The 242,386-nt window shown below is 51.4% G+C and overlaps 4 protein-coding genes and 1 non-coding gene across 21 annotated transcripts; 4 read left to right on the forward strand and 1 right to left on the reverse strand.

Moving 5' to 3' along the window:
- The first annotated feature begins 62,086 nt into the window (after positions 1 to 62,086).
- Positions 62,087 to 108,099, forward strand: Scube3 (signal peptide, CUB domain and EGF like domain containing 3). Of its 7 annotated transcripts, XM_045155704.1 has the most exons (24): positions 62,087 to 62,109; positions 62,521 to 62,606; positions 77,668 to 77,790; positions 83,521 to 83,646; positions 87,530 to 87,664; positions 88,787 to 88,912; positions 89,061 to 89,177; positions 91,120 to 91,167; positions 93,136 to 93,252; positions 94,666 to 94,788; positions 95,169 to 95,285; positions 96,849 to 96,974; positions 97,206 to 97,322; positions 97,399 to 97,503; positions 97,748 to 97,858; positions 98,117 to 98,275; positions 98,487 to 98,702; positions 99,003 to 99,164; positions 99,368 to 99,535; positions 100,213 to 100,374; positions 100,887 to 101,084; positions 101,478 to 101,630; positions 101,722 to 101,801; positions 104,329 to 108,099. In XM_045155704.1, the coding sequence occupies exons 1-24, from the start codon at positions 62,102 to 62,104 to the stop codon at positions 104,476 to 104,478; spliced, it is 3,033 nt and encodes a 1,010-aa protein (XP_045011639.1). In that variant the 5' UTR covers positions 62,087 to 62,101; the 3' UTR covers positions 104,479 to 108,099. The 7 variants fall into 7 exon arrangements, 6 of the variants coding, with proteins under 6 accessions (XP_045011639.1, XP_045011640.1, XP_045011642.1 ...); XM_045155705.1 differs by lacking the exons at positions 62,087 to 62,109; positions 62,521 to 62,606 and adding an exon at positions 63,704 to 63,859; XM_045155703.1 differs by lacking the exons at positions 62,087 to 62,109; positions 62,521 to 62,606 and adding an exon at positions 76,074 to 76,208.
- A 5,023-nt stretch (positions 108,100 to 113,122) lies between these two features.
- On the forward strand, positions 113,123 to 143,803 carry Znf76 (zinc finger protein 76). Of its 10 annotated transcripts, none has more exons than XM_045157445.1 (14): positions 113,123 to 113,227; positions 130,740 to 130,905; positions 132,744 to 132,824; positions 132,935 to 133,012; positions 135,359 to 135,558; positions 137,422 to 137,538; positions 137,801 to 137,876; positions 138,390 to 138,515; positions 138,633 to 138,812; positions 139,526 to 139,798; positions 139,885 to 140,048; positions 140,513 to 140,680; positions 142,557 to 142,670; positions 143,077 to 143,803. In XM_045157445.1, exons 2-14 carry the CDS (start codon positions 130,833 to 130,835, stop codon positions 143,179 to 143,181), a joined length of 1,755 nt encoding a protein of 584 aa, XP_045013380.1. In that variant the 5' UTR covers positions 113,123 to 113,227; positions 130,740 to 130,832; the 3' UTR covers positions 143,182 to 143,803. The 10 variants fall into 10 exon arrangements, 9 of the variants coding, with proteins under 9 accessions (XP_045013380.1, XP_045013381.1, XP_045013385.1 ...); XM_045157446.1 differs by lacking the exon at positions 113,123 to 113,227 and adding an exon at positions 113,276 to 113,361; XR_006638580.1 differs by lacking the exon at positions 113,123 to 113,227 and adding an exon at positions 114,013 to 114,610 and having other exon boundaries at positions 140,513 to 140,693.
- A 2,257-nt stretch (positions 143,804 to 146,060) lies between these two features.
- On the forward strand, positions 146,061 to 173,425 carry Def6 (DEF6 guanine nucleotide exchange factor). The gene is made up of 11 exons (XM_045156604.1): positions 146,061 to 146,173; positions 158,282 to 158,422; positions 159,654 to 159,839; positions 163,019 to 163,255; positions 163,347 to 163,493; positions 164,281 to 164,389; positions 165,087 to 165,385; positions 167,794 to 167,960; positions 168,081 to 168,279; positions 172,570 to 172,660; positions 172,848 to 173,425. Exons 1-11 carry the CDS (start codon positions 146,078 to 146,080, stop codon positions 173,066 to 173,068), a joined length of 1,893 nt encoding a protein of 630 aa, XP_045012539.1. The 5' UTR covers positions 146,061 to 146,077; the 3' UTR covers positions 173,069 to 173,425.
- On the reverse strand, positions 161,098 to 161,201 carry LOC123463083. Its single transcript, XR_006638695.1, has one exon. It is a non-coding gene; the product is annotated as a U6 spliceosomal RNA (small nuclear RNA).
- A 3,375-nt stretch (positions 173,426 to 176,800) lies between the features above and the next one.
- Positions 176,801 to 240,033, forward strand: Ppard (peroxisome proliferator activated receptor delta). 2 transcript variants are annotated; one of them, XM_045156472.1, is made up of 8 exons: positions 176,801 to 176,936; positions 182,917 to 183,000; positions 224,587 to 224,795; positions 233,407 to 233,561; positions 234,634 to 234,772; positions 236,785 to 236,987; positions 237,136 to 237,586; positions 238,123 to 240,033. In XM_045156472.1, exons 3-8 carry the CDS (start codon positions 224,687 to 224,689, stop codon positions 238,368 to 238,370), a joined length of 1,305 nt encoding a protein of 434 aa, XP_045012407.1. In that variant the 5' UTR covers positions 176,801 to 176,936; positions 182,917 to 183,000; positions 224,587 to 224,686; the 3' UTR covers positions 238,371 to 240,033. The 2 variants fall into 2 exon arrangements, with proteins under 2 accessions (XP_045012407.1, XP_045012408.1); XM_045156473.1 differs by lacking the exons at positions 176,801 to 176,936; positions 182,917 to 183,000 and adding an exon at positions 217,317 to 217,505.
- The last annotated feature ends 2,353 nt before the right edge of the window (positions 240,034 to 242,386 follow it).

Genomic DNA, 242,386 nt, shown 5'->3' on the forward strand with positions numbered 1-242,386 from the left:
AGTGCTAGGATTAAAGGCGTGTGCCACTACACCCGGCTCAGCTTCTGAGCTTTTTAACATGGGGTCTGAGGCTCGAACTCTAGTCCTTCAGCTGGAATAGTGAGAGCTTTATCCATTGAGCTCCTCTTTTCTTTTAAAATGACTTGTTTCTGTGTGCTTAATTTTGAATTATTTCCATGGCTCTCTGGCCACATATGTTTGGAGGACAATGCGCCACCACACCCTCTCTATGAATGGGTTGATCCTTACCCATTCTAAGAGGATAGAGGTGTCCTTGGCCCACTCTCCAGACAAGAAGGTGGAGGCCCAGAGGACGCGGGTCACTTGTCAGAGTGGCTAGCAGAGCCAAGATTCAAACTTGCCTCTCCAAGTTACACAGCCAGAGGTCCCATGATGCTCAGCGCATCTTGGTTCTGAGACACTGGGTGGGGATGGCACCCAGGACCTCTTCCATGCTGAGCAAGTGTTTTGCCACTGAGCTCCAGCCCCGTGTTTGTTGGCTGAACAATCCACGTGGTAATATGGCCTGCACCTCCTCAGCAAAGCTGCTGTCCTGTGACCCTCTCCTCTCCTGCTTCTGGTCACTATCAGTCCATCCTCGGAGCTGTTCCTGAAGAGCCGACGTGGTCCAGGAGGAAATAGAGTGGTGAGGCTGTGAGGTGGCGGCACCCCCTCTCCTGCTTTCCCTCCTTGAAGGTTGGGGCAATTCTTCCCCCCCCCCCGCCCCCGCCCCTTGCTCCGAGAGCTGGAGAACGAGCAGGAAAGAGACAGGCAGGGAGGAAGGGTGGCGAGCTCTCGGGGGCCCGTGCCTCCCAAGGCTCAGGGAAGCGGATGTCCCTTTAGCTTGCTGGAATCTGGCCGGCTTTGCAGAGACAAGACCGACCTGACCCTTAATTCCCCCAGATGTAATTTACGGGCTTGCCTCCTGTGTGCTGCAACACGTCTGGCTCCCCGAAATCTGGTAATTATTTACGTAAACACGGCGCCCTCCCTTTGTGGACTGTAATTGGACTAGAACAGAGAGAAGCTGGCCCGCCGCTGGGACTGCGCGAAGCCCTCCTTTTGAAAACACTCACCTGAGTCTTTGAAATCTTCCTTGCAGCTCGTAGACAGCATTAACTAGACCAAAAGGCTTCCTCTCCAGCAGGCCTGGGCAAATTTATTCCTCAGCACCACCAGGTTTTGGAGGTCTTCTCAAAGGATGGATTGGGGGTGGTGCACAGGAATATTCCAACCATCATAACTGCACCAAAAACTGAGAGGACATGAGGCCGGGACGGCCCTCTGCTGGACTCGTCTGCTCCAGCTTAGAATCAGCAGGATTAGGCATTTTATGCTACTTGGAAAAGAGGAGAGGTGACTGGCAAAAGAGAAACGTTTTTGGTTTTATTTTATTTTTATTTATTTGAGACAGAGAGGCAGACAGAGAGATTGAGTGTGGGCACGCCAGGGCCTCCAGCCACTGTAAATGAAGTCCATATGTATGAGCCATCTTGTGCATCTGGCTTTACGTGGGTCCTGGGGAATTAAACTTGGGTTCTTAGGCTTTGCAGGTAAGTGCCTTAACCGCTAAACCATCCCTCCAGCCCAAGAGAAAGGGGTTTTGCTTTTTATTCATGCTGTAGGAGCCTGTGCTGTGGATAGAAAGAGATACCTCAGGAAGCACTCCCAGAAGGCCACTGGTGTAGAACTTGCATCTTTCAATAACATTAACTGGGCTGGAGACATGGCCCAGCAGTCAAGGTGCTTGCCCTCAGAGCCTAACAACCGGAGTTTGATTCCCCAGTACTCACATAAAGCCAGATGCCTATATCTGGAGTCCGTTCACAGTAGCTGGAGGCCCTGGTGCGCCCATTCTCTGTTTCTCTTCTCTCTCTCTCTCTCTCTCTCTCTGCTTGCAAATAAATAATTAATATATTAAATAACACTGGTTTCTGGAAGGTGACGCTGCGCTGGATGACAGACAGCACGAGACCGTGTCTCTTTTCTGCTCTTACGGCTTTCTTGGCTGCAGGCTGGAGCCATTGTGTGGTGAGGAACCAGCTCTAAAGGTCTTTGTACCTGCACTGCTGGCAAGGAACCTGTTTCCTGAAGGAAAAAGAAATCTCTAAGAATCAGGGTGTTTTGGAAAACTAGATTTAGGTAGAAACAACCTATGTGCTTCTAATACCGGCTGGGACACTTGTTTCCTCAGTGCCCCCCCCCACCCGAGTGGGGAGGGTAAGCCACTTAACCTCAGTTTCCCCATCTGTAAAATGGGGTTAATCATGCTTACCTACTGCAGGAGTGCTGGGAGGTATTAATTGGCTAATGGTTATGGTGGCCTTTGATGTAGTGAGTTTTATTAACTTGCAAGGAATCCCCTGGGGCCAGAAAAAGCAGTTAAACCAAGGCACTGAGCCACAAGCCAGGCTGGGGGAGCATTTCCAGCTCTGACTCCACAAGTGCGGGGCCGAGCTGGTCCCGTAAGGGGAGATCTGGGGGCGGCTCCAAGGGCACTGTGGGCAGCAGGCCCGAAAGCTACCCTGGAAGGGGTCTCGTCATCAGGGTACAGAGGACAAAGGCCAACCTATGGCCTCAAGTGCCCATCATTTTTTTGGGCCCCACTGAAGTGCTTTGCCAAAAGCAAGTCCCCATGAAGAATTTCTCTGATGTTAATCCAAGGTCCTTGGAATTGAACTCAGAAAACCAGGGCCAATGGCCTTCTGCTGCCCAACAGTTCAATAGAGAGACCTCGGGTCTTTGTGCAGCCGGGCCTCACAGCCAGAGAAGAGCAGGGAGCAGCGCCTACCAGAGGCCACTGAACCAAAGCCTCTCCCAAGCCCCACCCAATCCAGACCTCCAGGCAGCTCTGTGCCTCAGTTTCCCCTCCCTAGAAATGATCCTAATTCGGCAGCTACCTAAAAAGTAGAGCTAATTAAGACTTGGAATCAAGCTACTGCTGGCTCTCTCTCTCTCTCTCCTTCCTTCCTTCCTCTCAGGGTCTCCCATAGCCCAGGCTGGTCTCAAGCTCACTGTGTCGCTGAGGATGCCCTCGACTTTCTGCTGCTCTGGCCCCCACTCCAGCATGCTGGGGTTGCAGGCATGCAGGAACCCAGGGCACCATGAGTGCTAGGCAAACACTCTACCAACTGATATACAGCCCCAGCCAAGATCTGGAACCAGATGCATCATTCTCCCAGTGTGCTTATAATTCAGAACAAATTCTGACTTCTTAAGTAATACTCAAAAGGAAAATCTCAATTATTGAATAATGGTTTTCCAAGTCAAGTCATACAGTCACAGCAGCCCCATTTTCCTCTTTCTTCCACCTCTCTCTCTCTCTCTCTCTCTCTCTCATTATTTTGCTTATTAATTATTTTAGAGCCAGAGAGAAAGCAGCAGCAGCAGAGAAAAAGAGAATGCCCCGCCCCCACACAGCCACTGCAAATGAACTCCAGATACATATGCCCTCTTGTGTATCCAGCTTTACCTGCATACTGGGGAATCGAACCTGGGTCCTTAGACTTTGCAAACAAGTGCCCTAACTGTTGAGCCATCTCTCCAGCCTCTCTTATTATTATTATTATTATTTTAATTCTTGTTTTCTTTTGGGTACTGAGGAGCAAACCTAAGGCCTTGTGTATGCTAGAGAAATGCTCCACTCTGAGTCACACCCTCACAACCCCTCTCATTTTTGTCCCTTCAATGTTGGGGGCCCAGTAATGAGACATACACCCCCGCCCCCATCTATATAGCCACAGTAGGAACAGCTTGTCCCACGGTGCCAGGGACTGTGCCAGTTTGGGTACTGAAAGTCTCATGTGCTGGAACGCCTCTTAAATCCAGACAAACAGGGATGGTTTTACCACCCAGTTGGGTCCACAGGCCCGGTTAGCAGTGCTTGAGAAGCATTTGTCCACTACCGCAGCCTCGCATGGTCCCAGACGAAGGAGGCTGTGGTGAGGCCTCTCAGCCGTTAAAGGCTCTTGCCTGCAAAGTCTGCGGCATGGGTTTGATTCCCCAGTAGCCACGTAAAGCCAGACGCACAGCGTCATAACAGGCCATGGGTACGTGACTGGAGCTCACGTTTCTGGTTCTGTCAGTTGCGCTCACATCAGACCTGCGCCCTCAGTTTCCTCACCTATGAAGATGAAGGGCGTGGGGATGTGCGGTTTGTGATGAGAGGCGACCCGCGCCGTTGCGACCCAAGGCTATCTCTGCCAATGGGTTTGTTTGCTTGCTTGCTTTGTTTTTCAGTGTAGGGTCTCGCTGTTTCCCAAGCTGGCCTGGAATTCACTGTGTAGTCTCAGGGTGGCCTTGAACTCACTGCAATCATCCTACCCCTGCCTCCCGAGTGCTGGGATTAAAGTCGTGCTCCACCATGATATCCTTTCTATGTGACAAGTAAGCACGTGGCTAGGATGGGCTGGTCCCCAAACAACAGCTAACTGCTGCCCAGCATGTTAAGTCACTTTCCTTCCTAAACTTGGCAGGTGATGCTGCCCCTGCGAGCCCAGCCTTTTTCTGTTTTCACTCATTCACTCTATCTTTTCTCTCTCTTTTTTTTAAGTAAGTCTCACCCTAGCCTAGTTCTAGCTCCCCCAGAACTCACTTTGTAGCACCAGGCTGTTGTCAAACTCGCAGCGATCCTCTTACCTGCCTGAGTGCTGGGATTAAAGGCATTTGCCACCACACTTGGTTCCTTTTTTTTTTTTTTCCTTTTTTTTTTAAATGTTTTTATTTTTATTTTTATTTATTTATTTGAGAGTGACAGACACAGAGAGAAAGACAGATAGAGGGAGAGAGAGAGAATAGGCGCACCAGGGCTTCCAGCCTCTGCAAACAAACTCCAGACCCGTGCACCCCCTTGTGCATCTGGCTAACGTGGGACCTGGGGAACCAAGTCTTGAACCGGGGTCCGTAGGCTTCACAGGCAAGCGCTTAACCACTAAGCCATCTCTCCAGCCCCCCCCCCTTTTTTTTGATAGTTTTATTTATTTGCAAGCAGAGAGAGAAAAGAGAGACAGAATGGGAGTGTTAGGAACTCCTGCCACTGTAAACGAACTCCAGACACATGGCACTTTGTGCATCTGGCTGTATGTGGGTTACTGGGGAATTGAACCCAGATCAGTAGCTTTTGCAGGCAGGTGCCTTAGCCACTGGGCAATCCCTTCAGCCCCTTGGCTCCTTTAAAATAATTATTTGGGCTGGAGAGATGGCTTAGCTGTTAAGGCCCTTGCCTGTGAAGCCTAAGGACTCAGGTTTGACTCCCCAGATCCCACATAAGCTAGATATACATGGTGGCACATGCATCTGGAGTTCGTATGCAGTGGCTGGAGGCTCTGGCATGCCCATTCTCTCTCTCCTCTCTCTCCCTCTAATAGATAAATAAATAAAATAAAAACAAACTTAAAAAAATTATTTATTTGTGTGTGTGTGTGTTTAGATATACCAGGGCCTCTTGTTGCTCCTGCAAATGAACATCAGACACACACGTCACTGTTTTGTTCTGGAATTGAGCTGGTGCCAGAAGGCTTTGCAAGCAAAGGCCTGTAACCACTGAGCCATCTCCCCAGCTCCGCAGACTTAATTTTTCCCAGGCTGTGTTTGGCTCAGACCCGTCACAGAGAGCCCTGAGCCCTATTCTCATCATTTACTAAGCTGCACATTTTAGTGTTGTTGTCTATACCTGTGCTTTATTTTGCAATTTAAAGGTAAAGAAAATACCTGCTGTGACAGGAAGAAAAATCACATTAAATTCATCTACGTTTCATCTTCAACTAAATCATTGCCTCCTTTGTGTAAGCCTTGTAGACAGAGGAGATAATCAGTGTTTGGATGGGTGCGTGTGTGTGTGTGCTGATTTTTAGGGAGTTGATTTTTTTTTTTTCAAAATACCCTTGACAGGCATTTATGTTAACACAAGCGGTCTTCTCAAGACAGATCAGAACCTGGCACTAAAAGAAAAAGCAAGTCACATGGAAAGAAATGAGAAACAATGATTAAATCAAAGCTGCCCCACAGCCTGCCCTCCCCATCTGAAAACTGCCCTGTTTCAATTTTGCTGCTGAGCTCAGCCCGCCTGCTCCAGCCGTCCAGACCTCACACTCTATAAATCGTCTCTACCCTTGCCCTGGAGTTGCTGACTAGATGTATTTTGGGGCCCAACATTAATTCCCTCATCCTTGGCTGGTGACATTAAGATTTGTAACTGATAGAATGTGTTTTTAATGTATTTCCTGCAGGTTACTATTAAAGACATGCAATTTATCTGAACTTGCCAAAAGTTCTGCTTCCACTAAAAAAAAGAAAGAAAAGAAAGCAAGAGAGAGAGAGGAAGGAAGGAAGAATGAAAGAAAGGAGAAAAGGAAAGAAAGAAAGAAGGAAGGAAGGAAGGAAGGGAGGGAGGGAGGGAGGGAAGGAGAGAGGGAGGGAGGGAAGGAGGGAGGAAGGAAGTCAGGAAGGAAGGAAAGAGAGAGAGAGAGAGAGAGAGAAGAAAGCTGAAGGGCATACAGGGAGACTTTCCCAGCAGCTTCTGAATGGACAGGGCAGCCGAGGGGTCAGGGGCTCCGGAATTCTCTGCTTAGTCCTGCCACTTACTCTTCCTCCTGCTGCCCAGTCTGGTCCTCGACACCTTATTTTTCCTGGGTATGGAATGAGGATAAATATTTGTCGACGAGATGAGGGTGTTGTGAGGATTAATTGGCTGGTGCTTTGGGAAGCCTTTGAAGATGAAAGACGCTCTCTGAAGATGCAAAGCAAACTCAGAACGTGTCTGGTTTTAATGAGCCAGGTGAAGCCAGCGGGATGGCTGGAGATTAACTGTGCCTAGTCCAGCTCCTGCCGGCATGGGCCAGACTGGAAACCGGGTGGAGCTCCCGCTGGCTCCCAGGGCTCCATCCACTCCTGTTTCCCCTGGCTCCTGGCATAGTGCCTGGCACATGGGTCCTCGGGAAGCACTGTGTATGCAAAGAGAACTGAATTAGGACTGAATCCAGACTCTCGGGTCCATCATTCTTACGGCCTGTCCTAGCACATGGCTTGGGGGAGGTTTTTTTTTTTTTAAATATTTTTATTTTTTATTTATTTGAGAGAGAAAGAGGCAGATAGAGAGAATGAGTGCACCAAGGCCTCCAGCCACTGCAAACAAACTTCAAACCCATGTGCCACCATGTGCATCTGGCTTACGTGGATATTGGGAAATCGAACCTGGGTCCTTAGGCTTCACAGGCAAGTGCCTTAACCTCTAAGCTGTCTCTCCAGCCCACTTTGGGGAGTTTTAACCCAAGTCCCACTTCCCTCACTGCCAGTGGTGATCATCATAGTCCCTGCCTTCCTGTGCTAAACCTTAGTCATAAAAATAGCTAACAGGGGCTGGAGAGATAGTTTAGTCATTAGGCGCTTCCCTGTGAAGCCTAAGGACCCCAGTTCGAGGCTTGATTCCCCAGGACCCACGTCAGCCAGATGCACAAGGGGGCGCACGCGTCTGGAGTTTGTTTGTAGCGGCTGGAGACCCTGGTGCGCCCATTCTCTCTCTATATATATATTTGTCTCTTTCTCTCTCTGTCGCAAATAAATAAACATGAACAAAAATATTGTTAAAAAAATAGCTAACAGGGCTGGAAAGATGGCTTAGCAGTTAAGGCATTTGCCTGGAAAGCCAAAAGACCCAGGTTCAATTCCCCAGTACCCACATAAGCCAGATGCACAAGGGAGTGCACATTGGTTCGCAGTGGCTGGAGGGGGCCTGGAGCTCCCATTCTCTCTCTTTTTCCTTGCCTAATCCTCTCTCTCAAATAAACAAATAAATATACAATATTTTAAAACATAGCTAACAGGGGCCTAGAGACATTGGCTTGCTGGTCACTTAGTCAAACCTAATTGGTGAGCTCCAGGTTCAGTGAGACTCCCTGTTTAAAAAAATAAAGTATAGGGCTGGATAGATGGCTCAGCGGTTAACAGGCGCTTGTTCACAAAAAATAAAGTAAGGATCTGCACAGATGGCTCAGTGGTTAAAGGCTCTTGCTTGCGAAGCCTGAAAGCCTGGTTTGATTTTGATCCCCCAGAACCCATGTAAAGCCAGATGCACGAAGTGGTGCCTGTGTCTGGAATTTGTTTGAAGTGGCTCTGGGCTCTGAAGCACCCATTCTCATTCTCTCGCCCTCTCTACTTGTCAATAAATAAAATTTAACAATAAGTAAAGTGTGGAGCGATTGAGGAAGACCCCTCACGTTGACCTTCGGCCTCCACAGGCATAACCACATCCACCTCCGTGCACACTGACTCGCATACTCATACACACACACACACACACATACGCACAATGTGGCTAATGGTAACAGAACTCTTTTTTTTTTTTTTTGATGTTGTTGTTTTTTGCTTTTTTGTTTTTTCGAGGTAGGGTCTCACTCTAACCCAGGCTGACCTGGAATTCACTCTGTAGTCCCAGGGTGGCCTCGAATTCACGGCGATCCTCCTACCTCTGCCTCCCGAGTGCTGGGATTAAAGGCGTGCGCCACCACGCCGGGCTCAGTGAAAGAACTCTTAATCAGGTGGCAGGCTTAAGCACCTTCCACTCTTGAACTGCACTCCAGTCCCACAGGGAGCGGTCACAAAGTGACACAAGGACTACCTGGGGGCCTAGCCAAGGCCCAGGCGGGAAAGCATGAGCTGGACTGTTGCCACAGCGTGTGATCTCAGAGCTCTGGACACTTCCTTCACAGGTGTACGACAAAAACTCCTGCTAAGAGATGTCCCAGGGAGGTGTGACACAGGACAGGCCCTGCGAATGTAGGAACCCGGAGAGCGGAACCAGAGCAGACGCAGACCGGCTTAGAGCTGTGGAAGGATGCCAGCTCTGCGTGTGCCAAGCGAATACGCGGGTTTTGAATAGGGTGTGAGTCTGGGCCTGCTCGCTGTGACCACATCTGGGATACTATGTGATACTTGGCAAGAACTATCTCCTGACAAGTTTTAGGACCGCAAAGACAGTCTGAGCCATGAGGTTCCGATGCTGGCATACAGGAAGCCTGGCGTTGCACTGAGGCTTAAGGGGAAGGCATCTTGAAGGGAAGGCGTGTCCTTTCCTACCTGGAAATCAACAAACCAGGGAATTAAATATGTTAGGACTTGGCCCAAGCAACCATATCTTTGAGCTCCCATGAGGAGTCCAGAGGGGAAAGTAAGGTTCATGGAAGAACGACTTATTTCAGCCAGGCATGGCAGTGTCCACCCTATCTATGTAACCCAGCGCTCGGGAGGTGAAGGCAAAAGGATCAGGAGTTCAAGGCCACCCTGGGCTACATGAAACTTTATCTCAAAAACAGTAAGTATGGCATGGTGGCGCGCATCTTTAACCCTAGCACTCTGGAGGCAGAGGTAGGAGGATCGCTGTGAGTTCAAGGCCAACCTGAGACTACATAGTGAATTCCATGTCAGCCTGAGCTAGAGTGAGACCCTACCTATAAAAAACGAAAGAAAAAAAATGATATTACACACCTCTTCTCTCCCCAGCACCATGACATCACAACCCAGACACTGATACAGGAGAGAGGCCAGCTGAATGTGGGCTGGGGAAGCCCCTGGTCAGTACAGAAATAGCCTTAGCAACTGCTGTTGGCGATGGAAAGGGAAATGGAATTTTGTTTGAATATGATGTTGTTTTGAAAGTGTGACTAATGTGAAAGTCCCTATTGAAAAGCAGTTGACTCTCCCTTGAAATGGGCAGGAGTTTCCACACCCTCTTGTTGACTAAGGCCTTGGAAAATAAACTTCCTGATCCATTCTGATTCAAGTCACCTGGGAGCAACTGCTTCCAGGTATAGTCTGGAGCTGTGCACCAGGGACCCAGCCAAGAAAAACCCTGGGGCCGCATTTATGAAAGAGCAAAGAGATCCTGGATGGAGGGAAGCCCAGGCCGTCCAGGAAAGAACTTGACTGGAAAGGAAGCCCCGGCCCAGCTTCTGTGGGACCGGGAGAGCCCCATTTCAGAGCCCTTCCCAGGCAAGGGAAGAATGAGGAGAAAGGGAACAGGCCACATGGAACCTTCTTGAGAGAGAGGACCCACTCTCACCCAGTGACCCGAATCTTCAAATCGGCCCCTGGGAAGCACATGCTTGTTACTATCATGATGTCCAAGTTCCCAATGCAGAAATGGTTCTTAGGCTTCACAGGCAAGGGCTTAACTGCTACACCACCTCTCCAACCCAAATGCTGCTCTTTCCATCACTCCTCAGGTGATGGTGATTTGAAATGTACACTTAGAACACAGCCTGGGTGGAAGAGCCCAAGGTCGCAGCCCACCTCCACCTTACCTTCTATGTACCCTTTGCCAGCAAGCCAAGCCTTGGCTTGCTTGCTGAAGACTGGGGAGACCATGGTTCGTGTCTCCCTCATTGGGTGCCAGTGCGCTAATCCCCATGGCGGGCTGGATCAGATGTGTGGCACAGCAAGTATTTAGGAAGGGGAAAGGAATCTCACTCTTTGCATCTTTCCTGCCCCCTGAGATAAGGACTCCCTCTAGCCCAGGCATTACCTAGAACATTCTCTGTAACTCCAGACTGGCCTCAAACTCACGGCAATTTCCTACCTCAGCCTCTGGGGTACGACACCACAAATCACTGTCCAGCATCGAGTGACCCGTCTCTCACTGTAGCACCAAAGCCACACTTTCTCCAAATCACAGGGCTGACTTGTCACCTGCTGGAACCCCTGTCTCTTTTTCCTATGCACCATTGCCCATGCATTATTGCCCAGGCCTGCCCTTCTGCTGTGTCTCCTTTACTCTGAGCAGCCAGATGCTGTCCCGTCTAGCTAGAGGCCGCCTGGGCTTCTGGCCATCAGGACTGTCTTTGGGGCTCTGGGCAAAACAACAACCGTGTGACAGCCTTGGGGACTCCACCACATGAGGCTCCAGCCGGCCTCCTTTTTGGTCTGCTTATGGAGGGTTTAAAAAAGCTGTCCAAAAGGTGACCCCGGCTGGCTGGCCGTGTGTGTGGTTTGTGACCATTGTCTGAGAGGAGCCCTCCAGCCTCTTTTGAAGCTTGACAATCCAGGGGAGCCGGGCCACACCTCCACAAAGCAGCAACCGTGGCCCCGGCCCCCTTTCAACATAACCATGACTGTGGGAAGCAGAGCTGGACGGGGCTGGCAGTCAGGTCCCCCGGCCCTGCTGCCGGCCTTAATCCTGAGACATTAGCACGTGGGTGCTTAGAGGGAGAGCTCTTGTTTTCTGGATGAGAAAACTGAGGCGTGGAGAAAGAGCCTGCCTGAGGACACACAGCTGGTGCAGGCAGACACAGCTGGCGCAGGCAGACACAGTGCTAGGACCCTCGTTATAATCTCCCCTCAGTTCTGCTTTCAGACAGAGGTTCCTGGCCTCCAACCTGGTAGGGCCCAGGGCTGAAGCTTGGCTCTGTCCCTAGCTCGCTGTGCCATGTGGATAAGTCATTTTACCCTCTCTGAGCCTCAGCCTCTTTTTTTGTTTTCCTGGAAACACGGCGGGGGTGGGGTGGGGTGGGTAAGGGTCCTTTGACAGTGGCTTGAATTGAAAACATCCCATAATACAGTGCCTAGAACTTAGAAGAGGCCCATGGAGCAGGTTGAGTCATTCATGTCTTCATGTCTTCAGTTAGGATAACAGGCCATACAGTCGTGTCAATGAGGGCTGCTAAAACTAAGATGGAAATGACACTGGGTCTAGCAGACAGGACATCATGGGCTGGAGAGATTGCTTAGTGGTTAGGGGGCTTGCCTGCGAAGCCTAAGAACCCAGGTTCCATTCCCCCTCCCCCGGTATGCACATAGGCCAGAAGCACAAAGTGGTACCTGCATCTGGAGCTGATTGGCAGTGGCTGGAGGCCCTAACACGCCCACTCTTTTTCTCTTTATCTGCCTCTTTCTTTCACTGTCTTTCTGTCTTATAAATAAATTGTGTATCTGTATGTAGGTAGATAGATATAGATAGATTATTTCACAGAGACTGAGTGTAGCTCTTTCCTTCCGGAATGACTCCGCCATCTTGTCCCACAGCTCCTGTTTCAGGGCTGAGATGACCACCCTTGGGACCTGCTACTACATCACCCTCCAGCAAGTGGGGAGGGGTGGCAGGAGCATCTCTTCCCTTTACGGGAGTAACCTAACGGTCACATACATCCGCACCTCTGAGCATTTCAGGTCAGTACCACTGGGCAGCATTTCCTCACGTGACCCACTGTGGTTAGCTGCAAAGGAGGCTGGGAAATGTAGTCTTTCAGTGACTCATGATGAAGAGAGAGTTTTGTAAAAACCTTCCCCTCTCCCTTGCCCTGCCCCAGGCACATTTGATAATGTCAGGAGATTTTCAGTCACAAGAAGGAGAAAGGATAGGGGTAGATAGAAGCCGGGCATGCTGCCAAGGGTCCTGACAGTTGTCTACACACAAGTTTGTAGTGCCCTGGTTGAGATGTCTTGCTATAACAGGGCAGAAAGAAACTTGGAGTCCTAGGGCCAGACAGAGAAAGAGAGACAGGATACAGGCGACCTCTCGCACTGGCTGCCACCATCCTCCCGGGAGAGCTGCAGGATTAAGTGCTGTCTTCCCAGGGATATTGCTCTCTGGCAAGGATCAAAGTTCTAAGTCAGCAGGCCTCTGCGGAACTATCAAGAATTAGTGCTTAACGCAGGGCGGATTGTGGCTAGACAGCACTGAAATCTCACCCTCTGGGTGGCCTACAGAGCCACTAGGGAGGCCAAACCCACGTGCCTCCCAGGGCGACGGCCCCACAGGTGAGGCACACAGCCCGGTCCTGCGGGTTCCCTTTCTAGGCAATGAGATAGTTTCATGCTCTTTTTCTTTTTCTTTTTTTATTTATTTAAAAGAGACACACAGAGAGAGAGAGAATGGGTGCACCAGGGCCTCTAGCTACTACAAATGAGCTCCAGATGCATGACCCACCACGTGCATCTGGCTTACATGGGACCTGGAGAATGGAACCTGGGTTCTTAGGCTTTGCAGGCAAACGCCTTAACCACTAAGCCATCTCTCCAGCCCCTATTTTTCTTTTTTTGAGGCAGGGTCTTACTTTAGCCCCTGATGACCTGGAACTCATTCTGTAGCCCAGACTGCCTTGAACTCAAGGCAATCTTTCTACCTCAGCCTGGGATTACAGGCATGAACCACTCCACCTGTCTTGACAACTTGATACCTTTTGAAATCCATTGCTAGGACTGGAGAGATGGCTCAGCTGGTCTCAGAAGCCTGGCGGGGCCGGGTTGGATGCCCTAGATAAGGCTTCCTCGACATCTGTGGATTATCGGGTAGCTATTGCATTCTAAAGCCATCCTCAACACTTCACAGAGGTCATCTCCTTTCATCTCTTCATCAACCCATGAAAAACCTACAGCTACTGATCTAGCCCTCCTGTGCAGACAGAGGGTCAGAGAGCTTGAGGAACTTGCCTAAGGCCACACAGCCAGTGAGGGTCAGAAAGACAAGTCTGGGCCTCAGGAATGTCTGGCCCTAAAGTTCACATTCTTACTATGACCCTCTGTATCTGTCGGGGGGGGGGGGGTGGTGGGAGAGCGGGGTACAAAGGAGAGCTAACCATTGTTACAGGTCTCTCCACCACCGAAGAAAGCAGCTCTCCCGGTTCCTGTCCCTTGCTCCATTGTCACCCCCTCCTCCCCACAAGCAGGCCTCCTTCTATGGATCTATTGCTGTGAGGAATGGAGTCATTCAATCTCCAATTTCCACCTGGGAAAACAGGAGCACAGAGTGGCCAGGGGCCTCGACAAACTCACACAGCAGCAGTGAGCCACCAAACCACTATGGTGCTGCTGGTGACCTACGGATTCAGAGTTGGCAGGAGGGCCAAGCTCTGGGCTCAGGAAAGTGGGCCAGGGGAGTCGGAACTCCAGGTTTCTGTAGCCAGGGGACTGCACAGAGGAAACCAGCCTGGTTTTGCCAGTGTGAAGGAAATAGCACTGACTTAAAGACACTTGTTCTGAGTGCACAGAGAACTAGCTCAGTTGCAGATAGATCCTCCCTTGACCTGTAACGACACCCAAGGCCACAGGCTGGCGTTTGTCAACAGGAAGCCCTTCCCAGTGACTTGTCGCGCGCACCCTCAACCTGCACACGTGCTGCCGGGAGTGACAGCTAGAGGCCAGTGGGAATCAGAAAGAAGGGGCCAGGCCATTCCGCCAGAGGCGCCAAGCCCAGCAGCTGACTTTCAGGCCTGTGAGGAGGGCAGTTGTGTCCAGTAGCGTTTCCCAGACCACATCTGCCACGGAGGGGCCCAAAATAGCTCTGAGGTTCCGTGCCCGTGAGGCAAGGAGGACAGTGGCGGAGACTGCGGGCACTGGCAGCGAGTACAGCGCCACTTTGTTAGGAGGTGAGACCGCCTGCCACCCTTCCACCTGCCGGTGGCAGGGCTGAGCAGAGATGGGGGCCGGGGCGGGGCTCAAAGACAGGAAGGGACGAGTGCTTGGCTGTGGACCAGCGCCGTGAGCCTGGACAGAATCAGAGGGCAGCAATAGACAGCCTAAATGGAGAGACATCCTGCAAAATAGCAATCTGAACCAGAAAAAAAAAAAAAAGCCAGAATCACAGCGTCGTGAGTCACAAGAAAGGACAAATGAAAGTCGGGTGTGGTGGCACACGCCTTTAATGCCAGCACTTGGGAGGCAGAGGTAGGAGGATCGCTGTGAGTTCAAGGCCACCCTGAGACTACATAGTGAATTCCAGGTCAGCCTGGACTACAGTGAGACCTTACCTCGAAAAAAAACAAAAGAAAGAAAGAAAGGAAGGAAGGAATAACAGAACACCGAGTGTCCGGATGGTAGAAGCTGGCTCCACCATGAGAAAGTTCTGGTCCAGGCTACAACACAAACCTTGACAACGTGCTACAGGGGAGAAACAAGGTATACAAGAACACATTTTGGAGCTAGGGGTATGGCTCAGTGGATAAAGCACTTGTCTCGCATGCACAAAGCCCTGGGTTCGATCCCCAGGACCACATAAACCGAGTGTGGTGATTCGCGCCTATAATTCTAGCACTTGGGAGGTGGATGCAGGAAGATCAGTAGTTCAAGGTCATTCTCAAGCTACACAGAGAGTTTGAGGCCAGGGAGGGCTACATGAGACCCTGTTTCAAAGAAGAAGAAAAAATTTTAAAAGAACACCCCAACATACTGTATGATTGCATTGCTATGCAGTGTTTAGAAGGGACAGATTTGCAGCGTTAAGTGGATGAGTGGTGCATGCAGCCTGGCAGAGAGCAAAAGAATTGCAAGTTTTGTCTGAGGCGTACCAGAATTTTATGGAATCAGTGGTCATAGTTTACAACTCTGAATATGCTTTAAGAGCAATGAATTGTATCATACTTTAGTTTTAGTTTTGTTTTTGATCTTTTGAAACAGGATCTCATGTAGCCCAGGCTGGCCTCAAACTCACATGTATCCAAGGACAATCTCCTCCTCCTGATCCTCAGCCTGTGTCCCCTGAGTGCTAGGATTCCAGGCATGCGCCACCACAACAGGCTATGCATTGTAGACTCTAAAAGGATGGATGTGGGGCTCGGGAGATGGCTCAGCACTTAGCAGCACTTGCCACTGAGGCAAGAGGGCCTCTCAGCTGGAGACCACCGACCATGATTGCCCAGAACCCACATAGATAGTGGGCATGGCCACACATATCTGTATCTTCAGTCTGCAGAAGGCAGAAACCAGAAAATCGCTGAGGCTTGCTGATGTGAGGAAACTTTCTCACGGAAGTACATGGATGAACAAAAGGGAAAAGTACCGGAAATGCTCCTCTGGCCTTGCCCACGTTCATGGCACGCAGGCATCTGCACCACATACACGCGTGTGCTCCACTCGTAACACACCACACGTACTCTGCACACACGTGCAAGTGTGTTCAAAAAACTAAAGAAATGGGTTGTATGGTATAGGAATCCTATCTCAATTAAAAAAAAAAACACAATTAAATACAATGTATGGTCCTTTTATTTGTGTATGTGTTTGCCCGGGCTGGCCTGATACTCACTACATAAACCAATCTGTCCTCAAATTGGCTGCAATCCTCTTGCCTCTGCCTTCCAAAATGCCGGTTTTAAGTTTTTCTCCAATGCATGGCTCTTACCAGTGACCCTGTGTCTCAGGGGAGCCGTTATAAGCGACACTGCTGTGCCACGGGAACATTTTGGAGCCACATCGTGCATTGAGTGGCACTGTTGTCCCCCGGCCCCCTCCCCTAGTTGATGGTGGGCTAAGGTTCTGAGAGCAGGGTCCCTGTCCTTCGTTGGTGTCTTCGCACTAAGGGGTTCAGTGACTTGTTCTGCCGATGTCACACACATGCTTTCAAGTGGTATGACAAGGTTTAGTGACCCGCCCAAGGTCACACAGCTGAGATGGGACTCAGGAAATATGCTGCCTGGTGCAAGAGAGGAGAGTGGTAAAAACGGGGGCTTTTGGTGTTTGCTGGCCGGAGGTGGTCCACCCTGCTTGGATGTGTGGAAGCAGCTTTCTCTGCCACTGATGAAATTTTCCCCTGGATCCATAAGCTTGAAGTAAACCCTTCCCTCCTCTAAACTGTGCCTGGATTGGACGTTCACCCCAGCAACGTGAAGCTCTCTACAATACGAGGATACTGGGGATTCCAACCTGGGCCATCAGGCTTTGAGTCATCTCTCCGGTGCCCCCGCTTCTCATTTTAAGGATGGCAGTCAGCGGAGGAGGATAAAGATAATCACATCCGCGAGAATGTATGTGTGACCAGACCTGCCATACTCAAGCGGCCACAATATATTGGGCAGCAAGGAGCCTGAGAGCAGGTGAGGCCTCCAATTCCATGGAAAAGTCCAGAACTCCATGCCCCCTCCTCCATGGGAGATGGATGGATCACTGGGATGCTGCGGCAGAAAGTGACTTGAAGAAGGCCGGTTGCCGGGCAGAAATAGAAAGTGAACAGGCAGGACCTACCCTGGTGGTGTGGGGGGGGGGCATAGAGCAAGTCCACGACGTGTACGAGAAACTTGGTCACTAGAAATGAGAGCCCCGCAGGGTGTGGGGGCACACGCCTTTAATCCCAGCACCCAGGTGGCAGAGGTAGGAGGATCACTGTGAGTTCGAGGTCAGTCTGACACTACAGAGTGTATTATTACAGGTCAGCCTGAGCTAGAGCGAGACCCTACCTCAAAAAAGAAAAAAAAGGGGGGGGGCTGGAGAGATGGCTTAGCAGTTAAGCACTTGCCTGTGAAGTCTAAGGACCCCGGTTAGAGGTTCGATTCCCCAGGACCCACATTAGCCAGATGCACAAGGGGGAGCATGTGTCTGGAGTTCGTTTGTGGTGGCTGGAAGCCCTGGGGCGCCCATTCTCTCTCTCTATGTGCCTCTTTCTCTGTCTGTTACTCTCAAATCAATAAATAAAAATAAACAAAAAATTTAAATAAAAAAAAGAGGAAAAAGAAAAGAAATGAGTATCTGAGTCAGAAGAGATTCAACTGGAGCTGGGGAAATGGCTCCGTGGTTAAAGGCATTTGCTTGCAAAGCCTGATCGCCTGGGTTCGATTCCCCAGTACATGTGTCTGGAATTTGTTTGCAGTAGCAAGAGGCCTTAACACACCCATTCTCTCTCTCTCTCTCAAAAATAAATAAAAGCAAACCAGGCATGGTGGCACACACCTTTAACCCCAGCACTTGGGAGGCAGAGGTAGGAGAATTGCCATGAGTTTGAGGCCACCCTGAGTACAGAGTGAATTCCAGGTAAGTCTGGGCTAGAGTGAGACCCTACCTTGTAAAACCAAAAAATAAATAAAACAAAATAAATAAATAAATAAAAGCACTTAAAAGAGAGAGAGGTTTACTGGCCAGAGAACCTCAGCAAACCAGGTAGCAATGGCTTAAAGAGGGCCGACGTTTCTCTCTTGTGCCAAAGAAGTCTGGAGGTGGAGGATCTGGGCTGACACTGGGGTCCTTTCCAAACGTCTGCTCTGCTATCATGGTAGCTTTTAACCTCGAAGTGACCTCATTGCCCAATACAGCTGCTGAGGCACAGCTGTTGCATCTGATCCCGGGGCAATGAGGAAGTGTGAAAAGGGCCCATTTTCCCCACCCCATAAGGGAATTTTCCTCATGTCTGCTTACATACTACTGGCTGTAAATCAGGCTGGGAATTTTTCTTTTGTCTGGAGCACATGAGGTACTGTTGCTTGGAAGGAAGTGGACCTAGTGTGGTAACTAACACCCTGTCACAGATTCCCAAGCCAAGAGGACACCTGGGGTCAGAGAAGAGAAGAGAAGAGAAGAGAAGAGAAGAGAAGAGAAGAGAAGAGAAGAGAAGAGAAGAGAAGAGAAGAGAAGAGAAGAGAAGAGAAGGGAAATCAAAAGACATGCGCTGGACTGGAGAAATGAGTTAGTGGTTGAGGCACTTGCCTGCAAAACCTAAGAACCCAGGTACGATTCCCCAGTACCCATGTAAGCCAGATGCACAAAGCGGTGCATGCATCTGGAGTTCATTTGCAGTGGCTACAGGCTCTGGTGTGCCCATTCTCTCTCTCTCTCTCTCTCTCATAAAGTGCTTGCCCCACAAGCAGGAGTTCAGATCCCAGAACCACCAGGCATGGTGGTGATGCGCACCTACAATCTCAGCACCTGGGAGGCAGACACGAGAATCCCTGGGGTTGCCTGACTAGCTAGTCTAGCCCCAGCAGTGAGCTCCTTGTCTCTGAACAGTATGGTGGAGAGCCAAATATGGTGGCACACAACTTTAGTAAAAGCACTTGGGAGGATCGCTGTGAGTTCGAGGTCAACCTGAACTACAGTAAGACCTGAAGAAAAAATACAACAAAAAATATATATGTTGGAGAGCTACTGAGAGCACACAGGTGTACCCATACAGATGAACAGGCATACACACATTCATGTAAAACACACACACACACACACACACACACACGCAAAAAAAGAAAGAAAAAGGGAGAGAGAGAGAGACATGTGCTACCCTTGGGTGAGCTCTAGAGCCAGCCTGAACCTTGGCGCATGACTGAGGGCGATGGCAAGGCCAGATGGCATAGGCTTGTGAACTAGAAGGCCCGCTCTCCACGGAGGGAACGGTTAGGTTGCTGTTACAACGGACGATGCTAGACGTAGCCGGCCGGTACTGTGGGGGGGGGGGCGCGGGGCTGCAGGGCGGTGAGGGAGATGCTGGCTGCACATGAAGGGTGCCCTGTCATTAGGAGTTGGCTTCCCCAGGGCCCTGTGCCTGGTAGAGGCTCCAACAAAGGGCCCTCCTGCCTGCTCAGTCCCGGGGGGCCCAGACAGGCAGGTAAACAAGCCCCCCCACCCCCAACAGCGAGGGGGAAGGCCTGTGGAGCCCAAACCCAGCCCAGGTCCCCACAGAGCCAAAATAACCTGTCATTGAGTCAGTCGGCCAACACGCTGGTCAAGCCAGTAGGGGCTGAAACCGACACCCCAGTCAGATCTATGACTTAGCAGTTTGTCACCACACAAAAATAAAAATGACACCCTCCTTTTTCCCCCACCCCCCGCAAACCTCGACCACGGAATTATTCCCTGTCAGGAGTCACCTTGGGACAGCCTGGGCCAAGTCTCTTGTTTTGCATCTGATCTGTCCTCTCCAGAACATGGCCTCCCCATGGCAAGGGAACGTCACCGAGTCTCTAGGCCCTAGCCCCCAGGTCCTTATAGACAGCCCTTCTCTGACTGGGGGCAGGGAGAGGGCGCTGAGGGGGGCCCCTGGAGGGACCCCACGTGTGTTGGTGCCTGCCTGCTGTGCGTTTGCAAGCCCAGGGCAATGGTGGGTTTCTGTTGCAGAGATGTGGGCGTGGGGGTCAGGGCCTCTTTGAGTGGACTCCCCCCCTTCTCCAGGTCCCCCCCAGAGTGAGCTGTGGAAAGCCTGCCACATAGAAGTCAGAAACTAATTGCTTCCAGCCCTCGGAGGCCTGGGGGAAGGGCTGTCCGACTCTAAATGGAGCAGAGAATTATACGTCCCTTCATGGGGCCTTTGGCCTCGCCTGTGTAAATCACGTTGCTGTAACCTGGTCTTGCACGGGAGCTTTTGGAAAGAAAATGTACTGTTGAGGTAATCACACACACACACACACACACACACGCACGCACGTGCAAAACAGCTTCAGAGGCTTTTCCTACTGGATCCCCTTTCTCATACTGCTAGCCCTCCCCCTACCTGGGGTAACCCTACCTGACCCCTTGAAGGATGAAGTTTCTCCTGGCTTTGAACTTCGCATAAAGACACTCACATGTGATGCCCCTCTTTCCTGTCTGGCTTCCCTCGCTGAGTTTCATGTCGGTGATGCTGGTGTGTGTGACTGTCATTTGTTCTGACCACTGAACGGTATTCCAGTTGGCACTCCGGCCATCCCACACAAGGGCTCTCTCCAGCTGGTACCTGTCGAGAAAGTGCCAGTGATGGTAGAACTTTCTTTCTACCACCAGGTTCTATAACTTGCTTTCTAGATTTTTAAGTTTTTCATGGTAGAGTCTCACTGTAGCTCAGGCTGACCTGGAGTTCACTATGGAGTCTCAGGGTGGCCTCGAACTCATGGTGATCCTCTTACATCTGCCTCCTGAGTACTGAGTACTGGCGTGCACCACCACGCCTGACATTAGATTTTTAATTTTTTTTAAATTTATTTGCAAGGAGAGAGAGAGAGAGAGAGAGGAGAACATGGCCATACCAGGGCCCCTTGCCTCTGCAAATGAACTACAGACGCATGTGCCACCATGCGTGCATCTATCTGGCTTACGTGGGTACTGGAGAATCGACCCTGGGTCCTTAGGCTCTGCAAACAAGTGCCTTAACTGCTAAGCCATCTCTCCAGCCCCTTTAAAACTATTTTTTAAATGTTTTATTTTATTTTATTTATTTATTTGACAGAGAGAAAGAGTGAGGGAGAGAGAGAGAGAATGGGCATGCCAGGGCTTCCAGCCACTGCAAACGAACTCCAGACGCATGTGCCACCTTGTGCATCTAGCTAACATGGGTCCTGGGGAATTGAACCTGGGTCCTTTGGCTTTGCAGGAAAATGCCTTAACTGCTGAGGCATCCCTCCAGTCCCCCCTTTTAACTTTTTTTTTTTAATGCGAGAGTGAAAGAGAGGGGAAAGAGAATTGACATGCCAGGGCCTCAGCCACTACAATAGAACTCCAGACACTTGCGCCACCTAGTGGGCATGTGCAACCTTGCTCTTGCCCCACCTTTGTGCATCTGGCTTACATGGGATCTGGAGGGATCTGGGTCTTAGGCTTCACAGGCAAGTGCTTTAACTGCTGAGCCATCTCTCCAGCCCACCTTTTTTAAACTATTTTTAAGTGGCCACACTGTCACATAACCTTCACTGCTTTTTCCAAGACTTTCTATCATCCCAAACTACAACTCTGGCCCCATTTCTTGGTAACCTCACCTCTACTCTTCTTTCTTTCTCTTTGAAAGCACCACTACATCACATGTCCTGTTAGCGGCATCACCCGACATGTGTTCTTTCATGGCAACTGAAAACTTGGTCTCATGTTTTTTTAAATATTTATTTGAGAGAGACAAAGAGAAAGTGAAAGAGAGAGAGAGAGAGGGCATGCCAGGGCCTCCAGCCACTGCAGATGAACTCCAGATGCATGTTCTCCCTTGTGCATCTGGCTTATGTGGGTCCTGGAGAGTCAAACTGGGATCCTTTGGCTTTGCAGGCAAACGCCTTAACCACTAAGCCATCTCTTCAGCTCCGGTCTCATGTTTTTAATGTGCATCCATGTTTGAAGCATGGGTAGGGACATTACTTTTCGTGGCTCAGACAACAACTTGACTGAGTGGGTGGAAATTACTGTCCCCGGACTACAGACAAAGAAAGGGAGACTCAGAGAAGTTAAGGAACTCACCGTGCGTGACATAACTGATCTAAGGGGCTGAGGCCGTGGACCTACTGCAGACCTTTGACCCCAACTAAGTCAACCTTCCTTCCATCACCCCACGGCCTCTCTCTTGCCATTCTGGTCGCCGAGGAAGTTAGCATGCTTCTGTGTGTGACCTAGCTCTTGCTTTGGTTCCAGATTGGAAATCTTTCCCTCAAGGCCACTAATCCTGAACTTTGGCTACTAGAAGCATTTTCTTCTCTGCTGGCAACAAGCCCAGGATAAAGGAATGACAGGCTTCTTGACCCTTTCACTCAGACATGCACATGTGTGTTGTGTGTGTGTGGTACCTACATGTATGTATGTGTGTGGGCACATGTGTGTTGTATGTGTGTAGGCCAGAGGTTGACGTGTCTCCCTCCTTTGCTCTCCCCTTCATTTATTCACACAGGGTCTCTCACTGAACCCAGAGCTTGCTGATTTGGCCGGACCAGCTAGCCAGTGAGCCTTAGGGGGTGCTTGACTCTGCCTCCCCTAGCACTGGAATTATAGGTGGGCCTCAGGTAGGGATCTGAACTGTGATCCTCAACTTTCCCCCAACTTCCCCAATAGGTCTTTTTAATATTTTATTTATTTTCATAAATATTTTATTTATTTGAGAGAGTGAAGCAGATAGAGAGTGTGGGCACAGCAGGGTCTCTAGCCACTGCAAATGAACTCCAGATACCTGTGCCACCTTGTGTATCTGATTTTACATGGGTAAACCCAGGTCCTTAGGCTTCACAGGCAAGCAGCTTAACCATTGGGCAATCTCTCCAGCCCTCAGCTGCTAGTTTGGTCACCCCGCTCTTCTAGTGTCCCTGAACCTCCCTGAGTGACTCCAGCTAGGCTATATTTCTGTTTCACTTGGGGTGGGGGAAGGAAGGGTGGAGGGATTGCTTAACGGTTAGGGCACTTGCCTATACAGCCTAAAGACCCATGCATGATACACAAGGTGGGTACATGCATCTGAAGTTCATTTGCAGTGGCTAGAGGCCTTGGAGTACTCATTCTCTCTCTCCCTCTCTCTCTTTCTGTAATAAATAGATAAATAAAAATAAGATATATTTTTTTAAAAAACTTTAGGGCTAGAAACATGGCTTAGTGGTTAACACACTTGCCTTAGAAGCCTAAGGATCCAGGTTTAGTTTCCCAGTTCCCACATGAGCCAGATGCCAAGGTGGCACATGCATCTGGAGTTCATTTGCAGTGGATGGAGGCCCTGGCATGCTTAACTCTCTCTCTCTCTCACCTCTCCCTCCCTCTGTCTCTGTCTCTCTCAAATAAGTAAACAAATAAATAAGTAGATATTTTTAATAAAACTTTTTTTAAAGGGGGAAAGAAAGGGCTAGAGAGATGGCTTAGGGGTTAAGATGTTTGCCTGTAAAGCCAAAGGACCCAGGTTCCATGGAAACCAGATGCACAAGGTGGCACATGCGTCTGGAGTCCGTTTGCAGTGGCTGGATGCCCTGGTGAGCCCATTCTCCCCTCCTCCCGTCTCTCTCTCACTTTCTCTCTCTGCCTCTTTCTTGCTCTTAAATAAATGAATTTAAAAAAATATTTTTTTAGACAAAGGGGGAAGGAAAGCAAAAAACATACTAGCTAAGAATCTAAGCAGTAATTTGTCTTGTGTTCAGGGCCCAGAGAGATCCTGAACCCCAAGTGTCCCCTCCCCCACACCACAGTAAATTGTTTACTACTGTAAGTGGGTGGGGGCGGAGTGGGCTTGTCCCTGGGACCCTGACGAGTGTCTCGTTCTGTCCCTGCCCTGGGAGGTTCCCTGTCCAGCAGGGCCAGCTGCTGGGGACAGGGGGCAGGACGGAGCTGTGGAACACATGCTCTGGGGAATGTCCCCGAGCAATCTCTGCCACGGGCCCTCATCACGCACCACGCAAAATTGTCTTAGTGCCTGACACTGTCGGGCTCTACGGAGGGACAAACCCTTTGGGCTCTGGACACGCTGCTCCGGGCCCAGGGAAGGCCTGCTGACCATGTGCACCCGGCTGGCTCTGAACTTGTCACCTGGAGCTCCAGGCTTCCCACTGAGGTCCCCACCGGCACCTGGCTTCACTGTCCTCCTGTCCTGGCTGCTTCCTTGGACCCAAGTCTGCTCTGTACCCAAGGTGATGCTGGCTTGTGCACATCAGTAGACACCAGCGGGCCTGCAGGTGACTCAGCACCTGGAGTCTCCAAGAAGCAGACACTGTCCTCTCTCCACTGGGCAAGCACATTTTGAATTGTTGACTTAAACATGTCCCTGCACATTTATGTGTGTGTGTGTGTGTGTGTGTGTGTGTGTGTGTGTGTGTGTGTGTATATATGTATATATATATATATGTGATTTATTTTATGAGAGAGGGAATTGGCATTCCAGGGCCTCTAGCCACTGCAATCAAACTCCAGATGTGTGTGCCATGTTGTACATATGCGTGACCTTGTGCATCTGGCTCATGTGGATTCTGAGGAGTCGAACCTCAGTCCTTAGGCTTCACAGGCAAGTGCCTTAACCACTGGACCATCTCTCCTGCCTTTACCTGAACATTTCTAGATGTTGCATATGCACATTTACTCACACCACATTAATAAAACAACAGGTTGACCTTGAACTGGCTATGTAGCAGAGGATGACCCTGAACTGATTCTCTTGCCTACACCTCGCCAGTGCTGGGATGGCATGTGCCATCATGCCTGGGTTTATTTTCTTTCTCTTCTTTGCCCATCTCTAGGTACTATACACTAAGAACCTGGAATAAGCCAGGCGTGGTGGCACACCCCTTTAATCTCAGCACTCCGGAGGGAGAGGTAGGAGGATCGCCATGAATTCGAGGCCACCCTGAGACTACATAGGGAATTCCAGGTCAGCCTGGGCTAAAGTGAGACCCTACGTCAAAAAACAAACAAACAAACAAACAAACAAAGAACCTGGAATGAAGCCTTCTATACTTTTCTCTGGGTCCTTATAAACATATGCCAACCCCTCACTGTGTGTTTGCATATGCACAAGTTCATGGACCTGTGGTTTTGCTAGATGTGGTGCATTTCCCGTCACAGAACAGGGATGGCGGTGCAGCAGACTACTTTGTTTTGGTTTGTTTCCTTTGCTGTTGTCTTCATAAATTGCTGCTGCACAGCAAGTTATAAGCCAGCTTAGGCTACAACAGGCCCTGTCAGGAAAGACAGCAAGAGAAAGAGAAGAGAGAGAGAGAGAGAGAACTTCCTGTTCACCCAGAATGGCCAGGGACGGAGGAGTGCTTGGAGTGAATGGAATGGTATAGTTAATAAATGGTTCCCTCATTTGTCACACTCAATTATGAGCTTTCAAAAGAGGTGACGGTAAGCAGCTGCATGCTGTGACAGATCTGTAAGGAATCTGAGAGGCTTGCAGAGATCCAAAGAGGAGTGGCTTTGGGGTCACCTCACAGCTGCGTGCTAGGGGGTAAACTGCCCGACCCTTCTGAGCCCTGCTTTGCTCATCTTTGAAATAGGGACAATGACGAGCATGTCACGGGCCTCGGCGGCCATGGAAAAGCTCAGCGGGAATTTGGTAACAGCGCTGGGGTAGAATAGGTGACCGGTTAATGGCATGCAGCTATGATCGGCTTGGTCCTGGCTTGCCTCTGGTGGTTACACAGGCTCTCAGAGGCCTCACATCCTCCTGAGAGTACATCCACACGGCATTGGCCTGAGTGAAACTGCAATGATTTAAAGTGTGTGTGTGTTCATCTGTGTGCCAGTATTTGGGAGTGAGGAGAACCTCACTGGGAGTCATATTCCCTGACCATTGCCTCATTTCTGTTTCCTTGGTAGGTTCTCACACTAGCCCAGGCTGAGCTGGAACTCACTCTGCAGCTCCAGGCTGGCTTCAAACTCAGGATGTTCCTCCGACCTCTGCTTCCTGAGTGCTGGGCCTGGGATTAAAGGCATGTGTCATCATGCCCAGCTGATGACGTCCTTTTGAAACAGGGTCTCTCATTGGCCTAGAGCTCACCAAGTCATCTAAAGTGCCTGGCCAGCAAGCCCCAGAGATCCTTCTGCCCTGCCAACACTGAGATTACAAGTGCATGCCACCGTGCCTTTCGGTGGTGGTGCTGTTCTGGTTTTCTTTTGTTTTGCTTGTTTTCGAGGTAGGGTCTCACTCTAGCCCAGGCTGACCTGGAATTCACTATGGAGTCTCAGCGTGGCCTCGAACTCATGGTGATCCTCCTACCTCTGCCTCCCGGGTGCTGGGATTGAAGGCGTGCGCCAGCATGACCTGCCACCATGCCTTTTTTTCATGTGGGTTCCAGTGACCAAATTTATGTTCTCACGTTTATAAGGCCTAAACATGATTTCTAACTGGTCTCCTCTCAAGGGCTTCTTCACCATCCTCCCCTTGCCTCTGTCCTGAAGCTGAAAACGTTGAAATTTTCATTGATCGTCATTACTGATTTCTCTAGCCAGCCTGCCATCTGTATTCTGGATTAAGTACCCCGCAGCTATCTTCCCTTCGTGTCACTGCTGGCATGACACATGACCCGAGACGTGGAACAGTGATCAGGGCTCACACAGCCTAGCAGGAGACACCCTGAGGATGTCAGTTATAACTTTTTTTTTTTTAAATGAGAGAGAACGTGCACATGTAAGAGAGAGAGAATTGGCATGCTAGGGCCTCAGCCACTGCCATCAAACTCCAGACGCCTGCACTACCTTGTGAGCATGCATGACCTTGCGCAAACATCATGCTGTGCATCTGGCTTATGTGGGTTCTGGGAAGTAGAGCATGGGTCCTTAGGCTTCTCGGGCAAGTGCCTTGCTAAGCCATATCTCTAGCCCATAAAAGCTTTTTTTTTTTTTTTTTTTTTTTTTTTCATTTTTTGAGGTAGGGTTTCACACTAGCTCAGGCTGACCTAGAATTCAGTATGTAGTCTCAGGGTGGCCTCAAACTCGTGGTGATCCTCCTGCCTCTGCCTCCTGAATGCTGGGATTAAAAGTGTGTGCCATCATTCCCAGCCCATTAAAACTTATTTTCAAAATATTTTTATTTATTTACTTATTTGAGAGCAACAGACAGAGAGAGAAAGAGGCAGAGAGAGAGAGAGAGAATGGGGCACACCAGGGCCTCCAACCCATTGCAAGTGAACTCCAGATGCTGAAAGTGATGTCCTGCCCAAAGACCCGGTATCTTTGTCTTGCCCGTAATGTGCCCTTACAAACGAAATGGTGGGGCCTAGGGGTGTAGCTCCTCCTATAGAGCTTGCTTTGCTTTGTGTAAGTACCACCCCCAGTACCGAAAGAGAAGAGCGAGCAAGAGAGAGACAAACACCAGTAGCCTGTGGGTAGCAGAATGGGATGATTGCCCCCCCCCCCTCTTTTAAGGGTTTTACTATACAGCCCAGGCTTGCTTTGAATTTACTAGGCAGCAGAGGATGGCCTTGAACTCAAGATCCTCCTGCCTTAGCCTCTCAAGTGTTGGTATTCAGGTGTGTGTCTCTGTGCTTGGCAGAATGGGGTGATTTTTTTAAACTTTTATTTCCATTTATTTTATCATTTTTTTATGAGAGAGAATTGATGCGCCAGGACCTCCAGCCACTGAAATTGAGCCCAGAGCAGATGCATGTGCCACTTTGTGTGTCCAGCTTTACGTAGGTGCTGGAGAATTGAACCCGGCGGTCAGGCTTCGCAGACAAGGGTCTTAACAGGTGAGCCTTCTCTCCAGCCCAGTTGGCTCTGTTTATTTATTTATTTATTTTTGTTTTTTTACAGACATGGGGGAGACATGACACACCCAGCAGAAAGAATCCAGGGATGATGATGCAGGGTGACTGGCATCTCGTGCCCAGCTGATGGAGTATGACTTGGTACAGTCATGCCCTCATAAGTGGTTTTTCTGTTCCATTCTGGAAATCAAATCTGGGGCCTTGTACCATGATGCAAGTGTCGCGCCAATGAACGACAGCCCGTACCCCTCAACATCTAATGTTTCCTATCTTGATTGTAGTGGTGTTTACACAAGCATATGGATTTATTGAAACAAGCTCAAAAAAATTTTTTTTGAGGCACTCTCATGTAACCTAGGATATTCTTGAACTTGCTTAAATTATTTAACTGAGGATGACCAGGAGCTCCTGATCCTCCTGCCTCAACCTCTTGAATATTGGGATTATAGACATACACCTCCACGCTTGTTTTCACGAGATGCTGTGACTCCAACCTAGGGCCTTGTGCGTGCTGGATGAGCTCTCTACCAACTGCCCTACATCCTCAGCCTCCTGAAGTGATGTCAAAGGATAGAATCTTTGCTCATCTACAGAAGACCATGTAGTGGAAGTGAGAAATAGCCAAGAGGGGGCTGGAGAGATGGCCTTGGGGTTAAAGGCACTGCTTGCAAAGCCTGATGGCCAATCCTAGACCCCCGCCTTGAGGAGGAAGAGGAGCTAGGAGGAGCTCTGCTCAACCCTCCTTCCCCAGTGACGACAGCTTGGCTGCAAGCCCCGAGGTCTCACCACTGGGAGGTCAGGCCAGGGAGACTGCCAGAACACCAGGCCCGAAGAGGGCCCGGCTATGCGTCAGGGTAGCCTCTGTGGGTGGAAATGACATTTCGTGCCTCTAAATAGCTTGTCTCCAAGCCCCAGAGCCTCAGCAGGGCTATTAATTCCCGGGCTCCTGGGGCTGCCCACCGTCATTCTGTCTGTCCAGGTTGTGTAAGAGCTCAGGCATTTTCCTGCCACCTTCAGGGTTCTTGTGCGATGCTAACAAGGGCCTAGTTTATTTCTAGAAGTGGGCCTGGCATTAGAGCTAACCACACGCGCGCTTTGTTCTTATAAGTAACGGTGCTCGAGGCAGCAGCCAGCTGGAGGGCCCTTTGGAGCCTGGCGTCTGCTGTGCAGGTAAATATGTGTGCGTATGGACGGCAGAAATAGAGGCCTTGCTGACACTGTCTACAGAAGACCTGCCTAACGGGAGGGGAAAATAACATCAAAATAGAAGAGACTAATTGAAATGAAGAAGGGATTCAGTGGGGAGGGGTGATTTGGGAGAGGAAAACTGGAGGCAATAAGAGGGAATTATCATGGTTTATGGTCTACACTTATGGAAGTTGTCAACAAAAAGTTGTTTTTTGTTGTTGTTGTTTTGTTTTTTAAAAAGGAAGACCTTGGATGGGCCTGTATGTGTTACTCAATTAGTGAATCCCCAGATTTATTTATTTATACACAAAGACAGAGAGAAAATGGGCACACCAGGGCCTCTAGTCATTGCAAACAAACTCTAGATGCATGCATCACTTTGTGCATCTGGCTTTATGTGGGTACTTTATGTGGGGAATCAAAACCAAGTCCTTAGGCTATATAGGCAAGCACCTTAATCACTGAGCCATCTCACCAGCCCTAAAAAAAAATTTTTTTTAATAGGCATATGCCTTTAATCTCAACACTAGAGAGGCAGAAGTAGAAGTAGAGCTTAAGGGCAGCCTGAATTCCAGGTCAGTCTGGGTTAAAGTGAGACCCAACCTCGAAAAGAAAACAATAAAAGAGCTGGATGTGGTGGTGCACGCCTTTAATCCCAGCAAGGCGGAGGCAGAGGTAGGAGGATCATAGTGAGTTTGAAGCCAGTCTGAGACTATAGTGAGTTCCAGGTCAGCCTGGGCAACAGTGAGACCCTACCTCAAAAAAAAAAAAACAAATTTTTTGCACGTTTTCTTTCTTTTTTTTTTAAGAAAGAATATATTAATGATTTGTTGCGATGACAAAATAGCTGACAAATAAGCAACTGAGGAGAGATTCATTTCAACTTATGCTTTGAGAGAATACAATGTGTCATGGCAGGGAAGACATGGCGGCAGGAGCTTGCGGCAGCTACATTCAACCCGCAGTCAGGAAGCAGAGAGGGATGCATGCTGGTGCTCAGCTTTCTTTCTTCTTCCTATGCAGTCTGGGACCCCAGCCCATGGCATGGGGCCATCCACAGTTGCAGTGAGTCTTTCCACCTCAATTAACCAAATCCAGAAACACCCTCACAGACTTGCCTGGTATCTCTGATTATCAATTTGACAGGATTTAGAATCACCACAGAGACAAAACTTTTGGGATATCTGTGAGGGAGTTTCTGGATTCAGTTAACTGAGGTGGGAGGACCCACTTTAACTCTGGGCGGTACCACATGCAGGCTGTGGTCTTGAACTGTAGACAAAAGAGCATGTGATCTATCTGATCACCCTGTTCATACTCTGCTTCCTCAAGGCAGACTGAATGTGACCAGCTGCCTCTAGCTCTGGCTTCCATGCCCAGCTCCACCATGGTGGACTGTAACCTTGAACTGTAAGCCAAGAGAAACCCTCCCTTCCTTGAGTCGCTTCTTGTCAAGCACTTGACAATGAATTTGTCTTCTATATAACTCCAGATTCAATCAAGTTGACAATCAAGATTAGCTACCACATGTCCACCCTTATCCCCACAGGCTTAGAGCCATCTCATAATGCAAAATGCATCAGTCCAACTTCAAAAGTCCCCATACATTTTAATAGTCCCAGAACTGTTCAAAAGTCCAAAGTCTGAAAAAAAAAAAAAAGTCCAAAGTCTGGCCAGGTGTGGTGGTGCACGCCTTTACTTCCAGCACTCAGGAGGCAGAGGTAGGATTGCTGTGAGTTCGAGGCCACCTGAGACTACATAGTGAATTGCAGGTCAGCCTAGACTAGAGCCAGACCCTACCTTAAAAAAAAAAAGTCTAAAATTCAAGCCCAGTATGGAAGCTCACCTCTATAATCCCAATGCTTAGGAGACTGAGGTAGGGGAATTTCTGAGAGTTTGAGACCAATCTGGGGCTATCGAGGGAGTCCCAGATCAGACTGAACTAGAAGGAGACCTTGTCTAAAATAGTATTTCCTTAAGTCCAAAGTCTCTTCTGAGACTCAAACTGATTGCTCAACTGAGAGGCTTTATCAAATTAATAAACAAGGGCTGGAGAGATGGCTTAGCAGTTAAGGCATTTGCCTGCAAAGCCAAAGGACCCAGGCTCAATGCCCTAAGACCCATGTAAGCCAGATGTACAAGGTGATACATGCGTCTGAAGTTCGTGTGCAGTGGCTGGAGGCCCTGGGTGCCCATTTTCTCTCTCTCTCTCTCTCTCTCTCTCTCTCTCTCTCTCTCTCTCTCTCTCTCTCTCTGTGTGTGTGTGTGTGTGTGTGTGTGTGTGTGTCTGCCTCTTACCCTCTCTTACTCTCTCAAATAAATAGATCATTTAAAAAATATATTAATAAACAAGGTATGTACTTAAAATTTACAATGACACAAAGTAAATATTCCCATTTGAAAGGGGAAGAATGGGAGCAAAGCAGAAAGAAAGAGAGGGAGAAAGGAAGGAAGGAAGGAAGGAAGGAAGGAAGGAAGGAAGGAAGGAAGGAAGGAAGAGACAAGACCAGACCAAAGCAACACAGAATCCCAGCAAGACAAACTCCAGTCCTGCAGCTCCGCCCTGGCCCATGAGACTCGTGGAAGGATCATGGAGGCTCGCAGCGCTTGAGCAGCCCACCCTCAGCTCTGCTACCGTCACACTCACGGCCTCTCGTGGGCCAGCTCCAATCTGAGCCTGTAGCTTCCCTACCTCAGCAGATGTGCATGGCCCTGGCACCTCCAACATCCCGGGGTCTCCACCCTTGGGCTTCACTTTTACAGCTTTACGCAGTGACCTCCCAGGACCTTCTTGCAGGGACTCCGACCCTCTGCAAACAAATCCCAGATGTATGCACCACTTTGTGCATCTGGCTTACATGGGTACTAGAGAATCAAACCTGGGTCCTTTGGCTTTGCAAGCAAGTGCTTTAACCACTAAGCAATCTCTCCAGCTCCCAAGGATACTTTTAAGATCCCTGCCATGTTCTTCTATAAAATGCATTAGATGCTGGGTTGTGAAGGCTAGGGTCTTAAGGGGACATCCCCTTGAGGACTACCTGGTCCTAATGCAAATATGTTTAGGACTGGAGCCTCTCCATCACCCACAGAGAGCCAGAGAAAAGCAGACCAGGCACCACAAGAGTTATTTGTCCCAAAATATCTTACCGGCCTGAAATTCCATCATGAGTCACCCGTTTGGTTTAAAACATTAGGTATTCCCTCTGGCACAGCCACATTAACATGCACAGAAATGACTAAGAGACAACCTTTGAGGTGTATGAAAATGGGCCAGGTCTCCACTGACAGATGCCCGTGGGATCGGGTGCCAGACTCCATCGCCACAGGGGGAGGTGGGGCAGGGCTGCTCCAAAAACCCAGAAATAGACAGAGCAGCTGCCCCGAGTCCTCTCCTCCTGCATCCTCACCTGTGGAGGGAGTAACGTCCTTCCCTTCGGACATTTTAAGTGTCTATGTGGATGGAGGCTCCATCACACGGCTGTAACCAGGGCTGGGGAAACAGCCCAACCCGTTAAAGGCACTTGCTTGCAAAACCCACTGAAGACCTACAGGCTCACGGCCCACATCCTTTACAAGGAACTCAAGCTCCCGGGTCCTTTCCATCACCAAGATTCTAGAATGTGTTGAAAACTGCCCGGCCGGGCCTTAACAAGGGGCCAACCGATTGAGCAATGGCTTTGTGCATGACGGGAAGGGAACAAAAGACAGAAAAAGTCTCAAAAATGAAACATTCCCCCCCCCCACACACACACAGTTTGGTCAGGCTCGAGGAGGGGAGAAAGGTGCGGGCAAAGGCCAGGAGGTTGGAAACAAGACGCGGCCAAGCTGGCTGCAGAGGAGGAATATGAAGGAATAAAACAGGGTGCTGCTGGCAAGAGAACTGAGGAGGCCAAGAGGAGAAGACACAGGCTCTGCGAAGGCCCAGAATGCGGCCCCAGTCTCCAGTGTCCACTCGGGGTGCAGAGGGTGTTGGAGGACACACTCTACCTAATGCACTAGGGCTCCAAGAATGCCCCTCACCCTTCCCTCCACCCCCCATGGCCTCCTTGCCCCCTCGGGGCAGTATGCACTGGAGAAAGACGGGAAAACCCACAAAAATCTTCCAAATAAGATAAATATGTGGTGCACACAAAAGCCGTGCTGGGTGGGATGAGGTTTCCGTTGCTCCCCAATGGGGCGGACCCGTCGAAAGTGGCTTGTGGCTTCAGAAGAATGCGTCATCTCCCGTTCTCAAGGAGGACCCGTTGTAACTGTTACCCCCAAGAAGCCTAAGCTGGGGGGTGCCCATGGAAAGGAGTCAGGGGTCTGTCACTGGCCTCCAGGTTGTGCACTTCCAGCAAGACAGTTAGGGCTTCTCGGAACAGAGATGCCCTCTTTGGGGGGGGGGGTGCGTTTTCTAAGTTGTCTGGTTTCAGTTGCTGATTTCCCCGTGGGTGGGGTGGCCGGGGTACGTCTGCAGTGGGAGGTGGAGGCAAGCAGTGTTCCCTGTGGAAACTCAGAGGCCTCTGGAAGCGCCTCAGGGAGACAGGGAGACGCGGTGATGGCTGGAGTTGGGGCAATCCCTAGCCCTCTGTGTACCCCAGTACCCGCAACTCCACACCCCTCCAGGCCCCCAGCCCCTGAGATTTGGGTTCTGTTTTTGCTCCAGTTCCATGCTTGCTAATAGCCATTGTTCCTCAGAGAAAGACAGAAATGTTTTCAGTTTAGACATTGTTTTGAACTTTCTCTCCATGGGCCAAGAACTGGGGATGGGAGGCCTCCTGGGCAGGGTGGCCCCAGGCAGAGAGAAGTGGCACTTGGCTCAGATGAGAGCGCCATAGATTCATGTCTGTCCTCTGTACTGGTTGTGTACAGGGCCAGCCCCAAGATACCCCCGTTACAAAACGACAATACCCTTCCCACGATACTGGGCGGGGCTGGGGCAAGACCGCACCTCCTGATCCTTTCTGGCTTCAGCCCAACCTCAGTGACCTTGGCTGAACTTAGTTTGTGGTGTGTGTGTGTGTGTGCGTGTGATGTGTGTGTGTGTGTGTATTTGTGTTCATATGCATGTGGGTGCACATGTGTGTGTATGAATGGGCATGTGGAGGCCAGAGGTCAACATAGGGTGTCTTCCTCAATCACGCTCTACTGTATTTACTGAAGTGTGTGGGGGGTCTTTCACTTCAACTCAGGGCTTGCTGATTTGGGAGCCACCACATCCACCTGGCATTTTTGTGGTTCCTGAGGATCTGCACTGTGGTACTCAGGTTTGCATGGCAAGTACTTTATCCCGGAACCCTCTCCAGGCCCCCTCTCTCTGCAGGAGTGCCAACTTTCTCCTTCTGGGCCTCGGTTTCCTCATCTGTAAAATAAGAGGGCTCCAAGACTGCTATGGGGTGAATGTCCTCCCTGAAGTTCATGATGAAAAATTTAAAAATATTTCATTTATTTATTTGAGAGAAAGAAAGAGAAAGAAGCAGGTAGAGAAAGAGAAAGAATGGGTGCACCAGGGCCTCCAGCCACTGCAAATTAACTCCAGGCACATGCGCCACCTTGTGCATCTGGCTTTATGTGGGTCCTGGGGAATTGAACCTGGGTCCTTTGATTTGTAGGCAAGAGCCTTAATCACTAAGCCATCTGTCCAGCCCTCATGATGAAATTTAATCATCAGTAGGACAACATGAGAGATAGGACCTTTAAGGGGTGGTCTGGTCATGAGGGCTCCACTTCATGAGAGGAGAGATGGATCCAAGAAGGAGCAGGCTTCTAATAGAATGATCATTTGAGGGTCAATGAGTGCACTTATCATGAAAGCATGAGACCCTGAGAGGGCCTGAGTTCAGGTCCCCAGCACCCATGAGAGAAAACAGGCATGGCCACACATGTCTGTCACTCCAGTCTTGAGAGTCTGGAGAACCCCTGCTCAGCTAGTTTGACCAAAAACAGCAGCTCAGGGCTGAAGAAGTGGCTTAGCAGTTAAGGTGCTTGCCTGCAAAGCCAAAAGATCCCGGTTCAATTCCCCAGGACCCACGTAAGCCAGATGCACAAAGGGACACATGCATCTGGAGCTAGTTTGCAGTGGCTGGAAGCCCTGGAACACCCATTCTCTCTCTCTCTCTCTCTCTCTCTCTCTCTCTCTCTCTCTCTCTCTCTCTCTCTCTCTCTCTCTCTCTCTCCCTCTCTCTCACATGGGTCCTGGGGAATTAAACTGAGGTCCTTTGGCTTCACAGACAAACGCCTTAACTGCTAAGCCATCTCTCCAGCTCTCTCTCTGCCTCTTTCTCTCTCATAAATAAATAAATAAAATATATTTTAAAAAACCCGTGGCAGCTCAGGCTTCAGTGAGAGACTGTCTCAAGGGAACACATGCATAAGCAAAAAGAGGTGGATGCCCAACATTCTCCTCTGGTTTGGCGGGCACCGAGTGGGCACATCTGTACACAATCAATCGGTCAATCAACCCGGTTGAGTCGGGCTAGTGTTTCTCTGTCACTCTCCCCTCACTGCTTCCAGCATGTCACAGGCCCCATGAAGTCCCCCTGCCACAGACCAGCACCATTTACAAAACTGCAAGGAATGAATCTCTTCTCTTTGCGTTACCCAGTCTGTGGCATTCTGCTAGAGCAGCGAGCACTGGCCTGGGATAGAGACCCCTCCTTGCCCAATAGCTCAGTCCCACCCACTGCCACCTCTTCATGCCAAGACTCCTGGGTCAGAAGTTGCCAGGGGCTGAGGTGACGGTCACCTGGCAACTGGCCTTTGAGAGGAAAAGTAGCTGCCCTGGACAGTCTAAATGCCTTTTTTTTTTAAACCAAAAAACCTATTTATTTATGTATTTATTTATTTGCAAGCAGAGAAATATAAAGGCGAGATAGACAGAAAGAATGGGTGTTCCAGGGCCTTGCGCCACTGCAAACAAACTCCAGATGCATGCACCACTTTGTGCATCTGGCTTTACATGGGTACTGGGGAACTGAACCAAGGTCATTAGGCCTTGCAAGCAAGCGCCTTATCTGCTGAGCCATCTTCCCAGCCCTTTTGTTTTGTTTTTCCAGGTAGGGTCTCGCTCTAGCCCAAGCTGGCCTGGAACTCACAGTGATCATCCTCCTTCAGCTTCCCAAGTGCTGGGATTAAAGGCGTGAATTGCAGTGGCCCTGAAAAGCCATTCTTATAAACGGTGTGTGGAAGGGGGGAAAATCTGAGTGCTTCTCATCACACTGGGAGCAACAGCCCCAGGCTAGACCAAGACCTTAGAAGCATGACCCAGGATAAGAACAGGGACATGGGTGATTTCTCTCCAGGAATCTGCCTGCTCTTAATAGAGGCACACCCCAGGGTAGGAATAATACCTAGAATGTCCTTGTCCTCTGGGCTGGCAGGAATTTCAAGCCTTGGGACTCAAAGTGGCTAAGAAGGAGGGTCCCATCCTAGACTGACCAGTGGCGCATGCCCACTCTGCCCTGGGCTTCACTTCTACATTCAGCCCCTGCTGTGGTCAAGCCTGGTGACCCGCCAGGCCTGAAACAGGTCCCCCTGGATCACCTGTGAGGGCAGATCTGGGGGGACCAGTCTCTGTGTGGGCAGGATAACCCCCGGAAGCGGCATAGCAGGTTAAGGGAGAGTGAGACGGTGAGGCGAGGATGAGGAGTCAGAGGCTGAGGAGAGCTCGGCTGGCACTGGAGGGAAGGGACAGTTACCATGAAAGCAGGGGTCGGAGTGGCGGTCCCCGTGCAGGGCCCTCGGGGAGAGGCACTTGTGGCTTACGGGTGCTGCGTAAAGGCCTCTGAAAGTGGCCTGGAGTGACTGGAAAACTCCAGTGCTGGGATAACAGGCGTCCTGGCTGCTATCTACGGTTTCAAGGAGTGGTGCAGGGCTGGAGAGATGGCTCAGTGGTTAAAGCGCTTCCTTGCAAAGCCTGGTGCCCTGGGTTCATGGACTTTATTTGCAGCAGCAAGAGGCCCTGGCACACCCATTCGCTCCCTCCCTCCCTCCCTCCCTCTCTCTCTGTCTCTCTCTCTCTGTCTCTCTCTCATCTTTAAATAAATAAATATTTTTCAAATATAAAAAAGGAGCCGGACATAGTGGCACACGCCTTTAATCCCAGTACTCAGGAGGTAGAGGTAGGAGGATCGCCATGAGTTGGAGGCCACTCTGACACCACATAGTGGATTCCAAGTCAGCCTGGGCTACAGTGAAACCCTACCTTGAAAAACCAAATAAATAAATAGATAAGAAAGAAAGAAAGAAGTGACGCTTTATTGGTGGGCAGGAAGCATTAACCATCCCACAGGTGAGTTTCACTGTGCACTGTTAACAGAGAAGAGACTGGGACCGGCTTGAGGTCACATAGCAGAAAGAGATGGAGCTAAATCAGGCGTGGGGTTGCACGCCGTTAATCCCAGCACTTGCAGAGGTAGTAGGATCGCTGTGTGTTCGAGGTCAGCCTGTGTTACAGTGAGATCCTATTGCAAAAATAAATAAACCGGGCTGGAGAGATGGCTTAACAGTTAAGGCGCTTGCCTGAGGAAGGACCCCAGTTTGATTCCCCAGCACCCATGTTAGCCAAGGAGACACATGTGTTTGGAGCTTGCAGTGGCTGAAGGCTCTGGTACACCCATTCTCTCTTTCCCTCTCCCTTTCTGCCCCCCCTCAAATAAATAAATAAATAACATTTAAATAAGTTTTAAAAAATAGTGAGACTGCAGAGATGGCTTAGCAGTTGAGGTGCTTGCCTGCATAGCCAAAGGACCCAGACTCAACTCCCCAGGACCCACATAAGCCAGATGCACAAGGAGGAGCATGCATCTGGAGTTCATTTGCAGTGGCTGGAGGCCCTGGTGTGCCCATTCTCTCTCTCCCTCTCTCTGCCTCTTTCTCTCACTCTCTCAAATAAATAAATGAAAATAAAGTTAAAAATAAATTAAATTTAAATTTAAAAAAAATAGTGAGCTGTCCAAAGCGAACCCTAAATTTCAGGTTCTTAGCGTGTGCTCTCTTTCCTCTCCTCCCTCCCTGGCCACCTCCCAAGTTCATCCAGAGATCATCCAGGCAGAGTGTGGCCCCAAATTGTTGTTTTCAAGATGTTCACATCCACGGGCTGAAGAGATGGCTCAGTGGTCAAGGTGCTTGCCTGTGAAGTCTAAGGACCCAGGTTCAATTCCCAGAGCTCACGTGCAGCCAGACGCACAAAGTGACGCACGTGCACAATGTCACACATGCACACAAGGTGGTGCATGAGTCTGGAGTTCAACTTTAGTGGCTGAGGCCCTGGCACACCAGTTCTCATTCTCTCTCTCTCTGTCTCTCTCACAAAAGTAAATAAACAAAATGTTCACATCCTACTTCAACTGTTATCTTGACTTCCCTGGAAGCTGGGTTGATTTCTTTGTTCCCCACAGTTGTAGCATCTCACGGCTTCCTCTTTTCTGAGTTCACGATGACTCCATTGAATTTCTTCAGGAATGAGAAGGTGGCTGGCTTTCTCCTCGTGAAGCCAAAGCCATCTTGAGTTTTTTCCCTCCCACCTGAATACTTCATTTCTCTTCCTTGGAGATAATGTTCCATTGTCTTTTTCATTTTTTTTTGTTTATTTTTATTTGTTTATTTGAAAGCAACAGAGAGAGAGAGAGAGAGGCAGAGAGAGAGAGAGAGAGAATGGGCCCACTAGGGCCTCCCGCCATTGCAATTGAACTCCAGACGCATGCGCCATCTTGTGCATCTGGCTTACGTGGGTCCTGGAGAATCGAACCTTAAACCAAGGCCCTTAGGCTTCATAGGCAAGCTCTTAACCACTAAGCCATTTCTCCAGCCCCATTTTTTTGTTGTTTATTTTTTTGTCTTTTTTTTTTTTTTTTTTTTTTTTGAGGTATGGTCTCGCTCTAGCCTAGGCTGACCTGAAATTCACTATGTAGTTCAGGCTGGCCTTGACTCATAGCAATCCTTCTACCTCTGCCCTCCACCCCAAGTGTGGGGATTAAAGGTGTGTGCCACCCTGCCCGGTCCATTGTCTTTTAACAGCTAATGCCATGCCAGTTGAATACATTTTCCGGATGACTGGCTTGTTTTTCCCCCCTTTTTCTCTAGAAGCTTCTAGGTCTTCCTGCCCTCCACCACCAGTCTTTACTGTTCTAAACTTTTACCATAATGTGCCCAGGTTCTTGGAACTGGTCAATCTAATGATTAATTTCCTTCTTTACCAAGCTGGGAGCTTTTCTTTTGTTAGTTTTTCATTGATTCCCTTTCTTCTGTTCTCTGAAGTTTATCCCCAGCCATTGTCTGCATTTCTTTGGGCATTAACTCTTCTCCATGCTGAAGTTTGCAATTATGCTATCCAATATGGTCATACTTACTATTCAAGTGAAAATTAGCTGAAATGAAATTAAGAAATCAGGGGGGAAGGCTGGGGAGATGGTTCAATGGTTAAAGGGTCTTGCACTTGCAAAACCTGCTGGCCCAGGTTCAATTCCTCGTCTATCCAGGTGAAGCTGGACAGGAATTCATTTGCAGTGGCAAGAGACCTTGGTGTACTCACCCACCCACCCACCCACAAATAAATAAATAATTTAAAAATAATTTTGTTCATTTTTATTTATTTATTTGAGCGTGACAGAGAGAGAAACAGGCAGATAGAGAGAGAGAATGGGCACGCCAGGGCTTCTAGCCACTGCAAACGAACTCCAGACGTGTGGGTCCTGGGAAATCGAGCCTCAAACCAGAGTCCTTAGGCTTCACAGACAAGCGCCTAACCGCTAAGCCATCTCTCCAGCCCTAAATAAATAATTTCAGAAAAAAGAATTCCGAGAACTAAGCTGGGGATAGTGGCATATACCATTAATCCCAGCACTTGAGAGGCTGAAGTAAGAGGAGCATCACAAGTTCGATGCCAACCTGGGCTACAAAGTGAGACCTTGCTTCAAACAAACAAAGAGTTCAGGGAACTGAGAATATAGCTCATTTGGTGAAGGGCTTGTCTGGCATGCACGAAGCTTTGGGCTTGATCCATAGCACCTCAGAAAGCTAGGCTAGAAAATCAGAAGTTCAAGGTCATCCTCAGCCACATGGTAGGTTTGAGGCCAGCCTGGCTATATGAGACACTGTCACAAAAATAAATGAACGTGGCTCCTCAGCCATAGCAGCTGTTTCTGGCACTCAGTTGCTGGGTGCAGCATGTGCTCAGGACACTTTCTTCGCAACAGGAAGCTGTTTGCACCAGTATCGGCTTAGACCTTCACTCTGCTTAGATTCAGGTCTTTCCTTAACTTTTTGATTTTCGTTGGTTTGTTTGTTTTTGTTTTTCAAGGTAGGGCTTCACTCTAGTCCAGGCTGACCTAGAATTCACTATATAGTCTCAGGGTGACTTTGAACTCACTGTGATCCTCCTGCCTCTGGAGTGCTGGGATTAAAAGCATGCACCACCAAGTGTGGCTGATTTTTTTTTTTTTTAATGTATTTACTCAGGACTGGAGGGATGGCTCAGCAGTTTAGACATTTGCCTATGGAACCTGATGACCCAGGTTCGATTCTCCATTACCCACATAAAGCCATATGCAGAGGGTGGCACATGCATCCGGAGTTTGTTCGCAGTGGCTAGATGCCCTCGTATGCACATTCTTTCTATCCCTGTCCTCTCTGCTTGCAAATAAATAAATTTTAAAAATGATTTATTTAAATTTGTATGTAAGCATGCACATGCCACAGCATGTGCGGGGGGGGTAGAGAACAACTTCAAGGTGCCCATCCTTTCCTTCCAGCATTTATTTATTTATGGCTGTTTTCTTTTTCCAGGAATGGTCTCCCTTTAGCCCAGGCTGACTTGGAATTCACTATTTAATCTCAGGGTGGCCTTGAACTCATGGTGATCCTCCTATCCCTGCCTCCCCATTGTTGGTTCTAAAGGCATGCACCACCATGCCCGGCTCCTTCCACCTTTTTAAAAAAGATTTGAGCTGGGAGATGGCTTAGTGGTTGAGGCACTTGCCTGTAAAGCCCAAAGGCCCAGGTTCAATTTCCCAGTACCCACGTAAAGCCAGGTGCACAAGGTGATGCATGTGTCTGGAGTTCGTTTGCAGTGGCTGGAGGCCCTGGTGTGCCCATTCTCTCTCTCTCTCAAGTAAATAAATAAAATATTTTAAATGATAAACATAGTCTTATTTTGAGTTATGTGTGTGTGTGTGTGTGTGTGTGTGTACATTAAGGTCTTTCACTGCTGCAAATGAAAGCCCATTGGGCTTCACATGGATACTGGAGAATTGAACTGGGGGCTGACAAACTTTGCAAGCAAAATCTTTATCCAGTGAGCTATCTCTCCACAGCATCTTTGGTGATTCCTTTTTATTCAAATGGTTTATTTATTTATTCAAGAGAGAGAGAATGAGTGTAGCAGGGCCTTCAGCGACTGCAAATGAACTCCAGATGCATGTGCGACCTTGTACATCTGGCTTTATGTGGGTGCTCTATAGGCCAGCAAGAGAGCACTATCTCAAAAGAGGTGGATAGCATTCCTGGGAGACAACACCTAAGGGTGTCCTTTGACCTCCACACGCCTATGCACACACATACACATACATGTGCACCACACACACAGGGATTAAAAAACTAAGGAAATTGGGAAATCCATTGGGAGGGACTCGAGGACAGAGATACAGTGAGGGCAAGTGAGGGAACTGAAAGATGCTGCCAGGCTCACTCCTGCCCACAGCGATAGCAACAAACCCCAGGGATCATAATGAGGCCAGAAAATTCCCCCACCTAGAGATTAAAAAAAAAACTTTAATTGTCATCCTGTTGAGGGGCCCAGCTCCGGCTTTGAGATGGTATATTTACCACTTAGCTTTGCAGTATGATTACTATTGTCACTGTTTGCAAGAATACACTCATTGTCTCTAGAAAGCTCCAAATGCTGCCCAAACATGACCTCATTTCTCCTCTGAACGAGGCAGGTATTGTTAACTGTTCTCCAAAGAAGGCGGCGGAGGTCCACTGTGGTCCAGCGCCTTGAGCGAGGCCACACACATCCACAGAGGAATGGAAGATGGGCTCCCCCCCACCCCGCCTCCTTGGACTCATCAGTCCCTCGACTTCCTTTGTGGTCACAGAACTGGCTTGAGGAATCCCAGGAGAATGGAGCAAAGTAACCAGTAGAAGGAAAGTACAAAGAGGTAACTTGGCATGGTGGCGCATGTTGCTACACATCTGTGATGCACAAGGCAGCGCCCAGTGCACGTCAGCTGCCTGAGGCTGAGACAATAGGCTTACAATGGCGCTGGCCGCCGTGGGCAGCTAGGTTTTTGGTTATATAGTCATTACGCGGGCACACCTAAAACTCACTTCAAGTGTCTCCAACTTCCTCCCCACTCTGGGGTCTCTGTTTTCTGCTGGCTAATGGCCATGTGGCTGAACTCATCTCCCAAGAGGCCCCTTTGCAATTTTTTTTTTTTTTTTTTTTTTTTTTTTTTTTTGAGGCAGGGGCTCACTATAGCTCAGGCAGACCTGGACCTCACTCTGTAGTCCAGGCTGGCTTTGAACTCACTCTAATCCTCCCACCTCATGAGTGCTGGGATCAAGGGCTTAGTCATTGAGACAGAGCCTCTTACTGAACTCAGAGCTCACCAATTCAGCTAGTCCAGCTAGCCAGCAAGCCCCGGGGACCTCCTGTCTCTACTTCTCCAGCAGGATGACAAGCGTGTGCCACCAAGCCCCACATTTTATGTGGGTACTAAGGATCTGAACTCAGGTCCTTATGCTTGTGTCGCAAGCATTTTACCAACCGAGCCATCTCTCTAGAACTTCTGGTCTTATCATTATTATTATCATCATTATTATTATTATTGTTTTAGAGAGTGAGAATTGTCACGCCAGGGCCTCAGCCACTGTAATCCAGCTCGACGCTGTGGCACCTAGTGGGCATGTGCAACCTTGTGCTTGTGCATCTGGCTTACATGGGATCTGGAGAGTCAAACCTGAGTCCTTAAGCTTTGCAGGCAAGCGCCTTAACTAATAAGCCATCTCTCCAGCTCCCAGTTTTGGTCTCTCTCTCTCTTTTTTGTTTCAAGGTAGGGTCTCACGCTAGCCCAGGCTGACCTGGAATTCACTCTGTAGTCTCAGGGTGGCCTTGAACTCATGGCGATCCTCCTACCTCTGCCTCCTGAATGCTGGGATTAAAGGCGTATGCCACCATGCCAGGCTCCCAGGTTTGGTCGTTTGAGACAGGGTTTATGTAGCCCAGACTGTCCTCAAACTTGCAATGTAAGACTGCCCTTGAACTGCTGATTCTGTCACAGCCTCTCAGGTACCAGGATTTCAGACACCACCAGCTTGGCACTGTCCCCTTCCAGACCTCCCTTGTGCCGGCTACGTGTTCTCTGGAGGATTCGGGGTCCGAAAGCACGCTGTACTCTGCATTTCCAGCAAGCAGATGAGTATTACCAGCAGCAGTACGTGAACTCCTCGTTTGCAGCCTGGGAGGGTAAGTCGGACTAGAGTCAAGAGCTGCCCTTTTGTCTGTTTCACGCTTGAGATTGGTGTCAACATGTAGGAAAGGTATGATTGAGTTGTGGTGACAATGGGAGGCCAAGGGGTGAGGAAATGTCCCCGAGAAGGAGACCAGAGTGTCTCCTTGGGGGTTGTGCTGGCCAACCAAAGGGTGGAGATGGGAGCGGGGGCTTTTTGTGCCCTAGTTATACACCATTCTCTCTTCTATCACTATAGAGCTGTTTTATGGGTTTGTTTTTGTTTTTTGCTTTTTGTTTTTCAAGGTAGGGTCTCACTCTAGCTCAGGTTGACCTGGAATTCACTATGTAGTCCATGTAGTAGAGGCTGGCCTCAATGTCAAGGCGATCCTCTTACCTCTGCCTGCCGAGCTATAGAGATTTTTAATCGTTTGGGCAGGGGAGAAGACGTTATGGTAACCTCACTTTGGGGAGATGGGAAGATGGCTGAGGAGGTAAAGGCGCTTGCTTGCAAAGCCTGTCAGCACCGGGTTCAATTCCCCAGCACTCACGTATCTCAATGTGGGGCCAGGAGCACAGCCAGCTGGCTAGTCTGACATTCATTTGCAGTCTGGCAGTTTGTGTTTAGAAGCAAGAGACGCTGTCTCAAAGAAGGTGGAACATAGAATCCTCGAAATTGTCCTCTCATTTCCACGTCTATGAATTCACTCCCTTATACACACATAAAGGATGAAAGAGGCAAAACTTTAAAAAAAAAAAAAAGCTAAAACATTAGAAAAGAAAACCTTGGGGCTGGAGAGATGGATTAGCCATTAAGGCGCTTGCTTGCAAAGCCAAAGGATCCCCGTTCGACTCTCCAGGACCCACGTAAGCCAGATGCACAAGGGGGCGCATGTGTCTGGAGTTTGTTTGCAGTGGCTGGAGGCCCTGGCGTGCCTGTTCTCTCTCTTTCCCTCTCCCTCTTTCTCTCTCTCAAATAAATAAATAAAATATGTTTTTTAAATAAAAGAAAGAAAAGAAAACCTTGGAGGTGGGCATGGTGGTGCACACCTTGAATCCCAGTACTTGGGAGGCAGAGGTAGGAGGGTCTCTGTGAGCTCAAGGCCATCCTGAGATAACATAGTGAATTCCAGGTCAGCCTTGGCTAGAGTGAGGCCCTACATTAAAAAAAAAAAAAAAAAATCCTCGGGCTGGAGAGATGACTTAGTAGTTAAGGCATTTGCCTGTGAAGCCTAAGGACCCAGGTTCAATTCCCCAGCACCCATGTAAGCCAGATGCATAAGGTGACGCATGTGTCTGGAGTTCATTTGCAGTAGATGGAGTCCCTGGTGCACCATTTTCTCTATCTGTCTCTCTGAAAATGAAGAAATTAATTCAATTTATTTATTTTTTTAAAGCCAGGCATATGCCTTTAATCTTAGCACTTGGGAGGCAGAGGTAGAATCGCTCTGAGTTCTAGGCTAGCCTGAGACTACATAGTGAATTCCAGGTCAGCCTGGACTAGCATGAGATCCTATCTCAAAAAAATAAAAGGAAAAAAAAAAGGCGGGTGTGGTGGTGCACACCTTTAATCCCAGCACTCAAAGAGGCAGAGGTAGGTAAATTAATGTGAGTTCCAGGCCAGCCTGGGCTACAGTGAGCCGTTACCTTGAAAACAAACAAACAAACAAAAAGAAATAAAACCTCCTTTTTGGTCTATACCTGTAGCACCCTGAATGTGCTAGATTTCATCTGATCTCAGAAGCTCAGCACAGTCAGGCTTGGCTAGTACTTGGATGGGAAAATGAATGCTGGGGACGAATGTTAGTATACAGGTTAGGGGATTCCCTGAGCTTCTCAAAGCCTATAGGACAGCATGCATTGATTTATATCCAGTGACCAACAATGTTCTGTATATTTCCATCTTATGAGTTTGCGGAGGGGGTGCGGGTGAGCGTGTGTACGGTCTGTGGGTATGCCTGGACCTATGTACAAGGGAAGACCAGGGGGTGACATCTGGTGTCTTGCTCAATTGGGCTCCACTTGACGTACTCTACCCTGTTCACCCTGAGCCCAGAGCTTGCCAGTTCAACTAGCCAGGTGGCTAGCTTGCCCCATCTCCACCTCCCAAGCACGGAGATTACGGACAGGCCTCTAAGCTCCCCCTGTATTTACATGGGTGCTGAAGATGTGGGCTCCAGTCCTCACACTTATTTCAAGTGCTTTCTCTGCTAAGCCAGCCCCTTTTTCCTTTAAAAAATTACTTACTTATTTGTATATGTAAGAGATAGAGAGAAGATACATACGCCAGGACCTCTTGCCACTGTGAATGAATTTCAGGCACATGCACTACTTTGTGCATCTGGCTCTACATGGGTCCTGGGGAATTGAACCCAGGCCATCACACTTTTCAAGCAAGTTCCCTTAACCACGGAGTCATCTCTCCAGCCCCCCTTTTCTGTTTTATTTTTATATTTATTTGTTTATTTGACAGAGCAAGAGAGAATGGGCATGCCAGGGCCTCCAGCCACTGCAAACGAACTCCAGATGCGTGTGCCCCCTTGTGCATCTGGCTAACGTGGGTCCTGGAGAATCGAACCTGGGTCGTTTGGCATTTGCAGGCAAACCCCTTAACCTCAAAGCCATCCCTCCAGCCCCCACCCCCTTTCTGTTTTAATGAGAAATAAAGCCCTCGAGTCAAAGGAACTGGGGGGGGGGGGGGCTCTTTTAGGGAAATTACTCCCAGCACTTGAAAGATGAGAACAGGAGATCACAACTTCAAGTTCATGTGCTGGAGAGATCACTTAGCAGTTAAGGCGCTTGCCTGCAAAGCCAAAGGATCCAAGTTCAACTCCCCAGGACCCACATAAACCAGATGCACAAGGGGGCACATGTGTCTGGAGTTCATTTGCAGTGGCTGGAGGTCCTGATGTGCCCATTCTCTATCTGCCTCTTTCTCTCCCCCTTTTCTCTCTCTTTCTCTCAAATAAATAAATGAAAAAATTAAAAAAATATTTTTAAAAAAATTAGTTCATCTTTGGCTACATAGTTCAAAGCTAGCCTAGGCTACATGAGACTGTGCCTCAAAAAACAAAGAATGGAAAAGCCTCTCCTCACTTCTGCCTACATGTAGTACCTACACATAAAACAGTGTTTCAGGGCCGGGCGTGGCGGCGCGCACCTTTAATCCCAGCACTCGGGAGGCAGAGGTAGGAGCATTGCAGTGAGTTCGAGGCCACCCTAAGGCTACATAGTGAATTCCAGGTCAGCCTGGGCTAGAGTGAGACCCCACCTTGAAAAACCAAAATTAAAATAAAATAGTGTTTTATGCTGGAGAGATGGCTCAGAAGTCAAAGGTGCTTACTTGCAAAGCCTGGCGGCCTGGGTTTAATTCCTTGGTACCCACATATACCCAGATGCACAGTGGTGGTGGCACATGCATCTGGAGTCTGTCTGCAGCAGCAGGAAGCCCTTCATACCACCTCTCTCTTTCTCTCCTCACTCTCTCCGTATCTCCTCAATAAATAACTATTTTTTAACTTTGTTTTGCTAGGTATGGTGGTGCACACCTTTAATCCCAGCACTCGGGAGGCAGAGGTAGGAGGATCGCCATGAGTTCGAGACCACCCTGAGAGACTCCATAGTGAATTCCAGGTCAGCCTGAACTACAGTGAGATCCTACCTCGGAAAACCAAAAAAAAGGAGGGGAGCAAACTCGTAAAGCACCATGACAGAGCAAAGGAAGGAATCACTGCGTTTCATTAACTTTAATAGTGCTCGTTAGATTGAGCTCCAAGGGCTTGGGGACAGGAGAGAAAAAGCCAGACCCATCCTTGGGGTAGAGGAGCTGGCTCCGTGGCTCCCCAGCGCCGGGCGGGAGGTGGGGGCGTGGCTGCTCCAGCTCTCCCCAGCCCCAGCTCCACATCCTGCCCAGGCCTGCTTCCTTGCGAGGGTTGGGGGAAAGACAGGGACAAAGAGCTTAGAGCAAATCATTGCCAGGCCACCTGGCCCCGGCACACACATACAGGGCCTTTGTGGGACATTAAAAGTCCAGCCCTAATGCCCAGAAGTCCCCGTGAAAGAATCCTGCCAGGCCAGAGTCCAGCCGGGGACCATTGTCAATGCCCACCACACCCTTGTCTTCCTCCTCCCCTGCCCCAGACTTGTTCAAGGCTGGAAAAGCAGAAAACAAACAGACTGGACCAGCAACAAGCACATCTCCAAACAAACCCGCCTCGCATTGTCCTCTGTGGTCGGCTGGGGCCTGGAGCCAGAGGCCTTTGCACTGGAAGAGCCGAAACAGCACAGCGCTCCAGGGCCCTAAACGGAGCCTCCTCTCTGTGGCTTCATTCTTTCCCCTTCCCCTTCTTCTCCTGCCTCTTTCCCCTCCGTCTAGGATTTCCCTCCCTTTCCTTATCTCTCTTTGGTCCCTTTCTACTCTTTTTTTTTTTAAATTTTTATTTATTTATTTATTTGAGAGCGACACAGAGAGAAAGACAGATAGAGGGAGAGAGAGAATGGGCGCGCCAGGGCTTCCAGCCTCTGCAAACGAACTCCAGACGCATGCGCCCCCTTGTGCATCTGGCTAACGTGGGACCTGGGGAACCGAGCCTCGAACCAGGGTCCTTAGGCTTCACAGGCAAGCGCTTAACCGCTAAGCCATCTCTCCAGCCCCCCTTTCTACTCTTGCTCCTCTTTTCTCTCTGTTCTTCGCCAAAAAACCAACTCATTGAAGAGTCTCAGCAGAACATAAAGCAAATCCATGACTTGAGCGGCAGCTCTTTGGAAAAGTCCTCAGAGGACTGGGGATGTGGCTCAGTTGGTAGAGAGCTGGCCTAGTACACACAGAGCCCTTGGTTCAAGCCCAGGCATTGCATAAAACCGGGCTTGGTGGTGCACGCCTGTAATCCCAGCACTTGGGAGGTCAAGGCAGAAGGATCAGAAACCCAAGGTCATCCTAGGGTACATAACCAGTTTGAATAATTCCTCAGGGTTCCCAGAGCTAATACAATAATGTCAGCTCCCTGGCTGCCAACCAACACGGGCTGTGCGATACCCACCCGCCTCACCTTTCAGACCTTTCTCTAACCCTTTCTAACATCCTTAATTCTCGGCAGACGTTCCCCGCCTCCAAGCCCAGCTCACCTGATTCCTGCAACCTGCCAGCCCCTCAGCTCTTCCCCCAGCTCCACGTATAGGGTTTCTGTGTTTGTTTTTGTTTTTTTGAGGCCTGCTTTAAACCCTCTCCTTCCTGGCTGAGCCCAGGCCTCCAGATGGAATTAATCTGTTTCTTTTATGCCCTCATTAGGGTTTTGTGTTGGCACTTCCATGTTTGGACAATCCATCACACTTTGCCATATATTCTAATTATTTCGATGCACATTTCTCTCTTCTGCCAAATTACAAACATAAAAAGTCAAATCATGTCACATTAGAATCCCCACATCCTCATGTCCCTGGCACACAGTCAGTGCACAGCTTCGAGTGCTAAAAATTAGATCAGTGGTTATAAAGAAACGTAGATGCAATAAATTCTACATCTTAGCTTCGCCAGTACTGATGTACATCTCATTTATGAAATTTTACTCATGAGTGTGTTTGAGGCACTGGGTTCCCTGGGGAGGCTCCTGCGTCTCATTTCAGGACTTCACCAGAGGATGGTATGTTAGATGGTGGCACCTACTGGTCAAGAATGGCATTACAGCTACCTAGGAGAGGGGCCCCCCTTGTGTTGGGGGGGGAGGGGAGGGCGACATTCTCCAGCAATCCCACACCCCCAGACCAGGGGCTGCATGAGGGCAGAGGACTAGAGGGGATCCCTAGCCCACGTCAACATCAGGGGCAGGAACATCTCTGCCTTGGGGTCAGGAAGCCTGGGAAGGGCTTGTTCTCCGGCCTGCTGCTGCTTCCCACCGGCGGGATGTCCGCAGACCGGAGGGGGATGGCAGGGACTCTCAGCTTGCCCTCTGCCAAGCAGCTCAGAGCAGCTGTGGCGTGAGGAGCAAAGGCCTCCAACCTTGAGTGGTGGTGCACACCTGTAATCCCAGCACTGAGCGGCTGAGGCAGGAGGAACAGAGTTGGAAACCAGCCTGGGCTACAGAATGAGACCCTATCTCAAAAAAAAAAAAAAAAAAAAGTAAATTTAAAATGTAAGAGGAAAGACCTCTGACCCAAATAAAAAAGGTAAATGTGTATAAGGAGATCAACACACAGTATGAGAGCATACCTAGCGAACAGTCCAACAACCCCTACCCTGGCGAAGGCTTTCAGCTTCTAGGATTTTCCATTCTATGGCAGCCCCTCTCTGAGGACCCAGCATAAGCCGTAGGGTAGCGGGGTTCCGTTTTGTAGCACTTCTTTAGTTGCCGCACTGCTTGGAGCTGGCTCATGGACAACTCGAACTTCGCCTTAATACCTCCGCCATCTTTTCTTTCGTTTTGCCACATACGGGAATGGCATGGGGAGACAGGGAGGTCCCACTTTGCCTCTTGGTATTTCCCTCTGCAGAAGGGAGTCCAGGGAGACTGGGAGGAAGACAGCCCATGGAGACGGGCGGGGGAGGGGGAGAGCTTGTGGTGAGTCTCCTGAGGCCACTCCTCTGCCACCTGGAGCACAGTTGTCAAGACCACAGCTGGCCACTGGCAGCGCCTCCAGCCTGCCATCTTCTGTCATAGGGATATTGGTATTTGGGTCCAAAGAACACATGGTTCATCTCAAAATGCTAACTCTACAAGCAAGCACCTTTGTAAAAAATAGTTATTTATTTGCTTATTTATTTGCAAGCAGAGAGACATAGAAGAGACACAGAGAATGGATGGGCATGTCAGGATCTCCAGCCACTGCAAATAGACTCCAGATGCATGTGCGACTTTGTGCATCTGGCATTATGTGAGGACTGAGGAACCAAATTCGGGTCCTTAGGCTCTGCAGGCAAGCGCCTTTAACAGCTGAGCCATCCCCCCGTCCCCAGAAGTGACTCTAATGGTTAGACCTTCACACATTAGCACAAGATTCTTAGTGGGTGGTGGGGACCCTCAAGAGGTACCTCTCAGGGTTCTGTCCTAAATCTGCCACCCCACAGTCTAGATGGCAGCTAACCATAAACTCCTTTTTGTGTCCTCTGGCCCCAGGCGCCTTCTTGTTCAGTCTCGTGCCCTGGCTATTTTATCCAGGCTGCCATCCTCACTGTCACCTATCCAATTCGCCAGACCTTTAAAGGACAGCCTGGGCATTGGCTTGGGAGGTTCTTGTTCTTTATCTTCATCCTCTGGGACCTGACGGACTTTGGTGAGATCCTCTGCTCAGCCCCTGCATCTTCTTGGGCTTCAGGTTTCTGCCCTGGCCCTCCTCCCCACCTGCCCTCTGCCCTTAAGTCTGTGGCATTTCAGAGGGAGGGGGCGCAGGGAGACCAAGCCAGGGTTCCTGTGAGCCCATTCATTTTGGTTTTGTTGTGTTGTGTCTTGTTTTGAGACAGGGTCTCATGTAGCCTGGGCTAGCCTCAAACTTGTTATTTACCTCAAACTTACTACAGAGCATGAACTGCTGACTCTCGTACCTCTGCCTCCCAAGTGCTGGCTGTACAGGCTCACACCACTACACCTCACCCGCTCCTTCATTCTTTTAGTCATTCAACAAGTGCTTAGGGTTGGAGAGACGGCTTTGTGGCTAAAGGTGCTTGCCTAGAATGCCTGACGGCCCCGGTCTGATTCTAGCACCCATATAAAGCCAGATGCACAAAGTGATGCAGGCATCTGGAGTTCGTTTGCAGTGGCTAGAGGCCCTGATGTGCCCATTCTCTCTCTCTCTCTTTCTCTCTATCCCTATCTCTATTTCTCTGCCTCTCCCGAATAAATAAACTAAAATGTCATTTTTAAAAAGGGCTGGAGAGATAGCTTAGCAGTTAAGCCCTTGCCTGTGAAGCCTAAGGACCCTGGTTTGAGGCTGGATTCCCCGGGACCCACGTTAGCCAGATTCACAAGGGGGCACATGTGTCTGGAATTCATTTGCAGTGGCTGGAGGCCCTGGCACACACATTCTCTCCCTCTCTCTCTCTCTCTCTCTCTCTCTCTCTCTCCCTCTCTCTGCCTCTTTCTCTGTCTGTCCCTCTCAAATAAATAAATAAAAATAAAAATCAAGTATCGTGCTGGAGAGATGATTTAGCAGTTAAGATACTTGCTGGCAAAACCAAAGGACCCAAGTTCAATTCCAGATTACCCACATAAAGCCCAATGCACAGGTGGTGTATGCATATGAAGTTTTGCCACCTATTCTTTATCTGTCTCTCTCTCTCTCTCCTCTGTCTCAAATCAATCAATAAATAAAGTATTGTTTATTTGAGACAGAGAGAGATCTCTGGCCTTGCAAATGAACTCCAGATGCATGCGCCACCTTGTGCATCTCACTCACATGGGACCTGGAGAATTGAATCTAGGTCCTGGGGCTTTGTAGTCAAGTGCCTTAACCGCCCATCCATCTCTCCAGCCCAAATACAATATTTGAGGGGGAAAAAAAAAAAAAAACAAGTGTTAACTGAACACAACCATGTGCAGGCACGTGTTTGTGGCTGAGGCTTTGGTGGAGACCATCTGGGCCCACACTCAAAGGTTTGTTAGGCCAGTGGGAGGCAAACAGACCATTACAACACAACATGGCCAGGACCTTCCTTGGGGTAGACATCAAGGCCCACCGAGCTCCAATCTGCTGGGACAATGAGGTGACTTCAAAGACAAGGTTCCTTTAAGCTGCGTCCTAAAGGGTGCTCGTGGTTTGTCAGGCATGCTGTGGCTTCAGTGTGGAGAAGTAAAGTCAGAAGAGAAATGGGCAGTGTCACTGGGAAGGTTCAAGATGGCTCCAGAGGGCCACACGTGCCACGCTAAGGACGTAGAACTTATTCCTATCAGGCAACGACCCTAGGGAGACATGGCAGGTGCCTGGACCATGGCAGAAGCAAGAGGGACAGAGAGGAGGGATGGATTCAAGGGAGTTTTCAGAAGTCCCACAGAGTCGAAGGACTCAGAAATCCCTCTGAGGCCACTGAGCGTGCTACAGGCCATTCCGCTCAAGGTGTAGGTCATAGGAAGCGGGCGGTTCAAGGGCAGTAAGTTCAGCTTCCGGAGGGATCAGCTCGAAGATTTTGAAAGGACCATCAAGAGCTGGGGATGTGTCTAAGTGGGCAGAGCACTTTCCTGGCACACACAGGCCCTGGGTCCCATCCCCAGCACCTCATAACCTGCTCGCGATGGTGCATGCTTGTCAGGTTGGCACTAGGAAGGTAGGAGCAGGAGAATCAGGTCTAAGTCACCCTTAGCTACATAGGGAGTTCAAAACCATCCTGGGCTACAGAAGTCCCTACCTCAAAAATATACATTCTAAAATTAAAAAAATAATAATCAGGAACTATGATTTGGGGCCTGAGGATGTAGCGGAGTTAACAGAGCGTTTGCCCAGCATGCCTAAAGCCCCAACTTCCATCCTTGGCACCACAAAAGACAGGTATAAATGCTTGGAATCCCAGAAGTTAGGAGGATCAGGATTCAAGGTGAGTTCAAGGCCAGCTTGGGATGCATGATACTCTGTCAGAGAGAGAAAGAGAGAGAAGGAGGAGGAAGAAAAAGAAGAGGAAGAGGCAGAGGGGGAGGAGAGAGAGGGAGAGATGATAGATACCATTGGAAACATCTATAAGCAGACAGAACTAGCACAGAACCCACTAGAAAGAAGAGGAGGGACCTATAGACATAGACCAGCAAAGTGGACACGTGGCCAGGCATGGTGGCTTGCGCCTTTAATCCCAGCACTCGGGAGGCAGAGGTAGGAGGATTGCTGTGAGTTTGAGGCCACCCTGAGACTCCATAGTGAATTCCAAGTCAGCCTGGGCTACAGTGAGACCCTACCTCAGGAAAAACAAAACAAAACTGGGTATATAAACTGAGAGCCAGGAGGCAGGGAGACCTGGGACTTCATTGTAGTGTAGTTTGAGAAGCTATAAGGCCCTTGTATGTTGCCCACCCGCAATGTGCCAGGACATCCCTGGCCCAGTTATGGTCCACAGCACTTCAACAGCCTGCATGGTGGGCTGGAGTTTTACCCTTTATTTTCTAAATAAAAAGTAAAGCAAAAGTCAGAGAGTGGAGAAAATTCACCCAGTTCCCCCATCGGTGGGGCTGGGATTTAAACTTGGGACTGTCTCATCTCACAGCCAATATTCTTTCCTACATACCCTGGCTGTCCCTAAGGGAGAGTTTCTAGAGAAACCATATATACAGAGAAACAAAGTTCTCCAAGCCCTCCAGCATGGACCAGGCCAGTGGAAGATTCCAGGAATGAAAGAGCTCCAAGATGGAAATAAAAATATCCAAAGACTGTGGAATGATACAGGGAGGTCAAGTTTGATAAGGGCTGGCAGGCAGCCCTGGATGTGAGCATGTGGAAGCCACTGGAGACCTTGGAAGGGGGGTCCTGAGCTACCCTGCACCGCATTGAGGGGTACATGATAAATGGCAGGCTGAGTGCGTGCGTGCATGTGCCCTGCAAGAAGCTTGGGAAAGGTTGGCACGGAGTTGGTAGACTGCTTGCCCAGCATGCATGAGGCCGGCAGTTCTATCCCCAGCACTGCCTAGGACTCAGGAGGCAGAGGCAGAAGTTCAAGGTCATCTTCAGCTATGTAGTAATTCTGTCTCAAAAAAGTGGGGTGGGGGTGTTGGAGAGATGGTTTATCAGTTAAGGTGCTTGCCTATGAAGCCTGTGGACCCAGGTTTGAGTCCCTAAACTCACGTAAGCCAGTTGCACAAGGTGGCGCATGTGTCTGGAATTCATTTGCAGTGGCTGGAGGCCCTGGTGTGCCCATTCTCTCTCTCTCTCTCTTAAATAAATAACTATATAAATAGGTGGGGAGCCTGGAAGGATGATAGACGGTGGAGGAGAGGAGAAGTGTTAGGAGAGGAGAGAGGCATAAAGACAGATGCAAGAAGATATTAAGGTCCTCTGTGGGTTTAGGCAGGTGGTATTGGCCTTGGCTGAGAAAAGGGTCCCTTCTCCCAGAAGCAAAGGGCAAGGAAAGGGAAGGAAGTTCACATCAGGGGGCTTCATGCTTCTTGGGAGAGCAGAGTGCATACTGATTAAAAGGTCAGTGGGCTGGAGAGATGGCTTAGTGGTTAAGCGCCTACCTGTGAAGACTAAGGACCCCGGTTCGAGGCTCGATTCCCCAGGACCCATGTTAGCCAGATGCACAAGGGGGCGCACATGTCTGGAGTTTGTTTGCAGTGGCTGGAGGCCCTGGCACGCCCATTCTCTCTCTCTCTCTTCTCTCTTTCCCCCTTTCTCTCTTTGTCTGTTAGTGTCAAAATAAATAAATAAAAATAAACAAAAACAAAAAGAATTTTAAAAAAGAGGTCAGGTGCCAGGATTACTGTAGACTGAGATAAACAAACTAAAGCTAAAGACAGAGCTATGCTGAGGGACAGGCACGGTGGAGGTGTATCTCTCCGTGCTGAGGAACAGGCACGGTGGAGGTGTATCTCTCCGTGCTGGGGGACAGGCACGGTGGAGGTGTATCTCGCCGTGCTGGGGGACAGGCACGGTGGAGGTGTATCTCTCCGTGCTGGGGGACAGACACGGTGGAGGTGTATCTCTCTGTGCTGGGGGACAGGCACGGTGGAGGTGTATCTCTCCATGCTGAGGGACAGGCACGGTGGAGGTGTATCTCACTGTGCTGAGGGGACAGGCACGGTGGAGGTGTATCTCACTGTGCTGGGGGACAGGCACGGTGGGGGTGTATCTCTCCGTGCTGGGGGACAGGCACGGTGGGGGTGTATCTCGCCATGCTGAGGGGACAGGCACGGTGGAGGTGTATCTCTCCATGCTGAGGGACAGGCACGGTGGAGGTGTATCTCTCCATGCTGAGGGACAGGCACGGTGGAGGTGTATCTCACTGTGCTGAGGGGCATGCACGGTGGAGGTGTATCTCTCTGTGCTGGTGGAGGTGTATCTCTCCGTGCTGGGGGACAGGCACGGTGGAGGTGTATCTCTCCATGCTGAGGGACAGGCACGGTGGAGGTGTATCTCTCTGTGCTGGTGGAGGTGTATCTCTCCGTGCTGGGGGACAGGCACGGTGCAGGTGTATCTCTCCATGCTGAGGGACAGGCACGGTGGAGGTGTATCTCACTGTGCTGAGGGGCAGGCACGGTGGAGGTGTATCTCACTGTGCTGAGGGGACAGGCACGGTGGAGGTGTCCCTTGCTGTGCTGAGGGGACAGGCATGGTTGAAGGTTTACCTCGCCTTAAATGTCTGGAATCACAGCTAGGCTGCAGGTGACGTGGAAGCAAGTGTCACGGTGACTGAGGTGTGAGGGGCTTACACTGAGGTGTGGGGCTAATCAGTAGGTGAACAAAGGAGAGGCTAGAGCATGTGTGGGCAGCTGGGACCAGGTTGACTCCTTCCCTGTGACATGGCAGGGATGTTCAGGACCTCCAAGGACCATGAGCACAATTCACTGCTAGAACCCAGGGCTGGAAGACACTGCCTATCCCCAGACAGGCCAGACCAAAGTAGACCCACGATAGGATAGATATCTGGTCACCACCTAGGCAACATCTTTTGTGTTCCCCCTTTCTTCACCTAGTCTTTTTCTCTTCATCTGTCCATTGCTCCTGTTTATTTTACTATCTTGCCCATTTATCGCTATCCATTTAAGAATTACCAAGATTTACTGTAACCCTCTCATTCTGAAACCTCTCCTTGGATAACCAGTTTCTATGTCCCCTGACTTTCAGTGGAATTTTCCGTTTTCTTTATCTTTTTTTATATTTTCATTTATTTGAGAAATAAAGAGAAAGAGAGAGAGAACGAATGGGCATGCTAGGACTCCAGCTGCTGCAAACAAACTCCAGATACATGTGCCACCTTGTGCAGCTGGCTTACATGAGTCCTGGGTAATTGAACCTGGGTCCTTTGGCTTTGCAACAAGTGCCTTAGCCACTAAGCCTCCTCTTCAGCCCCATTTTTTTTTCTTTTTTTTAAAGTTTTTTTTTTTTTTTTTTTTTTTTTGTTTTTCGAGGTAGGGTCTCACTCTGGCCAAGGCTGACCTGGAATTCACTTCTCAGGGTGGCCTTGAACTCACAGCGATCCTTCTACCTCTACCTCTCTAGTCCTGGGATTAAAGGCATGCGCTACCAGGCCCAGCTTCTCTCTTCCTTTTGACAGAGTCTTCTGAATCCTAGGTTGGCCTCAAAGTCACTTTTTAGCCAAGGATGGCCCCGAATTTCTGATCCTCCTCCCTCCACCCCATAAGGACTGGAATTACAGGTGTGTACCACTACGATGGAATGGATTATGCAGTGCTGGGGATGGAGCCCAGTGCCTCAGGCATGTTAGGCAAGCTCTCTACCAACTGAACTACATCCCAGCCAGGGGCCACATTTTCTTTGTTTTGTTTTATTTATTTATTTAGAAAGAGCTTTTAAATTATTCATTTGAGGGGGAATGGGTGCACCCAAAACTTTTGCCATTGTGAACAAACTCCAGATACATGTACCATCTTGTGCAGCTTGCTTTATGTGGTTACTGGGGAATTGAACCCAGGCCAACAGGGTTTGCAAGCACGTACCTTTTTAAAATATTTATTTATTTGAGAGAGAGAATGGGCGCAACAGGGCCTCCAGCCACTGTAAACAAACTCCAGATGCATGTGCCGCCATGTACATCTGGCTTACGTGGGTCCTGGGGAATTGAACCTGCGTCCTTTGGCTTTGCAGGCAAATGTCTTACCCAGTAAGCCATCCCTCCAGCCCTGCAAGCAATTACCATTAACTGCTGAGTAATCTCCCTAGCCCAAGGGGACCACATTTTCTATGATATTCATACCTTCTAGAAACAAGAGGTAGTGGGAGGGGATATTAACAAGTACCACATGTCCCTGGATGAAAGGACTGGCAATCGTGAAAGCAGTAAGAAGAGGAAGAAAGAAGCCCCTGGTAACTCTTGGAGTGCAGGTGGAGGCTGCTGGGCTGGGAGTCAGAGGAGACACGCATTGTCCTTCTAGCTTTGTCTTTTTGTTTATTTATTTATTTTCTTCCAGGTAGGGTCTCATACTGGCCCAGGCTGAGCTGTAGTTTATTCTGTATTCTCAGGGTGGCCTTGAACTCATGGTGATCCTCCTGCCTCTGCCTCCCAGGTGCTGGGATTAAAGGCATGTGCCCCCACACCCAAATGTGTTTGTTTTTAATATTTTATTTATTTATTTGAGAGATAGATAGAGAGTGAAAGAAGCAGAGAAGGAGAGAGAGAATGGATGTGCCAGGGCCTCCAGCCACTGTAAACAAACTCCAAACACATGTGCCACCTTATGCATCTGGCTTATGTGGGTCCTGGGGAATTGAACCTGGGTCCTTCGGCTTTGCAGACAAACGTCTTAACCACTAAGCTATCTCCTCAGACCTGGCTTTTTTTTTTTTTGTAATTTTTTACTTATGAGAGAGAGAGCGCGAGAGCAAGAGACAGAATCGGTCTCCAGCCACTGAAATCAAACTCCAGACGTGTGCACCACCTGTGTGCATGTACGACCTTGCACGCTTGTGTCACCTTGTGAGTTCAGCTTACACGGGTCCTGGAGAGTCGAACAAGGATCCTTGGGCTTTGCAGGCAAGCGCCTTCACAGCTAAGCCATCTCTCCAGCCCTAGCTTTGTCTTCTTTTAGTGTGTGTGTGCATGTGGTGGGTGTGAATGTCATATGTGTGTGCACATCTTCATATTCAGACACATGAGCTACATGTGCGTGTGTGCACAGGCCAGAGGAGAGCGTCAGTACCCTCTTTCACCCTGCCTCTCTATGTCCTTGAGGTGGAGTTGCTCACTGAATCTGGAACTGCCATTTTCAGTCAGACTGGCTGACCAGAGTGCCAGCGATGCTCCGGTCACCGTCCCCCTCAGGACTGGGGTCACAGGCATGTGCAGCCAATCCCAGCTTTTTATATGGCTGCTGGGGGGTGGGCGAACTCAGATACTCATGCTTACCTGGCAAGGGCTCTTACCTGCTGAGCCATCTCCCTAGCCCCAGCTTTGTCTTTTTAATACATCGTGTGATCTTGGGCACGTGATGTGACCGCTCATCAGCTGACACAGGTGTATGTGCAGAAAGCTTGGAGATATAGCTCAGTGCTGGAGAGGCTACCTAGCATATGGGAGGCCCTGAATTCAATCCTCAATACTAAAAAACAGGGCATGAGCTGGAGAGATTGCTTAGTGGTTAAGACACTGACCTGCAAAGCCTAACATCTAGGGTTCGATTCCCCAGTACCCACGTAAATCCAGATGCAGTGGCACATGCATCTGGAGTCCATTTGCAGCAGCTAGAGGCCCTGGCACATCCATTCTCTTTTTCCCTGCATGCAAATAAATAAGTACAAATATTTAATTGTTAGTAAAAGGCGTTATAATCCCTTCCTCACAGGCCTATGCTGGCCTATGAGGTGCAGCCGCATCTCAAGGCACGCACCTTCTTAAGGCAGCCCAGGAGGTACAGGGAAGCAGGGACGGAGCCATCCGGGCGGGGCGTCTAGCAGGTGAGTTTCCTCGGTGCTCCCCATCACGTGGAAGGCTGAGGACAAAGAGCCTGTGCTGGAATGCATGGAATCTTTGAAACCTTCTCAGTAGGAATGTGTGACAGACAGGAACCTGTTAGTGGTGGCGAGAATCCAGCCGGTTGGCCTCCCTCACGCCCAGCAGCATCAAAGCCTGGTCTGGCCCAAGGCTGCTCTACCTTGTCCATCAAACCCCGTGGACTTAGTTCCTTTGGAGACGTGGTGAGTAGCACAAACATAACCTCCATCTGTTGAATGCCTGCTCTGCACCAAGGGTTTTCCACACTTTATCTCATTTAAACAGTATCCTAACCCTGTGAGGTTTTCGTCCCCCAGTCCAGATGAGGAAATGAAGCACACTAAGATTTAGAAGTTTGGGGGCTGGAGAGATGGCTCAGTGGTTAAGGTATTGGCCTGTAGGGTCTGACGACCCAAGTTCGATTCCCCAGTACCCACATAAAGCCAGATGCACAAAACAGCACATGCATTTGGAGGTCTGGAGTTCCTTTGCAGTGGCTGGAGGCCCTGGTGTGCTCATTCTATGTCTCTCTTCTATTTCTGCTTGTAAATAAATAAATCAAGATTTAGAAGCTTGCCAGGTGTCACACAGGGTTAAGTAACTGGACTGAAAATTTTTTAACTGAAAAAGTTTTTTATAGCAGGGTGAGGTAGCACACGCCTTTAATCCCAGCACTCAGGAGGCAGAGGTAGGAGGATCACTGTGAGTTCAAGGTCACCCTTGAGACTACAGAGTGAATTCCGGGTCAGCCTAAGCTAGAGTGAGACCCACCTCAAAAAAAAAACCAAAAAAGAAAAAATAAATTATTACCCGGGCGTAGTGGTGCATGCCTTTAATCCCAGCACTTGGGAGGCAGAGGTAGGAGGATCGCCATGAGTTCGAGGCCACCCTGAGACTCCATAGTGAATTCCAGGTCAGTCTGGGCCAGAGTGAGATACTACCTTCAAAAACAAAAAAACAAACAAACAAAAATAAATAAAAATAAATTATTCTTTTTATTATTTGAGACAGAGAGAGGGGCAGATACAAGGAGAGAAAGAATGGGCACACCAGGGCCTCCAGCCCCTGCAAAGAAACTCAGGTGCTTGTGCCCCCTGGTGCGTCTGGCTTACAAGGGTTCTGGGGAATTGAACCTGGGTCCTTTGGCTTTGCAGGCAAGTGCCTTAACCACTAAGCCATCTCTCCACAGCCTGAAGTTTAACAGAGGATCGACTCTAGAATCTGTACAGGGAGACGCTGATCACACTTCACCTTTGAGGTCCCCACAATGGCCGCCTTCCAGAAGAGGAAGCTGGGCTCTGAGAAGTGAGGAATGGCAGAACCTGTCACTGACCTTGGGGCAGTCTGTTCCAACTCATATTTGCTCCCCAGTAGACTCAAATGCCTGCCAAACAAAGGTCTTTGCACTGGCAGGGAAGTCCCTGAGTGTGGTGGAGACCTGGCAGAGGTGTCCTTAAAACTATCTCACTGGTCCTCTGCCCAGATATGTCTGCAGGAGACATTTGGAAGAAATAGGTTGTCACAAGCATCCCTGAAGGGAAATGGTACTCCAAAACAAATGTCAGGGCTGGAGAGATGGCTTAGTGGTTAAGGCACTTGCCTGTGAAGCCCAAGGTTCTATTCTCCAGTACCCACGCAAGTCAGATACACATGAGGGAGAGCATACAGCTGGAGTTTGTTTGCAGGGGCTGAAAGCCCTGGTGCACCCATTCTCTCCCTCTCTCTCCCTCTTCCTCCCTCCCTCCCTCCCTCCCCTCCTCCTCCTCTTCCCCCTCCTCCTCCTCCTCCTCCTCCTTCTCCTCCTCCTTCTTCTCTCTCTCTCTCTCTCTCTCTCTCTCTCTCTCTCTTTCTCTCTCTCGTAAACAAATAAAACTAAGATACTAAAACATGGCAACTTAACCAGGCGTTGTGATAATGGTCCTCCATATAATCCCAGCATTTGAGAAGTGGAGACAAATAGACCAGGAATTCCAGGCCAGCCTTTGCTATATGAAACCCTGTCTTTAAAAGCCAAAAATAAACAAAGCAATTAACTAATGAATTAAATTTTCAAAAAACAAATGCCGCCTTTGAAGCAAATGGGGAAGCCCCAGGAAGCACCCAGGCTGCTTGGTCCCCTATTTATATGCCATCCGCTGCTGCCAACTCACTGCTTCTCCTCGTCAACTTGCCACACTGCATGTGAGTCCCTTCAGAAGTGGATGAGGCAGAGGGCAGAGGGACCAATGCGCCCCATTCACAGAGCCTGGTGATGGGACCCCTGCTTCTGTCTTTGCAGAATCCTCTCCAGGGTGGGCACAGACAGACTGGAGCGCCACGGGAATGGGCAGAGAGCAGATGTGTAGGAGACGCTCCCTTGGTTCTCAAGGAGAAGCCGAAATGATCCGAGGGAAAGTAGCAGGATGGAAACTAGAGTAAAAGAAGCCTAACCAAGCCTTCCAGATATGCAGGAGTTTAGGGGAGCTACCCACCTGAGCTCCCCGCCCTAAAGCCAGGGAGACAGCAACATTCGGAGGCACCAGGAAATCACATTGAATTAAAGAGGAGGTCTCAGTGAAACCCATAACCTGCCCTCACCGACTAGAGGTGGGATGGCAGCACCTCCCCCAGCCCCAGGGACCTGGAGCCCAAGTTAACATCCACAGAGAGCAGAAGAGGTGAAATGAAGGAGAGAGAGGGCAATCGTCTCTCCCTCCCCACCTCTGGGGCTCCTCTGCTGTCTCCCTGTGCCCCTGCGGAAGATCACAGACACCGTCTGGCAACCTCCAATTCACTCCCCCACCCCAACCCCTCTGGTGTTTAGGGCAAAAAAAAAAAAAAAAAAAAAAAAGGATGGCAAGTTTACGCTTGCCCTCCAACCCTCCACATAATTGGTGGCAGCAGCCAGCGTTGCTACAAAAGGAGGGGTTTGCTGATGGAATGAAGGAGGAAGAGAATTCGAGTGACAGGGCTGGAAAGGGATCCTGGGGGCAACATCTGGCCCAACCTTTCTGCGGCCTCTGCACCATTCCCATGACCTATGTGCTTGACTACCCACGGTCATCTTTAACATCACACAAGGCATTCTCCCCCAGGCTTTCCAAGGGCACTGCCCTCTTCCCACCGCCACCAGCGAGGGGATCCACCCTCTTATTCTCCAGAACAGGAAACAGGTCCTTTAAGATGGGACTTGCCAAGAGGCATGTTCATCCCAGAGCAGAAAGCCCAAAGCCTGTCCACCCTCTGACTTTCTCACTTCAATCCCTGGGAAAGGAAGGGTTTCAGCCTTCCTCCAGGGTGAGAGCGAGGCTGTGACCGACCCCCGCTCCCACCCCAGCTGATAGCAGCTGCCAATGTCAAGGTTTGAGGGATGGGTCACAGAGCTTGCTCCTTGCTGTTCCTCCTGGGTACTCTGGGACGCTAGTCTGCGTTCTAACGGTTTGTGCCTTGCAGAAAATGAGCTATGGGGCCTGACACCCCCATCCCAGCGCGAGGTGAAAAGATACAGAGCTGATGGAGGGGGGTCAAGAGGCAGTGCCCATAGCTGGAGAACCCCACTCCTTCAAGCAGCTTGTCCCTAGTTTAAACAGATCCCTTGCCGCCTGGGCAGAGGGTAAGGGGCTGCGTGGCAGTTCTTTGTGCTACACACATAGGTGTCGTTGTGAGTGGACTTCTGCCCCTGCACTGGGCACGCGAGAATGCGCGCGTGCGCTCCTGTCTGCGCCGTAGGGTGTCCCAGAGGGCTACCTCCAACGCCGTGACTTGCCAACAGGATCTGCTACGGAGCTGGCAGTTTCACAGAGGGACTCTTTCTTCCTAAGCCTCCAAGTGGACTCAGAGATTTACGCATGGGGAGTGGTGAGTCCAGAGGGTGAGGTTGGGGGTGGAGGGGGGGGAGTGAGGTGAGGATCCAAATTTAGAAGGACGCGAGTTCCTTGGCCCATCTCTGTTTCGAGGTGCTAAGCGGCTGTCCCGCGTGTTGGACTGCGTGTGTGTGCGTGGGGGCGGGCGGTGGTTGGAACTCCGTGCACCCCATGCATCCACATCTACCCCAGCCCCGCCAGCACCTCGCGCCCTCTTTGTCTCCCCGAGCGGAGGTGAGCTGTGCAGACCTGCGCCCCTGGGGGTGAACCCCCACCCCGGCCCTCCCGGCGTGCGAGCGCGGGGAACGCACCCTCTCCGCGGGGGTGAAGGGGGAGAGAGAGCGAGAACCAGCCGGAGCCTAGTGCTGTTTGGTCTGGAGCCGAGCTGGGGGGTGGGGGGGGCTTGCATTGATCCATTGATTGTGCACGGTCTGCGCCTGACCTCCCTGCTCCCGGGGAAGCCGTCTCCATGGAGACCGGGCCCCGCTCCCCCAGCGCCGGATTGTAAATTCCTGCAGGCAGCCTGGGGAGGGGGCCGCCGCGCCCGGGCGCGCAAGGGGGAGCCTCCGGCCGCCACGCCGAGGCCCCCTTTGAAAGAAAAAAAAAAGGCACAAGAAAAAAAAAAGGAGGTGGTGGTGGAGAAGGAGGAGGAGGAGGGGGAGGAGGAAGAAAACGAAAAGGAGCGAGGAGAGAGGAGGAGAAAGAGGAGGAGGAGGAGGAGAAAGGAGAAGAAAAAGAGACGCAGAGCCTGGGAGACGGGAGAAGGCGAGAGGAAGAAAGAGAGGCAGAAAGGGCGTGTTTCTGGCGCTCCGATCCCCTCCCCTTTCTCAGGTCCCCCTCTGGCTCCGGCTCTTGCGCGCTCACGGGCCGCAGCAGCTCGGTCCGGGCGAAGCTGGGCATCGGGTGGGATTGGCCCGAGCAGCGGCCGGCGTGGCCCCCGGCTCCTCTGCGCCGTGCTCTGCCCGCAGCAGCATCGGGAGCCTCCAGCGCCGGGGCGCCCCGGTCCTGCAGCGCGTCCTCCCCGGAGCCTGCAGCGGGCCCCGAGAGCCACCCTCCCCTCCCCCCTCGGGGGCGCACGGGGACCCCCCTCCTCCCCGACCCTCTTCGGTCCTCCCCCAAGGGGAGCCGCGACACCCACCTCCCCGCCGCCCGGAGCTCCAGCCATGGGCTCGGGGCGCGTGCCCGGGCTCTGCCTGCTTGTCCTCCTGGTCCACGCCCGCGCTGCCCAGCACGGCAAAGCTGCACAAGGTAAGGAAGGAGCCCCCAGCAACACCCCCCAGCACGCACACCCGAGGGCTGGCACGAGATTGCCCGGGGGCCCCCAACCCGGACAGGTGCCCGGAATGTGGATTTGCTGTCACGACCCGTCCCCCTGTGCCCACCTCCCCCCTCTCCTCCACACACACGTCCCCCAGGGAACTGACCCCTGGGCGCAGCGCGGAAAGCTTGGACGGAGTGGATGGGGATGGGTGGGAAGTTTGGAGGGGGACGGTGGGAAGAAGGGACCGGGCTTCTCAGAATTCTGCCAGACTTCACTTGCCACCCAACTAGCATCTTCGAAAAGGCTTCCTTCTTGTCCTGCGAAGTCAGACAGAACTAGTTTTTTTTTTTTTCTTTCTTTCTTTCTTTCTTTTTTTTTTTTTTCCTTCAGACATTGCCAGAAAGTTGAGGGCCTGTAGAGACCTAGGGAATGAAGTTTCCAGAAATCTCCCCTCATGTGCACCCCGCATGCAAAGTCAGATCGAAATTTCGAAGTTGCTGTTCTTATCAGTGGAGAGAGGTTAAAGAAAAAAAGAAAAGAAAAAAACTAAGATCTTTTATGGAAAACCCAACTTGTGTCTCACAGGATGGTAGGGGCTGGAGAAGCAAAACTGTGACTCCCGTCAGGCAAGAACGTTGATTTTCTGCCTTGGGGATGGGGGGGGGGGCGTCGTCTCGCATGGCTTTCATTTCTTATCATAATATTTATTTATTAAGGCCCCAGGGTTTCCAATTCCATTTAAATCCAGGTCAGAATTGTATTAAAATAACAAAGTCCAATTCCAGGCTGGGGAACTCTGACAGATCCCTCTAGGAATTAGAGACTGGGAGGCCCTCCCGCCCCAGCCCCTGACCCCGAGCTCACTGCCCGGGCCAGTCCCAAGGCTGTGCTGGCAGAAACCAGGCTAGAGTGTCCCACAGCTCCCTGAAGACAGCCTCCCCTCCCCCCTTGACCTCCTGCTGCACCCCTCCCCCTCACGGTGTCCTCACCCAAAAGAGATTTATATGGACAAAAAAGAAAATTCCTCCGGCCGAGGTTTTCCTCCGGAGGTTATAGTCTCCCGATTGTCCCTGGGGCTCCTGAAAGCCAGCCAGGGTGAAGAGGTGGCTGGGCCAGAGGGAAAGTTGAACTTGGGAGTCGATTGTCTGGCCGGCTGGTTCCTGTGTCCAGAGTCGTAGGCTCCTCTGTACCAGATGGGTCCCCAGTGTGTTCACAGAAGGGCCTCTATCACCGCCGCTGCCCCCTCCTCCCCAAACTGTGCCTTCTCCACTAAACCCCTTCTCCTGCAACCTGCCCTCTAACAAAACCAAACATTACAGACCCTCGGCTGTCAAGTACCCGCGCCTCCCCCCCCCCCCGCCCCCAAGCCCACCCTCTCCCAATCCCAAACTGCCTCCTCTCCAGTCTGGGTTCCAGACAGCTACACCGCCACCCCCAACCTGGGAGCAGCCCCTCTCCTCACCGTGGATTTGCTTGTGTTTTCATAACCAAAGCTGGCTTTTGTAGTGAGTGCTGACTTACTCATAACATGGAATTCGCTGGGGAGTTTAGTCTGAAGGAAGGAACAGATTTCATGCAGTAATCTAGAGACAAGATAAGAGCCTCTTTCAAGTTGGAGCCGGTGTCTGTAGTGGCCTGGTGAGACTGGGGGGAGGGGAGGTAACCTATCAAAGAGGTTCCAGGGGCAGATGGAGACCCCTTTAAAGGGAAAGGTGCTGCCAAGCCATCTGGGGGGGGCGGGAGGAGTCAGAATCCCTTCAGGGTACTCCGGGGCACCCTCTTTCATTGGGAACCTCACTGGGGTGCTTTGGAGACCCCAGTGCAGTCTGTTTTGCTCTTGGCTGATCTGGCTCCTGGGCTACACCTGCTCTGATGAGGCCAGGCTAGCTTAGCATCCTCTCCTATCTTCCTTCTGCCCTCCTTGGGATTCCTGAGTCTAGCTGGGCAGTAGAATTGAAGTTCGTCACCAACCCTGCCCTTCGGGAAATCCATCAACCTCTGTCCGTCAGAGACTGCCTAACATGTTTGCTGGATTACAGAGCTGTCCTTGGACCCAGCTTTTGCAGGCAGATACTTCCGGAAGGACGAGAACTATTTGGTCAGGGCCTTACAGGCTGACCCAGAGGCTGAGGGCTGTGGGGAGGTCTTCCTCACCCTTCAACATACCTCCCAGTTGTCATCAGTGACAAAAAGCGGTGCCTTTCACTTAAGCCTCTACTTTTCAGTGAAGCAAACTTTCAGTGTGAATGCCCTTGCCAAGCCCCCCTTGCCAGGAGCTACTGAACCTCTAGGGACATCTCTGTGCCCGTCCCTTTTCCTCAGAAAACCCCACGGAGGAAAGATAAAGTCATGTGGAGTTGAGGTAGAGGATGGGATCAAGGAAAGGGAGCCGTCAGTGTAAAGATCTCCACCTCCCTCGCAGGGGACATAGCTGGGCAGCTGTGTCTAGTGTGACTTGATGATTGCCCAGCACAGATGCCGATGGGGCTCACACCTGTGAAAGCCTGAGGATGGTGGGACCGGGGGAGCATGGAGGGTACACGGTTCTGAGTGGTTTTTCAAGTGTCTTGTCTGTGGATCTTAAAGTAGACAGACTGGATAACCAAGATAATTGTTAACTTAAAAGCATCAATTTGCCTTACTTTTTTTTTTTTGTGGTGGGGGGAGTGAGAAGACAGCGGGTTAAAGGCCTAACCCTGGCAGAGGGCTCAGGTTACAGACAAATGAAAAGGTCTCAGGGCCTGGAGGGGAACTCATGTGTCCCCAGGCGGGCGGGCTCCTGGGACAGCCAGCCTGACCCTTTCGCTTACCTGGTAGCTTTCACTTCGCATTAGGGATAGAGTTTTGATAAAGTCACCCATTTAGAGTTTCCAAGCCGCACCATTCAAACAGTGTCTCTCTGTCTCCGCGCGACGTCTCTCCGGGTCTCTGTCTGGGTGTATGTCTCTCTCTCCTTTACCCCCACCCCTCTCTTCCTCTTTAATGTGGCTGTTTCCTCTCCCTCCTGCTTCCCTCGGCTCCTGTGGCCAGCTCTTACAGTGAGGGGACTGTTCCTCCTAGCCCCTCCCTCCAAAATATGAAATGAAAGCCGTAACCGTGTCAGCGGGTGAGGGTGGCTCCACGGGCAGCTGGCCGCCTGCACCCTGTCCAGGCCATACTGGAAAGAGGCAAGCAGACAGACAGACTGACTGACTGACTCTACTATTGGAGCCTGACCTTTAATCAGTTCCCCCCAAGCTTGTCCCCATTTTATTCCAGAAGGGTGGATGACTTAGAAAATTCTCAGAAGCCCTTTTGACTCCTTTTGGTGACATGACATGTCAGGGAGCTCCTGGAACCAGGAGCCCAGACACAGTTCCGTTGTCCCCGCCTTCCTCTCCCTGCCTGGGGTCTGTACGGGGTGGAACGAGACAGAGGGGACCAGAGGGGACCAGAAGACACAGAGGCCACAATCACCGCAGAAAGTCCTCATCAGAGGAGATTGTCCTCTGGAATCTGAGAGCCTGAGAACCGGTTTTAGATGTGAGCAACTCGGAACTGTTGTAAAAGGAGCCAGGCCCGGTGTGAGGGAGTGTGAAATGTGCAAGCATGCATGTGCATGACTCGGGGGAGGGGGTGCGCGTGCTCACGCGCGTGTGCGTGTGTGTGTGTGTGTGTGTGTGTGCAGCTCTCCGGTGAGAGGAAAAAGGAAGTGGGGCAATGTGCGTTTTGTTTTAGTTGGAGAAGGAGAGAAGTGGAATGGCTTGGTCCAATGACTTGAACTGAGGGTGGGGGAAGGGAACGGACTGGCGGCTCCAGACCCTCTGGAGAAGACGGAGGTGGGAGAGCTTGCTGCTGGAACCCACCCCAGTCCTTGCCCTATCCCACCTCCCAGCCCCAGCGTGATCGGGTGTGGGCCTCCGTACCCCTAGCACATGACCGCTCCTAAGAAAGAGACCCTGTCAGGGCCCGGAGACTGCAGAGCTGTTCGGGGGCTGGCAGTGCCCACAGGAGGCCCAGACCTGGGGACAGCTCCTGCAGCGCCGCGGCGGGGGACAGGAGCGGGCTGCTCAGCCTCGCCTCGGGGGGAGAGGGGAGGCAGAAGCCAGCCCAGGGCTCTCTGGGAGGTGAACGGGATAAGAGGAGCATGGACCAAGGACATACATGGCTGGCCTTAGGGGTCCACCATGGATGACCACTCTCCTCCTCCCAAATCCATACCAGGCTGGGGTTAGCTGGGTGGAGTGACTTTTGAGGTGTAGTCTTAGGGTATCTTTGAGCTAATTGCTGAATTCTCTTCCACGTCAAAATTAGCTGGGGGCCCTCTGCAGTTCTGAGACTTTGCCCGGCTCACTCACTGCCTTCCTCCAGTCACAGCGGCCGGGTAGTGACACTTCCCTTGGTCCCTTACCTAAATGCCAGGCCCTCCCAACGCAAGCCGTGCCCCACTCTGCCCGCCTGAGGCTAGGTTGTATGGCTAGCACCCCTTTCTTCTCCTACTTCGGTTTCCTGGGGCACTCCGTTCCTGATTGTTCGCACGGTGAACTTAAGTGGTTGTCTGTCCCTGGAGACAAGCCCCTCAGGCACAGGCGGGTGCTTCTGTCTGTGCCCCCCAGAGAGCTGGGAAGCAGAGCTCACTGCCCTCAAGGCTGGATCCAGGGTCTACTGAGCTTGGTCCCACACACCCTAAGCCTCCTCCCTGCGACGCAGGTCCTGTGCATTGAGCCTGAGCCTAGTCCTCTCTCCCTCCTTTCACACCAAGGCCCAGCCCTGGAGTTGCAGTTGGCTATAAGGCTACATAACATCCTACCTAAGTAGGGCACCTTGGCGCTTTGGACTTCCTATGGTGTTTCCCTGTGGCTGTGACTGTGGGCCCTCGACAGCTGTGGGCCCTGTGCCAGAGGCTATCCAGGCCTGGTCAAGCTAAGGAAAGACCCAGGCCGGGGCTCTTGGGCTGGAGGAAGACACAAGTTGAGGAGGGGGCACTAAGGGATGCTTGGGTGAGGTATCAGGCTATGTGGGCGTTGGGGGGGGGGAGGGCGGTGGAAGGGGGTGGGATGCTTAAAGGGTAGGCCCTGGGGAGCAGGTTTACAGAGAGGACGTTTTTACAAGTTTCTAATTATATTTATTTGGAGTTTTCCTCTGGTGGTTTGAAGCTGTTAACAGCAGGAACCTGTATCCCTGGTGTTTGTTTTTGTTTCTAACCAGCTGCTTGGCCCCAGAGTAGTGAATCCAAGGGCAGCGACACCTGCCCGCTGCAGCTCCGCCTGTCCTGTGCTTCTCACAACTGCGTCTGCCCCCGGCTGTCTACCCCTCCGCCCTGAACTCCTCTACAGCCCCAGGCCCAGAGCCTCACAGGGTCTGTGGGCTCTTGATCTCCAACCAGGATCCCCCACATTTCCGCCCCATTCCATCCCACAACTTGCGGCTGGATGCTTCCAAACTGAGCTAAGTGCGTGAGCTGGGGCCAGATGAGGTGCAGCCGTGATCACGGCCTAGAGCCCTTCCTCAGACTCTTCTAGAAGACTGGGGAACACCTGAGTCCTGACGTCACACTGGCCGTTCGGTTTTTCTTGAGATCATCTCACTGAGCTTCCCTTGCCCCATCTGTTGAGTAAGAGAGAAATTCTCCTGTAGCTGACATGGGAGGAGCCCAAGAACCTATGATTGATTCACTGTCCCCTGTCTCTTGAGCCCCTTTCGTCAAGTGAATGCTTTTATGTGCTTATTGCTGCAAAGAACTGAAAAGTTACCAGCCCACTCCTCAGACTAAACTCTCCACGACTCCCCTCTGCCCAGAACAGTTGTAGGGTCACAGGAGAGGAAAGAAGCAGACTTAGCCGAGCGTGGCGGCGCACACCTTTCAATCTCAGCCCTCCAGAGGCAGAGGTAGGAGGATCGCCAGGAGTTCGAGGCCACCCTGAGACTACACAGTGAATTCCAGGTCAGCCTGAGCTAGAGCGAGACCCTGCCTCAAAAAAACAACAAAAACAAACAAAAAAGAAGCAGGCTTCCTCTCTGAGGCAGTGCCACAGACATAGGTCGTCCCCGCCCATCTGTTTGACAGGTAGGTAGGAGAGCCGCGCCCTACCCACCTGCTCACTGTTGAAGCCCGGCGCCTGGCTAGCTATTTGTAGATTGGGTGAATGAGTAAGTGCAGCTCTGCCAATAATGTCGCAAAGATTCCGAAGCCATGGCCTCGGAGAACCCAGGGCACTGGTGCAGCATGAAGCCAGCGACCCAGAGGATGCTGGAGGGAGGGACTGATTCTAGCAAGCCTTCATGAGCGCCTCCTGCGTGGCCACACTGGGGCGCTCAGTACTTAGTGGGTATTAACTCAGCTGGTGCTCACGGCGGCCCACGAGGAGGCGCTGCGTTACCCCTGAGGAGCAGATCCACTCTGAAGCTGGCCCTGGACGTCACAGACGACGGCCACACTGGCACTAGAGCTGACAGCGTCCATAGAGAGCCTCTTCTCCCCACCGCTCAGTCTTGTTGCCACCCGCAGAGTGCCCTCCCAGCGTGGGCAACATCACCTGAGCTGGGAAATGACAGGCAGGAGCCCCGGGCTTACCCTGGAGGTCTTTTATTTTAAAAAAATATTGTTTATTTACTTACTTACTTACTTACTTATGTATTTGTGGGAGAGAGAGAGAAAGAGAGGGGGGAAGCTAATCCCAGCACTCGGGAGGCAGAGGTAGGAGGGTCGCCGTGAGTTCAAGGCCACCCTGAGACTACAGAGTGAATTCCAGGTCAGCCTGGGCTAGAGCGAGACTCTACCTCAGAAAACCAAACGAAAAAAAAAAAAAAAGGAAGGAAGGAAGAGGAAAGAGAAACAGAGAGAGAGAGAGTATGGGCATGTCAATGAATTCCAAATACATGTGCCACTTTGTGCATCTGGCTTTATGTGGATACTGGAGAACCAAATCCAGGTCAGCAGGCTTTTCAAGCAAGCGCCTTTAACCATTGTGCTATCTGTCTGGCACCTCTCTTTTTAAATATTTTTATTTTATTTTATTTGAGAGAGAGATATAAAGAGGGAAAGAGAAAGAACGGGTGCACCAGGGCCTTCATCAACTGTAAACGAACTCCAGATTCATGTGCCCCCTTGTGCATCTGGCTTATGTGGGTCCTGGGGAATCAAACTTGTGTCCTTTGGTTTTGAAGGCAAACACCTTAACCGCTAAGCCTTCTCTCCAGCTCTATATTTATTTATTTTCAAGGAGAGAGAGTTGGTGAGTGAGTGAATGAGTGACTGAGTGAATGGGCACGCCAAGGCCTCTAGCTGCTGCAATTGAAATCCAGATGCATGTGCCACATTGTACATCTGGCTTTATGTGGGTCCTGGGGAACCGAACCCAGGCCATTAGGCTTTGCAGGCAAGTTTCTTAACCACTGAGCCATCTCTCCAGCTCTCCCACCCCCCCGTTTAAATACATATATTTTATTTATTTGTGAGAGAGACAGTGAGACCATGGAGGTCTTGACTGGAGAGTTTAGGGGCACCTGGAAATCCACAACTTTCCGAGGCCCCCAGATTCCAGTGTGCAGCCAGGCCCGAGGACCACCAGTCTCAAGCAATCCATACCCAATGGCATCATCCAGCTTCCAACCTAGTAAACAACTGTGCCCCAAGAAGACAGCTTAAGCTGAGACTGCCCGTGGGCACCATGGCGACCTCTGCATGAGGTGCTCTGGGTGGGAAAGCATGATGAGAGGGCGTCCTGGAAGAATGGACCGACCAAGGGAGAAGTTGCTAGGTGTAATGTGTACGGCCCCATCTCACAGCTCTCTGCCTTTTGTTTTTGTGTTTTCGAGGTAGGGTCTCACTCTAGCTCAGACTGACCTAGAAATCACTCTGTAGTCTCAGGGTGGCATTGAACTCTTTCTCTGCCTTTTTTTTTTTTTTTTTTTGAGGCAAGCCCAACAGACTGGCCTTTTAAATTAATTAATTAATTAATTAATTATTTTTGGTGTTCCAAGGTAAGGTTTCACTCTAGCTCAGGCTAACATGGAATTCACTATGGAGTCTCAGGATGGCCTCGCACTCACGGCAATCCTACCTCTGCCTCCTGAGTTCTGGGATTAAAGGCGTGCGCCGCCACATCTGGCTCTTTTTTTTTTTTTTTTAAGAGAGAGAGAGAGGGAGAAATAATTGTCACACCAAGGCCTCAGCCACCGTAATTGAACTTCAGACGCTTGCACCACCTAGTGGGCATGTGTGACTTTGCGCTTGCCTCACCTTTGTGTGTCTGGCTTCTGTAGGATCTGAAGAGTTGAACCTGGGTCCTTAGGCTTCATGGGCAAGCCCTCAACTGCGAAGCTACCTCTCCAGCCCATCTTTTTCTTTTTTTTTTTTTTTTTCAAGATAAGGTCTCACTCTAGCTCAGGCTGACCTGGAATTCACTATGTAGTCCCAGGGTGGCCTTGAACTCATGGTGATCCTTCTACTGAGTGCTGGGATTAAAGACGTGCGCCACCATGCCCAACTTTTTTTTTTCCATGAGAGCAAAAGAATTGGCGTGCCAGGGCCTCTAGCCACTGCAATCAAACTCCAGATGCGTGTGTCCTCTTGTGGGCACACGTGGCCTTGCGCACTTGTGTCACTGTGCCTCTGGCTTACGTGGGACCTGGAAAGTCTAACACGAGTCCTTAGCCTTTGCAGGCAAGAGCCTTAGCGGCTAAGCCATCTCTCCAGCCCTCTCCGCCTGCTTTAGATTGCAGAAGATTTCAGGCAAACCGTTGAACAGGCGCCCAGCACGAGGCGGCTTCCGCCTACCAGCAGAGCGGCTCGGTGGGAGCTGGAAGTGACCCCCGCCCAGGACCAGGGACGTTCCAGAAACAGGGCTCACCGATTCCAGGTCAGACTCGGGAAGCCGGGCACCGTGCCAGAGGCTGCACCTCACCTCACGCGGGTGTGCAGAACGAGTGTGCACAGGCAGTGGTTCCGAGTCGCTGAAGGAATCGCCGTGGCGTGAGGGGTTAGCTCTGTGAGAAGGGCTGTGAGGGCGACAGGGGCGCCGTGGGGAAAAGCCCATGGCTGGAGAGGTCGAAAGGCCGGAAGCCTGCTTCGCCACCAGCCCTGGCGCTGGGAGGTAAAGGGACGAGCTGGGAGCTCAGAGAGCCCGGTGCCAGAAGCCCCAGCCGACCTGGACAGACTCCCTGAAGATGGCCCCAGGGAGGGGCTTCCAGTGGAGTCCCTTTGTTGCTGGGCAGGACCCAGGGGTATTCCTTACACAGAACTAGAGCAAGCCTGGCCCATAGACACCCCCCTACCCCCCCCCCGTGATGTTGGAATTGTTTTGTATTGTGTTGTCTGCTGTGAAAATTGGGCCTGTGGCTAATACAGCTCAGGAGCTGAATTTTATATTAATTTAAATAACCACAAAAGGCTGGTGGCTACTACCACAATGGACAGCATGGCCGTAGGTCACTTGTGGTCTGAGCTGTGATTTCACACTTCCCAGGGCTGGCATCTGGAACCTCCTGTCTACCCAGACACTTTATTAGGCACTTTATACAAGTTAATCTCATCAACTGTTCATGCCTCTCATGAGGCGGCATCTCCCCTGCTGTAGAGAGATCTAAAGATCAAAAGTAAGAAAAAGCCCGGGCGTGGTGGCGCACATGCCTTTAATCCCAGCACTGGGGAGGCAGAGGTAGGAAAATCAACGTGAGTTTGAGGCCAGCCTGAGACGACATAGTGAATTCCAGGCCAGCCTGGGCTAGAGCGAAACCCTACCTCAAAAAACCAAAAATAAATAAATAAAAATAAAAAAGACCCTGGAAGACTTGCCAGGCGTGATGGGTGGCTGCAGGGTAGAGTGCAGAGCTGAGCAGAGCTGAAAGATGGACACGGGGTGTTTGCGGCTCTTCCGGTTTCAGTTCTCAGCCATAGACTTAAGACCTGACCCTGGTCTTTCGTTCTTTCTTTCTTTCTTTCTTTCTTTCTTTCTTTCTTTCTTTTTTTAATTTATTTGAGAGCGACAGACAGAGAAAAAGGCAGATAGAGAGAGAGAGAATGGGCACGCCAGGGCCTCCAGCCACTGCAAAGGAACTCCAGATGTGTGCACCCCTTGTGCATCTGGCTAACGTGGGTCCTGGGGAATTGAGCCTCGAACCGGGGTCCTTAGGCTTCACAGGCAAGCGCTTAACCGCTAAGCCATCTCTCCAGCCCTGATCCTAGTGTTTCTTGAAGTTATCAGAATAGGGAACAAATAACTGTTTGGATGTAAGGCTCGTGTCTATAAACTGGAGGAATTTCTGGTCAGCTCATCCATTCAGTCAGTACAAATGCATCAGACACCTTAATCTGGATGCACGGAGCTGTGGTAAGGCCTGAGACTCTGCATTATAACAAAACCCATAGATCATACTTGGAAGTCAGATTGTCGTGCTTTCAAATCCCAACTCTTGGGCTGGAGAGATTGCTCAGTGGTTAAGGAGTTTGCCTGCAAAGCCTAATGACCCAGGTTTGATTCCTTTGTACCCATGAAAAGCCAGATGCACAAAGTGGTGCATGTATCTGGAGTTTGTTTGCAGTGGCTAGAGATCCTGGGGTACATTCTCTCCTCTCTCTCTCTCCTTGCAAATAAATAAATAAATAAATAAATAAATAAATAAATAAATCCCCAAGTATCTTATGGGCTGGTTGCTAATCATTTGCTATCTTTGTGTTTCTGGTCCACAGGTTAAATATAGTCTCTTCCTCCTCAGATCATCCCTATAAACAAAATTCTCAACCTTTGTTATACTTACAATCACTTAGAAGCTTTACAAAACTGACTGTCAGGCCCCAGTCCAGGCTGGGTGACCATTTTGGGGTCCTTGGGCATCTGGAGGAGTTGGCTGTGCTGTGCAGCCCTCACCTTACTTCTCTTACACGTGACAACCACCACTTCCTGCTCCTGTCACCTGTCCGTCCTTTGGACTGAGTGTAACACCTTCCACAGGCAATGTCAATGAGATGACATCGTGTTCAGCTTTATGGCACTGTGGTACACCCCTGAGAGACTTTCCCTGGCTCTTCCTTCCTTTCTTTTCCTTCCTCCCTTCCACTCTTACTTCCCTCTGTCCCTTTTTTTATTTCTTTGCAAGGAGATGTGCGGGAGGGAGGGGAGAAGGAGAGACATTGGGTGCACCAGGACCTCCTGCCACTGCAGATGAACTCCAGACACATGCACTACTTTGTACATGTGGCTTTATGTGGGTACTGGGGAATCGAACCAGGGCTGTCAAGCTTTGCAAGCAAACGCCTTAACCACTGAGCCATCTCTCCAGCCCCACTCTGTCCCTTTTTGACTGGGCCTCATGTATTCCAGGCTGGCTTGGAACTTGCTCTGGAGTCAAGGATGACCTTGAGCTTCTCATCCTCCTGCCTCCACCTCCAGAGAGCTGGAGTCACAGGCATGCACCAGCATTCCTGGTTCATACAGTGCTGGGGATTGAACCCAAGGCTTCATGCGTGCTAAGGCAAGCCTGCTACCACTGAGCTATAGCCTCATCCCCACCCTTTCTCAGATCCTTTCTTAGCCACACTCTTTTCTTTTTCTATTGTTTTTTCATAGTAGGGCCTCACTCTAGCCCAGGCTGACCTGAAATTCACTCTGTAGTCTCAGGGTGGCCTCGAACTCACAGCAGCCCCCCTACCTCTGCCTTCTAAGTGATGGGATTAAAAGCATGCACCACCATGCCCGGCTTTTTTTTTTTTTTTTTTTTTTTTGAGGCAAGCCTAACAGGCTGACCTATTTTAGGGGAGAGAGAGAGAGGGAGAGAGAGAATTGGTGTGCCAGGATCCCCAGCCACTGCAGTGGCACTCCAGACGCGTGCGCCACCTCATGTGCATGTGCAAACTTGTGTGCTTGTGTCACCTTGTGCGTCTGGCTTACATGGGACCTGGAGGGTGGAACCTGGGTCCTTAGGCTTCGCAGGCAAACGCCTTAACCGCTGAGCCATCTCTCCAGCCCTCGCCCTCATTCTTGCCCGGGGTAGAGGGGCCCCTTTCTTTAGCACAGCTGTCTGTGTGTCACACCTGCCAGAGGGAACACCTTGGGCTAAAGAAAGGAGGTGAGGTGCAGAGGTGGGTGGGCTTACCCGGGTCAGCAGGAGAACTGAGAGGGCTGCACTTTCCAGCCTTTTCAGGTTGCTGGTACCAATACCTGACAACTCCTGTTCCCTCCTCGCTGGCAGAACAGAGGCCAAGGAAAATCTTTCCTGAGGGAACTTCGCCCCTCTGAATCTTCTCAATGTCACGGAGGTCTGGCAGGAGGAGGCCTGCGCTGTCATTGTTCTTGAGAGTCTCACGGTGGAGCACAGGCCAGCCTGGACTCGCAGTCCTCCCCAGCGCTGGGATCGCAGGTGCGCACCGCATACCCGGCGAGGCACGTCTCTTCTAAAGTAGAGCTGTGGGGCCGGGCGTGGTGGCGCACGCCTTTAATCCCAGCACTCGGGAGGCAGAGGTAGGAGGATCACTGTGAGTTCGAGGCCACCCTGAGACTACAGAGTGAATTCCAGGTCCGCCTGGACTAGTGAGACACTACCTCAAAAAATACAATAAATAAATACATAATAAAGTAGAGCTGTGAAGCAGATGAGCATTGCACGGGTGCCCACCTCCCTTTCTCCCTGTAATTACCAGTGACCAGTCAGGCATGGAGGCACACACCTGTAACCCTAGCGCTTGAGAGGTGAAGGCAGGAGGAGCAGAAAGAAATTCAGGGTCATCCTCAGACGCATATCATATACTATGGACTACATGAGACCTTGTCTCCAAAAAAGGGGGGCTGGAAAGATGGCTCAGTGGCTAAGGCCCTTGCCTGCAAAGCCTAATGACCCAGGTTCGCTTTCCCAGTATCCATGTAAAGCCAGATGCACATGGAGGTGCATGCATCTGGCGTCAATTTGCAGAGGCTGGAGGCCCTGGAGAGTCCATTCTCTCTGTCTGTCTCTCTCCTCTCTCTCTCTCTCTCTCATTACAAATAAATAAATAAAATTAAAAAAAAAAAAGCTGGGCTGGAAAGATGGCTTAGCGGTTAAACGCTTGCCTGTGAAGCCTAAGGACCCCAGTTTGAGGCTCGATTCCCCAGGACCCATGTTAGCCAGATGCACAAAGGGGGCACACGCGTCTGGAGTTCATTTGTAGTGGCTGGAGGCCCTGGCGCACCCATTCTCTCTCTCTCTATCTGCCTCTTTCTCTGTCTCTGCGTCACTCTCAAATAAAATACATAAATAAGTAAATAAATAATTAAATAAATAAATAAAAGCTGGGCATGGTGATGCACACCTTTAATCCCAGCATTTGGGAAGGCAGAGGTAGGAGGATCACCGTGAGTTCGGGGACCACCCTGAGACTACATAGTGAATCCCAGGACAGCCTGAGCTAGATTAAGACCCTATATTGAAAAAAAGAAAGAGGAAAACGACTAGTGACTGACCGCTGGTCATTGCCATCTTCCCAGAGGCTACTGTCCCCGTGTCTTTCCTTTTTCCCCTCCCTCCAAGTGTCCTGGTAAGAAAGGTAAACCAATTCATTCGTTGCATCTAATCCCTTTGAGCCGTACTATCCAGTCTCAGGAGGTTTTGTTGTTTACATCAAGTGTTTCAAAGGACAGTTTAACTGTCATTGTGGATTAGGTGTCTTTGAGAGTCCTTTCTGAACTCCTGAAGTGACAGAGGAATGTGGGAGAGCGCCTCTGGGGGTACCCTGGCTCTGCCTTAAAGGAGAAGGGATCGTGGTCTTGGGAAACCCGCCTTCAAGGACCCCTGACTTGAGTGGCACTGACAGACAGTCTCATGTGTGCCCCTCTGCCCCTGCCAGATGTGGATGAGTGTGTGGAAGGGACTGACCACTGCCACATCGATGCCATCTGCCAGAACACCCCGCGGTCGTACAAGTGCATCTGCAAGTCGGGCTACACGGGGGACGGCAAGCACTGCAAAGGTGAGGCTGGGGTGGACGCTGGCAGGGGCCCCACGGGAGAACGGAAAAGTACCACTGCCCCCCCTCTGCGGCTCCCGAAGGTCTGAAGCTCCCCCCACCCATGCAGGCCATGGGTGGACAGCTGCAGCCTCCCAGAGAGGGCAGCCTGTTCTGATCTGCACCAAAGCACCGTGGAAACAGCTCTGGACCCCACAGCTGGCTGGGGTGGGTGCCTCAGCATCATGGGACTGAGGCTGGGGGGTCCTTGGTGCTGGATCCCCCAAGTCATGCTCACAGAGGATGGCGGCATGCGTGTCCCGGGGGAAGAAGTCACACACACAAACATGCCTTCCCCATACCAGTTAAGCAGTGCACGTTGAAGGGGCCTTGAGGTATTATTTTAAACTTTTGTTTATTTTTGTTTATTTGTTTGAGAGCAACAGAGAAAAAAAGAGGCAGAGAGAGAGAGAGCATGGGTGCATCAGGGGTTCCAGCCACTGCAAACGAACTCCAGACGCATGCGCCACCTTGTGCATCTGACTGACATGGGTCCTGGAGAATCAAGCCTTGAACTGGGGCCCTTAGGCTTCACAGGCAAGCGTTTAATCACTAAGCCATCTCTCTGGGCCTCAAGGTATTACTGTAAGTGTACGACCTTCGGTGTTTGTGAGACGTCAGTGGACAAGGTGCATTACTTCCTGCTGGCAGGGTGGGCTGATTGAAAAGCACGGTTGTCCCTTGAGATTTGCTCTAAGATCCCTGCCAGGGTCCCCAGGAATGCCAGAATTCAAAAATGTTCAAGTCCCGATAAAAATGGCATACTTAAAACAAAAATGATGTGGTTATTTGCATGTTACCTTCAGGCATCCTCCTGAGTACTTTTGTTTTGTTTGGCATTTTGAGGTAAGATTTCGCTCCAGCCCAGGCAGACTTGGAATTCACCATGTAGTCTCAGGCTGGCTTTGAACCTCCTACCTCTGCATCCCTAGTGCTGGGATTAAAGGCATGTGCCACCATGCCTAGCTATACTTTTTAAAAATTTATTTATTTATTTATTTATTTATTTATTTATTTATTTATTTATTACCAGAGAAGGGAAGGGAGAGGAGAGAATGGACGTACTAGGGCCTCTAGCTGCTGTAAATGAACTCCAGACACGTGTGTCACCTTGTGCATCTGGCTTATGTGAGTCCTGGGGAAATTGAACCTGGATCCTTTGGCTTCGCAGGAAAGTGCCTTAACCGCTGTCAGTATGCTGGGATTACAGAAGACCACCATTTTTTTTTTTTTATGTGTGAGAGAGAGACAGAGTGAGGGAGGGAGAATTGGCATGCCAGGGCCTCCAGCCACTGTAATCAAACACTAAATATGCGCCACCTGTGTGCATGTGCGACCTTGCATCACCTTGAGTGTCTGGCTTGCATGGGATCTGGAGAGCTGAACATGGGTCCCTGGGCTTCACAGGCAAGTGCCGTAACTGCTAAGCCATATCTCCCCAGCATGACTTCAGGTTCTCACATGGGGTCTGGGGATATGAACTTGTGTACTCAAGAGTTGAACAACAAGCACTTCATCCACTGAGCCAGCCCCCAACACTGCTGTTGAGACAGCGTCTCTTGTTGTTCTAGAGCTCACTGACTGGGCCAGACTAGCTAGCCCGCAGGTCCTGGGGGCCCTCTCAGTACTGGGGTAATGGCCACACCGCCAAGTCTAGCTTACAGGGGTGCTGGGGGTCTGAACTCAGGTCGCCATGCTCGCATGGCAAACATTTTACCCACAGAGCCACCTCCTACCTCCGTGTGTGCATTCTGGGTAGTAAAATAAGGGAAGGAAATCTAACCATCGAGGGAAATGAAGCTGGGGCATGGAGGCTCAATCACACCTGTCATCCCAGCACTCAGGAAGCTGAGGCAGGAATTCAAGGCCAGTTTGAACTATAGAGGAAGACCCCATTGAAAAAAATCAAGACCAGGGTGTGGTGGCATATGCCTTTAATTCAAGCACTCAGGAGGCAGAGGTAGGAGGATTGTCCTGAGTTGGAGGCCACCCTGAGAATACAGAGTGATTACCAGGTCAGCCTGTGCTAGGATGAGACCCTACCTCAAAAAAATAAATAAATAAATAAATAAAAATAAAATATATATATATATCAAGGGCTGGAGAGATGGCTTAGCGGTTAAGTCATTTACCTGCAAAGCCAAAGGAACTCGGTTCGATTCCCAAGGACCCACATAAGCCAGATGCACAAGGTGGCACATGCATCTGGAGTTCATTTGCAGTGGCTGGAAGCCCTGATGAACCCATTCTTTTCCTCTCTCCTCCCTCTCTCTCTCTCTCTCTCTCTCTCTTTCTCTCTGTCTTTGCCTCTTTCTCTCTCATTGTCTCAAATAAATAAATAAATAAATAAAATCAAAAGCCCAGCCGTGGTGGTGTACAGCTTTAATCCCAGCACTCGGGAGGCAGAGGTAGGAAGATCGCCATGAGTTCAAGGCCACCCAGAGACTACATAGTGAATTACAGGTCAGCCTGGGCTAGAGTGAGACCCTACCTTGAAAAAAAAAAAAATCAAGAAAGGAGGCTGGGAACGGGAGAGATGGCTTAGCGGTTAAGCACTTGCCTGTGAAGCCTAAGGACCCCGGTTCGAGGCTCGATTCCCCAGGACCCACGTTAGTCAGATGCACAAGGTGCACATGTGTCTGGAGTTCGTTTGCAGTGGCTGGAGGCCCTGGCGCACCCATTCTCTCTCTCTCTCTGTCTCTTTCTCTCTGTGTCTGTCTGTTCCTATCAAATAAATAAATAAAAATAAACAAAAATTTTTTTTCAAAAAAATGAGGCTAGGGGAGACTGCTCAGTGGATAAAGCACTGGCCACACAAGCTTAGGTACCTGGGTCTGATTCCCTAGTCCTGTGTAAAGGCCAGGAGATGGAGAGGGCTCTGTAGTCCCAGAACTGCTAACAGTGAGACGGGAGACAGAGACGGGAGAACTTCCCGGATGCTCACAGACCAACTAGCCTGGTACGTGTAGCGCTGAACAGCAGCGCGAACGAGAGACCCTCGCTCAGATGAGGTAGAAGGTGAGGACTGACCCGAAAAAGTTGTCCTCTGACTGACTGCCACACATGCGCTCTGGCACGTGTTTCCTACACTCGCACACCAGTGAAAATTTAAAAATCAAGTGTGGGAGGAGAAATGGATATTTGTACTTTTATTTGTTGATTTGAAAGCAGAGAGAGAGAGAAAGAAAGAGTGAGCGTATAGCACACTAGGGCCTCTTGCCACGACGAGAACTCCAGACATATGTGCCGTGTATCTGGCTTTTTGTGGGTACTGGGGAATTGGACCCTGGGCCAGAAAGTTTTGCAATCAAGCACCTTTCGCCACTGAGCCATCTCCCCAGCCTGAGAGATAACATTTTTTAAAAAAATATTTTTATTCGGGCTGGAGGGATGGCTTAGCAGTTAAGGCATCTGCCTGCAAAGCCTAAGGACCCAGGTTCGATTCCCCAGGACCCACGCTAGCCAGATGCACGAGCGGGCGCATGCGTCTGGAATTCGTTTGCGGTAGCTGGAGGCCCTGGTGCACCCATTCTTTCTCTCCCTCTTTCTCTGTCAAACAAATAAATAATAAAATATTTTTTAAAAAAATTTTTTATTCGGGCTGGAGAGATGGCTCAGTGTCAACGTGCTTGCCTGCAAAGCCAAAGGACCCAGGTTGATTCCCTAGTACCCAGGTAAAGCCAGATGTGCAAGGTGGTGCATGAATGTGGAGCTTGTATGCAGTGGCTAGAGGCCCTGGCACGCCCATTCTCTCCCTCTCCCCTTCCCAAATAAATAAATAAAATATATTAAAAACATTCTTGGAGCCGGGCGTGGTGGCACATGCCTTTAATCCCAGCACTCGGGAGGCAGAGGTAGGAGGATTGCCATGAGTTCAAGGCCACCCTGAGATGACAGAGTTAATTCCAGGTCAGCCTGGACCAGAGTGAGACCCTACCTCGAAAAACAAAAACAAAAACAAAAACAAAAAAAAAACATTCTTGGGCTAGAGATATGATTTAGTGGTTAAGAGCTTGCCTGTGAAGCCTAAGGACCCTGGTTCGAGGCTTGATTCCCCAGGACCCACATAAGCCAGATGCACAAGATGGTACATGTATTTGGAGTTTGTTTACAGTGGCTAGAGGCCCTGATGCACCCATTCTCTCCCTCTCTCTCTCCCTCTCTCTCTCTCCCTCTTTCTCTCTATTGCTCTCAAATAAATAAAAATAAAAACAATTTTTTTTAGTTTTAAAAACATTCTTACTTATTTGCAATCAGAGAGAGAGAAAGAGAGAGAGAGAGAGGCAGACAGATAACAGAATCTTCTCCTGGGAAATCGGACCTGGGTCATTAGGCTTTGCAGGCAAGTGCCTAAACCTATGAGCCATCTCTCCAGCCCTTTTTTTTTTTTTTTATTTTGAGGTAGGGTTTAACTCTAGCCTAGGCTGACCTGGAACTCATTCTGTAGTCCCAGGTTGGCTTTAAATTTGCAGCAATCCTCCTACCTTCATCTCCCAAGTGCTCGAATTAGAGTGTGCCACCATGCCCAGCTAAGATCGTTTTTGTTGTTGTTTGTCTTTTCAAGGTAGAGTTTCATTCTAGCTAGTCTAGGCTACCTGGAATTCACTATGTAGTGTCAGGGTGGCTTCGAACTCACGGCAGTCCTCCTACCTCTGCCTCTCGAGTGCTGGGATTAAAGGTGTGCACCACCAAACCCGGCTTAAGATACATATTTTAAAATTTTATTTTATTTGTTAATTTGCAAAGAGAGAAAGAGAGAATGGGTGCACCAGACCCCCTTGCCTCTGTAAACAAACTCCAGATGCATGCACCACTTTGTGCATCTGCCTTTATGTGAGTTGTGGATAATGGGGAATTGAAATCAGGCCATCAGGCTTTGAAACCAGCACCTTTAACCACTGAACTATCTCTCTAGCCCAAGATACATATTTAATTTTTTAAAAATTTTTGCTTATTTATTGAGAAAAAGAGAGAGAGAGAATAGGCACACCAGGACCTCCAGCCACCGCAAACGAAATCCAGACACATGTGCCACCATGTACATCTGGCTTACATGGGTTTTGTTGAGTCAAACCTGGGTCCTTAGGCTGCACAGGCAAGTGCCTTGACCACTAAGCCATCTCTCCAGCCCCGAAGATACATATTTTTTGATGCAAGCCCAACAGATTACTCATTATTATTATTATTATTATTATTATCAGAGGGAGAGAATTGGCATACCAGGCTTCTAGCCACTGTAATCGAACTACAGACGTGTGTGCCCCCTTGTGTGCGTGTGCCCCCTTGTGTGCCTTCTGTGCACGTGCCGCCTTGTGCGTGTTTGCTGCCTTGTGCATGCATCACCTTGTGCATCTGGCTTGTGTGGGATCTGGGGAGTCAGATATGGGTTCCTAGGCTTCACAGGCAAGTGTCTTAACCACGGAACCACTTCTCCAGCCCTGAGATGCATTTTTTTGTTTGTTTGTTTTTTTGAGGTAGGGTCTCACTCTAGCCCAGGCTGACCTGGAATTCACTATGGAGTCTCAGGGTGGCCTCGAACTCATGGCGATCCTCCTACCTCTGCCTCCCGAGCGCTGGGATTAAAGGTGTGCGCCACCACACCTGGCTTGAGATGCATATTTCTAAGAAGCTGCAGGGCTGGTCGGTGGGAGTCTCAGTGTGGGTTCAGAGGTCTCAGCTTCTCGTTGCCCACAGACGTGGACGAGTGTGAGCGGGAGGATAACGCGGGCTGTGTGCACGACTGCGTCAACATCCCTGGTAATTACCGATGCACCTGCTACGACGGGTTCCACCTGGCCCATGACGGACACAACTGTCTAGGTAAGTGAGGGAGCTGTGCTCGTGTGTGTGTGTGCTCGTGTTTGTGTGTGTGCTGGTGTGTGTGTGTGTGTGTGTGTGTGTGTGTGTGTGCTTGTGTGTGTGTGTGTGTGTGTGTTGGGGGTACATTTTGTAGGGATGAGGTGACTTTAACATTTCTCACGCAAGGAGGGGAAAGTGATCAGAAAGGGGTTGCACTCTTCCAAGAGAGAAGGGGAAACTTCCCCTTTGGGGATGGAACAGTCCCCCTGCTGGCTGGAGAGCGTGGGAGGAGACACTGCTAGAAAGTGCTCCCAGGTGAGGGGGGTGAGCGTGGTGAGTGTGACTTCCTGAGTGCCAAGATGACTGAGCTCCACATGGGCGCCGCTGCTGCTAGGAAGCTCATCTTGAGAAGCGTGTGTGAAGGTGTAGTAGAGTCCTGGGGAAGTAGCTCAGTGGTGGTGTGCTTGCCCAGCATGGGAAGGCCCGGAGGTCAACCTCTAGCACTAGAAAGAAGGAAGAAAGAAAAATAAAAAGCAGAATCCTGTTCAGTCGTCAGCACGCGGCAGGTGCTCAGCGCCAGAACCGATGAGGCAGATCAAGCTCCCTGCTCCGGTCACCTCGTGCCACTGGGACAAAACCCCCGACCAAAGCCAGCTGGTGGGGGGAAAGGTTTTGTTTTGCCTCACAGTCTGAAGGGGACGGCAGGGGAAAGCATGGCACGAGCAGAGGCTGGACGTCACCTCTGCCACAGCAGGTGGACAACAGCAGCAGGAGACTGAGCTAAGCTCTGGCCAGGGGGAGCTGGTTATAACACCCCTAAGCCTGCCCCAACAACACATCTCCTCCAGCAAGGCTCCACCTCCCAAAATGCCACTAGCTGGGAACCAGGCACCCCAAGTACATGAGTGTATGGGGGATGTCTGATTCAAACCACCACACTGCCTTAGGCCTGGGAGCCTCTGGCTCTTATAGCTGGTTTCCTCTTCATTCTTCCAGTCTTAACTCTTTCCCCTCCAGAGGCCAAGGTCTGACCTGATCCCCCTGTCACACATGGACTCTAGAGGCAGCAAACTCAACTTTGGCCTGTGTAGTTTTGGAAAGTTACCAGGACCCAGAGAGAGTCCTCCTCCAGTAGAAAGTCAGAAGCCTGTAGCAGAAGAGGAGCTGACTTCATGCCAAGGGTTCTCTCCCAAACATTCTTTTTCTGGTACCAAAGCAAAAACAAAGCCTAGAGGAGCAGGAAAAGAAACCTGAGCAGTTACGGCCAGAAAGCCCTCCTCACCTGACCAAACGGACGACCTGTCCAAAGGCCTTTTTATTGCAGACACGAGTGTCACAGCCACCCTTGGGCCCTGGCCTCCACACCCAGGTCCCTAACCAGCTCTTCTCCATACCTCCCCAGCTGCCTCTCCTGCTACTGTAGCTGCCGTGGAGGAGCCCCTGACTACCGGCCACTCCTTGGGGAGGAGGAGCTGTGGCCCTGGGAGTGGGTTGGGGTTGCCCAGCAGCCTGTAGGCCTTTGGAAGGCCCTGATTTTCAGTAAATCGTGTTCCTCGATAAGTATGTGGGGAGAACCAACCAGAGGGACAAAAGAATGAGTAGGTATGGAGAGGTTCAGAGGCCCAAAGGTCCATCTAAGTCTCAATCCTTTTATAAAAATACTTAGGGCTGGAGAGATGGCTTAGCGGTTAAGGTGCTCGCCTGTCCAGCCCAAGAACCCAGGTTTAATTCTCCAGGACCCATGTAAGCCAGATGCACAAGGTGGTGCATGTGTCTGGAGTTCATTTGCAATGGCTGAAGGTCCTGGCACACCCATTTTCTCTCTCTCTCTCCCTTCTTCTGTCTATAATAAATAAATTTTTAAAAAGTTAATGGGCTGGAGAGATGGCTTAGCAGTTAAGCGCTTGCCTGTGAAGCCTAAGGACCCCGGTTCGAGGCTCAGTTCCCCAGGACTCACGTTAGCCAGATGCACAAGGGGGCGCACGCGTCTGGAGTTCGTTTGCAGAGGCTGGAAGCCCTGGCGTGCCCATTCTCTCTGTCTCCCTCTATCTGTCTTTCTCTCTGTGTCTGTCGCTCTCAAATAAATAAATAAAATTTAAAAAAAAAAAGTTAAATATAATTTTTTTGAGAAAGAGAGAGAATATGGGTGTGCCAGGGCCTGTGGCTTCTGCACGCAAACTTCAGATACATGTGCCACTTTGTGCATCTGGCTTTGCATGGATACTGGGAAGTGGAACTCAGGCTGACAGGCTTTGCAAGCAAGCACCTTTAACCACTGAGCCATCCATCCAGCCCCTTCAACCTTTCTTCTGACTCTTAGGAAATCCTTGAAAGAGCTGTCCATTCTGTGGGCCTCAGTTTCCCCATGGAGAGCCTGAGGAAAGCACTTGGTAAAAGTTATAGTCACGAGGCTAGGAGAGAAAAGGGCACATGAGATGGAATGCTGGATGGGGCGAGAGCTTCAAGAGAGGGGCAGGGCAGACCGAGGGATGGGCCAGAGCAGAGGAAGGCATGACACAGCCCTTCCAGAAGATGCGTCTCCCACGCAAGAACCAATGGGATCTGAGTCCCTATTACGACCTTGACCAAAATGTGCCTTGGCAGGAAGGGTGGGAAGGGAGGGACGGAGGAGTCCCCGGGAGCTCAGATTCTGGTTTCTCCACTGGACAGCCAGTTTCTCTTATGTCTCCTGGACCCCTGCATGCTGGGTGGAAAGGGAGGGACAGAGGAGTCCCCGAGAGCCCAGATTCTGGTTTCTCCACTGGACAGCCAGTTTCTCTTATGTCTCCCGGACCCCTGCACACTGTGGGAGGACAGTGGCTGACATGGGGATGGAGTCAAGATGTCAGTGTGAGAGTCCTGGGGTGAGCTTGGCCCTGGGGTTCGTTATTTGGGGGGCAACAGTCTACTGTCCCCCTCTGCCATCCAGGGTGTAGCCTGGCAGCTCTCCCCATGCCTGCCTGCCACACTGCCAGACTTTGTTTTGTTAAACCAAAATAGGAGAAAAGCTAGGGACTGTGGCAGCAAGCCTAGGCCTGGGGGAGGGGAGGAAGGCCAGGGCTGTGGCCTGTCCACGGAAATGGTCCTTGCCCCATGAGGAGTTGGGGTTCAACTGCCTTTCCCCTCCCAGCCATTCCTTCTAACCTTGGTAGCATGGCCACAATGCCCTCCGGACACAAAGTCACGATTCCTGGCTGCTCATCACAGCCAGAAGCCGCTCCCGGTTCCCTGTCTTGACCAAGGCGACCAGTCTTCATTCTTGTCTTCATCTCCCCCTCTCTGCCTCCTCTCCTAACCTCTGCCCTCAGACCCAGTTTCCACAGGGCGGGAAGAGGGGGACCAATCCTCACGGAGGTGAGCCAGGCTCGGACAGACGTGCCCCAGCCCACCCGCCCTCAGCAGTGGCCTCTGCACTCAGCGGAACTGCGACCCTGCTGAGGTTGGGCTTAGGGGCTGGAGAGGTGGCTTAGCGGTTAAGACGCTTGCCTGCAAAGCCAAAGGGCCTGGGTTCGATTCCCCAGGACCCGTGTAAGCCAGATGCACAAGGGGCGCATGCATCTGGAGTTCGTTTGCAGTGGCTGGAGACCCTGCTGCGCCCACTGTCTCTCTTTCTCTCTCTCTGTCTCACTCTGCCTCTTTCCCTCTCTCAATAACAAATAAATAAATGTAAAAATAATAAATATAAAAATAAATAAGTAAAGGGGAAGGAGGGTATTACCATAGGATACTTTTTATAATCATGGAAAACGTTAACAAAAATGGAGAAAAATAAATAAATAAATAAAACATAAAGGTAAAAGATAAATAAATAAAATAAGGCTGGGCTTAGGTCTGGGTGGGGCCGTGCTCGTCAGCGTCCCCAGCCTGGCTCTCCGGGTCCTCACCAAACGCCCGTCTCGCACAGATGTGGATGAATGCGCCGAGGGCAATGGCGGCTGTCAGCAGAGCTGCGTCAACATGATGGGCAGCTACGAATGCCACTGCCGAGAAGGCTTCTTCCTCAGTGACAACCAGCACACTTGCATCCAGCGGCCAGAAGGTCAGACGTGACCCGGGAGGGACCCCCCTCCCCAGACTTCTCTTCCCACTCTCCCGGGATACCTCCCTTCTCACCGGCTAGCCCTTCCTGCAGCCTCGGTCCCTCAGCTCAAGTCTTAGCCTAAGGGCTAGGGGCGCGCCCAGATGCTGTGTTAGACAGGTGTGTGGGAATAGATTTCAGGTTGGGTCAGTATTGGCACTGAGGCTATGTTGGGATGTCCCCTGGTCCAGACCTAGGGCAAGTGCCATTTCTTTTTTTTTTTTTAATATTTTATTCATTTTTATTTATTTATTTGAGAGAGAAAGAGGCAGATACAGAGAGAGAATGGGCATGCCAGAGCCTTTAGCCACTGCAAATGAACTCCAGACGTGTGTGCCCCCTTGTGCATCTGGCTAACATGGGTCCTGGGGAATCGAGCCTCGAGCCACGGTCCTTAGGCTTCACAGGCAAGCACTTAACCACTAAGCCGTCTCTCCAGCCCACAAGTACCATTTCTGATCATGGGTGCCCTCTTCCGTGACCTGGATTGGGAAGGCTGAGCAAAAATGTGAGGTGCAATCCTATTTGCTTTTGGGTTTCATTCCCTCACTAGACTGGAACACCCTGAGGGCAGGACCTTTGTCTAATCCATCTTGGTGTTTCCAGTACCCACATGCCACCTCACCTGTGGCAGAGGCTTAGTAAATGTTCGCAGTATAGTAACTGATTACACTAATCACTTCCTGACCACTTTACTGGTCTTATTTATCTTCTGTTTTTCCATTTTCATTGTAAGCCCTTTGAGCGAAGAGCCTGTAACGGATTTTTCTGAGTCCTTTCGAACCCCGCCCCCAGTCTCATGACCTGGCTGGTTTGGAGGGCAGGGGGACCATGTGGGTGCTTCTCAGGGTGGCAACAGTACTGCTAACACATTTGGCATGGCCGAGTTCTGCTCAGCGGCACAGAGCGGTGGGCAAGACAGCCGATGATGGAAATTGTAGTCCCTTTTCTGGGCTGCAGCCTCAGTGGAACCCTCTGTTTCCCAGGCCCCAAATGGTTCCACTCCATTGAGACATCCGGCGGGGGGGGGGGGGGCGGGAGGGCTGGCAAGCAGAACATCACCCCTCTGATTTTGCCCTTTAGAAGGAATGAACTGCATGAACAAGAACCATGGCTGCGCCCACATCTGCCGGGAGACCCCCAAGGGGGGCATTGCCTGTGAATGCCGTCCTGGCTTCGAACTCACCAAGAACCAGCGGGACTGTAAATGTGAGATACTTGGAGCGGGGGCGGGGCGGGGCAGGGCGGGAGGAGAGAAGGGCGGTGCGGGAGAGGCAGGGAAGGGGCCGCTCTCCAGCTGTGCAGACCTGAGGTGCCAGGGAGAAGCCAGCTGATGTGCCTCCTGCCCTGTGTGCAGTGACCTGTAACTACGGCAACGGCGGCTGCCAGCACACGTGCGATGACACGGAGCAGGGACCCCGGTGCGGCTGCCACGTCAAGTTTGTGCTCCACACGGACGGGAAGACGTGCATCGGTGGGTGAGGCCAGGGGAGGGCCGGCCGCCTGGGACAAGGCTGAGGGTGGGTGGGGGGTCCTTGGGAACTGAGGGCGAGCGGTGAGCTCACGGAGACCCAGGTGCTGGGCAGAGCCACGGGTGCAGGCGTGAAGACCCAGTTGATGGCAAGCCCAGTGAGGGAGAGCCCTGAGACTGAAAGGACACTTGACTCTCTGTCCACCCCCTTCCTCTCAGGACTGAAGCGCTGTTAAACTGGGGTTTGTAGCAGAGGGTTTGGTGGGCCAAGGCCGTGAGGGCTGAGGGGGGTGAAGTCCGACCCCAGCCCTGGCTGGCTAGTGTGCTGAGATGGGAGCTGTCACAGCCCAGCACCCCACTGTGAGCCTGAAGCCGCCTGCAGCAGCGCTCACACTCCTGGAACCAGCCCTGAACTGATCAGCGGGCTTTCCTTTCTCTGCTCGTTCCTCCTGCACATCCCTCTACGCCCTTCACCCTTCATGCCCCTGCCCCATCTCAGCTCCACCTGTAGCCTGCTCAGTTCCTTGCCCACTCCTACCTCCCATCCTCTCAGTACCTTGGATCCTTCTTCCTGACCCCTTGTGAGCTAAATTCCTTAGAGTTAATCCCTAGCTCCCTGAGTGCGCGACTTTAGGACTTTAGACAACAGGACAGGGCGGCCCCTGGGAGAAGCGGGAAGTGAAATGAGAGGCTGCGGCTGGGGGGCAAGGCTGGGCGCTCTGTGAGTAGTATTTGTGGGAGATCGACTGGCAGGGTGTGAAGGAGTGTGAACACAGTTCTAATGCGTGTATGGAAGACAAGACATTGAGCCTAAGAACGGGACAGCCAACTGGCCCTTCCCTGCAGACCCAGGCCCTGGAGCGGGTAGTGCTCTCAGGGGACTCCCTCGGGCACCCGCTGGGCACTTGCACACGGTTTTGTAGAGAGCCGCCCTCCTGCTCTGATGTCCCTTGCCATTAACCCTTCAGAGGCCTGAAACATGTTGTTTCTATTCTGCCTTCTCTTGCTGGGCTGTTCTGGCTCCTTCTGCCATCTCCTCCTTTCGAACTTCCCCCTGGACACAGCCATACAACCCCAGTTTCCTGAAGGAAGGGGCATGTAATCCTCAGGAAGAAGATGCATGGTTCAGTGCAGAGCTTGGGCCCATAGATAGTTCTCTGGTGTCTGTAAGGATCACTCCAGACATAGCTGCTTTTGAAAACGCCCCTATTAAGTTCTTTTTTAAAAATATGTTTATTTATTTATTAGAAAGAGGGAGAGAGGAAGGCAGGGAGGGAAGAGGCAGACAATGAGAGAGAATGGGAGTACCAGGGCCTCCAGTCACTGCAGGCACCACCTTGTGCATCTGGCTCACATGGGTACTAGGGAATTGAACCTGGGTCCTTAGGCTTTGCAGGCAAGTACCTTGGCCACTGATCTATCTCTCCAGCTCTTAAGTTCTTTTTTTAACCCAGTACCTATCCTGCCATGGGGACCATAGCAAGCGAAGCAGAAGAGAATAAATATAGCTGTGTTCTTTCCTTATTCCTCTTCCTCCACTCTGAGCAAACTGGGCTGACCTGCCCTGGAATTTGTTTTCTCACCAGTCTCAGTAGAAGGGAATGTCATTGTGTAGGGTCACCAGGACCCTCAGCTTGAGCCACTTGGGATGGGACTCTATGTTACCTTTGGCATGAAGTGAGGGGTTGAACCCACACTGCTGCCTTTGAGACCAGGGGTCTCAGTTTTGCAGTCAGTTGGTAGGGTTTGGCTTCCTTAAGGATCTCAGGCAGGACAAGGCTGAGGCATGAGGCAGTGTTGTGGGGGGGGGGGTCCCCGGGGTTCATCATATGGGGGCCAGTGGTTTGGGCCTGCCGGGTGGAAGAGGGCGTGGGGAGGGCCCAGGCCTGCGGGCCACAGAGGCGCCCGCCTGGCATCTAAACAGCTTTTTCACAATGTCAAACAGGGGAAAGACGGCTAGAGCAGCACATGCCCACTCAGGCCGTTTCTAATGGTAAATATGTCTGCTCTCTGCTCACTCCTGCTGGCTTGCTAGGGGAAGGGTTAACCCGCTGGGGCTCCCACTAACTGCATGCCCAGCAGGGCTCCCCTGGCAGCCTGGGCACTGGGCCCATTGGGTGACAGGACGCCTGAGTCCCTAAGAGCTGGCCCGGGAGCCTTCATGTTGATCTTGTCTTCTTTGTTTGGTCACTCTCCGCTCTCTTTCCTTGGCTGCTTCCTGCTCCAAACCATCGTCTAACGTCCCAGCCCATTCCCAACCATCACTACATAGAGACCCCCCACTCAGTCACTGCAGCTAATGAGCAATCCAGTGCCACTGATGGAGTACAGTGGGGGATTTTGTGGGTTCTTACCATGTTAGTACATAGTCTCACATCAACCAAAGATCTATGTAGGGAATTGGGCTCTGCAGACCGGTTTTAGGTCCTGGCTCTGCTGTGTTCTCACCAGCCAGCCTCCGATAATGCTGCTCCTTCCCCTCTGATCCTCAGCTTGTCCTTCTGCAGGATGGGCGGGGGGGTGGTGACAGTCCTCCCTCAGGTGCTGTGGGGATCAAGGCAGTGTGTAGCATCTCTCTAGTCAGCACCTGGTACACAAGGCTCTCAAGGCAGCCTTCTGCCACCCCCAGCCTTCTCGGAGGAAGGCTATCCCACTGAGGTGGGTAGCTGCCCAGCTTCCTGGCCCAACCTGACATGGATTATTCCAGCTCTGCTTCTCCGTCCCAGGTCCTTCGGAAGGTCCGTGCACAGGACTTCATATCCCAGGGCTCAGTGGACCTGCTTAGCTCAGAGCACTCTCAGGGGAGGCTGGACTGAGAGCCTGAGCTTAAGTTGGGCTTCTTGTGGTCTTGGGAACTTCAGGAGAGACTGAGGTGAAAATAGCAGGGGAGGGTTCTCTGTGGCTGCTCCCAGACCTGAGCATTAGAGGGACAGGGACATAGCCAGGGAACTCCAGAAATGGGCTTCTTCTAGTAGCCCTGGCTGGTGACATGGGTGGGCCCGACTTCCCTGGATCCTGAGAGCCACTCTCCCACCTTCCCCAGTGGGGATCTTGAGGTTTGAATGGGAGGATGGTGGCTGCCCCCAGCACGCAGTCAGGCTCTTGAGCTGCTGGCTTCTCCTCGGACTAGCCTCACTCTCCCCCGCTGCTGTTCAAACCTGCTTTCCTATCAGCTCTGAACTCACACTTGGCTCAGCATCCCAGAGGCAGCACCAGAGGAGACTGGTAGCTGAAATAAGGCTCTGGAAGCTCTTCCTCCTCCCCTCCCCTCTTGCACCTATCCTTCTCTATTCTTCTCCTTCTGCCCTCCTCCCCTCCCACAGGAGCTTCAGAAAAGGACTACCAGTAGACAGCCAGCTTGTCTCCGGGTGGGGTGACAGGAGGGCTTGGGAGGTGGTGACAGTAGAGGACACTGCCCAGCTGTCTCCTCTGAGGCCAGGCAGGCAGTCCTGTAGCTGGCAGGGAGTGAGGGGGTGAACTGATGGACGTCCCTGGCTGTCTTAAATACACTTATCAACCCACTGAGGGCGCAGTTGTCCTACCGTGACCCCACCCCCACCCCCAAGGAGATGGTTAGTGGAAGGAAGAAACTCGGGCCTGTCCCTTCTGCTTCTTGGTGGGCAGAACCCCTTCTTGAGCTTCCATAGCCCCCTGCTCCCCCACCTCTCCCACCCTCTAGCACATTCTTGCCTGACAGCTCTGGCTTGTACCTGCCTCACTGCTGTCCACCTTGTTTCAATCAAGTAGGGGGCAGGGACGTGCACTGCTTGGCTGCACTTGGGAGGGGCCGGGGTTGGGAGGGCTGGGAGGAGGGGGCTGGAAGCCTCTGCTTAAAGCGCCTGCTGAGGTCCTGGAGGGAGTGAAGGCCTTTCCTGGGGCCTCTGTGGTCTCTGCTACCTGAGGGTGGCAGTCTTCAAAAAAGCCAGCAATGCCATTGCCACCCCACGTCCCTCCTAAACAGAGACGTGTGCCGTCAACAACGGGGGCTGTGACAGCAAATGCCACGATGCAGCGACTGGTGTCCACTGCAGCTGCCCTGTGGGCTTCATGTTGCAGCCAGACAGGAAGGCCTGCAAAGGTAAGGGCCGCGAGAGGAGCACAGCCCCTCGACCCTCGCCCTGTAAAGAGCCCTGCCCTCTCAGGTCGAGGAGCACCCAAATCCAGCCTGCACTCCAGTGCCCTCTGGCCCTAGTCTGTCTTCCCCCTGCTCTCATCCCTGCCCCCCGGGAGCGGGAGGGCTTCAGCCCTGACGTGAACAAACAGGCCACTCTCCCCTCCCGGGGCTGGGGAGATAGCTGAGCCCTGACTACATGTGCATGAGGTCACAAGTGTGTCCGGCAACCTTCTCTGCCTGCATTCCTCACACTGTCCCTGTCCCCATGTGCCCAGCCATGGTCTGAGGCCCCTTACAAGGGCCCAGAGACTAGAACAGCAGTGAGGGAGGGACACCGTGCCAGCGCCTGGCCCCAAGCTCAGATCCCCACATCTCTCTCTCCCTCTCTCTCTCTCTCTCTCTCTCTCTCTGTCTCGTCCTTGTGTTGCAGCCCAGGGCCAGGTGCTTTGTGGCACCGTGCCTCAGCGTCTTGCCAGTGCCTTAGTACTTGTCTCATGGGTGTACAACGGGGATGTTATTTCATACGAAGTACTTAAAAGCACAAGGCACATGGACACCCTCGGGCTTAGTGTCATTATGGTACAAGTTCCTACACTGTCTGTTGTTTCCCCTCTTAATTAGCAGTCTGGAAAAGGATGGGGAGAAACACGAAGGGAAGGGCTCCCTGCTCACGGAGAGTGGGGACTGGAAGGAGCTGGGTTCCTTCTTTGTGTCTTGTGGCCCGGCAGCTGCAGGAGGGGGAGGGCTGGGGCAGCAGGTCAACCAGGCAGAGTTGAGAGGTTTCCTGCCGCCAAGGGCTGTTGACAGGTAAGCCTCCAGCGAAGTGGAAGGCTGCCCTCCAGGAGGGGCGAGGAGCCTGGGTCCTGTCTGCCACCAGCTTGAGGAACTTGACCTCAGGAAGGAAGCTGCTCACCCCTTTCCTGCTCCAGTGCTGAAAGCTGCCCCGGCCCAGTCTTCCCAGGCAGCTCCAGTCCAGCCCCTGCCTGTGCCCTCCCCCACCAGCTGCCTAACCCAGCCTTTTGGGTCCGCCTCCCCGAAGGCTGCCCCTTTCTTGACTGGGCCCTTGCGACAGGAGTGGGCAACGGGGAAGAGTGGACGACCCAGCAAGCCTTCTCCAGAACGGCCATCAGCTGGAGATTAGGGGCGTGGGTTAGCCTGGAGGTCAAAAGCCCACCTGCTCCCCACTGTTGACAGTGCCCTAGTGGCCTGAGCCTGATCCCAGAGACAGGATGTTCCAAATGGCCACATCTTCTGAACAGGGAAGGCAAGGAGGCCGGAGGGAGAGTCCCAGGGCCCTGCTGGGTTGGTCAGGTCTCTCTCCACGTTCATTCCCAGCCCTCAGCGCTGCCCCTGGCCTGCTCTGTCTTGCTTCCGCAGACATCGACGAGTGCCGCTTGAACAACGGGGGCTGCGACCACATCTGCCGCAACACCGTGGGCAGCTTCGAGTGCAGCTGCAGGAAGGGCTATAAGCTCCTCATCAACGAGAGGAGCTGCCAGGGTGAGCGGGCCGGGGCCCCGCGGAAAGCCTCGGGAGAGGCTCTGAGAGTGGGAGGGGGCTTCGGGACCCCCGGCCAGAGCCGGAGCCACCCAGCAGACCCCGTGGGGAGTGCCATGCCATGCTGCAGACAGGCAGGCCGCCCGCCTTCCGGTCCGCACGTCAGCCCCACGCTGGAGCACACAGCCTGGCAGAGGGCAAGGGAGACATCACCCTTTGGCAGAAGTGCCTGCCCGAGCCATGGGCACCAGGCTTCACAGGGGCTGGCTCCAAGTAGAGGGGAGGTAGGCAGGGTCAGCATTGCCAGGGTTTCTTTAACTCCAGGGTCCCTCTACTGGGTCCCTCACCTGAGCGTGGGTCAGGTTCCTTGTCTTATCTTCCAGATATAGACGAGTGCTCCTTTGATCGAACCTGTGACCACATGTGTATCAACACACCAGGAAGCTTCCAGTGTCTCTGTCATCGTGGCTACCTGCTCTATGGTGTCACCCACTGTGGCGGTAAGCCAGCAACTCTCTAACCTCCCTAGTCTCTCACCTTGGCATTCTCCAATTGCCTGAGCCCCTGTTGGCTTCTGGCCGTGTCTGCCCCACTGTGTTGGAACGGGAGACGTTAAGGCAGCATCCAAAGGCTAGCTGGAACGATTTTTGGTTTTTTGAGGTAGGGTCTCGCTCTAGCCCAGGCTGACCTGGAATTCACTATGTGGTCTCAGGGTGGCCTCAAACTCACGGTGATCCTCCTACCTCTGCCTCCCAAGTGCTGGGATTAAAGGCATGTGCCACCACGCCTGGCCTCAAAATTATTTTCTTATTAGGAAGGAGGTAGCCCAGCCTGGCTGGACTTGAGCTCACTACAGAGCCAAAGATAACCTTAAACTCACGGTGATCCGCCTTCCATCACTTCCCAAGTGCTGGGATCATAGATGCCTGCCACCGCGCCCAACCCCTGCCCCCCAAGATCCTTATCTCCCACTCCTCACTGGGGTGGTCCCTGGATCCTCAGCTCCAGCTACACTGGTGGGTAACAGTGGAAGACTTTAGAAATTGGATCAGACTGGCCTCTTCCCAATGGCTCCTTTGGGGACAGAGACAAGGGGATGAAATTTGAGCACTGCTCAGACCAGAGAATTGTTTAAAGTTATTTTTTTCTTTTTCAAGATAGGGTCTCAGTCTCACTCAGAATGACCTGGAATTCACTCAGTAGTCTCAGGATGACCTTGAACTCATGGCGATCCTCCTACCTCTGCTGCAACATGCACCATCATGCCAATCTCTAAAAACTTTTGTTGTAGGAGTATTTAGCATGAGATCTACCACATTAACAGTTTCAATTTTTCTTTTACCGAGGTAGGGTCTTGCTCTAGCCCAAAGTGACCTGGAATTCACCATGTAGTCTCAGGGTGGCCTCCTACCTCTGCCTCCTGAGTGCTGGGATTAAAGGCATGCACCACCATACCCGACAACAACTTAACTTTAAAATTTTTTTATTTATTCATTTCCAAACAGAGAGAGAGAGAATGAATAGGCACTCCAGATCCTCTAGCTACTGTAAAAGAATTCCAGATGCATGGTCCTCTTTGTGCATCTGGTTTACATGGGTCCTGGGGAATCAAACCCAGGTCATTAGACTTTGCAGGCAAGTGCCTTAACCACTAAGTCTCCTCTCTGGCCCCAAAGTTGTAATATTTTAAAGGCGTTATTTGTGTGTGTGTGACTGCAGGTGTGTGTGCATGGAGCATGTGTGGAAGTGTGTGGACTTTCAGGTTGGCCCTCACCTGTCCACCTCATGTGAGGCAGGCTTTCTCACCCTGGATTCACATTCTGTTGTCTCCAGCTCCCAGTTTTTTACGTGGGGCCTGGGGGTTGAGTTTGGGTACTCCAGCTTCAGTGGCCGGCACTTTATCCACTGAGCCATCTTCATACACCCTACTAACAAACTTCCAAATGTACTTCGTATGGTATTGTCATCTATAGACAGCAGGTAAACTGCTGGAAATCTCTCATCCTGTGTTGCTCAGTGTACCTGGAACTCTTGCCCTCACTCCCTGCCCGCTCCTCCCGCAGATGTGGATGAGTGCAGTGTCAACCGGGGCGGCTGCCGCTTTGGCTGCATCAATACTCCTGGCAGCTATCAATGTACCTGCCCAGCAGGCCACGGCCGCCTTCATTGGAATGGCAAGGATTGCACAGGTGCGCGGCGCCCCCTGCCAGCGGAATCTGGCACTGCAGTTCCAGGGGAGGGGAGGGAAAAGGTGGAGAAGGCAACCGCCTGAGTGAGACTTGACACTTCTGGGAAATGCGTGAAGGATCTTCATCAGTATCCAAGGACACGACAGTAGCTCTTCTCTCTCTGCACGGGTCACTGAGGGAGAGGGTGGGCGAGGAATGCTCCACCTCCTCAGGCCCTGCTCCCCTTCCTAGAGCCAGTGAAATGTCAGGGCAGTCCTGGCGCCTCAAAAGCCATGCTCAGCTGCAACCGCTCTGGCAAGAAAGACACCTGTGCCCTGACCTGTCCCTCTCGAGCCCGGTTCTCACCAGGTATGAGAAGGAGGGATCCAGTGCGGGGGAGGGGGGTGGGCGGAAGGTCAGGGTGGTGACAGACTCCTTCTCACAGAGTCCGAGAACGGCTTCACGGTGAGCTGTGGCACCCCCAGCCCCAAGGCTGCTCCAGCCCGAGCTGGCCACCCCGGAAACAGCACCACCTCCAGCCACTGCCATGGTGAGCACCAGCCCTGAAGCTTCTCTTGACCCACTGCCCCCAACCCTGCCTACCCCGAGGCTGACTTCCACTTTGACAAGCCTCCAGCCGCGCTCCTTTGAGCCCCTGGTAACGGATCCAGCCAAGCCCCCGCCTTTACTGCCCGGCTTCGAAACACGGCCCACAGTGACCCCGTCCTCAGTGCCCACCCCTTCCCCCCCCCCCCACACACACACACTGTGCTGAGCTTCTGTCATCCCTCTAGAGGCTGCAGCGCTGCCAGTTAAACAGCGGGCCTCCTTCAAGATCAAGGACGCCAAATGCCGCCTGCACTTGCGGAACAAAGGCAAAGCTGAGGAGGCCAGCCGAGTCGCAGGTCTGTATGGGGGCCTCGCTGTGATGGGCTCAGCCACCCCACCCCCCAGTTCCTCTGCTTGTTGACACCTGTTCAGGGCCCACGACAGGAGGAGGCAGTTGTAGGCACAGGGCCCCACATCACCCACCAACCAGTGAACTCGACCCCAGGACTGAGGCACAGGCAGATGTGCTGAGGGCAATCGAGGGCGGGTGGAGAAGTCAAAGCCAGCAGGGGATGTTTCCCCCAAGGTTGAGGGTGACAAGGACTCTTCCCTAGGTGGCACCCCCTGCTCTGACTGTCAGGTCACCTTCATCCACCTTAAGTGTGACTCCTCTCGGAAGGGCAAGGGCCGGCGGGCCCGGACCCCTCCAGGCAAGGAGGTCACTCGGCTCACCCTGGAACTGGAGGCAGAGGTCAGAGCTGAAGAAACCACAGGTGGGAATTGGGACACTGCTGGGCACAGAGCCAGGGTCTAAAGGAGCTGGGCCCAAAGGATGGGAGGAAGCTTCTGTTAGGGGCCTGCTGCATAATGGCGGCCCAAGGACTGTCCCTCGTACCTGTCCCTTCCTAGCGCCTGCCTTTGCGCTCCTGTCCACCTGCTCAGGCCACTCTCTGTCTTCTTCCTGACTCCCACCATCCACCACAGCTGGCTGTGGGCTGCCCTGCCTCCGACAGCGGATGGAACGGCGACTCAAAGGGTCCCTGAAGATGCTCAAAAAGTCCATCAATCAGGACCGTTTCCTGCTGCGCCTGGCGGGCCTTGATTACGAGCTAGCCCACAAGCCGGGCCTGGCATCCGGGGAGCGAGCAGAACTGGCGGAGGTCTGCAGGCCCGGGCAGCACCGTGCGGGGACCAAGTGTGGTAAGGGAGCTTGCTGAGGAGCAGAGGGTGGGGAAGGCACTGGCCAGAGCAGAACCCCGTGGTCTCAGGGGCAGTTTCCAAACGGTGAGGCAGCCAAGACTTTCCTGCCCACTATCTTCTCCTTGTCCCTGGCTGAAATCCAAGACACCAGGCAGGGCCAGCAGCCCTTTGCAAAGGCCTGGCCTCCCCATCTCTCTGAGCAGGATTCTGTTAGTTCCCTGATCTGGGGAAGTGGGAAGGGGAGTCCTCAGCCCGGGTGGTGGGAGGTGGGGGTGGCTAGCACGGCCGACTCTCCCTCAGTCAGCTGCCCGCAGGGAACGTATTACCACGGCCAGACGGAGCAGTGTGTGCCATGCCCAGCAGGCACCTTCCAAGAGAGGGAAGGGCAGCTCTCCTGCGACCTTTGCCCTGGCAGTGATGCCCACGGGCCTCTTGGAGCCACCAACGTCACCACGTGTGCAGGTGCCAAGGGAAAAAAACACCACAGAGTGGGCTAGGGTGGGCACTGGGATGCCTATGGGCATGGGGCTTCCCAAAGGGCAGGCCCAAGCTCCAGGCCACTCTCCTAGCTGACATCCTGTGTGCCTCTCTTCCCTGAGACGGGGTGACCCCACGGGGTGATGCAGGATCATCCCCATCAGAGCTGGGCCCTTGGTTCATTACAGGCCAATGCCCACCTGGCCAACACTCAGTAGATGGCTTCAAGCCCTGCCAGCCATGCCCACGTGGTACCTACCAACCTGAAGCGGGACGGACCCTGTGTTTTCCGTGTGGTGGGGGCCTCACCACCAAGCACGAGGGGGCCGTCTCTTTCCAAGACTGTGACACCAAAGGTGTGTGGACTGCACTCCCCCCGGGGGCCGCCCTGACTGCCACTGCTAGCAAAGAGTCTCCAAGTCAAAAAAACAGTCCCAGGATTTGTCACACACTTGAGAGTAGAAAGTGCTCCACAAAACCTCTCCAGGTCCCCAGTGCAGACCCAAGTGTGTTTTCCCCACCATCTTTCCCAGACCGGGAAGGGGCCCTGCCTGACCTACCTGGCTACCTCTTAGGCCAAACCTGAAGATACAAAGCAATCAATCCCAAGAGCTGGGGAGATGACTCCATAGTTAACGGGACTTGCAAAGCCTGCCAGCCCGGGTTCAGTTCTGCAGTGCCCGCACAAAGTGGCACATGTATCTGGAGTTGGTCTCATACTCTCTTTCTCCTCTTTTGTTAGTAAATATATATTTAAAAAACAGCAGAGTAATTAGCGGCTGCACTGCCCCCCTGGATAACTGGTAGCTCATTCTCCCAGGGCCCCCAGAGAGCTCCTGTGTCAGTTTGACAGTGCTGAGACCCAGAAAGAGAGGACTGGTCCTGTGGACGACCACTGGGCTGAAATCCGGGCATGGCAGAGAAAGGCTGAGGCCCTAGAAGGAGCAAAGGCGTCTTTGGTCCCAGTTTGTCATGACTGATGTGGCCTGCCACCCGCCCACCCTCTTGACCCCTCCTCTCCCCTCACCTGCAGTCCAGTGCTCTCCGGGCCACTACTACAACACCAGCACCCACCGCTGCATCCGCTGCGCCATGGGCTCCTATCAGCCAGACTTCCGCCAGAACTTCTGCACCCGCTGCCCGGGAAATACGAGCACTGACTTTGATGGCTCCACCAGTGTGGCCCAGTGCAAGAGTATGTGTGTGGCGTGCCAAGCTGGAGGAAAGTGGGGAGAGGCCAGGGGGCAACGGGCATGCAAACAGAGGAGTGCGCCTGGCGTGGTGGCACACGTCCTTCACCCCAGCACTCGGGAGGCAGAGGTGGGAAGATTGCTGTGAGTTTGAGGCCAGCCTGAACTGCAGAGTGAGATTCAGGTCAGCCTGGGCTAAAGTGAGACCCTAACTCAGGAAAAAAAAAAAAAAAAAAAAAAACTGTGGGGGAGGAGTGGTCTGCCTGCAGGAAGCAAGAGAGGCGGACAGGCAAGAAAGTCCAACCTCCACTTAGTCCCCATACCCTCAGACCACACCCGTTGCTGGAGTCGGCCTGGGGCAGCCTTTCCTGGAGACAGGTTAGGGACAGGCAGAGCACGGCGAGGGAGGAGGACCTAGAACCGGAGTAGATGAGGAGCAGGAATGGGGGCTGCCCAGGTGTGGGGCCCCTCCCCGACTTCCCCTCTCGCTTGCTCTTTCCACGGGGGCTTACTGCAGATCGGCAGTGTGGCGGGGAGCTAGGTGAGTTCACCGGCTACATCGAGTCCCCCAACTACCCGGGCAACTACCCAGCCGGCGTGGAGTGCGTCTGGAACATCAACCCCCCACCCAAGCGCAAGATCCTTATCGTGGTACCCGAGATCTTCCTGCCATCTGAGGACGAGTGTGGGGACGTCCTCGTCATGAGAAAGAACTGTGGGTGGCTGCAGAGCTGGGAGAGGGCAGGGCACAGCAACCCGCTGGGACGGCGACTCTGGTCCAGGGCAGGGCAGTCGGGACACAGGAGAGCCAGCAGTGAGGGACGAGGGCAGCCTCGGAGAAAACGGGCAGGGCAGAGGACGGCAGTCAAGAAAGCCAGCCCTGGGCTGAGAACTCCATTCCCTTTGGTCGTTCAGTTCACATAAATGCCACGTTTCATACAGTGCCAGGAGTTGGGCAGGGAAGTCAGGGACAGTGGAGGGAGCCGGCAGCGAGTGGGTGTGTCTGGGGAGGGAGTCTGTCTGAGGCTGGCCTGCCCCACAGCCCGCATGCTGGCAGGGCTCCGGGAGCCGGGCCCGGCCCCCTCCTGACCCCCGCTTGCCTTGCCAGCCTCCCCATCTTCCATCACCACTTACGAGACCTGCCAGACCTATGAGCGCCCCATCGCCTTCACGGCCCGCTCCAGGAAACTCTGGATCAACTTCAAGACCAGCGAGGCCAACAGCGCCCGTGGCTTCCAGATTCCCTATGTGACCTACGATGGTGAGCCAGCACAGGAGAGTGGGGAGGAGGGGGAAGCGGGGAAGCAGGAGGAGCTCCTGCCCTCAGCCCCCAACCTTGGTCGACTTCGCAGAGGATTACGAGCAGCTGGTAGAAGACATTGTGCGGGACGGCCGGCTGTACGCCTCTGAGAACCACCAGGAGATCCTAAAGGCAAGTGAATGCTAACAGCGAGCGTGCACAAGCGTGTCGGTGCCAGGCTGAGTGCCAGCGTGGGCACTGGCTGTACCCACAACAGCTTTATCGGGGAGATCGCGCATCCTTCCAATGCACAGATGAGGAAATTCATGATTCAAGAGCCTGGCCCAAGAGACCTGGGCTTTGAACACAACCCATCTTGGGAGAAAGACAGAAAATGTCTTCTGTCCAGAGATTCAGGCTGTTTGTTGTTTGCCTTTTTTTTTTTTTTTTTTTTTTTGAAACACAGGCTCATGTAGACCAGGCTACTTCTGAATCTGCTATGTATCCAAGCCTAACTTTGAATTTTAATTAGAGACAGAGAGAGGGAGAGAAAGAGAGAATGGGTGTGCCAGCAAACAAACTCCAGAGGCATGTGCCACCATATGCATCTGTCCAAGCCTAACTTTGAACTCCTGATCCTCCTGCCTCCACCTCCCAAGGTGGAGAGAGAGTAGAAAGGTGTTCGTGCCCAAGACCCTCACTTCCTTCCAGCCACAGAGAAGCAGCAGGAGAGCACAGCTCTCTGAGGATCAGCTCACTGGTAGAAGCCTCCTTTTCTCCTCTCTCCTCCTTTCAGGTTGGGGATTAAACTCAAGCCTTGCACATTAGGAAAAGAGCCACGTTCCTACCCCCTAGGACATCTTTTTTCTTTTCTTTTATTTTCTTTTTTAAGGTAGGGTTTTGCTGTAGCCTAGGCTGACCTGGAATTCACTCTGTAGTCTCAGGGTGGCCTCAAACTTATAGCAATCCTCCTACCTCTGCCTCCTGAGTGCTGGGATTAAAGGCGTCCGCCACCACACCCAACCATTAGTAATTTTTTTTTTAAACAGGTATGACAAAAGTCTCTAGGAAACTTTCAGACATCAAAGAGTTTCATAATTTTCAGACATTTTTAAAGCACTGGGACCATCGTTTCAAATCCATTGTAGGTAGGTGTGGTGGTGTGCACACCTGTGTCCCAGCTGCGCACAGCTGAGGTGGGAGGCCACTGCGCTCAGGAGCTAGAAGGAAAAGAAGTCAGATGCACCACACAGTTTAGGTGCACGAAGTAGTGCAATTATTCTGATGAAAGTGAGGGTGAGAGGCTGGAAGCCCCACCTCCTAGAAGTCAGGAGGTCTGGGCTGTAACATATAGTGCCTGGCCCTTGGCTGGACCCTATGTCATGCGACTGTCATAGACAGGGAAGGTGAGGGAGGTGCAAAGGTCTGTGAGGGCCTACACTCAATCCCAGTGCTACAAAAAAAAAAAAAGGAAAAAGAGGGCTGGAGAGATGGCTTAGTGGTTAAGACATTTGTCTACAAAGCCAAAGGATCCCCGTTCAACTCTCCAGGACCCACATAAGCCAGATGCACAAGGGGACACATGCATCAGGAGTCCATTTGCAGTGGCTGGAGGCCCTGGTGTGCCCATTCTTTCTCTCTCTCTCTCTCTCCTTGCCTCTTTCTCTCTCTCAAATAAATAAATATTTTAAAAAAGGAAAAAGAGGGGACAGGGAATTGCTCAGTGGTTAAAGGTGTTGCTTACAAAGCCTGTTGTCCAGGTTGGATTCCCCAGTACCCACATGAAGTCAAATGTTCCAAGTGGCACATGTGTCTGGAGTTCATTTGTAGTGCCGAGAGGCCCTGGCACAACCATAGTCATTCTCTCCCTCTCTCTCAACTATTTTATTTTAGAGACAGTGAGAGCAAGAGCCACTGCAAACGAACTCTCGACACTCGCACCACCTAGTGGGCGTGTGCAACCCTGCACTTGCCTCACCTTTGTGCGTCTGGCTTATGTAAGATCTGGAGAGAGATCGAACCTGGGTCCTTAGGCTTTGCAGGAAAGCACTTTAACTGCTAGGCCATCTCTCCGGCTCCTCTTCCTTTCTTAATAAAGTATTTGGAGCCAGAGAGATGGCTTAGCGGTTAAGGCGCTTGCCTGCGAAGGCTAAGGACCCAGGTTCAACTCATGTAAGCCAGACACACAAGGTCATGCATGTGCACAAGGTCACATATGTGCACAAGGTGTCACGCACATCTGGAGTTCAAATGCAGTGGCAACAGGCCCTAGTGCACCAATTCTGTCCCTCTCTTGCTCTCTCATAAAAAAATGAAATAAAAATTTTAAGCAGGAAAAGAAAGGGAGGGAGGGAGGGAATGAACAAACATGGAGACCAGCTGGAGGCTGTGGTAATAGTCCACGTGAGAAATCACAGTGGCTTGGCCCAGGTTGGTAGCCGTAGAGACGGCAAGCAGTGGTCAGACCCCGAGTGTGTCTTGAAGGGAAACGTCACAGGCCTTGCTGTGGCTGTGAGGAAGAGGGATCGAGGACAGCTCCGCAGAACTGGGCCTGAGCGGAAGGCGTGGGCCGCCCCTGAGCTGTAGCGATCTGAGGAGATGCTGGAAGAGCGCAGAGCTCGCTCCTGGTTTATCAGCTGCTGTTCGGCACGGGTGAGCTGCTGTCTTCTTTCCCGTCCATGACCCTGAGGCTGACACTGCCACCTGCCACCTCCTCCAGGACAAGAAGCTCATCAAGGCTTTCTTTGAGGTGCTGGCCCACCCCCAAAACTACTTCAAGTACACAGAGAAACACAAGGAGATGCTGCCAAAATCCTTCATCAAGTTGCTGCGCTCCAAAGTTTCCAGCTTCCTGAGGCCCTACAAATAGTGCCTACCGGCCCGAAGACGCAGGTTTCGGAGCCCCAGACTCCTTAGCCCTCAGAGCCGGCAGCCCCCAACCCCAGTCATGAACTCTGTCTTTCTGGAGGACTATTCACTACGCAGACCAGACACTCTCCCTGTCTGTCTTCCAGCTTCCTTGTCTCTCTCTCTCTCTCTCCTCTTCCGTGCTTCTCTGGAAAAGCCGTTCAGTGCTGGCTCCCCCCCCCCCCCCGCCGCCCCCAGAGGTGAAGGGATAGTGCTGTCCCCTCCCTTCCCACTGTGCCAGCTCAGGTCCCCGGCCCATCAGCTTGGAAGGGCACTAGAGACCCACAGTAGAGGAGGGTCTGCTGGGGAATGGGGACAGGACGGGTAAGAAGGGCTTCTACCATTATAGGGTGGTGCCTTGCTAGTCAGGAGCCAGAATATCCCCTACTGTGCTCTCCAGGGTGACTCTTAATATTAACCCAGGGTCCTGCCAAAGTAGCCTTAACCTTACCGGCTAATGCCAACACCCGGCTGCTGGGGCACAAGGCTTGAGCCTTGGGCCACCTACACGGTTGGCTTTCTCCTCTGTACAGCTCCTCCCTTTCTTCCCTTGTATGTCTGCGCGAGGCCAAGCCCATAGGGGCTCACGAACAGCCCGTACCACCAGGCTGGCAATGCAGAAGAGCGGCGTGGCTCCCGGGGAGACGGCAGCTCTGTAGGGCACAGAGCAGGCGTCGCAGCACTGCTGAAAACAGAAAGAAGAAACTGGGACTCCTAAAGGACTCACCTGCAGAACAAGTGGGAACCAGCCTCCAACACTGGTCCTTCTTCTTGTCGCCCCTGGCCCAGCCACACCCTCACCCCACCGAAGTGCCCCCTGGGGGAGCACTCCTCCCCTGGCTAAGTGCTGTCCTTAAAGAAAGCTGGCTGTGGAGCCTCGCCAGCCTGGGCCTCTGCCTACAGCTGCCTTTCCCTTGTAGCCCCACGTGGCTTGTGGGCTCCTCCAGAGGGACCCCACTCGGCAGCCACCTGGGCCGCCTACCTCTGGCTTGGGCTGTGGGCAGCAAGAGGAGTGTGTGCACTTGGCGAGCCTCCTGCCCACCCTGTCCACATCGAATAAGTGCAATCACTCTGAGTCTTTCTGTGTTGTCTAGAGGGAGGGGCTTTGTTTCTTTTGTTCGTTTCTTTTTTCCTCTTACAAGAACTATTTATAGCTGTCCAAGAGAGAACAGTATGTGGGGTGAAAGAGCATCAGCTTTGACTCTCGTGAACCCAAGCGCTGGAGCATCTCACCTGTCCCTCTGTGGCCACCAACATCTCCAGGGCCCTGGGCCAGATGAAGCCAGGGCCGTCCCCCAGGCTCTGATGTGTAGCACAGTCATTCTGGACAGCTGATGGAGCAGGAAGGACTGCTGGCTAAGCCAATCCTGCTACCCTGTGGACTCGATGTGGATTCAGGATCGTAGATGCAGATGGAATTGGTCAGTCATCTACTGTGAGCAGGGAAAAACCCTCTTCCTCCCTTCATGCTCTTCCTGGTGTGCATGTGGAAGTGGACCAGGGGATAGGCTGACTCAGGCTGCCAAGGACAGACGAGTGTGTGGGAACCAAGAACAGGACAGTGACCCACAACGAAGCGGGTGAAGGGACCATCGCTGTGCCTGACACTGGCCACTGCTCCCTTAGGAGCTACATCAAGGCTGACTCAGCTACTGTTTTTTAAAAAGAACCAATTCCATGCTCAAATTCAGGCCCTGTACACATCCCACCCTTGATCCAACTGCTGTCTATAAAAGTCCTGTTCATTTGCTCCTTCTAGCTCCCTGAAGCTGTAGTCTTACCAGTTACCGGACTCCTCAGACCCTGTTCTAGGGGGCTGTCCCAGGCTATTCTTCCCCAAGAAAAGCACTAAATAAAGGAGCCTTATTCCCACCACACCAGCCAGTGAACAGCCAACTGCAAAGCTAGGCCATGACACATTAGCCAATACCCCGGGGCTTGGGGCTGGACGGAGGGCTGCTGCCTCTGTCTCCCTGGGTCAGAGGGCCACATGAGACTGGTAAAGGCTTCATCCAGAAGAGGATATAGCCAGTTAAGCAAGAACGTCAGCACTTCCCAGGAAGTGCGTGAAGACTGCCTAAATCTACTTTGACCATCCTACCAGGCGCTGGAATGGCTTCCGACTCCTCCCCTGCCATTTTCAGAAAGCAGTGAGGTTTCTTCCTCAGCTCGGCCACCAGGGATCCTCCTCCCCTCCTTCCTCTCACACCCTGCACACAGACACACCTCCAGTCACACCCGAGCTCCACGGTGCAGCCAACAGACCACTGGGCTCACTGATATCCAGACAGGTGCCAATGTGCAGGTAAGGTCGCTCCATCAACCACGTTTAGTTGGGTCATTTCAGTTGACAATTGTGGATCCACGCAAAGCTGCTGCTGAGCTTACAGAGGAAACTGGCCCTGGGGCACCAAACCAGGGGTTAAGTGGTGTAACACTCAGGGACTCTAGGGATTTCACAGGTCAGACAATAGAGGTCTCCAGTGGTAAGGGGGGGGTGGGGGCGGAACAGGAAGGTGGTGTAAATAGGAATCTTTCATGAATTGACCCAAAGGCTTCCCTGCAGGATGGGGTGCTTATGGGTGCAAAGGACTGTGGGACCTCACTCTTCTTAGCACAAGGCCTGGCCTGATCTGAGCTTGGGCACAGAAAGCCACTTCCTGAGGGCTCCAGGGGCCAAGTGACGTGTATCAGGAAGGCACTTACAGCCTCTGCAGCACTGTGACCCCTCTTTGACTCCCACCTCTTTCTGTAGTGAGGCCAGCCCATCTCTAACCCTGAGGGGGTTCTCAAGAGCCAGGAGAAAACTGACCAAAACCTGGACTTGAGCTGCCCGGCCCAGGCCTAGACATTCCCAGGGGCTTGCTACTGAGCTGCGCACGCCCTAACATCCCCCAAAATGGCAGGCCTGGCCTATGGCCCCAGTGAAACTTTCTGAGACGCGCCCGCCATATGTGTGCTTGAGGTCACTCTGGAGTGGACCATGGGGTCATATCTCAGTGTCAGAAATGTTACAGAGCGCTCAGGCGTTTCGTGTTTGCTGCCGAAATTCACTATGACGGCTGCGAACCAACAGCATAGAGACAAATACAGCTGACCGTAGCAGAAAGTATACACCGGCTGGCTTCTCTCAGAAGCACAAGGAACGTGGACGCACACAGCACGAAGGCGCCTGTCCCTGAGCCACTGCTTGGACTAGGAATCCTGTCAGAATTGAAGGGAGCAGGAGCCCCGCTGTGTTACCAGCTTACCCAGGCAATACAGTGTGTCAAAAAGTTTGGACAAACTACAAACTCTGTTCTTCTGTATGAGTTGAACTGAAGTTTCAAAGAATCATCATCAATGTGGGAGGCTTTTTTTTTTTTTCAATACGGGAAGAAATCTCAAAATATTGTATTGATATCTGCCTTCCACTGCTGCCAATATAGTAAGCATCTCATACACGGTCAACAGTAAGCAGCAACTGATGCAGTTCATAGAGTATTTTGCACTTGGGTAAAAATATGTATCTGAACTTGTAAAAAAAAAAAAGTTTGGATTTTGTACTGTCTTTTTTATTATATTATTAAAATACTAAATGAAATGTCTCAGACTGGTGTATTTTCTTCCAGCCCAGTAGCTTATCTTAGAGCTGGGGAAAGAATTTAACAGACAATCTGTCTTCTGACACCCAGATAAGACTTACTTTAACACTGCCTGCCTCCCCCACCTCAGTCTTTAAAAGCAGAATCAAGAACTTTATTTTTTTGTTGTTCTTTACTTGAGAGTGACAGAGAGAGAGAGAAAGAGGCAGAGAGAGAGAAAGAGAGAGAGAATGGGTGTGCCAGGGCCTCCAGCCACTGCAAACGAACTCCAGACACGTGTGCCCCTTGTGCATCTGGCCAACGTGGGTCCTGGGGAATCGAGCCTCGAACCAGGGTCCTTAGGCTTCACAGGCAAGCGCTTAACCACTAAGCCATCTCTTCAACCCAGAATCAAGTACTTTAATCCCAGCATTTAGGAGACCTACCTAGAACGATTGACATGAGTTTGAGGTCAGCCTGGGCTACAGAGTGACTTCTAGGTCAGCCTAGAAACTATGAAACCCTACCTCAAAAAAAAAAAGGCGTGGTGGCACATGCCTTTAATCCCAGCACTCAGGAAACAAAGGTAAGAGGATTGCTGTGAGTTCGAGGCCACCCTGAGACTGCATACTGAATTCCAGGTCAGCCTGGGCTAGAGTGAGACCCTGCCTTGAAAAAACACAAAACAAAATAATCCCAAAGCCTTACAGCGCCACTTTAGACTGCGCCCGCTCTAGCCGCTCTCTCTAGCCGCGGTGCTTTGGGAGGCTCTGCAGTCCAGCCTCGGTGGGAGTGCCCGTGCTGGGATACCAGACCCCTCTCCTCCTCAGGCCTCATGCCCAAGGACCCAAGCTGCCTGCTCACATGCCCTAGTCACTGCCCACTGGGTTCATTTTCCCAAATGACTCAGCAAGTCACAGAGAAGTGAGCAGAGAAAGGAGGAGTATCAGGGAGGTCACTCAGTTGGTAGAATGCTTGCTTAGCGCCCATGAACCCCTGGGTTCAATTCCTAGCACCACGCAAAGCCAGGCATGATGGCACACGTGTGTGATTCCAGCACTGGAGAGGCAGAGGTAGAAGGATCAAGTAGTCCCAAGTTCATCCTGGGCTACACGGTGAGTTTCAGGCCTGGAGATCCTGTCTCCAAAAAAATAAGAAAGAAGGAATTATTCCCAGGGGAATCTAAGAGTAGAAGATGTAAAACAGTCTTCCTGAACCACAGTGCAATCCACAGACAACAGGTGGCGCAGACTGGGTTGTTTTTATACAAGACACCCTGGGCTCCCCAACATTTGAAAGAACTGAGCAGTCAATTACTTCCATCATCACTATGCCTGCAAGTAAAGCAATCTCCAGCCTCCCATAAACGAGTAGCCCAGTCTCTGGATCCGGGGATGCTAAAGGGCCGTTATTCTGACACACGTCTCCCAACAAGGGAGACTTTTTCAGTCCAGCTGGTGTCTGTCAGTATAAATTTACGGCCATTATATTAAATATATTAACTACCTATGCGCTGGATTGAATGTGACAAAATATTAACACCTTTAGGGGCGGGAGAGGGCTCCAGCCTGCAGAACCTAACAAACTAAGTTCAATCCCCCAGTACCCAGGTAAAGCCAGATGCACAAAGTGATGCCTGCATCTGGACATCTGGAATTTGTTTGCAGCAGCTAGAGGGCCTAATATGCCCCTTCTCTCCTTCTCCTTGCAAATAAATAAAATATTTTTAAAAATATGAACACCTTAGTACGTAATGACAAAATCATATTTCTAGAACTGCAAAGCTAAGAACCATGTCCAGGATTACTGCATTACACCACTCTGAAGCCATCTTCTTGGATTTTTTTGTTTTGTTTTGTTTTGTTTTTGTTTTTCAAGGTAGGGTCTCACTCTAGCTCAGGCTGACATGGAATTCACACGGCACTCCTCCTACCTCTGCCTACCAAGTGTGTGCACCTCCATGCCTGGATGATATCTCTTATTTTATTTATAAAATTTCTTTTTATGTATTTATTTGAGAGCAACAGACAGAAAGAGAAAGAGGCAGATAGGTAGAGAGAGAATGGGCACAGGGCCTCCAGCCACCATAAACGAACTCCAGACACATGTCCCTGTCTGCCCCCCTGTACATCTGGCTAACGTGGGTCCTGGGGAATCGAGCCATAAGCTGGGGTCCTTAGGCTTCACAGGCAAGCGCTCAACTGCTAAGCCATCTCTCCAGCCCCACATTTACATAGTTATTGCTCACTGTTACAGCACTATGCCTAGCCTGCATGAGGCCCTAGATTCAATTCTCAGTACTGTAACAATGAATAAATAAATAAAATTCTGTAAAATATTTGTCACACATTCTCATAATCTAAAAACTTTTAAGTATCTTATTTATTTGACAGAGAAAGTATGGGCACACCAGGGCCTCCTGCCACTGCAAACAAACTGCAGATGCATGCAACACTTTGTGCATCTGGCTTTACCTGGGTGCCGGGGAAATGAACCAAGGCCATTAGGCTTTATAACTGAGCACCTTTAGCCACTGAGCCGTCTCTCCAGCCCAGGAATTTCAGAATCATTACTTCAGACAAGGGTTTTTGAGTTTTTGTTAAATGTGTAATGGGAGAGATGATTAAACAAAGGAACAGGATCTGCCAAGGAATGTGGCAAAGGAAGGATGTATTTTTTACTATGGAGAAAGGTGATGGTGGAGGGTTGAGCCAACAAATTCCGGTATATCCTGGGGTCCACTAGCTCTACCTCTCCTGATTCTCCTTCCTCCCTCCACCTCTCAAGGACTGGGGTTATAGGGGTGCACCACCCACACCCAACTTTCCTTCAATATTTCTAACCAACAATTCATGTCCTAAGACCCTGGGAAGGTCAGATGCCTGTTGGTTGTGCACTGGAGAGGGCGAGGGAGTCCCCAAGATTAACAGGCACATACCATCACACCAGAACCTTTTTAAATTTACTTATTTTTTAACCCAAAGCTTACGCTTAATCCCCTTTCTCTCAAGTTTCAGAAGATGCTCTAAATTGTACTTCCTCCCAAAATAATAAAAGGGTTTGGTGTAGGCACAGGCCTTTTATCCCAACATTTGAGAAGCTGATGCAAGAAGGTCACAAATCTGAGGTCAGTCCGGGCTACACTGTGAGTTTGAGGCTAGACTGAGCAGCAGAATGAGATCCTGTCTCAAAACAAGGAACAAGAAAATACAAAAGAGGGCTGGAGAGATGGCTTAGCGGTTAAGACACTTGCCTGGGAAGCCTAAGGACCCAGGTTTCATTCTCCAGGTCCCGTGTAAACCAGATGCACATGGTGGCATATGCATCTGGAGTTTATTTACAGTGGCTAGAGGCTCTGGCGTGGCCATTCTCTCCCTCTCTCTGTCTCAAATAAATAAATAACAACAGAAACAGAATGAGAAATCGGGGGTTTAGATCAACGGTTATAGCATTTGCCTAGTAAGCTCAGGGCTCTGGGTTTGGTCCCCAACACAGAAAGAAAAAAAATTCTCTTAAAAAAAAGTGCCTGGAATTAACATGGGATATTTTTTTATAATCATGGAAAATGCTAATAAAATTTTTTTTTAAAAGTGCCTGGGGTATGGCACACACCTTTAATCCCAGCACTCAGGAGGCACAGGTAGGAGGATCACCAGCCAGAGAATACATAGTGCATTCCAGGCAAGCTTGGGCTAGAGTGAGACCCTATCTGGAGGGGGTGGGGAGCTGGCAATGGCTCAGTGGGTAAGGCGCTTGCTTGCAAAGCTTAACGGACCCAGGCTCCATTCCCCAGTACCCATATTAAAGCCAGATGCAAAACATGACTCACGCATCTGGAGTTCGTTTGCAGAGGCTGGAGGCCCTGGCACACCTATTCTGTCAGTCTGTCTCCCTTCTATCTCACTCTGATTGCAAATAAATTAAAAAAAAATTAAGCCGGGTGTGGTGGTGCATGCCTTTAATGCTAGCACTTGAGAGGCAGAGGTGGGAGGATCGCCGCGAGTTTGAGGTCACCCTGAGACTACATAGTGAGTTCCAGGTCAACCTGAGGCACAAAGGGATGCACGTTCCTGGACTTCGTTTGCAGTGGCTGGAGGCCCTGGCACGCCAATTCTCTCTCTCTCTTATAAATAAATAAATATTTTTTAAAACTTTCGATTAAAAAAAAAAGATGGGGCTGGAGAGATGGCTTAGCGGTTAAGGTGCATGCCTGTGAAGCCTAAGGACCCAGGTTCGATTCTCCAGGTCCCACATAAGCCAGATGCACATAGCGGCGCATGCGTCTGGAGTTCGTTTTCAGTAGCTAGAGGCCCTGGCACGCCCACTCTCTCTCTCTCTCTCTCTCTCTCTCTCTCTCTCTCTCTAATAAATAAATACATATAAATAGATCAGAAAAAAAATTTAAAAAGAAATTAAGGTCAAGGAAAAAAAGAAGAGAGAAAGGAGGGTTCGGTTGCTCCCGTTGCAAACATTGACCAGGGGGAGCAGCTGGTTCTGGGGGTGGGGGCCGGGCAGGCGGAGCGAGAACCCGCGCAGGATGGTGCAGGGCTCCCCGGCGCCGCCCGTCAGTCCATCACCTACGGGCACCTGCGGTCAGCTCTCGCGCGGGGAGGCCCGCGTCCCAGGTGAGGGGCGGGGGGCGTGCGCGTCCCACCACCGCCCGCCCGACGTGGGACGCGCACCTTCCGGCGCCGGCCAGCGCGCGTCCGCCGTGACCTCGGCGCGCCGGGGAGGGCGGGGGGAGCCGCCGAGCGCGTTGCTATGGCGACCGCGGCCGGCGCGGGCGCGCTCAGGCCGTGACCCGGCGTCGTGACGTCACGCGCTCCTCCTGGGGGCGGGGCCTCGCGGGCGGGCTGCGTCACGGGGGCCGGCGCGGCGGGGCGGGGCGGGGCGCGCGGAAGAGTGGGGCGGGGAGGTGAGCGGGAGGAGGGGGAGGAGGAGCCGGCGGCGCTCGCGGCGGCGGGGGTGCGCGCGGGGAAGTCGGCTCCGAGTGCCCCGGGGGAGACGGGATAAAGGAGGCCGGCCGCGGCGCAGGGGGGGCGGGCTGGAGCGTGGCCTGGACTTGCCACCCAGGTTCCGGGGCCCCGGCGGAGGCGCGCCGAGAGCGGAGGGACGGGCGGCCGCCCTGGCACCTGGATACGGCGCGAGGCAAGCCGCGCGCGGGCGGGCGGGGGGACGGGCGGGCGGGCGGGCGATGGCGCAGGCGGCTTGCGGGGCCGGCGCTGGCGGCGGGGCCCGGTGCATGGCGGTCTGTCGGCGGAGTTGCCCTCGGGGGCTGTCAGGTTGGTGGCCTCGGGATGAGTTGGGTCCACCGTGCCCCTAGGCTCGGGAAGGCGGGCGGGCGCGCAGGGCCCTGCGGAGGTCCCGAGCCCGTCGTGCCCACCCACCCACCCACCTCCGAGGGGCCGGAGCCAGGCCCACCCCCCACCCCACACTCAGGGGTCCCTGCCCCTCCATTCCGCCCTGCGACTCCTCCCCCGCGACTCCCAAACCCCACCCCGTGACTGCGCCCCGCCTTCACCCCTGTGACCCTCACACCCCACCCACTGACCCCAAACCTGCTCCTTCCCCCGTTCTTATCCAGGGCCGAGCCAAGCCCCAGCACTCTCACCGACCCTCCAACCACATAGTGATGCCCTCCGTTGTAACGCAGTGACTCACGTGGGCTCCGAGATCCCGCAGTTCCTCTCAGAGACCACCGCCCCAACCTCCCTATGGGACTCCCCTTCGAACTTGTAGCTGTTCTCAAGCCATGCTCCCAAGACTCTCCCACTCATGGACATAACTCCCAAGAGCTTGACCTTGGCACCCCGTGATCATTTCGCCCTAAGTTCACCCCATTGGCATCCCTCCCTGACCCTTAGTCTCCAGCGTCTGTCAGCACACAACTGACCAGCGTCCCAGCATCACTGTGCCCAGGGAAGTATGGAGATGAATGGGAAAGAGCGTGTGGGCCCATGTTCAAGTCCAAATGGTCTACCCGATTGTGCTCTGGGAACCTGGGAGAAGTCCATTACTGTAGACTTGTTCTCATCAGTGCTGTGTGTGATACGGTTGAGTTACAGGATCGATCTTTCCAACTGAAATTCTGCGATTCTCAGTCAAGATGATAATTCTGGTCATTTTTACACCCTTCCTTCAGAAGTTTAGTCTCCTAACCTCACCTCAAGGTCCCCTGCTTCAGGAATCTTTTCTCCTCGTGTCTATAACCCCCCCCCCACACACACACACACTGTAAGTGGTCCCCTAATCAGTTGGCATGTTTTCAAGCAGTGTAATGGAGACCTATCACTTGGCACACTGACAACATTAGCCTGGCCCTTAGGACTTTTGACACACCATGTAAAGGCTGTTTGAACCCTTAGTTTCCACTAAGGGGTTTTGGTAACAGCACTGGAGGTAACACATGCATGGAGTATTTGGTACCTTTGCTGGCAGAAGAGGAACCTTAAGAACAGCAGTTGATATTTGGAAGGGTCTCACTGTCTTGGGTGCTAGAGATTCCACAAACAGCGAAACAGCGCATGGCCCGTAAGTCACTGCTGACATCTTGAAATCCCTGTCCTCATCTTTGTTGAAGCCTCCTCCCTTTTTTTTTTTTTTTTTAATACTCTTGACATCTTGGTAATGTTGACTTACTGAGTACCTACTGTATGCAAGGCTTTGAATATGTAAGTTGACTTTTGCTTTTCAACATACATTAGTCTGCCACTACTTTAAATAAACGAACCTGAAATTCACATAGCTAGCAGCAGAGCTGAGATTTGGACACATAATCTCCAAAACCCTCCCTAGTCCATTGCCTCTTACCCCATTTGCTCATCCACATCCACTCAAGGGCTCACGTGTCTTATTTTCCTGTAATTCATAAACTCAACATCAGCTTGTCTCATAACTCACAAGGATTTCTAATCCTTGGCTTGGTATCCCTTGGCCTGACGACTTTCTCTTCCTACTGTTCATGGTTTTTGACCCCTTATCTCCTGAGACCCCCATGCCTTGTACGAAAGGGACAATATCACTTTTTAAAATATATTTATTTATTTAAGAGGGAGAGAGAGAGACTGGGCACGCCAGGGCCTCCAGTCACTGCAAACGAACTCCAGATGCATGCACTCCCTTGTGTAATCTGGTTTACATGGATCCTGGAGAATTGAACCGGGATCCTTTGGCTTTGCAGGCAAAAACACCTTAACTGCTAAGCCATCTCTTCACCCTGACAATATCATCTTTGAATGTCCATATAACAAAAGATTAGTAGGAGAAAGGCATACAAGTTTATTTAATCTCTATGTGACACAGGAGCCTTCAGTAAGGAGACGAAGACCTGAAGAAATTAAATTCACGATACACCCTAAATCTGCATTTTATGCTAGACTTAGTGCAAATGAAGAGTTGAAGAAAAATATAACATGGCCAGAGGGTGTCACACTAGAGGAAATTTAACAAGCCCTGTAGTTCATGTTCCTCACTGTGACCTGTGTCTTTAAAAATAAGGATGTTTGGGCTGGAGAGATGGCTTAGTGTTTTAAGATGCTTGTCTATAAAAGCCTAAGAACTCATGTTTGCATCTCCAGGTCCACGAAGACAGACGCAGTGATGCAAACGTGTAATGTTGCACATGCACACAAGGGGGCGCATGCATCTAGAGTTCGTTTGTAGCAGCTGAAGTCCAGGGCATGCCCATTCTCTCTTGCTCTTCCTTTCTCTCCCTCTTTCTCTCTCAAATAATTTTGTTTGTTTTCTGAGGTAGGGTCTCATGCTAGCTCAGGCTGACCTGAACTTCACTATTTAGTCTCAGGGTGGCCTTGAACTCTCAATTATCCTCTTACCTCTGCCTCCCGAATTCTTGGATTAAAGGTGTGCACCACCATGCCTTGCTCAAAAAAATAAAAAATAAAAAAAGTTAAAAGGATGTTCGGGCTGAAGTGATGGCTTAGTGGTTAAGGCGCTTGCTTGCCTGTGAAGCCAAAGGACCCAGGTTCGATTCTCCAGTACCCACATAATCCAGATGCACAAGGTGGTGCATACATCTGGAGTTTCTTTTCAGTGGCTAGAGGTCCTGGCGTGCCTGTTTTCTATCTGCCTCTCTCTCTCAAAATAAATTTTTAAAAATAAGGTTTTTCCTTTCCTCCAACTATAATAAAGGAACCTTCCCATGAGGGTCTTGTGACTTGCTTCAGGGGAGAAGAGAAAGAGATTAAGAAACCTCGTTTCTGTCTTGTTCCCAAATTGCCATGTTATGGAAGTAGCATGTCCTGGACCCAAGTGACCTAGCATATGCCTCCATCTTTTGCTCACGTGTGGGGGCCCTTGGAGTCCCCAGCTCCACACTCTCACCCTAAGGTGTCTTGACATCAACTACCCTACTCTCAATCCTTTTGCCCTGGTATACCCCTTACCACCCAGGAGTTCGTGTGCCTATGTTGTAAGACTCTGGTAGACTTCCGGCGCGTGCCTCCTGTTCTCTGCCTCTTCTGACTCCTCCCTCTTCCGCAACCATCCTCAGTCACCAGCTGTTCCCGGAAGCCTCCTGTATACAGCCCTTCCTCCAGTCACCTTCTACGTGTCCAGCCTTAGGGAAATGAGCTCCCTGTGTCCCAGCATGAACCCACCATGTGTGGACTGCCTGTTCTAGTCTTAGATCTCACCTCACCCCCGCCCAGTATCCCCCCATCTCCTGGCATCACCCCTCAATTTCATCAGGAATACCTTTCCAACCTGAAATTGCCTTTCATCATCTCCTGTCTTTCTCACAGTGCTGGCTCCTTCCTCCTTCCCTAACCATCCTTGCTGAGCTGACTGTGGTAACAAATTGAGTACATTTGTAATTCATTTCCCCCTCCCCAACTCTGCACCTTACTCGCTCCCATGTTTCTCATTCCTGGGCTTGGGATGATCCTGCTGCTTTCAGCCCTCCTCCTGCAAAGGCCTCTGGTCTGTCCAAAGAAGTGCATTCTCTGAGAACTTTTGGTGGATTTTAGTAATGGCCCCCAAGAGGTAGGAAGAAAGAGTCCTTGGAAGTCCTTCAAAGTTGATAGCCCTGCCCTGCCTGCTGGACATGCTCTTGTCCTGGTCATTTATGAAGCTGCTCGCTGTGTGAATCCTGGGGCAGAATGCTTTGTATGATAGCCTCCCTTGGGTTTGAATTAGCCCCATTGTTTTCCAGGCTCTTGGCAGGATTTTCCACTCCCCTCCCACTGGAAGCTAGATGAGTAGTGAATATGACATTAAAGATCCCTGATCAAAAGTCTGTTCTGTGGTTCACCCAATTCCCAGGCTCACTATAACCGACGTATTGACTGTATAAGTATGAATACAGAAGCAGAGGAAACTGCATTTGGGGAAGAGGTGTGTCCTGGGGTCTGGAGTTCTGTGGACGGATGTCAAAAAAAGGAGCTTTTGCCCTGGGATGATTTTGTCTTAGGGGAACAGAACATATTCTGCCTCATACTTCAGTCACTTGAGTGCTCTCTCCACCACACGCACACCAGCTATTCCGTAACCTCCTTGAGAACAGAGGCCAAGACTTCCTTATCTCCTGACATCTTGACCCGCTTTCTCATGTTGAGGCAGTCAAGTGAGTACTCAGAAATTCTGTGTCATACACAGGCAAGTTAAAACAGCTCATGGCTTCCCCAAAGCCCTCCAGGCATGGTAACAGACCTGTCTTGCTATTTAGACAGCCTGCGATTTAGGCACTTGCTCAGCCGTTGTTCGGGTGAGGGTGTGGGAATGAGTGCAGAGAGTTTTGGTGTTTCACCTCCTCCTCCTTTGTTTCTGATAAACCTAAAGAAGTTGGTTGACAGGATGCTTGACTCTAGTGGTAACAAGGTTGGGGGCTGTCTTGTGCAGACTTGTTTTCAAGAAAACAGCTACATGATTAAGTACACCTTTAATCTCAGCACTCAGGAGGTAGGAGGATCACAGTGAGTTCAAGGCCAGCCTGAGACTACATAGTAATTCCAGGTCAGCCTGGGCTAGAGTGAGACCCTACCTTGAAATTTAAAAAAAAAAAAAAAGCTACATGAATTATTAAATTATTAAGGGAGTGGTGAACAAAGGATCAGAAATAGAAAACCAAATTGGCAGTCTGTTGGAAATTGTTGTATATTTCCTTTTTTAAGAATGGTTATGGGCTGAAGAGATGGCTTAGAGGTTAAGATGCTTGCCTGCAAAGCCAAAGGACCCAGGTTCAACTCCCCAGGACCCATGTAAGCACAGGGTGGCACATGCATCTGGAGTTTGTTTGCAGGGGCTAAAGGCCCTGGCGCACCTGTTTGTTCTCTTCCCCCCCTTTCTCTCTCCCTACCTCAAATAAATAAATAAATAAATATTTTTTTTTAAAAAAAAGGTTATGGGCTGGAGAGATGGCTTAGCAATTAAGGCACTTGCCTGCAAAGCCAAAAGACCCAGGTTCAATTCCCCATTACCACATAAGCCAATGCACAAGGTAGTGCATGCATCTAGAGTTAGTTTGCAGGGGCTAGAGGCTCACTCTTTCTCTGCCTCTCTCTCTGTGCCTTTCACTTTTTCTCTCAAGATGGATAAATAAAATAATAAAGAAAAAAAAAGTTAGGCCCAGCATGGTGGCGCACACCTTTAACCCAGTGCTAGGGAGGCAGAGGTACAAGGATCACCATGAGTTTGAGGCCAGACTGGGACTACAGAGTGAGTGCCAGGTCAGCCTGGGATAGAGTGAGGCCTTACATCGAAAAAAAAAAAAAAAGTTTATTTACTGGAGAGACAGACAGAAAATGAGAATGGGTGCGCCAGGGCCGCCTGCTGCAAATGAACTTCAGATGCATGTGCCGCTTCTCTCATCTGGCCTTATGTGGATATTAAGGAATCAAACCCGAGCCCTTAGGCTTTGCAAGCAAGCACCTTTAACTGCTGAGCCATCTCCCCAGCCCTGTTGTATATTTTCTTCTTTTGTACATGTTGAAATCGATAATAAAATGTTGGGGTGGGATGCAAGTTTAGCCCTCGAAGCAAGTGAGCAACTGTTAGTGAGTCGAGACTGTGACCTCGGTCAAGCCCCAGCCTCTCTGACCTCTTCCACTGAGATATCAGAATGCTAAATTCAAGAGTTAGCGCCCCACAGAGTTCTGTACCTGGTGGCTTGGGTCCTCCCTTCTACCTAGCTCAGTGAGTTTCTGGACTGGGCCTGAGACGATGAGACAGTGAAGGGTTTGGGCTCTCAGGGGCGGGGAGGGACCATAGTTCATCTAGAACCTTCCCCTTCTGACCTAAAGCTGTCAGATTACTGGGAGATACAAAAGGGATGCATGTTCTCCATGCACTATCCTTTTCATTCATTCCACAAGTATTTGGTAAATGTCTGATATGTACAGTATTTTAGTTGTTTTTGTTTTGTTTTGGGTGCTGGGGACAGAGTAATGAGCTAACCCATTGGAGAGTAGATGAGGAAGAGATAGACCAAAAAAAAGACATTAAGAAAGTCAAGCAAAGAAGAGAAAGTGCCAAGAGAGAGTCTTAGTATTCTGATTTTAGATAACCTTGTTACTGAAAGGTGACATTTGAGCAAAGATCAGAAAGAAGTGAGAAATGAGCCAAGTTTGTCTGTGGAGGTAGGCAGCAAGCTCGAAGGTCCAGAGGCAGGAACTTGTCTGGTATAGTCCAGAAACATGGAGAAGTCAGCCGCTATGACTGTGGTTGGGGAAGAGGGGAAGAGCAGGAGTTGTTGAGATGAACGTAGGCTGGGAGCAGATCATGGGTCCTGCAAGCCACTGGCTAATGTGAACGTTGAGTGATACGGGAGCCACTGGAGGATTCCCTAAGCGACATCATCTGACTCATGTTCTGAAAAGAACACTCTGGCTGCTGTGTTGAAAATAAGCCATAATGGAGTAAGAATAGAAGCAGAGAAACTGACCGCTACTACTGTAGTAGCCAGGAAAAAAAAAAAAAAAAAGGTTGATGGCTTGGATCCAAAGTAAAGCAATTGGAGAGTGAGGAATAGTTGGATTGTGGACTTAATGCAAGTGTGTACAGTGTGTGTGCATGTGTGTGTGATTATCACATGCACCACTTTTTCTTGTCTGCCTACACGTGAGTGCTGGAGAAATGAACCTGGGCCTGCAGGCTTTGCAAGCAAGTGTCCAACTGCTGAGCCACCTTCTCAGCCATGGGCTTAACTTGAAAGAAGTACCCACAGGCTGTGCTGTTGAGTTGAATGTGGCAGGTGAGGCCAGATATCTTACTCCATCACTTGCCACCTATCAAGAGCTTGAACTATAGGCTGTTGTACGTGACTTTCAGGTCTTCATACCCCTATACTACTAATACCTTGTCCTGCTTTGGTGCATTTGTTATAACTGATGAACGGAGATGAATACATTAATGGTAATTGAAGGCCAGAGCTCACATTAGGATCACTGTATTGTTCCTTCTGTGACTTTTACCAAACATAAAGTCAGGAATGCACTCTTCCAGTACCCCTGAGGAATTTGGCCTGCAAAATACCGACTTTCCACCGATTCATCCTTCTCTCCCTTACCTGACAGAGCCTCCAGCAGCCAGTGATCTTCTGTCTCTGTAGTTCTGCCTTTTTTAAAAAGTATTTTATTTTTATTTACTTATTTATTTGACAGAGAATGGGCGCACCAGGGCCTCCAGCCACTGCAAATGAACTCCAGATGCGTGTGCCCCCCTGTGCATCTGGCTAATGTGGGTTGTGGGGAATCGAACCTGGGTCCTTTGGCTTTGCAGGCAAACGCCTTAACCGCTGTCCTTCCTCCAGCCCCTGGTTTTGCCTTTTTCAGAATGCTGTCCCAGATTTGCAGCCTTTCAGCTGTTCTCTTTCATTTGACAATATGCATTTAAAGTTCCTCCGTGTCTTTTGTGACATGATAGCTCCTTTATTCATTTTTTTTTTTTTGCCACGTGCATAGTATGTGTGACGTGGTTTGTGTTTGCTGCATGTGTGTTTATGTACCCCACGGCTGGCCTGTGGTGACTGGAGAGAAACAGTGGTTATCTTCCTCCATCACACACCAACTTGTTTTCCCTTGTGACCAAGTCTCTTACTGATTCCAGAGCTTGCCATTAGCGAGCCCCAGGGATTCAGGACTGGGGTTACAGACATGCATGGTCACACCCAGCTATCTAAGTGATTGCTAGAGATTCAGACTCGGGTGGGCTCAAGCCCCCTCAGGTCCTCTTGTTTGCACAGGATGCATACTTAACCTCTGGACAGTCTCTCCAGTCTCTCCTACTTTTTTGGGGACAGGGTCTCGGGATCTCATGTAGCTCCACTTGGCCTCAAGCTCACTTTGTCACTAAAGAAGACCTTGAACTCCTGATTCTACCATTCCTGCCTCAACCTCCCAAGGGTGAGGACTTCGGGCATGCAACACCACGCCCACTTTGAGAGCTCCTTTATTTGTTGCCAAGTAATATTGCATTTTAAGGATGCTTCATTTTGCTTGTTGAAGGGTATCTTGGTTTCCACTAGTTTTCTGACACTGTGACTTAAAAAAAAAACAAAAAAAAAAAAAACTAACTAACTCTGCTGTAAATGTTTATGTGTGGGGCTCTTAAGGACTTGGTTTCAACTCATTTGAGTAAATACCAAGAAACATGATTGCTGGATCATGTGGGAAGAGTGTATCTAGCTTTGTAGATAGCTGCCAGGTCACTGTCCCATTTTGTGATTCCATCCTTGGCTAACTTTTGTTTTGTTTTGTTTTTTCAAAGTAGGATCTTGCTGTAGCCCAGGCTGACCTGGAATTCACTGTGTAGCCTCAGGGTAGCCTTGAACTCACAGTGATCCTCCTACTTCTGCCTCGCAAGTGCTAGGATTAAAGGTGTGCCCACGCCCGGCAAGCTGGTCATTTTCTTATGCTGATTTATTTATTTATTTTTTTGAGAGCAGCAGAGAGAGAGAGAGAGAATGGGCACGCCAGGGCCTCCAGCCACTGCAGACAAACTCCAGACACGTGTGCCCTCTTGTGTATCTGGTGAACATGGGTCCTGGGGAATCAAACCTGGGTCCCTTGACTTTGCAGGCAGATACCTTAACCACTAAGGTATCCCTCCAAGCTGAGCTGGTCATTTTCTAACGGCATGATGTCAGGTTTGGTAATGCGCTCACTTGCCGTCTGTGCCCATCTCTGGTGAGGTACTTGCACCACTCCTTTACTTTTTTTTTTTTATTTTTATTTATTTATTTGAGAGTGACAGACACAGAGAGAAAGACAGTTTTTTGTTGTTGTTTTGAGGTAGGGTCTCACTCTAGCCCAGACTGACCTGGAATTCACTATTAATCTCAAGGTGGCCTTGAACTCATGGCAATCCTTCTACCTCTGCCTCCCAGCTATTTAAAGGGTTTTTTTTTTTAAATATATTTTTTATTTATTTGAGAGAAGGTGGGTGTGTCAGAGTCTCTCACTGCCGCACATGAACTTCAGATGCATGCCCCACTTTGTATGTGTGGCTGATTATGTAGGTTCTGAGGAACATTGGGCCAGCAGACTGCAAGCAAATGCCTTTAACCACTGAGCCATCTCCCAGCCCTGGTTTGTTTTTTTCGTATTGACATGTGCTTGTGTGTGGTGCTGTGTGAGCACGGGGATGAGTGTGTCGTGCATGCACATGTATGTGCAGATGTTCTCATGGGCGCTGGGACACCAGAGGAAAATTGGCTGGGGTGTCTTTTCACTATCACTAGCCTTCCAGTTTCCTTGAGATGGAGTCAGCAAATGAGCTGCAGTTTTTTGCCCCAGCGATTCTCTGGTCTTTGCTCCCCACAAAACTGGGGTTGCAATGATACGTGGCTGTGCCCAGTTGCTTGGTACCGGAGCCCTCGCAGCCCTTACCCCTGAGCCATCTTCCTAGTCCTTGATTTTTTTTTTTTTCACATGATTATGTTTTCCTTCAAAACTAGCCTTTTGGGCTGGAGAGGTGGCTCAGTGGCTTAGGCTCTTGCCTACAAAGCCTAGCAATTGAGTTCAATTCCCCAGTACCCACATAAAGCTAGATGTACAGATGGTGCCTGCATCTGGAGTTGATTTGCACTAGCTAGAGGCCCTGCAGTGCCCATTCTCTCTGCCTCTCTTCTACATCTCTGCTTGAAAATATATAAATAAAAATATTATATTATACACACACACACATACTTTTTTTTTTTTTTTTGGTTTTTCAAGGTAGGGTCTCACTCTAGCCCAGGCTGACCAGGAATTCATTATGTTTTCTCAGGGTGGCCTCAAACTCATGGTGATCCTCCTACCTCTGCCTCCCAAGTGCTGAGATTAAAGGCATGCGCCACCATACCTGGCTTAAAAAAATATTTTTTTAATTTTTTTTAAATATTTTTAAAATTTTTTATTTATTTATTTGAGAGTGACAGACAGAGAGAGAAAGATAGATAGAGGGAGAGAGAGAGAATGGGCGCGCTAAGGCTTCCAGCCTCTGCAAACAAACTCCAGACATGTGCGCCCCCTTGTGCATCTGGCTAACGTGGGACCTGGGGAACCAAGCCTCAAACCAGGGTCCTTAGGCTTCACAGGCAAGCGCTTAACCGCTAAGCCATCTCTCCAGCCCTTTTTAAAAATTTTTTTATTGACAACTTCCATGATTGTAAATAATATCCCATGGTAATTTCCTCCCTCCCCCACTTTCCCCTTTGAACCTCCACTCTTCGTCATCTCCCCTCCCCTCTCAATCAGTCTCTCTTTTATTTTGATGTCATAATCTTTTCCTCCTCTTAGATGGTCTTGTGTAGGTAGTGTCAGGCACTGTGAGGTCATGGATATCCAGGCCATTTTATGTCTGGAGGAGCACGTTGTAAGGAGTCCTACCCTTCCTTTGGCTCTTACATTCTTTCTGCCACCTCTTTTGCAATGGACCCTGAGCCTTGGAAGGTGTGATAGAGATATTTCAGTGCTGAGCACTCCTCTGTCACTTCTTCTTAGTAAAAAATATTAAAAAAAAAAAAAAAAAAGCCAGGTGTGGTGGCGCACGCCGTTAGTCCCAGCACTGGGGAGGCAAAGGTAGGAGGATTGCTGATAGTTCAAGGCCACTCTGAGACCTACCCAGTGAATTCCAGGTCAGCCTGAGCTGGAGTGAGACCCTGCCTTAGAAAACAAACAAACAAACAAATCTGCTCCTGATTACTTCTTTAGTGAATTAATAAAATCCTGACTTTTGCCCTGGTGTAATTTTTTGTTCTTGTTTTTTGAGGTAGGGTCTCGTTCTAGCTCAGGCTGACCTGGAATTCACTATATGTCTCAGGGTGGCGTCGAATTCACAGTGATCCTCCTACCTCTGCCTCCCAAGTGCTGGGATTAAAGGCGTGTGCCACCATGCCTGGCACCCTGGGGTAAGTTTTAAAAAATTATTTATTTGAATGTATATGCACGAGCAGGCACAGGGGCCCTGCTTGCCACTGCACACAAACACCAGATGTTTATGCTACTTTTTGAGTCTGGCTTACGTAGGTGGCTTGGGACTTGAACCTGGATTTCAAGCTTTGCAAGCAAGCACCTTTAAATGCCGAGCTGTCTTCTCAGTGCCCCCCTCCTCCCATGATGGTTTTAGATGACATGTCACAGTGATGCCCCTGTCCCTTCTGATGCTGATGGCATTTGACATTTTCACATCTCCGTTATCCAGGTCGTGGTGGACCCAAGCTTGAGTCCATTTATCTTGTCTCTGCTTTCTTGCTTATTGGTGTGAAGTTCACCCTTAAACTTAGTCCTTCTGAATGCCTTGATTCTGGGCTTTCTTTGCTTGTTTGTTTGTTTTTGAGGTAGGGTCTCACTCTAGTCCAGGCTGACCTGGAATTCACTATGTAGTCTCAGGGTGGTCTTGAACTCACAGTGATCCTCCTACCTTTGCCTCCGAGTGCTGGGGTTAAAGCTGTGAGCCACCACGCCTGGCTTAGACTTATTATTATTATTAGTAGTAGTAGTAGTAGTTAATACACTAAATGTGGGTGTGAAACCCACCCTTGATTGCTTTGTTGGATGTTTATAAACTGAGGCATTAAAATTCACTTAAATGTATGGCTGAGAACTTTTTAGTTAGCAGAGAGCTCTGAGCTGTAATAATAGCTATGTTTTAAAAAAGCTCTTTGGAACTGGAAGTAATCCACTTTGCTAACTGCTCCCTTCTCTGTGACTTATTCACATCTATGAGGCTGCAGTAGCCCAATAGGAACCATGAGTTTTTAAAATCAATGTGCCTTTTCACAAAGAGACATTTAGCTGATGTTTGAAATTTCTGTTTTGTTAATGCAAACTTCTGTTATTAATTTCCTGTTTTTTTTCTTCAGTGTTTAGAAACCCACAGATCTCGGCTCAGTTCACTTTGGGGGGGGGGGTTCATGTGTATTGAGTCTTTTTCTGTAATAACAAATACTGAATCACATTACTACCACTCTTCCAAATCTGGCTCTAACTTATTTGCCACTTGTCCCCAACCTAATGTTTGTCATCTGTGAGAAGTTTTCTGTTTGCAAATAAGGAGTTTTCAGAGTGAAAATTGACTCCTTTTTTTTTTTTTTTTTTTTTTCTAGTCAAAGATGAACATTCCTGAGCTGAGGGTTAGGCTGTGATGCTAGAATGCTGGCCTAGCATGCACCATGTTTTGGATCTGAGCCCCAACACTGATAAAACTGGCTGTGGGTGATGGTGGTGCGTGCCTGTAGACATAGTACTTGGGAGGTGGATGCAGGAGAATCAGAAGTTCAAGGTCTTCCTCAGCTACATAGGGAGTTTAAGCTTAGTTTGGGCTACATGAGATTCTGTCTCAAGTGCTTCCCACCCTACCAAAAAAGAAAATGGGCTGAAGGGATGGCTCTCTCTCTCTCTTTCTCTCTGCCTCATTCTCTCTCTCAAATAAATATATTAAAAGAAAAGAATCACAAGATCCAGGCATGGTGGCACACGTCTTTAATCCCAGCACTCAGGAGGCAGAGGTAGGAGGATCACCAAAAGTTCGACACCACCCTGAGACTACATAGTGAATTCCAGGTCAGCCTGGGATACAGCGAGACTCTACCTTGAACCTCCCCCCCCCCCAAAAAAAACACCCGGAAAAGAATCCCAAGCAGAAATGTAAATAATTAAAGGGTTCAAAATAGGGCTAAGACTATTATGCTGTAGTCCAAGTAAGCTAAAGGAAAATTCAGTATCTAAATGTATCTTTGAGTAGCAGGCAGAAGGTTTCTGCAAGGTAGGGAGAGCACCCAAAGATAATTCTGAGAGGAAATGTAGCATTGTAGTGGGAAGACAATTAAGAGACAAAGTATTATTTGGATCCTTATATTAAAATTTGGATACATGTGTAAAAAAAAAAAGAATCCCAAGCAGAGAACAGAAAGCCTGGTTCCAATGCCCAGAAGTCCTAGGCGGCAGAGGTGAGGTGAGGTGACGTGATGGGAGAGTGAACAGGTGCCGGCGGCCAGCACGGCTCGGCTCGCACGTGGGCCAGACTTGATCTGAGCCTGCGCGGAGTGCAGGAACAGCAGTGCCAGGCCGCTCTGTGATTTCCCGCCCTCGCAGCCCTTGTTGTGGTGCTTTGAGCACGTGGTTCAATCGGGGCTCGTTCCGTGAGAGACCTAGAGCACCAGAGCCTCTGCCAGGTGTTCCCTCAGCATGCCTCCCCAGTAGCTGGAGCGAACGTTTCTACAGTAGGAATTCCGCACACTGACAAGCTGTGAGGCCATGAGGTTATTTTCTAAATTAGAGCCAGCAAGGGGTTAAATTTATTTTTCACTGTTTGATGTTTTTGTTTTTTTGAGGTAGGGTCTTGCTCTAGCTCAGGCTGACCTGGAATTCACTATGTAGTCTCAGGTGGCCTCAAACTCACTGTGATCCTCCTACCTCTGCCTCTCAAGTGCTGGGATTAAAGGTATGTGCCACCACACCCACCTAAATTTATTTTTTAACATATTTATATTTTTATGGACAACTTCTATACTTACAACAAACCTCCTCCCCCACTCTCCCTTTCATAACTTTGCTCTCTGCCATATCCCCTCCTCTCTCTATTAGTCTCTTTTAATTTGATATCATCATCTTTTTCTCCTATTATGAGAGTCTTGTGTAGGTATTGCTAGGCACTGTGAGGTCTTGGATATCAAGGCCATATTCTGTCCGGACAGTTGCATGTGAGGAGTGGTACCCTTCCTTTGGCTCTTACATTCTTTCTACCACCTCTTCCGCAATGAACTCTGAGCCTTGGGAGGTGTGAGATGTTTCAGTGCTGAGCACTCCTCCGTCCCTTCTTCTCAGCACTATGTTGCCTTTTGGGTCATCCCGGTGGTCATTACCCTCTGAAAAGAGAAGCTTCTCTAACCAGAAGTGAGAGTAGCATTAATATATGAGTATAAACATTAAGTGTAGTGCTTTCAGAGCAGTTTGGTGAGAGTAATATATGCATTTATCCAGACAAGAGCAGGCTTTTTACCCCTAAGGCTCATGACCTCCCTTGCCATAGGCTTTTGATTAGGTTTTCAGTACCAGGCATGTATTCTCTCCCATAGAGTAGGCCTTCAGTCCAATGAGAGAGCAGTTGGTTTCCCCCAGAGCAGACATACCACTATTGCACTCATTCAGTCATTTGGCCTGTGTGGCCAAACTTGACGCTTCCAGTGTCCACTGTTTTCACCACAGCAAAAGGTTGGAGAGATGGCTCAGCAGTTAAGGCGCTGCCTACAAAGCCTAAGGACCCAGGTTTGATTCCCCAGTACCCATGTACAAGGTGGCACATGCGTCTGGAGTTTGTTTGCAGTGGCTAGAGGCCCTGGCATTTTCTCCCTCCCTCCTTCTCTTCTTGCTCAAATAAAAAAATACATTAATTTTTTAATGCATCAAGCAGAACTGGGCTTGCTGCCCATTCTTGGCAAGTGAGAAGTTTCTCTTTCCAGGTTATTTTTAAGGCTGATTGCAAGATGGGCGTGGTGGCTCACACCTTTAATCCCAGCACTCAGGAGGCAGAGGTAGGAGGATCACCGTGAGTTTGAGGATACCCTGAGACTGCATAGTAAATTCCAGCTCAGCCTGGGTTAGAGTGAGATCCTTCCTCGAAAAACAAAAACAAAAAAAACCCCAGCTAATTGCAGATGAAGTGTCCTGGATAGTGGCTGTGGCATACTGGGGTGTGGGTGTGATGAATGAAGTCTGTGTGTGCAGTGGGAAGTATCACAGCATCCAGTTTTCTGAATCGGAATACTCTGCAGTAGTCTGTTTGATGAACATGAAGAATGGCCAGTGCAGACAGAAGAGAAACAGACAAAGTTTTACTGCGAAGTGAAAGTTAAAAGTGCTCTGCAGTAAGAAAGGGTCCTGCCAGGGTTGCCAGTGTAGCACCGTGTGCCTGAAGTTCTTACGCACTGGCAGTGAGGTTGAGCACTTTGGCCCACGATTGGAAAGTATGAGATGGCATGAGCTCTGTTGGTCAAGTTTAAATGTAGTTGGGGAACTCTGGTAGATGGGTCAGGTAGAAAAGTGCAGACCCAGAAGAAGCCCGCTGGCAAAGGGGAGCAGAATGCCTGTCTGTGCAGACTTGGCAGCGTGCAGAGAACTTGAGAGTGTACTCTGGATCAGGTGGCCTGGGCTCAGTCCTTCTCTTACAGTAGCTGTACAACCTCGAGAAAATACCTTACTGTTTGGGGCTTAACTTCAAAACAGAAAGCAGTGGTGTGGAAGGGTCGCTTTGTTAACAGGAGCTTCGAGTGCACCATTAACTCTCCGCACTGTTTGCAGTTAGCGATGCTGCTCCCGGGAACGCGACTCACTGAGTCAATGTTTATGGGCGCAATGAATGTATAATTCCAGCTGAGATGCCAAGCTTGGAATGGAGCATTCCAACCAGCATGTCATAGATGGGCTATAGTTATGCCAAGAAATTGACCTCTCCACCCTTGAGGCTGCCAGGGCCCCAGCTTGTCACCTCCAGTTTCAAGCAACAACATCTGCTATGCGCCATGCATGGATCCTCCTCTCTGGGTGCTCTGCCATGAAAATCAAGAATCAGCTGGTAGATCATGAGGATCAAGTAGGTGGTCCTGGAGAATTCTGTGGATGGGCAACAGAAAGAAACTGACAGCCATCCTGAGAGCAGATGCTGTGAGCTCCCTGCAGGCTTCACAGTGTGGGGGTCTATAGCCAGAGAAGAGCGCACACCGCGGTGGGAACGCACGGACGTGCCCTGCCCGGAGCACACCACGCTGCCTTGACTGTGAAGTCCTGGGTAGGCCAGAGAGAGATAGAAATGCTGGAGCAGGAGAGCCCAGGGGAGCGAGACCAGAGAGAGGCACAGCCTGGGGCTGCAGGAGCTGTAACGAACAGCCTGGCCAGCAAGGAAGCTACTGGAGGCCATCATCTGGGAAGGTCACCTTCTCAGCCACTGGACAAGGAATTGGGAACAGGCACAAGTGTATCTGCTGCACTTAGGAGGCTCTGACCAGTGAGAGGCGGGAGGTGGTTCTTCCCTAAAAAAAGGTGCCTGGGCTTTTCAGTGGAAAGGACTCAGGGATAACCCCTTGCTTCTGGGTGGGTGGAGTGCCACTCCTCCGGTGGGATGTGGATACCTAGAACAGTTCTGGGAACTTGGTGAGTTCTGCTGGGGACTTGTGGGACCCATAAGGTATTCTCCGAGCATAGTCAGTGCCAGCAGATGGATGGGTGTGAGCACCAGAAGGGTATTGGATGGGCTCGCTGTCTGCCTGTAGTGGGGCAAATTTAGCAGTGGGGGTTTGGCTGGAGAGAGGGCCTGTGTAAAGTGCTCACCTGCAGAGCCTGACAACCTGGATTCGCTTCCCCAGTATCCACGTAAACCCAGATGCACAAAGTGGTACATGCATCTAGAGTGAGTTTGTAGCCCCTAGAGGCCCTAGTGTGCCCTCTCTCTCTGTATTTTTTTTAAAGTATTTTTGTTTATTTGTTAAGTAGAGAGAACACAGAGAAAGAGAGATAATGGGTGTGCCAGGGCCTCCAGCCACTGCAAACAAACTCCAGATGCGTGTGCCCCCTTGTACATCTGGCTTACATGGGCTCTGGAGAGTCGAACCAGGCTTTGCAGGCAAATGCCTTAATGGCCAAGCCATCTCTCCAGCCCAATAAAAATGCTTTTTTTAAAAAAAAATTGGTTTTGGGAGCTGGAGAGATGGCTTAGCCGTTAAGGCAATTGACTGCCTTCAAAGCCAAAGGACCTGGGTTTGATAGCCCAGGACCCACATAAAGCCATATGTACAGGGTGGTGCATGCATCTGGAGTTTGCTTACAGAGGCCCTGGTGTGCCTCTTCTCTATCTGCCTCTTTCTCACTCTTAAAATAAATAAAATATATTTTTAAGTTGGTTTTGCCAGGTGTGGTGGCGCACACCTCTAATCCCAGCACTTGGGAGGCAGAGGTAGGAGGATCACCATGAGTTCGAGGCCACCCTGAGACTCAATAGTGAATTCCAGGTCAGCCTGAGCTAGTGAGACCCTACCTCGAAAAAAATAAAAAATGTGGTTTTGATCAGCAGATTCTTCCTTCAGCAGCAGCTGGACTGGCAGGTTCTCTGTGTTTGCCTTTTCCAACGTGGATCTGTGTTTGGGCCCTGGCCTGGCTCCGCACTGCGTCCCGCGGCGTTCTTGGTGGCTTCGGCGAAGCTGCGCTACACTGAGTGATGTTGTCCATTTTCTCAGATTTGTGACCCAGAAAGTCTCTGACCTCCGCTGTGGCTGTCAGTGGTGGCCAGAAGCCAACTTCATGTCTGAAGGCACGGGCAACGGTTTGTCATGGAGAGCTTGGGGCTGCAGACGGTGACCCTTAGTGATGGGACAACAGCCTATGTCCAACAGGCCATCAAAGGTGAGTATTTCCAGAGACCTTGCAATTCTGTCCCCTTCCAGGAGCCTCACTGCCCTGCCCTGCCCATTAGCACAGCTTTCTATGCATGAGAATCTCACTGTGATACTCAATAAAAACTCTGGCCAGGCGTGGTGGTGCACGCCTTTAATCCCAGCACTCAGGAGGCAGAGGTAAGAGGGTCATCGTGAGTTCGAGGCCAGCCTGAGACTACCCAGTGAATTCCAGGTCAGCCTGGGCCAGAGTGAGACCCTACCTCGAAAAACCAAAATAATAATAACAACTCTGAAATTAAATGTCCTCTAGACAAGCTAGAAATCCAAGATACCCCAAGACCCATGACCTCACATGTCGTTTGCAGTTCAGAAGTATGGTTATGACCTCCCGCTTCACAGATAGTCCCCGTCGAGTTTCTCATTGCTTCCTGAACCGAGGCAGCATCAGCTTCTCAGCTACAGCTTCCAGTGCTGAACTGTCCCCAAGCAGCCCTGTGATGAAACACTGACAGAAACAACCCAAAGGGGGAGATCAGTTATTTTGACTCGGGTTTTAGCGCGTTCAGGCTCTCGTCCATTAGTCCCATGCACCTGGACAGGACATCATGACAGGAAGAGCCTGTGGGGGAGCAGGACTGTTCACCTTATGACCGACAGGAAGCAGAAAGTGAGGCAGGAAGAGGCTGTGAACGACTTACCCACCGCAAGGACCAGCATCCGGTAGCCTGCTTCCTCCAGCTCAGCCCCACTTTCCCAGACTAGGGTGTCTCCTATCAAACCACACAGCCAGGCTGTGCAGCACTGCCCAAGGAGGTATGCCCACCCACCTGTAACCCTGAGCGGATGCGCCTGAGAGCCATGGAGCCCCGTATAGGCTCATTTCGGGGACAAACTTGGGGATTCCCCTAAGGGGAAATGTCAGCAGCAAGCTGAGCCACGAGAAGCTGCCTGGGCCTTTTCCAGCCTTGTACGGTTCAGATTCCCAACCCTGAAGCTTCTAAAGAAAGAAACACAGCTCACACTCAGCAGTCCCTCCCTCTGTCTCCCAAGTGTGGGCTGGGGTTACAGGGTGAGCCGCTGCACCCACCCACCCAGGGTGCGTTCTTTTTTTTTTTTTTTTTTTTGCCTTTTTTTTTTTTGGTGGGGAGGTTTTTTAATTTTTTTTATTTGAGAGAAAGAGGCAGATAGAGGGGAGAATGGGCACACCAGGGCCTCTGGCCACTGCAAATGAACTCCAGACACATGCGCCCCCTTGTGCTTCTGGTCTGGTTTATATAGGTCCTAGGGAATTGAACTTGGGTCCTTAGGCTTCACAGGTAAGTGCCTTAACTACTAAGCCATCTCTCCATCTCTTTTTTTTTTTTGAGGTAGGGTCTTGCTCTAGCCCATGCTGACCTGGAATTCACTCTGTAGCCTTGAACTCATAGTGATCCTCCTATCTCTGTTTCCCAAGTGCTGGGATTAAAGGTGTTGGCCACCACGTCTGGTTCTTTTTTTTTTTTTTTTTTTTTTTTGAGGTAGGGTCTCACTCTAGCTCCAAATATTGTTTTCTATTAGAAAATCCTTACTTTGCTGGGCATGGATAGAGTAATAAGGGAAATTGTTCCATAGTGAGTGACAGGAAGGGGACCCATTGGTAGACATAAGGTTTCTGTGTGGTAGGATGCCTTTGCCCTACAGAGCCTTCAGACCCAGGCCTACGATGTGGGGAATGAGAGAGCACAGAAGATGTTACGTGTTCTTAGACCATAGGTGAAAGCTCCACTAGAGGTCTGTATGAAGCAGACAGGTGTGTCGTAGCCATCTGTGGAGCTTGGCCCACACTTCTTTGCTTCCTCCTCCTAGGAGAGAAACTACTTGAAGGTCAGGTGATCCAGTTGGAGGACGGGACCACCGCATACATTCACCAAGTGATGATCCAGAAAGGTGAGAGCACAGCAACACGCCCCTGACGCGTGGAGGAAGGCCTGGCAGTCCCCACTGAGAAGCCCTCCGCGGCACCAAGCTCTAGAGAAAGGCCGTTGCTCTCATTACAGAGTCTCTCTCCTTTGAGGATGGACAGCCTGTGCAGCTGGAAGATGGCAGCATGGCCTACATACACCACACACCTAAAGGTGGGCTCATGGTCCTCGTGGCTGGCATGGAAAGAAGGGACAGAACTGGCAGAGATTGGGATGACAGCGTGGCACCTAAAGGGGTTGAAGTAACAGCACAGGCATTGCTGTCCCCAGGGTGTACTCGCCTGGATGATGGCCTCGTCCCCTCTTCCCTAGGGCAGACGCCAGAAGCATGCTCAGCAGAGAGACAGCGAGAATGGGGCACCAGGGCCTCTAGCGCTGAAAAAGAAACCCTAAAGGATATGCCCGTGTGTGTCTGGCTTTATGTGGATACTGGGAAAGTGAACTCAGGTTGTTAGGCTTTACAGGAAAGCACCTTAACTGCTGAGCCATCTCTCCAGCCCCACAAATTTATTTTAAAACAATTCTTTGCTATACATATAATTTTACCATTTATTAAAAATTAAGCCAAGCCAGGTGTGGTGGCTCACGCCTTTAATCCCAGCACTCGGAAAGCAGAGGTAGGAGGATCACTGTGAATTTGAGGCCAGCTTGAGACTACATAGTGAATTCCAGGTCAGCCTGGACCAGAGCGAGACCCTATCTTGAAAAACCAAAACAAAGGACCAGATCTTGGCTGAACATTGACACGCAGGCCATGAAGCATCTTCGTCGTTTTGCAGAGTTAATCGTATTTTGATCTTAGAGCCACCTGTGCTCAGATACTGCTTCATGTCGACACACAGTCCTTGTATATTTAGGGCCTGTTGCAGTCATGTCCCCATTGCTTGTAGAAATCACCCAACCAAGAGCAGCTTGTGGGAAAAACAGGTTTATTTTGGCTTACAGGCTCAAGGGGGAAGCTCCATAATGGCACAGGAAAACAATGGCATGAGCAGAGGGTGGACATCACCCTCTGGCCCACATAAATGGACAACAGTAACAGGAGAGTGTGCCCAACACTGACATGGAGTTAAACATTCTAACACAATATAATCCCAAGATAACTAATTTGATACTTGTTGAGGAATGACAGGAAAATACTGTGGTTTATTTATTTGAGAGAAAGAGAGAGAGAGAGAGAGAGAGAGTGGATGCTCCAAGACCTCTGGCCACTGCAAACAAAATCCAGACGCATGTGCCGCCTTGTGCATCTGGCTTACGTGGGTCCTAAGGAATCAAACCTGGGTGCTTAGGTTTCACAGGCAAGTGCCTTAACCACTGAGCAATCTCTTCAGCTCCTCTTGTGTTCTGTAGTGAAGCCATTATATTCCCGTAAGGGGAGAACGCTTTGTATGTACAGTAACTGCACTGACGTCTGAGACTGGAGCTGGGGTGTTTTAGGCGTTGTTTGCCAACACTGCATGATGTGACGGCAGGCGCAGCGCGTGGCGCACATGCGTGTTCAAAGTCAAGGCTGCTGTGAAGTCACGTGGCATAACATGGGCAAGTGCTACCCAAAACAACTGTGTTCTTAATGCGTCTGATTTCAAATTAATTTTTGATCTTCTCACATTCAGAAACATTTTACTATTGCCCAATTTTTCATGACCCCCCACATTTGGTTATGTGACCTCCATTTGGGGTCTTACTCACAGATTATAGGCTTAGTACTCCAGATGGAACCAGCCTGCTCAGACATAGGGTAGGGAGAAGGCTGGGAGACAGAGCCGGAGTAAGAGGAAGCCAGAGTGAGAGAGGCAGGTCAGAGTACTCAGGACATTTCGGAATGAGGGCTTGTGTCTTTGTCCTGAGACCACCTAGACTGTTACAGTGAGCTCACATCTTTGTGTCTTTGTCCTGAGACCACCTAAACTGTTAGACAGTGAGCTCACATCTTTGTGTCTTTGTCCTGAGACCACCCAAACTGTTACAGTGAGCTGACATCATTCTGTCCTGCAAGAGTCCTTATGGAGGGCTGGGGAGATGGCTCAGCAGTTAAAGGCACTTGCTTGGAAGCCTGCTGGCCCAGGTTTGATTCCTCAGTACCCATGTAAAGCTAGCGCATGCATCTGGAGTTCATTTGCAGTAGCAGGAGGCCCTGGCATGCCCATGTTCATTCATTCCCTCCCTCTCCTTGCAAATAACTTTTTTTTTTTTTAAGTTTTTAAGTCCCTATGGATGCCGTGCTGCCTGGAGAATCTCGAGGGGCAACTGGCCAGGAAGTCCTTAGGATCACCCAGGTCAAGATGGTGCTGGCCTGTCAGATCCTCAGGGAGCTAGAGAGTTCCACTCAGTGCACCCTGGGAGGTTTGTCCTATGAGAGAGAGCCCCAGGTGGGCCAGCCAGAGGAAACCACAGTGAGGGTCCTGGAGAAGCGCCATGATAAACCCCGCTTGGTGTCCACACTACTTCTTAACTCCTCCCCTTGTGTGGCACTGGGCTAATGGCATGTTCCTGCAGAGGGCTATGACCCCAGTGCCCTGGAAGCCGTCCAGCTGGAGGATGGCTCCACTGCCTACATTCACCACCCCGTGGCTATACCGTCAGACAGCACCATCCTGGCGGTGCAGACTGAGGTGGGCTTGGAGGACCTGGCGGCAGAAGATGAAGAGGGCTTCAGTGCAGACACGGTGGTGGCCCTAGAACAGTATGCCACCAAGGTGAGCACCCAGAGCCCAATGCCACCAGCACTTGGAAGGGTGGCACCGCAGCTGCCCACTGCCTGTTGGCCCTGCCAGAACTTCCCCTCTCTAGAGGACGAGGGCAGCCCCATGCTTGGGCACAGCCTGGGCTACCACTGCCCCTGCCCCTCCACTGCAGCTCCCTCAGCTCCTCTTTCCACGTCCTGTCCAGGCTGCGCATCCCAGCTGGCCAAGACCACGCCCAGCTGTTGGCACTTGGCCTCGTTTATGCGATCCCTGCAGAGGGAAAGCTGTTCTTGGGAACGGTGGCCGCCGTGGGGTGGAAAGTCAGGCCCAGACTCACTCAGGCTGCTGTGATAACCCTCTGTGCTCTTTGGAAAACCCCTGTCCATTTCTCGTTAGTTTTCCCGTCCACTGAGGCCAGATACTCCTCCCTTCTCTGCTCGCTTCTCTGTGACTTGCCGAGTCATGTGGGAAAATGAACCCAGTGGGCAGTGACTAGGGCGTGTGAGCAGGCAGCTTGGGTCCTTGGGCACGAGGCCTGAGGAGGAGAGGGGTCTGGTCTCCCAGCGCGGGTGCTCCCACCGAGGCTGGACCGCAAAGCCTCCCAAAGCACCGCGGCTAGAGAGAGCGGCTAGAGCGGGCGCAGTCTAAAGTGGCGCTGTAAGGCTTTGGGATTTTTATTTTGTTTTGTTTTGTTTGTTTTTTCAAGGTAGGGTCTCACTCTAGCCCAGGCTGACCTGGAATTCACTATGGAGTCTCAGGGTGACCTCGAACTCACAGCGATCCTCTTGCCTCTGCCTCCTGGGATTAAAGATGTGTTTTACCACGCCTAGCTGGGCTTCCTTTTGAAGAGACAATTTCCTTCTTGCTCTACCATAAAGCCACTCATGGCAGTCCTGTGCATCAGCCTCCCAGTGATGGGAGGAAGGCATGCACCACCATGCTGGCCCACCCTGCTTCTTCAGCGCCCTTGAAGCTGCTGGCTGTGTGACCCCCTGACCTCACCATGAATTTGACCTTACCCCCTTTTGTCCCCAGAGCTGTTTGAGAAGCTCCTGGAAAGACCACTGTGCTCTTGCAATATCCCAGAAAGACTGCCTAACCAGGTGTGGTGGCGCACACCTTTAATCCCAGGGCTCCTGAGGCAGAGGTAGTAGAATTGCCGTGAGTTCAAGGCCACCCTGAGACTACATAATGAATTCCAAGTCAGTCTGGGCTATAGTAGACCCTACCTCGAAAAACCAAAAACAGCACCAACAACAAAAAAAAAGGGGGGGGGAGGAAAGACTGCCTGAGGCTGGCATAGGGAGTTCATGGGAGACAGGATGAAACAGGAGTCCCTTGGGCACGATGGTTAGGGTTGAGGCTTCTGTCACCTCTGTGGGCACTTCTGCTGGGGGTCATTTTATTCTGCGCCTCATGCCCTGTCAGGAGAACGTGGGTGAGCCCAACCCCACAGCAGGCCCTGCTGCTCATGTCCCTCCTCAGCAGGCTCTTCCACTATGAGGAAGGGGCCATGTATCAGAGCCACAGCCTCCCAGGTACGTGTGGTCAACAGAAGTTTCTGACTCTGCCTGGCCATCCAGCCACCCCGTTCGCCACCTTTCTGGTTGTCTAGGAAACTCTTCCAAAGCAGTCACAGCCGCTCTGACACTTAGTCCTCCCTCAATATCAGAGGTGTGTGGTGACTCCACTTGACAGCCCCATCGGGTGGCATGCCTGAATGTTTGTTCCCTGCCTGTCTGGCATTGTCTCTCAGAGGCTTCAGGCAGTCTTCGGTCTTTATTGGGTCTGACACCGCCAGCTGGGCCCTGTGTCCACCCCTTCCCTGTCTCCCTTGGGGAGAACATATAGGGACTCCAAGATTTTTCCCCCCAGGTTTTGCGTGAAAGCCAGACTCCCCGTAATGGCACCGCGCAGCAGGTTGGAGACAGAGCGTTCCGCTGTGGGTACAAGGGCTGTGGGCGTCTCTACACCACTGCCCATCACCTCAAGGTGAGTTGGCTGATGGAAAGCTTCCAGCTCTGCCCTCTTCCCTGCCAGGCTGTCACTACCTTTCCGCGTTCACTGGACTGGTCCCCGCATGTGGCTTGAGCGTTACCCACTGGATGAAGAGACACCTGTTCAGACATGTCCACACAGGTGGCTGTGGCACAGGAACAGTGCCGGAGGGAAGAGACTCGGGGCCCTACAGAGAGCCAAAGCGCCCAGGCCGGACCCTTGTCCCTCTGAATTACGGGATTGCTTATCCCCACAGGTGCACGAACGGGCTCACACGGGTGACCGGCCCTACAGGTGTGACTTCCCCAGCTGCGGAAAGGCCTTTGCCACAGGTAACAAACCTGGAAGAAGACAGGTTGAGGGCAGAGGATTCTAGCTCATTTTGGGGGCCAAGCACAGGCTGCCATCCATAGAAGCCACTGTAAGGTGCACCCCCTGAAGGAAACTGCACCGAGAAAGACGCTTGGGCCAGCAGGAGGCGGAGGCATATGCGGAGGCCCTCCTCTCCTCCCATCTCCCGCAGCTATCTCTGTGGGCGCCCGGGGACCACGCTTCTCCCGGCTTTCTAGTGCCCTCCGGAAGTAGGACATCCAGGGTTTGGTTCTCCAGCCTCCTCCTCAGACTCACATTCTGGAATGCCTCCCTCCACCTGCCCTGGATAGGGCCACAGGGCAGAGTGGGCTCTGTCCACCCCCTTACCTGTCAGTTAGGTGGGGAAGAGTGGCTATTTTAGGCCTCCCCAAGACAGCTGGAGATGAAGAGCTGCAAAATGAGGCGGGCAGGGGAGGACCCACTGGCCACTGTTGTGATGCCTGTCCCTGTCCCCACACGCCGCACGTGGACAGGCTACGGGCTAAAGAGCCATGTTCGCACCCACACCGGGGAGAAGCCGTACAAGTGCCCGGAGGAGCTGTGCAGCAAGGCCTTCAAGACCTCAGGGGACCTGCAGAAGCATGTCCGGACCCACACAGGTAGGTCAAGCCCTGCCCACCTGTTCCCTGGGGACAGGCAGCGGGGGCTCACTCTGCCTCTCAGAGTTAGACCCAGAGCCCAGTGCCACCCTTCCCCTCACACCCCCATCTGTACAGGTGAACGCCCGTTCCGGTGCCCTTTCGAGGGCTGTGGCCGCTCCTTCACCACGTCAAATATCCGCAAGGTCCATGTGCGCACCCACACAGGCGAACGGCCGTACACCTGCCCCGAACCCCACTGTGGCCGTGGCTTCACCAGCGCCACCAACTACAAGAATCACGTGCGCATCCACACAGGTGGGCCAGCTGGCATGCAAGGACCGCCCTCTCCGAGCCCCACCTCCCTCTTCGGTGGGCGTCCAGACTAGGACCTCTCTCAGCCCTCGGCCCTTCTCTGCCAGCCACTGCAGGCTGGGCTGCGGTTGAGTCACTGCTTCACCTGCAGTAGACAGGCCCCCCATTTGCGGCTGGGTCCTGTGTGACAGCTGTCACCCAACTTCTACAAGGTCCCTCAGCTCCTACCCACACCTCTGTCCCTCTCAAAACACTCCTGTCTGGCGGAGGTTCTAAGAGGCCAGGGTCAGGAAAGGTCTAGAAAAAGCAGGGTGAGGTGCCACTCTCAATGCCCGCCATGTGCTGTGCATATGACTCCTGGGCTCTCACCTTCCCAGTGCCGCGCTCCTTGTCCAGCTTCCTGCCATCCATCCGCCATGTGTCCCATCTCTCCAGTCGCACTTGACACTTCAGTCTTTTTTCCACCATCTCTCTTCTTCTATCCACCGTGCTCATCCTCACTCTAACCTTAGATTTCCCTGCCCCCCACCCTTCTCTAACCCAGCCTTGCCCCATCCCCATTCTTTCTCCAGCTTGTCTCTAGGTCCAGAGGTCCCTCGCATTCTCCCTGTCCACCTTCCCCAACGCTGTCCACTCATGATGTTCAGGACTCCTTTCCTCTGGCTCGCCCTTCGCCAACCCCCTCCCCATCTAACCCCTTAGCTTCCCTTTGTCAGCCCCAGTTCCCACCCCCCCTCACAGCCCAGTGTCCCCAGGGGAGAAGCCATACGTTTGCACGGTACCGGGCTGCGGGAAGCGCTTCACCGAGTACTCAAGCCTGTACAAACACCACGTGGTGCACACGCACTGCAAGCCCTACACGTGCAGCAGCTGCGGCAAGACCTACCGGCAGACCTCCACGTTGGCCATGCATAAGCGCAGCGCGCATGGCGAGCTGGAGGCCACGGAGGAGAGCGAGCAGGCCCTGTATGAGCAGCAGCAGCTGGAGGGTGAGGAAATGGGCACAGGGAGGTGTGGCCAGCTGGGCCTCCCTGGCATCCTGCAGCAAGTGGCAGCCTGGACTCTCCTCTCCCAGCTGCCTCTGCCACTGAGGAAAGTCCACCACCCAAGCGAGCGCACATTGCCTACCGTTCAGAGATGAAGGAAGAGGGGGATGACGTCCCAGCCCAAGTCGCCATGGTGACCGAGGAGGACGGAGCCCCACAGGTGGCTCTGATCACTCAGGACGGTGCCCAGCAGGTAGAAACCCTGAAGACTGGCGGACAGGCCCGTGTGAAGTTTTAGGACCTCAAAGAGCTGAGGCCGGGGGCCAGTCTCATAGCCCAGCTCCTGTTCCTCCCGGTGCTGCAGCCGGGTCTCAGCTTCTGGAAGAGTGTTCTAGGGGTCAGGGAGTCCACAGTGCTGCTGGCCATCAGAGCAACTGTAACTGCCCCTAGGCTACACCCTCCCTGTCCAGTGCACCTCTTCCTTGCAGAGTTGCCGGGGAGATGAGTCAGGCAGACAGGCAGAGAGGTGGGCTTCTCTTAGTGGCACTCTCTGCAACACTGGCCCTGGTTTGTGCACCTGTCCTCTGGCCCTCCCCCACCCCCATGACGTGTCTGAAGCCACCCTGCCTTACCATAAGCCAGGTGTGTCTGGGGCAGCAGACGATGTGGGGCATCCAGACGACCCCGTGGCACTCCAGCTCATCTCCCTCCTGTCAGCAGGTCAGCCTGTCCCCAGAAGACCTGCAGGCCCTAGGAAGTGCCATCAGTGTGGTGACCCAGCATGGCAGCACCACGCTCACCCTTCCCAGTCATGACGATGACTTGGCCACATCTGGCACACATACGGTCACCATGGTCAGCGCTGATGGCACCCAGACACAGCCCGTATGGCCAGGCGGTTTGCTTGGGGTTTCTTGTTCTCTTACCCTTTCCGTGGGGTGGACGTTAAAATGCGGGTCAAACAAGTCCAGCCTTTCCATGGGACACAGATTCCCTGACGTAAATTCTTCCATCACAGGCCTGTTGGCAGACGCAGGCCTGGGAGACCAGCTAACTACCTGGGAGGCAGAGGCAGAGGGGTTAAAAGTCCAAGGACAGACTGGGCAGCTAAGCAAGATACTGTTTCAAATGAGAAAGTTAGGAATAAAGCTGGGCGCGGTGGTGCATGCCTTTAATACCAGCACTGGGGAGGCAGAGGCAGGAGGATCACTGTGAGTTCAAGGCCACCCAGAGACTGCACAGTAAATTCCAGGTCAACCTGGACTAGAGTGAAACCCTACCTCAAAAAAAAAAAAAAAAAAAAAAAAAAAAAGTTAAGGATATAGTTCCATGGTAGAGTGCCTGCCTAGCATGTTTGAGACCCTGGGTTCAATCTCCAGTACTGGGAAAAAAAAATCTTTAAAAGCCCTTAATGGGGATCATGAAAGTTTCTAGCTTACATGTGATGGCACATGCCTATAATCTCAGCTACTCAGGAGAATTTAAGTTCAAGGCCACCTGAGCAATTTAGCAAACCCCTATCTCAGAATCCCAACATCCAAATAAAAGCCAGCTAAGAGCCAGGTGTGGTGGTGCACACATTTAATCCCTGCACTCAGAAGGCAGAGGTAGGGGAATCACCATGAGTTCAAGGCCACCCTGAGACTGAATTCCAGGTCAGCCTGGACTGGAGTGAGAACTCTATTTCAAAAACTAAAGAAAAAAAAAAGTTCCAGGTGTGGTAGCACATACCTGTAGTCCCAGCACCGGGTGTGGACACAGGAGGTTCCCCAGGGCCTGCTGGCCAGCTGGTCTAGCTGAATCAGTGAGTGCTAGGTTCACTGAGACCCTGCCGCAGTAAAAGAGGTGGAGAATGGCCGAGAAGACACCTGACATTGACTTTTGTCCTCCACCCCCACACAAAAGTAGATAGATAGAGCTGGAGAGATGGCTTAGCAGTTAAGGCGCTTGCCTGCAAAACCAAGGGATGTTGGTTTGATTCCCTAGGACCCATATAGACTACATGCAGAAGGTGGTGTATGCATCTGGAGTTCGTTTGCAGTGGCTGGAAGCCCTGTTGCCCACATTCATTTCTCTCTCTCACTGCCTCTTTCCTGCTCTCAAATAAATAAAAATAAAATATTTTTTAAAACAGCAAAAATAGGGCTGGAGGGATGGCTTAGCCATTAAGGCATTTGCCTGTGAAGCCAAAGAACCCAGGTTCGATTCCCCAGGACCCACATAAGCCAGATGCACAAGGGGCACATGGGTATGGAGCTTGTTTGCAGTGGCTACAGGCCCTGGTGCACCCATTCTCTCTCTGTCTCTCTTCTCTCCCTATCTCTCTCTCTCTCTGCTTGCAAATAAATAAATAAAAATAAATAAATACGAGAATTCCATTTCTAAAAAAAATAAATAAATAAATAAAATAAAAACAGCAAAAATAAAATAAAAGTAGATAGATAAATAGGATGTGGATACAGTTCAGTGGTAGAGTGCTTGCCTTACCATGCATAAAGCCTGGGGTTTAATCCTCAATATCATCTCAAAAAAAAAAAAAAAGAAGAAGAAGAAAAGAAAGCCCTAAATTCAGTTGGTCTCTAAGTTGAAATCCAGCCTCATTTATTGAAGCCCCCAGCCTATTAACCTGACCCATAATGGCTTTATGCATTCCTTCTGAATTGTTTTTGGCCACTTTTGTGGAGAGAATTTATTTGGTGTGGGGGAAGGGGAAGGTGCTACAGATGGGTGAGGAAAAAAAAATCCTCCTCCTGTGTTTCAGGTGACAATCATTACCTCTGGGGCGGTGGTGGCTGAGGACTCGAGCGTAGCATCTCTTCATCATCAACAGGTGGCGCTGTTGGCCACGGCCAACGGAACTCACATTGCAGTGCAGGTGGGTAGCCCTGCAGGAGGAAATGGGATCCCTGCCGGAGAGAGATGAGGGCTGGGGGGAGATTAGGCACAGGTGTTAAAGAGAAAGCCCGCTGTGGAGAACAGGTCCTTTTCCACCTCCATCCACATGCTCCGGCTGAGGTAGAATGGGGAAGATGGCTGATGGCAGGGCCCCTGTGATCCAAGTCCTTCATCCCTTCAAGTCGGCTTCTTCACCTGGGCGATAAGGCTGGAGTAGATCCCCGAGGTCCTCTCTGCCAGCCTGCCTCTCTTCTGTGAACAAACTGGTCTCTGTGACCCTGGGCCGGCCTGTGGTTCCCAGCCAGGGGACCCTGCCAGGGAACTGACTCCCTGGTCATGGGAGCAGATGCTAGCGTCCCTGCTTGCTGCCTGCCTCTGCTCCACAGCTGGAGGAGCAGCAGACCCTGGAAGAGGCCATCAGCGTGGCCACCGCTGCCATGCAGCAAGGGGCGGTGACCCTGGAGACCACCGTGTCAGAGAGCGGCTGCTGAGCCCAGGAGGGCTGGAGGAGAAGCCACGCTCGCACACAGCTGGGCCGCCGGGCCCCCGCCGGGGCTGACACGTGAATGGCGGCCACAGAGGTCTCGGGGTGAGAAGGCCGCAGGAAAGCAGCCCAGGTGCAGGGGCTGGGGCCACGCCTGAGAAGAGGGCTAGGCCGTGGGAGACGCCCCAGGTACCCACTCTTCCTCTTCAGTCCTCTCCCTTCTCAGAAAGATGGGGACTTGGTGGATGAGCACTGGCCTCCACCCGGACTGGTCACATCTGCCAGGGGAAGGACAGACAGTTTTTCAACCCAGCCTCTCCCAGCAATAATCACCTCCTGGGGCAGCCAAGATGCCTGGCAACTTGGCACTAGGGACCTCCTGCCACCACAGTCAGAATGAATTCCTCAGGGGCCTGTGATGGAGTGAAGGGGTCCTCTCCAACACCCCCCAGCACCCCCTAACCTCTGTAGCAAAGAGGCAGGGAGTGGCCCGTACCTGGACTGCTGGGGTTAGGGTTGAATTTGTTCCGTGATTTTTTTTTAATTCCATTTTGATAATTTTTTTTTTTCCTGCTCTGGGTGGTGGTGGCAAGCGGGTGAATGAGTATTTAATAAAAGTTCCAAGTTTCCACCTGGCCTCCTCCATCATTTCAGTGGCAGGGCTGGTCCAGCCAGGCTGCCAACCCTGTTTCTCTGGCGTAACCATGCTGGACTTGATACCTGACTGGCAGACTGGTCTTCCTGGGGCCTGGGTGAGAGGAAGGCCCAATAAAAGAGGTGGCTTGCTGCCCACTCCTGGCCAAACAGGACCGGTGACATCGGCCCCCAGGCTGTGACTGATGCCCAGGCCTCAGGGTACTTAAGCTGGAAGGACTCAGGGTTTCCTGCCTTGTCTTGGTGGAATACAGCCTGAGCTGCGCCATCCCCAGACACCCCTGCCACATGCAAAGCCCCAGGTGACAGTGGCTGAGGGGCACCATGGCCAGGGTTGGAGGTTCCAATGCCCTCCTGCTGCTGTGCGGCGAATGTCTGGCTCTGTTACCCCACCCCACCCCAGAAGGGGGAGTCTAGATGTCTAGGCCCATCCTGTGGGAGTCCAAAGCCCTAGGGTGGCCCCACCCCAGAGTTTGAGGTAAGACCTGAGCAGCAACGCAGCAGGAAGGGGTGGGGCAGGGGAGCCGTGGTGGGAACAGCGCAGGAATTGGAAGTGTCTCTCTTCCTCTGTCCACTGCAATGGCCATGCCCCTCATGACCCTGAGTACGCAGAACCAGCAAGTCAAGGTCAAATCCCTTGAACCCCGGCATCCTCTCCTGTGGTGCCTAGAATGCTCAGAAAGCTCCCTTTTACTGTTAGTTACTTATTTATTATTAATTTATTGAGACAGTCTTGCTTCATAGAAACTGATCTCAAACTCATTATGTCTCATGAATGCAGGAATTACAAGGATATGCCTGTGCATCCAGCTTTCCATTTACTCTTTTTTAAAAAAAATATTTATTTATTTGAGAGAAAGGCAGATAGGTAGAGAGAGAGAGAGAGAGATTGGGCACACCAGGGCCCTCAGCCACTGTAAATGAACTCCAGATGCAGGTGCCACCTTGTGCATCTGGCTTACGTGAGTCCTGGAGAATCAAACTGGGGTCCTTTGGCTTTGCAGGCAAATGCCTTAACCACTAAGCCATCTCTCCAGGCCACCATTTACTCTTGACTCTGGCACTGTCCCAAATTAGCTTCACTTCGGCAGGCTTCGTTGGAATCTCATGACCACTCTTACATGAGTATATCCCAGCCCTCATGGGCATTGGATCTAAACAGAAGTACTGATTTTTTCCCCCTTTTTCTTCTTTTGGAGGTAGGGTCTCGCTTGAGTCCAGGCTGGCCTGGAATTCACTATATAGTCTCAGGGTGGCCTCAAACTCACTGCAGTCCTCCTACCTCTGCCTCCCCAGTGCTCAGATTAAAGGCGAGCGCCACCATGCCTATTTAGAAGTACTGATTTTTCAAATTTTAATTTATTTATCTGCGGAAGAGAGAGGGGGAGAATGGGCATGCCAGGGCCTCCAGCCACTACAAATGAACTCCAGACACATGCGCCACCTCATGCATCTGGCTTAGTGGGTCCTGGGGAATCGAACCTGGGTCCTTTAGCTTTGCAGGCAAGTGCCTCAACCACTAAGCCATCTCTCCAGCCCAGAAGCATTGATTTTGAGAGCCCTCAACCCCAGCCCTGCCCATGCTAGCACCCTTGAGGAGCCCTACTATGAAGATCACCCCCTATATGTCCCAAAGCCACCAGACCCAGAGTGGGCAGTTCTCTAAATACTTTTAGAGCCAAGTCCTCCCAACCTAGCCAGTTCCTCCTCCACCTGGGAGGTTTCTTCTGCCAGGTGGACCAACAGGACCCTGCTAGGTGGCCCTAAGAGAAAGAAGTGCTCTGTCCAGAGCCAACTGGGGACTTGACATGCACGCAGCTTTGTGACATGGGTACTTTACACATTACTAGGAGGAGGTTGTAAGCCCCTCACCCAAGCCCTCCCTGGTGAATGACTTCAGGTCCACTTGCCGCAGAAGTCAGACCAGGCTTTATTTTTTTTTTTCCCCCTCGTGAGCTGTCTCTGAGAGCACAGGAACTTTCAGAAGGTTCTGGAACAGGAGGCTTGTGAAAAGGCTCCCCATGTCCAAGGAGCCAGGCCCATCCAGATGAAGGGTGGCATCCTGGGGAAGTTGGTCCCCTGCTCCCTGCAAGGTCCCAGAGCAGCAGGCCAGCCCTGGAAACCCAAGGGGGCAGGCAGGTGGAGCTCTCACTCCGCACCCGGGCCTCTCTGCGGTCTGCAGCCGTTTGCATTTCCTGAAACCGGATCTGGGTGTCAGAGCCGCCCCCGGGCGGGCGGGCGGCTCAGCCATGGCCCTGCGCAGGGAGCTGCTCAAGTCCATCTGGTACGCCTTCACCGCGCTGGACGTGGAGAAGAGCGGCAAGGTCTCCAAGTCCCAGCTCAAGGTGAGAGGCACGCCCGGGGCCCGGGGGAGGGTGGCGGACCCCACGCCCGCCCCTGCTGCCCGCCGGGAGTCCAGTCGGTGGGCATCTTGCCGTCCAGCTGCCCGAGCCCGGGGTGGAGTGTTGGCACCGGGTGATCGGGCCAACACTGCTCAGCCGATGCTGCTGTTATTGCTGCTGCCCACCGCCCAGAGGTACCGGCAGACAGTGTCCAGAGCCATTGCCCCGAACCCTGTTCCCTGATTGGATGGTCGAGATGGCATCATGGGGTTCTGAGGGCCAAGTGCCAGGCCCCTTCCCAGGCTCGTGTGGGCTCCCCAGAGTCATGCTTGGGCACGCACTTCCTCCTCCCTGCAGCTTCCTCCTGGCTGTGAAGAACAGTTAGTACTTGCCAGTTACTTAACTTCTTTTGGAGCTTAAGATCGAGCTGGCTACTGAACCCACAGTGCAGGCTGGCTGGGGGGGGGGTGCAGGACTGAAGACCCCCCCATGCACCTCTTCTTCCGCTCACCATGCTCCCCACGCAGGAGCACAGCCAGCTGGGAAGCTGGCCTTAGGCTTGGAGACCTTAGTCAGGCAGCCAGTGGAAGCTGAGCCCATAATATGTACCACCAGTGAGCACCCTAAAACCGCCTGTGGCCTGGACGGTTCCCCGGAGGCCTAGAGGTTTCTGTGCCGTTGTCCAGTCATGGGTTGGTGCTGCCTCCCCGCCCTAGTCAAGGTGAGGGGTAGGTACAGGCAGCCTGAACCAGGGGCACTAGGGACCTCCAATCAGAGGATCGGCCTTACGGGTTCTCTCACACGAGGCTGTGTGGCTCCACGTTTCCTGATGTCTCCCCTCAGATGATACAGGGCCACCTCCACTGCTAACGACCAAGGCAGCGGGTGTCTGGGAACCTGGCAAATAACACAGAATAGGCATGCTTGGACCCTCGGAACTTGGATGTGCCAGCGGGTTCTATCTCACAGTTTGACCCTTGGCTAGAGCGGTGAACATCTGAAGAATTATGTTCTAACTCCCTGGCAAGGAGGGTCTTCTGCCACCTTCAGCCCCTTGGGCAGGGGGAAACACATTCTTCTTCCGTCCTATTTAAATCCCTTTTAAGAAAATAATTTCTCTGGGGGCTGGAGGAATGGCTTAGTAGTTCAGGTGCTTGCCTACAAAGCCACAGGATCCTGGTTCGATTCCCCAGGACCCATGTAAGCCAGATGCACAAGGTGGTGCATGCATCTGGAGTTTGTTTGCAGTGGCTGGAGGCCCTGGCGTACCCATTCTCTTCCTCTCCCTCCCTCTATCTATATATCTCTCTGCCTCTCTCTCTCTCTCTCAAATAATAAATAAATAAAATATATTTTTTAAAAATAATAATTTCTTTGGGCTTGAGGGATGGCTTAGCAGTTAAGGCATTTGCCTGCAAAGCCAAAGGGCCCAGGTTAGATTCCCCAAGACCCACATTAGCCAGATACACAAGGGGGCACACGCGCCTGGAGTTCCTTTGCAGTGGCTGGAGGCCCTGGCGTACCCTTTCTCTCTCTCTTTTTCTTTCTCTCTCTCCCTCTTTCTCTGTCAAATAAATAAAAATAAAATAAAATAAAGAATGTAAAGATCTAGCAAGACACATGCAACATCCCTTTAAAAAAATAATTTCTTTTTTTTGTTTGTTCGATTTGGTTTTGGTTTTTTTGAGGTAGGGTCTGGCTCTAACTCAGGCTGACCTGAAATTTACTGTGTAGTCTCAGGGTCGCCTCAAAGTCACAGTGATCCTCCTACCCCTGCCTCCCAAGTGCTGGGATTAAAGGTGTGAACCACCACACCTGGCTGGTTTCTTGTTTTAAACAAATTTATATTTTATTTATATATTTTAAATATTTTATTTATTTGAGTGAGAGAAGTAGATAAAGTGTCAGGGCCTCTAGCCACATTGTGTACTGGAGAGTCAAACTCAGGTCCTTGGGCTTTGCAGGTAAGCACTTTAACCACTGAAACATCTCTCCAGCCCTATTTTTATTTATTTATTTATTTATTTATTTATTTATTTATTTATTTATTTGAGAGAGAGGTAAATACAGAGAGAATGGGTGCTCCAGGGTCTCTAACCACTGCAAACTAACTCCAGATGTGCCATCTTGTGAATCTGGCTTACTTGGGTACTGGGGAATGGAACCTGGGTCCTTAGGCTTTGCAGGCAAGCGCCATAATCACTAAGCCATCTCTCCAGCCCTAATTTATTGACTTTTGAGAGCGAGAGAGGGAGAATGAGAGAGAATGAGTACACTGCAGCCTCCTTGCCACTAGAAACAGACTCCAGGTGCATATACCACTTTGTGCATCCAGCTTTACATGGCGACTGGGGAACTGAACCCCAGACCATCAGGCTTTGCAAGCAAGTGCCTTTAACTGTTGAGCCATCTCTCCAGCCCCTTAAAGCCCTTTTATTGTAGCTCCTGTCATCCAGCTGGGCCCCTCCCATGGAAGCAAATAGATCATCCAAACACCAACCTGGCAGAAACTCTGTACCCCACACCCACCTCCCCTCTATCACTTTAATGTCACCACAGCAGCCCCAAGCCCCAGGGCTTCTCATCGCCACGGTGCTGTGTTCCACCTGTGTGGCCCCAGAGACCTTTCCAGGCCCTCTGTGTGCCTCACACACAAGCAGCAGAGCCTTCAGGGGTTCCTGTTTCCGGTGCTATCAGCCAGTGAGGCCTCCCAGCTTAAACCTCTGTGTGAGTCTCTGACCAGCCACATACTCTGAACCCCACTTTTTTTGTTGTGTTGTTTTTGGAGTTAGGGTCTTCCTCTAGCTCAGGCCAACCCGGAATTCACTATGTAGTCTCAGGGTGGCCTCAAACTCATGGCGATCCTCCTACCTCTGCCTCCCGAGTGCTGGGATTAAAGGCGTGCGTCTCTCAGCCCGGCTCCTTTAGGGAACATTCCGTGAGCACACACACACCTGGACTTTGCCCGTGCCGCTCCCCAGCTCAAACTGAACACTGACACCTGCTCACGGAACTAATGTACCTACCTGACAGAAACGTGCACTCCTGAGCTAACTGTGGGAGTGTGGGGTTGGGGGGAGTAGAGAAGAAATGGGGCTGAAGAGATGGCTAAGCGGTGAAGTCACTTGCCTGCAAAGCCTAACAACCTGGGTTCGATTCCCCGGTACCCATGTAAATCCAGATGCACAAAGTGGCACATGCATCTGGAGTTTGTTGGCAGTGGCTGGAGGCCCTGGCGCGCCCATTCTCTCCCCCTCTCTTGCAAATAAATACATAAAAATAAAATATTTTTTTTAAAAAAAGAAGAAATGGCAGGGTCCCTTAATTGGAGGGGCGCAATTTCCCACCAAGCCGATTCAAGTGGACGGTGGGACAAGAGGAAGTAGTGACAGACTTGGGGGTGGGGTCGAGGCCAGCAGTAAGGGAGAAGTGGTCAGAAGGCAGAGGAGGAAACACACAGATACAGATAACCGGTCAGGGAGCGCCCTGCCCTCTGCCCCCTGCAGACTTGGGGAGAGGGGCAATGTCTTGGGGTTAGTTTGTCCCTAGCCATGGGGTCCTCCGCCCGGGCCAGACAAGAGACTGTTCTAGCCCAGGGCAAGTTCTGCCTGTGTGAAGTCCTTGTCTCTTCTCTGACCTGCTGGTAGGTGCCAGGCTGCCTTGGCCATCCTGAACACATTCCTGCTGTGGCCCTGGGAGGAAGAAGGGCGAGTCCTGGGCAAAGCCCAAGGGCCTGGCATGGCATGGCATGGCACACGCCTGTGCTTAGGAGGTGGAGGCAGGAGGATCTCATAGTGAGACTCTGTCTCGAAAATAAATAAATAAATAAATAAAATTAAAGCAAGCTGGGCGTGGTGGCGCACACCTTTAATCCCAGCATTCAGAGGCAGAAGTAGGAGGACTGAGTTTGAGGCCAGCCTGAGACTACATAGTAAATTCCAGGTCAGTCTGGGCTAGAGTGAGACCTTACCTGGAAACAAAAAAAAAAAAAAAAAAGAATCCAAGGAATTGGTAGTGTTTTGAGTTCCTCCCACACAACTCTAGAAACTGAAGTGGGGTGGGGGTGGGGGTGAAATCACACCCTTTGCTCTCCGAATTCTTGTGGAAAGTAACACAGCTTCCATCCAGTAGAGTTGAGAATAGTGAAAACCGGCCAATGGGAGGGGCAGTCCTGCCCATGTGGGTTCAAACTGAGCACGTCTCAGGAGTGTTTGACAAGGTTCTCCAGAATCTTCTTGAGAGAACTTGAGGAGAACAGACCTCTTAACAGGCCCTATGGAGAGGCTCGCCCTCAGAGTGATGGCTTTCCGGAGGGAAGGTTAAGCACAGGCAGTCAAGAAACCTCTCAGCTGGGCTCCCGGGCTTTGCCTTGGTGCTGCGAGGAGTCTCCCCAGGGTAATGGTGGATGGGGAGGGGAGCGCGGCTGAGCACTTGACTGCGCTGCATTGGCTTGGGCCTGTGCAGTTCTCCATCTGGGTGACCAACTGCTGATCCTCCAGGCTCTCTTCAGTAGGCTTGCACTGAGGTCCATCAAGCCATTGAGCCAGGCTACAAACGTAACTTTTTTTTGATGTTGTCTTTTTGTTTTTGTTTTCCGAGGTAGGGTCTCACTATATCCAAGGCTGACTTGGAATTCATTATGTAGTCTCTGGGTGGCCTCGAGCTCGCAGTGATCCTCCTACCTCTGCCTCCCAAGGGCTGCCCGGCTAAAAATAACCTTTTAAATTTTATTTTGTTATAATCTTTCTCTCAAATAAATAAGTAAAAAATATATTTAAAAAAAAAACAAACATTTTGGCCAGGTGTGGTGGTGCATGCCTTTAATCCTAGCACTTGGGGTGCTGGAGAGATGGCTCAGCAGTTAAGGCATTTGCCTGCAAAGCCTACTGACCTAGGTTCAATTTCGCAGTACCCATGTAAAGCCAGATGCACAGAAAGTAGGTCATGCTCTGTAATTGTTTGCGGTGTCTAGAGCCCTGGGCTGCCCTTACCCATTCTTTCTCTTCTCCCTGTCTGCTTCTGCCTGCACATAAAATAGTAGCTGGGCTTGGTGGCACAGACCTTTAATCCCAGCACTCGGGAGACAGAGGTAGGAGCATTGCCATGAGTTTGAGGCCACCCTGAGACTACACAGTGAATTCCAGGGCTACAGCGAGACCTTACCTTGAAAAAAAAAACACAAGATAAATTAGAAGAGAGATTATTCACTTTCTGGAGTCACTGCTTGGTGGATGTCTTGTGTGTCCATCTGCCACCCCCCACACCTGATCAGGCAAGGTGGTCCGAGTCTGCAGGCTGGGAAGTACAGGGCCAGCCCTCCTGATTCCCTGCCGGCAATGTAGACCCGACGGCCACCCCTCTGCCTTGCATGTTAGGAAAACTCTACATCCCCATGCGGAACGGCTCCACCCCTCCCTGGAAGGAGGGTGACTGCGTAGAACCTCTCAGGACTGTGGCTGCCCACCTAGAGATCAGGGCCGGTGGGGTGGAGTGGGATGGGGTGGGGTGGAGTGGGATGGGGTGGGGTGGGGTGGGGAGGGGGAGGGGGAACCCAGCTGGTAGTTTGTGAAAAATACAGACACCTGGACCCCACCCTTGGAAACTCTTGAGTCAACAGACCAGGGCCGGGTGGCTGTGGTTTAGTTTCACCTGCCCCCAGGTGATGAGGAACTTCCGGTGAGCATGCCTCTTGAGAGAGCGTGGAGCTAGAGGAGCTAGATCTTGGGCTAGACGTCCTCCCCCTTAGTCTCATTTCCTCACCCTTAGAAGAGGAGAATGGGAGTCCCTGGCTGCAAAGCCAGGACGGATTGAGACCCGCGAGTGAGCTCCCCGCGCCTCCCCTCCACCCTTGCCATTTCCTTTCCAGCCTGACCCCGTCCTAGCCCTACCCCACCGCCCCAGGCGCAGGAAGCCAGCCGGGCTGCGGTCAGCCTCCTCCAAGGCGAGCGCCCTGACTTGTATGACTTGTATGGAGCTTCGAATAGACACCTGCCAGCTCCACGTGTCAGAGCCCAGCCCTGGGCTCCTCAGACGCCAGCGGCGAGCGGCGCAGGCTGCCTAGGCCTTGGAGGTCGGTGTAGGTGAATGCACCACGCAAGGGAACCGAGCTGGCTTTGTAGCTCAGTCGGCAGAGTGCTTGCCTAGCACGGGTTCAATCCCCAGCACTATGTGAACCAGTTATGGTGGTGCAGGACTATAATCCCAGCATTTGGGTAGTAGAGGCAAGAGTTCAAGGTCATTGGACTGGAAAGATGGTTTAGCAGTTAAGGCACTTGCCTGCAAAGCCAAAGGACCCAAGTTCGATTCCCCAGGACCCATGTAAGCCAGTTGCACAAGGGGCCACATGCGTCTGGAGTTCATTTGCAGTGGCTGGAGGCCCTGCCGTGCTCATTCTCTCTCTCTTTCTCTCTCTCTGCCTCTCTCTAATATAAATATTACAAAATAAAAATTAAAAAAAATTCAATGTCATCCTCAGCTACACAATGAGTTTATAGTTGGTCTGGACTTCATAAAACCCTGTCCCAATAATAATAATAGTAGTAGTAATTGTAATAAGCAACAAGCTGGATGTAGTGGTGCACACTTTTAATCCCAGCATTAAGGAGGAAGAGGTAGGAGGATCACTGTGAGTTCCAGGTCAGCCTGGACTAGACTGAAACCCTACCTTGCTCAGGCTGACCTGGAATTCACTATGTAGGCTCAGGGTGGCCTCAAACTCATTGTGATCTTCCTACCTCTGCCTCCCGAGTGCTGGGATTAAAGGCATGCGCCACCTCGCCTGGCTTTAATTATTTTATTTCATTTTTTATGTAAATTTTTTTCTTTATTCTTATTTATTTATTTGAGAGCAACAGACAGAGAGAGAGAGAATGGGCGCACCAGGGTCTCCAGCCACTGCAAACAAACTCCAGACGCGTGCACCTCCTTGTGCATCTGGCTAACGTGGGTCCTGGGGAATCGAGCTTTGAACCGGGGTCCTTAGGCTTCACAGGCAAGTGCTTAACCGCTAAGCCATCTCTCCAGCCCTTATTTTATTTTGAGAGAGAGAATGGGCATGTCAGGGCCTTTCAGCCACTATGAACGCGCTCCAGACACGTGCGCCCCCTTGTGCGCATGTGCGACATTGCATGCTTGCGTCACTATGTGTCTGGCTATGTGGGACCTGGAGATTCGAACAGGCATTCTTAGGCTTCTCAGGCCTTATTGCTGAGCCATCTCTCCAGCCCAAATCTTATTCATTTATTTGAGAGAAAGAGGCAGATAAAAAGGGAATGGGTGTGTCAGGGCCTCCGGCCACTGCAAACAAACTCCAGAGGCGTGTGCCACCTTGTATATTTGGCTTATGTGGGGAATAGAGTGCAGGTCCTTGGACTTCACGGGCATGCACCTTAACCGCTAAGCCATCTCTCCAGCCCCACATCATTGCCTTTTTTAAAACAAAACAAAACATAACATTTTATTTTGGGTTGAAGAGATGGCTTAGCAGTTAAGGCACTTGCCTGCAAAGCCCAAGGACCCAGGTTCGATTCTCCAGGTCCCATGTAAGCACATAGTGGCACATGCATCTGGAGTTCCTTTGCACTGGCTAGAGGCCCTGGTGTGCCCATTCTGTCTCTCTCTGTCTGTCTGTGTCTCTAATAAATAAATAAAAATCAGAAAAAATGTTTAAATATTTTATTTTTATTCATTTGAGATAGAGAAGGAGTGAAGGAGAGAGAGAGAGGCAGAGAGAGAGAGGGTGCATCAGGACCTCCAGTCGCTGCAAAGGAACTCCAGACACATGTGCCAACTTATGCATCTGGCTTACGAGGGTCCTGGGGAGTTGAACCTGGGTCCTTTGGCTTTGCAGGCAAGTGCCCTAATCAATAAACTATCCCTCCAGCACTCCCCCCCTCCAACACCCACATCACTATCTTACAGAGATAGGGAAATGGGCCTCCAGGGGAGCCAGTTGGCTCAGAGAGATTTGGTGCATGTCTACCTGATTTGTAGTTTTTCTCTTTCTTCCCCTGAGGCATTGTGTCCAACCAACAGATATAAATTGAGCATCCACGGTGTACAAAGCCCAGTGACACGGCAGTGAATGAGAACTCCCCACCCCCGTACTGGCGCCAGGCGGGAGATAACTAAAACATCTCGTGGGATAGAAGGAGGCAGACTGGGATGTGGCATTTCGATCAGGTTATAGGTGTAAATGAGATGAGCGGGGCACCCTCTCTGAGGAGCCAACATCGAAGTCAAAGTGGGAAGGAGAGGGCCGCACAAGCCAGGCAGCCATCGATGGTCCAGGCTGCAGGAGCAGCAAGTGCAGAGACCCAGAGGCGGCGCTGTACCCGGCTTGTGCTGTGGGACAGCGAGGAGCCAAAATGGCTGGACAATTGCGGTTGGTCGGAGAAGGTGCCGCAGGCCAGGCCCAGGGCCTGAAGGTCCCCGGAAGCACTCCAACTTTTATTCTGATAATGATGAGAGCCTGAGACTACATAGTGAAATCCAGGTCAGCCTGGGCTAGAGTGACATCCTACCTCAAAAATTAAAATATAGCCGGCGTGGGCTGGAGAGATGGCTTAGCAGTTAAGCACTTGCCTGTGAAGCCTAAGGACCCCGGTTCAAGGCTTGATTCCCCAGGACCCATGTTAGCCAGATGCACAAGGGGGCGCATGCATCTGGAGTTCGTTTGCAGTGGCTGGAGGCCCTGGTGCGTCCATTTTTTCTCTCTATCTGCCTCTTTCTCTGTCGCTCTCAAATAAATAAAAATATAAACAAACAAACAAGAAAAATAGCCGGGCACGGTGGCACACACCTTTAATCCCAGTACTTGGGAGGCAGAGGTAGGAGGATCACCATGAGTTCAAGGCCACCCTGAGAATACAGAGTGAATTCCAGTTCAGCCTGGACTAAAGTGAGACCCTACCTCAAAAAACCAAAGTTAAATAATTAATTAAAATATATAAAATAAAAAAGGTTGGAGAGATGGTTTAGCAGTTAAGGCACTTGCCTGTGATGCCTAAGGACCCAGGTTTGATTCCCTAGTACCCACAAAGAGCCAGATGCACATGGTGGCACTTGCATCTGGGGTTTGTTTGCTGTGGCTAGAGGCCCTGGCACGCCCATTCTCTCTCTCTTTCTCTCTGCCTCTTTCTTCCTCTGTCTGTTGCTCTCAAAAAAATAAATAAAGGGCTGGAGAGATGGCTTAGCGGTTAAGCGCATGCCTGTGAAGCCTAAGGACCCTGGTTCAAGGCTCGGTTCCCCAGGTCCCACGTTAGCCAGATGCACAAGGGGGCGCATGCATCTGGAGTTCGTTTGCAGAGGCTGGAAGCCCTGGCGCGCCCATTCTCTCTCTCTCCCTCTATCTGTCTTTCTCTCTGTGTCTGTCGCTCTCAAATAAATAAATAAATAAATTTAAAAAAATAAATAAATAAATAAATAATATTAAAAAAAAAAAACATGAGGCTGGGCATGGTGGTGCACACCTTTAATCCCAGCACTCAGGAGGCAGAGGTAGGAGGATTGCCATGAGTTCGAGGTCACCCTGAGACTACATAGTGAATTCCAGGTCAGCGTGAGCGAGACCCTACCTCGAAAAACCTAAAAAAATTAAATAAATAAAAATAAAAGAGGGCTGGAGAGCTGGCTCAGTGACTAAGGTGCGCTTGCCTGTACCCACATACAGCCAGATGCACGGTCGTGCTTGCGCTGGAGTTCGTTTGCTGGAGGCCCCAGTGTGCCCATTCTCTCTATCTCTCTCTGCTTGCAAATGAATAAATTAAAATTTTAAGATAAGAAACAGCTAGGTGTGGTGTTGAGATTAAAGTCCTTACTAATTTTTTTTATTTATGTGTGTTGTGGGGGGTGGCATTAAGAGTGTCACAGAGCTGGTATGGGGGTCGGAGGACAATGCTGGGTGCCGCCCCTTGCCTTCCACTTTGAGGCAGGGTCTCTTGTTCACTATAGCATACAGCACTGAGCATTTGTTTTCTCAGGCTCTTATGGCAAGACAGAAGGTGGAGGAAAGGAACCCTGGGAGGCTCACGGGCCAGCTAGTCTGGTGTATGCTAAAATTAAAAAAAAAAAATTAGGGGCAAGGAAGTTTTGAAACAGGGTCACACTATGTAGACTAGGCTGACCTCGAACTCTCAATCCTACCTCGGCCTCTGGGTGCGGAATTACAGGCCTGGGCCACCATGCTTGTTTGTGATTTAAAAAAAACTCTAAACAATAGAGATTTAAAAACAGAGTATCATTAGCCACTGTTATTAATCTGCCCTGTTATTAAGTTGCTCTGCAAAACGTTCTGTGCTGGCCCTTGATTGTGTATTTCTGGGTGTTGTCCATTCCCTGAGGGCAGCAAGGACTCTGAAGCCCAGCCCTGTCCTCCTGGGCGTCTGTGCTGGATGTTGTCTAACATTAGCCTCCTGCCAGGTGTTCATCCTGTTTTGTTTTGTTGTTTTGTTTGGTTTTTCGAGGTAGGGTCTCACTTTAGCTCAGGCTGACCTGGAATTCACTATGTAGTCTTGGGGTGGCCTCCAGATCAGCCTAGGCTAGAGTGAGACTCTACCTCTAACCCCCCCCAAAAATATATATATATATATATATATGACATTTATTTATTTAAGAGAGGCAGGTAGAGAGAATGGGTACACCAGGGCCTCTAGTCTCTGCAAATGAACTCCAGATACATGCACCTCATTGTGCAATTGGCTTTATGTGGGTACTGGAGAACCAAACCCAGGTCGTCAGGCTTTGCTGGCGAGCGCCTTAAACCCTGAGCCATCTCTCCAGCCCCCACGGGCCATTTTTTTCATAAGTCTTCTTTGAGAACTCCTGAACTCCCTTCAGTGTTTTGTGGGGGACTCCTCAGATCAGACCCATGTGGGTGCTGAGCACAGGGCAGCTTGAACAGAATTTTTGATGGAAACTATGATAAATTTGAATCTTCTACTGTGGAGTCAGTGCCATCCCGCAGTTAGCCTGGCATCTGTGGGAAGCACATGAGCTTTATCTGACAGAGCAAGACTGGAATCCCAAGCCCTGGGACAAGCTACTGAATCCCATGAGCCTCAAAGTCCTGGTCTGTAGAATGGGGCTACCTAATGAATGGCGAGAAACATGGCTGCTGGATGTGAATCCCCAACTCTGCCAACTGAGAGACAGCTCAGGGCCTGGGGTTTTGTTTTGTTTTGGGTTTTTTGTTGTTGTTGTTGTTTGTTTGGTTTGGTTTGTTTTCTGAGGTAGGGTTTCACTGTAGCCCAGGCTGACCTGGAATTCACTCTATAGTCTCAGGGTGGCCTCAAACTCACGGCAATCCTCCTATCTACCTCTGCCTCCCGAGTGCTGGGATTAAGGCATGCACCACCATGCCCGGCTCTCTCTCTCTTTCTTAAAAGGAAAAAAAAAAAAATTATTTTTAGTTTTTCCAGGTAGGGTCTCACTCTAGCTCAGACTGACTTGGAATTCACTATGTAGTCTCAGAGTGGTCTCGAACTCACCAGGATCCTTCTACCTCTGCTTCCCAAGTGCTGGGATTAAAAAAAAAAAAAAAAAAGGCAGGCATGGTGGCGCATGCCTTTAATCCCATCACTCTGGGGGCAAAGGTAGAAGGATTGCTGTGAGTTCGAGGGCACTCTTGAGACTACATAATGAATTCCAGGTCAGAAGGGCTAGAGCGAGACCCTACCTCAAAAAAAAAATTATTTATTTATTTTGGAGAAAGAGGCAGATAGAGAGAATGGGCATACCAGGGCTTCTAGCCACTGCAAACAGACTCCAGATGCATGTGCCACCTTGTGCATCAGGCTTTACGTGGGTCCTGGGCGATCAGATCTGGATTCTTAGGCTTCACAGGCAAGCGCCTTAACTACTAAGCCATCCCTCCAGCCCCTCGGGGTTTCTTTACCTGTCAAGTTGTGAATGTGGAGAGTGGTAATGAGTGACACGAACCATGGAAAGTATTTGGTGAGCTGTGTAAGTTTTAGTGTTGAACCAGGCAGTGTGTGCAGAGGACTGAGCCGGGGCGGGATGGTACAGGGGTGGTGACAACGGGTAAGGTAGGAACAGTCCTCCGGCCCAGGTTTGGTTGGAGTTCAGGAAAGGCAAGCTGCCACTCTGTCTCAGGTGCTGTCCCACAACCTGTACACAGTCCTGCACATCCCCCATGACCCTGTGGCCCTGGAGGAGCACTTCCGGGACGATGACGATGGCCCAGTGTCCAGCCAGGGCTACATGCCTTACCTCAACAAGTACATTCTAGACAAGGTAGGAGCCTAGCTTGTGGAGGGTGTCTCTAACCAACCCGGCCAGCACCCCAACACCTTGCTTGCCACCCCAACTCTCCGCTCCCTCCCCAGCAAGCTCCCATCCCTGCGCCTGCTCTTCCATCTCCATCCTTCACGCCCCAAGTACCTGACCCCTTCTTACTCCCTTGTTTTTTTGTTTGCTTGTTTTTTGTTTTGGTTTGGTTTTTCGAGGTAGGGTCTCACTCTACCCCAGGCTGACCTGGAATTCACTGTCATGGGGGGGGGGGCCCTGGAACTCATCATGATCCTCCTACCTCTGCCTTCCGAGTGCTGGAATTAAAGGCATGCACCACCACGCCCTGCTTCTTGTTTTGTTTTTCTATTATTATTATTATTATTATTATTATTATTATTATTATTATTATATTTATTTAGTTTTTTCGAGTGTAACTCTAGTTTAAGCTAACCTAGAATTCACAAACTCTCAGCAATCCTCCCACCTCTGCCTCCCAATTTTTTTGGTTTAATTTATTTATTTGAGAGCAACAGACAGAGAGAGAAAGAGAGAGGGAGAGAGAGAATGGGCATGCCAGGGCCTCCAGCCACTGCAAACAAACTCCAGATGCGTGCGTCCCCTTGTGCATCTGGGTCCTGGGAATCGAGCCTCAAACCAGGGTCCTTAGGCTTCACAGGCAAGCGCTTAACCACTAAGCCATCTCTCCAGCCCTGTTTTTGTTTTTCAAGGAAGGGTCTTGTTCTAGCCCAGGCTGACCAGGCGTTCACTATGTAATGTCAGGCTGGCCTGGAACTTGCAGCGATCCTCCTACCTCTGCCTCCTGAGTGCTGGGATGAAAGGTGTGTGCCACCATGCCCGGCTTTTACTCCCGCTTTTCTATCTAGCTTCCACCCTTCGCTGCCCATCGCTCGGTAAGCTCGGTCCTGCCTAAGTACACTCCCCACAGCTTCCAGCTCTACTGCGTCGCCTGTCACTGTCTTTGAAGGTCCTACTGTCCTCTAGGTGTCTACTCCTTTCTCCTTTGGGCTAGGGAGGAAAGCTTCTCCGTTGTCAGGGGCCTTGGGTAGGTGGGTCAGGGCTATTGAGAGGATGTGGGAGCAGTTCAAGTTTGGCCCTGGTCCTGGCAGGGTGGGGAGTTGGGATTCATAGATGAATCCAGAAACTAAGCTGGGGCGCGTCATTTGGTGGGAAAGCCAGGACAAAGCAACTGACTGACTCAGAGGCTTGGTGGCAGGTGGAGGAAGGGGCTTTCGTTAAGGAGAACTTCGATGAGCTGTGCTGGACCCTGACGGCCAAGAAGAACTATCAAGCGGACAGCAATGGGAACAGCCTGCTCTCCAATCAGGATGCCTTCCGACTCTGGTGCCTCTTCAACTTCCTGTCTGAGGACAAGTACCCTCTGATCATGGTTCCCGATGAGGTGAGGGTGATACAGACCCAGGGATGAGTCACGTGCGGCCAAGGAAGCCAGAATGCCTTCTGTATCTTTCCACGTCTCTTTTCTCGGTTATCGCCCACTGCTGGCCTCCACCTTCCTAGAACTGTCTACACTGGAGCAGAGAGAACCAAAGGTTCACTTGCACAGGGTTCTGCTAGTCCTCACAGGAGAAGAGTGAGCTGCAAAGTTGATTAAGCAGCACTGTAAATGCCACACAGGTGTCAGAGCATTTTATTTATTTGGTTAGTGAGTTAGGTTTTTTGGTTTGTTTTTTTGAGGTAAGTTCTCACTCTAGCTCAGGCTGACCTGGAATTCACTATGTAGTCTCAGGCTGGCCTTGAACTCACTGTGATTCTCTTTCCCCTGACTCTGGAGTGCTGGGATTAAAGGCGTGTGCCACCACGCCTGGCTAGTTTTTTTTTTTTTTCTTTCCAATTTTATTTATTTATTTATTTATTTATTTATTTATTTATTTAAGATTATCAGAGAGAGAGACAGAGAGAATGGGTGCACTAGGGCCTCCAGCCACTGCAAACAAACTCTAGACGCATGCGCCACCTTGTGCATCTGGTTTATGTAGGTCCTGGGAAATCGAACCTGGGTCCTTTGGCTTTGCAGGCAAATGTCTTAACTGAGAAGCCATCCCTCTAGCCCACTAGTTAGCTTTTTGAAGTAGGGTCTTGCTGTAGCCCCAGCTAAGCTGGAATTCACTCTGTAGTCTCAGGCTGGCCTCAAACTCATAGCAATCCTCCTACCCCTGCCTCCTAAGTGCTGGGATTAAAGGCATGTACCACCATGCTCAGCCATTTTATTTGTTTTATTATTATTATTTTTGGCTTTTTGAGAAATTATTTTTTAATATTTTTATTTATTTGAGAAAGAGGCACACACACACACACATATGGTGAGAAAGAGTGAGAGAGAAGTAGAATGAGTGTGCTAGGGCCTCTAGCCGTTGCAAACAAACTACAGATGGATGTGCCACCATATACATCTGCCTTATGTGGGTACTGGGGAATCAAACCTGGGTCCTTAGGCTTCAACTAACAAGTACCATAACCACCAAGCCACCTCTCCAACCCTATTTTGTTTATTTCTTTATTTACTTTGTTTTTTTAAATTTTTGTTTTATTTTTATTATTTAAGAACAACAGAGAGAGAAAGAGGCAGAGAGAGAGAGAGAAAGGGCGTGCCAGAGCCTCCAGCCACTGCAAACAAATTCCAGATGCTTGCGTTCCCTAAAAATATGGAACGCTTCACGAATTTGCGTGTCACCCTTGCGCAGGGGCCATGCTAATCTCTGTATCGTTCCAATTTTAGTATATGTGCTGCCAAAGAGAGCACTTATTTTGGTTTTTTGAGGTAGGGTCTCATTAGCCCAGGCTGACCTGGAACTCACTATGTGGTCACAGGGTGGCCTCAAACTCATGGTGATCCTCCTACCTCTGCCTCCCAAGTGCTGGGATTAAAGGCATGTGTCACCACACCTAGCCTATTTTATTTGTAAGAGAGAGAAAAAGAATAGGCACACAGGGAATCCTGCCACTACAAAGAAACTCCAGACGCATGCCACATTGAGTTCTAGTTTGGCTGAGCTTTTTTTTTCCCCCCAGGTTTTTCAAGGTAGGGTCTCACTCTAGCCCAGGCTGACTTGGAATTCAGTATGTATTCTCAAGGTGTCCTCGAACTCACAGCTACCTCTGCCTCCTGAGTGCTGGGACTGAAGGCCTGTGCCATCATGCCTGGCTGGCTTTGGCTAAGCATTTTAAATGTGAACATTTAGCCGGGCGTGGTGGCGCACGCCTTTAATCCCAGCACTCAGGAGGCAGAGGTAGGAGGATCGCTGTGAGTTCAAGGCTACCCTGAGACTACATAGTGGATTCCAGCAGTCTGGGCCAGAGTGAGACCCTACCTTGAAAAAACCAAAAAAAAAAAAAAATGTGAACATTTCAGATCAAAAGGCAGGACTTTTTAGGAACTGTGGTAATCTAGGAAAGTGCTTTATTAAAGGGAAGGGAGACCTTACTGAGACAGGAAGTAATTCTCTTGTTACTCAAGGTAGGCAAACAAGTCTGGCTCTGGCTTCAGATTGTCTTTTATTTATTTATTTATTTATTTATTTATTTATTTATTTATTTATTTATTTATTTCCTTTTCTCTGGAAGGCCAGGGCAGATTTCTCCACACATGCACACACGCACACACGCACACACACACACATGAGCTGGATCATGCTGGGGGTAGTGGCCAGGAATCTGCCTCCTCCCCTCTGGGAGAAGCTGAGGCTAGCCTTTCCCTGCCCATCCGCAGTCCTTCCCTTTTGCCCACTTCTCTCTCCAGCGCAGTCGGCTTGTTCCCAACCTTTCATTCTCCCTGGAGGCCCCAGAGTAGATTTAGGGCCACACAGAGGAAGGTGTTTCATGAAGTCCTAGCATGTCTGACTGCTTCTCTGTCTAAGGCCCAAGCATGAAAATGCTAAAGAGAATTCCCAAAGAGCTGCTGGGGCAGGAGAGGGCCTTGTGTCCATCTGCCAAGTGGGGCAAGCTGGCCTCTTAGAGGTCAGGAGGCCTGCCTCTTGCTTCTGTGATCAACATGCAGAAACAACAAACGGTAGCCGGATGTACCCCAACCACTACTTTTCCTGTTCCTCTGTGATGGGTTTCCTGTCCCCTCCCTGCCTACCCCTCCCCTGGTCCCCTTGCTCCCCAACAAAGCAAGGATCCCCAAGGCTGGGGACTGGCCTTTGGAATAAGGAAGGACCTGGATGGGAATCAGAAACCCGAATGAAGTTCTAGCTTGCCCCAACCTTATGGGTGTCTTGAAGCAAGTCACTTCCTCTTTGGGCATTGGTTTTGTCACATGCAAAGTGAGGGTGTTGGATGAGACGTGATTTTATGCTTGCCTGGCCGTCAGCTCTCAGCTCCCCCTTGACTTTGCTCTTAAGACAGAAAAGCACAAGACTGAGATTGGGAAAGAGTGAGGGTGTCTGGGGTGGGCTAGGAGATCTGAAGTTCCCTCTCAAATTTCTGTCCTGGTGTCTGACAGCAGCCTGTGGTCCTCTGGCCTTCCTGTGTCCTTTGCACTGGATACAGGCTCCTGGAGCCAGCTGGAGCGTTCTTTGGTGTTGGTGCCACGGTCACCTAGTACCTTGTCCCCTCCAGGTGGAGTACCTGCTGAAGAAGATCCTCGGCAGTATGAGTCTGGAGATGGGCTTGGGCGAGCTGGAGGAGCTGCTGGCCCAGGAGTTCCAGGAAGCCCAGACCACAGGCGGCTTCAGCGTCTGGCAGTTGCTGGAGCTCTTCAACTCAGGCCGGTGCCTGCGGGGCGTGGGGCGGGAGACCCTCAGCATGGCCGTCCACGAAGTGTACCAGGAGCTCATCCAAGACATCCTGAAGCAGGTCAGCCAGGCTGGGAGCTCGGGAAGGACCACCGGGGCTGCCGATGGGGCAGTGGGGACCTAGCAGGCCTCTGACTTCACTCTGGTTGCAGGGCTACCTGTGGAAGAGAGGACACCTGAGGAAGAACTGGACGGAGCGTTGGTTCCAGCTGCAGCCTGGCTGCCTGTGCTACTTCGCGAGCGAAGAGTGCAAGGAGAAAAGAGGCGCCATCCCGCTAGACGCTCACTGCTGCGTGGAGGTGAGGCGCCTGGAAGTGAGGGCAGAGAATGGAGACGAGAGGAAAACAGCCGCCATGACACACATTTCTGCTTAGATGAGTGTTGCAGACAGCTCCACGTTGCTGGGATGAACACCCAAACCAGACACAGGCTAGGGGCAGAAAGGGATTTATTTCAACCTTGCAGATCCAGGGGAAGCTCCGTTGGTGGCAGACGGAGCTGGCTGCCTCTCATAAATCCAAGCGGAGAGAGAGCCCACTAGGAACCCGCACACACCAAAAGCAATGAAGACAACCCGGCAGCAAGCAAGGACCCAGGCAGAGCTCAAGCTTTCAGCACATCTTTGGCCTGGAAATCGGATCTGCCCCAAAACACACCTTAGAGCTGGACCCCAGCATCTGCTCCCAGCGACCCCTCCTCCAGTTAGGCGGCTGGAGACCCAAGTTACAAGCTATAGTAAAACAACTGAGTCTGTGGGAGACGTACCTTTAAACTACCACAATTCATGTAACCCAAATATAGCTGGGTGCCCCAAGGCCATTCTCAACCTTGCCAGCGTTCACACACACACTACACACTGGGTGTTGGCATCGAGCTGATCACCTCTTGCATATGCTGACAGTACTTCAGAGCTGTGGGGTCACAAGCACCCCCAAATGACCCGTTCCAGACCCTGCCATGCAGGCTCCTGGCTGACTGGGAAAGGTCCCAGAGAAGATGTACAGCTGGGAGGAGGCGGGGTGTTAGCTGGGACACCTCTGGAGAAGATGTGGCCAGGCTGACCGGTGGGCCCCCGGCCTCTCATAGGTGCTGTCGGACCGTGAGGGAAAGCGCTGCATGTTCTGTGTGAAGACGGCCAGCCGCACGTATGAGATGAGCGCCTCGGACACACGCCAGCGTCAGGAGTGGACAGCTGGTGAGTGCCGGCCTAGGTCACCCTCTCTGTGAAGAAGGAACAATGGGGCTGGAGGGATGGCTTAGTCATTAAGGCGCTTGCCTTCAAAGCCAAAGAACCTAGGTTCGATTCCCCAGGACCTGTAAGGTGGTGTGCATGCGTTTGGAGCTCATTTGCAGTGGCTGAAGGCCCTGGTGCACCCATTCTCTCTCTTTCAAATAAATAAAAATATTTTACAAAATTAAAAAGGCACTTGCTTTCAGAGCTTGATGGCCAGGGTTCAATTCCCCAGTACCCATGGAAAACCAGATGCACCAAAGTGTCGCATGTGTCTGGAGCTCATCTGCAGAGGCAGGAGGTCCTGGCATGCCCATATTCTCTCTCTCTCTCTCAAATAAATAAAAATAGTTTAAAAACCGGGCGTGGTGGCGCACGCCTTTAATCCCAGCACTCGGGAGGCAGAGGTAGGAGGATTGCCATGAGTTCAAGGCCACCCTGAGATGACAGAGTTAATTCCAGGTCAGCCTGGACCAGAGTGAGACCCTACCTCGAAAAACCAAAAAAAAAAAAAAAAAAATAGTTTAAAGAAAGAAGAAGAAGAAAGAATACGTGGCCAGGGGAAACTGGGCAGAGGATCCCTGAAGTTTCCTCTGCAGCGCTGGGCGGGGTGGGGTCCAGTCCCTGCTGACCCTGCCCCGGCCGCACCGCCCACCCACAGCCATCCAGACAGCCATCCGGCTGCAGGCCGAGGGGAAGACGTCGCTGCACAAGGACCTGAGGCAGAAGCGGCGCGAGCAGCGGGAGCAGCGGGAGCGGCGCCGGGCAGCCAAGGAGGAGGAGATGCTGCGGCTGCAGCAGCTGCAGGAGGAAAAAGAGCGTAAGCTGCAAGAGCTGGAGCTGCTGCAGGAGGCGCAGCGGCAAGCCGAGCGGCTGCTGCAGGAGGAGGAGGAGCGCCGTTGCAGTCAGCACCGCGAGCTGCAGCAGGCTCTGGAGGGCCAGCTGCGCGAGGCCGAGCAGGTGAGGCCGGCCCGGGGGCGGAGCCCGGGGGTGCTGTGGGCGGAGCCTGAGCTGGGGGCGGAGCCCGAGGTTGGAGGAGGCTGTGGGCGGGGCCTGGAGGGAAGATATGGGGCGGGGCCTGAGCAAGGGGTGGGGCGGGGCCATGGGCTGGAGGATGCTGTGGGCGGGGCCTGGAGGGAAGATATGGGGCGGGGCCTGGGCAAGGGGCGGGGCTCTGGGGCTGGAGGAAGCTGTGGGCGGGGCCTGAAGGACGGGGCGGGGCCTGCGGGGCGGGGCCTGCGTGTGGGCGGGGTCTGAAAGGAATAGATGGGGTGGAGCCTGGGTGGAGAGTGTGAAGCCCTGGGCTGGAGAAGGTTGTGGGCGGGGCCTGAAGGGAAGAGAGGGTCGGGGTCTGGGCAGAGCCTGTGGGCTGGAGGATGCTCTGGGTGTGGCCTTGAGGGCCGCCTTGTGGGCTGAAAGATGCTGTGGGTGGGGTCTGGAGGAGTGGTGTTTGGGTAGAAGGCGGGGCTTTTAGGCTAATGGGGTGTACTTGGGTGGACTTCAGAAAGAGAAAGACTTCCAAGGAGTCTGTGTCAGCATGGGCCTGTGGCTTTCAAAGAAGAGGGCGGGAACCTGGCCCAGGAATGGCTGGACGTGAGGCGCAGTGGGACTGAGGCTGGCAGGTGTAGAATGGGAGCTGGTTCAGAGAGACCTTTTCTCCGGAGCCACTGAGGGCTATGTGATTGTGAAGTTCAGACAGAGCTTGGTCTAGACTTGAGCTGAAATGTAAGTAAAACCAGTTTGGGAACTGGAGGGTGGGAGGCAGGCAGGACGCATGCGGGGGTGGAGTAGGCGTGCAGAGAGCTTGAGAGTTAGGGTGGAGAGAGCTCAGTTCTGCCCTAAGGGGCCCTGAGAGAGCAGGCGAGTGACTGCGCCCCTCTGCGCTTCACCGGCAGCCATAAATGTTGATACTAACAGAATTGGACTCGCAGAGGTTGGGTGACGCCTCAGTGAACAACTTTTTAAAAGCGCCCAATAAAGATATGGGTGTGGCCGGGCGTGGTGGCTCATGCCTTTACTTCCAAGCACTTGGGAGGCAGAGGTGAGAGGATCAGTGAGTTCGAGTCCAGCCTGAGACTACATAGTAAATTCCAGGTCAGCCTGGGCTACAGCGAGACCCTATTTCGAAACAAAAGAAAAGAAAGAAAGAAAAAGAAAGCTCAATAAAGCCAGGTATGGTGGCACATTCCTATAGTCCCAACATTTAGGAAGTGGAGGCTGGAGAATCAACCTGGTTACATGAGACCCTGTCTCAAGGAAAACAAGTTCAGTAACTTTTCATTGTGATGGATAATTATAGTCACTTCCTTGCACCAGCCATAATGATATTATATTATAATAATTACTAGGGGTGGTGCAAGGAGCGGGTTATGCTTATTTTAATATATTATTTAATTGTAACATAACATATTGTGTTGTTTAATTATACTTAATAATAATTGGTGGGTATTGTGTGGTGTTGGAGACCAAACCCAGGGCCATGGGCATAATAGGGAAGGGTTCTGCCAATTAGCTATATCCTCAGCCCCTAATTATGATCAGGAAGGCTAATGCTAGGAAAGGGATGATCAGACTCTTAGAAAGGAGTCAGGCCAGGAAGCCTTAAAAATAAAGGAAATCGGGCTGGGGAGAAGGCTTAGCAGTTAAGGCACTTGCCTGCGAAGCCTACAGACCTAAGTTTGAGTCCCCAGTACCCACGTAAGCCAGATGTACAAAGTGGCTCCTGCGTCTGGAGTTTGTTTGTAGTGGCTACAAGGCCCTGGCACACCCATTCTATCCCTCTATCTGCCTTTCTCTCTCTCAAATATAAGTACATAAAAAATAAAGGAACTGGGGGCCTGGCGTGGTGGCGCAAATCTTTAATCCCAGCCCTGCGGAGCAGAGAGAAGGAGAGTGGCTGTGGTGGAGGCAGAGATAAGGAGGGTGGCTGTGAGGTGGATGACAGCCTGGGCCTATAAAGTGAGGTCCACCTCAGCCTGGGCTAAAGTGAGACCCTACCTCGGAAGAAAAAAAAAAAAAACCGCAAACAAATAAAATAAAATAATAAGCTAAACCGGGTGTGGTGGCACACGCCTTTAATCCCAGCACTCGGGAGGCAGAGGTCGGAGGATCTCCGTGAGTTCGAGGCCACCCTGAGACTCCATAGTGAATTCCAGGTCAGCCTGAGCCAGAGTGAGACCCTACCTCGAAAAACAAAAAAAAAAAAGCAAAATAATAATAATAATAAGCTAAACTAAAATAAAAATAATAAAAAAGGAACTCCCAGGTCTCCCACTCTCCGCAGCCTGGCAGAGAGAGCCCTGGGGAAGGACCCCCTACCGCCTCTCTTAATTCCGCGTCCCATTGACCGGGCTCCACGTCCCCGCCAGGCCCGGGCCTCCATGCAGGCTGAGATGGAACTGAAGGAGGAAGAGGCGGCCCGGCAGCGGCAGCGCATCGCGGAGCTGGAGGAGATGCAACAGCGGTTGCAGGAGGCTCTGCAACTGGAGGTGAAGGCCAGGCGGGACGAGGAGGCCGTGCGCCTCGCCCAGACCAGGTAGGCTCCCGGGGCCGGGAGAGGAGGGTGGCGTCCTGCGCACAGCCCTGCCCTCCCGTCCTCGTCCCGCGTGCTGAGCTGAGCCGCCCCGTGCACGCCGCACGCCCACCCACCCGGCAGGCTGCTGGAGGAGGAGGAGGAGAAGCTGATGGAGCTGATGGAGCTGAAGCAGCAGCAGGAGCGCTACATCGAGCGCGCGCAGCAGGAGAAGCAGGAGCTGCAGCAGGAGATGGCGCTGCAGAGCCGCTCCCTGCAGCGGGCCCAGCAGCAGCTGGAGGAGGTGCGGCAGAACCGGCAGAGGGCGGACGAGGACGTGGAGGTGAGCCCTCGGCATGATCGGCCAGCTGGTTGAGTGAAGTCTCTCTTCTGGAGGGAACTGGTAACACAACGAAACCAATATATTTACAACGTAGTAAGTTCTGAGCAAACATTTGCTGCTGTTTATTTTATTTCATTTTTTGGCTTTTTTTTCTTCTTCCTTATTTATTTATTTCTTTTGGTTTTTCGAGGTAGGGTCTCACTCTAGTCCAGGCTGACCTGGAACCCACTATGAAGTCTCTGGGTGGATTCGAACTCACGGCGATCCTCCTACCTCTGCCTCCCAAGTGCTGGGATTAATGGCGTGTACCACCATGCCTGGCTCCATCTTTTCTTTTAAAGAAATATTTATTTATTTATTTGTTTATTTATTTATTTATTTATTTATGAGAGAGAAAATAGGCATGCCAGGGCCTCTAGCCACTGCAAACAAACTCCAGATGCATGAGCCACCATGTGCATCTGGCTTACATGGGTTCTGGGGAGTCAAACCTGGGTCTTTAGGCTTTGCAGACAAGTGCCTCAACTGCTGAGCCACCTCTCCAGCCCAACTGTCACTTCTTAACACATTGATGAGTTTTGAATTTCCCCAGTAGTTACCACCATCTGAAAAAAGAAATGTCTCTTCCCAAAAGCGAGAGCAACACTAACAATGTATGGGTATAAACACGAATTTTTAGAGGGCACGTTGGTCGGCATAATATATCCATGTAGCCAGACAACAGTAGTGGTTTCCCTCCTGGGGCTTATGACCTCCTCAGACATAAGATTTTGACTAGATTTTCAGTATGAGGCATGAATTCCCTCCTGTGGAGTGGACCTCCACTCCAGTCAGAAAGCAGCTGGCTACCCCACGACAGATATGCCACTGTTGCACTGGAGGACACATGTTGCTTGGCTGGTTGGTTATGTAGTTTGCAGGGCTCACTGCCAGTTAAGACTGTTGGTGACTTTTCTTCCTCAGCAGGCTGCATAGCACTTTCCAGAGCTAGGAGAACTGGTTGACAGGGAAGAGGCTTCTAGCTCAGTTCCAGCTTGATTTCTCAGCATCCTGCAACAGAAGCATGTGGTGTCTTCAGCAATAGAGTCTTGCCATCTAATTCTGGTGGTCAACTGTTGTGGACAGGTTAATGTTGGGCTAGGCATGGTGGCACACACCTTTTCTTTTTATATTTTATACTAATGTTTGTTTTTTTAAGGTAGGGTCTCGCTCTAGCCTAAGCTGACCTGTAATTCACTCTGTATTCTTAGGCTGGCCTTGAACTCTTGGTGATCCTCCTACCTCACCCTCCTGAGTGCTGGGGCTAAAGGTGTGCACCACTATGCCCGGCTTTGTATATTTTATTTTTATTTATTTATTTGAGAGAGTGTGAGAGAGAGACAGAGAGAAAATGAACAGGCATGCCAGGGCTTGTAGCCACTGCAGACTAATTCCAGACGCCTGTACTACCGTGTACATCTGGCCTATGTGGGTACTGGGTAATTGAACCTGGGTCCCTAGGCTTCTACAGGGAAGCACCTTAACCACTAAGCCATCTCTCCAGCCCTGGCACACACCTTTACTCCCAGCACTTGGGAGCCAGAGGAAGGAGGAGATCACTGCTGGGATGAGCATCCAGACAGACACAGTTTATGGGAAGAAATGATTTATTTCAAGTTTATAGATCCAGGGGAAATTCCATCTTTGGCTGAAGAAACTGGCTGCCATTCATAAATCCAAGTGGAGAGAAACTACTAGTAGCCAGCAAACACCACAAAAACAAAACAAAACAAACAAACAGAAAAAACCCAGCAGATACAAAACTGGCAGCAAGCAGTACCCTGAGAGCTCAAACTGCTTTCATATACCTTTGGCCTGGAATTCAGATCCACCCCCAAACACACCTTTGGTCTGGACCCCTGTGACCCCTCCTCCAGCCAGGCAGCTGGAGATTAGGTTATAAGCTTTAATGAAACACCCGAGGGCTGGAGAGATGGCTTAATGGTTAGGGCACTTGCCTGGGAAGCCTAAGAGCCCATGTTCAACTCCTCTGATCCCCTGTAAGCCAGGTGCCCTAGGTGGTGCATGAGCAAGGCTGTGCGTGTGCAGCAAGCGGTGTATGTGTCTAGAGTTCGATTGCAGTGGCTGGAGACCCTGGAGCTCCAATTTTCTCTCTCTCATAAAAAAAGTTAAAAAAAAACACATCTGAGTCTATGGGGACATACATTCAAATTACCATAACAACCAAGAGCCTTGGCAATGGCCTCTATTGTTTTGGAGGCCTAAGGGACCTCCCTGACCAACAGCTCACTGGAAGGTACCCCACCCCTGGCACCGGGGTTTTCCTGCAATAACCTACGGCTCCTGGGTCAGCATTACCCATCACCTCAGGGTGCTTCTGTACAAACGCTGTATTTATTTATTTGAGAGGGAGGGAGGGAGTGGGTGCACCAGGGCCTCCAGCCACTACAAATGAACTCCAGACTAGTGAGCCACCATGTATATCTGGCTTACATGGGTTCTGGGGAATCAAACCTGGGTCCTTAGGCTTCATAGGCAAGCACCTTAACTGTTAAGCCATCTCTTTAGCCCTGCTTGCTTTCTTTTGTTTGTTTGTTTTGCAAGGTAAGGTCTCACTCCAGGGCTGTCAGATTTTGCAAGCAAGTGCCTTTAACCATTGAGCCATCTCTCCAGCCTTGTTTTTATTTTTATTTTTATTTTTACTTTTTTTGAGGTAGGGTCTCACTCTAGCCCAGGCTGACCTGGAATTCACTATGGAGTCTCAGGGTGGCCTCGAACTCATGGCAATCCTCCTACCTCTGCCTCCCATTATTTTGATTTTTTTTTTATTGACAACTTTCATAATTGTAATCAATATCCCAAGGTAATTCCCTCCCTTCCCCCACTTTCCCCTTTGAAACTCCACTCTCCATCATATCCCTTTCCCCTCTCAATCAGTCTCTCTTTTTTTTTTTTTTTTTAAGGTAGAGTCTCACTTTAGCCCAGGCTGTCCTGGAAATCACTATGTAGTCTCAGGGTGGCTTCAAACTCACAGTGATCCTCCTACCTCTGCTCCCTAGTGCTGGGATTAAAGGCATGTGCCACCATGCCTGGCTCAAATATATATATATTTTTATTGACAACTTCTATACTTACAGGCAACAAACCAAGGTATTTCCCTCCCCTCCCCCACTTTTCCCTTCATAACTCTGCTCTTCGTCATATCCCCTCCTCTCCATTAGTCTCTCTTTTAATTTGATGTCATCATCTTTTTCTCCTCTTATGAGGGTCTTGTGTGGATATTGCTAGGCACTGTAAGGTCTTGGATATTGAGGCCAAATTCTGTCCGGACAGTTGTATATAAAGAGTGGTACCCTTCCTTTGGCTCTTACATTCTTTCCACCACCTGTTCTGCAATGAACTCTGAGCCTTGGAGGGGTGACATGTTTCAGTACTGGACACTCCTCCATCCCTTCTTCTCAGCACTATGTTGCCTTTTGGGTCATCCCAGTGGTCATTGCCCTCTGAAAAGAGAAGCTTCTCTAACCAGAAGTGAGAGTAGCATTAATATATGAGTATGGACATTAAGTGTAGTGCTTTCAGGGAAATTTGGTGAGAGTAATATATATATTTATATATATTATATATATTATATTTTATATATATTATATATATATTTATTCAGACAAGAGCAGACTCTATACCCCCAAGGCTCATGACCTCCCCTGCAAAAGGCTTTTGATTAGGTTTTCAGTACCAGGCATGTATTCCCTCCCATAGAGGGGGCCTTCAGTCCAGTTTAGAGAGCAGTTGGTTTCCCCCTGAGCAGACATGCCACTGTTGCACTTGTTCAGTCATTTGGCCTATCTGGCCAAACTTGAGGCTTCCAGTGTCCACGGTTTTCACTGCTGATGACTTCTGTCTCCCATGATAATATTTTTTTATTTGAGAGAGGGAGGGAGGATGGGAGGGGGTGAGAGAGAGAGAGAAGGAATGGGCATGTCTGGGTCTCCAGCTGCATGCACACCCCCCCCCTTGTGCACCTGGCTTCCTGGGGAATTGAATCTGGGTCCTTTGGCTTTGCAGGCAAATGCCTTAACCACTAAGCCATCTCTCCAGCCCAAGATAGGGTTTTCCATAGCTTTCTCAGTGCTAAGCTTTTTTGCCATCACCTCCAGCCACACACGGGTTTTGCAGGAAGAAGATCAGGTAGCTAAGACCAGACTCTAAGGGGCTGTGAACCTGATGAGAACCGCACCTTCTGCCACGGATGGCAGTTCTGACCTATTTCCCACTGGCCCTGTCCCGCAGGCTGCCCAGCAGAAGTTGCGCCAGGCCAGCACCAATGTCAAACACTGGAATGTCCAGATGAACAGGCTGATGCATCCCATTGAGCCCGGAGGTGAGGGGAATGGACCTCTGGAACTTTCTCTGGGCTTGAGAGGGAAAAAGATATATCTTATCTCTAGATCTCCCCAGATGGCAGAGGTCACAGATCTTATTCATCCCCCAGGGCTGAGGCAAGGCCCTCACCTCTCCCCTAACAATGCTCCCTTCTCCATCCATCCTGCCTCTCTTCTCTCTCACAGACAAGCGTCCCGTCACCAGCAGCTCTTTCTCAGGCTTCCAGCCCTCTCAGCTTGCCCGCCGGGACTCCTCCCTGAAGCGCCTGACCCGCTGGGGATCCCATGGCAGCAGGAGCCTGTCACCTAGCAGTAGTGAACAGAAGTCCCTCAATGGTGGGGATGAGACCCCTATCGTGGCTTCCACCTCTCAGGAAGACAAACTGGAGCCAGCACCAGAAAATTAGCCTCTCCGGCCCCTTGTTCTTCCCAGTGTCAGGTCTATCAGGATATGGCTACAGCTGACCTGTGAGTAACACCGGCTTCTCTTAGGAGAAGGAATTGGGGCCATGGTGCCAGAGGCCAAGACCCTCCATCCAGAAGCTGATCCAGGAAGGGACGTGGTGCATCTTTCTCACCAGGCCCCGAGCATGGAGACTGTCTGGGATGGTAAAGTTGAAATCATTGGCTGTGTGCTTCAAGCCCAAAGGACCCCGCGACCAGAGCTTGGAAAGAAAGCAGACAAACACGACAAGGGCCATCTGCCCCAGGGTGCCACCAAGTTGTAAACGTGTATTTCTAATAAAAACTGTTCTTGGCATGAATGACTGGCTCGTGTCTGCCCACCTCTAATGCCATTTCCACCCTCCTTCCCTCAGGTGTAGTTTGAGGCCCTTAACGCAGCAGATGGTTAAGTACTTGGACTGTGAGCCTGTGCCTGGCTCACCAAGCGTTGGGCTTTGGTCACATTTCTTCACATCTCTGACCTCCACTTTCACATTGGTTGAATGGAGCTGATACTGTACCCCCTGTAAAGGGCGTGTGCGGACTAAGCTTGGCTCATGAGCAAGTGCCATCATTAGCATCAGCAGTGTTTTACATAGAGTATTTCTTCTATGCCCAGAAGCTCCCTAGGTCACTGATTTCTCATGATAGTCCTAAGAGGTGTTTAACCTGTTGTTTTTCCTTTCTTTTGTTACAGTTTTTAATTAATTAATTTATTTATTTATTTTGAGGTAGAGTCTTGCTCTAGCACTGGCTGACCTGGAATTCACTACGTAGTCTCAAGGTGGCCTTGAACTTGCGGCAGTCCTCCTACCTCTGCTTCCCAAGTGCTGGGATTAAAGGCACACACCACATCATCTGGCCAGCTTTAAATTTTTTATTTTTTTTTTAATATTTTTTTTGAGGTAGGGTCTCACTGTAGCTCAGGCTGACCTGCAATTTGCTATGTAGTCTCTTGGTGGCCTCAAACTCATGGCAATCCTCCCACCTCTGCCTCCTGAGTGCTGGGATTAAAGGCATATGCCACCACACCCAGCCAGTTTTTAATTTTTTTAATGTTTATTTATTTATTTATTTGAGAGACAGAATGGGTGCACTAAGGTCTCCAGCCACTGCAAACAAACTCCAGACACATGAACCACCTTGTGCATCTGGCTTATGTGGATCCTGGGGAATTGAACCTGAGTTCTTAGGCTTCGCAGGCAAGCACCTTAAATGCTAAGTCATCTCACCAGCCTCTTACTTACTTATTTAGTTTTTGGTGTGTGTGTGTGTGATATGTATGGGTATGTATAGGCACATGCATGCCATTGTACATGTGTGGGGGTGTCAGAGGATAACCTCATGTTGTTGGTCCCCACTTTCCACCTTGTTTGAAACAGTCTCTCTTGTTTTTGGCCACTGGGAATACCATGAGCTTCAGCATTCTCCTGACTCCATTTTCTGTGGCCATAGGCATGTACTGGGATTACAGAGGTGTGAACCACTGCGTCTAGGTTTACCTGGCTACTGGAGATCTGAACTCCCGTTGTCAGGCTTGCACAAGGAAATTAGGTCACTCACTCACACCCTTCCCAACTTGCCTTTCTTCCCACATTCTCTGACTCTGTTTCCTAAGACAAGAGATCCAAGACTATTGACTGAGGATACTTGCTTCTTTTCTCGCTCCCCTCCCCACTCCAAACCTATCATGAAGTCCAATAGTCTGTCCTGATGCTCCTGGCTCTCACCCTCTGTTATGGTTTGAACCTGGACTGCCTTCCACCCATGTGTTTTTTTTTTTTTTAACTTTATTTTTATTTATTTATTTGAGAGAGTGAGAGAAAGAGGCAGAGAGAGGGAGAGAGAGAATGGGCACACCAGGGCCTCTAGCCACTATAAATGAACTCCAGATGCATGTGCCCCTTTGTGCATCTGGCTTATATGAGTCCTGGGGATTCGAACCAAGGTCCTTTGGCTTTGCAGGCAAATGCCTTAACCACTAAGCCATCTCTCCAGCCTCCCATGTGTTTTTAATGCTTGTTCCCCAGCTGGAGGTGCTATTCTGGAAGGCTGTGGAGCCTTTAGGAGGTGGGATCTAACTGGCAGAAATAGATCACTAGGGCAGGCCTTTGAAGCAGGCCTAATCCTCCTCCCATGCTCTGCTTCCTGGTCTACCAGGATATAAACAGCCTCTACCTCATGCTCCTGTGGCCATGAACTTCACCACTCCCCCATGCCTTCCTTGGCCAGATGGATTGAACTCCCTGAAACTGTAAGCCAGAATAAATCTTCCAGCCAGGAGTGGTGATGCATGCCTTTAATCCTAGCACTTGGGAAGCGGAGGTAGGAGAATTGCTGTAAGCATGAGGCCAGCCTGGGACTACAGAATGAATTCTAGGTCAACGTGGGCTACAGTGGGACCCTACCTCAAAAAAAGGCATTGGTGGGGGAGAGGAGTGGCAGCTGGAGAGATGGCTTAGCAGTTAGGGTATTTACCTGCAAAGCCTAAGGACCCAGGTTCAATTCCCCAGTACCCACGTAAGCCAGAAGTACAAGGTGGCACATGCATCTGGAGTTTGTTTGCAGTGGATGGAGGCCCTGGCATGCCCATTATCTCTATTTACCTGTCTCTTTATCTCTCAAATGAAAAAATAAGCCATGCATAGTGGTGCACACCTTTAATCCCAGCACTTGGGAGGCAGAGGTAGGAGGATTGCCATGAGTTCGAAGTCACCCTGAGACTACATAGTGAATTCCAGGTCAGCCTTGGCTACCCTACCTCGAAAAACTGAAAAAATAAAACTCATGCATCTGGCTCTACTGGGGAATCTAACCTTGCAAGCAAGTGCCTTTAATCACTGAGACAGCTCTCTAGCCCCTATGTCTTTAAAAATATTTTATTTGACAGGTGTGGTGGCGCGTGCCTTTAATCCCAGCAATTGGGAGGCAGAGGGAGGAAGATCGTTATGTAGTTTAAGGCCACCCTGAGACTACATAGTTAATTCCAGATCCGCCTGGGCTAGAGAACTTACCTCGAAAATCTAAAAAAATAAAAATAATAAAATAAAAATATTGTATTTATTTGAGAGAGAGAAAGAGAATGGCTAGGGCCTCAAGCCACTGCAAACTAACTCCAGACACATGCACCACCTTGTGCATCTGGCTTACGTGGATCCTGGAGAATCAAACCTAGGTCCTTTGGCTTTGCGAGTAAGCGCCTTAACAGCTCAGCCATTTCTCCATTATTATTATTATTATTATTATTATTATTATTATTATTATAAATTTGTTTTTTTGAGGTAGGGTCTGACCTGGAATTAATTATGTAGTTTCAGGCTCGCTTTGAACTCACAGAGATCCTCTTACTTAGTCTCTTAGTCTCTGATGAGGGATGAGGAGGTTGCATTAGATAACCTGTAGGTTTTGTCCTGGCTTTAAATCTCCTCCGGTGAGACTTGCTGGACTTGTTTTACCGGCTACGGATTCCTCCCTCAGCCGCTGCGTTCGCATCTGTCTCTAGGGGGCGCTGCAGGCGGGCTTGGGGAGGGAGGTGGCAGCGCGCGGTGGGCGGAGCTTATAGACTCAAGGCCTGTGATTGGTTGCGGCTGGGCGGAAGGGGGCGTGGAGGAGGAGGGAGGGAGGGGGAGGAGGGAGGGAGAGGGAGGGGGAGGCGGGCCGAGCTGCGCGGTGACGTCACGCTGCCAGAGGCGGGGCGGGGCTGGGCCACGGAGCGTGTGACGCCGGGCCGCCGCCGAGCTGGGGGATTAATGGGAAAAGTTTTGGCAGGAGCCAGGCGATTCTGCGGAGCCTGCGGGACAGCGGCGGTGGCGCGGGACGCGACCAGGACAGGTCCGTCGAGCTCGGGGGAAGCGGGTGGGCAAGCGGCGGACGGGAGCGGAGAGGCCGGGCCCGAGGCTGCTGGGGGGCGCCAGGCCCGGCAGGGAGCCGTGGGGTCCGGGCACAGCGCGGTGGCCGTGACCGTGGCCGTGGCTTCCCAGCGCTGCGGCTCGTGCCTTCGCGCAGCTGCTCAGCCCCGCTGTCCCACTCCCCATCCCTCGGACACCCTCCCCCCCCATAGCTGCTGGCCCAGGTCAGCGCCTCTGTCCACTGACCCTGCGCGCCCCTTCCTCGTGGGGCCTCCCTCGTGCCTCCGTCTTCTCCCAATCCACCCCCTTCTCTCGGTCCCCCGGGGAGGGGTCCTCTCCCACTCTTCTGACCTCTTCCCTCATCCCTCTCTGGTGTCCCCAAAGCCCTTGTCGCTCTGCCTGGACCCTCCTTTGCAGATCTCTCTTGCCCGCCTGCCTTCTGTCCTCTTCCTCCCGTCTTTGCCCTGTCGGTCATTGCTCCCTCTTCCCATCCGTGTCCCTTCTTCCTTCTGCTGCTGCCGGATCCCTCCCCATCCTCTTCCCAAGGGTGTCCTGGGGCTTTGCCGACCGGCGCTCTCGCTTACCTAAGCCTCTTCTGCCCTGTTGCCTCCAGAAGTCACGCTTTTGCCTGATTTCCTTCCTGAAGAACGCTCACCTCCGCACTTCGGTCACCCACCCCGCTTTTGCTACCAGGTCCCTTGCCCGTGCTCAGGGCACATCCTCAGCTCCACACTGCTCTCGCTTGACCTTCATTTGAGCTGTCGGTGGGGGTAGGAGTGGGGGCGTTGAGCCCCTACTTGAATGGAGGGGATGAATGTCTGAGGGAAAACCAGGTGTGTCTGCGTGGGAGAATTGACTGGGCTGTTGCATCAGAGTCGATGTCCAATTTGTAGGCCATTCTTCTCATCTCAGCTTTAAAATACTTCTCCTTTATGAGTCTGTTGACTTCCAGGAACCCTTGGGGAGAGATGCCGCTGAGTTGGGTGTGTGCCAGGAGTAGCTGGAGCCCTCATCCAATTCCTTTTTTTTTTTTTTTTCTTTCCCCCTTCCAGGAAACTGATTAAATCTTTTCACTCGTGGATATAGGGGACACATCTGAACCTTGATACCTCACCCTATCCCTGCCTGACTCTTGTCTCCTACACTCTGCCCTGTTTACAGAGAAGTCTCCAGAAGTTGTGCCCCAGGGAATGACTATGGTCCTCACATTTTTTCCCCCCAGTACTGGCTCCAGAGAACATTTTTTTCCTGTTGGAATTTTGAAATAGACTGTGGGCCTGTTTAGCCCCAGGCCATCAGGCATCTGCCTCTTAATCGTATTTGTTGACTCTGAACCAGCTACTCATTTTTTTTCCCTCATATATCTGTTTAGCTGAGGGAATGTGCCTGTGAAGTTGGTCACAGGTTCTCAGTGTCTCCCCCCTCCCCCACTTTTATTCCTGAAGAGCTTGATTTCCTGTGGATGGGTGAGGGAGCTGACACCATTCCCTTGGCCCAGGTGTGGTCTCGGGTATCACATTGGTATCTGCCAGGGGAGGCTGTGGGACTGTGTTAGGAAGACCTTGCCGAGAACTTGCGATGTCAGCTTCCAGGCGCGTGGATCATTGTCTCGGATGTTTCTGGGTGCTTGTCTTTCTGAAGAAAGCTCTGTTCACATGCCTTCTGTTTGCGCTTCCTGAACCCCTGGGGAAGTCCCCAGGACATCATATATGTATAACACAACACTCTTTGTGCCCCGCTGGATGTTGGAGGCCCCTGGAAGCGTGACCCACTGCCAGGTTTAGAAGTGAAAGCTCGTTGTTCCGCCAGCTCTAGGTTTCTAGGTCTCCTCTTTTCAGGATCACGCTCTCTGTCTTTGAGCCAGAATTGGCCACAGAACAGGCAACCTTCAGGAGCCGTGGCAGAGAGCCAACTGAACCAGCTCGACCAGACCTTTCAGTTTTGTAATCCTCTTGTGCACTGACCCTTTTCCGTGAAAGCAGGAGTATGGATGGCCTGTCCCCTCTCCACTGAGCCCTGCGCCCCCTCTATGTAGCACTTGGGGAGATTTGGACAGAGTGGACTAGAAAGACTCCTTTTTTCCTGTTGCAAAACATCCCTCCAGTTTTTCAAAATTTTTATTTATTTATTTGAGAGCGTGAGAGAGAGGGAGAGAACGGGTGCTCCATGGCCTCTAGCCACTGCAAACAAGTTCCAGACTCATGCGCCACCTTGTGCCTCTGGCTTTATGTGGGTTCTGGGGAATCGAACCCTGGTCCTTAGGGTTTGCAGGCAAGTGGTTAACCACTGTAGCAGACAGCTTTAGGCTCACTGAGATGAACTTCCAGACCAGGCACAGTACGGAGGAAGGGGTTTATTGAAGCTTACAGATCTAGGGGAAGTTCCATAATGGCAGAAGAAGCTGGCCTGCCTTCACAGGTCCAAGCAGAGAGAGAGAGAGAGACAGACAGACAGACAGACAGACAGAAGCACAAGCCAAAAAATCAAAAGCCACATAGCACAGCACTCTTCAGGGACTCCAGCTAGGCACACTTTGCATATCTTTACATTGGAGTCTTAAACCCACCACCATACCTTAAGACACCACCTCCAGCCTGGTGGCCGCAGATGCAAACTACAAACTGATAAAACATTGAATATATTGGGGGTCCATGTATTGAAACTACCACAACCACTGAGCCATTTCTCCAGCTCCTTAGGTTTTTCTTAAACATTTTGTTATTTAAGAGAGAGAGAGAGAGAGTGAGTGAGAATGGGTGTGCCAGGGCCTTTAGCCATTGTAAACAAACTCCAGATACATTGGCCACCTGGTGCATGTGGGTTTATGTGGGTACTGGGGGATCAAACCTAGATCCTTTGGCTTTGCCGGCAAGTGCCCTAACCACTAAGCAATCTCTCCACCCCCCCCTTTTGTTTCTTCCAGGTAAGGTCTTCCTCTATCTCAGGCCTCCTTTTTTAATTGTTTTGAAAAGGGGTCTTTGTAACCCAGACTAGTCTTGAACTCCCTTGAACTTGTGGCAATCCTCCTGCTCCAGCTTCCTGAGTGGTGGGATTACAGCTGTGTGCCACCACACCTGGCCCTCCACGAATTTTTTTTTTTTTTTTTTTTTTTGAGATAGGGTCTCACTCTAGCCCAGGCTGACCTGGAATTCACTGTGTAGTCTCAGGGTGGCCTCAAAATCACGGCGATCCTCCTTCCTCGGCCTCCTGAGTGCTGGGATTAAAGGTGTGTGCTATCACATCTGGCTTTTTTTTTTTTTTTTTTTAATGTAGGGTTTAATTCTAGACCAAGGCTCACCTGAACTCAGTCTATAGTCCCAGGCTACCCTGGAACTCACAGTAATTCATATCTGTACTTTCCAAGTGCTGAAATTAAAGGCATGCACCCGCCACCCCCACCCCGTGCCTTTCCAATATTTTAATGTATTTTTTTTGTAAATACTTATTTGCAAGCAGAGAGAGAGAAAATATAGACATGCCAGGGCCTCCAGCCACTGCAGATGAACTCCAAATGCCTATGCCACTTTGTGCATATGGCTTTATGTGGATACTTGGGAATTGAACCCAGATCATTAGGTTTTGCAGGCAGGCGTCTTTTAACTGCTGAGCCATCTCTCCAGCCCCACCCCAATTGGTTGTTTTTTAAGAGGCCGAGGTCAAAGGTTTGTCACTAGGCTGGAGAGATGGCTTAGCGGTTCAGATCTATGCCTGCGAAGCCTAAGCACCCAGGTTTGATTCTCCAGGTCCCACATAAGCCAGATGCACATGGTGGCACACATGTCTGGAGTTTGTAGTGGCTGGAGGCCCTGGCGTGCCCATTCTCACGCTCTCTCCCTCTCTCTGTCTCTAATAATAAATAAATAAATAAATAAATAAAATCTTTCGAAAAACCCCCCAAATCAAAGGTTTGGCACTAATTTGGCCCAGTCTCTGGTCCCCCAAAGAACTTTACCTGCCACTTTAGAACAGTTTGCTGCTGCCGCCCCTTATCTTACCCAGTGCTCTGTACCGGGACAGCAGGTGAGAGGCTTGAGGGCAGGGAAGGGCAGTCCTGGTGCAGCAGTGTGGGCTCCGGTAGTCCTGGGCAGGTAGCTTCTTGCCTAGCCTTCCAGAGGCTGATAATCAGTTTCCCATTCAGTGATTTTCAAAGCGCCTGGGTCGGCTTGTCCGTTTCCAAGGTGTGGGTGGACAGGCCCCTGGCAGGCCTCTCTCAGTAGCATAGTCTGTCAGCTCCTTGTTTACTGAACTGACCGCCTTCTTGTCTGGTGGCCCTCCCCTCCTTCCCGCCTCTCTCTGGTGCATGCTCTACCCCACCCAGGAATAGTGGCCGTCATCCATCCTTCCAGCCCAACCTGTGGACCCTCTGCCCCTTCCTGGAGGGCCTGGTAGGAAGACAGTAAGTGCCGGGCACTAGCCTAGGAAGCTGGTAGGCCTCTGCTTTGGACAGAACACAAGGCGACATGACTGCCCAGCTGTTGTGCAAGCTGTCCCCGGGGCCCGAGAGGGCTGGTATGTCCCGGGACCACGCAGCCTGTCTCCTCAGGCAGGGCTGGACCTGTAACCTGCCCCTGAGGCCTCTGGTGGGTCTGGAAATGCCAGGAGCCAGCCCCGCTACCCAGCACTGCCCATGCCAGCGCTCTTTCCTTTTTACCCGGTTGTCCACCTGGACTCTGCTGGTCCTGCTAGACCCTGGCCCGGGTTGTGTCAGAAGCCCTGTGCCCTTGTCTGTACTGTGCTGTCCCCTATTGTCCAGTGGCTGTTTCTTGGAGATGGCTTGATGTCCCTGAACATTTTTTTTTTTTTTTTGCCTTTAGAGCCAGAGGAGGAGTGGCTTGCTTGCAGCAGCTGGATTCCAGGGTGTCAGAGGAGAGCTAGGTACTTGGTTTGAGCCTGTCGGGCAGAGAGTGGCCCCTCGCGTCAGGTTTCAGACACTCAGATCTTCTTCCTTGGCCCTTGGGTGCTGGCCTTCCTAACTCAGCAGACCGGTGACTGGGGCTTCACTCCAGTCCCATCTGCGGCACTTGGCTAAGGAACCGCTCCTGACTCAGGGCGTCTCCATTTATGAGCTGGTAGGGTGTTGGACCCCACTTCTTCCTTAGCTGCCTGTACCTCCTGCCCCACCCAGGTAAGATCAGCAAAGCCGTGTCTGCTTGGAAGTGAGACTGCTTCCAGGGTTGGGAAATATTTGCTGAGTCAGGCTCGGCATGACAACATCCGCGGATGGGTGTGTGAGGAACGGTGGCCTAGGTGGGTCTTGCGACGGGACTCTTCCAGTCTGCTTTCTTCTTTGTAGAGTCTATCTCTTTATTTGAGAGAGAGGCAGATAGACAGGCGGTGAGAGAGAATGGGCACACTAGAGCCTCTAGCCACTGAAATGAACTCCAGACATATCCCACCTTGTACATCTGGCTTATGTGGGTACTGGGGAATTGAACCTGGGTCCTTAGGCTTTGTAAGCAAGTGCCTTAACCACTGAGCCATCTCTTCAGCCCTTCTTATTCTTATTCTTCCCCCCCTACCCCCCAGGTAATGCGTTGCTGTAGCCGAGGCTGACATGGAATTCACTCTGCAGTCTAAGTGACCTAACCACTAAGCCATATCCCCAGCCGTGGAATTCACTGTGTAGTCCCATGTTGGCTTTGAACTCACAGCCATCTTCCTACCTCTGACTCCCAAGCACTGGGATCAAAGGCATCCACCACCTTGCCTAGCTTTTTTTTTTCCCCCTTGAGGTAGGGTCTCACTCTAGCCCAGGCTGACCTGGAATTCACTATGTAGTCTGAGGGTGGCCTCGAACTCACGATGGTCCTCTGCCTCTGCCTTCCGAGTGCTGGGGAGGCGTGCGCCACCATGCCCAGCTTAAACGTTTTTTCATTGACAACTTCCTACTGTTTAATTAGAACTGCTCTTCAGACACCTGTTACCTTTCGTCTACCGACCCTGGGTTTCTTTCTTTCCTGCAGTGCTGCGCTGTGTCGTGGGCATGCACGTGGCACTCACTCAGTGGCTCCTGCTCACCGACAGATGAAGACGAGGGCACTGTAGAGGTAACCCCACTTTCCTGATTGCTTACTGCCACGCCCCGTGCCCCATCTGTTCTTGCACCTCAGTAGGCTGAGTCCTTGACCCCCAGGGCCTGTCACTTAGTAGTAAGTGTTGTGTATCTATGGCTTACAGAGACTGCCCCCCCTTCCCCGTCACAAAACCACCCTTCGTCATATCCCCTCCCCCTCTCAGTCAGTCTCTTTTATTTTGATGTCATGATCGTTTCCTCCTATTATGGTGGTCTTGTGTAGGTAGTGTCAGGCACTGTGAGGTCATGGATATCCAGGCCATTTTGTGTCTGGGGGGAGCACCTTGTAAGGAGTCCTACCCTTCCTTTGGCTCTTACATTCTTTCTGCCACCTCTTCCACAATGGACCCCGAGCCTTGGAAGGTGTGATAGAGATGTCTCAGTGCTCAGCTCTCCACTGTAGGGTGCGTGTTTTTGAGAGGAGACTACCTATGAGGTGCTTGGGACATGATAGAGAGGCAGAGATTCAGCCCCTGCCCCCAAGTGTGTGGGGCAAAAAAGAAAAACAAGGCTGTGCTGGGTGGTAGGCCCTCAGCAGAGCTGGAAACAATGCTCTCTGGGTTTCCCATGGCTGTTTCCCGGTTCTCAGGATGCCAGGCAGGGTGTAGAGGCTCTCAGAAGAGACGCTCCAGGGGAGTCATGTCCATTGTCCCAGCCGTTGGGGAGGCTGGGTTGCTGCGTGTCCCTGCTGGGGGTCAGGGGAAGCTGGGACCTTCTGAAGTGCCGTGATTCCGGGAGCTGTTGTGGGCTTCACTTCCCCTTCTCTGCCTTGGTGAACCCTGTGGGTTTCCTGTTGTCAAGCAGGGTTGCAGCCCCCAAGTCTGTCCGGCGTGGGGGTCAGGTTGTTTGTGGATCTCAGTCCTGTAGCCAGCCCTTCGCTCTGAAGGGAGGGAAGGAGGAAGTGCGTGGAGGGCCGGGGCTCCCGGAGGAATGAGGCGCCTGTCGTGCCGCAGCCTCAGCTGGCCACGGGGCAGCAGTTGTGCGTGGCCAAGGGCCTGGCCTGCGGTTGCGGTTCCAGCCTGAGCATGTCTTCGTTTCCCCGGTGAGGGTGAGGGTGAGGGTCTCTAGCTTTATCGCCTTTTTCATGTGAATCTCAGTAGTCTGTGGGAGTCGCCGTCTTAAGTGTCCTCAGCAGAGGCTCTTCTGTGGGCTGGGTGCTGTGACAGAGTTTTTCCAGACATGGCGAGGAACCTCGCTGGGGAGAGAAGACATGCATGAAAAGAATCATTACCTATTAGATAACCCAGGCCCAGAAAGCCAAGCGCCACATGTTCTCCCTCATATGGGGATCCTAGCTACAGATGACTGGGCTTCTGTGTGAGAATGAAAATACTTAGTAGCAGAGGCCAGTAAGTTGAAAAGGAGACATAAAGGGTGGAGAAAGGAAGGGAGGAGGATACTTAATAGGTTGATATTGTATATATGTAATTACAATGATTGTAATGGGGAGGTAATATGATTGAGAATGGAATTTCAAACGGGAAAGTGTGGGGGTGGGGTGGGTGGGAATTACCATGGGATATATTTTATAATCATGGAAAATGTTAATAAAAATTAAAAAAAAAAAAAAAAAACAAAAAAAAAACCACACAAACACAAAAAAAAAAAAAAAAAAAGAATCATTACCTATTAGAGAGCTGGTGGATAGCAAATATGTGACGTTTAAAGGATCTGTGTTTCGATGTGCAAGGCGTCAGGAGGGCTGGCCTTGCCTTAAAGAAACTCGGCCTTGGACTGGGCTCTCGACTCAGTTCCGTGTGTGTGTGTGCAAGTGTGTGCACATGTGCCCTGGAGGTGAGAGCATGGTCTTGGGTGCCGGTCCTCCTCTTTCACCTTGCTTGCGGCGGGATGTCTTGTTGGCATCTCCAGGCCCACGATGGCCCACTTGTCTCGGCCTCTCATCTTGCCATAGGAGCTCAGGGATTCAGCTCCATGCTACTGCATCTGCTTCCTGAGGGTTCTGGGGATCTAAACTCAATCCGGTGGGCTGAAGGGATGGCTTAGTGGTTAAGGCATTTGCCTGCAGAGCCAAAGGACCCAGGTTCGATTCCCCAGGACCCATGTTAGCCAGATGCATAAGGGGGTGCATGCGTCTGGAGTTCGTTTGCAGTGGCTGGAGGCCCTGGAGCATCCATTCTCTTTCACTCCTTCTTTCTCTGTCAAATAAATAAATAAATAAATAAATAAAATTTAAAAAATTAAAATAAAAAACTCAACCTGGATCCTCACACTTAGGTGGAAGAGGACACATTTGAGACTGGAGATCAGGGACAAAGGAGAAAACAAACACATTAGCCCGGTGGTGGTGGTGGTGACACACACCTTTAATCCCAGCACTCTGGAGGCAGAGGTAGGAGGATTGTAGTGAGTTTAAGGCCACCCTGAGGTTACATAGTGAATTCCAGGTCAGCCTGGGCTAGAGAGTAAGACCCTACCTCAAAAAAAAAAAAAAAAAAAAAAAAACAATGGGCTGGAGAGAAGGCTTATTGGTTAAAGGCACTTGTTTGCAAAGCCTAATAGCTCAGGTTTGATTCCCTAGCACCCATATAAAGCAAGACAGAAAAGTGTCACAAACATATGAAATTTTTTTGCAGTGGCAAGAGATACTGACACCCTATACACACACCTGCAAATTAAAAAAATATATATTTATTTATTGTTTTTTTGCGGTAGGGTCTCACTCTGGTCTGCGCTGACCTGGAATTAACTATGTAGTCTCAGGATGGCCTTGAACTCGTGGCAGTCCTCCTACCTCTGCATCCTGAATGCTGCGATTAAAGGTGTGCATCACCATGCCCGACTTAAATAAAAATTTTTTTAAAGAGAGGCAAGGTGCTGGAGAGATGGCTTAGTAGTTAAGGTGTTTGCCTGCAAAGCCTAAGGACCCAGGTTCAATTCTTGAGAACCCATGTAAGCCAGGTGCACATGGTGGTGCATGTGTCTGGAGTTCGTTTGCAGTGGCTGGAGGCCATTCTCATTCTCTCTCTCTCATATAAAGAAAAATAGGCCAGGCATGGTGGTGCACACCTTTAATCTCAGCACTCAGAAGGCAGAGGTAGGATGATTACCCTGAGTTCGAGGCCACCCTGAGACTACATAGTGAATTCCAGGTCAGCCTGAGCTAGAGTGAAACCCTATCTCGAAAAACCAAAATATATAAATAAATAATACAAAAAGAGAGGCGGGGATTAGAGGGACTGCCAGAGGAGTTCACAGAGCTCTCTGGGGCCTTGGCTTCTGGGTTTTATCCCATTCTGTCTTCATTCTTTCTCTGAGGCCCTTTCTCTGTCTGAAGAGGCTGGAGTGGGGTTGGTGCTGGGCACAGCGGGGCAGCGCTAGATGTAGAGACCTGCCTGCCAGACCATGGTGACATGTGACTTAGACTGTTGAGCCCACACTGCAGACCAGTCAGTGCTGGCTGTCTTCTGTCCTGAGCGGGACTCTGAGTTTAGGGAGAACAATTTTCTAAGGACTGTTCTATTCAGGCGCTGGCATCTGAACAGGCATCTTCATGACCCATCACAGCCCTGGGGTCAGGGTAGTGCATTGCAGCGTCTCCAGCTCATAACCTCAGCGCAGACTGGTCGCCATCTCAGCAGCTCTCCTAGGATTCTTACTGAGTTCTCCACAGCGAATAGGGACCCAGCTTTGGAAGAGCGCTCTCTTGAGGAGGGCACTGTGGGGAGAGGTGCTCAGGTGTTCAAGGAGCCGCCTGGTGCTTAAGCTCTTCTGTCACTATGCTGAGGGGTGTCTGCAAGCAGATTGCCACGGCCGCTGGGTGTGATCTGCTGTGACCCTCAGTCATTGCCACGGCCACTGGGTGTGATTTGCTGTGACCATTGATTGTTGCCACGGCTACTGTGTGGCCGTGTGTGATCTGCTGTGACCCTCAGTCCTCATCACAGCCTTGGCACTTCCTGAGTCCAGGAGTTGTGGCCTCAGAGGCACCGAGAACTTGGCCTCCACTCCAACAGTGGTGCAAGCCAATTCTCTCTCCCAACTGGCAGTGTTGACTGAGCAGGCCACGCTGGTCTCAACAAATGCTGTGCTTGAGTTTTCCAGAACTCTCCTCATCCCCACTTTCAAATGGCAAGCAAGGTGTGCTTTTACTCCTTTTCCCTTCATTGCCTAAAGCATTAACGTGTTAGTAACTGTCACGTGGCTTTCCTTTTCCTGTTTTCTAGGGCAGGTTTCGAGCCCAGCACTTGTGGGTGTGTGGAGAGTTAGGGATCTGCTCTGGGCAGGGCTGGGCACTGCCGGGCTAGGGGCCAGTGGCTCTACCCTCCCTACTGTTGAGACTGGTCAACATCATAGCAACAAACAGGGGTCGGGAGTAGATAGTCTCACATTGGACCTTTGCTTGTCCCCTCTCACCCAGTGACGGAGGGTTTGGGTAAAGTGAAGAGGTTCGCAAGTCCTAGCTGAGGACACTGATGGCCACACAGCGGAGTGGTGTGTCCAAGGCCAGCAGGAGTGGCTGCAGTTCTCAGGCTCTGCATCTCCCAGTTGTTGAAGAGAGTCGGTGACACTTCCCATGCAGGTTGCCACCTACCAGCCCATCCCTGGTGTCTGCATGGCCGAGTCACTGTGACCGCAGTGGTGGTCCTGTCCAAGCCCAGGTCGGCTGTCAGACTTCTCCAGCTCTGACAGCTGGAAGAAAGCTTCCCTGCTCTCCCGTGGTTCGGCTGGCCCACACCACTGCTTTCAGCTTGCTGTGCTCTGAAAGCCTTGATGACAATCCTGAGGTCTCAGGGGTCCCCATTATGTCAGCATGCATCCCACAGTGCAGTCCACAGTGGCCTATTAGGGACTGGAGGTTGGAGAAAACTGCCCCTCCTTCCAAACAAAGTCCCCCAAGGGCCTATGATGCTCAGAGCCAGGGAGTTCATTCTCGCCCACCCACCTGAGCAGAAAGTGAGCAGAGCAAAGGCAGACACAGGCGTGGGTCAGTCACTACCAGGCTCCAGCCTGACCCTGCTCTCATGTGGGCAGATCCGACCTCTGTTACTTCTGTGTTCTTGGTGTTTGCTTGCTTGCCAGTGAGCCCAGTACTGGCTTCCAAAGACATTGAAGCCTGTGGGCATTATCAGGTGACAAAGTGGATTTTGCAGGTGGGCTGAGTTAAGGCTCTGGAGCTGATAGATCATTCCAGATTACCTGGCGTGCCCTTGGTGCCACCGCGGGTGTCCGTACAAGGGGACAGGGGAGAGGTTTGGCAAGGTGGAGACAGAAAAGAGGCAAAGAACGCGGCTCTGGAGCTGGAAGAGGCGAGGAAATGGGCTCTCCTCGGACTTCCAGCGGAAGTGCAGCCCTGCCAAGGAAACCGGTTCCGGCCTCCAGAGCTGCACGCAGGGAAATGAGTGCTGGTGTTAAACTACCAAGTCTGTGATCATTTGTTACAGCTCCAGGGAAAACGGATCCAGGAACCATGTGCCTCCAGGCACAGGTGGAAGGCTTGGTGATCCCTAGTTATTAAGACACCTTTTTTTTTTCCTCAATTTTTATTCACATTTTCCATGATTATAAAAGGTGTCCCATGGTAATACCCTCCCGCCCCCACTATCCCCTTTGAAATTCATATCCCCTCCCCATCTCAATCAGTCTCTCTTTTATTTTGATGTCATGGTCTTTTCCTCCTCTTATGATGGTCTTGTGTAGGTAGTGTCAGGCACTGTGAGGTCATGGATATCCAGGCCATTTTGTGTCTGGAGGGAGCACGTTGTAAGGAGTCCTACCCTTCCTTTGGCTCTTACATTCTTTCTGCCACCTCTTCTGCAATGGCCCCTGAGCCTTGGAAGGTGTGATTGAGATGTTCCTCGGTACTCCAGTCACTTCTTTCCAGCACTATAATACCATCTGAGTCATCCCAAAGTCACTGCCATCTGGAAAGAGAAAATTCTATACCCAAAGTGAGAGTAGCGTTAATATAAGGGTATAAATATTAAGAGAAGTGCTTAGTGGGCAATTTGATAAGCACAGTATATACACTTTTCCAGACATCAGCAGATGTCACACCCCTAGGGCTCATGACTACCCGTTTTAAGTTTTCAGTATCGGGGATGTGTTCCCTCCCATGGAGCAGGCCTCCAGTCCAATTGCAGGGCAGTTGGTTTCCACCATGACAGACGTCCTACTGTTGCTCCCGTTGGTTCATTTGGCCTGGCTGGCCACTTATAAGGCTTGCAGTGTCCACTGTTGAGTATCTTCACTGGTGGTATCTCTTTCTCCCATTGAACTACATGTAGAATGGCTTCTTCCAGCTTTCTGTTACGACATCTTTTTGTGGTCCCAGGAGAATGCGTGCCTGGCTTTGTTCCGTGCTAATAAGACGATCTACACGTTGAGGGAACCTTTGCCGACAGAGAGAAGGTCTGAGCTAGTGTGCTCCCCACACCTTCACTCAGATCAGCCCTGACGGTTTCCTTCAGACTGTTAGTTTCTCCCCAGCTTGTCTGGTCAGCAGATATTTACTGGGTACTTGTGCGCTAGGCACTGAGGATGACGGGAAAACAGATGTGAAACGCCTCCCTCGTACACACTGTCGCCCCAGCTACATGTGCTAAGCTCAGGAGCTGAAGACCACCTTTGGCACCATAACAGGACACTGTCTCAAATATCATCAAACAGCCAGGCGTCCTTAATCCCAGCATTCAGGAGGCAGAGGTAGGATGATCACCATGAGTTCAAGGCCACCCTGAGACTTCATAGTGAATTCCAGGTCAGCCTGAGCTAAAGGGAGACACTAACTCGAAAAACTGAAAAAAAAAAAAATCATCAAACATCTCTGGGTTTGGTAGTGCAGAGGTAGAGAATTGATGTGAGTTCGAGGCCAGCCTGAGAGTACATAGTGAATTCCAGGTCAGCCTGGGCTAGAGAGTGAGACCCTGCCTCGAAAAACAAAATAAAAAAGAATCATCAAACAGGGACTAGAAAGATGGCAAAGCCTAACCACCTGGCGTCGATTCTCCAGTATTCACCTAAAGCCAGATGCACAAAGTGGCACATGCATCTGGAATTTGTTTGCAGCGGCGTGCCCATTCTCACTGTACCTGAGATGCTTCTCAGCCCCCTCACCCCTCCTCCCTGAGCACCACCATAGCCTTCCCTCTTCCCCAAGCCAGTGGCCGTTCCAGTCAGTGCCAGCGTACATGTGTGGCTGTCTCCTGGGTCCTCAGCATTCACGGCCACCGTCCCTGAGCAGCTCTGGACTCTGCGGTGGCCCAGCTTTCATGCCCAGCCTTTGAAAGATGAGCCTTCCGCTCAGGCCCGTAGCAGCCCCTGTCCCACCTCCACTCCTTGGGTTTCTAAGACTCCTGGTTCCCCCGTGTCAAGGAAAGCCCCCGTTGCAAAGCCACTCTCTCCTGCATGGTGACCCACGACAGCTCCGGCTCCCTGGCCACTTTCCAAAATGCTAGCTCATCAGTAGTTCTAGGTAAACACCATCACCACTTGGGGGCCAGGGTACAGGCTGTCTCCACTGACTAAATCCTCCTGCTTGTGTCCCTGATTTCATATTTCTTGGTGATTCTGCCTGGCACTTTAAGTGGTGGGACCAAACTGTCATCAAAAATTAAAAAAAAAATTTTTTTTCAAAATAGGGTCTCACTCTAGCCCAGGCTGACTTAGAACTTGCTCTGTAGTCCCAGGCTGGTCTCAATTCCACAGTGATCCTCCTACCTCTGCTTCCCAAGTGCTGGGATTAAAGACATGCACCACCACTCAAGGCAGAGAGAATGGGCACACCAGGGCCTCTGCTCACAGACATCTACCTGTCCTAGCCACTGCAGGTGAACTCCAGATGCATGGGCCTCTTTGGCATTGGGCTTTATCTGGGGACCAGGAAGTCGAACTCTGGTCTTTAGGCCTTTGCCTTAACTGCTAAGCCATCCAGCCACAATTTCTTCTTCTTTTTTATCCCCTGAGGCAGTAGGGTCTTGCTCTTGCCCAGGCTGACCTAGAATTCACTATGTAGTCTCAGGCTGGTCTCAAATTCAACAGAGGTAGGAGGACTACCTCTGCCTCCTGAGTGCTGGAACTAAAGTTGTGTACCACCACACCTATTCAAGTTTTTTTTTATTGGAAACTTTGTTATATGGACAAATCATGTGTTGGTCCCTTTCCCCTCAAATTTCCTGTTATATCCCCTCTTCCCCGCCCCCATCCCACAGAGGGCCTCCTCGGTGGGGTTACTGGTATTCACCATCCTGTGGCTCTTACAAACAATGAAAAATCTTTGATGATAAAGGCTGAGAGGGTAGTTTTTGACAGAGTGCTTGTCTAGCATCTGCGAAGCCCTGGGTTTGGCCCACAGCACCAGGGTGTGTAGGCGTGAGGAGTGGTGCTGGAAAAATCTTTGGTAACCAATAAGTTGACCAATCACAGTATTAGCTGCTACATGAAAATGTATTTCCAAGTTGCAGAATTGCATTCAATCAAAATTGTACCCAGCCCTGTGATACAGTGTCAGGGCCAGCATGGTTAGGATTTCAGTCAGGATCCCAAGAGGAGATAGAAAAGGGGGGATGAGGGCTGAAGAGATGGCTCAGCAGTTAAGGCATTTGTCTGCAAAGCCTAACGACCCAAGTTTGATTCCCCAGTACCCACATAAAGGCAGATGCACAAAGTGGCGCATGCATCTGGAGTTTGTTTATAGCAGCTAGAGTTCCTGGTGTACCTGTTCTCTCTCTGTGTGCAAATAAATTTAAAAACATCTTTTTAAAGGCTGGAAAGATGGCTTAGCTGTTAAGGCACTTGGCTTCAAAGCCAAATGACCCACCTTCCCCAGGACCCTTGTAAGCCAGATGCACAAAGGTGGCACATGTTCCTGGAGATCATTTGCGGAGACTAGGGGCCCTAGCATGCCCATTCTCTCCTTTTCTCTCGCCTTCTGTCTCTTTTTCTCAAATAAATAAATAAAAAAGAAAGGGGACGACAAAAGGGATACACTTTTAGAGTTAGAACTCAGAAATGTGGGCAGGCTTAGCAGCAGAGATCTGCCAACTGATGCCCTTGTGGCATCTTAAAGTTGCAGCATGTCACCTTTGGAAAGAATTTCTCTGTTGTCTGGCAAATTGCCTGACCCAGTAAGGCATCTGTGCGTCCAAGTCAAGGCCTGCCTCTATCCCTTCTGCCAGCCTGAGGTGGCCCCCAGCCTTGTCTGGATGACCAGTTTTTGATTCACTTTTGTACCCCTCTGTGGGCATGATGTGAGCATGCAAGAGGGGCCTTTCCTTGGCTGGTTCCTGAACTCCTGCCCATACTGAGCCCCTCCCTCAGCTTCTTGTGCTTCTGCCTTTTCCTTCCACCATGCAAGATACCGTTGTCCCCTGCGCTGAGAGTCAGGGACCTGCAGCACAGTCAGCCCTCAGTCCTGGCAGGCATTCATTAGCCGTGATCACAGACATCTCCCCGGGAACCCGCTCCTGCGCTGGGCCCTGCCGTACCTGTCAGAGACACGCAGAGCTTGTTGGGGCCAGAAGATGGCCAGATGGCCAGCCTGCGTGGCCTCCTTCCCACAAGAGTGGCCCTGTCTGGGAAGGGGGGCCACCAGACATCTGCAGGATGCTTAAGCCAGAGTGCTCACTGTCCTTTCCCAGTCACTGCCCCTCAGCAGAGCCATCAGTCAGAGTGGCGTTGGCTGTACCTCTGCCTCTCCACCTCCCCTGAGGGTTTGGGCGAGGCTTCCTTCTCCCACCTGGGAGGCATCAATGGCGTTACTGTTTGCATTGTAGACTTTGCTATTGAATGGTGGCTTCGAGAGCTGGGCCGCTGGTGTTGAATCCCATTTCATCCAGAGCCGTTAGGTAGGTGAGGGCAGTGTTAGTTTATACACCTCACCTGTTAGAGCCCCACTCCAGCCCTGCGGGGATGAAGATGCGAAGGAACATTGCTAATGCCTGTCAGAGCTGGGATTAGAGCCCAGGTGATTAGTCTGTCTTTGATCCCCCCACAGCCGGGCCTTCTAGGAGGGATGTTGGTCAAATGTAATTGGTGTAGTTTGCAAATCACCTGCTTGACTGCCTGGACTGGCATTGGTTTCAGAGAGCGGCAGTCCCTTGTAAGCCACTGAGCAGAAGCAGCCTTTTGGCCAGCCTGGGCCTGCTCCAACACAGCGAAACCCCAAAGAGCCACAAGCAATTACCAAACTGAAGTGTGAGCAGCTGAGAGGACGCAGTCTCTCACCCTAGATGAGGAAAGGGGAAAGACAAGATGGCCTAGCTGGATGTCACGCGTGGAGGGAGGTTGCATTGTACTCCTTCAGATTCTCCCTCAGGCCTGGCAGCACCTTCCTCTGTGCCAGTCTACAAAACGTGGGTATTGGTATGTCGTCCTTTATTATTTATTTTATTTTATTTTGTTTTTTTGAGGTCTCGCTCTAGCCCAGGCTGACCTGGAATTCACAGTGATCCTCCTACTGCCTCCCAAGTGCTAGGATTAAAGGTGTGTGCCACCAAACCAGTTTTTATTTACTTATTTTTTTTGAGGAACACACACTGTATAACCAGGCTGGCCTTGAACTCATGGCAGTCCTCCTACCTCTGCCTCCTGAATGCTGGGATTAAAGGCGTGCTTCACCATGCCTGGCTGGTATGTCCATTTTAAGATGAGGTGTACGACCGGGTGTGGTGGCGCACGCCTTTAATCCCAGCACTCGGGAGGCAGAGGTAGGAGGATCACAGAGAGTTGGAGGCCACCCTGAGACTCCATAGTGAATCCCAGGTCAGCCTGGGCTAAAAGAAAGATGAGGTGTCGGGTCAGAGAAATGAGTCAGCTTCGGTCAGCTAACAAGGAGCAGAATTGGAGCTGGAGCCTCGTAGAATCCCTGTTGTCCCAGTTCCGTGACTTTGCTCTTCCTGCCAGTGTCACCTCAGCCCAGGCTTTGCGAGTGTGTGGGATCATGTGCACAAGGGACCCGTCTGGCTCCTGAGGGGCTGGAAGGAGTCAGCATCCCTGGCTCCTGACCTGAAGCCCTGGCTTAATGATTGCCATCTTTCCCTTAAAAAAAAAAAAAAATTTAAGCTGAGTGTGGTGGCGCATGCCTTTAATCCCAGCACTTGGGAAGCAGAGGTAGGAGGGTCATTGTGAGTTCGAGGCCACCCTGAGAATACAAAGTGAATTCCAGGTCAGCTTGGGCTAGAGACAGACCCTACCTTGAAAAAACAAAAACAAAAATTTTCTTTTGCCGAGCATGGTGGTGCGCCTTTAATCCCAGCACTTGGAGGCAGAGGTAGGAGGATCACTGTGAGTTCGAGGCCACCCTGAGACTACATAGTGAATTCCAGGTCAGCCTGGGCTAGAGTGAGACCCTACCTCGAAAAACCAAAAGAACAACAAAAAAAAACTTTTAATTTATTACTTATTTGACGAGGAAGCAAAGAGAGAGAATGAATGTGAGTGGATACATGGACACTCCAGGGCCTCTAGCCGCTGCAGACGAACTCCAGATGCGTGTTCCACGTTGTGCCCCTGGCTTTACATGGACACTGAGGAATCAAACCTGGGCACTTAGCTTTGCAAGCAAGCTCCTTTAACCACTGAACCATCTCTCTAGCCCCGATTTCCTTCTCTCTCGTACCCTGCCACTTCTGCCTTATTTTTAGGGGACACTTTTTCTACTGTGGTCCCATTTCCTTGCCTGAAGGCCAAGGGTGGGGTTCAAGGATGGCATCGGCTACCAGGAGGGGCAGATGGGGTGCCATCTCAGTGCTGTCTCTGACCAGCCTGCTAGCTGTAGTTGGGGACCCTGCAGCTCTGATAGCCAAAGGCTGGGACCACAGCTGGGACAGAGACAGCATATTCATTTCTTTGATGTCTGGGGCCAGAGTGACACCCCCCAACACACACCCGCAGAGAGGGAAGTATCATGCGACACCCTATAACCCTAGCCTGTGTCTGAGATGAGAAATTCCAAGGAACTTGGTATCCCGTTGAGGAGCAGACCGCTGGAACGCACTAACTGTGGACTGTCAGTTCTCACCGAGCAGCCGTGGGCAGGTTACCGTGCCTTCCCTGGGGAGGTGACTGTGCACCCTACACCCCAGGTGTGGGCTTGCTTGGAAGAAGGGGCAGTTGTGTTTGCGTCAGCGCTGGAGGCAGAGCCAGGAAGTGTTGGTTGGACTGAATAGAAGTTCAGGACTATTTATTTCTTTCTGCAGCGGAACAGTGGCTTGAGTGGGTGTCAGCGTGAACCTGGTGATTACTGGGGACCCCACAAGGCACTTCCCAGGGCAGCTGCCTGCCGTGCCTCCCGCTGTCCCTGCCTGGGCCCTGAAAGAGGCGGGGAGGTGTGCTGGGGCATTCTGGTCCGCGGCTGTCGGGGGCCCAGCCCCGGCATTGCTCCTGTGCCCCCCCCCCAGGTCCTAGCTGTCAGTGGTAAGCTCTGGAGTCGGGCTCGTGTCCCAGCGGTGCACGTGGGTCTGGGACTCGGGCTCGCCAGTGACAAGCTGGTTAGCTAGCAGCAAGCAGGTAAGGAGTCAATCAGAAAATCCTGTTTGAGAACTTAGGCATTAAAAGAATCAGATGCCACCAATGGCCGGGGTTAAAGGGATGTGAGGCTGATATTCAGGCATAAGAGTTTCTTTCTTGTGTTTGTGTATGCGTGTTCATACGTACGTGCCCATATGTGTGCCTGGGTACATGTGCGTGCGTGTGTGTGTGTGTGTGTGTGTGTGTGTGTGTGTGTGTGAAGGTCTGTGATTGACACTGGGTGTCTTCCTCGCTCCATCTCCCCCCGCCCCCAGGTAGGTTTCACTGTAGTCTCGGGCTGCCCTTGAACTCACAGCGATCCTCCTGCCTGTGCTTACCAAGTGCTGGGATTAAAAGTGTGCACTACCACACCCAGCTCTTCGTCTTATCTTTTGAGCCAGGGTCTTTCAATGAACCTGGACCCACCAGTTGGGCTAGACTGGCCAGCAGGTCTCATCTATCCTCCCGTGTCCACTTCCCTAGCCCTGAGATTACAACTCTGCTCCTGGCTTTGACACAGGTGCCAGGGATCCAAACTCAGGTCCTCATGCTTGCAAGGCAAGCGCTGTACTGACTGTGCCGTCTCTCCCTGGCCTTAGCATAACAGCTTTTGTTGGTCTTGTTTTTAGTTTGTTTAAAAATGTTTTCATTATGTAAATGATGTTCATTCATTACATATGGCTCATAAAAATACTGAGATGAAAATCCAAGTCCCACACATGCACACATAGTGACTGCAGTTCAGTTTTAGTTTTCCATATTCTCAGATTTTGTCTGCCTGTTTATTTATTTATATTGTTTCTTTCAAATATGGGATATTATTTAGCATTTGGTTGTGACTTGCCTGGCCCTTTTTTCGGGTGGTTCACTATGTCTTAGATGTCCTGTGAACTCCCTCCCTGTTGTGTTGACTTTTCTTGGGAATATGTGACAGGTGTGAACAGGCAGCAGCCAAAAGAAGGCGTCCATCCAGGCCCAGCTCGGTGAACCAGTGACGGATTACTTACAGGCGTGCAGGAGACCCCCAAACAGCCACGTCACTGTTAAGTTCCACCCTAGCACGTGAGAATAACCTCTTGAAAGCTGCGTTAATGGGGTGTTCCCCCTTTAGCTGGTTAGCCTTCCACATCCTTATATATTCCAGTTCTCCCCAGACCACACACAGCTGGGACAGGGTAAATGCAGCAGAATGGAGTGAGTGGCTAGAATCTCAGGTGAGGGTCCAATGACACTCCTCACCCCCTCCTTGTATGAAGGACCCTTAACAGGCCTCATCTTGTTGGGGTCTCCTGCCAGTAGACATAGCTGCTCTAATTAAGATAGTACCAGCGAGGGCTGGAGGGATGGCTCAGCGGTGAAGGTATTTGCCTGCAAAAACAAAGGACCCAGGTTCAATTCCCCAGGACCCACATTAGCCAGATACACAAGGGGACATATGCGTCTGAAGTTTGTTTGCAGTGGCCAGAGGTCCTGGCGTGCCCATTCATTCTCGCTCTCTCTCTCTCCCTCTCTTTCTCTATCAAATAAATAACTTTTTTAACTAAAAAAAAAAAAATAGTACCAGCTGGCTTGAGAGATGGTTTGTCTAAAGTACTTGCCGGCAAAACCAGAGGACCCAGGTTCGATTCCCCAGTACCCATGTTAAAGCCAGGCGCACAGGGTGGCACATGTATCTGGAGTTCGTTTGCAGTAGTGCACCCATTCTCTGTCTGTCTCCCTCCCTCTCAAGTAAATAAATTACACACACACACAGGTAGTACCAGCTATATCAGGCCTGGAGGCCTGCAGTCCACAATGCTCCTTCTGGAGTTAGGGAGGCATTTGGCCTCGGGGCACCCTGGCTAGAGCTGCCAGATTGCTTCTTGTCATTACTGCCTAAGGGTGCAGGGTGGGCTGGTACAGAGGTCTGTCCTTCCCTACTCACCAGCTCCTTGCCACACAAATCTGGAAAAGGTGCTCCCTCCTTCACAGCTTTCAGGGAGAAATCTCTGGAGGTCAGAGGAGACGAGATGGTGGTGCCTGGGCTGGAGTGACAAGGTGGAGGGTCTAGACACCGGCTCGCTCTGAAGGCAGCGAGAGGCCGGGTGGGAGGCGGCGGCAGTGGGACTGTGGGGACTTCTTGCTGACCAGAGGGCCTGGAGCGCAGACTGGGCTAGACAGGGATCTGCCTCCTGTCCTGCCCTGGGCCTCGGCCCGTGATGCTCCCAGAAGTTCTGTCTCTGCCTGGCAGCGCTCAGGACTGTGGTATGCCCTGCTGACACCTGTGTGACAGTGGCTGCTCTGCCGCTCGGCATCTCCCTAGGGAGCTGATTGTAGGAGTCAGGCAAGGGGGAAAGTGTTCCTCACATACTGAGATCCACAGCTCAGATTCCATCCCAGGACAACAGCCCCGGAGAGAATTGAGAGAGGGCTTTTGTTGGGAGGAAGCTGCGTCCCTTTCAGCTTCCTGCAGGGTACTTGAGGCCTCCAGAGCCTGAAGGCGAGTGGAGCTTCTCCCAGCGCGACTGCTGCCTTAGGCGGGCCAGGATTTCATACTTAGGGGCCGGGCAGGCAGGCGTCCCTAAGCCCCGCGCCCCAGGGAGCCTGCGTGCGTGCTCCAGGCCCAGTGAGCCGGCTTCCGGCTGTCCCTCCAAGTCTGCACCACCCCTCTCCCTTCCTCTGCTCAGAGCTATAATTAAGTTCCCATGTGAAACTGTATCCCTCAGCTGACACTCACTTGTAACCGCAGCTCTGGTCATTGGGTAGCTCGTCTGGGGTGACTTGGGGGCTGGTGCCTTGGCCTCCTCAGCATCTCTGGCAGGTCTGAGTAGGTGGTGCAATGCCAGGAAAAGGTGGACCCAGCGAGGCCAGGGCCAAGAGAGTCAGCAGTGGGGAGTCATGGGGGAGCTGAAAGGCGGGTGAGCCACCAGAGAGGGCAAGGAGGACAGAGAGGTGCCATGCTTGTAGGGCTGGAGGACAGGGTCAGAAACACGTTCTGGATACCCGAGCCACAAGGCACAGTGTGAGCTGACTTATATCATAGGTTGTTTTTATTTATTTGCTTACTTGCGTCTGGATCTTTACCACAGGGTCTCTTGTAGCCCAGGCTGGCCTCTAACTTGCTGGTTTTGAACTCCGAACCCCCTGCCTGCACCTCCCCGGTGCTGGTGGAATAGGCTTGCGCCACCACGCCCAGCCAGTCTGTATGTTTTTATCATTTTATTTATTTACTTATTTATTAGAGACAGAGGGACCTAGGGAGAGAGAAGGAGAGAGAATGGGCGCACCAGGACCTCTAGCCACTGCACACGAATTCCAGACGCATGCACCACAATGTGCCTCTGGCTAACATGGGAACCTGGAGAATCAAACTTGGGTCCTTAGGCTTCACAGGCAGGCGCCTTAACCACCAAGCCATCTTTCCAGCCCCAGTCTGTATGTTTTTATAGCATTTTAAAATTGAGGTACTCGCCACATAAAGTGATTTTTGGTATATTCTATTCATTGTATGCCCATTGTTACACTACCTAACTTCACAATATCTGAATCACCCCAAAACATACCCCACCAGCAGCTAGTTCCAGAACCTCCCCACCTTCGCCCCCCACAACCATCTCCTTCCCTCTTCAAGGGTCCCCGTTTTGCGTCTGTCTGTAGGTGGCCGTACAGCACTGGCCTTTGGGGAGGGGCTGCTCACTGCGCTCCGTGCAGCGGTGTTTTGCCCCTTTCTCGGCCATGTGACATTCCCTTCCGTGTTGATCACACTCACTTGTCCAGACATCCACTGATGGGCATGTGGGCTGCTTTCTTTTTTTTTATTGTTCTTTTTCTTTCTTTTTTTGAGGTAGGGTCTTGCTCTAGCCCACGCTGACCTGGAATTCACTATGTAGTCAGGCTGGCCTTAACCTCATAGAAATCCTCCTACCTCTGTCTCCCCAGTTCTGGGATTAAAGGTGTGCGCTGTCACGCCCGGCTCTGACGTGTAACACTCAGTGAATGTTTCCATCTTCTCTCTCTCTTTGGTTTTTCAAGGTAGGGTCTCACTGTAGCCCAGCTGACCTGGAATTCACTATGCCATCTCAGGCTGGCTTCAAACTCACAGTGATCCTCCTACCTCTGCCTCCCGAGTGCTGTCATTAAAGACGTGTGCCACCTTGCCCAGCTAGTTTTTTATTTTTTAAAAATATTTTTAGGGTGGGAGAGATGGCTTAGCAGTTAAGGTGCTAAAGCCAAAAAGGACCCCGATTGGATTCTCCAGGACCCACGTAAGCCAGATGCACAAGGTGGTGTATGCATGGGAATTCGTTTACAGTGGCTGGAAGCCCTGGTGCGCCCATTCTCTCTCCCCCTCCCTCTTTCTCTGTCAAATAAAAATAAAATTAAAAAATATTTTTAGGGCTGGAGAGATGGCTTAATGGTTAAGGCATTTGCCTGCAAAGCCTAAGAACTAAAGTTTGATTCCCAGGACCCACATAAGCCAGATGCACAAGGTAGTGCATGCTTTTGGAGTTCATTTGCAGTGTCTGAAGGCCCTGGCGTGCCCATTCTCTCCCTCCCTCCCTCTCCCCCTTCCTCTCCCCCGTCCTCCCCCCTCCCTCTCTCTCTCTCTCTCTGCTTCTCTCTCTCCCTCTCAAATAAATAAATATTTAAAAAAATTTATGAGCCAGGTGTGGTGGTACATGCCTTTAATCCCAGCACTTGGAAGGCAGAGGTAGGAGGATCGCTATGAGTTCAAGGCCACCCTAAGGCTACATAGTGAATTCCATGTCAGTCTGGGCTACTGTGAAATCCTACCTCGAAAAATTAAAAATAAATAAAAAATACATATATTGTGAGCAGGGAGAGGGAGAGGGAGACTGAGTAAGTATGAGACACAAGAGAAAGGGTGGGGGGGGGCACACCAGGACCTCTTGCCGTTTGAAAAGAACTCCATATGCCTGTGCCACTTTGCGCATCTGGCTTTACATGGGTACTGAGGAATAAAACCTGGCCAGCAGGCTTTGCCAGCCCCATCATTTATTTTTATGTATTCACATGTGTCTTGGAGCCTTGCTGAATCGCTCTTCCTAGGAGGGGCACTGTGTGTGGTATGTGTGTGCAGATGTGCTGCCCACAGCCGGCATGCAAAGACCAGAGGAAGGGCATCGGCCATCTTCCTCTGTTGCTCTTCTTCCTGATTTCTCCAAGGTGGGGTCTCTCACTGAACTTGGGGCTTCCCCCTCATTGGTTAAAATGACAAGGAGCCCCAGCTATCCTGTCTCCACCCTCCTCAGCATGGAGGGTTTGCGGAGGCATGTGGGACCAAACCGGGGCTGGAAATGGAGCTCAGGCCTTCCTACTTGAGCAGCAAGTAGTCTAACCCGCGGAGCCCTTAGGCCCTGAGCTCATCAGCTCCAACAGTTCTCTCAAGTGGATTCTCAAGTATTTTCTACATGTATGTAATAAGATAGGGTCATCTGTTACCAGTTTTACTCTTTCCTTTACAATCCACCCAGCTTCTATGTACCCTGCCTCCAGTACATGATTGGGTAAAAGAGCTGGCAGTTCCTTGTCTTGGTGCTAGTCTCACTAGGAAAGCTTTGAGTAGGTCAGTCCTTCCTTTTTTCCTGAGGTAGGGTGGCCCAGGCTGACCTGGAATTCAGTCTGTAGTCTCAGGGTGGCCTTGAACTCACAGTGATCCTCCTGCCTCTGCCTCCCGAGTGCTGGGATTAAAAGTGTGCACCACACAGCCGGCCTGAGTAGATGGCTCTTGATGTGCTGTACAGTCCAGCTCTTCCCAGCCGCTGCCCTCTTACCGAGGTTCGTGTATGAGCACGTCCATATCTAGTCAGTCTCCCTTATGACGTTATCTTCCTGCCTGGGGCTGCCTGCTGTACGGGTGAGCCCGGGGCCTTACTCCCTGTGTCTTGGCTATCTGTGTGTATTGGGCAATGTTTCCTCGGGGCTCCCCCTCTGAATGGGCGTGCCCTTCCCCTATTCATTCGTGAATGGGCAGATGATTTCCATCCTGTTAAAAGTAGTATTTAAAAAAAAATTTTATTTATTGGAGAGAGAGAGACAGAAAAAGGCAGATACAATAGGCACGCCAGGGCCTCCAGCTGCTGCAAAAAAAACTGTAGATGCATGCGCCCCCTTGTACAGCTGGCTTATGTGGGTTATAGGGAATCAAACCTGGGTCCTTAGGCTTCTCAGGCAAGTGCCTTAAGTGCTGAGCCATCTCTCTAGCACCCTAAAAGTAGTATTTTTTTTGCTTTGTGTGTGTGGAATGGTATAAACACGTGTGTGCGGAGGCCGGAGGACCTCAGGTACCCTTCTTCATCGCTCCTCCGCGTACTGCTGGAGACAGGGTCTCCCCGGAGCCATTTTCGGTCAGCAAACCCCAGCGATTCTCCCGTCTCCCCCTCTGACTGGGGTTGCAGCCATGTGTGACCACGCCCAGCTTTTTTTTTTTTTTTTTTTTACATGGGTTCTGGGTTTTCCATGAACTCAGGTGGTTTCAGGCCTTGCCATGCCCTCATACTACTTGGCCACTGCTCTTAATTGCTGAGCCATCTCCCTAGCCCATATTATTTTTTTAATTATTATATTTAAAAGTTTTTATTTGTGTGTTGGGAGGGAATATGAATGGGCACAATAGGACCTGTAGTCACTGCAAACGATCTCCAAATGCATGTGCTACCATGTGCTTCTGGCTTATGTGGGTTCTGGGGAGTTGAACCTGGGTCCTTAGGCTTTGCAGGCAAGCCCCTTAACTGCGAAGCCATCTCTTCAGCTGCAGTCCATACTGGCCTGAACTTCTGACCTTCCTGCCTGATGCTGGGATTGCAGGCATGTGCCACCATGCCCAATCTGTGTGAGCTGAGGGTGAAACTCAGGGCCTCGGCCATGCTGGGCAAGTGCTTCACCAACTAAGTTTCATCCCCAGTCCTGATTCCTACTCTTGCTACAAGGAATGACCGTCATTTGGGACAGATAAGCAGGTGACAGTGCTACCGTCAGCTGACGGGAAGGGAGGCTTCCAGAGGAGACTTAAGAAGGGCTGCAGGTGTGCAGTACCACCTGTCCCACGTGAGTCTGACGGGCTGGGCGGAAGTTGAGCCGGGCGGGAGGTTGTGGGAAGGGCAAGTGTGAGCACAGGAGCAGCAGCCGGGGCGGGTGTGATGGGAGGTGACGGGTATCAGTTCTCTGTGGCTGCACAGCAGAAGATCCAAAGTGAACCAACTGGCTTATACATGTGCTGTGTGGCAGCGTGTGAGGGCTCGATGAAGGCATGGCACAGCCGGCTGCGCCCACCTGCACGATGGAGTCACTATTGTCAAGACTCCTTGAGCAGGAGGGTAGTGGAGTACCTGCCCCCAGCCCGGTGCAGTTCCTAGCACTCTACTGAAGAGGTCACAGTAGAGAGAGGTACCCCAGGAGATGCTAAAAGTTGATAAAGTGCTTGTAAGAGGATACATGTTTACTGTGAGTTCGAGGCCAATCTGCGACTTAATGGTGAGTTCCAGGTTAGCCTGGGCTAGGGGGAGACCGTACCTCAAATAAAAAAGAAAAAGAAAGCCGGGTGTGGTGGTGCACACCTTTAATCCCAGCATTCGGGAGGCAGAGGTAGGAGGATCACCGTGAGTTCAAGGCCACTCTGAGACTACATAGTGAATTCCAGGTCAGCCTGGACTTGAGTGAGACCCTACCTTGAAAAAAACAAAAACAAGAAAAAGACAGAAAAAAAAAAAGAAAAAATACATGTTAATAGATGTGTGTGTGTGTGTGTGTGTGTGTGTGTGCGCGCGCGCGCGCGCACTCCTGTGATCCCAGAGCTTTGGAGGGGGAGACAGGTGGACCCTGGGCTTGCTGGTCAGCCCATCTGGTCTGCTTGGTGAGGTCCAGGTGAGTAAGTGAAGACTTGCGGATGGCCACACAGCTGTCTGCACTCCGATGGCCTGGCTTTTGAAACCATGCCTGTTGGTGGCCTTGGGAGTAGAAAGATGAGAGAGACGGAGAGAATGTGGTCCTGGTCCATCCCTGGGCGCTGGAGGGAGGTGAGGAGCCCGAAAGGTGGACTTACAAAGACGACGCTGTAGTGGGGAGAGAGGCCGGCCTGACGGGGAAGGTGAGTCATTGGGAACAGGGACCACTTGTTTGCCGAGTTGTCCCCAGCGCAGGGCGTGTAAATAGCTCTGTGCTTTGTATATGAAGATGTTCCTTCAGCCAAAAAGGGCCTTTGGAGCCCCCAGCCACCTTGTCCAAGGTATCATTCCTCACTGGTCTGACGAGAAAACCAAGAAGGCTGTGGAGAATCTGTCCTCCCAGGAGGAATCGGGGTTTCAGTTTCCTACTACAGAACTGGTAGCTTACAACCACCGCCATTCATCTTTCTCCTGGTTTGTGAGCGGCCGGTGCTCAGCTGCTGCTCAGCTGGACTCTTAAGAGCCAAGCTGTCCTCTCTGTGTTTGGCCTGCAGTCCATCAGGAGTCTTCCTGTGCGTCTAATGGGGCCAAAAAGGTGGAAGCCAGACCTACAAGGCATAGGCTTAGTCAGAGTTCCGCCTTAGCTGATCAGAGCTGTCACTGGGCCAGCTGAGATTCAGAGACGGGATACATTCGACCTGTTGATGGCATGAGAGGCCATCTTTAATCCCCAGAGCAGCCAGTCCTGGGGAGCTGGGATTTGAACCCAGATCTGTGATTGACACAGCGTTCTCTGTCACTCTGACGTCGTGACCCTTTCTGCATATGATTTCTAGGAAGCTGCAAAGCTTGCTGGCCCTTGCATGGTTCTTCTGCATTCTGAAGGTCGTTCTACCCTGCCTCTCTTCACACGCTAGCGGCCAAGCTCCCTGGGCCTGAGGAGCCTTCTAAATTAGGCCCTTGGAGTCTGCTAGCTGTCCTCTAGGCTTCAGCAGCAATCACCAGACATGCATGGAATTTCCCTGTGGAGTTTCCCTCTCTGCCTGGTGGCCTTTGACCTGCACGCTGGCCTGGCAGGGCCCTCTGCACTGCAGGCGGATGTGAAGGCTGGCTTGCCTTGCAGTTGTCCCAGCTGATGCCTCGCCTACTGGTTCCCACACAGCTCAGCTGCCATATCTGCCAGGGTGTTTTTTTTTTTTTTTTAATTTATATTTATTTATTTGACAGAGAAAGAGGGGGAGAGAAGAGAGAGAATGTGCATTCCAGGGCTTCCGTGCCACTGCAAATGAACTCCAGACGCGTGTGCCCCCTTGTGCATCTGGCTGATGTGGGTCCTGGGGAATCGATGCTGGGTCCTTTGGCTTTGCAGGCAAAAGCCTTAACCATTAAGCCATCCCTTCAGCCTTTCTTTTAAAAAATTATTTATTTGAGAGAGAGAGTGAGTCAAATAGAGAATGGTCATACCAGGGCCTCCAGCCACTGCAGTGAGCTTGATGCATGTGCTACCTTGTACATCTGGCTTATGTAGGTCCTGGAGAATTGAACCTGAGTCCTTTGGGTTTGCAGGCAAGTTCCTTAATCACTAAACCATCTCTCCAGCTTGCCAGGGAGTTTTGAATAGAATAGAAAGATAGATTCCTGGGCCTTGCCTCTGCCTAGTAAATTAAAATTTCCAAGGATGAATGTTACAGTTAGGTTTGCATTGCTGGCAGAAATTACCTGACCCAAGAGCAGCTTTTGGGGAAAAAAGGGTTTATTTTAGCTTACAGGCTCGAAGGAAGCTCCATGATGGCAGGGGAAATGATGGCATGAGCAGAGGGTGGACATCACCCCCTGGCCTACATAAGGTGGGACAATAGCAACAGGAGAGTGTGCCCATTACTGGCAAGGAGGAACTGGCTATAACACCCATAAGCCTGCCCCCAACAATACCTGCCTCCAGGAGGCTTTAATTCCAAATCTCCATCAGCTGGGAACCTAGCATTCAGAACACCTAAATTTATGGGGGACACCTGCATCAAGCCACCATCATAAAGTTCAGGAATCTACATTGTAAAACTCCTTGTTTTAGGGGTGCAGCCTGTCTGGGGAACTACAGATTTCTAGTCAGTGGCTTCCTCCCACAGCTCAGCGTCCACACAAAAGAAAATGATTACCTTGAAGCCCCCTTTCTGCCTCCTCTCCCACTTTACAGTCAGGAAGGGACTCTCGGGAGTGGCCAGGAAATTTCTGACCAAGGCTCAGCTTAGCTCCTTGCCTTTCTTTTTTGCATTCTTGTGGCATTAGCTGAGACTGGCGGGGCTGTTGGTTTTCTTTGAGAATGCCAGCAGAGGGAGCAAGCTCTTCTAGCAGTCCCATCACACCCACCCTGACCAGCACCAACCTGGGTTGATGGAGCTGGAACTGGACATTCCCCTGCTTAGCTGCCGGTCAGTATCTGGTGTGAAGGAAGTGACAGCGCTGGAGGTTCCCAGCCTGGCGCAGCAACCAGACCTCTTCAGTGCTGAGCCTCGACTCAGCCAACACTCGACAGGTTTCTACGTCTATGTTTTGAATATTTAGAGAATGCTAAAAAACAACAACAACAAAAAACGTAAAGAATAGCTGGGCGCAGTGGCTCATGCCTTTAATCCCAGCCCTTGGGTGGCAGAGGTAGGAGGATCGCTGTGAGTTCAATTTGAGGCCACCCTGAGACTCCATAGTGAATTCCAGGTCAGCCTGAGCTAGAGTGAGACCCTACCTCGAAAAACCAATAAAAGGGCTGAAGAGATGGCTTAGCAGTTAAAGCACTTGCCTGCAAAGCTAGATCATCCCGGTTTGTCTCTCCAGGACCCACATAAGCCAGATGCACAAGAGGGTACATCTACCTGGAGTTTGTTTGCAGTGGCTGGAGGCCCTGGCGTTTCTGCGCCCACTCTCTTTCTCTCTGCTGCTTTCTCCCTCTCAAATAAGTAAATAAAAATATATTTTAAAAAAGTAAAGAAGAAATATATTTACCTAGGACCATGATTTCATATTTTTAAAATATATTTTATTTACTCATTTATTACAGAGAAACAATGTGCACGCCAGGGCCTCTAGCCACTGCAAGTGAACTCCAGACACATGAGCCACCTTGTGCATCTGTCTTATATGGGCCCTGGGGAATTGAACTGGGATCCTTTGGCTTTGCAGGCAAACACCTTAACCACTAAGCCATCTCTTCAGCCCTCATATCTTAATTAAAAAAAAAATTATTTATTTATTTATTTATTTTTTTGGTTTTTCGAGGTAAGGTCTCCCTCTAGTTCAGGCTGACCAGGAATTCACTATGTAGTCTCAGGTTGGCCTCGAACTCTCAATGATCCTACTACCTCTGCCTCCCGAGTGCTGGGATTAAAGGTATGCGCCACCACACCTGGAGAAAATTGTAAAATACAGTCTTGCTGTGTGACCTTCAACTTGAGACCCTTCTGCTACAGCTTCCTGAGTTGGGGTTTTAAGTGTGCATACCACGCCCAGTTTAGCCACTTTATGAGATGTGATTCACAAATCTCACTGATGTCTGTGCATAGTCCACGCCTGTGTATTCACACAGGTGGTGCCAGTCACTATAACCTAGCTCAAGAACACTTCCACTGCTTAGGAAGAAACCTCCATCAGCATGCCTGCCCTGTTCTCTCCTGGTCCAGCCCCAGGCAGCTTCTCTGGACATTTCACTCAAATGGCATTGTGCAGCAGTTAGGCTGTTGCTCTCTTTCAGCGAACATGTTTTGATATCACTAGCAATTTCAGGGTAGTTGTCAGGTGTGTGTGTTTTAAGCCAGGTGTGGTGACATGCCTATAATTTTTTTTTTTTTTTTTTTTGAGGTAGTGTCTCACTTTGGTCCAGGCTCACCTGGAACTCACTATGTAGTCTCAGGGTGGCCTCGAACTGAGAGCGATCTTCGTACCTGTGCCTCCCGAGTGCTGGGATTAAAGGCGTGCACCACCACATCTGGCCTATAATTCTTTTTTAAACATCATCATCATTTTTTTTTGTTGTTCTTTGTTTTTCAAGGTGGGGTCTCACTCTAGCCCAGGCTGACCTACGATTCATTATGTAATCTCAGAGTGGCCTCAAACTCACAGCAATCCTCCTACTTCTGCCTCCCAAGTGCAGGGATTAAAGGCATGCACCACCATGTCTGGTTTAAATTTTTTTTTTTTTTTAATCAGTATGAAACTGAAATAATTTTTTTTAATTTATTTATTTGAGAGCGACAGACACAGAGAGAAAGACAGATAGAGGGAGAGAGAGAGAATGGGCGCGCCAGGGCTTCCAGCCTCTGCAAACGAACTCCAGACGCGTGCGCCCCCTTGTGCATCTGGCTAACGTGGGACCTGGGGAACCGAGCCTCGAACCGGGGTCCTTAGGCTTCACAGGCAAGCGCTTAACCGCTAAGCCATCTCTCCAGCCCGTTTTTTGTTTTTTTGACCTGGAATTCACTATGTAGTCTCAGAGTGGCCTTGAACTCAGTAATCTTCCTACCTCTGCCATGTGCTGGGATTAAAGGCATGTACCACTATACCTGGTCTTAAGCATTATTTGTAAGCAAAAAGAAAGTATGGCTGTGCCAGGGCCTCTTGCCACTGAATGAACTCCAGATATGTGCACCATTTTGTGTATCTTGCTATATGTGAGTACTGGAGAATCCAGCCAGGGTTTGCAAGCAGGCATGCATTTAATTGTTGATCCATCTCCCCAGTCAGTCCCACATGCCTATAAATTTCACCACTGGAGAGGTAGAGGCGAGAGGATCAGTAGTTCAAGGCCTGTCTTGTTAATATTGTCTTTTTCCTGCCGCTGCCTGGCTTAGTTCGTGACATTTGGTAGGTATGCAGTTTTAGGAGAGTGTATTGTGTGTGCTTTTGAGACAAGGTCTCAAGTAGCCCAGTCTTGCCTTGACTTGCTAAATACAGAAGAAGTTGAACTCCTGCCTCCACCTCCTAGCGCTGGTTTCACAAGCGTACACCTGGATAGGTATGAGTTTTTAAAAGATATTTTATTTATTTATTGGAGAGAAAGAGAGGGGTAGATAGAGAATTGGCGTGCCAGGGCCTCTAGCCACTGCAAGTGAACTCCAGGCAGATGTACCACCTTGTGCATCTGGCTTATGTGGATACTGGGGAATTGAATGTGGGTCCTTAAGCTTCACAGGCAAGCACCTTAACCATTAAGCCATCTCTCCAGCCCTGTTTATTTTGTCTTTTAGGCAGGCTCTAACTTTAGCTATGACTGACTTGGAATTGACTGTATAGTCTAGGCTGGCCTCAGACTCATTGGAATTTTCCTACCTCACCCTCCTAAGTGGCAAGACTGAACACATAAGCTACCATGCCCAGCTGGTATTCAGATTTTTTTTTTTTTTTTTTGAGGTAGGGTCTCTTTCTAGCCCAGGCTGACCTGAAATTCACTATGGAGTCTCAGGGTGGCCTCGAACTCATGGCGATCCTCCTACCTCTGCCTCCTGAGTGCTGGGATTAAAGGCATGCACTACCACACCCGGCTTTAGTATTCAGATTTTTAAAACAAATTTATTTGCAGAGAGAGGGAGAAAGAAAGATGGTGGGGGGAGATAGGCGTGTCAGGGCCTTCATCCACTGCAAACACACTCCAGGTACATGTACCACTTTGTGCATCGGGCTCTAGATGGGTACTGGGGAATCGAACATGGGCCATCAGACTATATGCAAGCAAGTGCCCTAACCACTGAGCCATTTATCTAGCCACATATTAAGACTTTATAAAGTTTAAGTGTGTGTGGTGTGTATTTTATATTGATAACTTGTCAAATTGTCAAATTCCAGCAAGTTATACTAACTGATCTTTCTCCTACAGAATTAGCATACTTGACTTGCAACCCCTTTTGGTTTAGGTTAATTTATGTAGCAAGTTCTGTGAGCTTTTGAATTTTAACACTCTAATCTGCTGACTGGTTGGTTTAGAAATTGATTCTTATTTTCCTGCCCATAAGCCACAAAAGACCTGGCTAGTGGGTAATGATGATGGTGTCTGGGGTCTTGTTTTGGTTCGTGGAAATTTGTCATTTCCTGTTGCTTCACCACTTCCCCTGTGAGATGTGGGAGTGGAGCTGGGTGTGTGAAGTGTGCTTAAGATGGCGTTGCTTCTGGTGATGGTGACACGTCGTGAAGTCATCAGCAGAGATGCATCTCTGAGGTTACGTGCCTTCAGCAGTGAGGAGTGCTGCCAGGAAGTCTGTCATCTCAGGGCAAGGAGCGCCCACACGCCTGCAAAAGCTGTCTGAATCATCGCTGGCTCCGGGCCCTGCTCTCTGCACGCTTCCTGTCTGGGAAAGCCTGTGTGTGCCCGTGAAGCCACCAGAGCTTGCAGAGGGCTCCACGACAGGACTTCCGTCACAGCCCTCGTGGGTGTCACAGCTGGTTTCTCCAAACTTGTTCATGACATTGGGTGTGTCTGTCTGTCTGTCTGTCTTCCCTTCTTTCTTCCTTCCTTCCTTCCCTTCCTTCAACGTAGGGTCCCACTTTAGCCCAGGCTGACCTGGAATTCACTCTGTAGTCTCAGGCTGTCCTTGAACTCACCGCAATCCTCCCACCCCCACCTCCCAAGTGCTGGGATTACAGACTTGTGCCTCCACGCCCAGCCATCTGTGTGCTTTTCACGTGAGCATGCGGGGCGTACACTTGGGAATTGAAGAGCCAGGGTGCTCTGGGGGCCTGCGTAAGTCAGCGTGGGCCCCAGAGCTCCCCTCCCCCCTCCGCAGCTGCCCTCGCCTCCCAGAGATCGCGGCGTCTGGCCTCCCCACGACGGTGCTCGTCGTCCTCCGTCAGCGGTGACTGAGCCCGGCACCCACGAGGAAGAGGCGGGCCCTGCCCTCTGGGAGGACCAGCGCCTGCTCTTCCTGCCCCGTGCTCTTTCCTCTTTCCCCTGCCTGCTTCTCTCGCCCTCTCCTGCTCGCTGCTGGTTTTCCCCGGGGTCGTCGCCTTCCCCTCCGCTATAGGCCCCTGACTTCTGGAGCCCTCCTCCCTGCCTGCTGCAGCTCTGCCTGCCGGCCTTCGCCCCTCTGCCTTCCAGAGCCTCACCACGACGTTGCCGCGCCCCTCTCGTTCTCAGAACGCCCGTCCCCTCTGCTGTGACTTCACTGCCTGTGGGTTGGGTGGAACCTGAATGTGAATCCAGGCGCAACCTACAGCCTACTCTCTCATAGCCACCGTCCTGCCGCCTCACGCACACAGACACAGACACGCGAGGCACGGCAGCCCACCACCACCGTCAGGGGCCTCGGCAGTGTCTTTGCCTCTGAGCTTTATGTCCTTTCCCTTTTAAAAAATGTTCATTTATTTATTTGAGAGAGAGAGAAAATGGGCACACCAGGGCCTCTAGCCATCGCATGTTCTACTTTGTGCATCTGGCTTACGTGGGACCTGGAAAATCAAACCAGGGTCCTTAGGCTTTGCAGGCACGTACCCCAACTGCTGAACCAACTCTCCAGCCCTGTTTTCCTGTTCTGTAAGTTGAGAATAGCAGTGGCCCTTACCTTAGCTGCTCTGTGCTCCTATAATAATGCACATGAGGCTGGGTGGTGGATAAACAACAGAAGTTTGTTGTTTACAGTTCTGGAGGTCAGCAGCCCAAGGCGAAGGCACTGAGAGATTGGATGACTGGTACAGTCTGCTCTCTGCTTCCAAAGTGACACCTCTTGCCAGGCGTGGTGGCGCACACCTTTAATCCCAGCACTCGGGAGGCAGAGGTAGGAGGATCACTGTGAGTTTGAGGCCACCCTGAGACTCCATAGTGAATTCCAGGTCAGCCTGAGCTAGAGTGAGGCTCTACCTCGAACAACTAGAAAAGAGAAAACAAAATGATACCTCTTGTGCTCCTCAGAGGGGACTGAGGATGGGTCCCCACAGATGAAAGGGATAAAAGGATCAAGGAAATCTGGTCCCTTGGCTTGCTTATTTCTTTACTTCTCTTGAGGCAAGACCTCTGTGTTGTCCAGGCTGGCCTGTGACTTATGACCCTCTTGCCTCAGCCTCCCAAGTACCAGGATTACAAGATTGTTGCACCATGTCTGGCCCCTCTGGCTCTTTTTATTTTTGAAGGAGGGTCTTACTCTAGCCCAGGTTGTCCTCCAACTCACAGTGGTCTCCTAGCTCAGTCTCCCAAGTGCTAGGATTATAGGCATGAGCTACCACACCCAGCTCCCTCTGTCTCTTTTACGAGAACACTGACCCATTCGGGAAGGACAAACCTTCATGAACAAATAAGTCCCGAAGGCCACACTTCCGGATCCTGTTGTCCTGGGGGTTAAGTTTCAACCTGAACTTGGAGCTCTCTCAGCATTCGAGGCCTGACAACGCCTTGTCGGACGGCAGGCGGCTACATGAGAGCGCCCGTAGGACATTCAGTACGGGCCCGGACTCACGGCGCAGGGTGCCACATCAGCTCCACTGCGGAGAACGCACTCCCACCCCAGGCACTGCGTGCACAGCCGCAGCAGCTGTGTGTGGTCCAGGTGACACAGGAAAGACTAATTCCAGTGTCACCTTTTCTTTGACCTGACCCTGTTCCTGGACTGCACCAAGGACTGTTCTGTTCTTTGGACTTGCTTTTGGCACTTACTCCTCTGGAGGCTGTTCAAGCATCTCTCTCCCTCCCTCCCTCCCCCCTCCCCCTCCCCCTCCCCCTCTCCCTCTCCCTTTCCCTCTCCCTCCCTCTCTCCCTCCCTCTTTCTCCCTATCTCTCTTCAATTTTTAAATTTTTAAAAAGCTTTTGAGACAGAAAAGGGAAGAGAGAGAACAGGCATGCCAGGGCCTCCAGCCACTGCACACAAACTCCAGACACATGTGCCCCTTTGTGCATCTGGCTTACGTGGGACTTGGAAATTGAACCGGGGTCCTTAGGCTTTGCAGGCAAGCGCCATAACCACTAAGCCATCTCTCCAGCCCCCACGCGTCTCTCATTTGGTGGTGGTGCTTCACCGGGGTCAGGACTGGTTCTGGGGCACTGGGCACTTGAGTTGCAGCTTGGACTCTGCCAGTAGAAATAGGCAGCTGGTTGATGGGACCATGGGCATTGACTCATGACCTGGACTGCTCCAAGCCCTATTTGTCCATGCTGCCCAGGGAAGTGCAGGGTCCCCCTCCAGAGAGTCCATTCATTCCCACAAGGGACCTGGAGAAGCCCCAGAACCCAGGCACTGTCACCTCCACCCCCAACACCTTCTGGCAAAACAGCATTGAAGGCCGAGTGGATCTGGTAGACACGGTTGACTGCTGGGGTTGTGGTCAGTCCTGGGGTGGGGTTTAGAGTTTGTTGTGCTGAATTGTTTTGGAAATAATTTTGTGGCTTCTTAATATTTGGGATTGTTAAGAATTTTTTCTGGGCCTGGGGAATTGGCTCAGCATTTAAAGGTGCTTGCTTGCAATGCCTTTCGTAACGCCAGATGCACAAGGGGCACGTGCATCTGGAATTGGCTTGCATTGGATAGAGGCCCTGGTGCCCATTCTCCCCTGCTCATTCCTCTCAAATAAATAAATAAAATATTTAAAACTTGAGTTTAAGTTATTTTGTTTGCTGTCTGGGGATGGAGCTCAGGGCGTCTCACCTGCCTGGCTCCTAATCTAAAAAACAACCCCCCCAAAAAAAAAAAACTTTATTTATTTGAGAGAGGGAAGGAGGGAAAGAGAGAGAATGGGTGCACAGGGCTTCCAGCCACTGCATACGAACTCCAGATGCACGCGCCACGTTGTGTATCTGGTTTAAATGGGTCCTGGGGAATCGAACTGAGGTCTTCTGGCTTTGCAGACAAGTGCTGTAACTGCTAAGCCATTCCTCCAGCCCATGACTTCTAATTATTTTATTTTTGACTCATACATGAAAACGTAATTGTGTGCAGTTGTGAGGTGCCACCTGTTGACGGCCAGCCTGCCACAGCCTGGTGTGACTCGCCTTACAGTTCCAACCTTTCTGGGTCATCTGTTTATGAGTTTATTTTATAAACAGAATGTGGCCAGAGTGTTTTGGCTTTTGGCTTTTCAAGCTAGGGTCTCCCTCTCGCCCAGGTGATCTGGAATTCACTATGTAGTCTCCAGCCTCAGTGAGCTGGGATAAAAGACTTGTGATTAAAGCCACCACATCACCACATCCACCAGCTTTTTTTTTTTTTTTTTTTGAGACAGGGTCTTTTGAGCCCAAGCTGACCTCGAACTTCTGTCTGCCTCCCAAGTGCTGGGATTGCACTTGAGTGTCGTCACACCTAACTTGTTGCTTGTTTGCTTCCTCCCTGCTCCTTTTTTTTTTTTTTTTGTCTGCCTTTCCTCACCGGATCACAGGCGTACCATGTAGCCGTGCATGGCTGGGGCTTTAGGGTTGTGTGTGAAGGCGGTTGAGGTGTATTTCAGGGCTTTGACCAAGACGCGGTGTTGTGCTCGCAGCGTTTGGCAGAGTTCCCCTTGCCTCTGCTGGGTTGACATGTTAGCATGCTGTGGAGGTCAGAGGATGACTTTTTGGGTCAGTTCTTACCTGCCAGCTTGATTTGAGGCAGGGTATTCTCTGTCTCTGCTGATTTTATTTATTTGAGAAAGAGAGAGTATATGCATGCACCAGGGCCTCCAGCCACTGCAAACTCCAGACATATGTGCCATCTCGTACATCTGGCTTATGTGGGTACTGGGAATTGAACCTGGGCCCTTAGGTTTCATAGGCAAGCACCTTAACTGCTAAGCCATCTCTCTAGCCACCCCCCCCCACAGTTTTTAAAGTAGAGGTATATAATTATTCAGTGAGAGTAAGCATTACCAGCCACCTGCGTTAATTTAGCACCTACTGTCTGCTCAGAACAGGCAGAGCGCCCTCCTTTTAGAAGGAGGCAAGGATAAACCAACAAGCTCAGAACAGAGGAGATGGTGGGAAGCAGAGGAAGGTGCCAGGAGATGCCAGAGTGCCTCCAGGCTCATCACCGGGTGGCCCTCTGTGCCCCCTCTTCAGCCACCTGCACTTTGTCACCCCTGTCTTTGGGGTTTGTTTTTGCCCCTCTGACCCTGCACCACCACTGAGAGCCAGGGAAGCAGGAAGTGTTGGCTTTGTGGGAGCCTCTGGGACGGAGCCATGTGTTTGAAGAGCCAAGGCCGGGGACTAAGTGACTAGAGGCCAGTAGCAGGAGAATATCTTGTTCTTGTTCTGGTTCCTGGACATGCGAGGTACCGCCAAGAAGCAGCTCCAGGGACGGGGTCATCATCAGGAGGGACCTTCCTGACCTGGCACTTGGCCTGGTAACAAAACCCCTACAGCAGTGCAGTCTTGTTCCAAGCCCGTAAAGATCCACGTGAGCATCTTCTCTGTGTTGACTGACATTTCCTACCATGCATAAAAACACAGTTTAGCTGTTTAATGTGAAAACTGTTACTGACCAGTAAACATGCTTTTGCATGCAGGTTCGCATTGCTAGCAGAAATCACCTGACCAAGAGCAGCTTGTGGGAAAAAAAGGTTTATTTTGGCTTACAGACTCTAGGGGAAGCTCCACAATGGCAGGGAAAATGATGGCATGGACATACTGTGGACATCACCTCCTTGCCAACATCAGGTGGACAATAGCAACAGGAGAGTGTGCCAAACACTGCAAGAAGTAACTGGCTGTAACACCCATAAGCCCGCCCTCTACAATACACCACCTCCAGGAGGATTTGATTCCCAAATCTCCATCAGCTGGGAACCTAGCATTCAGAACTCCTCAGTTTATGGGGGACACCTGAATCAAACCACCACATCTGGATATTCCTCCTTGGACTCAAGTGTAATTTTAGAAGTAATTTGGAGGACCCATATTATTCTTTGTTTGCAAGGTGAGGGGTGCTTGTTTTTAAAGTAGGGTCCCATTTTGGCCGGGCTGACCTGGAACTTAGTCTGTATAAGTCACATGAGGATGTATGTGACCCACCCCTCAGCTCTTTCAACCTGGAGTTGCCATTTCCTCAAGCCCCAGAGCTTCTCAGTCTCCGCTCGCCACAGGCAGGGATTACAGGCATGTGTAGTCACGCCTAGCTTGTTTATGTGAATTGTCATGTGAATTGAACTCACCTATAGAGATGTCTCAGCAGTTAAAGGTACTTACTTGCAAAGATAACAGCCTGGGTTCAATTTCCCAGTACCCACTTAAAGTCAGATGTACAAAGTGGTGCATGCACCTGGATTTTGTTTGCAGAGGCAGAAGACTCTGGCATGCCCATCCCCTGTTTGCCTCTCTCAAATAAATTAATAAAAACAGTAAATTGCAAAAAGCCAGGCATGATGTCTTATACCTTTAATCCCAGCTCTCAGGAGGCAGAGGTAGGAGGATCAGTGCGAGTTTGAGGCCACCCTGAGACTACATAGTGCATTTCAGGTCAGCCTGGGCTAGAGTGAGACCCTACCTCGAAAAACCAAACAAATAAAAAATAAAAAATAAATTGCCCTTCTGAGTATCATGATTAAAGCTTGCATTTAAGCTGGGAGTGGTGGCCCATACCTTTAATCCTAGTACTCAGGAGACCAAGGTAGGAGGATAGCTCTGATATGCCAACCTGAGACTACATAGTGAATCCAGGTCAGCATGGGCTAGAGCAAGACCCTACCTCGAAGGAAAGGAAAAAAAGAAAAAGAAAGGAGAAAAAATTGAACCGAGGGCTTAGCAGACCCTCATGCCTACACAACCACTATTCCTACCCACTGAACCGTTCCTCAACACCAACCCCCCTCCTTCCTGTGCCGCCCAGGCTGGCTTCTAGATCTCTAATATTCCTATATCGTCCTCCCAAGGGTTGGAAATCACAGGTGTGTGGCACCACACACCGAGCTTGAATTATTCTTCTGTAATAAAATTTCAGTTTTTTTCTGCTAAAAGTCTGTGTGTGTCATGCACACATACATACGGATGGGAGTGGTAGTGCACACCCTTCCTCCCCACACGAGGGAGATTAAAGTAGGAGGAGCACCTTGAGTTCAAGGCCAGCCTGGGTTACAGAGAGTTCTAGGTCTGTGTGGGCTAGAGTGAGAACCTACCTCAAAAAATTAAAAAAAAAAAAAAAATATATATATATATATATATATATATACACACATATACATATACATACATACACATAGTAAATGGTTATTATAAGCATGGTTTTTTATTATACACATACATTATGACAAGATGACATACATATCATTAACATCTAAAAATCATCTCTACCTAAAAGCCAGGCATGGTGGCGCACACCTTTAATCCCAGCACTGGAGAGGCAGAGGTAGGAGGATCGCCGTGAGTTCAAGGCCACCCTGAGACTCCATAGTGAATTCCAGGTCATCCTGGGCTAGAGTGAGACCCTACCTCATAAAACCAAAATAGGGCTGGAGAGATGGCTTAGCTGTTAAGCGCTTGCCTGTGAAGCCTAAGGACCCCAGTTCAAGGCTCAATTCCCCAGGACTCAAGTTAGCCAGATGCACAAGGGGGCGCACGCATCTGGAGTTCATTTGCAGTGGCTGGAGGCCCTGGTGCGTCCATTCTCTCCCTCTCCCTCCCTCCCTCCCTCTCTGCCTCTTTCTCTCTGTCACTTTCAAATAAATAAAAATGAATAATAAAACACCAAAATAAAATATAAAAAACATAACACTCATAAGGGGGAGAGCATCGGCCTGCCCAGGTTCCCTCTGCTCCTGGCAGTTCTTAAGTAGGAGGCCATGCCCTCAGGCAAGCTGGCTGTGGGCTGCCAAACACCCTTGGAAGAAAGGCTTCTGCTGCCAAGGTGTGCTGTGGGTGACCTTCCATTCTCCGCCTACCTGGCGTCACGGGCCGGGCGGGTCAGTGTCCCAGATCTTAGATTGGCCTGCGAGTCCCAGGCGCGGGCTCCCGAGGAGAGAAGCCGGAAGCCCATGTGGAGGAAGGTGCACAGAGCTTCATGGGGCAGGTCATGGTGGGCGGGGAACCCCAGGATCAGGGTGGAGGTTTTGGAGGAGGTGGCCAGAAAGGAGGGCTGTGGCAGCAGCAGCGGGTGTGGAGTGCCTGGGACCGTGCCTCCTGCTCTCTGCCCCACGCCTCACCACCAGCCTCAGCCCCGGCTTCCCAGCCAGCAGAAAACCCCCAAGTCGGGTCACACCTGGGCCCCAGGTGAGTAGAAAGAAGGGGTGCCTATCCCCAGAGCAGTTGTTTCAGGGGACACAGTGGCAGCGGCTGAATCAGGACATGACCATCCTTGTCAGAGTCACCTTGCCCTACTGCCGTGGCATGGAGTCAGCAGGAGGCTCCTTGCAGTGTGTTGGGGGCGGGGGGGGGGGTCATGGAGACCCTTCCCTGTCTCCCTTACATTGTGGCCTCAGGACTCTGGCAGGAAGTGAGTGCAACGAGGCCCTGAGGGCAGGAGAAGCCCAGAGGGAGGTGTGTTCCCAGAGAGAGTACCACCTGTGCCTTGGGGTGGCACCTGACCTCCCGGTCTCCCTCCTGTCAATGGGGCGGGGTCCCAGCTGCCTGGGAATCTAATGTGCGAGGCCTTCCCTGCTCAGTGCCTTGCCCAAGTGTCACCCCATCCTACACAGCCTCTTCCTAGCCCAGGGTCCCCAGCAGCGAAGTTGCTGGAGAGTGTAGGGGGTTATGGCCTCTAGGGAACTTTCCTGGATAACTCCCGCACTCTCTCTTTCCTTAGGGAATGAGGAAGTCCTTGGGAACTTCCTGCTTCTCAGAGCTTTAAGTAGCTCTTATCTGAGACCTTAGAAAGCTCAGGTACACTTAGATGTCCGCTCCTTCACTGACGTCAGTATCTGACCTTCTGCCCCTCACCCCCTTTTTGAGATAGGGTCTCTTGTAATTTAGACTAGTCTGGAATTTCTTGTCCTCCTGCCTCTGCCTCACAGTGCCAGGATTACAGGTGTGAACCACGGTACTTAGCACCCCAAAGCTTTTGTTCTTGCTGCTTTTTGTAGTGCTGGGAATTGAAGTCGGCGCTCTACCATTGAGCCACAGTCCCAGATTTCCAAAAGCTTGCGTTACGGATAGAGGAAGATGGCGGGTGAGAACTGTTCTCAGTTTGTTACAGAAGACATCGCTGTTTTCACTTAGATTTTTTCCAGCCGTAGGTCTCACTAGCCTAGGCTGTAAAGGGATTTTGGGGGGGGGGGTCAGGAAAGGTCCTTGAACTCCAAACCCTGAGTTTGTGTCTGTTTTCACCAAAGAATCGCGATAAAACAAGACATAGAAGGATAGTTACTAAACTATTCCATTTATTCAGGGAAAAGAAAGAACAGAGCATCTGCTGTGTAGAAGGCTGGGGGTGGGGGTCCCCCCATCTCAGCCCAGCATGGCAGAGGTGGGGAGGGCCTTACTGGAGCAAGGACCTAGGAATTTAAGAGGTTAGGGCCAGTGGTAAAGACAAGAGCAATGTCACAGAGGCCCAGTGCGAGAGTGTGAAGCTGACCCCCAAGGGGGCATGGGGTGCTGGGAGGAGCAGGATGTCTGAGCCTCCCGATGCGGTGAGCCACGTGCACCAAAGGCACCCCATGGCCGTAATGTGGTCACCCAGGTCTGTCCAGGAGCAACTGTGGCTGCCAAGTTCAAGCTACTTACCTGGAAGTTGGAGTGCTGGTCCTAAGAGCTTGAGTCACAGCGTGTTGGGGATCACTCATGGATTTGTCAGGCTCGGGCGTAGGCTGTTTGTGTTGGTGAACTTGTGTGTACTATGTCTCCTCAGGGTGTGTGTGTGTGTGTGCACGTGCTCATGTGCATGCATGCGTGTACTAACCAGAGCAGCCTGGGAGGCAGGAGCTGGGCTTGTCAGAGCAGAGCCGCTGAAGCCCGGCACATGGTCTAACTCAGTCTCTCTGCCTGGTGAGGACTCGGAGGGGACCGTAGGAGGAGCGCAGGGCTGAGTCTGCCACCCTTGGGTGTCTCAGCCTGGTTCTTCCCAGGGTTAAGCACTGCTCCACAGTCCGAGGCACCGACTCCGTGCTGGGCCGCCGCAATCCCCCTCCACTCTCCTGTGCCGCCCGTTCCCCACTTGCTTGGTTTGAAGGCCTGACTACCCTGGTTTGATTCCCCAGTACCCACGAAAGCCAGATGCACTGAGATTGTGCATGTACCTGAAGTTCTGTTGCAATGGAGGGAGGCTCTGATGTGCCCATCCCCCCCCATAAATAGGTAATAAATAAAAGTATTTAAATAGGGCTAAAGAGATGGCTCAGCACTTAAGGTACTTGCTGGCAAAGCCAAAGGACCCAGGTTTGATTCCCCAGTATCCACATAGAGCCAGATACACAAGGTAGCATGTGTCTGGAATTTGTTTGCAGTGACTAGAAGCCCTGATGTGCCCATTCTCTATCTGCTTCTCCCCCCCCCCCAAATAATAATAACTTAAATAAAATGCAGCTCCTCCCCTGACCATCCTCTTCAGGGCCCTCCTGGGCTCCCCTGGAGTGATGAGACTTCCCTCCACACCTGGGCCTTTCCCCCTGCTCCCTTCAGTCTGGAAGTCCCTACAGACCGGCTCCCCCATCAAAGCCACCTCCGCGACTCCCCACCCCCACCACACTTGGCACCTGCCCTTCAAAGTCCGATTGTCAGTCACAGTTAGATATCTTGTGGCAGTTCCTTGATTAATGTGCTTAGCAAATATTTGCTGAACAAGTGAATGACAGCAGATGGCGGTGTCTGGCGGGACCGGGAGGACGTCAGCAGACGCAGCCTCTGTGAGAAAGGCTCTGGAGGGCCCACCTGCCAACAAAGCCCCCTGAAGGGTGGGGGCCTCGCTGTCTATTAGGGCTACGTTGGGAGAGCTTTGGGCCTCATGTGGACTGGGTGGTTCGTCACTCCTTCCTGAGTGAGCAGTATCTCTTAGCTTACTTAGCTTTTTTTTTTTTTTTTTAAACTGAAAACACCCTATGTAGCCCAGAATTCACAGCAATCCTCCTGCTTCAGCCTCCCACATGTGGGGTTAAAGGTGTACCACTCTTTATTTGGCATTCTTTGGGGTGCTTGATGGCCTGGCCCATTCTTAGGACGACGAGGAATTGTGGGAACGGAGTGGGGTCTCTCCCTGCCCTTTCCTTGGTTCGGCTCTCTAGCATTCCTAGGGGTTGGCCTCTGGTGATTTGCTAGGGTGAAGTCAACTGGCGCTGGGGTGCCCTGAGGAGATGGGATGATCTTAATGGGCAAATGGAGAGCAGCGAGCACCATGGTCATAGAGTTGCTGGCCCGGAAAATTGGGGCCCTGGGTCAGCACCAGGTTACTGATTGACAGAAAAGCTTAGGATAGAGTAACCAGACCCCTTCTCCCACGGCTCCCTCGGGTCCTAAGCCACTTGCCAGGGACCAACAACCTCTGCCCCAACGCGGGTATTGCTGGCCCTTCTTGTCCTGCAGCAGGCAAGGAGGGCGTGGCAGCTGAGCCAGTAAAGCTTGGGCTCTTCCCCTGAGCAGAGGACCCCTTACCCGGAGCAGGGCACCCCCCCCCCGCCCTGGTTCATGTGCAGAGGGAAGTGGGGAGCTCTGTGTGCAGAGGCGACAGCGTGGCTCGCTCTGTGAGGGTGAGTGGCGTGTTGGGCGCAGCAGCCTCAGCCTCGGTCCCCATTCTGTCTGCACGCTGCACACCCCAGCCTGCCCACCCTCCCCGTTAACCAACATGCGGCTTGAGCCCTGCGCTGCCTCTGAGAAGTGTGCCACCAGGTCCAACCCAGAAGTTGGTGACATTGACTTCTGAGCAGCTGAATGGCAGGCTCCGTGTGAGCCCTGGGGACACACCTCAGCAGGGCAGAGGACATTCCCAGAGAAACTGATGTTGAGCCAGGTGTGGTGGCGCACACCTTGGGAGGCAGAGGTAGGAGGATTGCTGAGTTCCAAGGCCACCCTGAGACTCCGGGTCAGCCTGGGCTAGAGTGAGACCCTACCTTGAAAGAACAAATACAAAAAAAAAAAAAAAAAAAAAAGGGAACTGATGTCATGGTGAGTCCAGAGTAGAAATTGTGGACCCAGAGGGACTGGGTCCAGGTTGCGATGAGAAAGGGCAGTGACACTAGCCCAGGGGAGCCTCTGGAGAGAAGAGGGCGCAGGGCTGTGCCAGCGTGATCCTTCGTGTTCTGGACATGAAGCTAGCGCCCATGATGTGGGGGACAGAGCAGGAGAATGGGGCTAGGGAGGGAGCTAGGAGGGTGTGCCCTGGGTCACTTTCTGGGAGGAAGGCAGTTGTGAACAGAATCAGCTCGGGGCTGGCAGCCCCACAGGATGGGGGTGACGTCTCCTCACTGGACGGAGAACAGCTTCCAGAGTTCTAGGCACAGGCGAGGTTCTGGTGCAGCCATGACTTGAGTCACCTGCTTGGACTCAAACTTTGCTCCTGCAGTTACTGTGAGGCAGCAATTCAGTTCCTTCCCCTCGGTGCTGCCCCTTCCTCCCTGTCACATGGAGACGGATGACCGTGGCTGTGAGAACTAAAGTGTCGGCATCCACGGGCTGATGTGCAGTCAACCCCAGGGAAGTGGAAGCTGCCGCCATTGTCAAGGAGGGAGTGCGATGGCCCGTGGGAGATGGGGCCCATGGAGGGGCCCTGGCAGTCTCTGGCACACTGCCCACCCCCAGTCATTGTCCTGGGCTGCACGGGCATTCCCACCAAACAGCCTCAGGGTTTGCTCCACTGGCTCACTGGCAGCAGGCTGTCCCTGCCTGCTGGGGTGAGGGATCACTAGTCTTGGTGGGAAGGATGAGTAGCCCAGGTGGCCTGTGAACTCTCACCTGTGCCCAGGCCTCCCAGGAACTTTGGGTCACTGAGTCCGCCTGCACGTTGGAGCTGGGTGGAGCCGCGCTCCTCTCTGCCTCTGCGTTCCCTGGGGGCTGAATTTCTTCTTAGGACCAGAGCCTGGGTGCTGGCATATGGGCACTGGAACTGTGTGCATACTGGGCTGTGAGTGTGTGCCTGCGTGCACGTGAGTGAGACACTGCGCACACCAGCACTGGAGCAGCCCAGGGGTTTATTTTGTAAGAAGTTTCCTACAGACTCTTCTGCGTGGCTGAGGGCTCCTCCATGCCTTCCTGCCGGCTCCTGGTGGCTTATAAGCCTTGGTCTGGAGGTCTGAAGCTCTAGCCTCTTGAAGTGGGCACAGCTGCTAATGGTGAGGTCCTCGCCCTGGCCAGGTGCCGACGGAGAGAGGAGACTGCCTTGTGGAAACCTGAGTCTCTCCAGCATGCATGTTAGACTTTGGGCCAGGCTGAGCTGTTTTCAGTGGCAGGACTAACAAGGGAAGGTGGCAAGATCCTGGCAAGGAGCGTGGCAGGTGGGGTGGCAGTAACCTGGGAAGAGCCAGCTGAGGGTCTGGGTGGCCGTGGCTGCTTCTGGTGGCAGTGGCTGGGTAGAGACAGGGATTGTTTAGCTAGTCTTGATAGCTACCTCTACCACTGTCCCTTAGTCTGCCATCTCTCTGACCAGTGAGTGATATACTCTGTCTTGTGGTAAGCTTCGTCCCTTCTTTTGAGGCTGTCACTTCAACAGGATTTCGGATCACAGATCCTCAACTCCTGGTCCCCTGTCACCTAAGATTCCAAGCTGAGGATCCTAGCTGCCCAGGAGCCCAGCCGAGAGGCCTGGAGACGGGCTGGGTGGAGCTATGACGTGGGGTGGGAAGAGGATGCTCGCTTGGCATTACTTTGCTGGGCAACAGTGGTTGTCAAGCTTGGCTGCACTTCTCAGCCACAGGGGAATTAAAAATACAAATGCCAAGGCCCCAGGCTGTTCCACAGATCCATCAGTTAAGTGAACATCTCCAGAGATGGGCCCACGCACGCTTACTTCTAAAATCTCAGCCACTCCTCAGCCAAGTGGGCAGGCCTAGAACAAGGCAAGAGTGGGAAAACACCTCAGGTCCCCAGCGGGCTGGCTTCGGTGAGGGCTAGACAGACGTACAGACCACAAAGTTAGGGCTTCCCCAGGAAGGGCAGGTTTGGGGGAGAGTGGTTCAGTTGCATAGGAACGTTGAGTTTAAACTACCCATGTGTGGTGGTTTGATTCAGGTCCTCCATTAGGTGTTCTGAATGCTGGGTTCCCAGCTGATGGCAATTTGGAAATTAAAGCCTCCTGGAGGCAGTGTATTGTTGGGGGCGGGCTTATGGATGTTACAACCAGCTTCCTCTTGCTAGTGTGTTTGGCATACTTTTCTATTGCTGTTGGCCACCAGGTGATGTTGGCCAGGAGGTGGTATCCACCCTTTGCTCATTCCATCATGGAGCTTTTCCTTGAGTCTGTGAGCCAAAATAAACCCTTTTGTTTTCTTTTATATTTACTTATTTACTTTTCAAGGTAAAGTCTTACTCTGGCGCAGGCTGACCTGGAATTCCTTCTGTAGTCTCAGGGTGGCTTTGAAGTCTCCATGATCCTCCTACCTCTGCCTCCTGAGTGCTGGGATTAAAGGCACGTGCCACCATGCCCGGCTAAAATAAACCCTTTTTTACCTCAAGCTGCTCTTGGTCTGGTGTTTTCTGCCAGCAATGTGAACCTGCCTGCAACACCATGGGACACTGCAGAGAAGGAGTGCCCCTGATCCTTAGTTTCCCCAAGCGGATCTTTCCTTCTCTTGAACCTTCCACAGTGGGGCACTCTGTGAGGGGTTTCCTGCTGTTTCCTGCTGGGAGGACTCTCCCACAGCCCAGGCCCTTACCATCTCACCTGACATTTGCGGACAGTGTTTTACTCAGCAAGGACTGGAGCTGCCCTCTTCTGGGTGAGGGTCCCCAGCCAGTCGCCTCCTGCAGAGTCCCCAGGGCACATTTCCCTGGGCCTGCTGGCTCTGTGTCATTTACAGATCTCTCCTCCACACTGGCCAGGAAGGAACAATGGCTCGGGAGGGGCTGGGTGAGGTGGGGGTGCGTGTGACACATGTCGGCTCTCTGGGGCTGGAGGGTTAGGAAAAGCCCCTGGACTCGTTCTGACACGGCTCCCAGAGACTCAGGGAGGCCCGCAGAGGACATGGTGCTAGAAAGGTGCTGCACTCATGAGTCACCCTGTGTCAAGCAATGGAGATTGCTCTCCACCCCACCAACTGCCACGAGGCTCAGGGGGGTCAGAACAGGAGGGCAGGTGACATGCTCAGGAAGCAGGGGTGGCGGGGTAGCTGTGCAGGGGCACGGTGACCGTGGCCCTCGAGCATGCCGTGCCCAGCGGCCTCTCCCTGGTGTCCCTCATTGCCTCCTCCTGACCCTTTCGGTCTCCTCTGCCCAGGGGACGGGAACTGCCCTGTGGAGGCCCATCTGCACTCAGACCCAGATGATGCCAGAGCTATGACCAGGCCTGCAGGTGTGGCGCCGAGCGGAGACCAGCCATGGAGCAGCCACAGGAGGAGGCCCCTGAGGTCCGGGAAGAGGAGAAAGCGGAAGTGGCGGAGGCTGAAGGAGCCGCAGAGCGCTCTCTTCCTTCCAGCAGCTACGCAGGTGAGTGAGGGAACAAACTGGGATAAAGGAAAAACAGGTCATGTAAGATAAATCCAGACATGCCAAAGTAAGTCCTGTGCAGCTTGCAGACCGAATGAAGAGCTTTCATTATGAAAATTCCTTGAAACATTTATTACCAGGCCTCAGCATCTCACACTAATGTGGTAAAACACCTTTTGATTGCATGTACACACATGTGCGTGTTAATGTTAATGTGGGAGTACAAACATAGGCATTCCATGACACACACAGGCTGGTCTTGAACTCACAGTGATCCTCCTACCTCTGCCTCCTGAGTGCTAGGACTAAAGGCGTGTGCCACCGTGCCTGGCCATGAGAACTCTTTTAAAGAAATACCCTAGAAGCTTTTTATTTAGTTATTTGAGAGAGAGAAAGGCAGACAGAGAGAATGGATATGCCAGGCCTCTAATTGCTGCAAATGAACTCCAGACAGATGTGCCACCTTGTGCACCTGGCTTATGTGGGTACTGGAGAATTGAACCTGGGTCCTTAAGCTTTGCAGGCAAGTGCTGTAAATGCTAACCCATCTGTCTAGTCCCCTGGAAGCTCCCCCCCCCTTTTATTTATTTTTTTGAGAAAGAAAGGAAGAGAGAGAGAATGAGTGTGCCAGGGTCTCCAGCCACTGCAAACAACCTCCAGACACACGTGCTACCACGTGCATCTGGTTTATGTGTGTTCTGGTGAGTTGAACCTGGGTCCTTTGGCTTTGCAGGCAAGTGTCTTAACAACTAAGATATCTCCCCAGCCCCCCACCCCTTTTTGTCAAGGTAGGGTTTCACTGTAGACCAGGCTGACCTGGAATTCACTATGTAGTCTCAGGGTGGCCTTGAACTCACAGCAATCCTCCTACCTCTGCCTTCTGATGCTGGGATTAAAGGCGTGCACCACCACACACTGCTAGAAGCTTTTTAAAAGGGAAAAAATTGATAACCTGACTTATAGTCAAGTTCAGTTCAATTTGAAAGCAGGAACTTGGGGCTGAGGGGCAGAACTGGGTGCCATGGACATCCTGGCCTCTGTGAGCCTAGTTGATTGCAGAGCGGTGGTGTGGCAAGGCCTGGGTCCAGGGAGCCTGGGCTCCTCCCACCCTCACCAGCTGTGGGGCTTGGGCATTCATACCCCTTCTTTCTGGAGACAGGGAGGGTGGGCAGTGGGGACGTGGGGTTTCCTGAGAAGGGAGAGAGCGTATGTAGTATCTGTCTGTCATTGCTGTTATCCACCGCTGTCACCCAGCGGCCTCAGGCCAGCCTGCGATAACAGCGCAGATTGGTGTGCGGCACCCAGCTCAGGCGCCCGGCGCTGGTCGGACACAGTGGTCACTGAGCTGCATGGAGATAGGGCATAAATGCCAAGCGTTCTGAGTGGATGCCTGCAATGCCCGTCACTTCTGTGTATCATTTCTGGCTCTCATCTCTCTCATCCGGCCCACCTTCTTCCGCCCTGTGTAGTCAGCATTGGAGACGTTCCTCTCTGGGGGTCTGTACTGTTTGTCACCTCATCTTGTGCCGTGTCCAGCTTGACCCGCTCCCCTCCCATCCGGCTTTCCCTGCTGCTCGGGGCCCTCCAGTGTCCCTCTCCAGCCTCTCTCCTCCCCGAGGTGGCCCAGGCCAGTGTATCCTGTGATCCCAGCCCCCACCCTCGGGGGCCTCGCGATCAGAAGGGAAGCTACACGAGAACACACTGGGCTGATGCTGGTTTCAGCTGGAAGGGTACCCCAGGAAGATGGCATCTGAGCCCTGTGTTTGCAGAAGACAAGGGAGAGCTGGGGTAACAGGGCCGTTGGTAGGAAGGCTCCCGCGTGGGCCCGCAGACAAGGGGCCCCGAATTCTTGGGCTGTGCCTCCTTGGACCTTCAAAACAAGGTCTTTCCCTCCCGCAGAGTGGCCCACACTCTGTCCGCTAGAGGTGGTAGCTGGTATGGCTCTGGAGACACAAGCCTTCTCAGGAGGCCTGGCTGTTGGGAAGTAGGAATTCACTCAGCACCATCGCAGGCTGTTTATGCTGTACTCAAGAAAGGCAAGGTGGGTTGGAAAGCAGGGTGACACAGGGGAGCCAGAGGTGGCAGGAGGAGACCGTGGATGAGAGAACAGGGAGGAGAAGGGCGCAAGTCTGGTCTGGCTGCTTGTCCTGGCCCACCTTGTCCCCATACCTGTACCTGGGCAGGTGAGTGTCCTGTCCTGAGTGTTCCCACACACGCCTAGTCAAGATCAGCTCCGCAAGCGGTCGCCCAGGCAGTGCTGCTCACGTGCTGGCCAAAGTACAGGGGCTGGAGCAGAGGCAGGGCACAGGTGCGGGAGTGGCATCTGGAGAAGCTTGGCTAGTGAGGTCTCGATGATGGGGATGTGCCGGTCAGGGTGCCTGGACATTTGCCAGGCACTGTGCCATGCTGTGGTGTGCAGGTCCTGTTTACTGGTAAGTGGATACAGTGGAGGTCACTTGTACTTCCTGTCCCATAACTAAAACAAGGAGCCTGGGTCACACCGTCCCTGTATTGAAGCCATAGTGTGAGCGTTCCCACAATCTGAGACCAGCTCCCCACAGAAGAGTCGGAACAAGCAAGGCGGCTCCCAGCCAGTCAGTCGAACAAACCCCAATGGTCAAAAGACACCGAGTGCTGTTCCCTGGGACCAGCAGCCAAAGAAGACGTGTCGTGATGAGCTCACTTCGCCTGTTGTTGCAGGTTGGCGGAGGGGACTATGTGGCTACTATTGGCTAGTGCTGAGGACAGGCCCTCCAGCTCCTGAGGGTGGCAGGACAGCACAGGTATGTGCTCCTTGAGCCCCCCGGGTCTGTGTGCATGGTGGCCCCGTGCTCACGCACGCAGGTGACCCAGCAGTCTGTTTACTTCAGTATGACTCCGAAGAACAAAACTGGGGAGGCGCCATCTGTGGGGAATCACTTGGGTGAGACCTTCCAGGGCACCAGGGGAATACTGTTAAGTCATTACTGAGACCAGGTACAGCAGGCAGGGTGACTCGCTCCTGCACTCCCAGAACTCTAGAGGCAGGAGGGATGCAATTGCTAGGCTGATCTGAGCTGCACAAGGGAGCCTTGCCTCAAAATAAACAAGACCCCAATACCTTATTCAGAAGAGACTGAACAATATACTCGGGTCTTGGGTGGGGAATCTGTGTGTATATGTGTGTAAGGGAGCACCAGGGCTTCTTGTTGCTGCAAAACACACATTCTACTTTGCACACCTGGCTCTACATGGATACCGGGAAACCTGGGTCATTAGGCTTTGTAGGCAAGTGCCTTAGTCACTGAGCTCTCTCTCTCCAGCCCGGCAAACTAAGGTCAGACACGTGCAGAACTTTGCTTCTGGCTTTGACTTTACATGGGTGTTGGGGAACTTTTTGCTTGTTTTATTATTTATTTCTTTGAGAGAGAAAGAGAGGCAGACAGACAGAGAGAGAATGAATGAATGGGAGCGCCAGGGCCTCCAGCCACTGTAAACGAACTCCAGATGCATATGCCACCTTGTGCATGGGTCCTGGGGAATTGAACCTGGGGGGTCCTTTGGTTTTGCAGGCACATGCCTTAACCAGTAAGCCATCTCTCCATTCCTGTTTGCTTGATTGGTTTTTTATTTGTTTGTTTTTCGAGGTAGGGCCTCACTCTAGCCCAGGCTGTCCTGGAATTCACTCGGTATTCTCAGGGTGGCCCTGAACTCACAGTGATCCTCCTACCTGTGCCTCCCAAGTACTGGGATTAAAAGTGTGTGCCACCATTCCTGGCTAGAATTAAGTGTGTGTGTGTGTGTGTGTGTGTGTGTGTGTGTGTGTATGTATGCGCGCGCGTGCACGCGCACATATTTGTATTCTTTAAAATTTATTTGAGAGAGACAGAGAGGCAGATAGGGAGCGAGAGAGAAAGCAGTAATGGGCATGCCAGGCCCTCCAGCCTCTGCAAATGATCTATAGGTGCATGTGCCACTTAGTGCATGCGGCTCATGTGGGTCCTGGGGAATTGAACCTGGGTCCTTTGGTTTTGAAGGTAAGCTTCTTAATCACTAAGCCATCTCTCCAGCACTAAAATAATTTTTTAATGTATTTATTTGCAAGGAGAGAGCAAGAGAATATGAATGAAAACGGGCACATCAGGACCTCCTGCCACTGCAAACCAGCTCCAGATGCATGTTCTACTTTGTGCGTCTGGCTTTACATGGGCACCAAGTAATCCCACCCAGACCTGCAGGCTTTGCAGGCAAGCGCCTTGAACCACTGAGCCATCTTTCCAGCCCTTTCCTCACTTTTAAAGACTATCTCTTGCCCACTACAGCTCTCAATACCTTGCCCTGTTCCCATGAGTCTTTGCCTTTGACTCCAGAATCCCCTTAGGGACCCGTAAGGACCCCTGAGCCACTAGGAAGTCTGCACATCTGCTTTCCCTCTGGCCCTGTGGTGTGTACTGACGCTGTGCTTCTCCCACCAGGCAAGTGTGAAGGGCCTCACTCCAATCCCCGCAGCAGCAGGGAAACTGAGGTCACCAGGAAAGCTCACATGCCCAGGTCCCCAGCTTGTCTGGGGAATGGCAGCTGAAACTGGTGTTTATACCCGCTTCCATCCTGTCTCCTCCTGCCTAGTTGCCATTTGTCCCATGCACACCCGAAGCTGTTTTCCTCTTGACTTGGCATCTCTTCTTAGCAGCAAGCACTTGGGGGGTGTCCAGGCAGGTCGGGCACTGCCCCAAGGAGCCATGGTCCAGGCCAACAGAGGATAGAAACAGCTGTTTGGACCCCAGACTAATTTCTGCAAAACTTGCCCTGACTGTGGGAGTTAAAGGCTGCCTGGTTGTCTGTGACCTCTGCCAGTTGGGTACATAGGCTCAGGTAGCTCCCCCTTGCTGCCTCTGGGCTGTGACAAGGGTGTGTCTCCATCACTCAGGGGAGATGAGCTCTTCCGCACACGGGAACTGAGAATAAGGTCAGTAGTGTGTGTTTGCTGAGCTCGCAGGCAAAGACGCTGGAACTGGTTCTTCGCTCTGGGTGCGGAGGCGGGTGTCGACGCAGCTCAGACACGCTACTGTTGCCCTCAGCAGTGACCTTGCCACGTTATTGCTCATAATGTTATCGTTGGCATGAGGAACGGGTGTATGTGGGCAGTCGTGGAGTGGTGTGGGTAGTGTGGTTCTTGGTCATAATCTTGCTCTATAGTTTTACCCTTAGCCAGAGATTTCCGGGGAAGACAGAAGCGGCAGAGGGCATGGTATGTGGAGGTATAGACTTGTATGTTGTAAGGAGTTGGCTCTCTCAGTTGTGGGCAGCCAGTCCTGACTACAGGGCAGGCTAGAGGCCTGGGAAAGATGGCATAGCAGCTCAAGTCTGAAGGCAGAGTATGGGGGAAGTCGGGGGCTCTTTTCTTCCAGCCATCCATATTATGAAGAGTAATCTCCTTTAGTTGAGATCTGATTAAAGCCAGGCATGGTGGCGCATGCCTTTAATCCTAGCACTCAGGAAGCAGAGGTAGGAGAATCTGAGTTCAAGGCCACCCTGAGACCACATAGTGAATTCCAGGCCAGCTTGGACTGGATCGAGACCCTACCTCGGGAAAAATAGATAAATAAATAAACCAATTTAAATGTTAATCACATTTTTAAACATATCTTCATCCAGGCATGGAGGCGCACGCCTTTAATCCCAGCCCTCAGGAAGCAGAGGTAGGAGCATGAGTTCAAGGCCACCCTGAGATGACATAGTGAATTCCAGGTCAGCCTGGGTAGAGAGAGACTTTCCCTAATCTAAAAACTTCTTCACCGATGCACACAGGGGTGTTTCTCAGGTGACTGTAGATCCTGTCAGGTTGACAGTCACTGTTAACCATGGTAGTCACCGCCAGCCCTTCCACGATGGTCTCCTCACCTGTAGAGTAGGAGGGCCCAGCCCCACTTGAGGGTTGTTTCGAGAGTTCACATGGGTGTGAAATGCGGGACAGTTCCTGAGTACAATAGGCACGCAATAAAAAGAAGATATTGAGCTGGGCGTGGTGGCACCCGCCTTTAACCCCACCACTCAGGAGGCAGAGGTAGGAAGATCAAGTGAGTTCGAGGCCACCGAGAGACTACATAGTGAATTCAGCCTGGGCCAGAGTGAGACCCTACCTTGAAAAACAAACAAAACAAAAAAAGCAGAAGATGCTGCAAATGTGCTACAAACACACACTTTTTGCGGGCGATCAGGTTTAAGGTCCAGCCCCAGTGCATGACAAGCAGGTAACTGTGGCTGGACGCCTAACCTTCCCACGCCTTCATTTCCTTACCTGCAAATGTTGGTAAGTACTGTTTTTCCAAGGTGGTAATAAAATGCCATGAGCATAAACTAGTATAAGCTGGACGTAGTGGCTCGTGCCTATAATCCCCGTACCCAAGAGGAGGCTGAGGCAGAAGGACCACCACGAGTTTGAGGCCAGCCTCAGGTACATAGAGGGAGCAAGACGCTCAGGACAAGGGTGACACCTGAGACATGGGTGCAGGCTTCTCCCAGGACTGGCTTTTCCCTTGGCTCAGGACCACTGACTCCGCTCCAGTGGAACTGGGATTTGGACTTTGCCCCATGGCTCCTGAGTCCTGTTCTTTTTTCTTTTTCTTTTTCTTTTTTTAAAATATTATCAGAGTGAGGGATGTAGGAGGAGAGAGAGATTGAGAGAGAGAACAGGCACGCCAGGGCCTCTAGCCATTGAACTCCACATGAATGTGCCACCATGTGCATCTGGCTTATGTGGGATCTGGAGAATCAAATCTGGGTCCTTAGGCTTCGCTGGCAAGCGCCTTAACCACTATGCCAGCTCTCCAGCCTTGAGTCCTGTCCTTAACCTGCTTGGCTTGCTACCTCTGAGCCCCTGGAAGCCGACTTGGGAGTCACCACAGACCTCTCCTTTGATCCCTGACAGCGAAGGCTCCCTCTGAAGTCCAGCACCGCTCTCCTGCCCGACCCGGCCTGGCCCCTCCTTCCTGCACGTGCACCAGAACTGAAGTGTCCTGCCACTTAGCTGCACCTTAAGGCTCTCTCCCCTCTCTCTTTTTTTCTTTCATATTTTTATTTTTTTATTAACAACATCCATGATTGTAAACAGTAGCCCATGGTAATGCTCCTCCCTTTTTTTTTTGGTTTTTCGAGGTAGGGTCTTACTGTAGCCCAGGCTGATCTGGAATTCACTATGTCGTCTCAGGCTAGCCTCAAACTCACTTCAGTCTTCCTACCTCTGCCTCCCAAACGCTGGGATTAAAGGCGTGTGCCATCATGCCAGGCATCTCACCTCTTCTTTACCCCCAGCGTTTGTGGCAGGCTCTGGGCTGCCCCGCATACAGCAGGCGTTCATCAAATGCCTGCTGGTATTGGCATGCCCGAGGACATGCAAGCCACAAAAGCAGCCTGCTGACCGCCCGTGCCACGGAGGCGTCCCGGGTAGAAGAGGAAGCGTCGTCTTCTAGAGGCTTTTGCTGCTGTGCGCTTTCGCGCCCTGTGGCCGTGCCTCCCGGAGGGGCGAAGCCTGCCAGCCCCACCACCATGTGTCTCATGTCCAGGGCCCTCGGGCGCTGCTGATTCTGGGAGTTGTAGAGCCCACCATGAGCCTGGTACCCCAGGTTCTTGACACTGGGACAGTTTATTGTGCCCTCAGGCTCCTGTGTCTAGTGAATGGAGCCTCAAAGTAAACAAACGCCACTTACCCTGTCAGGTGGTGACAGGCTGCTAAGAACCCTGCTGTCACTTCTCTCCAGAGCACCCTGCCAGGGTGAAGGGCCCACTTTCCCCATCCCAAGCCAGGGACCATTATGACCTTGGAATGATTGCAGCTGGGGCCTGGGCCAGTCCTGGCCATTCTGGGAACTTATACAGCCCCGCACCTCAGCAGCCAGAAAGGCGCAGCCCGCCTGGACCCCTCTGCTGCTTATATCTGGGGGGCTTGAAGCCAGCTCTGGGAACCAGACGAGCCCCCGAGCAGCCCCACTGCACTCACCTCTGCGTGCCAGCGGGGTTGCCAAAGACACTCGCCGCTTCTGAGTCGCGTGACGGTGCCAGTCATGGCCTCCCACGCTCCTTAGTGGTATTCCCACCACAGTGCAAACATGGCAACGTTTAATGGAAAAGCAGAAACTGGGTGCGCTGCTCAATCAGTGTGACTGAGCTTGTGCTCATTCTACTCAAGCAAGTTTTGTGGGAGTGCATTTGTCGCTCTTGAGAGGACCCCGGTAGCATCCCGCATGCCACCCACCCTACAGCCCCGCTCCCATAGAGACCCTCTCAGCCAGGCAGCTGATACCAAAGACCCACTGAAGACCCTTCTCCTCCCCTCGGAGCCCCACCGAGGCGCTCAGCCTCTCCCAGTCAGAGGTGGCTTGCAGGGAGAAAGGCTCTGGGCTCCAGCCGCTGGGCGTCTGCCTGACAGGCGTCAGTCCCCGGGGAGGTGCTCAAGAGGCTTTGTGCGTCTTCTCTCAGAGAAGCTGATCTGTGACCCAGGTAAAGACGTCACTGCCCCTCACAAAGGTTCTCCTCAGCCGCTGAGATGCCGGAGCCCTGGGCTGGAACACTTCCTGCCACCTGGCTCCTGGACCTCGAGGGCAGAGTGTGCAGCCACCGTGTCCTGTGTCCACAGACCTCTCCCAGAACTCCTCGTCCCCCTCGCTGCTGGACCAGCTGCAGATGGGCTGCGATGGGGCCTCTGGTGGCAGTCTCAACATGGAGTGCCGAGTGTGTGGGGACAAGGCCTCGGGCTTCCACTACGGCGTCCATGCGTGTGAGGGCTGCAAGGTAAGGACTGGGCGGTCATCGGGTGTGTGCTTGCATGTTGAGTTGACCACCCCAAGGGTCTCCCTGCCTCGGGGTGGGGTTCTGTAAAGACCCCTGGAAGCACCCTTGGGCCCTTCCAGACCATTCCCGCTGAGCACCTGCCTACTGACCAGCTACTTGCTTGGTCTCTGGTTGGCCGGCGCCCCCTGGGCACCTGGCTCCAGAAGGCAGGCTGGACAGAGTAGGTCAGAGGAGGTGCTGTGGGAAGAGTGGCGATTCTGGGTTGTTCCTTCACCTATCACAAGTTCACAAATTATTTTTATCTATTCATTCATTACTACAGAGTGAGAATGGGCACACCAGGGCCTTTAGCCTCTGCAAACAAACTCCAGATGCATGCACCACCTTGTGCATCTTGTGTGGATCCTGGGGAATCAAACCTGGGTCCTTAGGCTTCGCAGGCAAGCGCCTGAACTGCTAAGCCATCTCGGCAGTCCACAAGTTATCTTATTAAACAACCCTTTGCAAACTGTACCAAACCATATACATTTATGAATAAATCAAACTAACAAAGAAGTCGTAAGACTTTGAGTATATAAAGTAAAGTAAATGTGGAGTATAATTTTAGTTAGTTCAAAGGTTTTAGTATGTACTTTCTCCTTTCCCCTCCCAAACAGAATTTCCTATCACTCCCAAGTTTCAGCCTTTTAATTTAATTTTACTTATTTGCAAGCAAAGGGGGGGGGTCGGAATAGGAATGGGCATGGGCATGCCAGGACCTCTAGCCACTGCAAATGAACTCCAGATGCATGATCCACTTTGTGCATCTGGCTTTATGCAGGTACTGGGGAATCAAACCCAGGTCATTAGGCTTTGCATGCAAGTGCCTTAACCACTGAGCCATCTCTCCGGCCCCAAATTCAGCCTTTTTTTTTTTTTAAGTTCTTACACATAATCAGGCCCAGGGTACAATCTCGCTGCCTAGTGTACTCTCACCAGGCCCAGAGCTCAGCCCTGTGGCCATGGGCACCCTCACCAGGCCCGGGCGCAACCCCATGGCCGAGCGCCCCCTCACCCGGCCTTGCTCCTCCAGGGCTTCTTCCGGCGGACCATCCGCATGAAGCTCGAGTACGAGAAGTGCGATCGGAGCTGCAAGATCCAGAAGAAGAACCGCAACAAGTGCCAGTACTGCCGCTTCCAGAAGTGCCTGGCGCTGGGCATGTCGCACAACGGTGAGTGTGGCGGGCAGCCTGGGGAGCAGTGCCTGCCACGGAGACCTCACCTGCTGACCGTGCCCATCTATGCCTGCCGGTTCCCCAGGCTGCCCAGTACCCACCTAGGTCCCAAGGCCTGCATCTGCCCCACTCTGACCTGCTGGGCCTGTGAGAGGAGGCCAGCTGGAGTGGGGTTGGGACCACCGCTCCCTGCACCTCAGCACGCAAGGCATGTGAGGCCGAGGCTTGTTTGCTGAGGGCTGGCAGGACCAACAAATGCCCCCATGGGCCAGCCGCAAGGAACCAAGCGGGACTTTCTCGGAGGCCAGACACTTCTAGAAGATGGAGCCTTTCCTGCCCTCTGCTCTGGGCTTCCTGTGGAGCCTTGTCCTCAGACCCCTAGGGTTGGGTACTATGAAGCCCATGCAACCCTCTGTACCCTGTGGGGCAAACCCTCAGAGGGTTAAAGCCTATGGTGGTCAGCTGTGGGTACCCCAACTGCCTTGAGTCTTGGAGGGACGCAGGAGCTCAGCCCGACATGTGTGGCTTCTCTTTGGTACCAGGGTCTGGGTCTGATCTTTCCCTCAGGTTTGTGTCTAACCCTGGAGGAGTCTTGGGAAATCTCAGGGTAGATCAAAACCTTCCCCCATGCTTACTCTGGCAGGATGCGGGTCCTGCTCCATGATTATCAGGGTTTTTTTTTTTCTTTGCTTTTTAAAATATTTTATTTATTTACTTGAGAGAGAGAGAGAGAGAAAGGCTCATAGAAATGGACATACCAGGACCTCCAGCCAGGGCAAACAAACTCCAAACTCACGCGCCACCTTGTGCATCTGGCTTACGTGGGTCCTGGGGAATTGAACCAACGTCCTTTGGTTTTGCAGGCAAGTTCCCTAATTGCTAAACCATCTTTCCAGCCCTCTTTTTTTTTTTTTTTGAGGTAGGGCTTTGCTCTAGCCCAGGCTGACCTGGAATTCACTATGTAGTCTCAGGCTGGCCTCAAACTCACAGCAATCTTTCTACCTCTGCCTACCAAGTGCTGGGATTAAAGGCGTGCGCCACCATACCTGGCTTTTTTCTTTTCTTTTTTTTTTTTTTTTAATTGAGGTAAAGTTAGGTCTCATTCTAGCCCAGGGCAACCTGGAATTTGCTATGTAGTCTTGGGCTGGCCTTGAACTCAGAGCAATCCTCCTACCACTGCCTTCCAAGTGCTGGGATTAAAGACGTGCACCACCATGCCCAGCTACAGCTGTCATATTTTACTGTTCATTAAAAATACTCTTTTTTGGGGGGCTGGGCAGATGGTTTACCAGTTAAGGCACTTGCCTGTGAAGCCTAAGGACCCAGGTTTGATTCCCCAGTACCCATGTAAGGCGGATTCACAAGATGGTGCATGTGTCTGTTATTTTCAGTAGCTAAAACCCTGATATGCCCATTCTCTCTCTCTCAAATAAAATATTTTTAAAAATACTCTGTGTTTCATTGTTGGTAAGGTTTTTGTTGGATTTTTGAGGCAGGGTCTAACTCTAGTCCAGGCTGACCTGGAACTTACTTTGTAGCCTCGGACTCACAGCAGTCCTACCTCAGCTCCCCTGGGGCTGTTACAGTCATGATCAGCCCCGTCATTCCCGATATAAAAGAAGAGTAGCAGTCAGTCCAAAAGAGAGAGGGTTGTAGTGAGAAGGGAACAAGCTAGGGCCTGTCACCCAAGGGTGTCTTCCTACGTGCCATGTTTTGTCAGCCCCCAGCCAAGATAGTGCATGTGCACATGCACACACACACACACACACACACACACACACACAGGGACTCTAGACCCTGGATGCTGGCCACCATGACGGAGACACAGGACCCCTGTCCTTTGGAGCTCTGGCCTGTAGGGCTGCCCCAGCATGGCCACCTTGCAACTCTGGAGCTCCCGAGGACTCCAGGCTCAAAAGAGGTGACGCTTTTGCCTGCACTTGAGAGAAGTGGGCAGGTGAGACGCTGGCCCCTCTAACTTGTCTGTGACTGTGTCCACCCTTGGGCAGCCATCCGCTTTGGCCGGATGCCAGAGGCCGAGAAGAGGAAGCTGGTGGCAGGGCTGACAGCCAGTGAGGGACAGAGGCACGACCCCCAGCTGGCTGACCTGAAGGCCTTCTCCCAGCACATCTACAACGCCTACCTGAAAAACTTCAACATGACCAAACAGAAGGCCCGCAGCATCCTCACCGGCAAGTCCAGCCACACCGCGGTGAGTCTGGCCGAGCCTCCCACGCTCCACCTGCCTGACTCCTGGGAGAATCAACCCCCCACCCCCCCAGCTTCATGTTCCAGGAAGGGTGTGGGGAACACGAGGGAGGGGTGCCCCAGGGACGGCCTCTGACAGGCCTGGTTTTCAGCCCTTTGTGATCCACGACATCGAGACCCTGTGGCAGGCGGAGAAGGGTCTGGTGTGGAGGCAGCTGGTGAGTGGCCTGCCGCCCTACAAGGAGATCAGCGTGCACGTCTTCTACCGCTGCCAGTGCACCACGGTGGAGACCGTGCGGGAGCTCACCGAGTTTGCCAAGAGCATCCCCAGCTTCAGCAGCCTCTTCCTCAACGACCAGGTGACTCTGCTCAAGTACGGCGTGCACGAGGCCATCTTTGCCATGCTGGCCTCCATCGTCAACAAAGATGGGCTGTTGGTGGCCAACGGCAGTGGCTTTGTCACTCACGAGTTTCTGCGCAGCCTCCGCAAGCCCTTTAGTGACATCATTGAGCCCAAATTCGAGTTTGCTGTCAAGTTCAATGCGCTGGAACTTGATGACAGTGACCTGGCGCTCTTCATCGCGGCCATCATCCTGTGTGGAGGTGAGTCAAAGTGAGAGGGCACGGGCCTCGGCGCGGGACAGTCAGCCTAAGCTTGGACGGCGTGGCACTGACCTTACGGACAGGACCGGCTCCATCCTGCGATATGGATGGACGTGTAGAGTGAGAGGACGTTACACGTTACTAGCGGCAGTTATTTGTAGACGGTGGAGACGTTGACACATTTCACATTCTAGCTCTAAGTGCAGGGGTAAGCCTTCCCACCTGCCAGGGCGGGGTTATTTCATGCCCGGGTGCCCTAGCTTCTAACTCATTTAGTCCTCGAAGCAACCCAAGGTGAGGTGCCGCAGCCTGGCGCCTCGTGGATAGTCTCCGACAGAGACAGGATGGAATCCAGGCACCCACTATCTTAACCTGGAATTACACTGCCCTGCCCGACCAAGAAAAAAACAGGAGATGGCTGGAGAGCAGGGCGGGATTAGAACACCCAGTGGAGCTGACTGAGAATGGGCAGGCCTGGGTCTGTCCTGGGCTCCTCCGCCTCCTGAGATCCCCATGTGTGCCCTGTGTCCCCACAGACCGGCCAGGCCTCATGAATGTGCCCCAGGTGGAGGCCATCCAGGACACCATCCTGCAGGCCCTCGAGTTCCATCTGCAGGTCAACCACCCTGACAGCCAGTACCTCTTCCCCAAGCTGCTGCAGAAGATGGCCGACCTGCGGCAGCTGGTCACTGAGCATGCCCAGATGATGCAGTGGCTGAAGAAGACCGAGAGTGAGACCTTGCTGCACCCTCTGCTCCAGGAGATCTACAAGGACATGTACTGAGGCTGCGGCTGCGGCCCCCCTCCCCGCGGGCTCCAGGGACTGTTCAGTAGGCCCAGCACAGCCTGAGCAGCGCGGTCCCACGTGCACACCCGGGCTCACGTGGCCCCGGCTCCTCCTCTGTTTCTGCTCTCCCCCTCCCCTCTCCCTCTCTCTCTCTCTCCCTCTCTCTCTCTCTCTCTCTCCGTCCCCCCCTGCTCTGTCCCACCTTCTGTGGCGTCTCTCCACCCGGGCGCCTGTCCCCACGTCTCCCGTTTCTCGCTAGTGAGGTGGTTGGCACTATCTCAGCAGCCCCAGAACAGCACCTCCGCCTTACCCGCCGTCCTGAGAGCAGGGTCCTGCCTCAGCCCCGCTCCTGCCTTGCCTACCTTCCGTCTCCCTCATCAGACAGAGACTTGAGCCAGCCAAAGAAACACTGTGCTCTCTAGGCTCAGCTTCAGCTGGGCCTGGACTGACTGCGATCAGATCTCAGATCACAGCTTGTGGTCACGGTCACGGGGTTCCTGCTGCCGAGGACAGTGGGCAGCAGCCCAGGCCCCTCCAGGCTGTCTCCCTGCCCTGCCCCTGACATCCCACACCCACCATTCTTCACTCTTCTAGGCCGCTGTCCCGAAAGTCCCTGTGCTGGCCACTAGGGGCGGTATGGCTCCCTGCAGACGGACTCCCATGGCCCCACAGAAAAGGAGGGAGGTGGAGGTTGCCCCAGGGAACAGCACACTCAATTCTGATGCTGAGACTTGGCTCTGAGTCCCAAAGTCACAGGCCAGGGAAGGGCGTGGGGTGGGCCGTCCCCCGGCATTGCAGCGCCCCCCCCCCCCCCCCCCCCGTCCGTGTCTACACCGTGTCAGAACCCAGAGGCTGACGAGCAGCTGCTCCTTGCTCTGGTCAAGACACACCGGCACCCCGTCCCCAGCTGCGCACACCCCAGCACCTGAAGGCCCCTCCCTCCCCAAAAGTGGTGGGGACAATGTGCCTCTGTGCCAGGGCCGTTCTGCCGAGCCAGCCAGGGCTGCTGGGGTCCTTCCTGACACCCGCGTGTCCCAGCAGCGCCCCCCCCCCCCCGTCTTTCCCTCTGCCACCTGGCTGCTGGCTCCTGAACTCCCTCCACACAGTGGGGAAGGGGCTTGGCACAGTCCCCCCCTTGCCCCTGCCCCTCAAGCCCTCCATGGAGGAGGCTGAGCCCACCAGCCTGCAGGGAGGAGGGGCCGGCCATAGCTGCACTCGGCACGGTAGGAGGGCTGGCTGGTCTTCCAGCCCTGGCTTCCTGGATCCTGTCCGACCCCCTTCCCCAGGGACCTCACTGTCTGAGCAGCACAGCTCTGAGAGGAAGCCCTCTCTCAGCCCGAAATGGCCAGAAGGGACCAGCCCGCTGTCTCCCCTGCCACTGCTGTGGCCTTCTGTGGGCCAGATACTCGTGCCAGCGCAGCCCGCCTCTCCCCTCCCGCCCTAACTCGCCAGGTCTTGGGGGCAGGGGTGCTCTGACCCTTCTAGCCACACACTCGCCCCTGCCCAGGTCTGGTACTGAGAGCACAGCTCCCCTCCGTGTCCAACAATCTCCAAAACTGAAATGTATATTTTTGCTAGGAGCCCCAGCTTCCTGTGTTTTTAATATAAATAGTGTATACAGACTGACAGAACTTTAAATAAATGGGAATTAAGTATTTAAGACTCGAAGCTGACTCAGTTCTTAGTGCTGGGCTAAGGGCTGACTCCCTTCCCCATGTCCAGAGCTGGGAGCCGAGGGTAAAATAGGCTCCAGGTGATGGTCAGATGGTCAGTCCTCCTTGCTTCTGCCTCCTTTACCAATTACCAGTCCACGGTGGGTGTGAGGCACAAGAAGATGCCACTGTCACCTGCAAAGGTGTCCCGGATGGGAGGGAGAGAGGATGGACACACACTGGAGGTGTCACAGAAGGTCCCTGAAGGAGCATGTCAGTGGTGCTTAGTACATCCTACACACACAAGAGTTTAAAAAACAAAATGGCATGGAGACATACCCCTTTAATCCCAGCACTTGGGAGGCAGAGGTAGGAGGATCACTGTGAGTTCAAGATCACCCTGAGACTACATAGTGAAGTCCAGGTCAGCCTAGGCTAGAACAAAACCTTGCCTTGAAAAAGGGAGAAGAAAGAAAAAAGGCTGGGGAGATGGCTCAGTGGTGACTCTTGAGTACTCAAGTTTAGATTCTGCAGCGCTGCATAAAAGTGGGGAGCTATGGCAGACCCTGTCATCTGAATGCACTGTAGGGAGAAGGGGGCCAGGGATGAGAGAACTTCCTGGAAGCTCTTGAACAGAGTGGTGAACGAATAGACCCTGCCTTAAATGAGGGGAAAGGCAAGGACCGAGTGGAGAGTCGTCCTCTGGCCGCCTCCCGTGCACTGTGGCACCTGCACACACGTGAGCACACTCGTAACACACACACCAGATGAAATCATTTGAAACACAACAAGCCAGGCGTGGTGCGCACACCTTAATCCAGCACTCAGGAGACCAAGGCAGGAGGATCGCCGTGAGTTTGAGCCCAGCCTGGAACTACATAGTGAATTCCAGGTCAGCCTGGGCTGGAGTGAGATCCGACCTCAAGAAACAGTAAATAAATAAATGTCTCAGAAGTTAAAAGTGCTTGCTTACAAAGCCTTGCAGAGCCAGGTTCAATTTCCCAGTGCCCACCTAATGTCAGACACACAAAGTGGCCCACATGTCAAGTTTGCAGCAAAAGGCCCTGGCATGGGGGATCCGAAGTCTTATCTTTTTAAACATTTATTATTTATGTGAGAGAGGAAGAGAACGAGTGCACCAAGGCCTTCATCTGCTGCAAATGAACTTCAGATGGGTGCGCCCCCTTGTGTGCACGTGCAATATTGCATGCTTGCATCACTGCGCCTGGCTTATGTGGGACCTGGAGACTTGAACATGTGTTCTTAGGCTTTGTAGGCAAGCACCTTAACCGCTAAGCCATCTCTCCAGTCCTACTTTTTAAATTTTTTATTTTAGAGAGACAGAGAGGAAGAGGCAGAGAGAATGGGTGTGCCAGGCCCTCCAGCCAGTGCAAACAAACTCCAGACACATGTGCCACCTTGTGCCTTGAGGTCCACATGCTCATAACTACTCTGTTCTGACCTTCTAGAGCTCAGGGATTCAGAATCCTTGGTGGGATTCTTTTAATCACGTTCATTAGCCAGCAGCTCCCACACCTATGGCTATCCCACTTGATTACAGAGGCACATTTGAGGGTTTCCCGTGATCCCCTTCTCTTTGGGTGTTAGTTACGCTATGCTGACTGAAGGCGAGAAAACGCTGCTGGCCAGAGCTGTTAGGGAAAGGCACCTGCTGACACTCTTCACTGCCACCTGTAGGAAGACAGCGGGATAAACCTCAGATCCACAGTTGAGACCGGGTGGGAGCAATTTTACTGTGTACGACTTGCCCAACCTGGCGGGTTAGCCTTCATTGACCTCTGGTCCTTGAAGGTGACAATCTCTTTCTCCGGCCCTCTTGCCACCAGATCCCTAATGGTTCTTCTTATTTTATTTTATTTTATTTCATTGTAATTATTTGAGAGAGGCAGATAGAGAATATGGGCATGCCAAGGCCTCTAGCCACTGCAGATGAACCCCAGACACATGCACCACCTTGTGCACCCAGCTTATGTGGGTACTGGAGAATTGAACCTGAGTCCTTAGGCTTTGCAGGCAAGCACCTTAAGCCCCAAGACCTCTCTCCAGCCCCTCCCCTCCCCCCAGTGATTCTTCATGAAGGAGAACAGCTTCTACCCCTTCAAATCTGGCTGGAACTACCCACACCGGCTTCCAGCCGAGGCCCGGCCGCTGGTGCTGGCTCAGGTCTGCAAATGGACTCTGGGAGTGGGCTGGGAGCCCAGGGGTGAGGGGCAGCAGAGGCTGCAGGTCTTGCTTCGTATCTTCTGTCCGTATAACTAAAAGCCCATGTATGACATGGCAGTGTGCATAGTGCCCACCCCTAATGTGGCACCCTTGCGCTGTGTCCAGCCTGCCCAACCT

Source organism: Jaculus jaculus, chromosome 8 (assembly GCF_020740685.1).
Source record: "Jaculus jaculus isolate mJacJac1 chromosome 8, mJacJac1.mat.Y.cur, whole genome shotgun sequence".
Classification (NCBI taxonomy): Eukaryota; Metazoa; Chordata; class Mammalia; order Rodentia; family Dipodidae; genus Jaculus; species Jaculus jaculus.

Bases quoted from the DNA above. Each gene is read 5' to 3' on its own strand.
- Scube3 (XM_045155703.1), top strand. From the start codon at position 76,097: ATGTCACGGAGGTCTGGCAGGAGGAGGCCTGCGCTGTCATTGTTCTTG. The intron at 89,178-91,119 runs GTGGGTGAGGCC...AATGTCAAACAG, and splicing joins GGACGGGAAGACGTGCATCG to GGGAAAGACGGCTAGAGCAG. The intron at 98,703-99,002 runs GTAAGGGAGCTT...ACTCTCCCTCAG, and splicing joins CCGTGCGGGGACCAAGTGTG to TCAGCTGCCCGCAGGGAACG.
- Znf76 (XM_045157445.1), top strand. From the start codon at position 130,833: ATGGAGAGCTTGGGGCTGCAGACGGTGACCCTTAGTGATGGGACAACA. The intron at 137,539-137,800 runs GTGAGTTGGCTG...TTATCCCCACAG, and splicing joins CCACTGCCCATCACCTCAAG to GTGCACGAACGGGCTCACAC. The intron at 137,877-138,389 runs GTAACAAACCTG...GCACGTGGACAG, and splicing joins CGGAAAGGCCTTTGCCACAG to GCTACGGGCTAAAGAGCCAT.
- Def6 (XM_045156604.1), top strand. From the start codon at position 146,078: ATGGCCCTGCGCAGGGAGCTGCTCAAGTCCATCTGGTACGCCTTCACC. The intron at 158,423-159,653 runs GTAGGAGCCTAG...GCTTGGTGGCAG, and splicing joins ACAAGTACATTCTAGACAAG to GTGGAGGAAGGGGCTTTCGT. The intron at 163,494-164,280 runs GTGAGGCGCCTG...GGCCTCTCATAG, and splicing joins ACGCTCACTGCTGCGTGGAG to GTGCTGTCGGACCGTGAGGG.
- Ppard (XM_045156472.1), top strand. From the start codon at position 224,687: ATGGAGCAGCCACAGGAGGAGGCCCCTGAGGTCCGGGAAGAGGAGAAA. The intron at 233,562-234,633 runs GTAAGGACTGGG...TTGCTCCTCCAG, and splicing joins ATGCGTGTGAGGGCTGCAAG to GGCTTCTTCCGGCGGACCAT. The intron at 237,587-238,122 runs GTGAGTCAAAGT...GTGTCCCCACAG, and splicing joins GGCCATCATCCTGTGTGGAG to ACCGGCCAGGCCTCATGAAT.